At 42.8% G+C, this 288358-nt stretch overlaps 2 protein-coding genes and 1 long non-coding RNA gene across 9 annotated transcripts; all 3 read right to left on the bottom strand.

Annotated features, from left to right (window-relative positions):
* Positions 1-24697: 24697 nt before the first annotated feature.
* On the bottom strand, positions 24698-48577 carry TCAIM (T cell activation inhibitor, mitochondrial). Of its 5 annotated transcripts, none has more exons than XM_084858249.1 (11): positions 48337-48577; positions 43750-43817; positions 38701-38836; positions 36196-36349; positions 33671-33923; positions 32562-32684; positions 31198-31295; positions 30468-30559; positions 28821-29053; positions 26315-26446; positions 24698-25634 (listed from the first exon to the last, which is right to left on the bottom strand). In XM_084858249.1, the coding sequence occupies exons 2-11, from the start codon at positions 43776-43778 to the stop codon at positions 25409-25411; spliced, it is 1476 nt and encodes a 491-aa protein (XP_084714375.1). In that variant the 5' UTR covers positions 43779-43817; positions 48337-48577; the 3' UTR covers positions 24698-25408. The 5 variants fall into 5 exon arrangements, with proteins under 5 accessions (XP_084714375.1, XP_084714374.1, XP_084714373.1 ...); XM_084858248.1 differs by lacking the exon at positions 48337-48577 and adding an exon at positions 48199-48285 and having other exon boundaries at positions 24717-25634; XM_084858247.1 differs by lacking the exon at positions 48337-48577 and adding an exon at positions 48095-48199 and having other exon boundaries at positions 24717-25634.
* Positions 48578-51322: 2745 nt separating this feature from the next.
* Positions 51323-113416, bottom strand: TOPAZ1 (testis and ovary specific TOPAZ 1). The gene is made up of 20 exons (XM_084858245.1): positions 111149-113416; positions 107711-110123; positions 104852-104919; positions 103343-103470; positions 102099-102166; positions 98142-98260; positions 95317-95402; positions 90581-90700; positions 88917-88980; positions 82072-82223; positions 75002-75094; positions 73841-73947; positions 69571-69637; positions 65064-65238; positions 62028-62128; positions 59620-59785; positions 58131-58295; positions 54055-54258; positions 53073-53256; positions 51323-51613 (listed from the first exon to the last, which is right to left on the bottom strand). The coding sequence occupies exons 1-20, from the start codon at positions 112566-112568 to the stop codon at positions 51403-51405; spliced, it is 6111 nt and encodes a 2036-aa protein (XP_084714371.1). The 5' UTR covers positions 112569-113416; the 3' UTR covers positions 51323-51402.
* Positions 113417-140528: 27112 nt separating this feature from the next.
* On the bottom strand, positions 140529-264644 carry LOC146344797 (uncharacterized). 3 transcript variants are annotated; one of them, XR_014792316.1, is made up of 4 exons: positions 264162-264260; positions 231982-232037; positions 195354-195496; positions 140529-142280 (listed from the first exon to the last, which is right to left on the bottom strand). It is a non-coding gene; the product is annotated as an uncharacterized LOC146344797 (long non-coding RNA). The 3 variants fall into 3 exon arrangements; XR_014792318.1 differs by lacking the exons at positions 140529-142280; positions 195354-195496; positions 264162-264260 and adding exons at positions 228116-229287; positions 264523-264644; XR_014792317.1 differs by lacking the exons at positions 140529-142280; positions 195354-195496; positions 264162-264260 and adding an exon at positions 264523-264593 and having other exon boundaries at positions 231955-232037.
* Between the last annotated feature and the right edge of the window lie 23714 nt (positions 264645-288358).

Below are 288358 nucleotides of genomic sequence, written 5' to 3'. Positions count from 1 at the left end.
CATGCCACAGCTCCTCGTGGGTAAATTAACCCATGATGGGGTGTTGTGTTGTGAGAACTGGCCCATTGATGTGGTTCGCACATAATATTAACCCATGGTTTATTTAACCCATGGTTGGTTGCCCTACCCTGGGTTTGTCTGGCAGACAGTCGAACAAAACATGGTTTGTTTTTTCAATCTCTGGGTTGTTCGTTTCCCCCTCCTTTGACCACTCCCTCTCTGTATCCCAAATGCCTTTGCGGGACTGTAGTACTGACATATAGAGTGGCTGGAGTTTTTTTTTTAACACTCTTGCTCACCTCCTCTATTCTATAGCCTGGTGGAACAACCCATTAACAACTAATGGTTCTGGGTTCACACATAACAAACATGGTTTAAACAACCTAGATTTCACAACCCAACAACAAACCAGGCTCTTTCTGGGTTGTTTGTGGTTAACAAACCATGGTTTGTTAGTGTGGTTGGGCTGCACAACGCGACAGTCCAGAATGCAACAACCCATATCCTGGGTTAGTGTTATGTGCAATTCCAGCCATACTTTACATTTCTTTGAAATAAATCCTTTTCAATGGGTTTTGAAGCAGCTCCCCAAGAAAATTATATGCTTAAACAGTTGAAGTATTTTGCACTGTGACCCAAAAGCAGCAGCTCTCAGTCTACTAATTTTATAGATTTGCCAAAAATCAATACCATGACTACAGAAGGAAAAGGTTAGAAGACTGCAGTTGTAATAGTAATTAAGGTACAATGTTTATTGCAGGCAATATTGGTAAGTCACTTCTGAAAATTGGGGAAAAAAATTGCTCCATAAATGTATTTCTCCAAAATCCTTGCTTCGTTTAAAATAAATTGGATTTATTTGAGGTTAAATGGATAACATTCAGGAAAAGGATTTCAAAGGAAAGATTTAATATCTAAACCATGATGTGCTTTAATAACAGCCTACTTTTAAATGTCCCACCCTGCACAATTGTCTCATATAATTTTCTTGCATTGATAAAATGATGGCTAATGTAGGAACTCTCCTTAAAAGATGTTCTGTGCTGCCCATGTGGACTTTTATCATGTGAGAATCAATGACTGAAATTCTCTGAAAGAATTAACCCCTGGTGAGTCAAAGTGGGGGTTTACAGACTCACTCTAGACTACTGTGGGGGAATACAAGGTGATCTATGGAACCGGCACAGAAACAAGTGTGGTCATCAGAGGAAATTAAGCAAGAGATCTGTCATGAGGGAGCTTGTTTTTTTCAAGGCCTTCCATTTCACTCTCGTTTACCCAAAAGGATTGCTGGATTTCTACAAAACCACTACCTACACAGCAAGAGAGATAAATTCTTATTTTATGACCCCAACTATGCAAGCCTATGCATATTTACTCAGAAATAAGCCGGCTGGTTCCCATGACACGACCAGATCATAGTGGGTTATTAAATCCATGATGAGCTGTGCAGCTGCCATTTTTAATATGCAACAATGTCATGCAAACGCAGCCAGTGTGGATTATTCAAGAGTTAACTACTATTAATCGAGGGTTATGCAGGGGTCATTTAACCCTCAACCCATGATGATCAGGTTTACATGACGCAATTGCATGTTCAAATTAGCAGCCACACACACCCAGCACACACCACAACTTATTGTAGGTTATTAACCCATGGTAACTCACCATGTTCTGCAAACTGGTCCCCTGTGTTCCATTGGCCTTACTCCTTGGTATGTGTGAAAGGCTACAGCCCTATACACCCATGTACACTTCCACTGAATTCAATGGTAGTTGCTTCTGTGTAAACATGTATAGGATTGCACTAAAAACAGTACATTTTGCACCAAGAAGGCCCTCATTTTCATGCAACCCTTTTCTGAACTGAGTGTAAAGTGAACATTTCTTCTTTCAGATTATTTATTTATGCATTCTCCTTCCACTCCACCCCCGAAAAGCCTTGTGAGATCTAATTCTTGCATTCTAAAACCCCCATTTTTGCCTGGCTAAGCATCTCCTCCCCCCCCTCTAAAAATAGAACTCAGACTTGCATAATAAAGTTTACTAGATTATTTCACAAGATTACCTATTAACTTTTAAATGGTGTGACTTTGCTACATTTTGTCCCTCCAGGCAACTAGTGATAGCGTAAACCATTATTTTTTCCAATACCCTGGAAAAAAATACACCGCTGCTAGCACAGTCTGTGATTGTTATTTTCTTAATTATATGTTTCCTTAGCAGAATTTGCTTCTAAGTAAGATTTCTTAGCCCCCCTCCCCGACTAAATCAGCTGAAAGGAAGTACTCAGATGGTATTCTGGCTTATCCTATATATCAGTCTTCCCCAAGCTGATGCTTTCCAGATGTTTTGGACTACAGCTTCCAGCATTTCTGACCATTGGATATGTTGACTGGGGATGATGGGATTTGAAGTCCAAACTTTCTGGAGGGCACCAGGTTAGAGAAGATTGCTATATACTAATATAGAGTACATTCTCCTTGTGTGTATCCTTATGTGGCCAAAATGGTACCAACTGAACACAAGAAAGAGGTATCAGTGGGTTTTGGGAACCCCAAGGTTTGCAGATGTACATTAAAAAACTTTAGCAAAAATTAAGGGGGGCACCCAGAAAAAGCCCAATGGGGACTGAGCATGCTGATGGTTAAGAGGGGCAGGGGAAGGAAAGGGAATGAAATGGGTAATGGTGGAAGAGGGCATGGTTGGCTTGAACCCTGAACAGGAGTACTCCACGCTGCAATGTTTTATTTCAAGTCCCACTTGTGGACTGGATTGCTGAGTTTTGGGCAGGGACATCATCAAAGTTAGGCATGGTTGTGCACCTGTTGAGACTACACCCCAGCAGGGGCCCACTGACAAAAGCCCCCTGGAGCCGTGACTCCTCTTCACCACTGCAGCCTGCCTGTTCACTTAAAAAAAAATTATTGTGACATTTCACCCCCCCAAAAAAAAAATTATGAAAAGACAGAAGAGGAAAAAGAGATACACACACATACATAGATTTGTACATATCCATATCAACGAATATATATGAAATGCACACACACACACAACTTCCTAGTAATTATACATCAGCTTCAACAAAAACAGACCAGATATCCAAATAAGTATCCATTTGAAGGTGGCGTCTATATGCCACCCATTCAAATATGGAAAGCGCTGTAAGGTTCTCAGTTTATTGCATTAGAAGAGCTGAGTATTTATCCTTCCAGTGTTGTAATATCAATCTTTCAGCTGTCAAAAGAGTGCAGAAAATCCATTTATACTATTTGTTAATTCCAAGAAGCAGGCAGATAATTTAAAAGAGCACGTACATCAGCGAATATTAAAGACTGTCCCAGTACAAAATTTAATGTATAATAACTTCCTCCCCCAAAGAAGCAACTACTGGAGGCTGCTTGTTCATTTGTCTGTCTCTCTGGCCCAGACAACGGTAGCGGTGAGGAGGAGGCGCAGCAGATGCCACCGTCTACTTGCTCACTGGATCTCTGCTTGTCAAGCAAGAGGAGAGGCAAGAGCAGCGGGTGGCAATAGTGGTGAGAAGGCGGACTCATGGAAGGAGGGGGTCCCATTAAGGGTGTCTTGTTCAAGGGCCCTGTGTGTGTGTGTGTGTGTGTGTCTGTGTGTGTGTGTATGGTAGACATATAAACTGTTCAGCCCAACCATAGGGAATGTTTACTGCGATTACATGGGACTTATCCTCTAGCAGTAAGGAATCCAAAAGCAAAAGTGGCATAAATTATATTGGTCTTATTACTAAGTTGTTTTATATCTCTCTGCTGCTGTTTGCATTTTTTAAATTGTTGTGTTTTAGCGCTTTACTGATTTTTTAAGAAATGGATTGGTTTTATTTGTTTGCCGTTATACATTTTGGCTGGGCACTCCCCGTTGAAAGAAAGGGGGTGTAAAATGTTTGCAATAAACAAAGTCTTACAGATGTTATTAACAGAGTGGTAGTGGACCACATCATAGGGAAGTGGCCCCCGCATGACTCTGTATGAATTGGACTGGAAACATCCATGACCTTGAGCATTCCCTGGGAGCAGCGCTTATTAGGGCTGCATTTGCATGGTCAGAGATAAACGGGGATTGAGCAATTTTAGACCATGATATTTCATGGTCGTATGAGTTTGGCGGTCTTGATTACTGCAAATGGGCCTCATCACCATGGTTTTGCCTGACTAACCTGATGGATGGTTAGGAGCTATACAAAAGGAGCTTGACGATCCTAAATGGCCTGGAATCTCTTCCCAGTCTGTGATGCCCCTCAGAGTTAGAGAGTGGAACAAATAAACGGCTAGAAGTATTTTTGGAATAAGAGAGAGCTACTGCCTACTGTGTATAGTTCTGGTCATCACATCTGAAGAAAGATATTGCACAACTGGAAGAGGTGCGGGAAAGGACAATCAGAATGATCAGGGGGCTGGAGCAACTCTCCTCTGAGGAAAGCTTACAATGTTAGGGTTTTTTTTTTAAGTTTAGAATAAAGGCAACTATGCAGGGGTAGAAGATAAGACATGATAGAGGTGTATCAAATTATTAATGATGTGGAGAAAGTGGATAGACAGAGGTTTTTCTCCCTCTGTCCTACTACTAGAACCCAGGTTCAGCCAATGAAACTGAATGGTGGGAGATTCAGGGAAGATGAAAGGAAGGACTTCTTCACACAGTGCATAGTTGAACTATGGAATTCACTACTACAAGATGTGGTGATGAGCATCAACTTGGATAGCTTTAAAAGCGGATTAGAGAAATTCATGGAGGAGAAGGCTATCAATAGCTACGAGTCATAACAGCTATATGCTACCCACAGGATCAGAGGTGGCATACCTCTGAATAGCAGTTGCTGGGGAACCACAGTGGGAGGGTGCTATGACCCTCATGTCCTGCTTGTGGGCTTCCCAGAGACATCTGGTGGACCACTATGGGAAACAGGATGCTGGACTAGATATAGGCCTTTTGTCTGATCCAGCAGGGCTCGTCTTATGTTCTTTTGAGTTTGAGGCTAAAGCAAGCATCCTTGGGAATCTGTGAAGGAGGGTTATTGGTGGTGCTGCCAGTTTATAAGAATCTGCTGGCTTGCTAGATTCTCAATATATATATTTGTAAATAAACATATGGTGGAGGAACCATAAATCTCTAGCATGCTCTCTCATCACAGGGGCCCTTTAAAAATGGCAACTTCCTAGCAGTCAGGAATTAGAGGTCACCCAACCTTTCTTTTCATAGCAATATTTTAATTGCCGTGTGTGTGTCTCTGTGTGTGTGTGTGTGTGTGTATATATATATATATATAAATAAATATATATATATATATATATATATATATATAATAGCAACACATTGCTCGCCACAAGGGCTATGAATGAGTGGGAGAAACAAAATTCCATGAGTAACCAATCTCAATAGCAGGATAAAAACTCAGTGTGAAGAAGCCCGTCCTCTCAGAGTGGGCTGTTGGGGAAAGAAGAGATTGCTCCTGCCAGAGGTCTGAATGATCACTTGCAGAGGGCTTTTGCAATTAGGCTGAAGGCTACATGAAATTAGTCTGAGGCCTACCTGGGGCCCTTGGACTGCAGGGTGACCACCATTATATTAATAGCTTTCTTTGCCATATTATAGATCTTGGCCCTATCTTGCCTATTATGGAGGGGTGTGTGCACGTATGTGTTTGCTTGCAAGATGCAATTAGTAGAAAGCCAGTGTGGTGTACTGGTTAGGACTGGAGAGACCCAGATTCAGGCCCCCACTCAGCCATGAAGCTCACTGGGTGACTGTGGGCCAGTTACTCTCACCCTAGCCTACACCACAGGGTTGTTGTGGTGATTCAAAGTCTTTATTTTAGGGTAAAAATAAAATGTTTCTATGAACATCCCTGCAACTGATTGATGTTGCCACGTTTTCCACATTTATTTTTAGTTGTCTCAAAACATGTATATGACTTCTTTTTAAAAATGTGGCTACCATCCTATGGTCACAGCTCAGCAACTGTAGCCAGAAGCTGATTCTAAATTTATAACCTGTGAATTAGATGCTGGAATATGGATGCAACATGTGACCTGCCTCGGGAACCATACTATCTGACTTGATGTCATGGCTGAGGAGCCTTTACTGCCTTCTGTCAACACCCTAACAGCGAGCAAGGAAGTAATATTGGCTGCCAGTGATGTGATCTCTTTGCTGACATTTTAAATCAAAGCTCCTGTCGGCAGGGCAGGGAGGAAAGATCCCCTGACACCATTTTGATTTTTTTTTTTTAAAGAATAAAGGCATTCATATCTCTAGCATTGGCTTGACTCCTTCTGCTATCTCAATAAAGCTCCTTCATGTTAAACTAACTACACTCTGGCATGGCACTTAGAATAGCTTATTAGTATTGGCATTATTGTCCAAATTTGCCTGTTGGTTATTCTGACACTAAATTGTGGGAGAACAGACAATTTGGGGTGCCTGCTCTAAAATACTGTCCCCCATCTTATCTCAGTTGTAAGTAATTAAAGATTGTTCATTGCCTATATTTACATTGTGTAATGATCAAAATATGGGTATGGAAAACTGTCAGGTCTTTTGAGTTCCATGCCAGGAGGTCCAATCAGTCAATCCTAAAGGAAATCAACCCTGAGTGCTCATTGGAAGGACAGATACTGAAGCTGAAGCTCAAATATTTTGGCCACCTAATGCGAAGAGAAAACTCTCTGGAAAAGACCCTGATGCTGGGAAAGACTGAAGGCAAAAGGAGAAGGGGACGGCGGAGGATGAGATGGCTAGATAACATCACGGATGCAATGAATATGAACTTGAGCACGCTCCAGGAGAGAGCGCAGGACAGGAAGGCCTGGCGTGCTATGGTCCATGGGGTCACGAAGACTCGGACACGACTGAACGACTGAACAACAACAACAACATAAACTCTTGGCAGCACCTTCTGACAGAGTGATGTAATGCAGGGGTGGAGAACCTCAAGCCTGGGGGTCAAATCCAGCTCTTGGGTCCCAATCCAGTCCCCTGGGGTTCCCCAGATGGCCCCACCCCCTTCTCCTGGCCCCACACCTTCCCCCCAACTATGGATTGTTTGGTGGTTTTCCAACCGTTGTGCAGTCCCCACCCCCCCACCCCAGTCTAAAAGATTGAAATCCCTCTCCTATACTTAGTTGTTGGCAGCAAGACCTTTAGGCTGCAATCCTATGTATGTTTAGACAGACATACTGTTTAGGCAGTATGTTTTCTCAGTCTAAACATGCATAGGACTGTGGCCTTAAGCTGCAATATGCTGGGCTTTTAAAATTTTGCCACTCCCCGTCTGCCTCTGCCCCCATCCATCAACTGGAACATGGCCCCCAAGAGCTTCTCTGAAACTGAAGTCAGCCCTTGGGCTGAAAGAGGTTCCCACTCCTAACAGAGCGGTTAGAGTCATTGTACAACAAAGTCAGCCTCAGTGCTGCTTCCCACTTTGTCCTAAAGACAAGTATATACAAATAAGGACTTGTGCACAACCAACCCATACTGTAGGGGAGACCATGTGTTCATAGGCTTCTGTCCCTTCGACGTTTTTAAGTCTGCCCAGCCAGATGTTGGCTAGCCATAGATCAGTAGTGGACAGACTTCAGGCTTGTGGGATCTAATTTGCTTTTTTTAGTAGAACTCTGACATTCTCCAACCGGAGCCAGGGTAAAAAGATACAGACCTAGAATTAAAGAATTCTGAGTACCAGAACTCCCTCACAAAAAATTAACTCCTAGTTACCCTAGTTTTCTTCCTTTGAGCAGTATAAGTTAGGGTGGGCTCCAGCTATTGGACAGTATGAAAATGCAATCAATCAATCAATCAATCAGTCAATGTTGCAGCTATTGTTAAATTATCGGGAGTCAGAAATCCCTGACGATCTATTGCAGATCACCCAGAGATCTACCAGTAGATCCAGATTGTGTTCCTTTAATGGCAACTTTGCCTGCAGATGTTAGTGGGGAAGATACCTTCTGTTAAATGCACAGGGGCAACCCAGGACATTTTTTTCATATCAGTTAGTAACCCTACGTACTATATGGGTTAAAAAATGTGATTAGGTATCTTAATCAGACTCCACGCCCAGAGAAGTGGGCTTGAAAGAGCAGCAGCAGTCAAGAAAGCCTTCTAGGGCGCATTCCTATTGTGATGATTGTAAGCCTCCGAATTTGGAGGCTTATGGTCATCCTATGCAGCATGGGAGGAGTGGCAGAGGCAACCTTCGCCTCCCCGTCCTCCCACCTGCATTTTCACTAGATGGGCTTTTCTACCTGTCTAGTGAAAGCATCTCAGAGGGGAAGGAGGCTGGGGAGGCTTCAGACAGCTCGTATCCTGGCCTCTCCAGTCTCCTCCCCTTTTTGTCCACTGAAACACCCCCTTTCCTTGTTCTCCAAGGTTGAGTTCCAGCCTTGGAGAACAGCTGGCGTGGTTCTTTCCGCACCGCTGTGAGAGGGAGGGGGGCCTGTCTCTGACCTCGGAGCTGGGAATTGGAGCTATCTTCGGCCTCTCAGACGCTGTCTGGGGGCCATAGGATTGTTCCCCTAGTTGCTCAGACCAAAGGATTGGTCAGGATGTAGACATTTGTCATCCAAAATGGATGGTAGAATCATCCCATATCCCTTCCTTGCCAATCATGTTGTAGCAGTTGTGGGTGCTCTGATATGTTTCTGCTTTTCTGGTAGGGTAATATTTATACCATCTGTAGCTATATATAATCCTTTATGATTACTACCTTTTCTGCTTTCAGTTGAAAACACACACACACACACACATAATAAAGCTAAAATGACATGCCTTCCCTCTGTTAAAATACAAAATCCAGCTTGTGGCAAGCACATCCTGGCAGAGACAAATATAGGAAATTTTACATAAATGCTGCAGCTGTTCAGACCAACTGAGAATTTAACCATCTCCATCTACCCACTCAATGTTATCAGGTATCCCCAGGAAGGAGAGAATTGTTTGGCACTCTTATTCTTGGATTAGGACATTAAGGATAAGACAATGTCTCTATTCCCCTCCCCCAGCCCTATTTTTCACACCACCAACTCAGAGAAAAATAATCAGGGCTGTGTGCTAAGCAAGAATTCTCTGCCAAGGAGGTGCCAAGAAAAGCCAAGTTTTAATTTGCATTGATATATATATATATATATATATTCTCACTGTTCTAAGTAAGTGGAGGACAAAAGACAGAACTGGATCTACTGGTACATCTCTGGGTGATTTTCACAAGGTCAGCAAGGATTCCTGACTCCTAACTTGTATCAACAGCATCAACAAAATGACTCTCCACCTCCACCCCCAAATTATACTGTTGAAATGAAGAAACTTGGGGTAATCAGGAGTGGACTTTTGCGTGGAAGGATCGATCTCCATTCTGTTCTGGTACTCAAAACAAATTCCTGGCCTCGGAATTCTTTAATTCTAAGTGCATCAGACTCCAGTTCATGGATCTCAGGGTTCTAGACAAAAGCAAAGTAGACCCCACAATCCTGAAGTCAGGCCACTCCTGATCCAGAATCCACTGGTCATCCTTCCCAACCCACATCACTCCCTCTCCCAGCTTCAGCTTCTGAGATCTCTGCAGGCATCATCTACAAATATATCTTTAAGAGCTAGAAATGTATTCCAGCAAATTAAAGCTGAGATTCTCTGGATGTTCAGTTATGTGCCTGCTACAAAACACTGCACTTCTGAGGAACAGTTGTGATATTCACAAGTCTGATCATGACAAATTCTCCTACAAACGAGGAAACAGACAAGGGCTGCGTATTGCAGTTTAAACATCTAGAGACTCAGAATATAATTTCAGTTAAGTGTTAATGAGGATTATCCAGCAACATGATCCTGTGAGCAAATTTTCCCTTGTCCCAGTTAAATCAATGGAATATGCGAGTAATTTTTATGAAGTTCACATTACGTTTACATCAGGTTGCTTTCCTGCAAGGTTTCTTAAGGCAGAAATAATTTTCACTGCAATTCTATACATTTTTATTCAGAAGTAAACCACACTGAGTTCAATGGGAACAGAGTATGAAAGTGTGTATAGGACTGCTGCCTGACACTGCAGTCCTATATATGTCTACTCAGAAGTAAGCCCCTTCAAATTCAGTGGGTCTTATTTCTAAGTAAGTGTGTATAGGATTGCAGGCTACCCTCACCCACAGTCCCTGGCTCCTATTTATACTCTGCCAGAGTACAGTGCAGGTAGTACTGTAAGTTTCATGATTTCCTGGCCTTTATTTCTTGAATTTTCATTTCAGAAGACCAGGGCAGGCAATGAGCAAGAATAATTCAATAAAATTCATAAAACACCACCAAAACCAATAAACTGCAATGCTAAAAACAATGCAAATGCCATATACCAAATTACTGGGGCTAATAAAATCATTAACATCTTGTATCTTAATTATTAAAACCTGTAGAATAAATATTTTGCGTGTCAATTTTGCCGGAATTGGAGAATGCAAAACCAAATGCAACCCAAAGAGACCATCTATTTATTTATTTAACTGTATTTCAATATGCATATACTGCCATTCACCAGGTTTAGTTCCAAGGGGCTTTAGAGCATTACAGTATAACTACAATGACAACATATTAAAAACAACCAGTAGGTTAAAGACAGAGCAAATTAAGAAGATTTTAAAATACCAAGAATATTTTAAAAGCCTAGGAGAATAAAAAGGGTTTTACCTGGCACCTAAAAGACAGCAACGTTGGTGCTGGGTGAACTACCTGGGGAGGGTGTTCCATAGACAGGATATTCTGGCCAATAAGGCCTTGCCTTTGATTGTCACCCATTTCATGTCTAACAAAGAGGGGACAGAGAGAAGGGCCTTGACCGATGATCTGAGAGTGCAGGCAGGATGATATAGGAGAAGGAACTCCTTCAGGTATCTGGGTCCCAAGCCAACACTTTGAGCTGGGTTTGGAAGTAGACAGGAAGCTAGCCTGGCTCTTTTAACACCATCACCATCACCATCACCATCACCATCACCATCTCTCTCTCTCTCTCTCATATCTCTGGAGGCTGGTGGCTGTGATATCACCTTGGATAGCTCCTTTAGAGTTCTGACTGGTTCTGACTGAAACCTGGAGCAACCTCCACTGCCATCCATCCTATTTCTAGGCTGCCTTTAAAGGCAAAATCTCTCCCAAGGCAGCTTACCTAATAAAAACCCATACAATAATAAAATTGCAACAATTAATAACAACAATAAACATCAGCAGTAATAACCAACATCCAGACAGTACTAAAAATCTAAGATACAATTGTGGCTAAAACCCAAGAAGCAAGGTGTGATCTGAATAAAAAAATCTGGGCAGCTGTATTTGGCACCAGCTGAAGCTTCTGAACCCTCCTCAAATGGCAGCTCCATGTCTAATGCTTTACACTGTGATCCATTTGGGAGGTTACCAGGGCATGGGTAACTGTGGCCAGGTGTCTAGATGAGGCTGCAGCTGGCAGATCAGCCAGAGTGCCTGCTCAAAGGCACTCTCCATCACCAAGGCTACCTGAGCCTCCAGTGATAAAGCTGGATCCAAGAGAACCCGCAAGCTACAAACTTGCTCCAGGGAGAGTGGTGCTCCACCCGCCCCCCAAGCTCCTTCCATCTCCCTGAACCCAAGAACCTTCTACCTATAGCACTTCCATCTTTTTAGGATTGAGACTAGGTTTATTGGCCTTCAGCCAGCTCATCAATGTTTCTAGGCTTGTGAAGGTGTCCATGTGGTTCAGCACATGGACACCTTCATCTGACTCAGGTGACAAGGAGAAATAGAGCTGAGGTTCAGCAGTGTCCTGATGGCATCTCAGCCCAGATGCCGTTCAGATGCAGGCACGAGTCTCCATGTTCTTTGCAGAGCCCATGCAGCTGATGGGGCGGCTCATGTGGAGGGGTGACAGTCCCTTAGAGCAGGGGAAGGTAACCTGGTGCCCTCCTGATGTTTTGGACGACAACTCCCCCAAACCCTGGCCATTGGACATGTTGGCTGGGGCTTCTGGGAGTTGTAGCCCCAAACATCTGGAGAGCACTTGTGCCTTAGAGTAATGGGGAACAGTGGTGTAGTGTGTCAGGGTGGAAACTGAACCCATGGAGCCCCAGAGCAGTTCTGATTCTGAGGAGGATCAGCAATCCGTGGGAGAGGAGCCAGCTCATCCCTCACAGGCACAGCAGCTGGCAGAGATTCCTCCTGCTGGCATTCCTGAGTTAGATAGTGATCCTAGCAGTGAGAAAGTGCGGGAACGAGGCTTGCTAGATGCTCGACGCAGAGAGCGACGAGTGATGGAGGGTGCAGAAAGGAGGCGTAGCACCTGTTTGGCGCGCAAGCAACGGCCGCCTCCCATGGACCCAAGGGAAAGAGGGAGGATCTCTCCCTAGCCCATAAGTTCTGTATCTTCAAGTGACTCTCTTTCAAACGGGGATCAACTGCCTATTCGAAGCTTAGGCCACTCAGCTGTTCCTTGCTTTAGTCGCTGGTGATTAGCATCTGAAAGAGTCATTAAGTTGTAAAAGGATTAAAGCTTTGAAAAGAATCCTTTTGTCTGTGTCTTGAGTTGGCTATTGGAGTCTACTGAAAGAGGCCGCTGGGGAGCTCCTGACATAGTGGTACATTTTGAAGTGCCTGTGCTATGGGGATGCTCATCATGACCCAAGGAGAGTCCACAGTTGCAGGCAGCAGCCTTGACCCATATCATCAAACCAGTTTTCACCTCCACCAGGAACAGGTCTTGTTCCTTAACTGCCCATTCAAAACCCGGCCACCCAAAAATACTTTGCATTACAACAGGGAGCAATATAGTGTTTCTGGGGGAATCCATTTCACCCTCAGCTATTATGAGAATTGCAGCTAAGCTCAGAAGGAAAAGGAAATTCTGAGGGAGGTGGCAGATGACATCATCTCCTCTGCTAGTAAAAAAGTGCTGGTGCTGCTTCCCTGTGAGCCCCAGCTCCACTACACCACTGGTGGGGCGTGGCAGTGTGTTTGAGGGGTCACTTATCCCCCCTGCTGGGCACCCATAGTAAGTGGTTGTTCCTGGCACACACTAATCTCAACTAAACAACAGCTCCTCTGCCATATTTAACCCACAAGATGCAAACAGCCCTGAAATGCTAGGTTTACAATGGCAGATCTTTTTCAAGTTGCCATAGCAACTTCTGTATCTTTAAACTCAGTTTGTAAATGTGTCATTCTCTCCCCCCCCCTCCTTTCCAGGTTAAATCTCTCCACGCAGTGACACTTGTCAAAGATGGACAGAGAAATAATTTTATGAGAACATGAAATTCTGGCTATGGCTCGGCGCACATTTTGAGACAGGTTTACATTCAAATCCAAATGTATCTACTAGAATCTGAATATGTAATTAAGGCCTTGATGGAAAGAGCCTAATGATATAGGTGAGTATGTGGTTAGAAATACCTAATAATGCCCAGGGAATAGTTTGCTGATAAGCAGTCTGTACTGGAGAAGACTAAAAAAGTGTATTCAACTGTTATGCAGATTTTATAGCCACAAGGACCATTGTCATTCTGCAGGCCTCCTGTAACGCAGAATACAGACATCTTCTTTTCACACAGCAATTCATGCATGAAATCTTGTGAATTAATTTAATGGTGTTCAAAAAAGACATCTGATATTTTACCATTTTCTTCTATAACAATCTATCAGTTCCCTTCTGCTTAACAGGTCTCATCCTAATGGACATTAAACGTAAGTAGGCTTTGGTTTCAATCCTATACCCATTTAGCTGGGAATATGCCCCCCTGAATGCAATGCAACTTACTTCTGAGTAGGCACGTATAGGATTATGTTGTCAATTGTGATCCTTGTTCAGTGGAGGCTGGTGACTCTGATGTCAGCAGGGCTATGCATCTGCTCCGGCTTTCCATCAGAACTAGTTAGAACTCTTCGCATCTTGGATAGCTCCTTTAGAGTTCTGACTTGTTCTGACTGAAACCTGGGGCAGATGTACCACTCCACTGACATTGGAGCCACTAGCCTCCACTGACCTGGTCTCTCCTTCCCCTTGTCTTCCATTTTGTTTTCATCTGCTGTCGGAACTCAGGTTGTAAGCTCCTGGGGGCAGGGATCTGTCATGCTTGCTTACAGTGCAAACCTCTTTCAGACCAAGGGCTGGATTCAGTTTCAGAGAAGCTCTTGGGGTGGGCATGGGGGAGTGTTTCATCCTAGTGGATGCCAAAAGGGACAGGGCCAAAAACTACCTATTGTAGTTTGAAGTTCTCCTTAGCCTTAGGAGAGGCATTTCAACCTTTTAGAATGGGGGAGAAATTGTGCAAAAGCTGGGAAAACGCCAATAGAGGCGGCGGGGGAGTGGGAAGCACCTGGTCACCTGAGGAAGGTGGTGTGGCTATTTGGGGAATCCCAGACAGCTGGATTGGGAGGCCAGATTTGGCCCCCAAATCTGATGATCAGCACCCCTGCTTTAAAAAGTCTTGCTGCACCATTCAGAGACCAATTCCTGCTTTTACCTATCTTCCACGTCCCCCTCCACTTCATGGTGCCATCTGAAGCAGATTGCTTCACCCTCCCGCATGGCAGAGCTGGCCTAGACACTGAAACTGCTGAAAAAACAACCCACAGCTCTCTCCATGCACCAAATCTACAGTGCATTTTAGTGTTTATTTTTCATTTTTTAATTATTATATTTTAATTTTGTATTTTACTTCTTGTTTTTTAAGCTGCCCATGGAACATGTGTTGAGGGGTGGCCATTAAGAAATTTAGATTTATATGGCCTTGAGGATATTTATATGCTTGAGGATCTTTAGAGAAACTTATTTACCTGTATCTACATACCTGTTGTCCAGTAAACTATAAGTTTTTGTTACAAGTCCTACTTGACCTCACTATATTGGTGAGAAATGGTATGAATTTCAATATCCAAGAGACTTCAATTTTTCCAAAAAGTGTTCTAGCCAGTTTGGCTAAATTGTGGTTGTCCAACATGAAGCTGGTAAAGACATTTTAATAATTATTAGCTTTATTTTATTTAAATGGCATAAACACCTCCCCTCCATATTGTTACACGTGGATTATCATCACCTTTTGAGATGGATTGGGTTTCAAATCTCACCTTTTGACAGCATCCAACGACCGAAAGAAAGTCACAAGATTTGCCCATTCTGAGACACTCTGCGGACAGAGCTAGATATTTCCTGCATGCCCCTCCTGGGAACGTTTGACTCTCTTGAACAGAGCAAATAGGTGAGTTATCTGGGAAATTTATTATTTTGTTTCCTCATAGTCACTCACAATTACTGCTTGCCATCATTTTGTTTTATTTGCTTGTACAAGGGTAGGTTGGGGGATACAAATCTATAGACAAACCGTATTACAGTCAGGGGACAGGTCTTGTAAGGGAGGGTGTTACCTTTGACCTATACAATATCTGATGGCCCTTTGTTACTGAGAAAGGAATGTAACCCTATAACCCTGCAACATTCAAGAGTGACAAAGGAGGGTTACGCAGGGAACCAGCGAAGTGGTGCAGGCATCTAGTTTACTGTTGCCTAGCAATGGCCAAAAAAATAAAACAAACAAAAATGCACGGTTTACTCCACATCAAGTGGAGATGATATTGATAGGCTCTTCCTTCTGGGATAGCGTCTTTACGAAGATATCACAGACGAGCATATTTTAATCCTAGTAACAGGCTTCCTCCATATGTTTTAAATAACACTGGTGATATGCTTCTGTCCAACCACCAATGAGGGCAAAGGTAATATAATAGGGCCTTCTCTCCTCACACAGAAGGGGGGGGGAGGGGGGCAGCATTTCTTCCAGCAGAGGTAGAGTTCCAGTTGAGTTGCATTTTTCTTGGGATGCAGGCAGGCCCCGACCTGCTGGAAGCATTCGGACTTGCAGCACACCAACCCTTTATGCTGGGATACTCTTGGCAGCCCCATAAAGATCTTAGAGACAACATGCCAAACGGTATGCATGAAACTGGTCACGCTGCTCAGAGCTGTTGTTTCAGGCCATCTAAAAAAACTCAAGCAACTACGCTTGCTTTAGTTACAGTCAATACACTTCTTCAAGTTTTTCTTCCATTCCAGAAGCATTCAACAGTTTTGTTTGGGAAGTGAAAGGGGCATTTCTCCTACAAATCACACAATGCCTTGATGTGTCTCTTGCTTGAAAGTAGGTCCCATTGATCCAGGCCGGCCCAAGACCTTTTGCTGCTTGGCAAAGGACAAGATGGTGCCCTCGATGCAATTCCAGGTACAGAAGCCAGCCAGACTGGGAATGGATTCTTACTTCGGTGCTGGTGACAGGACAGCATGCTCCACCACATCTGAGGGAAGTAGGCTAGCTTTGGAGGTGCAGGGCAGGCTGAACATGACACTCAGCTCCATCCTCCAACACCTCAGCACCACTCCTGAGCCTCCTGAATCTGCTGCCTGAGGTGGAAGCCTCACTCTGCCGAATGGTGCAGCCGGCTCTTCGATGGATTTCTGTGAAATTTAAAACGGACTAATGTGGTTCAGAGTGTCAGTGGGATGAAAAGGTGAGGGGGGTAACAATGAGAAGTCAAGAAGAGAATATAGATGGCAGAGAACAGTGGTAAAAGGGAAAATATGAAATTAGACTGTAACATTCATGCTACTCCATGGACTTTTGGAAACTTTGTTATTCTATCGTTTGGGAGTTATCTTGGTTCTTGATCTCTGCTTATCTGCATGGCTTTTTAAAAGTGTTAGCTTGGCTCTCTGTATTTTAGATTCTTTCCTGCTCTTAATTCTGTTGTGGTTGATGTTTTTAAATTGTTTTAAGTTTTAATTGCAGGTCGCCTTCATGGCCCTATTTGGGCTGAAAGGCAACTCATACGTTTATAAATAAAGAAAATAAATGTCATTCAATTCACCATACATAGGGCTTTCATTTACCTTATAGGGCTTTCTAGGTAAGAACCAGCACTTTGAATTTAATGTATAAAGAAGTAAGTCAAGGAAGCAACAGCAGCCACCTATTCTGCTGATGGCTCAAGGTAGAATTTTATCTAATTGATCCCCTTCCCTTCTAACTACTTATGTATGAAAATTGTGATCTTGAAGGATTTAAAGTGAAACCTGTAAGGTCCGTTTCAGGCTTACAATAGCAGGCCTTTCACAACAACGGTGTTCCACATCCTGCTGCAAGGGCTTGGGCAGAAGCAACATCAATTATGACTTTGTTGTTTGATGCAGCAGCCTAATAAAAGACACTTTATAATTGGGAGTATTTTTGTTTATTATCATTATCATCATGTTTGCTTGTTTTTGTTTTGGGTTTTTTTAAAGGAGCCAAGACCAGGAGGCAGGAAGTAAAGAGGGGGTGGGGAGGGGGAGAGTGAAAGAGTCAAAGACAATCAATGATAATGATTAGCTTCAAGAGGAGGCTGAGGAGATGGATTCACTCCTTTAAGAAGGGTGGCTGCTGCTAGAGAGGCCCAGCTAAGGAAAACAAGGTTGGAGAGAAAAACAATGTTGGAATATCGCTGAGGTCATGACACTTGACCTTTCCATTCCTTTTTCCTCTTTGAAACCTGATTATCTCTATTTTTAGGCACATGGATGGAGCAGGAGCAAGGAAGCAAGGACAGCTGACCCTGGCCCACTAGGGCTCTCTCAAGTTTTCTAACCCTATTGTTAAGGAGGGATGATAGGGAGCATTCCTGGAAACCAGCTCCAGCTGCATCAGAAATTATAGACTGGATTCAGTGGCCCAGGTTAGCTCCTTGGAGTTTCTTTCTGGCCTTCACATAATATCTTGATTAAACAAAACACACAGGGATTCTCCACGCAGAGGCTTTTTATCCCGCGATTTTACCGCGGTTCTGCTTCTGGTTTCTTTGCAGGATTATGCTGGCCCTTTGCATGCACTCCCCCCCCCTTTTTTTCTTTATCGGCGAGCTCTATATGTTTCATTATACAGCCACTAGATGGTGCTATAGCGCCACTTCCTCTTTACATGGACAAAGTCAAACCGATTCAAAGAGCTTTTTATTAGCTCATTATTTCAGTTTCAGATTAAGCTGCGGAAATGGTTGGAAACAATGGGAGAGGTGCTGGAGGTTGATGACGTCTTGTAAAAGACCAGCAAACTTCCGTGAGTAACTAATCTCAATCGCAGGATAAAAGCCCCATGTGGAGAAGCCCACACAAAAAAGAATTACCATATCTAATAAATACTTTCATCCATAATTTCTATAGCACTTTCAGGCTGCAATCCTATAGTCACTTACCTATATAAAAAAAAAACCACTAACTAGAACTTGCAAGAAGCAAAAGCTTAGTGTTATAGTGAAACTGGGACTCCTGGCTTGTTGTTCCGAAACAAGCCAGGAATCATAAACCAAAAAAAATATCCTGGCTTGTTGAGGAGTGACAAGCCAGGAGTCCCAGTTCAGATGTAGAGCCTTTTTACAGGAGGATTTTATTGTGCGCTCATGATTGCTCACTCACAGTAGTTTGTGAGTCCTTTATGTGACATCGTCATCCTCCAGGGCCTCTCCCATGCTTTGCGACCATTATCGCTTTTTTTCCTTAACGAAAGTGTGGTATTATTTTCTCAATGGCCTTTATAATGGCCATAGGAATCTCAATTTCACTATACCACAGGGCTACCTAGCCGTTGTATAATGGAACATATAGAACAGCAGTGAAAGAATAACCCTGGGACCCCCCCCCCCTCCAAGAATCTGGAAGTAGAAGCCTTGGTAAAGTGGCAGGTTAAAACCTTCATGTAGAAAAGCCTGTAATGCTAGGCTTTGTTTCTGGTTACTTTAGCAGCTCCCTCTGGTGGCAGGAGCCAAGTGGGAGCAATGGGGAAGCATGCATGCTAATAGTGGACAATAACCACAATTCTCTGCAATGTTGGCTTATTGTTACATGTGGACATGGCCAAAACTGTCAAGATACAGAGAGTGCAAGTTGGGTTACATATACACTCTCAATAGCAGTGTGGCCCACTGGATAGAATGGCGAATGTGGATCTGGGTGATGAAAACTCAATATCCAACTCCACCTTGGACTTGGTTTTGTATCCAGAGAAATGTCTTCTGGAAGAAGAAGCTTCTTGGGATCCAACCCACTGGGTTCACTGTGCAATTCTGGCTCACCATTATGTGCGAATGCAGCATGACTGAAAGGCCCAATTGACACTAAAAACATACAATTCCCAAGCAACTCTGGGAATTATAGTTTGATGAGGCACTGTGAGTTCTCTATAAAAGATCCCTAATATGTTTCCTGCTCCCCATACCCCCAAATAGATGATGAATTGTGTGCGTAACAGTTGCTGTGTGTGTAGTTCCCCCCTTCACTTCAACAGCTGAGGCTCCATGGGTAGACCCCTTTCCAAAAGATTTAACTTCTCGTACTCCACTTCCCACTGATAAGTAGAATTTTAAAAGGACTCTGTATGTACACACTCTTTTCAGGTGTAGGGTGTGTGTGTGAGTGAGTGAGAGAGAGAGAGAGAGAGAGAGAGAGGCCTGTAGTGTAGATATATTCAAAAGCAGAAAGAAAAAATTATGCCAAGATCAGTCTTCCTCAAGCTGGTGTCCCCCAGATGTGTTGGACTACAAGTCCCAGCTGTCTGGGAGATCCTGGGAATTGTAGTCCAATATATCTGAAGGGCACCAACTTGGGGAAGGCTAGCCAAGATCAACAGGGAGGGGCAGCATTTAGGTAAACCTTCTTCCACTATAAAATGTTAACCAAACACTTAATTTGGCTAAAGCTACCAAGCAAGACTGAAATAGCAAAAAAGGAGCATGCAGAAATTATTCTGAAATAATAGATACTAAAATAAGGGCATTTAACTTGGAAATATGAGGCCAGCTCAATAATCTGGTTCTACATAGGTCTGTTTGGAGTTAAGTCCACTCGATCTTAATGGGACTTGCATCTAAGTTAAGGCGCAATCCTATGCATGTCTAGACAGAAAAAAGTCCTCCAGCTCCCAGCATGCCCCAGCCAGCCATGGTGGGAGCTGTAGGACTTTTTTTTCTAAACATGCATAGGATTGTGCCCTTAGTCTGTTTAGGATTGTAGCCTCAAACCTCTAAACAGCCCTGTGGCTTTTCCTACTGGGAAGGTGATCTATGATTTGTTTTAGGGTCTTTGAAAATAAATGCAGGCTGGTCTGTTTTAACAGGCCAAAGACAATAAATATACCAGTGCAATAGCATGACATGAATACTTGTATATTTTATACTTTGCTTGTATACTTTAGATGGGAAAGTGTGCAAGCTTAATTTTTTTGGAGCTTGTTGATACGCTGCTTCTCCGTACGCCCCAGGTGACTTAAGTGTGCGCAAGATGACTGTGTCTGACAATTTAAAACTGACTCAGAGACCATAAAATGGTTCCCCACCCCTGAATTAGAACACTTTCCTCTTCTGCATACAAAGAGTGAAGAGTGACAGAGCATAAGCTATGCTTGGACATGAACGGACTTTATTTAAAGAAAGCTACAGTCCTGGACAACCAGATTTACTGGCTGCTTAGCAACAAGCTCCTGAGAAGGCCTATCAATTCTCAGTTTATAATAACCTGAGACAGACCTAGTTTTTGTGTTCCCTTGAGAGCGTCTCCTTTCTCGGCTCTTATAATAAATGCTGCTAACTATGCATCCAGCACATGTCAGGAAATATTGCCACGGAACATTTTGCATTCTATTTGCTCAGAATTCTCTAGCCAGCAGGATGTCTGTGAACTGCAGCCTTGCTTTTTTAATTTTTATCCCATCATTAACCTTGTAGTCTAGTCCTGAGGTAATTTTTTAAAAAGACACACACACACAAACCCTTGGACAACTAGAATGGACATATCAACCACCACACTCCTTTAGGGTCGATACAAATAATTCTTCCCTTGAACAATTCCTAGAAGGGGTTATTTATTTAATTTGATTTATTAGCCGCCCATCTGGCCGGCTACCCGGCCACTCTAGGTGGCGTACAATACTAATAATTTACATAATCAACTGAACAACAACAAAACACACTGCTCTAAAAAAACCCTAACCCACCCCAAATGCCCGCCTGAACAGCCAGGTTTTAAAGCCCGGCAGAAGCTCATCGTTATGTGTTAGAAACTGGCTAGCAAAAGAAAGAATGCTATTCATTTTTCCTCTCTGCTACCCTCTAGTGGCCGGAAACAGTAAGGATGTGATAACAATCCCAAGTAGTAAATAGGTCCTAGCACAGCTTTCAGTATACAAAGGTTTTTCCAGAAGATGGCGCTGCTAGAAGAGCTATTTCACTGAGGCAGTTGCGGCACCTGATGTTCTTTGGTATTCAGACAGTGGGACAGAAAGTAGCCTTGTTGTTCTCCTCCTTTTAAGATGAAAGTATAGAACAGAGGCCTGGGTTCCTCTACCGGTAAAATCTCCCCCCAGCTGAGTGCCGCTCCACTGCGTTTTCCCTGGCTCATCTTTTCAGGATGCTTTCAGACAGTCTACCCCCTATTAGCAAGGCAAGGAACAACTTGCTTAAGGATGCTTAAGCTCAACAGTGTAAATATCTTTATTAAAGACAGCTTAAAGAGCACAACAAATGTGCAAGCTTTCAAGATCTCTCGAAAGCGTGCACATTTTTTGGTGATCTTTGAGTTGGCCTAATCAAAGTATTATACTATATTCATTTTGGAATTTTTCTGATCACCAACAAGGCTACCCAGTGCTGCAGCTAGATAACTTTAGACCCTGGAGGTCATGATCTTAAGGGGACCCTTTTAGGCAGCCGTGTGCATTTACTTCAGTTGTGAAGCACACATTTCTCTTCGCCCCATCTCGTGCTTCACAATTGGTTCTACATTCCTGTTATGTTAGAGCAAAAAAGGAAAGAGCTGTTTGCCAGAAAGTATTCTTGAGCATGGGCAATGTTGCATTTTAAACTCACTTAAATCATATTACTGTCGTGACTAGAGGAATAAAATGGAGGTTGCTTCTGCTGCCCTGATTCTAAACACATTTACTTGGGAATGGGCACCATTTCGTTGTAGAAAAGGATAATATATATAAAAAGTAGAGATAATAAAATTAGCATCTGTAACCATGTCAGCTGCCCTCTGACTTTAAAGGCACAATCCTATGCATGTTTAGACAGAGAAAAGGCCTACAGCTCCCAGCATGCCCCAGCCAGCCATGCTGGCTGGGGCATGCTGGAAGCTGTAGGCCTTTTCTGTCTAAACATGCATAGGATTGTGCCCTAAAACGTTTAAAAATAAGGAGAGCAGCATTAGCCTGGGTGGCCCCGGGCAAACCCATGCTGGACCAGCTGTTGATGCAGAGACAGATGGAGTTTGTAAGCATAATAATGTATTCCTGTTATAATTCTATGCAGAATAGGGTGAGAGTGAGATGACTGGCTGAGTGAGGGGGGGCGGTGAAGTGTGTGTGTGCTATAAAAGCTGTGTGCTATGCTGTGAGAGTCAGACAACGATACAATTCAATAGGAATGGGGTAAGGATGAGACAGGGAATAGATGAGCGAGAGATTGGATGAGTTAGCGATAGCTCTAGCTGCACCACTTGGTTTTTTGTCAGCTCAGCAGAGAGAACTAGCTGTGAAATCAGTTGGGGCCCTTAGACTTCCTTCAGCTTGTGAAGTTAATTTACACTATTCACTTTCTGTACTAGGAGAGTTCCTAGGCTCGCATGCAGGAGCCACAATAGCAGCTGAATTATACACGCCCATAGTACACTAAGCCTGTGCAACTTGTGACCTACCAAGCCAAATGTAGACCAACAGCCACGTATTTTGCCAAGTGCTGCTGGGTGAATCCCCCTTTTGGCAGAGTCCCAGGCACACAGCAAATACGGGAGTTTCGTTGAGCCTCAGATAAGGCACCACCCATGGTTGGTGGGCTGCTGTTGGCTTGGTGGGTCACACTGTGCAGGTATTTTATGGACCATCTTGACCAAAACAGTTCATTTATTCTTTATAACATTTCTTTATATAAAGAAGTCAAATAATCTTAAGACTCTGTGTTATTTATAAAAAACCCAACACTGACATTCCATCATGAGTAATTTAAAAATAACCAACAGTTGTTTTTGGACTATCAACATCATGCAGTAACCAAAGATGTACCCTAAAGTTTAGAGAATCTGCCTGCCATCCAACTTCCACTGGGGCCAAAGGTGCTCCACCGTTTGCAGCAAACCAGTCTTAAAAACACATTTTTGTAAAATTTGCAGGGAAGTTTAAAATTTCAAAAGAAGATAGCTACATTTTACTTCAGTGATGTTCAAGCCAATATAGCCTGATCATATTTGTACTGTAAATAGATGTGTTCGAACTGTGGTGCTGGAGAAGACTCTTACGAGTCCCCTGGACTGCAAGGAGGTTAAATCAGTCAATCCTAAAGGAAATCAACCCTGACTGCTCATTGGAAGGACAGATACTGAAGCTGAAGCTCAAATATTTTGGCCACCTAATGCGAAAACTCTCTGGAAAAGACCCTGATGCTGGGAAAGACTGAAGGCAAACGGAGAAGGGGACGGCAGAGGATGAGATGGCTAGATAGCATCACCGATGCAATGAATATGAACTTGAGCACGGGAGAGCGTGGAGGACAGGAAGGCCTGGCGTGCTGTGGCCCATGGGGTCACGAAGAGTCAGACACGACTGAACAACAATGCATCTTCCCTTAAGATGTTTTTGATGGACCATTTAGGGTCTTATGAACTGTGTCCTGAAAAAAAGTTATCTAAGTACAATCAGCACTTGCCATCAGAAGACAAGGTGTAAATGGACAGTTAACCCAAAAGGGGTCATCATTGTCACCAGCTTCAGTGGACAGCAGGAGATGCCCAGAGAGGCAACTGTGCGCAGAGCACAGCCTCCAGTGCCTGCTACTATTCTGAGTGGCCATCAGAATATGTATTCGTAAGTATGCTTGGCTAGGGATTAGAAACTTTGGTATGACATCTGTGAACTTGTATAATAAACTAAACTGAAATGTAATCATTTTGTGTAGTCTCATTCATTCACTCTCTCATAGAGTTCCACAGCCTTATCACCTGGCTAGAGCCCCGGGAAGTAAATTTACCTTAACTTCATTAGCTATCCCTAAGGGAATCCAATAACATCTGGAAGATCACAGGCTGCCCATCCCTAAATCTTCTGTCTGCTGAAGACAAGAGCATATCCTCAAGATGCTTATTTCAGGAATCCAAACCCCATCATAAGCACTGGGGACTTCAGCCCAGCTTGGATCCCCTGAAAGGCAAGTTGGGCTGACAGGAAAAAACTGCAGTCTGCACAAATGACTTCCTGCTGTTGGTACAGGAGTGTCCTGTGGGGGGAAAAGGGGGTCTGTATCTTTCAGGAACATTTTCCACAGCATCCCACCATCTGCACAGTCACAGCTTCTGTGTGGATATGACCACCACTTCAGCTGAAGTTGCAGGTGTCCCTAGGGCCACCTGGAGGAGTTATCAGATCAGAGGCAGATGTAATATTGGAGGTCCTGCATGTGTGTCTGTCTGGTGAACCATATGGAAGGGCTGGGCTTGGGGCCAATGGTATGCACAAAAGCTGAGGCAGCAGGGCCCAGTGTTGCAGGGGCCCAGAGCAAGCTGCCTCACTTGGCCAGCCCCGAGTGCACGTACCAGTGCACCTACAGAGAAGCACACAGCCACTCCTTAGTTAAAAAAGAACAGCTTACAAAGCAAGTACAGAAAGGGAAGCACAACATAGTTGAATATATATATTTTTGGTACATTTATCTGGGAAAAAATACATTAGAAGTGTGAGGTCTAATTGGTAACAGTTTTTAATAGACATTTATAAAATCTTCTCAAACAAGCTATACAGTACTTCTGCAAAATAAATATTCTTTTATGTATGAGTATGTAACTAGAACATTGGCAACACGATGTATGGCCTCAGAAATATTAGTTCTCCAGGTTTTACAGTCTATGTTTCTCTGAGAGGGAGATTTGCACCACAGATTAGCTTCAGTCACCACCCTTCCATTTGGAGAATGCTTCTCTAAACACAATTTCTGAAATATTAAAATCCATACTGTTCATGTATATTATGGGTATATTTATAATTCACAATATTTTATTTCTAAAACCCACACATTCCTTGTGCTCTTTAGATTTCATTCAAGTTTCATGCAGTTCATTCCCCAACAGAGCCTGAAAGTGAATAATCCCCATCTTCAATTCACCCTTTTGCGAAGACTGGGTATGATCCTTTAAAAAATAGTCTCGAAGGGCTGTTTGTCACTTCCTGAACAGCAGTTAAAAACCAAGGAGATGCCTTGGCTTACTTGTAATACTGGCATGAAAATGAACACCTCAGTAAAATTTACTCTGATAGTCTATGCAGCGTTCCATTTTCTTTTACACAAGATATGTGTCAGTTCACTAGGTGCGCCCTCAGCTCTTCCAGTTCCAAGGGATACAGAGATCACCATCTTGCAGCACAGAATAGAAGTGGGAAATGCAGAGATGCATGCCCTGCAGGTACGGCAGTGACTCTTCCAGCAGCCTATTGCACGAATGGATCATCTGCACGCTGGAAACGCTGGGCTCCTTATAGAGCCGCTGGAGACAAAATTTCTCAGCAGCAGCCTTGATCAGTTTCTTTTCTAGCACCATTAACCTGAAATAGTAAACATCCCCACCCCACCCCGAAGTTATAAATACAAAAAAAAAAAAGCACAATTAGTTTGTGGGTTTAAAATTTTTAATGATCCTTTCTTCTGCAAAATCATCTTCCAGCCCCAGCCCCTCACTTCTCCCAAATTGCAAATAATCTGTTCAATGGATGGTGATCCTCAAATTCAGCTGTCCCTATAGGGATGGGGGTAAAGGAATATTAAAAGAAATAGCACAAGTATTTTCCCCTTTCTGACTTGTTTAATCCCCACACCCTCTCTCTTGGCCAACTCAAGTCCAACTTCCTGGCCAAGTCCAACTTGGGAGGGAGGTAACAAATCTGGTTAGTGATGGACTGGCACTGATGTCAAGCGGCGCATTAGCTCTTCAGTTCACTTTCCCCCTCATCCTGTGCGCACACACACACAGGACCTCACAGTTTGCGAACCTAGAGCTAAGAATGTAAGAGTTGGACAAGATGCAAGCACACTGCAAGCTTCCATGTTCCTGAAGCAAAAAACTCAACAGGAAAGTGTGCCAGTAATCACTGAGGTGAAGTTCACTTTGTACACACCCTTCAGAGAGTTGCCTTCTCCACAGCAGTCTCCTTGGAAATATCCTTGGACATCCCAAGATGTCAAGGCCCAAATGGAAAGCAACTAGCGTGTTTTACGTAGTACTTACTCTTCCTTTTTCCCCAGTTTTTCTCTTGCTTGTTGTGCTTTGGTGATGATAAACCACTGGAGGGCTACAGGGTCACAGACCGTTGGGATGATAAAGTGCCCTAGTTCATGCAGACTTGGTGCATACCTGTCGCTGCAATAAAAGAACGTTGAGGACAGTGCAAAGCAATTACCTTACTTCATGTACCAAAGGGCTTTGCTTAATGTCCAAAATGTTGTGTTTAACCTGAAAAGACAATAAGCCTTGGATATTCGAGGAGATGTGTGATCATCTAGTGTTTTGCCAAAGGCCAGCTCTTAGATGAAAAGATGAACACAACATTGAGAATATTGTTTCCATCAGATCAAGACAATTACATTAGTTCTGTCTCAAGTTTATTTCATTTCTATGCCACCCAATAGCCAAAGCTCTTTCACATTTAATATACGTTCACATTTAATATACTTTAAACTTCCTTAATCAACTACTGCATTATTTAGAACAGAGTGTATATAGGTAGAGCAGTGCCGACTCCAGATTGTTGAGGGCCTTTGGGTGTAACACCCTCAATGGGTCCCCACCATTGTCACTAGCTGCAATTGCTCTTCATCCTCTTTCTCGTCATTGCAACCACTTGCTTGCTTGCTTGACAGGTAGGCAGGCAGTAAGCAAGTAGGCAGTGGCATCTATTTCTCTCCTCGTTACCACTGTTGCCTGGGCCGGAGTGACAGTCAAGTGAAGAGGCAGGTTGCAATAATGAAGAAGAGGAGCAAGTCCAGGGGGCTCTTTTCAGTGGGCCCCTGCTAGGGTGTGGGCCCTTGTCAGGTGAGCAACCATGCCTACCCTTGATGCCAGTTAGTGTCTACAAATCTGGGCTTGGTTTAGTTGCCAGCAATTATTTGTGCTGGCGATCAACTCTTCCTCTTCCCCAAGTCTTCAGTGCACGCCACAAGACTCTAACGGGGGTTGGGGTCCTCTCATATCACAGGAACTTTAGAACAGGCATAAATGTGCAAGTCTTTCTGCTTCTGCCTGCTCTAAAAGATCAGCACTTGCATAAAAAATTCTGCCCTACCCTTCCTCTCTGGAAAAAGAGAATGGGAAGTGTTGTGCTGCTGAGCACTGGAGCAGACAGAAGCTTGTGTCTGATCCAAAGCTTAGTGCAACTCAAGAAACCTCCCCGAAGTTCTTTGTAATTCATAGAGCACTTGAGGGAAGGAGCTGGGTGCACCTAGCCCTGGCAAGAGAACTTGTGGAGGCCTGGTTAGAGAGGAAAAGGGATTGCAATGCTACTGAACAATATATATATCAGCATTTTACATGCAGCCTGCACTTCCCTAGTTTTAACTGACTGCATTTTTAAAAATTCTGGCTACTTTTCTATTAAAGTGCTAAACAGGAAACACTCTAAAATGTAATTCAAATGTTCATTAGACATCCAATGTGGAACTAGGTCATAAGTCCAGATTTAATGGGCAGTGACATTGCCTGTACTTACTCACTTGTCTGGTAAACACTGCAGGCAGGAGTGTACAGTAGGGAAGAATTTTAAGCACTGCGGATTGTTTTATTTTGTTTGTTTTTTTAAACCACAAGCTTGTAGCCCTCACGATTGTGGGTATGTGTCATAAAACGTGCAGGGAGTGGCGATAGCTCCATTTTCAGCAAATCTCTGGCTTGCGAAATTTATCTTGGTTAATAACCTAAATCTGTTTGACATAACATACTACCAACTGATAAAAACCGTTTACTTGTCCTCAGTTATTAACATATAGGCAGCATTGTAGATTACTCAGTGGTGCTTTAGGACCTGTATTTCTAAACATAGATCCATTTTAAGTCAATGGGAGTAAAATGCTTGCTTAAATTCAAATTCTTAACTTCTTTGTGGATCACGCTGTAAATATTTTCCTTTCTAGAAATTTGTGTTATCCAACTGTTTCCCCAGTGTATAGCTATCTTTGGTGTATTCAGAAATACTGTTTCTTCTTTCCCAACAATACACTCACTTAATACTGCCACACATGCAGCACAATATTGAGACAGAAGACTGTCTGGGCATTATAATCTTTCAATACAGGCAATCAGATTATTCCAAAACAGGGTAAACAATACAAAATGTGTGAATCAAGAGCTGATTTGAAAGATCAGAAAGGATATATACATTTATAGCAAATGAAACCATGGAAGCAGATGTGGATGACAGCACGAGTTGTGATCCATAAAGGCCCTGGTTAAAATCTTAATCCAGCCCTGAAGTAAAGAGGGAGAGATTAATTTCCTTCTAATTGCAGCCTTTCACATCTCTAGAGTGGTTCTGGCAAGGGACTGCTTTTCAGGGTATGTGTAGAGGGCTACTGCTGGGGGGGTGGGGGATGAAATGGCTCTGAGTGCAAGCTGAAAACACAGGGGCATTTCATATGATTTTAGTCAAAATAAATATTTTAAAAATTCAGCCAACTGTAGCACAAATAATAAGAAAAGAAGACCACTCCAAGAAACAAGATCTATTTTTGTAGAGATGCACCTTTGTAGAATCATTTGCAATCCACGGAGACTGCGAGGGTGAAATGGAAGCCTGCTGTTACGCATTCGGTTATAAAAGCCATCAAGAACAGAGTAATACTCTTCAAGCATCAGCATTGACTGCAGCTCTTCAATGTAAGTTATTTGTATGCCTCCCAAAAGATGGCTTATACGCTCCTCCAACAGCAGCACTTTTCTTTGAAGTGTCGAGTAACTTGGCAACCTTTCAAAAATCTGCACAAAATGAAAGATTTCCTTAAAAGCATATGACATGACCAAACACCTCCCTCCAAATCTCCAAAGGAACCAAAGCTTTAGAAATAGAAGGTTCAATCCAGATTTACACTGGATCAATTGCGCTGGTGGAAGTGAACCTCCTCGCCCCTCCTTCCTATGGCAGCCCCTCCAGTCCCCTGAAAATGCTACAAAGAGAGTCAGGAGACCCTGCTGAATGGCATGAGCTGTGATGTGGGGAGAGATCCCACAAAATCAGCCAGGGGGACCTTCTGTGAGTGGAGCCCTTCCTCCTGCGGAAGGCAGATCCTGGATCCAGCCCTATGGCCTGGTTCACGTGTCACGGCAGCAAATCACAGGTTAATTAACCATCTGCAGGGACCAGGTTTAGACATCATATTTAACAACCTACAAAAGGGCATTTGTAGACTGTTTATTCAGACTGGAAATGGCTCACATGCTCTGCGCATCCCCACAAATCTTGGGTTAATTAACCCATGTTTTGCCACTGTGATGTGTGAACTGGCCTTATATCAGCATTAACTTCTCAGTAGAAAATACAAAGGCCGCAAAGAACTAACAAGAGTTGTATTTAAATATATTTGCCAATTATGCAAATGTTCCTATACCAAATGTTGTTCAATGCTGAAACCTTCAAGATGGATGTAGATAGGCAATGCCATAAAGAGTAATATGCCTCCTATTTTATCTCTAATGCAGTAATAATGCACTGAGCAGTACTAATAACTGGAAAAATGAGAAATCATAATTGCAATTCGCTAAAGGGCTGATGCAGATGTAAATTTCTTCTTAACCATGGAGAAGAAAGTGGGAGCTAGCTGTAGGATAATGTACACTCAACATTTCTCAGGACCATGTTTAAGGGATACATCAGAAACAGCCTTAACCATGGTTCCCATTTAGACAGGGTTTGAAACTCACTAGGAATTTTTACACAACATTAAACTGTAAATGGTTAATAATAACTGTGGTTAAAGTTTCCAGAGGAGTGGCTGTGTTACTCTGTTGCAGCAAAAACAAAGAGTCTTGTAGCACCTTAAAAACTACCAAATATGAATCCAAGTACCATTCATTTCAATAGGTCTACTCTAAGTAGAACTAACATTGATTACAACCCATAGTTTTATGGGTGATGTGCTATATTTTAGGTTTGGAACAAGTAATTTTAGACATTAAGGCAAGGAAAGTCCATTACAGTACACAGAACTGTATTTAAGAAATCATTGACAGGTTTGGCAACAAGTTTACCCTTGTAAGTTAAGTTAATGCAGTAGTCTGTTGGTGCCAATATTTTGAATGCATGTGGTTTCTGGGATTTTTTTGTGTACTCCACAAATATATAAATATTAACTGGGTATTCCAACAAAAATCTAATTTAGTTACCAGTTCTTACTTTGGTCCAGTGGTGGTGAACATCCATAGTTCCTAGCATAACATGGCCTGTTGCACTCATGCCTGAACGGTCTGTAAATATCACTATGCGTCCTATTAGAAAGGGGAGGGGTTTTAGTCACTATTCACAGTTTGGGGTTTTTGTTTTAAGAGGGGGCATTTAACAAAAATGGGAGTAAGCCTAGGGCAGCTTTGCCCGACTGGATGCCCTCCAGATGTTTTCAACTTCAATTCCCAGCATTCTTGATCATCGGCCGTGCTGGCTGGAGCTGATGGGAACTGAAGTCCAAAACATCTGGAAGTCACAAGGTTGGGCAAGGCTGGTCTAGGGATTTCCAAATGTCCATTGTGTTACCACCTGCTGGAGATTTAGACCCTCTCGATGCCCTCCTCCTTTTTGTACCAACAGATATAACTTAACCCAGTTAGTTAATCCCAAAGTAATGTCAAGCGAGTGCTCTCAGTCATCAGTAACAGAGATCAGAAAAGGATGCAGGGGAGCACATTACCTGTAGGCATGTAAGCTCTGTGCTGTTCATGGTTTTACAGTTCAAACTCAGCACCCTGAGCTATGCCCAGAAGGAAAGCAGGAAACAATACCAGAACACCAGGTGTGTGCCAATATTTTGGGGCTAATGTAAAGTTCTGAACTACTGCTCAAAATTTTCTATGCAGAATAGCATAACGGTTCAACCCATTAAATGAACAAAAATAGCAACACGGAAATGTACCTTTTGCATTCCTTGGTGCGTCTGGGTTCTGTTGAGCTAACCGACTTAGACTGTGTAGCTGGCTACACCGATGCGCAATACCCCAGCTCCTCTGCCATCTAAAAATGGTATAGCATCGTTTAATTTGTAAGAGCATCTTAGGCACACAAGATGGACCGAGCTGGTTGAGGAAAGGCACTTTGAAATACCATTAGCAGACAAGCAGTTTGAAATTTTCACATGCATGTCAAACAAGTATTTTACCCAGATCTACATTTGAAATGGAAACTCTTATAGCTGTGCATGAAAGTCAGCTGCTCTATGAGAGCATAGAAAGGTAGGAAAAATAAAACACTGGAAATAAAAGTGTTGTATGTCTGAGAAGTTTCCTTATAAGCAGTAGCATCTGAAATATCAGACTACAGCTGCACTTCTAAAAATGCTTACTTGGAAGTAAGCCCCACAATAAATACAATGGCACTCACTTCTCGAAACAAAAAGGCATTGGATTTGGCTACAAGTGACTTATTATTGAATTATCAGTATGCTTCCTGAATTCATGCTAACTACCTAAACACCCCATTACGACAGACAGAGGACAGAAAAGGGATGAAGAGTTCTAGTCCTTCTTCCAACTTGACCTTCCATCCACACTCCCTGTCCAGCACTGAACTTACTGCTATGAACAGAGCAAGGGTAGGGCTAAACTTGTTTTTCCAAACTAGGTCCTTAGAAAAATTTAAGTGCTTTATAAGTGCACTGACCGTTTAAGCATTTGAACTAGTGTTGTAAATATCATACAACAAGGGTTGTACAACTTTTTCGGCCCCAAGGGTGCTGGATGGGAAGCTGGAGACTGCACACGTGTGTGTGCACAAACAGACACTCTTCCCCCCAAGACGTATACTCTCCCCTTGGAACTCTTCCCTGCCCTCCTCGACACTCTTCCCTGCACTCACTAGTGCTAGTAAGGGAAACCCCAGGGACTGGAGATAAGGAAAGGGTTTCCCTTGCTAGTGCCTCTCTCTGATGTATGGGGTGGGGTCCTCATGGCTCTGTGGGCCACGCTGGGAATGGTCAAGGGCTGCATGTGGATTGTGCACTCATCATACAAAGAGAAAATTGCCACATTGCAGCCACTAAACATACACACGGTGGAAGTGAGCAAGAAGTTCTTTCCAGGAAGGCACTTGAGAGGCTGCCATCAAACAGTGCAATCTTTTTACTAAACAGAAATGAAGTTATCCATCAGTTTTTATGACAGCTTTAATAGAGCACATTTGAAATACATTTGCTAGAGTCCATCTAATCCAAGCAGTATTGCTCCATTCACATTGTGTCTTATTAAAAATGTGCTTTTTCACCCAGTTAAGTTAATTTGTTACCTAATATCAGAGAGCTGTAGCTGATGAGAGAGTTCACCTTTCAAACGTTCTAGTTCTTTCCTGAGCGGTAAGCTATCCTTCAGCTTCTTTACTGCACTCTCCTCATTATTATCTAACCAGGAACTAGAAGAAACAACAATATGGATCACCAAGACATTTTAAAATCAGCAACAAACTAGGGAACTGTTAGGACAACCAGTTGTTAAAACAAAACTATAGGAGATAAACATCTTAAAGGCTATGTTGGACCCGCATAATCTTGCTTCAATCCTTTCTTAAATTTTGTTGTCCCAAAGATGGAAGGAAGGAGAAAATAACGTATGCTGAACTCTCCAACATATTTTTTGGGTTGGACACTAAAGAGTGAATTTGATCCCCAAGTTATCAAATAGGTTTAAGAATCCATAGTTCAAGGCAAAAGCTCTCCTTTTCTTTCCATTCAAATGGTACTGAGCACAGCTATATGCCTGAACGGATTTCAGGTTAAAATACTTTCGTGTTCAAATGATTTCAGAATGAATAATTAAAGTCTAAAAGATAACTTTTAAGGCTGTTTCACTGGCAGTTAGGCTGGTGAGTACAAGGGAGAGGGCCTTCTCAGTGGTGGCCCCACACCTCCGAAATCAGCTTCCAACAGGGATTCATCAGGCCCCTTCTTTGCAGGTCTTCAAGAAAGTACTGAAGACCTACTTGTTTTCACCTTGTGGGCTGCGGCTTTTATTGGAGTTATCCATTTTTATAGTATTTATTGAATAGTTATGTATTGCATTTTTATTATAATTGTTAGCGTAGTTTTTACTTGTTTTTAATGTACATCGCCTTGAGAGCATTCTACCCTTAAAGGCAGCCTAAAATCATTTGTAATAAACAACTACAATAATAAATCAAATGTATGATACATAAAATATTTGTTCTGTGGTAAAGCACATGCTTTGGACGCAGAATGTCCCAACTTCAATCTCTGACATCTTCAGATAAAAAAGGGTTCTTAAGTAACTGGGCTGGGAAGGATCTCTGTCTGGAACTTCACTGCGAGTCAGACAGTAGATATACCAATGGTTTCATAAACCATATATCTGCATATACCTCACATGCAGGTATTTGAATACCTGAGAGTAGTTTCCATTCTCTGGGCCTGCTCCAGTTCTTCCTCAGGATCCTTGAATCCAGTAAAAGAATAATATGTCTTGTCCCATTTGATAGGTCGGCTGAATGTTCTTTGTGCTCTCTGGTTAGACCGAGCATCCACACTGCCATTCAAGCTTTGCACATGCTCAGTAGATAAGCTACAGGAGTTCAGGATGTCTAATACTGTGCTTAATAGGTCCCTGGTGCGCAGAGTGAAACTGACGGCTCGAAATCCTGCAAAATACAACCCAAGATCAAGGTGGTATTTAACAGAAGGCACTTACATTGATTTGTCTTACAAAGATGATGCAAACCGTGGGGGCATTAATTTCATAGCCAGCTTCAGTCACAGTGCGAAGTCTGGTACATTTTATTAGTGATTTGACTTCTGCAGACAGTGCTTCTGGTTTCAGCAGATTAAGTCCCCATCTATCAAGATTGATTAAAAAAAATAGCCTCCACTGTGAAAAGCTTTTCCTAACACTATTTTAGATGAACTGCCCTACAAATCAGGACAAAAAAACACACACACTGCAATGTAAGCCAACATGTATTAAGTGCTGGGTACCAGTATGCAAAATGGATATACAAAGGCAAGGCACAGATGTATCAATGTATTTGCCCATTATCACACTGCACATCCTGCTCTAACAACTGTATATTACTCCTTTGATGGTAGATAAAAGAACATCTTAAAAGTGATTTTTCCGTAAGTCATCTTCAACTACTTATGAAAATATTTTCCCCAATAGTATGTCATTAGACAGAATATAGTAAAGGGAGAAATATTTAATACTTTCAGATCAAAACTCTCAGCTTAGAATCTTCTGATCTTACACCTTTTAGTTTCAAACAAAACTCCTACTGGTGTACATTAAGCAAAACACTAAGCAGCTTTATATACTATAATGTGGCAAAATGAAAAAAAAAGTTAAGGGTATATAAAGAAATCAATCCAATAACTAAATTAAGTTTTAACTATAGCTGCTTAATATAGCTTAATGCCTAGAAACATTTAACATCTCTATAAATGCAGGGAATGGTGCAGGGAATGCTGATCAAATTTGCAGATGACACCAAATTGGGTGGGATAGCTAATACTTTGGAAGACAGAAAGAAAATTCAAAGTGATCTTGATAGACTGGAGCGCTGGGCAGAAAACAACAGAATGACACTTAATAGGGATAAATGCCAAGTTCTGCACCAAGGAAAAAGAAACCAAATGCACAGTTACAAGAGGGGGGATACGTGGCTCAACAACACTACAAGTGAGAAGGATCTTGGAATTGTTGTAGATTCCAAGCTGAATATGAGCCAACAATGTGATGTGAGTGCGAAAGAGGCCAATGCTCTTTTGGGCTGCATTAATAGAAGCATAGCTTCCAAATCGCGGGAAGTACTAGTTCCCCTCTACTCAGCACTGCTTAGGCCTCATCTGGAGTACTGTGTCCAGTTCTGGGCACCACACTTTAAGAAGGATGCAGACAAACTGGAGAGGGTTCAGAGGAGGGCAACAAAGATGATCAGGGGACTGGAAACAAAGCCCTGAGAGGAGAGACTGAAAGAACTGGGCATGTTTAGCCTTGAGAAGAGAAGACTGAGGGGAGATATGATAGCACTCTTCAAATACTTGAAGGTTGTCACAGACAGGAAGGCCAGGATCTCTTCTCAATCATCCCAGAGTGCAGGACATGGAAGAATGGGCTCAAGTTACAGGAAGCCAGATTCCGGCTGAACATCAGGAAAAACTTCCTGACTGTTAGAGCAATACGACAATGGAACCAATTACCTAGGGAGGTAGTGGGCTCTCCCACATTGGTGGCATTCAAGACAAGGCTGGACAGCCATCTGTCAGAGATGCTCTGACTTGGATTCCTGCATTGAGCAGGGGGTTGGACTTGATGGCCTTGTAGGCCCCTTCCAATCCTACTATTCTATGATTCTAGTAAATGAAATAGGAGTTCCAGTGCTCAAAAGTGACTGAAAAGGTCTTTCTGTATTTAATTTAGTAAGGCAGTAAACTTATGGCCCCTGGGAGGGTATTCCAGAGGCAATAGGACTGGTTGGAGCCCCTTCTCCTGGGGCCAGAGAAAGAGAGAGAGGGGTGCCACTGGTTAGGAGATCCAACCTTGGAACCCCCTTCCCAGTCCCTCTGGAAACTTCCACATCACTTACCTCCCTGAAATCAGAGCTCCGACACTGGGAAAGGTAAAGGGGGAGGATCAGGGGAGGCCCTCCTTGTTCCCAAATATGTCTCCAACACAGGGAAATTTATGCCAGCCCTGGAGCTGACATAAATAATTTTCCGTTCATTGCTTGTAATGAGAGGGGAAATAGGTTTTAAGAAGTGGAACAGGAAGGAAGGGAGAACACCACTCTCTTATTCCAGCCCTGATGGCATGAGCCTGGCAGGGCTGTGGATGCTATGGAGGATCTGACGGAGCACTCCACATCAGGCAGTAGGAATGCTCTGTAAGAGGGGAAAAAATAAAAGTGCCAAAAATACCTGAAGCCCCAAATGATTCTTGGACATCAGAAGGGTTTTGTTCTCTCTCCCGTACATAAAAAGTGAATCGAGTTGGTTTAAAAGACCTGAAACCTGGTTTCTGGAGGTTCTCCAAATACCCATTTAATCTCTTCAAAGAGTTTTCATTGATTTCCTGAAAGTAATCACCAACGCAGGAATTACTCAGTTCTGAACACTGTGTACGTTAAAGCATATATACACGGATTAACATTGTTTGGTCAAGACAACAGTGCTTCAGCGTATACTTACATGCAAACATACATTCTTTTAACAGTTTCACTCTCCATTTCACTGAGAGCCAGTGTGGTGTATTGGTCAGAGTGTTGGACTAGGACTGTGGAAACCCAGGTCCCAAAATCCTCTTCAGTCATTAAGCTCATGAAGTGACTATGGTCTGTTGTAGGGTAATTTGATGGTTGTTTTGGGCATGCTGGGAGTTGAAGCCTTTTTTTTTGCCTAGACATGCATAAGATTGCATCCAAATTCTTTCTTCTCTTTCACAAAGGGAATCCCTCTTTTAAGAGAAGGGCTATAGCTCAATAGCAAAGCACATGCTTTGCATGTAGAAAGTTCTGAGGCTCAATCCTTGGCATCTCCAGACAGGGCTGCAAAAACCCCTCTTAAGCCCCGGAGAACCACTGCCCACTAGTGTCAAGTAGATGATACCAAGCGAGATGGCACAGTGGACTGACTCGCAAGATAGTTCCTAAAGGTGGTGCTTGCTATCTACAGTTTTCAATCACATTTAAAATCATTCACATTTAAAACAATTTAACTGATTTTAAATTGCTGATCAGAGCCCCCTGTAGTCAAATAAGGGTGTAATCCCATGCACCTTTGGACAGAAAACGTCCTACAAATCCCAGCATGCCCCAGCCAGCATGGCTGGGTGCCTGAATGCTGGGAGTTGTAGGACTTTCCAGCCTAAACATGCATAGGATTGTGACCTAAATGTTTTAATCTAGGAATTGACCAATCTTTACAAACCTGATTCTAGGGCACATACTCTGTTCACTCAGGGTACTGGCCAGGCCCACTGGACTTCATCATTGCTCTGCGTGATCTGAGAAAGCACCATAGGACACACCAACACATAGGGATGTGCGAATCCACCTCTATCCGGGATTGGTGGGTGCCTGCTGAAGCGTTGCCCTCGCTCAAGGCCTCCCCAACCTGTGCTCGAGCCCCCACAAGCTTGGTGAGCCACCCGCAGTCACCCTGGACCCCATCCAGCGAGTGCCCGCCATTTTGATGACTTGGTTTTTTATGGAAAAACGGGAGTTAAAAAAACCTGTGCGTATTTAAATATGCACACATTTGGGCCTCGAAAACTCAAATCTATGCAATATTAGAGGCATAATGCCTCTAATATTGTGCAGATTAAGCTTTCTTGGCTTAAATATCCGCATATTTAAATATGCAGTTTTTTAGCTCCCTTTTTTCATAAAAAAAACAAGTTGGCAAAATGGCGGGTGCTTGCCAGACAGGGTCCGGGTGAGTGTGGGGAATGTCTGGGAGGGCGCCCGTGACATCCCTAGCACTGGCTGAGGCCCCGTCCTGCCTGATCGGCTGTCAAGAACAGCTGACTGGGCAAGATGAGGAGGAGGAGGCGCGGAATACGCCCCAGCCGCTAGCCATCTCCTGCTTGTGAGCAGGAGATGGCTAGCGGACGGGATGCCATCCAAGGCCCTGTCCTGCCTGTTCAGCTGTCGAGGAGGAGAAGGCGCTGTGCACACCCAAGCCGCTCTTGCCATTGGGGTGCACACGGTCACAAGTCTGAGCTGTTTCTGGCTGCTTGCTGAGCTCTTGGGCATTTGTCGTTGAGTCCGTCAGTGCCCTGGAACTCAGCAAGTGGGGGCTGGGTGTGGGGGATTTCGCCAGCTTCCCAGACTAAGTTGGGTGCTTGCGACATCCCTACCAACACACCCCTGCAGCGGTAGTGGTGGGCAAGCTAACCTTCTAGATTTGACCACCAATACCAATCTTCTCCTTGAGGGGCCATCATAAGCGTCCAAGGGACTGCACAGTTCTCTGGAAGACGGTATGAAAACCACTGTGAGTGTAAAACAGAATGCCAATTTCAGATATAGTGACCCAGCTATCATTTCAGACAGATAATAATAAAGGAGGACATTCCACAGGGTGGCAAGAGAATACCTCAGCACAAAAGGACTCTTATTATTTAGCACTGGATGGAATGATGTAGCTTTTATCATATCTGTATATCTCTCTGTTTATTAGAAAGTTATATCCCATGAATTCCTTATAACAACGTATTTACTGAAAAGTGTAGCCACAAATCTCAGATTCACAGCAAATATTTAAAAATTAAGTGATAAATTAGAGTATGATTATAATACCATGTATCTAACAGTGCAAACGTAGGCACTTAAGTCAGTCTACTCAGAAATCAGTCCCATAGTTCCCAGGTAAGTATATATAGGACTGCATCCCAGACCACTAGAGAGAAAAATGTATTTTTACCCTTTCTTTAGGATGCTGGCCAAAGAAATCTGGATGCACTGCAAAATAAAATGGTCGCAGAGCATTGACAGCATCAGCCCCTGATAAGGCTCTTCCCTGGATAACAAGCTGCAGTGGTAGTTTCCTGTAACACAACCTAAAAAAATGTAAATAAGAGTCTTATTAAGCAACCCAATGGACCAGAAAATGCTGCTTAGATAAATGATATATTACAATAAAGATGGGAAAAATTGTAAGAGCAATGAAGCTGGATTTGGATTGCACACTGACAGATATCAATGAGGGCAATTCACAAGTCTATTTATAACAGTACTATTGTCATTTCATCATCATTTATTTATTAGGCAACCAAGTACAAGTTATAGCCAAATGGACCAACAACAGACACAGGGTATTAACAACAAAAATTCTATCACTGGGTTAAAATTCAATATATACAAATCTTCAGTGCTTTACAAGAATATGTGATTGCAGAGACCACTAAAGAAAAACATTTATCCTCTTGGGCTGTTCTGAGTTGGGCTGCTTTTACTGCAAAATGCCTCCTCTTTAATGAGCTTCTGCCATGCATTAAAAATGTGGTTGTTCAGGCAGGCATTTGGGGTGGGTTAGGGTATTTTAGAAAACGTTTTTATTGTAGAATTTTATTGTTTTAAACTGTTTCATGATACGCTGTACATCGCCCAGAGTGGCTGGGTGACCAGCCAGATGGGTGATTAATAAATTTAATAATAAATAAATAAATAAATAAATAGGCAAACTTGGATGTACTTGACAAATATTTAATTTTATCCATATCATCAAGGTTAGCTACAGGTGCTAAACATCTCATTAAATATTGATCTCTTGGAATTTTATATAACTTGCAATATAGCACATAGTGTATTGTATCCTCAACCGCATGACTGCCACAAATACAGAAGCGTTGTTCCCTGGGGATGTTCGTATATCTTCCTTCCTTAAATTAGTTTTCATTGTCTGGAAGTGCAAGGCTATAAAGCCATTGAGAAGAAAGGGAAACGTGAACTCTGACAGGTATTTCTCCTCTCCATGGTGTGTTTTTAGGGAGGAAAATCTGGATACCCTAATTGCTTAAATGTCCAACCTACCATAATATTCCTGCATCTGTTCTTTAATAGATTTGCAGCTGTTCTGTATATCACTAGATGCTACCATTTTAGGGTCCAGCCCAAATTTCTTCAAAGTTGCTTCACATCTTATTAACCAATTATTTTTAACAGTGGAATTTCTCTGCTCTGCTACACAATGAGTTATTAGTTCATTAGCCGAGCATTTCATTTTGAGGAAGCAGAAGAACACAGTATGCCAAATAAAGTATATTATTGGTATTACTCCGACTTCTGCCCATAAATAACTAGCAGGTGTACCTGGTGGGAGATCCAGTAATGCTCTTAAGAATGTATTCTGTAAGGACTCTAATGAACATTTCTCAGAGAAACTCCATATCTCAGCCCCATATATAATCTGTGGAATGACCTTTGCAACAAAAACTCTAACAGCTGGAACAACTAAATTACCTCACTTGGCTTTAGCAAATTTTAATACTGCCTGCATAGATTGTTGAGCCTTCAGCTTAATAGCTGACAAGTGGCCAGTCCAGGATCCATTCTGAGTGAAACAGAACCCCAAATAATTAAATTGGTAAATCTGTTCCAGCTGATGCTCATTCAGTATCCATTTATGTTTGGGGGAGAGGGTACCAAAACCCATAACTTTAGTCTTTGAGTAATTTACATATAGTTGTTCCTTGTTACAAACATCCCCCCAAACTTTCAGCAGTCTTCCCATGCCTACTACATTCTGAGATAAAAGAACCATGTCATCAGCATATAATAATATATTGAATTTCCGATCCCCACAGACACAGGGAAATTTGAGTCACTGGCTGGCTGTGCAATTATATCATTTACATAACGTTAAACAAAAATGGAGGCAGCAGGCATTCTTGCCTTACGCCTTTTGTTGTTTTAATCTCCTTTGATAGTTGTCCTTCTTTACAAGCTCTTACTTGAATCACTGTATCAGAATATAAGCTCTTGATCAAAATCAATAGATGTCTATTCATCCCAAGCCTCCATAATTTATGCCACAGCCTCCCTCTGTTTATTCTATCGAAGGCTGAGGTCAAATCGACAAAAGCTGAATAAAATGTAAATAAGAGTCTTATTAAGCAACCCAATGGACCACAAAATGCTGCTTAGATTATATATTACAGTAAGGATGGGGAAAAATTGTAACAGCAATGAAGTTGGATTTGGATTGTGCACTGACACATATCAATGAGGGCAATTCACAAGTCTATTTATAACAGTACTAGTAAATATAGAATTACATAAGTATAAATGTGTGGCTACTGCTGGGGATCTTCCATTCTTCCAATCCAAGACTGTTAAGAGAGAGTGTGGTCAGGACAACAACACCATTACATTAAGTCACATATGAGGATTGCCCCAATTATAAATATATTCCTGGTTGCCACCAAGAATTGTTCTCCTTCTATCTGAGGAAGTCTCAAGCGTGTAAAGGAGGAACTCCCAGATGCCTACATTCTATTTGGTATGGTTTAGCTACTCTATTATGATGACGAACATTTTATATCTGTGGTTTTGACCATGAGATCTAAAAATTTTCCATTTTCAAACTTAGGTGGTAATGATCAGGTGGTCTTGGACTACAAGGGTGCTAAACTAGGGCTTTGCTGTAGAACTACTCTGACAAATCTGATGCCCTTGTGAGTAAATAATTAAAGTCAGTGTATATCTTATACAGTGAACACATTCTTCTAGTGTAGATCCTTATCCAGTGAAAATGGCACCATCCACACAGAAGAGGGAGTTATTCACAGGCTTGTGGGGACCACAAGCTTTAGGGGAAAACTTTTAAGGGTGGGGGAGATCTCAAACAGCAGAAATAGGCCAGAGCAGTCTCTCTGACCACAGAATGTCTTGTGGGGTGGGGAGACAAAAGAAAACCAGGGGGAGGTGGAAGTGAATGGAGTAATCTGGAAAAGGATATGGCTGGCTGGAACCCTGAACAGGAGTCCTCCACACTGCAACTCATTGTGGGTGCCATGTGTATATGATAATCCCGCAAAAGTCTTTGGGACCATAAAATACTGTATTTCGGACAGCATAAAAGACTGATAAAAGCAGATGCTTCCAAGAGAGCTTTGTCAGGCCCCCTTCTCTTCCAGTCTTTAGGTGTGGCTCAAAAACCTTTTTAATTCCACAAAGCCTTTGGCAATTGAGTTTAAGCTGCTGCTTAATGTTTTATGTGGTGCATCTGAATATTTTTGTAGTTTATAACCTTATTTTTGTTTTATTATTTTATCTTGTAAATTGCCTCAGGGGGATTTTATTCTGAGAAGTGGGATATAAGTGATGATAAAAATCAGAGAGCTTGTTCCAACGAATAAAGTGAATTGAAATTCTTTCTAATAAGATGATCTGAAACATTATTTCCAGGGAGACCAAGATAAATATAGCATACTTCCGAAGATGTGTGTGCTAAACATTCTTGAGATGATCCACTAGCTGCTTATGGATTCAGTGCATGTGCAAAACTGGCTCATTCACAAGAGTTTCCCATTCATTTCAATAGAGGGGCTCAATTCGTGTACACAGAATTTAGCCACCCCTTTGAAATGGTGGGGAAGAGCACACACACGAGGTTAGCATGCATACCTGATCACATCTGGATCGGAGAGTATTTCTGATATGATTGGCTGCCGTCTCTCCAACTGTGTTTGAAAGCTCCAGTCTAACCTTCAAGTTAAGTAGGGTAACGTGTGTCAAATACACATCTTCTGATTTTTAAAATTCTTTTTAAGGATAAAAGCATGAACTTAGAAGAAGCTCTTGGGTCCATTAAACGTCACAGCTAAATTTCTGAAACTTACAGTGCAATCTTATGGACATTTACTTGGATGTAAGTCCCACTGAGTTCAATAAACCTTACTCCCAAATAAGCGTGAATAGATTATATAGTCTTGGAGGGTGCTAGAATATTCTATAAAATGCAGTAAGTGGCAGAAGGAAAAAATGTTCTTCAACAAGTGAAAGTGCTCCTCAGCTTTTCCCCTACCCCTGCACGCTGAGTACAGCTGAGAACAGGCTCATCGGTGGACAGAAAGATTGCTGCAGGTGAAGTATAGAAGATTTTAAATGACATGTTGAATGGAGAATGAGTAAGGAACAAATTTCTAAAGTTAAGTGGAGGAACCAGTGCTCTAGACCAGGGGTAGGCAGATTTCAGGCTTGCAAGATCTACTTTGTTTTTTTACTAGAACCCCAAGGAACATGAACTGGAGCCAGGTGCTAGATGGTGGCTGAGGAAGGAGGCAACATAGAATTAAGGAACAGATCACAGTTCTCTTACACAAAACTCCACGCCTAGTCGTCGTCCCCCCAGCTTTCTTCTGATCTACCTTCTGCCCACTCCTGCTCTAGAAGTAAGAGACATATGGAAGGTACAGTGGAACGTATCTAGGGAAGAATAAAAGAAGGCAGCTACAAACATTATTGTTGCCCTATGGAACTATTCTGCTAATATAAGATCAGGGATCATATGATACAAAGGTAAGTAGGTAACGCATCATACACATGGTTTAAAAAAATGACAAATTTATCTCAATAACGAGTAGCAGTATACGTCCTATCCTCACCAAAAAACAACAACATAGTTAATGTGAATCCATCTCTTATGAGAAAAGTACTTAGTATACAGTATCATCATTATCTGTTAAGATAATAGTGGAATAAAACAAGACTTTTGTATGCTTTGAAGACTTGTGTAAACATGCCCAGTAGAAAAAGAGAGGAAAACAAATGCTATGTGAAAACATTTGTTTAAGATTCAAAGATTAGAATAATTTACTTTTTTTTTTTTATAAAAGAACAACCACAAGACAAAAACAAACTCAAAATTTAAAATTCCAGGAACTGAAGTCATCTTTACTTAAAAGTAATCTAAGAATTGAAGTACTGCAGGTTTTTGTTTTTTTAAAAAGTAGGAATACAGCCACCTTACCTTCTCACTGTTCCCCAATGGCAAAACATCTCAATGCTTAATCTCGATTCCAAATCGCCTCTAAATTTCTTTAAGCAAAGAAAACGTATTAAACTTCAATAATTAAAGTGCTTCATTTTGTACAGTTTTTCTTTCTAATAATGCTTATACTTTAAGCAACAGAACGTGTGAAATTAACATCTGGTTTTATGTGAAAACGCCTACTATTGAGGCAGCACAGGTGCAGAGCCCATATGTGTGATGCACAGGGACCACGAAGAGGAACTATAATTTCTGAACAGCAGTGGGAACAATCTCCTTAATGTCATTGTGGTGCTAGCAGCTTGATAACTGTACAAACTCATAAAGAGAGTATGTGTGTGTAAAAAAAGTGTAAACGTGATCATTCCTGTCCTAATTTTTAATTGCAGCTGCTTTATCCAAATAAAATGGTAAGATGAAGTTGATCAAGGGTGCAATCCTATGCATATTTAGATAGAAAAACGTCCTACAACTCCCAGCATCCCTCAGCCAGTTGTAGGACATTTTTCTGTCTAAAATGCATAGGATTGTGCCCCAAACCAGATTTCAAGCAGTTTATGGTCTAAGTTAATTTCGCTCTGAAGGAAAACGTTAGGGGGAAAGTAAAATAAAGATGTTCTTGAATGTTAGAGGCAGAAACAGGTAGCCTTGCTATGCTTCCTTTTTTTTTTTTTTTTTAAAGGACTACATATGTAGACATGTGGACAATCATTCATACTTTCATGTACTTAAAAAATCCCTGCTCCAGACAGAGAGCTTCTCCACACCAGGCTTTATATCTTACTGGGGTTTCTGCTTTCGGATTCTTCGTGTGATTAAGAATGGCTCCTTACATGGGTTAACATGGGCTTTTATTCCAGGGACTTCCTTTGTCTGCAAATTCTACATGTTTCATTATATAGCCACTAGATGGCACTGTGGTACAGTGGAACTGTGCAATTACACACGACCATTAAAGTGGATTAATATATTACAGCAGTTTCCTCAATCTTTTAAAAAACGGGGTAAAGGTCAGAAAGCACAGGAGACACCCTGGAGGTTGACATCATGGACCCGCAAACTTCCTTGAGTAATCCATTACGAGCGTGCAATAAAAGCCTTGCATAGAAATGCCCAGAGAGAAAGAGAGAAAAATGTATTGGTAGTAGGAATGACTGCAGGAATCAGAGGGCCTCAAACACAACTGTTCGGCACACAAAGAAGTGAGGGCTCAGAAGAAACTCCACCCACTGTTGCTGCTCCCAATTCTACACGAGCTGCCAAGGTTCAAAAACAATAACTAACCCTCAGCACCCCCTAGAATACATAACATTCCTTCCCCCTTAGTTAACACAGTCTTTTAACCAACAAGGAGGAACCCTTTCACGGCACGGTCTCTGCAGTCAACTAGTAGGTGTAGATTGCTCAGATGACTTCCTTTCAGTAACTGCTGTAGGTAAGGAATATTGCTCCCATTGCTTAGTGGTTCTGGCACTTCAACAGGCGATGAGAGAAATTCAACACTTCCAGACAGATCTTCAGCAGCTACCTCTGCTGATGACAACCCACCCTGGCCAGAATGCCTTCCCAGCTGGTCAACATGGGGATGCCATAGTGGCCCAGCTGCACACTGGAATTTGTATGTCACACTCATGATGGGCGCTGATAGGTGGCTGCAACAGTCATACTAAAATCTACACACATGTATTAATTGGGTTGGGTACTAGACAGTACTAGTAGCAGTACTAGTTGGATTGGCTGCTGTACAATAGCTTAGACTTGTCCAGGATACAGCTTGAATTACTCCAGGAACCTACAAAATCAGTTTGCCCATAGACCATGGAAGGGGCAGAAAAAAGTTGAACATTATGGGCAATGGCAATTTATAATACCACCTCAAACTTTCTGAATAGCAATATTTATACAGGCTCATACACACAAAAGGGAAAAGTCTTTGTACACATATGAAAACCTTTCAGATACTTCAGTAACATGAACTGGAACTCTGTGTTAATCTGGATTTTAAATAGAAAAATATTCTATTATCCAGTGCGAGCTTTCCATTCTTCAAATGGAAATGCTTACTTTCTTTAAACTCCATAATTTAAGAAAGTCTGTTTTAATTTGAACACTGACAATGAACTTTTCTATCATAACATTTTTAAAAATAATGTGAAGCCAATCTAAAAAAGTAAACTGGAAAAAAATCCCATGGATGAACACTCACAGGTCTAGGTAATAAATCCTGGTTTCATATTCTGTTTTAAGGTAGTATTAACCATGCTAATGTTGGCTCTGACGCACCACTTAATCACACTAAGGGGCAGAGGGTGAATTTGTGCTGGAAAGAAGAGATGATAGCAAGAGAAAGCATAATTCTGCAGCCTGCTCCTAACACTTATAATGAAAGCCACTGTATGACCATTTCCTCAGAATTTTTAATGTGCAAGAAAGTTTGTGTTATCCAAACTTGAGAGATCATTTTATCACTGATGAAGAACTGAAAGACTGTCATCTACTCAAAGCCAACTCAATGAGAATCTGGCTGCCCACACTTCTCACGCAAGTCTAACCATTCTGTCTATTACAAGACCACACGAACAATAAATTGACTCTAAATGACTAACGTGGGCTACAAGTCCCTGTCAGTGTTCTGTTTCAAAGTAATTTAGGGTGCAATCTTATGCATGTTTAGGCAGAAAAAAGTCCTACAACTCCCTGTTAACCGTGCTGCCAAGAAGAACGATGAAAGGTTTCACTGCTAATAATCAGTAGGACATTAAAACTATGAAAACGACAGACAGAACATTAGCACATTTTACAGTGTTCTAAAAACAAGATTTAAAAATCTTCAAATGGTGTTTCATAAACTATCCAAATTCTTTTGGCTTGCTCCCATTTCTCAGGAAGTGGCTCCATCTCTCTGGCCAAAATATGGCAAAGGCTACCTCAAATGTTCAGAGAATAGCATTTAAATTTGGCATGTAGAGAAATGAAGATGCTCATGCAAAACTTATGAATAAATAAATATGTTTCTTCTAAATAAGATTTTTAAATCTTTCATTGAGTTTGTGTGGTAGTCAACCTCTCCAAGCTTTTAAGATCCAATTGTAGTTAAAAATAGAAAAGGGTTAGCTGGGGAATCAGACCATGGTTACAAAATGGAAATTTAAAATGCAACCTTTTTGCACTCAACAGATCACACTTCAGACAAATGCCTTTTGGAGGCTGTACTGTGCATGACAGGGCGAGAAGACCAATAAACTATAGACTGAGAACAACACTAGTTAGTGTCTTATGGTAAAAGGGAGAAGTCTTCAGGTAGCCTCTATGAACTGGCAATGTGCCATAAAACACGCTGATTACACACTGATTGGCTGGGCAAAAAGTTACATTTTAATAACACAGCTGCAGCTTACAAAAGCACACAGCACACTGCCAAACACGCTGAATGACCCAGTGCCTCTAAGATTCAGAACTTTGACATGCCAATCATCATTATACAATTATTTTGAAGAGATAAGAGTTATGCTCCCTGGGGCCCCTATCTTTAATTAGACAGTATTTTCACAGTTAGGCATTTGCTTTCTTCCCAAATGCCCGGCTAAGTGTAATATAGAAACTTCATTACGGCTACATCTGTAATCAGCGATCCAGTTAAGAGCTCAATCCTAATCATGTTTATAAGTCCATTTGATTCCAACAGGACTCACTTAAATCTGAAGAGAAACAAGGATTTGTACATCATTGCTTTTAAGGCTGCTGCATCTGCAAAACAACCCAGTTAAGCAGAATGCCACTCAAAGGTACTATTAGGTCTTCTTAGGGTACAACCCTATGCATGTTTAGACAGGAAAAAGTCCTACAACTCCCAACATTCCCCAGCCAGCCATGGTGGGAGTTGTAGGGCTTTTTGTCTGTCTAAACATGCATAGGATGATGGTGAGTGTGTGGTGGGATTTACTAAAGGCACAATCTCATGCATGTCTAGAAAGAACACAGTTCTACAACTCCCAGCATTCCCCAGCCAGCTGTGCTGGCTGGGGAATGCTGGGAGTTGTAGAACTGCGTTCTTTCTAATCTAAACGTGCATTCCTATGCAAACGTGCAATTTGCACCCTACATTACTTTGGAACATAACACTGACAGGGGCTTGTAGCCCACGTCAGTCATTTAATCCGTGTTTCTTTGACAGAGGCCCATGACATAAGACAACTGGTTCCACCGGTGCAACGTTCACAGCAAAAACAGACAGGCCCTTCGCTGGCGAAATCCCTAGTATTTTTCCTAAGGATGAAAGTACAAGTCCACCGAAGCGCCCCAAACGAGACCACGGAACACTTGCCCATCCCTCGCCAGCCACAGCCACCATTCCTGCTTCCGGCTACAAAACCGCCACTCTCCGTCCCTCAAAGCCAGCCCGACAGCGCAAACGCCCTGACGCCCCACCTCCGTTCGCCGCCCCAGGGTGGGCATATCCCGACTCTCCACTCCCTGCAGACGCGCGCCGCCCCAAACCTCGTCCCCGCTCGCCGGCCGGCCAGGCGGCCAACAGGCGCTCTCGCCTCCGCGGCACCGGCGGCTCACCTCCGTCGTCCGGCCGCAGCGCCTGCTCCTCGAGGGGACTCGGCCCCCATCGCCTCGCACGGGAAAGGCGCTGACGGGCGGGCGGGCTCCGTCCGCCGACGGGGGACCTCCCGGCGGGTCCCGGGAGGCACCTGAGAAAGTCCAGTGGGCGGAGTCGACGGCGTCACAGCTCCACCTCCCCTCCAACGTCAACACACAGCCGCCATCCTCCGCCTACAGAGAGAGAGAGAGAGAGAAAGTCGCGCGCGCGCGCCCCCGCCGTCTGCGCATGGGCAGAAAAGGCTGATTTGTCCCTTCCCCGCACCCGTTCGTGTTGAAGCGAAGCAAAGCAGCCCCTCCAGCTCAGTTTAATCAGCGTTTGCGAAACCGGATGGAGGGCGGCGGGGATCTTGCACCTGATCTACCCCGAGGCTTCGACTATGTTGTGCCACTATTTAGCCCCGCATCAAGCTCTTTGTACTGAGCGTAGGGAACCAGTCCCTGGCTGGAGCCTCGGAACCTGCTTTCATTTTCAGGGCTCGTGTGGGGTCAGTTCAGACCCTCTGAGCATGCACAGCGTCTTGCTTTCAGCCGCATGGTACGGAAAGGCATATAGTACGACGTTACGCAAATCAAATCCTTTCAGGTTCTCAAGGAGAGACAGACGCGCGTTCGCAGTTGGGACACTGTAAAACAAATGACGGTACTTGAACACAGGGAAACCTATAGGGAGATCCTGCATGGCCATAGGGAAACCTAGGCTTCCACCTGACCATAGTGAGATCCTGCATGGCCATAGGGAAACATAAGCTTCTGCCTACATTTCCCTATGGGCATTCAAGAGCTTCCTATGAGCAGGTGGAAGCCTAGGTTTCCCTATGGGAATTCAAGATTTTCGGGCATTCAGGATTTCTCTATGGGCAAGTAGAAGCCTATGTTCCCCAATGGGCATTCAAGGTTTTCTTATGGACATTCAGGATTTCTCTATGGGAAGGCAGAAGCCTGTTTCCTTAAGGGCTTTCAGGATCTCCCTATAGGCAAGTACTGTCATTTGTTTTAGTTTGCTCCAGCTCAGCATTTACACATTACTTTACTGAATCTAAAGTAAGTGCAGGGGTTCTGATCCAGATCTGGACCCTAGTGTGGGAGTTTTGTTGTCGCTTCCGACTCTTCATGACTTCACGGACCAGCCCACACCAGAGCTTCTTGCTGGCCGTCGCCACCCCCAGCTCTCCCAAGGTCGAGCCTGTCACCTCCAGAATATCATCCATCCATCTTGTCCTTGGTCGGCCCCTCTTCCAGTGTGGGAGTTAGGAGGGCTTTAAACCTTTACCCTCTGTAGTCCCAATTCGGATGCCCCCCTCCCTGCAATTTACACGGCCCAAGTTATTCTATGACAGATATTAACGTGTAACCCCAATTCAGTTAGCTTAATATCCTACTAGGAATATGTGACCCTCCAGCTGTTGGGCTCCAATTCCACGGTTTGTTACCATGGCCAATGGATGGGGATGATGGAGGTTGTAGTCAAGAGCTGGAGGGCCACAGGTTCACCACTCCTATACTAAAGCTTATCATTGGCTTCCCACATGTAATTGTGACCAAGAGCATGTGAATCCTAGCCTAAGAACAGAATGCAACCTTGGCCTAAAAAAACTAAGCAATATTAATCTTTACCAACTAAAACAAGGAGAGCTAACAGACAAAATTTAACATCACTACTACAGCATCCTGCCTCAGTACAGTTGTTCATATGATACTGCCTTTTGTTGCTTAAATGTATATGCTCACTACTAGTGAAAACGTATTTTACATCTTTTTTTTCCTCCTTTGGCTATTTTGGTGAGAATTTCTGATACTTGAGAAGGCAAGTATTCTTATTTTTAACTGTATTGGCAGTAGTGTCACCTATCAGCAGTGAGATTAAGATAATGCATACATCACACTGCTACTGTGAAAGTTAACTGGCTTGTAAAGATGGTACCTATCTAAAGATGGCACAGAAGCCAGAAGTCATTAAGGGTGCAATCCTATTCAGATAGGCAGCTGCCTCCAAACTCGGAGGCGGCCGCCTATCCAATGCAGGGCAGGAGAAGCACGGACGGGATCGTTCCCCCCACACTCCTCCTGCCCTGCATTTTTGGCTAGACAGCCGATTGCAGCTGTCTAGCAGCGCGAGGGCTGAGCTGGGGAGGAGGCTGCTGTATGACACATTGGATGTGTTGTACAGGCATTTCTGCCCTCCCCACCCCGGAATGCCCCATTCCGTCTGCTCTGCGCTCCTCTTGTGAGCGCAGAGGACGGGGCTGTTCTGCACTGCCTCCGAGGCAGCGCAGAAGTGGGGGGAAGTTGGTTCCTGGAAAACAAGATATCCTATGGCTGTCTAGCTGCTGCCTAGTGGCCACAGGATTGCTCCTTCGGTTAAGAGAATTCAAGAAATCCTTTTTCTGGTATTGGCATTTTTCAAATAGTGTGTGTATTAATCCAAAATAGTATTAAGTATTCAAAGATCTTCAGTTTCTCCCTGTAACCTTTGTAATTTTGCTTTCCCCATTACTTTCTCCTTTTGTGTCATGTCTATTTGATTGCGAGCCTGTGGGTAGGGACTACCTTATCTTTTAAATATCTGTGCAGTGTTTGTTAAATAATAAATCCTTACAAAAGTCCTGCAAGGTAGATTAGTTGTATTATTGCTGTGTTGCAGATAGAACAAACTGAAAGATAATGACTTTCCTAAGGCTACCTAGTGAGTTCACAGTAAATCAGAGATGGCTCAGGCCCAAGCTTGGCTGCTACACCAGCTTCCCTTTTTAAGTGATGAAGGGGATAAGGTTTACGTAACCTCGAACTTTGACTCCCGGAGTTAGCAGACATTAACACAGGAAAAAGGCTGGTTAAGAACCTACTTTTATGTTTCTAAAGATATTAAGTTAGAATGCCATCATCTCTGTAATATTCCATGCATTACAAATTGAAATGCTGAATTATATAAATGAATGCAAAGAGTCTGAACACAACAGAAACTATCTTTATTGATTTATTATTTTGAACAATGATTATTGTAACTGAAGTCTTATCAACAACCGACTAGAAAAGCCAGACTTTTCCTGCCCATTTCATATTCTCTTTCAACCATTTAAGTACACAAGCATATTCCAAACTATATACTTGCTCCATGTTAACATTTACTGTCAAGTGCTTTACGAAAAGCTTTGGACTAGATATACGAGCTGCTTGGATCAGCCTCTCCACTGCACTTTGATAACCATCTTCATTTCGTACACTGTTGTCTTCGCATCTGAAAGAGGTTTCACAATCACACAAAAAATTGACATTCAGCTGTTCTGAAAGATAGCAATGGGGTATGAGCTACCATCTTGCCTTTCTTCCTGAAATGTGTATGTGGAACATGTAGCCCTTCAGATGTTGTTGTACTGCAAATTCCTATCATGCCTCACCATTGGCTATGCTGGCTAGGGGTTGATGGGAGTTGCAGTACAACATCTGGAGGGCCACATGTTCACCACCCATGTTTCAATGAGTAACTAATGTAACAGCAGCAGAGCCTAAACAACAACTTGGAGAAATCAATTCCTCTCATTTACACGTTCTCCTAAATGATACTGTTTTAATATTAACAACTCTGTGGCTGATCATTTATACAGGAATGGGGAAATGGTGCAAGAAAAGCTCAGGATTAAAGAACTGAACACTTATCAAGGGGGCAGCGAAGGCAACACCAAGGGAAGTGGGAAGAGGAAGAAAATTCACTGATAGAAAGACAACCATTGGGTGAAGAACAAGTTTTCATGAAGTATCAGAAACAGAGGAGGTTACAAGAAACATGTCACAACTCTTCCAAGGAACACATAGAATCCTTTTAAAGTATAGAATAGTATGATGTTCTCATGCCAGGTGGTGTGAAAACCATTTGTGGGTGGTGGGAAAACACAAAGCACAACACCATGTACAGGTTGTTATATTACATGTTACTAGAAAGAGGCAGGGGGGAGGAGAAAGACGTATGCAATGGTGGTAGGACTGTGATTCACAATGACCTAGAACACTAAGAAGTAAAGATAAACTAGATCATATGGGAGTATTGCTAGCATGATTTGGACAACTTAGGTTAGTGCAGTTAGAAGATAGATGAGTGTTAATACTAACATTTTACTGTATTTTGACTCTATTTTAACTTGTAAACCACCTTGATAGTAGTATATTGAAAAGTTGTAGAAAAAGCCAATAAATACATACATAATCTAGAAATGGATTGTAAGGTTTCTCTTTCTATAATGTGAAATCTAGGACAGTCACTGATATGGAGGAGAATGCTTCCCACTAAATGGGGATATCTGCATATTTAGTACTGTTGGTTTAAATTAACATAAAATATACTTCACATATGATGGCCAAAGAGAAGACATTTGAGCTTCTTTTCACAGTAACTGCAATGAGGTTTGGCCAATATTATCAAGCTGGCCAATGTACTGGTACCCGTTATGCCTACAGATGTGACTTAGCTTGTACAGTCACTTTGACAACTATCATAATAGGGATCCAGGTTCCTATCTGACTCTTACATGGCAACATTTTATATTATCATCCCATTCAAGTCCTTTATGCATTTATCATACTTAATTTATAAGTTGCTGATATAAATTAATATTACAAGATTATTTTCTACAGGATAAATCAACAGACAAGCAACAAATCTTTGGGGACTACACAATCACACATTTGGAAACCACACTAACCTTTTTAGTACTATCTGAAGTATTTGATGGGACGCACCAGGGCTCTGAACGCTACTAGCATTTGAAACCAAGAAGATTTCAATTGCTAGCAGCATCTCAACCTCACTCATGTAAGATGGAATCAGTAGAAGTTTACGGTAAAGGTTTCCCTCCAGTGGTGGGTAGCAACCCAATGCTAAAGCACCTAAAAATGACAGTTAAAATATGCGTTAAACATGCATCTCAAGGATTGTGTATAGGCAGTTGGCTCATTTGCAATAAATGAGATTGCCTAAGCTGTTTCCATTTTTCCATCCTACTTGAACTGCTGTTTTGGACATTCTCAATAAATGGGAAGGAAGAAAACGGAAGAGATGGCAAACCTCCCATTTGTTTAGAATGCCTTAAATTCTCTGTGTATTCCTATAAAAGTGGGAAACTCTACACTTCATTTTTAAAGTTCTGCCATGGAATTTTGGTATAATCTGGGACTGACCAGGCTTCGTTTCCTGCCTCTCATCTCCAGCCAAGGTCAACTTATAGCTGCTTCTTTAATGCCTTCAAAAAAAGAGAAGTTGTACCACTGCATGTATTCTGAAGATTCTAAAGATTTTGCTAAAGATCTATACTAAAGGGCAAATGTATGAAAGCAAGAAACAGTTTAAGTCTACCTGGAAATGTCTATACATATCAGACAAGTTGTCTGAAAAAAGTTACAGGATCAGACCATATCTTAAAGCAAGCCATAAAAACCCTACCAAAGCAGTAATGGAAGAGCCTCTCTAATGACAGACTGGCTGCCAGTATGACAATAGACATTCTGTGCCATCAATAATTCCATATCTTTTAAATGATATCCAAACAGATCCTTCCCAAAATACTTTAGGGTAGTATTCTTCAGTAGTAAGTTATCTATATATAATTGTGGGCTGGACTGCAGCCTAAATTTTTTAAAGTCAAGTTTTCCAACTATCTTCTGTAGTAGACATTAAAGAGAGCTTACTTTTATAATGTGTCCTGGCTTTAAGCCACAAACAGCTTCTTCCCAGTGCTGTGATTAATGCTCTAAGCGAATTAAATTCAACAGGGATGTTCTTTGCAAACATGAACTCTACTACAGTAGACGATATTCCAAGGTTCTTGCTTTCTAAACAAGCACTCAGTAGTTTATTAAACAAAAGGCTGTACTGGGATACATCCAGAGTATCTGTAAAAGTAAAGTATCACAAATGAGGAATTTTCTTCAATTATGAAGTAGGTCACTGATTTCAGCAATAGGGAAACTACATCAAAATACCATTTTTGTCTGTTTAAAGGTTTCATGAAGATACTAAAGACACATGAGATCTCTCTTATTCATGGACAGACCACAGCTGATCTTAGGTTGCAGTAGGTAAATCTGAGCTATCATTGCTTTCTGAACAGGCATCAGGTGCACTGCAAAATCCTTTTATGTTAAATGAATGACTTCAGGAGCATATACACTTAATAATATATATTATTTTCATATCAAATGTTACATGGAAACATATTTGGATGAGAGGAAAAGAGGTATTATGAAGATGTTACAGTTTGCAAAAACAACAACAACACAGAGCTTTACTCCTCATCCCAAGATATACAGGTGTTTGATTTATCAACTCCTCTAGAGTTCAGGAGTGGGACATCCCATTTTTCCCCTTCACAAGCTTGAGGGATAGGTTGGAGTGGAAAACAGTCCTGCCCAAGACTACTCAGCAAGCTTCATGGCTGATTAAGTGGCTATAGGGGTGAGGGCAATAGTGTAACACAATAGCTGGGCTGAGTGAGACAGCCCTGTGGTGGCCAATTACCATTTTGTCTGAACTGGTTCACATTGAGATGTTGTTGGTGTATGGTTGATTGGTTGTATTTTTGGGTAGGAGGCTTGAAAGCCTTTTACTGTTATAAGGATTCTGCTCTGTAGTGTTCTTTACCCAACTGAGGTTGTTTGAACTGGTCTAATCATGTGTCTAAGGAGGAAGGAGGGAGGGGAGGAAGGAGGAGTGCTGCCACTTTGGTTATGACAGGCAGGGGGAGGTATAGTGGTAGAAGGGGAACAGGCCAATGGAGCAAAAGCAAGAGGAGACATATCTGTTCCTTCTTTCTAGTTTATCATCCAACCACAGATTCCTGAATGCCCAGGGGAAATTACAGCTGGTGCAAAATGATGCTGCCAGATTGCTTTCTGGTATGCAGTTAGTAAACCATATTACACCAGTCCAATGCACTGGCTTCCAGGCTCAATTCAGGGTAAAATCAAAAAGGGTAAAAAGGAGGAACCTGGGAACTACAGACCAGTCACTCTGACATCAATCCCTGGGAAAATTCTGGAGCAGATGATAAAGCAATCCATCTGTAAGCACCTTGAAAACAATGCAGTGATTACTCGAAGCCAACATGGATTTGTCAGGAACAAATCCTGCCAGACGAATCTGATCTCATTTTTTTGATCAAGTAACCTCCCTTGTGGACCGTGGGAATGCTGTGGACATAATATACCTCAACTTCAGCAATTTTTTGACAAAGTGCCCCATGATATCCTGATGAGCAAACTAGCTCAAAGTGGGCTAGATGAAACAATGATCCAGTGGATCCACAGTTGGCTACAGAATCGGACTCAAAGAGTGCTTTTCAATGGGATCTTCTCAAACTGGGGAGAGGTAACGAGTGGGGTACCGCAGAGCTCAGTCCTGGGCCCAGTGCTCTTCAACATTTTTATTAATGACTTGGATGAGGAGGTGCAGGGAATGCTGATCAAATTTGCAGATGACACAAAATTGGGCAGGATAACTAATACTTTGGAAGACAGAAACAAAATTCAAAGTGATCTTGATAGACTGGAGTGCTGGGCAGAAAACAGAATGACATTTAATACGGATAAATGCCAAGTTCTGCACCTAGGAAAAAGAAACCAAATGCACAGTTACAAGAGGGTGGCTCAACAAGATGACAAGCGAGAAGGATCTTGGAATTGTTGTCGATCACAAGCTGAATATGAGCCACCAATGTGATGTGGCTGCAAAAAAGGCAAATGCTCTTTTGGGCTGCATTAATAGAAGCATAGCTCCCAAATCCCGGGAAGTACTAGTTCCCCTCTACTCAGCACTGCTTAGGCCTCATCTGGAGTACTGTGTCCAGTTCTGGGCACCACACTTTAAGAAGGATGCAGACAAACTGGAGAGGGTTCAGAGGAGGGCAACAAAGATGATCAGGGGACTGGAAACAAAGCCCTGAGAGGAGAGACTGAAAGAACTGGGCATGTTTAGCCTTGAGAAGAGAAGACTGAGGGGAGATATGATAGCACTCTTCAAGTACTTGAAAGGTTGTCACAGAGAGGAAGGCCAGGATCTCTTCTCGATCATCCCAGAGTGCAGGACACGGAATAATGGGCTCAAGTTACAGGAAGCCAGATTCCGGCTGAACATCAGGAAAAACGTCCTGACTGTTAGAGCAATACGACAATGGAACCAATTACCTAGGGAGGTGGTGGGCTCTCCCACACTGGAGGCATTCAAGATGAAGCTGGACAGCCATCTGTCAGGGATGCTCTGACTTGGATTCCTGCATTGAGCAGGGGGTTGGACTCGATGGCCTTGTAGGCCCCTTCCAACCCTACTATTCTATGATTCTATCTGAATGACTGTCCACTTCCGTATGAACCTGCCATAATTCACAATGTTTGTCAGAGGCCCTCTTGTATGTCCCACCACCAAGAGGTTAAACTGGTGGGAACATGAGGCAGGGTCTTTCTGTGCAACACCTCAATTCTGGAACTCCCTCTCTAGGGACGTTAGATAAACCCTTCATTGTTTAGTTTTTGGTGGGTGGTAAAGACATTTCTATTCTGCTCAGCATTTCATGGTTTTGAATAAGGCCAGTAGCTGATTTTACTCCTTTGGAAGTTCTATTTCTCTGTTTAAATTGTTTTAATATCTGTTCTGTACACTACCTGATGGCCAAAAGGCGGACTATAAAAATGTTGGTAAATAAATATTTGAACTCTGATCTCCCCACACCATTCTATCCAGTACACCATACTGGCTTCCAACTCTGCTGTATGTCAAAAAATGATCAACTGCAATAATAGTTTGTACCCATCCCAGCAATATCCAAAATTGCCCACTGATGCTTGGAATCATTTTCTCAAGTATGCATTCCTAGCATGCTGCTCTTTTTATCTTCCTTCTCTGCCCACTAGACCTTGATTTTGCTCCCCTCCCTGCCTCCACTTAGTGGGAGTAATGGCCTTACTTTTTTCCATCCCTTTTCTGCCCCTAAACAGGAACACTTACAGCAGCTTTGAAGTTCTATTGGCAGTTTAAAAATATCTTGCAAAGGATGGGTAGCGCAGATCCCAACAGTGATCCCATGTAAAGACTTTCAAGTAACCTCTCAAATGACCTAAAATTAAGATACTTTATCTAGGAAGCAGTTTCTCCCATGACTGCTAACTGATAAGTGTTAGGCCCTGCTTTCTGACTGTAAGGGAAAACCAACCCAATTCAGACTGCCTTCCCTTCTAGTGGTTATGAAAATGGCATTCTAAGAACAAGACATGATCTAAGAAGCAGAGAAAGAACCCTTACAGATGGGTTTCCGTGACAGAGATGCAACAGTTGATAAACATGATATTTACCTAGATCTGCACTGTTGCCAAATGTATTTTGCTTTGTAGATTTCTTAAGGGCCTTAAGAAATAACCACCCATGCATTTCCTAATTCTATAAATCTCAGGATAGTTGTTGTTGTTGTTCAGTCGTGTCCGACTCTTCGTGACCCCATGGACCATAGCACACCAGGCCTTCCTGTCCTGCACTCTCTCCCGGAGCTCAGGATAGTAGACACAGGATAAAACCAAAAAGAAGTGGTTGTTTCAAAGTAAACAGTGGCTTATCAGGGAGAGAAGGAAAATGTTTGCCAAGCTTTATCTAATGAAATGAGCCATCCATATCAAGCTCTTACAGCATGAAGAGAATACCATTTTATTTCAGTATTAGTCAAAATGACATCTAAGCCACATAAACATTAGCTATAGAAGATGGAAATATAAATACTTACCACAAGAATTCTGAAACCCTGGTAGATTTTGCAAGACTTCAAATGCTTCTCCATACCGGCTCTTTGTAATGTAATCAGATGCTATCGTACATAGCAAATTATGTCGTTTGAGGACATCCATTCTATCACAAGGCCATGATAGTGTATTTATTACCCATTCTGACTCTGCAGAGATTAATACAGATGTTTTAAAAGCTGTTAAAATAAGGCCATGAATACCGACAAAAGAAAAGTCTGGGGATTAATCCTCAACAATGCTGTACCATGTACCTTCCCCAACCATCTCACTGTACCTGGGGTTTAGAAGTCACCTAGTTCTGCTACTGTGCTACTTCCAGAAACATCACTGTAGTCAGGAGAAGCAGCCTCCTGCCGGAAGCCGTAAGGAGTACATATGCTCTATTCCCTAGACAGCTGCTACTGAAAAAGTTGTTAAGAAGATCACTGGAAGTAGCACAGGGGCAAGGCAGCAGCAGCTGTGATTCAACAGAACTGAGTGCTGTGGAACATTGTTTGGAGCAGGTCCTTAATCTCAAAGAATGCTGCAGAAATAATTACAAAAAACTGCTGTGTTAAACACTGACACATGGATCTAACATTTCTCCATCTAACAGCACAGGAAATGTGTAAGATACCAAATTTCAGATGACTAAATAGTTGTTCTTCGTTCCTTTCTTTCTACTCTATTAGCTTCAATGTATTTTAATTATGTTTCAAAGCCAGGTCAGCAAATTCTCAAAAAGATAATTATAAAATGTGGGCTTGTGCTACATGTTTTGATTCCCTTCTCCCTATCCCTTTTGTTTCATTTCTTTTAGATTGTAAGCTTGAGGGCAGGGACTGTATTATTTTTATTGATCATATGTAAGCCACTCTAGGAGCCTTTTGGGGTGAATAGTGGGGTAATAATGCGAGGGGGGGAGGGGGCAGCTATGTCAGCATTTGGATCTCTTAGGGTGCAAGCCTACAGCTGCTAGTCAGCAGCTAGATGGCCATAGGATAGGTAGATTTCTGGGACCTGACCTCGGAACCCATGCTCCAAGGTCAGTTCCCAGAGAACTGGCCCCAACCCCCTCCCACGCTGCCTCATATGCAGCACAGACTGGTCCTGCGCTCATAAGAGCAGCGTGGGGCAGTGAAAATGCGGCGTTCCTGGGGGTGGACCGGGGCAGTCGGAAATGCTGGTACAACACATCCTATGTGTCACCCGGCTGCCACTTCCTGTGCTCCAGGTTCCCATGGCTAGATAGCTGAAATCTGCTGTCTAGCTGCGAAAGCCAGGTGAGGGGAGCGAGGAGGAGATCCGCCTCTCACCACTCCTCCTGCCCTGCACTGGATGGGCGGTTGCTCCGGGCTCAAAGGCGACAGTCGATCCAGATAGGATTGCTCCCTCTACGTGTTTTTTGATATATTATTTAACCCCAAGAACTGAACCTAGCCACACTTGTATCATTTCAAGCCTTGTTTGTTTTTGTTAATATACATTTACCTCTCAGTACCCTTATTGCTCCACCTAGGCTCCCACATTTGAGAAAAATTTCCACAGCAACATTAACAACGTGGCATCTTGGTGCCAATCTCTCTTGACCAAGAAGTCCTTTCAAAAATGTGAAATGTATTTTTAAAGCATGAAGCACATCCAGAACCTTCCTGGCCTATGACAGAAAGAGAGAAAAGCAGGATTGAGAATTACTACAGCATCAGTCCCTTGCCTCAGAACACTCATTCACAGGGAGCGCTGTATGTTCCTATGCATAAATGTTTGTCTCAGCAATTGCTTGCTCCCAGAACTAATAATTTTTAAACTTGTTATTCAAATGTATATATCACTTTTCACAAAGGTATCAAAGTGGTGAACATAAAATACAATGGCATAAAAACAATGTAACAATTAAAACAACACAATCCAAATTAATCAGCAATAAAATCACACACTCTACTTTGCTCTACAGACCACAGCTGGCTGGGTCACCCTTCAGGGAAAGCCTGTGTTTTAAGGAAATGTGTGAAGAAATGTGTTTTAAGGAGATGTCTGAATGTCAGAACCATGGGGGCCTGTCTAAAGTCAATTGGTAAAGTGTTCCAGAGGGTGGGTGCTGCAGCACTAAATGCTCTACTGCAAGTGGCACCCCCAGAAGTGCCAAAATTTAAAAAACTACGGTCTTAATGTATCAGTTTATCCAAATTCCAATGCATTCCTTTAACACTGGACATAATTTAATTAAATATTAATTTATGTGCAAATATTGCAACTACATGGTTTGCATTCCTCAGACTAGCTCAAAAGGCAACTGCTATGTCAGTGTGTGTTTTAACAATTGCTGAAACTGACTTGAAATTTTTTAAATGGTTATGTAATTTACCAAACAATACCCTGGCTCCTGAATCTTGACCTGAGCAATTAATTTGGCTGGGAATTTCCAAGTTAGGACAAAGTATACACGCCCCAATGGCAGAGCATTCATCATATCAATATGCCTTAAAAAAAACCAAATTACAACTCCATCTATTAAGGGAAAAAAACCTTGCCTCATAAATGACCAATTTAAAAATCCCAACCAATCAATTTTGAGATTGGCATGCCCTCTTACAACAACCAATCAAGCACATTTTACAGAAGGAAAGAGGGGATTGCATGCTGCCTTCCAGTTTACTCATACTCCAATTTCCAAGAATGTGCACGCATTCTGGAAAGAAATTGCTTATCTGTAATAAAGTCAATTTGGAACTGCTTTTGGAACTGTTCACAGGTGGTGCATATAATTACTGATCCATTTCTGATTAAGCCTAAATGGAGATTGCCCATGTCTACTCAGAAGTGGATGCTTCCAGGTGGAAGGCTCCTTGCGCTGACAATCAAAAGGCACTGTGCTGGCATTCAGTTCTTTCTGCCTTAATTGATTTTTTCTGGTAAGAAAAAAGGCAGAAGCAGCAGTGGGAAAACACAGGAGGGCTACAAATGGAAGATGATGACATCTGGACCCACTGTAAAATTCTGTGAACGAGGCAGTGAGATTGCACAATAAAAGCCTCGTCTGGAAGCATCCTTTTTCCACAAAGGTGCTAAATTATGCTGTCTTCTTTGTGTATCTCCAGCATGACCAGCCAAATTTAGGGACCTTTGAAGTCCCACTGACTAAATTGGTCAAGGTAAGCAATGCTTAGAGTCTTTCCCATTGAATCCAGTGGAACTTAAGAGTGTTTAATTTTGGCTGGGTTGGGCCTTTACATTTTTATCCTGCATCATTCTGAAAGCTTGTGACCTCTGGCATGTGTTACTGTTTCAGTAAATATTAGAATTCAACAAGAGCTTGAAACCTTGTAACTTACATTCTATTATTTTCCTTCCAAAGTTTGAATTTCCAATCAAGGTTGGATGTTGCCATGCTTTTCTATCTTTTAATTGTATATGGGAGATTCAAAGTTGGGCAAAGCCATATTAGGATCATTCTAGGAATATGAGAGTTATTAATGTAATATTTGAGCAAAATGTATATATGACCAGCAGAAGCATGGTACTGTTGGTATCATGCTACCACTTTCAAAATATGCAATATGAAATTACATCAAAAGAATGTTTCCTCACGTCAGCCTGATTTGACAGAAATACAAGTCTCCTCTTAATCTTCTGGAGTTTTAATTTTTCCTACAGAAGAATCTCAAGCTCACCTTCAGAAATGGAATGCTTGTCTACTGACTTCATACTTGAAAGCGCTATGAGAATAGTGGAATTAATCTGAGGCTTGCTCATGTGCACTACTGTGTGTAAAACGTGCACACATTAAAGCCATGTGTGAACTGGGCCTAAGAGCACTAAATATGGCCTATCTACGGTTTTTTTCATTCAAATTTAGCATTTCAGCTAAAGAACTAGTATAACATAACTCAGCAAAATACCTTTGACCACTGCTGTATTTTGTAATACGAAAACATAACATTGATACCAATCCTTCCCAATAAAGTTGTGTCTGCTTCATTGTGATGTGGATCAGCATTAACTAGAAAAGAAAAACTGTATTAGTAATTTTATTTAGATTTCTTTACATTATGTTTTTCAGTGGAGAAAAGCCAGAGTAACAAATTTGTTTAGATCTGGGTGGGCAATGTGTGGCCCTCCAGATGGTTTGGCCTCCACTCTTGTCAACACTAGCCAGCATAGTCAATGTTGAGGGATAGTGGGAGTTACTCCAGATGTTTTGGCCTACAAGTTGCCCACCTCTGGTTTAGATGAAACAGTTACTTGCAATTAAGATGTTGCCTCCATTTAGCTCTCATACCAAAAAATCCCCTATATTGTATGGAATATTCAGAGCAATACCGCGAGGGTAAATTGCACATATGCTGACAATTGCATGTACCACTGCATAAGATTCTTTCCTACATTTTAAGTCCCTAAAGAAACTTTGTCCTCTCTAGAGAAACTTTCAGACTAGAGGTATGGGGAGGGGAAGGGAGTATCTGTTCAGTTTAAGAAACATCCTAAAATCAATTAGCTTCAAGTGTTTTGCTTTACATAATAGACCCTGTTCACATGTTAAATCATGGGTTAATTAACTCAATATTTGCCGGGCACAAGCAGGAGCGAGGAAGCTTCCTCCGGTGCACTCCTCACTTCCGCTTTCTATAAATAAGCTACGATCGGCCCATTTGTATGGTGTGAGCGTGATGTGTGAACCTGGAACGCTGGGTTGTTTAGGGGCTAAACAATCCTGTGGTTAACCCATGGTTTGTTGGTGGGGTTAACCCCTGGGTTTAGCCTCTAAACAACACAGTGCTTCAGGTTTGCACGTCATGCTCACAACCCAAGAATGAGCTTGCTCCTGTGTGAACTGGCCCGTAGTGTGAGGTGATGGCTAAACCTTTTAATTTTAAGGACTCTTAAAGGCACAAAGACAGTGGTTCTTAAGGGTAAGGGCCAACCCCAAAGGCTACTTCCAAGAAGCCAGAAATTTGTAGAGATGGGTTGGGAAACCTGCAGCCCACCAGCCTAATTTCATGTTGGATGGCGTGCATGCGTGCACACACACACACACACACACACACACACAGAAAGAGAGACAGACGGAATGAATGGGGTGGCACACTGAAAGAGAGGGGGTTGCATACAGAAAGAAAAAGAATAGAATAGCGTGGCACAGAGGGGGGGGATGTGGTGGCATGCATACGCACACAGATGGGTAGGCAGCACATAGAGTGAGAGTATGCTCTATGCAATCCTGCAAACTTTGCCAACTTGTGGTCTGGCCACCACCAGTTGCAGCTCCTGACTGACTTTTCCTGTGGGTCAACAGCCCTTCATTGGAAAAAGGTTCCCATCCCAGATATAGAGAGTAGATAAGTATTTGCAAAGGCAGTGAAGCTAAGGTGGTGGTTTGGCTTATTATGGATTGACTCTTGATATGAGGGACACTAGGGCTGGTAACTCGAAAGAGGAGCTGGTAACATGATCACCCGATACCATAGTGTCAATGTGACAGTCATTCTAGACAACAACCCCTGAGCTATTTCCTATGAAAACCGTTTTTTAAACGTTCAACAAATGTAGCTCATTTAGGCTGCAATCCTAAACACACTTATTAGTGGGACTTATTCTGAGTAAACATACATGGAATTGTACTGCAACTCCTATGCAGGGCTGTCACATATACGGCTTGATAAATCAGGCCCTTTAGGATTTCCAAAGGACCCTGTGGTTCCCTTACCACAATCCAACCATTTTAAGGCTGAGAAACCAACACCTTCAATAAGGAGACTGTTTGTATGTAACACTACACCATACAGATGTAAGGCTTCTTCAAACTAACTAGAATTTAAACTAACTAGAGTTTAAACTAACCAGAGGTCCCCAAGTTTGGAAAGATTGGGCTTTTAAAAAAATCAAAAGATCCTGATCTCTTTTCTTATGTGTGAAAGAGTATGTGAGCTTGGGACAATCCCCACATTGCCCATAAACCAATCACGTGGACAACCTGGGTAAAAAAGAATATAAGCCACTTATTCCAGCTACTGACAAAAGACAATGTTTTCAAGCCCTTTGGAGAACTTCCAAGAGGAACATCAATTACCTGCTGGCACTGTATGGCAATACCTACAGCTCAGGCATAGCATAGCATCAAAATTTTGCCCTGACACACTAAGCACAACAGACCATGCCCCTTGCCCCAGATCTCCTTCAGCTAGCACGGCAGTCTCTATATTAAGCACAACCAACAATTTCCTATACAATGCTATCCAAGAATCTTTAGCCCCCAACGCAGACCCCATAAGAGACAAACAGAACACAGGATACAATTAAAACCTTCACAGTGGAGAACCGTTCTTCAAGTACTCAAATGGCCTACTTAGGATATTAGGCTGAGATTTAGTACGACAAAAAAACATGTACACAGTGTACTGATACCAGCTTACTTCCAATGCCTAGACATGGCCCTGTAAGATAGGTGCTGGAGATGTGAGCAAACTGCAAGCTGACCTCAAACATCTTCTATGGAAATATCAAGTAACACCCCCTTCTAGACAGAAGTTAAGATAAGAATCAACATAGTCTCTGATAAATCCCTTATAATAGAAGATGGGCAGATTCCTTCCCACACTATAGCAAATGTTTCCCTCCCCAGGGATAAAGCCCAGGTGGGGTGGGGTTGAGGAAAAAAAGCCAGCTGATACCATTTAAGGGGACTTTCTATGGATCCTCCTTTAACGTTTTCTCCCTGCCTGTGCCCACCTCCAAATCTCACCGCGTAGGTTTGCCTACCTGGGTTGTATTCCAGGCAGTGAAATACTTGCGATGAGATACTTGGGGGAACTAATAGTTGTTGAATTAAAGTGTAATTGACATTTTTGATGAAGCATACCCAATTTTCATTAAAGAGGACACTTGCTTTCTCTTTGTGTGAGACTCCAGAATAATTGGTAATATTCTACAAATTTTACCTGCAGTTGCAAATTCACAAAAAGGAATGCCTGGTCTCTCTGCCTTCACGGAACTGGCTAGGATGTTAGCTACGCACAATGAGTACTTTTCAAGGTCACCAAAGTTTTCACACCCTCTCCTCATGTTAATGTATAAAGTTCCCAATTTAGCCCAGTCACCTTTTTCTTTACAATGCTGTTCAAAAAGTGATAAAAATGTAAATAGAATTAATCACAATTTGTAATGGCTCAAGCACAAATATGATAAACTTCATAAGCAGTTAAGCATACAACTAAATTCAGTAACTTGGATTTTGTTTGTCACTGGGCAGCAAGAAATTTTTAAGAGATCTTTCATATTATTATACAAACCAAGCACCAAAATAATTATTATACTAAGAGTTGAAATAATTGCTTGATAATAAATCAAGTCTTCTAATTATTGTACAAATAATGATTTTTGATCAGATATCATTCAAAGCTGTCTGTGTAAAATGGAATCTGATTTTGAAATGTTGGGAATGTTTAAAAAGTCTGAAATTCATTGCATTAGAATCTATTCAACATCTTAGTCTGGTACTAAGAGAGACTACTATTAAGTATCAGACAAATCAAGCTTAGATAAAATGTATAAAACAGTAGCCACTTTTAGTACCAAACTAAGATGCTGAATACCAGGATTGCATGGTGTGTTTTTTTAGACATCCAAAATGCAGTCATAGAGGCTATAATCTGCCCAAGGAGAAAGTTTTTAATCCATTTTCCTCCAGCAGGTTTTCAGCTGAAAACTGTCTACAAATTATTGAAGGAAATTGTGGGTTCCCATGACCATGTTGCCCCTTCATGGATCACTGCCTTGTTGTGGCAAAGGGGCTTATGTAACTCAGTGAAGCCATAAGCTATGCCATGCAGGGCCACCCAAGATGGACAGATCATGGAGGGGAGTTCTGACAAAATGTGGTCCACTGGAGAAGGAAATGGCAACCCACTCCAGTATTCTTGCCAAGAAAACCCCATGGAACGTATCACAAGGCTAAAAAATACAAGGCCGGAAGATGAGCCCCTCAGGTTGGAAGGTGTCCAATATACTACTGGGGAAGAGCAGAGGGAATTTCCAAGTAGTGCCAGAAAGAGTGAAGCGGCTGGGCCAAAGCCGAAAGGACACTCAGCTGTGGATGTGTCTGGTGGTGAAAAGAAGGTCCGATGCTGTAAAGAATAATATTGTTTAGGAACATGGAATGTCAGATCAATGAATCACGGTAAGCTGGAGGTGGTCACACATGAGATGGCAAGATTGAACATCGACATCTTGGGAATCAGCGAACTAAAATGGACAAGCATGGGCGAATTTAATTCAGGTGACCATCATATCTACTACTGTGGGCAAGAATCCCTTAGAAGAAATGGAGTAGCACTCATAGTCAACAAAAGGGTGGGAAAAGCAGTACTGGGGTACAATCTCAAAAACGATAGAATGATCTCAGTACAAATCCAAGGCAAACCATTCAACATCACAGTAATTCAAGTCTATGCCCCAACCACTGAGGCCAAAGAAGCTGAGGTTGATCGGTTCTATAAAGACTTACAACACCTTCTAGAACTAACACCAAAAAAAGATGTCCTCTTCATCATAGGGGATTGGAATGATAAAGTAGGAAGTCAAGAAATCACCGGGATAACAGGCAAGCATGGCCTCGGTGTACAAAATGAAGCAGGACAAAGGCTAATAGAGTTTTGCCAAGAGAACACACTGATCATAGCAAACACTCTTTTCCAACAGCACAAGAGGCAACTCTACACATGGACATCACCAGATGGTCAATAACGAAATCAGATTGATTATGTACTTTGCAGCCAAAGATGGAGAAGCTCTATACAGTCAGTCAAAACAAGACCTGGAGCTGACTGTGGCTCAGATCATGAGCTTCTTCTTGCAAAATTTCGGCTTCAATTGAAGAACGTAGGGAAAACCACTAAACCATTCAAATATGACCTAAATCATATCCCTTATGAATATACAGTGGAGGTGAGGAATAGATTTCAGGGATTAGACCTGATAGACAGAGTGTCTGAGGAACTATGGATGGAGGTGCGTAACATTGTTCAGGAGGCAGCAACGAAATCCATCCCAAAGAAAAAGAAATGGAAGAAAGCAAAGTGACTGTCTGATGAGGCTTTACAAGTAGCTGAGGAAAGAAGGGAAGTGAAAAGCAAGAGAGAAAGGGGAAGATATATCCAACTGAATGTAGAGTTCCAGAGAATAGCAAGGAGAGACCTTAAGAAGGCCTTCTTAAATGAACAATGCAAAGAAATCGAGGAAAACAATAGAATGGGAAAGACTAGTGATCTTTTCAAGAAAATCAGAGATCTCAAGGGAACGTTTTATGCAAAGACGGGCATGATAAAGGACAAAGGCGGCAGGGACCTAACAGAAGCAGATGAGATTAAGAAGAGGTGGAAAGAATACACAGAAGAACTATACAGGAAAGATCGTAATGTCCCTGATAGCCATGATAGTGCGCTTACTGAACTTGAGCTGGACATCCTAGAGAGTGAATTCAAATGGGCCTTCGGAAGCATATTAACAACAAAGCTAGTGGAGATGACAGTATTCCAGCTGAGCTATTTAAAATCCTAAAAGATGATGCTGTTAAAGTGCTGCATTCAATATGCCAACAAATTTGGAACACTCAACAGTGGCCGCAAGACTGGAAAAGGTCAGTTTACATTCCAATTCCAAAGAAGGGCAATGCCAAAGAGTGTTCGAACTACCGTACAATTGTGCTCATTTCACATGCCAGCAAGGTTATGCTCAAAATCCTACAAGCTAGGCTTCAGCAGTATGTGAACCAAGAACTACCGGAAGTACAAGCTGGGTTTTGAAGAGGCAGAGGAACTAGAGATCAAATCGCCAACATTGGCTGGATTATGGAGAAAGCAAGAGAATTCCAGAAAAACGTCTATTTCTGCTTCATTGACTATGCTAAAGCCTTTGATTGTGTGGATCACAACGAACTGTGGCAAATTCTGAAAGAGGTGGGAGTACCAGACCACCTTACCTGTCTCCTGAGAAACCTGTACAAGGGTCAAGAACCAAGAGTAACAACCGGACATGGAACAACCGATAGGTTCAAAATTGGGAAAGGAGTATGAGAAGGCTGTATATTGTTGCCCTGCTTATTTAACTTATATGCAGAGTACATCATGAGAAACGCCGGGTTGGATGAATCACACGTCGGAATTAAGATTGCTGGGAGAATTATCAATAACCTCAGATACGCAGACGATACCACCCTAATGGCAGAAAGCGAAGAGGATCTAAAGAGCCTCTTGTTGAGGGTGAAAGTGGAGAGTGCAAAAGCTGGTTTGAAACTCAACATTAACAAAACTAAGATCATGGCATCTGGCCTCATCACTTCCTGGCATATAGAAGGGGAAGAAATGGAAGCAGTGACAGATTTTACTTTCTTGGGCTCCAAGTTCACTGCAGACGGTGACTGTAGCCTTGAAATTAAAAGATGCTTGCTCCTTGGGAGGAAAGCTATGGCAAACCTAGACAGCATAGTAAGAAGCAGAGACATCACCTTGCCATATAATCAAAGCTATGGTTTTCCCAGCAGCAACGTATGGCTGTGAAAGCTGGACTATACGGAAGGCTGAGCACCGAAGAATTGATGCTTTCGAACTGTGGTGCTGGAGAAGACACTTATGAGTCCCCTGGACTGCAAGGAGGTTAAATCAGTCAATCCTAAAGGAAATCAACCCTGACTGCTCAGTGGAAGGACAGATACTGAAGCTGAAGCTCCAATATTTTGGCCACCTAATGCGAAGAGAAAACTCCCTGGAAAAGACCCTGATGCTGGGAAAGACTGAAGGCAAAAGGAGAAGAGGACGGCAGAGGATGAGATGGCTAGACAGCATCACCAATGCAATGAATATGAACTTGAGCACACCCCGGGAGAGAGCGGAGGACAGGAAGGCCTGGCGTGCTATGGTCCATGGGGTCACGAATCATAGAATCATAGAATAGTAGGGTTGGAAGGGGCCTACAAGGCCATCGAGTCCAACCCCCTGCTCAATGCACGAAGAGTCGGACACAACTTAACAACTGAACAACAACAAATGACCATGTTGACTTTTTATATACATACTGACCCCAACTCCTATCCTGTCCATGAAACTAAGCCTATTCTGCTCCTTGCTGGTGAATACTGGCAAATGCCCTGAATGCTCTGTAATCTTAACAGCAAAGACTCCAGCATGGCTCATTAGATGATCAAGGGACATTTTTTGGCTTTTCAGGTATTTAAAGTTTAATTTTCACATTTAATATTTTCACATTTCTTTGTGAAGGGAAAATTATTACTTCCCTAATACTGAACAACCAAAAACTAGTATGTCATTCAAGTTTTACACAGAACTAAGGCCTATTCATTTCCGTAGATCTTTCTTCCATATGATTTGGGAAGTATCACAGTGTTATGTATCCTCTCAAAACTGCTTTCATAATGAAGTGTACATACTGTACCTGAAATTCTGCTACTGCTGAATCAAAGTTACAAAGGCTCGTCTTGTGGAAATGTCTTCCCTGAAATCTTAAAGACAAACTTTATATAGTTATCTGTTCTTGAGAAAGTTTAAATTTGGGTTTAACATAAACAGTAACAATTGAAATTCTAAATCATTATCTCTTCATCTCCCTAAACCAAGGATCCATAACATACCCAGGACTGCAGTCAAAATAAGAGCCCACCTTTGTCATTTGCAGCATGTATGAGTACAGGGAGGTCAAGATAAGCAGCTGACGCACACAAGTTTAGATGTGTGCACCTGAATACTATGTAATGTTGCAGAGAATTTGAGGGCACAATGTTCTACTTTCAGAGTACTTTAAAAATTGGCAGATGAAGCTGGTGATAAGGTTGACCATGATGGTGATGTGAGTGTTATTGCTCAAACATTGTGCCTTTCTGTTTCCCCATCCTCCTATTTGTTAGCCGTAGGTGCCTGATATTCTCAGCCAATCTACATTAATGTTTTAGTGTGGAAGGAGAGCAGTTTGAGGTCCTTTGCAACACATGACATTGTCGCCAATCCGTAGCCAACCAGCAGCTTCCTTCTTGAAAAGCCACATTTTTGGAAAGTCCTTTTACTCTGTTGTTTTCTTAAATGAGGCTCTGGAGTGGTTCTGTGACAGTGTGCACCATCCCACCACATTAAATCCTGGGTGTGCCTCTGTGACGTGGCTGTGACCTGCCAGTGATGTGGTCAAGGAGTGGGGCTGCTTCACCCATTCCCTCTTTTCCCCCCATTTGCAGTAGGGCTGCTTTCACAATAAGCAGCCACCTTTTCCCGTTCATACTATCAGTAGTAACCCTGTTTCATTCACAATAGTGGAGTCGCCAGTTTATATGTAGTGCACGATAAAGAATACACAGAGCAGAAGGAGAAAGGGCAGCCAGCCACTATTTTGCAATGGTGATACACCTACAACTAAAGAATACACAGAGGAGAGAGAAGGGCAGCCAGCCTCTATTTCGCAGTGGTGATACACCTGTAGCTTCGCAGTCGTGTGATACACCTACAACTAAAGAATACAGAGCCGCGGGAGGGGAAAGGGTGGCCAGTTCAGAAGGGGAGCATGAACAGGCCTGGGAACAAGCCTCCCCAATCACAGAATCACTCTGGGTCACCCTTTCAGAGTAATGCAGCAGTGTGATTTTTCCATTCACAAATAGCAGCCTCCAATTCATTCATATCTCCCCTTCAGAATAGTCCTGTGTGATTTTCCTGCACGTTTGTGGGGAGGAGGCTTAGTTCTAGTCGGGGAAGTGGAGGCAGCAGCTGCTGCTATTCCAGCCCTTGCCCTTCATGCAGGACTTAGGCGCTTCCTGTCTACCTGCCTGTCAGTCTGTCCCTGGGCTTCAATATTGCTGGTTCACAGTTGGAGGCGAGGGGGAGAGGTGTAGGTGAAACTATCCAACATTACTAATCTCTTCCATTAAACTTCCCTGAGCGGTGGAGCATGGAGAGGGTGGGAGCGAGCCTATATGTCATTGGCTGAGCAGCATCTATGGGGTTGATGACGTTAACTTCTACTAGCAGGACTCCACCCATCCAACCACAGATTAATGTGCAGTTTGACCTGTGAAAAGTGGGTTTTAAGGTTGTGTTTACTCCACATCTTTTGCTTTGTGTGCTCCTGATGGACCAAAGCCAATTTCATGAAAATCCACATTAAACATGAATGCACTTAAATTTTGTTGCCATGTAGATCCAGCCTCTGTCTCTACAGCAGCATCTGTACTCTCAGTGGGGGCTGTAGTAAGCACGATCCAGTGCAAAGAAGCTCAAGGAGGCAGATAAAAGAAATGCTTTGGAAATTAAATTGGCCGAATAAGATAAGCATTTGCAAGGTCCAGAATAAACAAAATCCATTTTTGAAGTGATTCCATTTAAATATGGATTTTCATGAAATTGGGTTAGGTCCTCCTGGGGCAAATGGTAGCCAGTAATGCACTGTATACATTAAAAAACCCTGCCTGCATGGAGCAAACAGCACCTAAAACTGCATTATTTTGTGTTTGGGTAGGCAGAGTCCTGCAAGTAGAGCTGAAAGTCAACTGCGTAGGTGTGGAGCAGCAAATGAGTGGCGGTTCAGTGAGGTGCAATGGAGGACGAGTCACTTCCAAGTAGGCATGTTTAGCAGACAGCTCTCCTCCCTGTCCAGCCCTTCTCTGCAGGATTAGGGGTCATTTGGGGGCCATCAGTTTTTAAGACCAGTAAGGCTCTTAAAGGAGCCTTTGCACCTCCATAAGGGCATACCTTCGCACTTCCATAACAGCATAGTCTTACAATGACAGGCTTGAGGCTTGGTCTCCGCCACTCGCACCCCTCCCCATGGTCAGTGAAGTGCAATAGGAGACAGTTACTTCTGAGTTAGCATGCTTATCCAGTGTACGCAGTTTCAAAGCAACAGGACTGGCTCCCCTCCCCACTCCTATACTCAATTAATATTTAAAACAGGCAGCAACTGAGCGCACTTTCACAACAGAGTTTTTAAGCAGAAGGGCTGGCTCCCCGCCCCCTCCCGTGCTCAAACAACAACCAAAATAATTCTGCTGACCTGTCTACTCTTGTACTTGGCAAAGTGCAATTGAATGCAATGAATTACTTCTGGGTAGACATGTTTAGCTCTCTGCAATCCCCCTGCCCCATGCAACTTTCCCTTCCGCCAATCAGTGCTGCTTCCACCATCCCATGCCAAAGCCATCTGAGGTCACACAGACTCCCAAACTGCACTGAAGCCACTGTGACAGGAAAATATGTCACAAAATGAGAGGGGGGTTGGGGGGGGGAACAGATTTAGAGCAAGAAAACCTGCTCTAGTTACAGAGAGGGGTGTGTGTCATCTGCCATGATCATTTTGGGGGTGCACTAGAGAGGGACTAAAAGCCCTGTGTAGATACCTCCTTCGTGGTAGAGTACTGACTTCTGGTGAGGAGGAAAGTTTTCTGCTTTTTCCAAGCACCTGCTCTGGCTATTTCCTGCACACCCATTTTTCATGAAATACTGTAGATATCTCCCTATAGATTCTAAACAGGAGATGCATCTGTGTAGTTTTTGGGTTGTTTTGTTGGGTTTCCCTCCAATTTCTGCGTTTCCTGCCAATGGCTCCAAAACAGGGGTGAGAAACCTTTTTTTTCTGTAAAGGGCCACATTTCATTGAGGGTAATCTGTCAGAGCTATATGCAAGTGGAGGGTTGGGCCACTCCTTTCACCCTCTTTCTGCCACTCCCCTTTTCCTTCCTGCCCGAGAGACTGCCAGGGGAGGGACAGAGCTCTTGCCAGAGGTCTGAACTGATCATTTGCAGATGGCTCCCCCCTTTCTATTATTCTGACCATTTTGGCTCCCCCCCCCATTCCCCTCTGCCCTCCTTCCGGACTCCCCCATCTGCATGAGGTTAGGTTGAGAACCGCAAGTTATGTGCCCTTGCTCCAAAACAATCAAACTACTCCAAAGAATTTATGACATGATTCAGATGTAACAACCATGGTCTGATGACCATGGTTTATTATACTGATGAAAATTGTGTCTGCAGGCTCGCTCCTCCTCCTCCTTTCGCTCTTGCACCATAATTAAAAACCTCCAAGGTTTGTCAACCCATAGTTTCCCATTACATCTTAAACAGGTACCTATGATTTAACTAGGGTCTAACTCTGATTTCAGGTTTTAGTGTGTAGTCCATGCATGATTAAGCCAGTTTCAGTTTGGAAAACTAACAAACCAGGAAATGATGTTTTAACAAAGCCCAGAAGTCTAACTGTGGAGCACAAGAGAAAGGAAGAGGGAAGGGGAGAAGGGAGCACATGGGCACAATGTTTGTTGTTCGGCTAATAAAAAATGATTTATTAGACCAAGAATGTTATGGCTGAACTGGGCCTAAAAATTCGGTTATCAGAGACCTTTTTTCTGTTCCCCAACATTCATTTTCTTACATTATATGCACTCATTTCAGAGGTTTTATTTTATATATTTTTGAACAGCATACCTACTCAATATAGGGCAGCTTCCAACATACAAAAAGAAATCAATATATTACTATCAATAATACACCATATAATACAAATTACTAACATAATACAAATATAATACCACATTATAGAAACTCAGCTTATTGAGATGAGAAATAGTTTATAACATATATAGATTGACCTTCTCCCAGGTTTCTATGGCACTCATTGTTGGGAAAACATTTATCTATTAGTTGTAATAATAGTTTAAGGAAAGTACATACTTGGACAAAAAGATGCTTATTTCCTGACTGGAAACTTGTAGAAGATTTAGAAGCTTGGTGATATAGCCAACATGCTCATATTCAAGAACCATTCCAGCATCAACAAGCTGTGGTAGGAAAAAACAAACAAAAACCCAACTCCTGAATATGAACTCTCTCAGAGACTTCCTAAATAGAAGCTACAGTGTTCTGTACAAGTGATACAGTAGAAACAGTTAGGTAATACACTTATGTATGCAACCTTTTTGTTTTGGATGAAGGAAATCTGGTGGAAGGATTTCATAGATAAATTTGTTGAGATTTTAGAGGTGGATATCCATGGAATTCCTAACACCCAGCCAGATTCTGCTTAACCCACAGTTGCACTGCCTCGTTATGTAATGTTTATTATACTCTACCTATAGTAAAAGCCAGGTCTAATCTTAACAGAAAGCAGTCACTTCAGCTAACTGATTCTAGATGGGATGCCAATTTCATGGCTTCAACAAGCATACCTCTATGTCATTTAACAAGAGCATTATTTTGATTTTATGTCCCAAGTACAAAAATAGCTAAGGCTACTACTAACTGGATTGAGTTCTCCCAATGCTTTGATGCAACCACAGCCATTGCAGAGGTGTGTAGAAGCTGGTAAGATGGCATCAGCTTATGCAGGGAGACAACTCGGAATCCCATTAAGCCCCACAAATAATTTTGCCTCCAAATCGTCTACAAATTTACAATCCTAGAATTCAGCAGCAACCCTACCTGCTTCCATCATATCTCAGAAAACTTCTTCCTCTTCCATTGTGGTTGTCAAAATCAAGGTATCACCTTTCCAAACATACCAGGTCCATAATATTATAGGAACAGAAAGTGAGTGTTCTATATTCATATAACTATTTTTATCTCTCTATTGAAAATTCTAATGTTCTTATGAGCTGGATTTTGGGTTGGAGTCAGCATTTTTAAAGGGTTTTAGCCTAAAGTAGTACTCTGTCCACAATCATCAATAAGAAATGGTGTAAAAATAAAAATAAAGTAAAATAACAAGCTATCTCTTTGTGAGACTGGTAAGGTAATATGTAGCAGAAGCATAAAAACTAATACAGAAAGCAGAATCACTAGGAACAGAAAACTTTTTTTAACATTTAGGATGGAATCAAACAATCTAAGTCATACCTTACAAGAGATTTCAATTAACTCAGGTACTGCGTCTCTCAATTTCATGGAAGCCATATGTTCATACATTTTGAGAAGAATGTCTACTGTTGGCTAAGCAAAAATAAATGCCTTAAAACTAGAGCTAAATACATTAGGTATAATGAATTCATAAACAAAATTTAAAATACAATTTCAATCTGAGATGAATCACCTGGCTCTCATTTTCAAGGCTTCAAAGGGCTGATACTTACTCCTGAAATGTCGGATGCCTTTACACTATGGAAAAAGCTGCAGTCCTCCCGTTGTGGAGCCTTTCCACGTTTACAGTGGGCTCCCAGAACGACTGCTGAGAGGGGAAGTTTTAAATTTTCAAGGTTCCAGAGAGCTCAATGAAACACTACCATCTACTGGCTGTTTTAATAGTGTAACAACCCGACTTAATTTGATAGTTCATTATTTCCGGAACTTTTTGAGATGGAATAACCAGGAAATACCTCTGGATGTGCCCTGGAGGTTGACGATGTCATGAAAAGGACCTGCAAACTTCCATGAATAGCAGGATAAAAGGTTTGTGTGAAGAAGCCCGTAGTTGCTACTTATGAGAGGCTGGGATTCCATGCCTGTGCAGTATTGTCTGTACTGGGGAACCTCAAGCATCAGACAGACGATAGGATGCTAGTAACCATGTCTACCCAAAATCCTCATGGTTTTCAGATACAGTCAATACAACTCTGACATGGTATCCCAGTCATGAAAACTACCAAGCTGCCAGGGGACTTCTGAACCAGGCCAAAAGTCAAATAGTAAAACATGCTCATCTACTGCTACAAGACAACAGTCACAGTCCAGAGAGATGTCAAGTCAGAGACAGGGGTTCAGAGAGAGTTTTGAAAACATCTGCAATGCAGATGCACCTGTTACCCAACCTGTAACAAAGAAAGGCAGCATGGTGGAATAAGGAAATGGCAATCTTCAGCCTCTCAAAGTGCCCAACTACTAAGGGAACTATTCCACTAGGCTGACTGAGCTGATAGCAGAGCACCTGGATGGCTTACAAGTGCCCATATCAGAGCCTGCAAATCCCACCACTGCCACAATCAGGGCCACTTCCAACAAGATTGCTAGGAAACCTAAATATCTGGCAGAGGAGTCCTTTCCATAATAGAGGCCAGCATCCCATCTCAGGCTGTTTCCAGGGTCTGTCAAAGCACCTCTGCCTCATTTTGGGAAAAAGAAAGCGAGGGGAGCACCTATTTGTGAACATACACTATAGGACTTTTCATCTACAATCTCTTGCAATTTAAAGTCCAATGGCCAAAACTGAAATGGAGCCATTTATGCATGAGAATGAGAACTGGATCCCAGACAGTGGTATTTCTGCAGTTTTCATTGCCTCAAATCCTGCAGAAAATAAGGCAAACCACTTTTAATCTATTTGTCAGGGTCCCACCTGGGGTGCTGGGGGAGCTCAGCTGCGAGGACAGAGTTGGCCTCAGAGCGATCCCTTCCCCTCTCTTCAACACTCAGGCACAATGCTCACCTGTCTTGTGGGAAGTGACAGTACTAAATGGATCAGATATACTGCCTCCCTGTCCCCAGCCAGAGTGCTGACCAGGGATTACTGGATTTGCTTGACAATGGGCCAGCAGCCACCCCCTTCCCAGCTGCCCAAAAATGTGTTAGTGGGGCAGGTCGCTGGGAAGACTTAGTGGACTGACTACCAAATGTATTCTAGTATGAATTTTTGTAGGACTGAGCCCCCTTTCATCAGTTTCATGAAGCTGTCTGGAAATTGGTTGATTGGTTCAGATGAGGAGGCAAAGTTTTGCAGAGAGAAAACCTGAGCAACAATAGAGTAAATGTCCCATTCCTGTTGGGAATGAAGAGATGGATGCAGATGTGAAGCATGATCATGATTCAACAGTGCTTTTCATTAGCTAGTGTATGACCCAACAATGTGAACTGCTTGTGGTGAGCAGGCCACATAATGAGGGGGTTGCTTTGGATGGGTGCTGAATACCCCATGTTTTTTTCATGTAAAACAAAATTACATCTATCGTAAAATAGAGACAGGGGTCTTGATCGTCAAGACATAAGATCCTGGATCCTTAGTTGTGAGAACAGATACCCCTGGAGTGGCCCACCCAAGGTCAATTGGATAGTCAATATTTTTTAGCAAGAGTCAAAACTGGAGATGGCCTACTATGAGTAGTATGAACAGCTGTACTTGGGTAGACTGTCCTTGTACCTTTGGCATTAGTAGCATTCTCTTACTGAGCTTTGAGGAAGGTGTGGAGTTCAGGCACTCCAATTCTAATATGGATACCTCATCACTGAAGGTGTTGCACAAAATGTCCTGGACTGAGGGACCCATTACCTCAACCTGGAGTACAATACAAGATTCCTTAATCCAAAATTATAAGGAGGCAATTTATCTACCTACCTACCTACCTAATCATTTGAAGAACCACACTTTGTTTGAATTGGCTCTACTTACACTGGACCTTTTGAGCAGCAGCCTGTCTTCATGGGTGATTTGCTGCAGATTGGGACCATTTGGAGGTCCTTTGTGGCACATGGCATCATGGCCAGTCTGCAGCCACCCCAGAGTTTACCTGTGGGAAAGCTGCATTTTTGGAGAGTACTTTTACTCTGTTGTTTTTCTTTACTTCAGCTCCCCTGTGGTTCAGCTGCTGTGTGCTCATCCCTCTGCTTTAAATTTGGTATGATCAGGCATTCCTAGGGGTGTGTCTTTCACCTGGCTGTGACCTCAGTAACTAAAGTAACTAGCCTGCCTTTCCAACTCACCAAAGTGCTAGAGCACTCTTCTGTGCCTTCAGAATCGTGCTGTACTTCCTTTTCGCCAGTGGGAGTAACTGACCTCCATTTCCCAGCTCATCCCCCTTCAGAGCTGTGGTTATGCACTTCTCTGATGCTTGTGTTACTTCATTGCTTCTCTGCATGGAGGGAAAGGGCTAGCCAGAGTTGCCTTCATCTGCTAGTGCCAGCGCCGCCTCTGCTGGCAGTTCCTCTCCTCCCTGACCTGCATTCTTCAGTTTTCACTGTATCGCGGTATCAATACAGCGGGGCTACCGGCTCCCATTCCTGACCGCCTCCTCTTGCTAGATAGCTAGTACTTGAAACAATGTGGCTCCAATTTTCTCAATGGGAAAAAGACGCTACAGATTCTCAACGAGGGAAAGCAGGCAACAGAGGCTGCACAATGAGAATGGGTTAAGCACCTAGGTCACTGTATTTACTCCCTGGAAGTGCGCAACTGGGGTTTTAGAACTGGGCAATACAGGCTGCAGACTGTCAATGGTGAAGTGGCTAGATCTCTGTATTTACTCCCTGGAAAAGGAGAAAGCGGGTAGGAGCTCTAACTCCCTATGGGCTGGAATGGGGCAAAACTACGCTGGTGGGGTGCTCTATGGGGAGCCTTCAGATGCTATCGGTGATAACATGGTAGCCAAAGGGTACCTGGACAGGGGTGGGAAATAAGCTTCCTTTCGTTGGTTGAGCAGCACCTGCCAGGTTGATGATGTTCAGTTCTACTCCCCACACCCAACCTGAAGTATGTTGTTTTCAAGTGCTGTGTGACCCATGAAAAGCAGATTTTTAAGGTATGGTACGCTTGGCTTTTCTTGCTGTGTGTGTCCCTGAAGGGCAAAAGCCGATTCCATGAAAATCCAGATAATACTCCAATGCGCTTCTCATTCTGTTTTCATGAAGACCCCCACCAGACTGTCTCTCTCCAAGCAATGTTTGCTGTACACATTAATGGCATCGCTGCATTATTCCCTTACTGCAACCTACAACTGCCTATATGTGGATGACTTTCAAATATGTTTTAATTACCCTAGTAATTAAAAAGCCCTTTATATTAGTACGTAGGCCGCCCTACATGATTTTAAGTTCTCTCAAATGAATACTGTTTATGTGCACTTCTGCTGGAGGTATGCGGCTAGCTTCCTAATCTGAAACTGAAATTGGGCCACATATCCCGATGGTTGCTGAGACTAAGTTCAGGTTGGTATTCGTGCTACAAATGAGCCTGCTAAAGGCAAACTGTACCAAGGCCCTGTCTACAGGGCACCGCTTTCACCCTTCACTCCGTCGCAGCATGTCAGTTTCAGATTAGCTTCTGCTGGGATACACTCGCGATTTACTGTGGGCTTCCATAACAGATTCCACTGTGCCCTTTTTTTGCCATTATATTTTAATGCGCAGCTGTGCAGTCCCGTGAGCATCGGGGTGCGACACTTCAGTGTGTGTTTTGTATTTTAGGGGTTCTGTTGTGTCTGTCTATCCCTCATTAGGTAAAAAGTGGGTGTTCTGTGCTCCTTCATTTTCACGCCATCTGTTTGTCAGTTCCCCAGCCTGAGACTCTCGCGATGGTTTGCACTCAAAGGGCATGAGCAGTACGTGCCTACCCATCGCTCCAAAATGGTGGCTGGAGCAAAGTTGGTCGTCCCCCAAGGCCCCTCTGGCCCTTGGACACGGAGTCCCGGAGCAACCACTGCAAAGATACGAAGTTGCAAAAATGTGCAAAAGTGTGATTAAATAAATGATAACACCTCTCTGTGCCTCTGTAACTGCAGCTGCAAGGGGGCAGGGGGAGTAAAGGGGCATCACACAGTGATGCAAGCACTACGCACGCCTACAACATGCCCACTGCAAAACGCGAAGTCGGTTTGGGGGAGGGACAGATGTCTCGAAACCGCGGGAAACCTGCAGCAAACTAAAAACATTGCAGCAAACTGCCTCATTGGAAATCCACATTTTCTGGGAGAAAACCACAGATGGCTGTGAAATGGCGACTGCGTCATCCGTCCCAAGGGACCTCAACTTGCAGCCGCCCAGGAGTAAAAGGCTTGTGTAGATGGGGCCCAAGGCACTAATATTCTGGAAGTGCTTTCTTCAACCCTATGGAATGCAGACTGAATGTCTATGCTGCAAATCTACAAAACACTGGGCTCCTCTAAAGTGGATTATGGTTGACAGTGTAGAACTCCACAAGGTTTTGAAGAAATTGGAACCTATACATCCCTCAGGGCTACAATTGTGCTTTGGAGCATATTTACACCTCTCCTATATGCAGCCTCTGTGAAGCAGCAGTTGAACCACCACTGAGCCTGCACTGTGCACTACTGTCTCTCTGATATACTACTAAACTGTGTTCCCGAACAGGCCACACCTCTTGCAATATGATCTTCACGTCACAGTGGGAAAACCTCCTTTGTGCTCCAAGTTCTTCGGTTTTTAAACAACTGAAATTGGACTAGGATACCTTTTCAGACTTGCTGTTAACTTGCCCAGCTTTCATAAAATGGGATATAATTAGCAGTATTGTTCAGAAATCACCCCACTACAGTCTGCCATGAAAATGCCAGCGCAAGGGGCATCCCTCTAGGGCTCAGTAATGACCCGGTGCTTGCACAGGAGGAACCTTTCCTTTCCTTCAGGTGGTATCTGGGATATTGTTCTATAGTGATTATGCTGTGATTTTTATAGATAGTTTTAAGTCCCAGGATTGTGTGGGAGCAGCCATCATTCACTAGCACAAGATGATAGCATGAATGATTCCAACAGAAGCACGTCTGTTTACTGTGGAACTCTTTGTGATCTCACTAGCAAATATGAAAATTCCTGGACATGAGCAAATCTCAACTAATTCTGCAGTTTGTTTTGGCTTGAAATTTGTTCAGCTTCATCTCGCACCCATTATTTTCCGTTATTGTCTCTCAACTGGAGGCTATTCATTCCCAGGACTATTGTGTTGGGGGCGGGGGAATTGTTGTTAGATTTCCAGGCATGTTGGAATTAAAGGCAATTAATTTGCTGAATAGGCTGGCAGTCCAACTTGTCATCTGATATGTAAGGGTCCTATTTACTTTGTTTTACTGTGTCTTCAAGTCTAAATTGATGATATACTGGCAAGAGTTGTAGGATGGCCAGAAAAAAAAACAACCTCCTCGAGCTCAAACTAATAATTCATTGATAGTCAAATGGATCCCTTAGGAATCACATACAGGATGTGGCCCTTGCTCAGCTAAGAACTGGACACAGGATCCACACATTAGCACCTGCTGAAGGTGGAGGTACCACCAATGCTCTCCTCATTCTAAGGCATGTTCTGCTTGTGTGACCCACATTTGCTAAAATACTCACCAAACTTTTCTGCAAACCCAGCCATCTGGATAGGCCTAGCTTCCTTTCTGGACAAAGCTAGCATGCTTTCTTCATATTTATAAAGACAAGAGGATAGATGTCCTCTTTTTAAGGGCTTGTTGACAGACAAGCTAACATTTACCACATAACCTGAATGGAAACATAGGGGGAGCTGTATGAAGCATCATCTGGTGCAAAGTGCAATATGGCTTTGATGCTGCTATGCTATATTCTATATACCTACCTATGTTTGACTCATAACTGGATTGGGACATTCCTGGTTCCAATGACATAAGCATGTGATTCTCTCTGCCACATTGTGTAAAACTGTTTTCCTCAACTGTGTCTATTCTCCCACCTGGGCATATACAACTGACCACTTAATACATCTGAAACTGTTTCATCTGCAAACGCTCATGCCAAAATATGTGTCAGTCTTTAAAGTGCCAACAGCTTCTTTTGATAACTCAGATTAATAGTTATCCTTCTGAAATTCAGCTTAAACGTCTTCCAATGAATGGAAGATGGTAACAGAATATTATAAACAAATTAGAGCTAAAAGGAAGACTTAACTGAATAGAAGATGAAGAACACAAGAGCTTTACTTTAATTTTTAAAAGAAAACGGGAATAAACAGGCATATTCTTTGTTTTTTTAAATAAAACTTCTAAAAAATTTTTGCATCTTGTAATTTTTAAAAATGCTCTTATAACTTCCAGATAAACAACTCAGAACCAAAACCTCACAGGTAAACAAAACTGAGAGTTTATTACGATTAACTAACACATGGTAAATCATTACACCATGAGCCAGAAGGCATTTTAGGTTGCAATCCTATATGCATTTACCTGGGAAAAAGCCCACTGAACTCAATTGGACTTACCTTGCATTGTGAAACATGTGAGAAGGTTACTTACCAATATTTTAATCATTATGCTAGTGCGGACTACATGAAATAGTTCTTTCAGTAAACAAGAGTGGAGCAAAGATGTTAGCAGCCTATTTAGCATTTGTGAATCCAAGTGCGCCACAGGAATATCTTCTTTGTAGTAATGTGTAAATATTTGTACTAAAGAAAATGGGAAATGTGAGATTATTAAAATGTCTGAAGTAACATACTACTGAAACATCAGCTAACACAAAGTCATTTTTAAAAGGCAAAAAAGTGTAAAAATGATGCAGTGGAAATTCTTTTACCAGACAAGGGGATTTGGAATAATTAGAGCATGATTTTTCTCCATAAGATATGAAAAGCTGCATAATTTCTTATAAAAGTATTATTTCATGACATATTGGATGAAAACATCAAATTAGTTCCTTTTACTGTACAGCAACTGTTCTAGTAAATTATGGATCTGAAAATACTCACATTCCAAACTGGGCCAGCTAAGAATGAATTAAACACTTCAAATTTGGGGCCACTTTAATATAACTGGTTCAATTCATTACCTAAAATGGAGGAAAGGGGGAGGGAAGCAGCTAATACATCATAAACCTCATCAAGTCTGCCTTTACATAGAAATTCCAAGAAGTCCTTATTGTGGACTGATGCAGTTTCTCTGCCAACATAAATTCTTCCTTGAAGAATAACATCTGGATCCCCTGGAACAACTCAACTGCATATCACTGTGTCAATTCTATCTATCTATCTATCTATCTATCTATCTATCTATCCATCCATCCATCCATCCATCCATCCATCCATCCATGGAAGGCCCTTAGTCACAAAAATATGCTCTAATAAATCTTCCTTTTTCAACATTAAGTATAGCCCATCAACCAAAAGAAATGCAGGTTGCTTATCTGTAACTGTAGTTCTTCAAGTGGTCATCTGTGCATTCTCACATATGCCGGGAACCCTCCCCCACAGTCCACTGCACATATCCCAGTGGGTTCCCGCCCGTTCCTTGAGACCACCTAGTGTGGCCTCAGATCCGAGGCAAAAAACAATCATGCCTCAGTACCAACATTGAATCCAACATTGACACCGAAGCAGGGACGGTGGGTGGGTTGTGTGAATGCACAGATGACCACTCAAAGAACTACAGTTACAGGTAAGCAACCTGCATTTCTTCTTTGTGGTCTCTGTGCATCACACATATGGGCGATTAATAAGCTCACTTACTGGAGGTGGGTAGGTAATCTTAAACCAAGACTGATGACAGCACAGCTTGCCCAAAAGCACAGTCTGCCTGTACTTTGACATTGAGTTTGTAGTGCTTCACAAATGTCAACAGTTTCAACTGCGTCACTGCCCTGCATACGTCCGACAGCAGTAAGCCTTTGGTAGAAGCTGTAGATGTGGCCACTCCTCAAGTGGAATGCGCTCAGATGTGGGAAGGACATTCTAACCCAGACAAATCATAGGCCACACCAATGGTTTGCAGGATCCATGATACCAGTCCCTGGGAGGAGACAGGAGAGCCCTTCTTGGGACCCCCATAGCAAACGAAAAGGCGCTGTGTGGTATGGAACAACGCTGTCCTGGACATGTAAATGGCCAATGCCCTCTTGACATTGAGAGCATGCACTTTCTTTTCAGGTCAGAAGAAGGATTTGGGAAGAAAGTCGGCAATGATATGGTTTGGCTGACATGAAAATCAGAGACCACCTTAGGTAAAAAGTCAATATCCAGCTTCAGGTCAACCATGTCCTTGTGGAAAATTATGAAGGGATGATCCACTCGTAAGGCGGAGATCTCACTAACACGCCTAGAGGATGTGATGGCGACCAAGAAAACCACTTTCCATGGTAGTAAATGAAGGTCCGTCATGGCCAGAGGCTCGAAGAGTTTCAAGAGGAGGGCGTGCAAGGCAACACAGAGACTCCATCAAGGAACCAGAGTTCGCACTGGAGGTGCCAAGTTCTTCAGACCCCTCAGAAACTGGCGAGTAGCAGGGTGAGTAAAGAGGGAAAAACCTTGAACTGATCCTCTGCAACAAGAAAGAGCCACCAAATACACTCTTATGGACGAAAGTTTTAAGCCTTTTTGGAACAAATTATGCAAAAAGAAAAGAACATTTTCCACCGATGCCTGAAGAGGATCGAAAGCATGAAGATGAGCAAACTTCAGAAAAGACAACCACTTTGCAGCATAGGACCAATTTGTAGCCGGCTTTCAAGCCACATCCAGGATTGCCTGAACTCTGGGTGGAACTCAAGGAATGGTATTTATCGTCAAATCCGCCAAGCTGTTAGTTTCGGTGTTCGGAGATCCGGATGTCAAATCCTGCCTTAGTTACGAGAGATCAGGTCTGGAACTTGCGGAAGAACTGCCTCACTGACAGAGTAGGGTTGGGAACCATGGTTGCCTCAGCCACCAAGGAGCAATTAGAATGTAGTCCGTTTTGTTGTGTACTGTCTTCTGCAGCACCTTGGAGAGGAGGGGAAATGGAAGGAACAGATAAATTTTCCCTCACCACTGTATTTGGAATGCATCGCCCACAGACGATCGACCGATCCCTGCTCTCATGCAGAAATGAGTGCAGACTGCATTTGTTGGTGTTGCAAACAGGTCCATTGTGGGACGACACCATTCTAGGAACAGCTGATCCAAGATACAAGCCAACATATCTCACTTGTGAGACAACTGGTACGCCCAACTTGGGGTATCTGCAAGAACACTGTCTTGTCCAGCAATGTGAAGAGCACTCAAGACGATGGCTTGCTGGACTGCCCACTGGAAAATGTCCAGAGTGAGGCTGACAAGCTGGGAAGAATGCATACCGCCTAGCTTCTGGATGTGCCACAAGACTGTCATATTGTTGGTCAGAATTTGCACACGTTGTCCTTGAAGGTAAGGTTCGAAAGCTTGCATTGCCTTCCAAGCCTCAAGAAACTCTAGAAAGTTTATGTGGTACCAGTTTTCTTTTGCAGACCAAATACCCTGAGTTTGCAACGGGCCACAGTGGGCTCCCCATCCCAAGAGAGAGGCGTCTCTCGTCAGGATTTGAGTAGGGGATGGCTGGATGAAGGAAACTCCTCAGTCCAAGCTGCACAGCTGCATCCACCAGACATCAACACTTGGTCCGGAATCGTGAGTCGACAACGCTGAACATCCAAGGTGGAATTGAAATTTCGCAGCAACCAGTTCTGCAGTGGTCACATCCGAAGTCTCGCCCATCAAACAACTGCAACTGTAGCTGCCATGTGTCCCAGCAAAACTTGAATGGTGTGGGCAGTGACCCGTCGATGAAGGAAGACGGTCTCTTAAGAATAAGCAGCTGAACCTGTCAGTTTTGCAGAAGGTAAGCGTGTGCAACTGTCGAATCTAACAGCACTCCTATAAACTGGAGACACTGAGTAAGGTTCAGAGTTGATTTCTCCCTGTTGACATACAGGCCCAATGCGCCCAGAAGGTTCAGAACAATCCCAATGGCAAGGTAAAGATCCTCTTTGGAGTCCGAGACGAGCAGCCAGTCATCCAAATAAGGATAGACCTTGATTCCCTGAAGTATGCGCACACGACCGCCATGCACGTTTTAAAAACCCTTGGGGCAATCACCAGACCAACGGGCAGGACCTGAAACTGGAACATATTGGTACCAATGATGAAGCGTAGCTAACGATGGTGAGCGTCTGCAATCATTATATGAAACTACACATCCTTCAGGTCTGTGGTGGCAAACCAAACATTCCTTCGAAGAAGAGGGAGAATCATAGCCAACGTGATCATTCTGAACCTTCTGGGACTGATAAACTTGTTCAGGTCCCTCAAGTCCAGGATGGGGCATAGGCCTCCATCCTGCTTTGGTATGGTGAAATACCGAGGAAAAAAAGCCATCATCTGGCTGGAAGGACTCTTTGGATAGCTCCTTTTTGAAGCAAGGTGTACGACTCCAGGAGGAGGGCTTGCGAATATGGAGTAGCACGGACAGTCCCTAGTGGGGGAAGGGTGTGAAACTTTCATGTAACCCTGACCGATTATTTCTAACACGCAGGTGTCTGATGTTCTTACGTGCCAGGATGGACTTGAAAACAGGTTGATTGGGAAGTTCGTGGGCAACAAATATCGGGAAGTTGACACTTAGAGGATGGTTCTGGCCTGCCACGACCTTGATGGAACCTTGAAGATGGAGTGGCTTGCTTTTTCTGGTGCTGGGAAGGCTGGTAGAGCTGGTACTGGTCAAATTGTTGTTTGGGTCCATACAGTTGAGGATGAAACCACTTGCCACCCTTGTACTGATGCAAGGGACAGGCCCATCTTATGGGCGTTTGTCTTTGCTTTCGGGACAGAGTCCATTTGCTCGTCCATCTTGGCATTAAAGAGTCCTTTGCCGTCAAAGGGCAGGTCTTCTATTTGGGATCCTTTTGGTCCTATGGGAGATAGGCACAAAGAGAATCCATCTTCTCCCACAGGAATAGCTGATATCTATCTGGCCATCATGTCCTGGTAATTGGCCACATGGAGTCTGAGGGCAGCTGAGGAATACACCCTCCGACCTAAAAGATCCAACCTTCTCTCCTCCTTGTCGACCAGCGACGTGTGAAACTTTTGCAACCTTCCCTGTGCCGGCTCCACGACAATCGAGTTGGGGCGTGTGTGTAAATACAGAAACTCTGCCCCTTTTCCTGTACTCGATAAAGGGACTCAAGGCATTTAGACATTGGGGCCATGGAGGATAGAGCCTTCCAGGACTGCTGAATGGTCTGAAGGAGGGTTGGGAGGAAGTGGACCGACACTGGTTTCAATGACTCAATATGGAAGGCATTGAAGACAGGATCCTGTATATGTTCCTCCAGCTGTTGTACTTCAATGCCCAAAGAATGGGCCATCCTGCTGACTTGCTCAGCAAAGTTGAACATGTCCTCCAAAGGGGACACTCCTTCTTGGGACCCCACCATGTCATCTGGAGATGAGATGGAAGGTGGGACGGATGAGTATGAGGGAGAGTCTGACTGATAATCATCAGCTGAGTCATGGTGCGAGTCTGTTTGTGGGACAGCAGTCGCAGGCGGGATCTGCTGTGACACTGACAACAGAGTCGAGTGAACCTGTTTAGGGGCATCTAACTGGCTCCGCAACAGGGAAGAGGAACGAGGAGGCACAGGTGGAGGCACAAGGAACTCATCTCTTGCAGGAGGATGAGAAACAGTTGCTGGTGCCCATGGTTGAAACCGAGGCGAAGCTGCCCCAGATATCTGGTATGATCAAAGTACTCTCGGTCCCAAAAAGTACACCAGTCCTCAAAATGGTAATGCCTCTGCGGAGGGCAAGACCATTCTGAACTCCTCTCCCAGTTATCATGAGATCTTGACCTCTCCCTATAGTGGGACTCAAAACGGTGATCTCCATAAGGAAATGAAGTAGCCTAGGATGAAACTGCTGCTCTCGGTCCTGAGGAAGAGACGGGAGAAGACATTTGAGGCTTCCTGCCTTATTGGCGATTGACGCTGTCTGGATGGAGAAATCTCTCGATCCTGAGAGACTGGTAGAGGAGGAGAAAAATCCAAGATTTCACCCTCAGACACCGTCTACACCGGCTTGATGACTGGAATGGTTGGTACTGGTGACAACACATGAATTGGTGAATCCAGCAATGGAGGAGGTGCCAGAAACTTTGGTTTGGAAGATTTTTCAGCAGCCTTCTTTCTTGTTTTTTAAGGCCATTCGATCCTGACTTTGGAATCTTTGCCTTTTTAGTGATCTTCCTCTTGACCGAGAGCACTAAGGAGCGCCCCGGAGTTGGAGGATCAGTCCGTTTGATGGAAGTTGTCGGGCGAGGGGACATTGGCTTTGACGAAGACAATAGTTGCCCCTACTTTGTCTTTTGCAGAAGATCGTGTAGCATTGTTTGGATCAGTAGCCAGTAACGCTCTGCCTTGAGCCTGTCCGATCTGTTTTTCCGTGCCTGTTTAGTAAACAATTGGCACAAGGAGCAGGCGTTGGGTAAATGGCCTTCACTCAAACAAAAAAGGCAGAGGGAATGAGGGTCACTGGGGGCAACTTACTCCCACACTTGACATACTTTTGAAAAGGTGCCTTTGCGGCCATAAGTGACACTGCAGCCACGGCAAGCCAACAAAAGACGGACGACAAAGGATTTTTTTTTTTGATGGAAGATGACGAAGACAGGGGAAAAACAAACAAGGATAACAAACAAGTCCTCAGCAGCAGCAAAGAAAATGCTGGTAATTCTCTTTTTAGCACAGAGGAAGCTTCAAACAAGACTATCCACTAGGCGGTCGAAAGAGAACTGAGGGAATGGGTGGGAACCTGCTGGGACATGTGCAGTGGATGGTGGGGGAGAATTGCCACCAAAACATTCCTCAGCTATACAAGCTTCCCGAATGAGGCTCAGCGCAGGTGCAGAACCCATATGTGTGATGCACAGAGACCACGAAGAACTTCAAGAGCTTACACTGCAAGAAAGCCCATTCAAGCTGGAATTCTAGTTCTGATTACAATTTCTTGATGTAGAACAGTCATCCCCAGGTATTTAACTACAGATTTTTGCCTTTGTTTGGAATCTACATATTAGTCTCACTACTGCATCAGCATCAACTGCCAGAAGCCTGACCACTCATTTATCAAATCTCCATCGCCTACTATTTAGGAACTTCTGTGCTGGATACAGACTATGTTAACAGCCAGATTTCTACTGAACGCAGTAAGGCGTTTATATAATTCCACAATAATCCTTGAGCTATTAATGGGGTGTTATATGGGCTTTTACATATAGTCACGTAAAAATTAGCGCATGTCAGTCATCAAGTTCAACATGTTGGTTTATGTTACAATGTTGAATATATTATATCATACCTGCACGCTGCAGCAGAACTACTTCACCAATACTTATATACTTCTTAAGTATTTCACTGCACAGCTAGAAAACCAAACCACAAATCTATTACACATTTCTTAAACATGAGAATCCACAAAATTTTATATTGCAAATAATTTGTTTTTAAATACACACCACACCAATCTACACTTAATATGATAGACAATCAACACATAATGAATTAAACAAAAACCTGATTATTAAAGTTGCCTGGCATATTGCTTTTTGGCCTGAAAGTCCTCCTTTGCTGAAGGAACGGTTGCATTTATTATATAATAAATACCTTTATAGGCTACAATCCAAAGCACACTTAAGTGGAAGTAAGTTCCACTGAAATGAGCAGGACTTTCTCCCAAGTAGATGTATTTAGGATTGTTACGGCAGCAAGCTATGGCAGAATTCCCCAGCAGTCAGAGTAGCCTGAGTAGCAATGCAAAATCAAAATGCTGGGAAACTGACGCTATGCTCCGATTAGGCTACGCCTCCCAACATGCATTGTTAAGTATGTAGAGTTGCTGTACTAGGATTTAAATTTGGGGGACAGAGTATAAAAAATGATTTAACTTCTCTATGGTACAGCATTAAATGTTTTACATTCTTACTACCCCTGTAATTGGGGTTTGCAAATTTTGGCTTGGCTTACTTGCCAAATGCATTATTTGTGGTTGTCACTGGTTCTCCCTTTCTCAGGTCCTGTGGCATATAGAGAGAACTCAGGAAATGGAGGGTATGTGTTTGCCCTTCTGCTGATGCTGTAAAGCCCGTTATAGGCTTTTCTACATGAGGCTTTTAACCTGCACCTTTACCGAAGCTTCTGCTTCCAGATTTTTTGCGGGATTAAAATCAGCTCCTTTACACGTTTTTTCTAGGGGTTTTCTTTCTCTGCCTTTCTATATGTTCCATTATGCAACCACTAGGTGGTGCTGTGGTATAGCGGAATTGTGCAAATACATGAGGATTCTACAACAACTTTCAGAAAAATACCAGACTTTCCTCATTAGGAAAAAAATCCATAACAATAGTTGCAAAGCATGGGAGAGGCTCTGGAGGGTGATGATGTCATGTAAAGGACCCGCAAACTACCGTGAGCAAGGAATCATGAGCGCACAATAAATGTCTCGTGTAGAAAGGCTCTACATCAATGCTCCACATATTCTTATAATGTTCCAGGCATTATTGAAATGCTGAGTTTGACCACTAGATCACACAATAGTTTAATACTGCATGGCCAAGAGAATCACACATAATCGCTAGATGTACACACATATAGTGCACATGATACCATCTTTGAATTAAATCCATACTGTGAGGGTTCACATGGTTGGGTAACACACTTCATTTCTGAACACTTGATTGCTGGTAGATTAGTGTGTGAATTGGCTCCACTTGGAGCACTGTACTTTAGGTGGTAAGTTATCTGTGGTGTTTTATTTGATGGCTGCATTCACTCATGCAAGTCATAACTGGATTCTGCAATCATCATGTAATGGACATGCATGTATGAATCAGGCCATAGAGAGAAATACTCCAAGATCATTTCACAATTAATGAAACTTTTATTCTGATCAAAGCCTTCCATCTTCTGCCTTTTATAGACCAATGTAAGCAAAATATTGTATACGGAGAAGAAACATACTTTTACCTTTTCATGTCCTGATACAGGAAAATGCGAATACCAGCAGTCTGCTCTCTCACAACCATTCAACGTATTGAAATGTGATCTGCAGTATCCACGAGGTAGATAAGTCAATCCTAAATTAGTCTGCAATATAACCCAAGACAGATCAATCATTTTTTCACCTCAGAGTTCTTATTTGAAAACAGTCAGTCTTCACACTACAAATCTCTCTGGTACATATATTTCGGGACTAATGTGCATTAAAGAGATTTTTAAAATGCCGGATTTACTGTGATAAGTTCCTTTTTGACACTGGGTGGAGGAATCGCAACATAATGTAACAAAAAGAACAGCTTTAGAAGAAACCAAATCCAAGAAACCAACTAACTCACTCAGGAATTGCTGATCAATTATGCAACTGACATGCAGCCAGAAACCAAAGAAACAAGAGGACAGAAAGAGATCTCAGGGCTCAACTATTCTAACACAAACCCTAAGAGCCAGAGAGCCTCATCCTGCAGTCCCCAACAGTGAGCATCACCAAACTAGGGTGGGTAGGATACTCTCCATCAATTACAGAAAAGAAACTTATCACAGTAAGTCCAACGTTCTATTTTCCTACAGTGCAAGCGGGTATCCTTGAATGTGAAGTCCAGAAGCAGTACACATCTCAGGGTGGAATCCCTTTGTAAGGCAAAGGGCAAAACTTTTTAGGTTGCCTGGAAGTAGAGATTAGGTTGCCTGAAGTAGATTCCTGCACACTTGGTCACTTTACCCCTGGTTTGGCCTAAATAATATAGGTGAGGTACCTTCAAGGACTTGAGATGGAATGTTTGTATTCACTCACACTCTTAAACATTAAAGAGAATGACAATAAAATCTAAATGCATTTACTTAAAGATTGGGGAAAAGATAGCACCTTGCTGGCTGAAACTAGTCTAACAACCATCAACAGTGGCAAAAGTGATCAGCTTTGTAGTGTTGCACAAAGGATGGATGACACTGAGGGTGTTTCTACATTAAGCAAAAAACCCGCAAAACCCCACATCCTTTCCAGAACTTCCTGTTTTTGGTTTCTTTGTGGGATTAGGAAGGGCTTCTTTATACAGCAGCCACATGGTTTGAACTGAGGGAGTGCCTTCCTCCCTCCCTGGCATGTGTGCAAAGCGGGGTGGGGTGTCTTGTTTTCGTAGCTTAACTTCTGCTGTACTGTTTTCTCACAGCCTGCAGGAAAGCTCTGACTTACTTCCAAGTAGACATAAAATGTAAGATTGTGCTGTAAGTCTGCAACCCTTGGCACACTTATGTGGGAGTAAGACGCATTGTACTCAATGGGACTTACTTCTGAGTAGACATAAGATCACCCTGTAAGTCTGCAACCCTCGCCACACTTACTTGGGAGTAAGCCCCACTGAACTTAATAAGAGTGCTCTGAAACAGAGGATGTTGCTTCTGAGCTTGGTGGGGTGGGGGATCAGATGTGTCTCCCTTTGTTGCAGGGAGGCATTTTACCCTCTTCTCCCTCCAATTGAGAAACGCAGAGGCAGGAGACACAATTGGCAGGTGATTCTTGCCCTCGCGCCTGTCAAATCCCATCCTGACCGCACCCTTAACAACTGAAAACAAACGCCCACAGCAGGCAGACACAGCAGTTTCTTCCACTATTGGAGAATTTCACAGGGAGGTCATGGCGCTCCTGTTCCGTGGGCTGGAAAAAATACCAATTTTTTTGCGTTTGGGGAAAACACAAGATAGGCTGGAGGAAATGGTGAGAGCCACCATGGAGGGTAACAGCGTCATCTAAAGAACCTGCAAACTTCCGAGACAGAGCCATCTCAATAGTAGGATTAAAGCTCCATGTGATGAACCCCTGAGAATGATGTAGTTGTCTTACCAATGTCAACTAGGGAGATATTAGTACTAAAGGCAGATGTGGCATCACTTCTTGGGGAATGGGCTGTAAATACGCATAGGCACAGCAGAAGCAAATGTCTCATCACAATACATAGATCTATATGCTCTTATCCACCTTGATAATGTAGCCTTGGACACTCTCTTTCCTATGGTGGATGGGCCATAGGAGACAAACGAATTTGATGCCCGAAAAGTCCCTGATTTCTGAGGCTTTTCATACATCTCTGCTCTTTGTACATCCTAGCTTATGCTGTTTTCTACTTTGGATGAGTTTGGCATGAGCAAAATGAAATTAGGATCAGCTTTTGTGTTCAATGAAACATGGAGTTCACCTTTGGTATAAAGAAAGGTTCTGTATGTAACACTACTGGATTAGGATGGACCATACAGAGCTTCTTCCTTGACAGACTCTGGGAGTTTGTGGGTTTTATTCAACAACACTGAAAATTCTTGGCTGAAGACAGCCTATAGGATAGGGGTGGGGAACTGTATATGCATCATCTGGTCTCTGACTGAAGCCCCAGCAGGAGCTCCTCCAGCTGGCACCTTGGTAAGGGCAGCTTCATTTGCCCTATACCTCCTCTATTGGGGAGGGTGTGGGGTGGGCAAAGCACTTAGTACACCCTCTCAATTGGGATGGCAAGTGGCACACTAAGGGGAAATCCCGCTGTTATCTATTATTGTTAGTAGTAGTAGTAGTATTTTTCAATTTATGAGTTGCCCTAGAGGTGAAGGTCTCAGGGCGACACACATAATAAAAATGAAAAACAATACAACCAATGATTAAAACACCCAGTAATACAACACATTAAAAAGTATTATTTAAAAGCAGCAATAAAAATTCAGCATATAAAGAGATAAAGCTAAAAACAGATGATTTAAAAATACGGTACACATATTAAAGATCAAGCAAGCAGCAGTTTAAAAGGCCTAGGAGACTAAAAAGGTCTTTGGCCTGGCACTTAAAAGTCAATGAAGCAGGTGCCAGGTAGAGCTCTCAAGGGACAGCATTGCACAATTTGGGGGCCACCAAAGAAAAGGCCCGCTCATGAGTAGCTACTCACGGAATCTCATTGTCTGTGGGAACCCAGACCTCTGATCACAGGTAACAGCAGAGATTTCTTTCCTTGCTAGCCTTTGGGGGGCCACACACTGGATTTTCCCATCCCTGCTATATGTGGAATCTGATACATGACTCTTAGGTGGAAACGGAGCTCCAGCAAGAGGCACTCCTGAAGCTTTAAGCTGGGGGGCAAATTCCATTTCAGAGAAGGTCATCGGGGACGGGGAGACGGGAGGAGAGATGCACATTCCAGGGGCGGATGGGTCCACAGCTGAAGTGGGCTGGAAAAAGTTCAGTGCCCCTTAATTTCATTGTTATCAACTTATAGAACCATATCTACTCAGAGGTAAGCAGGACAAGCCTCTGCATGTCTATTCAAAAGTAAGCGGGACTGAATCACTCAGCAGCACTTTAGACATAACAACTACGAACCTATCTGGACAGAGAAAGCCTAGCTACAGTTATCCATACTCTGCTAACCTTTAATTTGGATTACTGCAATGTGTAATATGTGGGGCTGCCTTTGAAAATGGTCCAGAAACTTCAGCTGGTCTAAAATAGGGCAGCAAGATTGTTAACAGCACTGGCCAATATGATCATATACACCAGTGCTTTATGATGTGCACTGGCTGCCAGGACATTTCTGGGCCAAATTAGAAGTCCTAGTACTAACTTACAAAGCTCCAAATGGCTTGGGATCAGGTTAACTGAAGGATCGTATCCTTCCATATATACTTGCCTGGACCCTAGGTTCACCTTAAAAGCCCATCTCCAGGAGCCCCTACCGAAAGAGGTGAGGCAGGTGGCTACTAAGGAGAGGGCTTTCTCAATGGTAGCACCCCAGATGTGAAATGACCTCCCCAGAGACTTGCCTGTTGCCTAAGTTGTGATCTTTTTGGTGCCTGGTGAAGACCTTTAAATTTTCCCAGGCTTCTTAACCCTTCAGTTTTAAAAATTATGTTAGTGCATTCTTAGATCTTTGCACTGCTGCTGGCTTTTATCTTGGTTATTATTTTGGTTTTATTCTGTTTTAAACTTATGGTTTCATATTACGTTTTACTATGTTATTGTATTTATGGTTTCGAGCTTTGTCTTGTAAACCACCTAGAAAGCTTTGGTTAATGGGTGGTATAGAAATATAATTAAAAAATTAAATTCGTATTTTGATTCTTTTTTTCCTCCTTCTTATTGTTCACTCCTTGGGAATCTTGTTTTATAGAAAGCTGTATATAAATCATGTAAATAAATAAATAGCATCTGAAACACCATGCCTCTGCAGAAGTAAGCATGAGCATCACATCTACGCAGAAGGAAGCAGGACAAGCCTCAGAAGGAAGTATGACTGAATCACTCAGCAGCTTCCTCCCCCAGTCCTGCCCCCTCTGCCCTGAAGGAAAAATCTCTGATCTCCAATCAGCAGTTGACTGCAGAGAAAGCGATTATCTCTGATCAACAGTTGATCTGAGAGGTGCTTTCCCTTGCTAAGCACTGAGAAAGGGAACTTTTTTCAGTGCTAAGGAGGAAAAAGCACTTGTCTCTGATCAGCTGTTGACTGGAGAGAACTTCCTTTCCCTCCATGGCAGAAGGGCTAGGGCCAGCAGATGTAGATGCTGGGCTGGATGGGGGATCCCTATGGGCCTTATCAGGTCTATGGGCCAGAGGTTCCCCTTCCCTGCTTTAAGCCATGTGACCCTCTTCCCAAGTGTCTTGGGTCAAGAAATCCTCTCTCAGGCCACTCAAGAAACCACACCCTCTATGTTAAGCTTATAGTTCAAAGACTTACCACTGCATCTGTGTCTACTTTCCAAGATTCATAACCATTAGAATATGATGAAGGCAAAAGAGGATCTTTCCTGGAGAATCTGAAATCTAATGTGGAAGATAAGAATACTGATATACTGAATGAGATGACCATGTGCTACAATTATAATTAAACCTAAATTCATTACAGTGTTATAAAATTACTTTATTCACCTTCTCTGGTTTTATTCCAGAGATGATTTGACAACTGTAGTTTTCATTTCTTTCATACTAACATTTTAACTCTCTTCAAGTACTGTGAGTGAAAGAAACCATTAAAAATGAAAGCTGAAATTCTCAGGCTAATACCACCCTGGAAAGCAAATTAGCTGTTTTCAAAATGATTGTGACTGTAGAGAATAAGGGACTCTTACAAGGCAATTTCCTTGTAGTTACATCCCGTTTGGATTACTGTAACACGCTCTACGTGGGGCTGCCTCAGAAGAGTGTTCGGAAACTTCAGCTGGTTCAAAGAACTGTGGCCAGACTGCTGACTGGGGCTGGTTAGAGGGAGCGTACAACTCCCCTGTTAAAACAGCTTCACTGGCTCCCAGTCTGTTTCCGGGTACAATTCAAAGTGCTGGTTATGTCCTATAAAGCCCCATACGGCTCGCGTCCAGGTTATCTGAAAGACTGTATTCTCCCTTATGAGCCTACTCGTGCCCTGAGTTCTTCAGGGGAAGCCCTTCTCCCCATCCCGTCATCATCACAGGCATGCCTGGGGAGAGGGCCTTCTCGGTGGCTGCCCCAAGGCTCTGGAACTCCCTTCCCAGGGAAGCAAGAGTAGCGCCCTCCTTGATATGTTTTCGCAGGCACACAAAAAGTTTTTTGTTCCAGCAGGACTTTGGGGATAACTAGTCTGGACCTGGGAAAATGCGACATACGGATACCATTTTTGTTGTTCTTGTTGTCTTTGAATGTTTTAATATCTTTACTATTTTAATATTGATGATTTAATTATATTTTTAACTTTTATACAGTTGTATTTCTACTTCTATTTATAGGTTTTAATTGTAGCAGTTTTAACGTTATAAGACCGCCTTGAGTCCGTGTATTGGGAAAAAGGTGGGATATAAATAAATATAATAATAATAATTTCTTTACAGTGATCTCACATCTATGCAGGACAGTGGAGACACTTTTTCACTCACACACATGACCTCGTATGTATACATTTTGTCAGACATTACAGCATACATGTGGTTTTTGCCCATTTTCCTGGACAAAACTAATATGCGTTTAGAAGGTCTTATATAAACTACTCTTCATTTTTCTGCTAATTAGCTCTACAACAAACTGAGAGGTGTAGAATAGATACAAAAACATGCCCCAAAGAGTTAAAGGACTTTTAACAGTAGTTTCACTTGAATTTGATTTAAGCAATACCTTAACTGCAGCAACAATGCCCCTTATGAACACAGAAGTCTCTAAGTTTGCTGTTCAACAACTACATTCCCAGAGGATGCAATACCTCCATTTTAGTGAGCTGAATGAACACAAGTGACTAGAATGCTTCATTTTTAACTATGAATTTCTGTAACTTCGTAAGTTTTAAAAGGATGACTGGGTATAAGCAACAGTTTTGGTAATGCCATCAATGCTCCAGTCTGACTGAGAGCCTGTGAGGATTTTCAAATTTCATGTAGTGCTGTAACACTGAGGAATCCACATTAGTGTGGTTTGGAACCCAGTACATTTAGGTCTATAGTTAAAGCTCTGGATTCCAAATTACCTAGGGAGCAATCCAGAAACATTAAAATCAATGGAAACTTTATCACTGACTGTAACGTGATCTGGATTACATGGATGAATACATTTCTCAAGATGTCATCTGATCGGGAAATCAGAACTTTCCTAACATTTGTACATGCTCAGTGGGCGGTCCCAAATGCCATATCACACTGTTTCTGAAACTTCCTTCAGTTTCAAAAGCAGCTTCTTGTGTGGTGTGAGGGGAGGGAGACTTCCCTTCAGGAAATGCAACTCCAATTATCCCTTGGGTACAAGGAACTAGTTGTAAGATTCTTTGGGTCTTTGCCTGTGATAATAGCATACCCTTTGACTACCACATCTAATTATACTTAATTATTCATCTGTTCAGTAATTTCGTCCACCATCCTCTCTAGCTTTCATTTAGCTAACCTTCTATAGTATTTTGGTCAGATGGTTACTTCTACTGAACAGGAAGTCATCATTTATTTTAATTCCCAGCTTGTTATTGCGTTGAACTCAGACCAGCAAGGGTAGATTAAGAACATAGGTACAATAACTCTAAGAACCTTCAGGTGAGGATGCAAAATGTAGAACTAAGTGCAAATTTGGAGTTTTCTTTCTGAGTCACCATACTGCTTTTGTTTACAGGCTGCATTTTAACTTTAATACAAATTAACACTCCCTGACACACACACACTTTGGTCAAAACATGGCGGGCTCACATGCTCCTGCCTCTCCCAGTGCATTGTCCATATCCTGGGTTCATGGTGAACAGTTTACTTTTGCATCTGAATAGTGCAATCTATGGTTACTGCTTAGCAGAGAATTAGAGGCCCACTTCAAACTATGGTTTCCAATTGTACGTAAACTATGGTTTGCATTAACCATCACTTGCCAAGTTCAGATGTCATAAAACCATGTTACTATGAACCAGGAAATGGAGAAGGAAATCAGCACGTATGACTGAGCCCACAGCATATTCCTGATGCCCAAACCCTGCCAATGTCTGGCAAACCAGGTCTTTAAAGCAATACAGCAAAGTAGTACTATAGCAAAACAATTAAAATGTTCAGGTATTATGAATGAATAAAATACCATTTATCCATGGTTTCACTGCTATGTCTTGCTGTTGTGGAGCAGTTCCTTTATTAGCAGGAAGCAGCAATTTCAGCTGATGGTCACAGTTCACAGGTTCAATATACTGAGCACTCTCACTAAATTCCAAGTGGGGAAGAAATTCATATGACTAATGATGCAAAAACATTCATATCCATTATTGATAAATTAGTATGAACTACATTATAATTTCTGTAACTAAGAATCCATCCCCCAAAAAGCACAGGGAGCTTCAATAGCTAGATGGCTAAACACTCCTTGTTGATTAGCAAAAGTCACAGGGAACATAATATGTAAGCTGGGAATGAGGCGCTGTTTGAGCAAAGGGGGAAAAAGTAAAGAAAGGGCTCTCTTGTACTGAACATGCCACTTGTCTCTCTTGATCAGTACCATTTACTTTGACTAGCATGCCTAATATTTCAGGTGGGAGTTTCTCCCACTCCTGTCCTTGGGACATCTGGGATGCTGAGCATGCCAAACATGTGCTCTACAACCAAGTTATGGCCACTATTCCAAAAATCTCTTCAATTGGCTCACGGGATGGAGACCATAGAAGGTGGCCTATTGTGAGTCTATTAGAGCAGGGGTAGGGAAACATTTTGGTTCTGGGGATTGGATTGCACCCTGTAGACCAGATGATGTCAGGGGGTGGGGCCTCACCTGAGGCTCCTTGGGCCAGATGGCCTGCTCTGGAAAGCTACTTTGGTACGTGGGCCTTAGGTTTTCCATCCCTGTATTAGAGACTACTATACTTGTCTGCCTGCCTCTTTAGGTGAGCAGCTATAGATTTTCTCTCGAGTCCAGTATCTATTTTAATTGCCTACTAGAATTTTGCAACATAAGTTGATAGTTTGAAGACAGTAGGAACAACCATTCTATTAATTAGTTATTCAAAGCTTGACAACTTTGACAATTCAAAGCATGACAAAGCTCAAGGAGTTATGGCTGTACAACCCGAGTGTTAGTTAGAATGCTGGTCATACCAAATTCTTATGAAACAGTAGGCGGTGATCTAAAATCCAGTGTGAGGGGGATATGAGTGCGCCTTCTCTTACTGAAGTTCTCTCACTCAACCATTTTACTCCCATTGGGGCTGAGAGAAGTAAACTCCTTAGGAAGAAAAACAACTAAGAAAAAGAAGTTCTTGGAAAGAGTGGGCCACTCTCTCATGGACTACTTTAAATTCCAGCTGCTCCCCCTGCCCATTTATGGGTTTTCAGCAGTGACCAGACAAAAATTTGCTGAGATCACATCTTCTCTACAAGCCAAAGTCCCTCCACTGCTTTGGCTTGTAGGGAACATGCTAATTGTAGCCAGGTTTGGAGCTGATCTGAAGAAACTGTGGTGACTACAAGAAGGTGGCTTTGACCGTTTACTTCCTAATGCAGCATTTCTAACCATCAAGTTACTGCATCAATAAGTCATAAGTTGCTTGCTTTGACCTTGCTCTTTTTGCCTCATTTTTGTGTTCCTTGATTTTCCACTGCAAAACGATTATTTCAATACCACGGCTGCTGTACTGAAGAAACTGACTAGAGATTATGGATAAGTGAACATGAAAGTTCATTAAGGTTCTCCAAATTCTTCACTGAAGCTTGTTTTGCCTCATTTGCATTTCTGAACATGAGTGTCGTTTTTTCCTATCAGAAAAAATGAGCATTTTTAAAAGTGCACAATTTTTCCCAATTGAAAAAAAATATATGCATTTTAAAAATATGCACTTTTCCCAACTCAAAATGTGCATTCCACCCCCCACTCCCAGGCTAAAGCGTGAAAATAAGGATGGGGGGGATTTCTGCAAATGCACACCTCCAAAAATGCACATGAGCACATTTTTGGGAGTGTACTTTTTGAACGCAAATGCAAATTTGGGAAATTATTAAAATTTCCCGAGACTTGCGTTTCTGCTCACATTATCATTCAGTGCTGTGACCAGGGCAAATTTGCATGATTTGCAAAAAGGAATGAAATTCTCATACATCCTTACTATAGACAGGCATTACTGCTAGGCATTACATACGAAGATAATTTCCCAGTTTCTCATGCAATATACCCCGTTATTGAGCTATAACAAGAAGTCACAGAGGGTAGTTCCAGGTAGTGGTGATAGGGGACTACTGCTCTGCTCTATGGACCATGTACCATGGAGTTACACAAGGGTCTACATTATTTATATGCGTGTGAAACCTCTGCGTGTGGTCATCTAAGGATTTGGAGTGAGGCATGATGGTGATACTCAGCTCTATTCTTTCCATCAAACTCAGGTGAAGCACTGGACATGCTGAACAGATGTCTCAGATCAGTAAAGGACTGAAAGAGGGCCAATAATCTGAATCACAATCCAGTTAAGACAGAGGCACTGTTGATAGGTGGTTGCCTGAGCTGGGAAGTGGTGTTCAACCTGTTCTGGATGTGGTTAAATCCTCCCTTCCCTTGATGCCTAATTGGCATATGTGGCACACGTGTCTTTCAACAGCAGAGGCTGGTGTAACAGTTGCAATCCCTGCAAAGAATGATGTCCTGCCCAGTTATCCATGCCCTGGTTACAACCAGATTAGATTAGTGCAATGTGTTGCCCATAAAGCTGTCTCTGAACACTATTCAAGCTTCAACTGCTTAGATTACAGATCAGAACTGGACAATTAGAACATCTCACCGGTTTTAACACACCTCCATAGGCTTCTTTCTGAGAACAATTCAAAGTTCTAGTTTTAACCATTAAAGCTATATACAGCTTGAGATCTGGGGGGTGTTTCCATGACAACGGAAGGAGAAGCGAACGGAGGAATACCGTATTTTTAAAAAGGAATCAGCTTTGCTGCGCTTTGGTTCATGCAGAGCTCCATGAGTGAGTGCTCCACACCAGTAAAAATCGCTTCACAGAACATACTTCCTGGTGGGGGTTGGCATGAACATCATCTGACTGGCAGAGGCTGCTCAAACAATATGAGAGGCTCCCCCCGCCCCTGCTCTCCCACCCTTTCTCCTTTGCCCTGAATCTGCAGATGCACCTTTTGCGGGAATTACTTCTGAGTAGACACACATATGCTTGCGCTGGGAAGGGAAACCAGCTCCCTTTCTAACCCAATGCTGTGCAGCATCTCTATAACAAAGGTGTGAAGTAGATACTTCCGAAGGCAATAAACCAAACAAAGAATCCGAGACTCGAGATCGTGCTTTACAGCCTTTAGGGCCTTTGTGCTTTAAACTGCGCCATCTCAGTCGAAGGGGATCTCTGTAAATTCTGATGTGCGCACTCAGGGGACAAGCCTCAGTGAGCACAATGGGAGTTACTTCTGAGTAGACACTAACTGATTTGTGCAGGGACAGGAAACACACAGGAAACACCCCTTGACTGGGGTCAGGGAGAAAGGCATACCCCTGGACAGGCTTAGCATACCAGAGGTAAATGTGGGGGTTGGGGCACAGAGCAACTATACCAGGCAGAACCCGACTTAAGAAAAAGAATTGGATTTTAAGCAGTCTCAGGAAATCCATTTTTTCCCTAATAAGCTCCGAGGTGGCTGCTGGATGGCCACGATGTCATATATCCCCAACGACCTCCAAATGAAGCCAGCTCGGAGTAAATCACTCATGGAGACACCCCCCTGGTTATCTAAAGGATGGCCCGTTCCCGCATGAATCTGCCTGGTTCTTATGGTAGTCTTTCTGAAACCCTTCTCTGGGTGCTCTTCCCACCAGAGGCTAGGTGTGGGACAACTAGGTACAGAGTCTTTTCAGTTGTGATGCCCACCCTGGACACACTCTCTACAGAGGCTGTAGAGCTTCTGGCATGTTATTTTATCTTTGTAACTTCTATCTAATCTTGACCTTAAAAACAAAGAAAAGAAATCTGGAAAAGACAATTAAGAAAAGTTGTCCTTTCACTTTTTACTTACATTAGGTTTACTTTAACATTACTATTTGAATACGTACATTTTTGCAACACCCTGAACATTTGGTTTTTCTTCTTTAACAGCAGGCACTTTCTCTGAAACTTTGTACTGTAAAATGAAGGACGTAACTCAGTTAAAGTAAACTGGAACTCATGTTTCCATTGTATAACATAGCCTTCTTGTTCATAGAATATTCAAGGGGAATAAGAGAGATGGTTGCCTATAGAGCATGCTGAGTAATATCTGGGGGCCTATTCCCCCCACCCAGAACCCACCAGGAGCCATGCCCCTCCCTGCATGGAAGGAGGTCAAATCAGTCCATCCTAAAGGAAATCAACCCTGAGTGCTCATTGGAAGGACAGATACTGAAGCTGAAGCTCAAATATTTTGGCCACCTAATGCGAAGAGAAAACTCTCTGGAAAAGACCCTGATGCTGGGAAAGACTGAAGGCAAAAGGAGAAGGGGACGACAGAGGATGAGATGGCTAGATAGCATCACCGATGCAATGAATATGAACTTGAGCACACTCCAGGAGAGAGCGCAGGACAGGAAGGCCTGGCGTGCTATGGTCCATGGGGTCACGAAGAGTCGGACACGACTGAACGACTGAACAACAACAACAATGTTCCCTACATGCCTTGTCATAAAGAGAAATCGCCGCCTTTTTGCTGCTGGTACCAACAAATTCAGCAGTGGGGGCGGGGGTGTCACAAAAATGCTGGAATGCATGTGGCCCACAGGCGGTGTGTTACCCACCTATTATAAATAATCTACTTCTAATCCAGCTCTAATAGCTTCTAATAGCTTGCTGCATTACTGAATTGCTGTTATAAGTTAGATATATGCATTTATTAACCTTCATTTTCTAATTTGTGCATCCTGCTTAATTTTGATTAACAGGTAAGTTTTTCTGCCAATGTAAATGTTTAAGATCCATAAAGAAAACTCAGGTTTTCTTCTCAAAAGGCTTTACAGCTAGCGACCTAATGAATCTCAGTATTAAAGTAACAGAGGTCTCCAATACTGCAATCTTATATGTCTACTCAGAAGTAAGCCCCACAGAGTTCAATGGGACGTATTCCAAGTAAGCGTTACACTTACTTGGAAGAAGTCAGTGATATCAGTGGGACCTACTTCCAAGTAAACACAGATTGGATTGTGCTGTAAGCAATGTAACATATTACATATAAAGATAGGTTCCCTCAAATAAATTACATATTGTATACTGTTATACATATTGTATAACATTACCTTTTACACAAAAAATCAATTCACTTAAGTACCTTTTTATCTATGTCAAAAATCTTTAGAAGATCATCTGATTCAGCCAGCTGTCCGTCCTCAAGAGATGATTCTGTTACACCTCCTATGGAACTGATTCCACTTAGAGACTCTGATTTAATTTCATCAACTGGGAAAATAATGCAAGATGTATTGTTGTTAAGAATGGAATGCTTAATTCGGAAATGGGTTTATAATTTCACCAGGATTTAGAAAGTGTCAACGCTTTACAAAATAACTCTTGTCCTGAACATGAAATTCCTATTCTGGACTAAGGTGGTAAAAGATAATGCTGCATGATTAAACATATGATCAGTTATAGTAGTTTCATATGTTCCAAGTCATGAATCAACTGCAATTATCACATGAATATGCTAATGCATAACTCATTTTATGATTCAATATAAAAAGTACAAAGAATAACTATTATCTATGAAATATCCCTGTAATCTTCAAAACCACCAACTCAAAAATAAAAAATTAAGGATAGCACTGTGTGGAACTGCTGGCATTTTTGTTTCAAATATCTTTATTTAAAGGAGTGGAGAAATATTTGACTATATTATGAAACCAGCAGATCAGCATGTCTTTAAGGATCCAGTGCTGTTGCAAGTAGCGGCAAAGCCTTGATATTTTAAAAGGATTCAGATAAGTATATTACTAGAAGGATGGAATGTTGAGGCAGGGAGTCAAGGGAGGGAAGGTCTCTGAAAAGAGACTGAAAGGACAGGGTGCAGACTCCTCTCAAAGACCATGACCAGGTTTGCATGTAACAGGGGCAAATCATGGGTTAACCCACAATTTGCCAGAGTTACATGCCACTGCCATTCTGAATATACAACCTGATTGGCCCTATCAGAGGTCGCCCTGTGATATGCAAGCCCAGATACCATGGGTTAATCGTAGGTTGAACAACCCAAAGTTAATCTACAATTAATCGTTAGATGAACTTTGGGTTGTTTAACCCATAGTGTCCAGATTTGCACGTCATGGAGCAACCACTGATCAGGCCGATCGGAGGCTGCATATTCAAGATGGCATCAGCACATACCAAGCATGTACAGTGCAAATCATTGGTTAATTAACCCACAATTTGCTGCTGTAACATGAGACCAGGCCCAGTGCTATGTTGTTACAGAGTGTCCTGTGTACATGTATAGACTTTAACATCAGCTGCTGGACTTTAGATCAAACTTAACCCTTGAATCACTTCAACAACGTTGCTGTTATTTCTTACTCTATTAGAAATTATCAGAGCTTTCTGGGCAAACAAATGTTGCCCAGGACTAGGGATGAAAGGGGCATATTCTGCTGCTACAAAGACAACTGCATTTCACAAATGCCCTTTGCTTTGGGGGCCACTGGCATCACTCAGTGGCTAGAATTTAGAGAAAACCAAGTAAGAGTGCCATTTAAGTGTAAATGCAGTTGGGAAGGATGGTGTGTTAACACCAATTTAGAATACTTCCCCCACAAGCTTCTATTTTCTTTCTATCTGCTCCTATTCTTACCTTCTGTCAATAAAACCTCAGCATCTGTGACAGATTTCAATGTTCCATGATCCTGAATGGGACTCTCTCTGTAAACACATAGATTTTACAACATTTAGGTGAAGAAAATGTTTTCTAAATGAAAAAAACATGCAATTTAGATAAAACATTCAGGAATTAAAAACCTAGCTAAGGGAAGGGATTTCTCAGAATCAGATGCAAATTATGACACTACCCCCATAAATGGGTTGAATCCAACTTTTCAATCAATTTGCACAGAAAGGGTCAATAAGATGAGAAGTGGGCAGCTGGCAGAAAAGGGAACCCTAGCCAACGATAGGGAAGGGTTGGAAACCTCTTAACCTGATCCTGAAAGGGAAGAGATTCAAGATACAGATCCACAGTGATTTTTCCAAGCTGCTACAATTCTGTAAATGGTCTTAAAGATCCTTTAGAACTCCTGAAGCAGGGGCTTTGTCTGGCTAAGGATAGAAGAGGGTTCAGTTCTCCAGGAAAGGGAAAGAATTATTCTACCCCAGTCATAAAGCTTGAGTAATGATATCCTATCCCTTCCCTAAATAAAAATGGTGATGTAATTAATACCGCTGCATTTGTGCTTCTTTTCACATCGCTGATCAATATCTGCAGAGTGAGACTCATCCATTCATAATTTCTGCCAGCATCTGGCCAATTTTCACTAACAATTTGAATATTTCAAGGGAAAATATAAATGTTTTCAAGAATGTATACAAGACAGTCTCTGTTCACATCCTTCTGCTCATTACTTTAACAAGTATTCCCTTCCCACATAAAGTTGTTTTATTAACAAAGTCTAGTTCTTACAAGTTTTATACAATTTAGGTTCTGGAGTCTGGATAAAAGACTTGATCTCAGTTCTGTCTCTCCACCTTACAGCTGTAGCAAGCATGGGATTTTAAAATACTAAAATAAATGTGAGAATTATGTATCAAAAGGATAATGAAATGTGCTTAAAAGTTAGGAGTGGTCACAATTTTGTCATTAAATTGGAAGATGGAGGCCCACATGCAAATTATCACAAAATGTTAACTTGAAACTTAGGTAAGAAGAGGTTATTCCATTTAACTGGATAACATTATCCTAGAACCATTTTTGTTATTTTGTGTTAATATGTTATGTTCATTATCATTCATAGAATATAGCAAAGCAAGAAAAGACAGATACATCATCTTTACTAAGTGAACGGAAAGTTATCTTCTGAAACCTGGACGTAATAAAATGTGTAGCTTTACAGCTGGATAATTTGGCACAACAGTTCCACAATTTAAAAAGGTGCACATAACCTTTGTTTTTAAAGGCACATTTCAGTTTCACCTGTCTGTTATAAGGTGAGTAATTCACTTGTTACGCATTCATCCAAAGGGATTACAACTTCATGAAGAGAATTTACAACACAAGGTAAGCAGATGTGAGAAATGTCAGACTTGGGAGTATTGAAGCTAGGTTGCCCATTCACTATTTCCTAGACAATATAACATGCAACAGTTGGCACTGAGATTATCTGCCTTTCCTGTTTGGTTGTATTCTATTGATCTACACATGCTTAAATGAAAAAGTGATGCAAAATAAATGCAGATACCATAGTGCAACCTTTAACATTACTTATAGTTCCATAAGTATGTCAGGCAAACACATCCATATTCAACTAACCACAAATCTGACTACTGGATAACTAATGAAATAATCTAAATAATCTTTGGAATAAGTCAAGTAGTTAGATGCTTTACTATACCTATATGGAAAAGTATTTCTAAATGCTACATACAGTATTTCTGATAACTATTTTAAAAAGAAAATAAGGGTGCAATCCTATGCATGTTTAGATAGTAAATGTTTGTTTGGTGAATGGTGTCTAGAGAATGCTGGGATTTATTGGATATTTTTTTCTGTCTAAACATGTACAGGATTACACCCTAACGTAATTATTATATGCTATTACTGCCACTCAAAATTCTAAAATACCTTTCTATTCCCTTCTTCCATCTACTCTCAAGTCTGATATGCTTCAAAACTTTTCCTTAAACTGTCCCTTCGATAGACTGGGTTTCTACATATGTTATTGGGTTAATATCTAGTGCTTAAGAGAAATAAAAAGTAGAAAATCTATAATTAGTATTCCCCAACTCCCACTGACCCCACCACCATAAATCCTAATATATCCCTTCACATTCTAAACTGAATATGCTTTAGAGCAGACTTGAGGAACCTCTGGCCTACAGGCTGAATACAGCCCATGGGAGGCTCTCACCTGGCCCACTAGCTTCCCTGCTGCCTTTATCTCTGATCAGTGGTGTAGATAAGAGATTTCCTCTCCTTCCTCCCACATTGTAATGAGGCTTTTTAAAAGCTTCCATTAGTGCCAATGGAGGCTTTTAAAACCTAATTGTAGCAAAAGGAGTATTTTCAGGGGGTGTCACAACTGGGGAGTGAAGGGCTAACAAAACCAATGTTTTGACCATCTCTCAAAAAATCACCCCTTCGCATCCAAAGCCCGCATCCAAAGTTTTTTAAAAGGCTGGAGGAGGGGTGGTGCGTGTGGGTTGGAGAGTATGGGGTCTGGCCAATCATGCTGGTGCTACATGCCAGCAGTGAGTTGGCCCTGACCACTGCTGGCATGTGGCCTCTGGCATGATTGTTCAAAACCAATTTGGTCCCCAGGCCAAAAGAGATCCTCCACCCGTTTTAGAGAAAGGAAATAACGACTCTTAGGGACTATCACCCACTAAGAAATCCCCATATAGAAGTCAACTGGAGTGAACTGTGCTTTAAGACTAACCAGAAGTTAAATGTATAATGACCCAAAACATCCATTATACAAATATTTCAAGAGAACATGCCTACCTAGGACAGCATTTCAAATGCCTGCTCCTTGGAAGCTGAGGGGATTCTGGTTCTACCTCTAATTTTTCTTTTGAGAAAATGCTGGTATTAAAGTTTTCATTACACTGCTCCTTTATGTTAGCAACTTCTTGTTCATCAGTATCTCCAAACAGATCGGGGTCATCCTGAATTACATCAATCACAAGAACATCATCTTCATAAGCCTTAAGAACATCTGAGCGGAAGTTATCTTTGTCCTCTGCACAGTTATTGCTGCAATTACCTTCATCACTAGTTTTTGATGCCAAACTAGAGTCCAGCATCTGCTCCTCTATAAATCCAGTACTCAAAAAGCCAGGACTACCTTTCAAAGTTGACAACTCCAGCTCATTCTCATGGAAAGTTCCCACATCCTTATTATGAGAATTTCTCTCTTTACAAAGTCTGTCAGGAACATCACTGTCAAGTTGGTTTGCATATTCTTCCAATATAGTAATACCATTAATCTGCTTAGACTGGAAGTGATGCTTAGAATTTACATAAGATGAAGTCTCTTTAGCTCTAGCCGTTTTTGCAGAAGCAATAGAATCTTTTAATACGTCCAAAGGATTGCAAGTATTCCTTTCTGATGATTTAGCATATTCTACTTTTCTTGATTCATTTTTATCCTTCAGTAAAGGAATTTTGAAGTTTGATAAGCTCCCTGTGATTAATGTTTTCAATAGTAGTTCCTGTTTGGCTACTGAGGTCTTCTGACAGTTTGTCTTGCTTTTTCTGTTGCCTGCAGATGTACCATTGTGGATATCTATGGAAACGGATCTCTTTGTTGTATTTCCTTTATTTTTAGCATCTTTCAGTAGCGAATTTGAAACCATTTTTGATTTCTTTATGATTTTATTACTAGATGTGCACTGTTTAGGTATTTCCATATCCATAGAGGAAAATTTATTCTCATTACCAATAGCTGAGGGGGCCTTGCATATATGAAATACAGATTCTGAAGTTGGGCTTTCATCAATAAGTTCTGTTGTATGATCCCTTACGTTATTTGCAGAAGCTTTGCTAGTATTTGTCAATGGCTTATGTAGTCCCACTTGCCCAGAGTTAACTACTGAATCAGCACCTCTTAAAAATCCTCTTTCCAAGTCAGATACATGGTTTTTCTGAACCCACAAGGAAGTTCTGGCACATGATTCACGGGGCCAAACATTTTTACCAGAAACTGGGACTGCTCTTTGACAGCTGTACAGCTGCAATTTCCTCCCAACTTTATCCACTGTTTTTTCTTTGTGTGTTCTTTTTCCTCTTTTTATACAGTCAGCAACACTGTTGTTGCAGCTGGCAATTTTTTCACTGACCAGTGTCTCCACTACGGAATTATTACCATGCACTTCATTGCTAAGGTCAATTTGTGGTTCTATGCTCTTTAATTCAAGGACACGTTTTTTGAGAACCTCAGATTTCTCAAAGCCACTGGCATTGTATGTAACCAAGGGTGCTTCACTCACCTTTTCACTGCTAGACAAGTTGGCAAGTTGATATTGCAGTTTTTGAGGAGGCTGCTCCAGAATGAAATCAGGGGTATGATCAAGTAAAGATAAGGAAGTTGTTTCATTACAGGTTAGTTCTTCCAAAATTGTTGAAGAATCTGCTGTGGCAGTACCCTCTATTTGCAGTCCACATTCATTGTTTATATTCAAGTTGGTGAGAACTTTTGGGACTGTTGAATTTTCTAGGTTCCTTGACATTTTTATCCTTTTGCTTGGCTTTTTAAAATCCATGCACCACTTACTTTCCCTGAATTGCTTCCCGTTTTGACGTATCGAGGAGTCCTTACTATTTTGGCACATTACGTTTCCAACCAGTATGCTTTTTTGTGGGAGTGATCTTCCAGCTTGTACTATGTCAGGACTACTCCTCAGATCATTCTGTCCCATACCTGTACTAGAAGACAGAATCTTCCCTTCACCAAGTGCAACATGCAGGGATCCACAATGAACTTTACAGCTTTGCGTGGTCTTGACACTTGTAGATTTTAACAATGCCTTAATGTAGCAGCAGTCAAGCAATCTCACTACTGGAATCCTTTCTATTCTGCAGGGAAAGACTTTACGCATAGCAAGCCATTTAGAATTTTCATTGTGGTGCACTACCAATGTATTATTTTCCACTTTCTTTTCAGCTACTTTTATATCCAAAAGCTGTGGACATTTGATGTTTGTAACAGGAGAAGAGATAGCATCGCAATATAGTTTAGCCTTCCTCTGAAAACAAGGGCTAACAGGATCTTTGTTTTCAGTTTCATCTGATTTAGATATTGGAAGACAGGCAATCTGCTCTAGCAGATTCTGTCTATTGCAATTTTGAGAAGTACTCAGATCAGTCTCTGGCAGCTTTCCATGCTGTACACTTGAAACTTCAGGGGGTTGCTCTCCTGATTTAAAAAAAAAGGAATAATCATTTATCTAATGTTTAATGCATTCTAATAAACAAGGCAGTACTTCACCATAAATAAAATTTACATATATACATATGCATTTTATTAAAATGTTCTTAAAAACTGCAACTCTAATAGTGGCTAGCATATGAAGTGGTTTTATAAATAAAAAACACGAGTTCCAAAAAACACAAGGGTTGGCGTTAATTAGTACAGCAATACACTTGCTATGTATTGTTTTCTAAACAATACTTTTTAGGCTGCTAAAATAATTTGGTCTAACAATTTTGCAAACATGTTAAAAGAGGAATCCAGCTATATAGTATCTTAGCAATGAAATGCCAAAGGAAATTTAGGTAACATTCAATAAAGTAGACTGCATTTTTTTAAAGTTTAGTAAAGGTACCCAAGGCCGTAAGAAAATTTGGCAGTTTTAGTTCTAACTGTGCTACTTTCAATGATTCTCCTTGTTTTAAAAACATTAGCTTTCCTTAATAGAAAGTACTGCATTGGACTTTCTTGAATTGCCCATTACAAATATGTTGTTAAACATCTCAAAATGAAGCATATTAAGCTGTTTCAATAGCTTAATTTTCAGGACATACTAAAATTGTGTTTTGTATTTTTCCTAGTCTTAAATAAATGTAAAGATGAATCTACAGAAACAGTTAATGGTTTCATGCACATTGCAAACACAACAAGCAGTGCTTCCTAGTACTGACTCAAGGTTTTTTATTCTCTGTAAGGGATTACTTTTAAAGTCTGGGCTTTCAGCCTCTATCCCCTACAAAAACTGTGCTTGTTAAATGTTTCAACAAAAATTACAATGCTGTCTAGTTTAACATTTTTCTATTTCCAATTTTCACAATTTAAAAGTAAGGAAATATTTACAGTGTTTATATTAAATCTGAAAAGGCAATAAGGTTTACTGACTCGAGCGATCAAGAAATAAAGAGTGAGAAAAACAGAAGCCCAAGTGTAAGATCATAACAAATACATAAAGAGGGAATAAGCATCCTTACTAGATATTTTGATCTCTTTTTTAAGTTCAGTTGAAGTCAAAATTTCATCCTTTCCACCTGACTGTTTCTTTCTACTACCCCTTACTCTGGTGACTAATAGATCCTCTGTGGGGACACAATCTACCATTTGTTCTGTAGCCATTTCTTTTATGATCCCTCGTCTACACCCAGGAACTTCCCTAACAGCCTTCTCTGGCCTCCAGCTCAGCTTCTCACCATCACTTTTACTTGTCTTTGATTTCAAAAAAGCTCGGGTTACCATCCTACACCTTCCTTCTTCTGCAGTGCTTCTACACTTTTTATACTCTTCAAGATTTGCTACACTCTTCAATAAAGGTTGACTTTTTTGTTTTGAAGCCTCTACACCTTCCTGCAATTTTGTCAGAGTCAGTGCCACAGAAGAGTTGTTCTCTCTTTTTCTCTTTCGCTCCTGAGGCTTTACGAACATCAGCTTGGAGCTCTTCACTAGTCTCTCTATTCCTTCCACAAGATTACCACTTGAAAGGTGTGGTACAGAAGATGACCTCACCTTCACTGGGTTCCTTGCACATTTCTGAGAGCTCTGTAGCTGAGATTTACAGCAATCAATACCCCCTTTCCTTTCTTTACTTTTCGGTATACTAGGCTCTAAGTTAGACGTGCACTTCCTCTTTGTTCTTTGTTTTTTGTCCTGGCTCCTGAATGTCTTTTGTTCTGTCCAAACTGGTTTAATCCTCTCTCTAAAGTTCCATGTTTTCTGCTGAGATCTTCCTTCTGAGGCAGAGCAGCTGTTGCTTTTCTGCAGGCTCTCTGTTACTTCCTGAGATTCTAGCCCTGCTACAGAACTCTCATCCTTTTCAGCTAGATTTTTAACTTCCTTGTGATGCCCTGATTTTACCAAGGTACACCTGTGCTTTTTTCTCAGACTCTTTGCATTCTTCAGGCAGCTTTGGATTTTTTGTTCATATTCTAGCAAGGAACTTGTACAAGTGTTCTCAGTAACCATGTCTTTTTTTTGAGACCCCACTTCCAGGGAGGTACTACTTCTTTCCTGTCTAAACTGCGATACTAATTTATTTTGCAAAGTAAGTTTAGAAGCAGCATCATGTTTCTGTTTCCTCACACTCTGGACAGCCTTCTTTGATTTATTTCCTTCTATCAAAAACTTCTCCTCTTCAAACTGTATGTCTACAATGAAGTTACAGCCCACTGCCATTGTACCCCTTTTCCCACTTCTCCTGCTCTCCCTTCTATTATAGACAAGTCCCTTGCTCCTTTGGTGCTTCTCCTTTAAGAGTACTTCAGAAGTAGGAATAAGTTGCTTACTTAAGTTACCAGGTTTCACCAGAAGTGACAAAGAAAGTGAATGTTCTGTGGCTCTATTCTCATCTTTTTGAGAGCTATCTATAGCAGATGATGGCTGCTCAATTTGGGTTTCCATCCCTATTTCTGGCAACAGGCAAATGACATGTGCTCCTGCTTACTCTTCTAACCTTCCTATGCAATCTTGGGGCAAAAGAACAGACCAAATGTTCATTAGTAAAACCCCCAGAACAAGTCAGTTTTTCCTACAGGTGTGCTTTCATTAGAAGTCATAAAAAAACAAGCAGAACCTTCTCTAGAAAACCAAATTAGCGGAGATATACGCTATCTCTTCCCATCTGAAAATAAAAACAATAAGCTTCCTAGCCTTACTGCGCCTCAAAGAGGCTCAAACCAGAGACGTAAAGACTTAGGGTGAGGACTTGCCACGCCACTCAAGCTACAGTAATTCCTCAAGATTCATCTTCTCCCCGGGCACTGAAACAGAGACATAACCAAAAGAGAGCCAAAAATAGGGTAAGCCTACCCTCGAGTACCAGTGACCTGCCCCTTTTGCCTAAGGTTCGAGATACTGAAGCGCTTTAAGTTTAAGGCACGTGAGGCAGAGCTTGTACTCCTCCTCCGACAGAAAGTGGGAAACGAACCCACCCAGCACCTACATAGGCTTTTCACTTAACATCCGCGCCAAACTATACCCTCGCAAATCTAAAGAACATAACTGAAGTTACGCCTCCAAACAGCCCCGCAAAAAGCCGGGCTCTGAAGAGCCCACCCGCACGCAGCTACTTTCTTTCCTTCCTTCCCTCCCTCCCGGCCGCTCAGTTAGCGCCGAGCGGCCCCCATTATGGCCGCGGGCCCTAACTACGCCCCCACCGGCCGCCCACGCGCGTGCATATTCCTCCCGTTATTCCAGGCCCGGCCGCAGCCGCCACCCTTTCGCCCTCTCGCACTCACGCTCTCAAAGAGGCGGGTCCGGCGAGCCTTGTGGAATAAATAAGCGGCAAGACGCTGCCTGGAGGCGGCGGCGGCGGCGGCTGTTGCACGCAGGCGCCTCGGGAAAGAAGGCATAAAGACGACGCCTCGGCGGCGCGGAAGGGCTTGGTCGGTTTTTCCTCACGCGAGGAGTGCGTGCTCCTGAAGGGAGGGAGAGTTCAGCCGCTTTCCCGCCGCTCAGCCCGCACCCCTCCTTCCTCGGCGGGGCTCTACCGCTGTGTTAGATCGCCACTTTAAACCATTGCTCGGGGCTGAGTTGAATTAGGGGAAGCGTTCCTTCCGCTGTTAATACTACAGTCAAGAGCTCTGTTTAGCACTTGGCAGAGAAAATGTTCGTCCACAGAACTTAGAAGGGGTGTAATTTCGAAGTCGCAAAATGGCGCGTAGGGATTATGCCTGTGGTGCAGGCAGGCAGGCAGGCACACACACTCTTCCTCGTGTCTACCTTATTTGCCCTTAACTTTCTTGCTGGGGCCTGAGAGCTAACCCCGCAGTTCTACTTTACTGTCAATAAAGGCGAGTCATTAGCCAATAAGCCATCTTCCTTGGCTGCCAAGTGTTATATTTTGTAAAATTACTTTTAAAGTGCTAACGTGAGAATTACTTAGGTGTGGGAAGCCCTGCTCCTGCGTGTCAGCGCTGTGCTGATGGTGTTTATTCACTGGGGAGGAAATGGCATGTTTATGCTCTGTACATGCTCGAATGCTGGCTATGACAGATAGTATCATTTCCACACCATAATTATAATGGTATTGGTTGCTCCAGAAAGAACTGTATTTTATTCATTTATTTCATTTGTACCCTGCCTTTTGATCAAAAATGGCACTCAAGGTAGGCTAGCTGTGATTGTTTTTGCTGCAATAGGCTATCAAGAGCCTTACAGCATTGTATTTTTTCTAGAAACTCAAAGCATGGAGGTTGAGTGCTAGCAAAATGCATGGCTCTCAAAAGCATTGGGCATCTCCTTCACCTTGGTGGAAAAGGAACAAATGCCTTGAAAGACCTGAGCTCAGGCTTAGCATTAGTCAAAAATGGTGTAGCGTTAGTAAAGACCCTGATGCTGGGAAAGATTGAAGGCAAAAGGAGAAGGGGACGGCAGAGGATGAGATGGCTAGATAGCATCACCGATGCAATGAATATGGACTTGAGCACGCTCCAGGAGAGAGCGCAGGACAGGAAGGCCTGGCGTGCTATGTGTCAAGGGCTCTTTGGAGGCCTCTCTCAGTCTAATCCAGTAGCCAAGTCCAGACACAGACAAAGGGATTCTTTTCAAAGCTTTATTCCTCTTTTACAACTTAACAACTCTACCGTTAGCAACTAGATATGAGCAGCAGAATACCTATGCCCTAAGTTGGAACAGTTGGTCCCCGTTTGAAAGGGAATTACTGGCAGACCCCTGAACTTAAGGACTAGGGAGAGTCCCTCCCCTTTTCCCTTGGATCCTCTGGGCGCAGCCGCTGTTTGCGTGCCAACCCGGCACTACGCCTCCTTTCTGCGCCCTCCATTTGGCGCCGCTCTCTGCGTCGGCGTCGCGCGTCCATCGAGTCTTGCTTCCCACGCTCTCTCACTCCCAGGACTGCTATCTAAGCTAGGAATGCCGGTGGGAGGAATCTCCATCAGCTGTTGGCCCTGGGAAAAAGGAGCGTGCTCCTCTCCCAGGAGCGACTGCTCTTCCTCAGAATCAGAACTACTCTGGGATTCTATGGGCTCAGTGTCCACCCTGACACTATGGTCCATGGGGTCACGAAGAGTCGGACATGACTTAACAACTGAACAACAAGTGTTAGATGTAATTCTTAGAGACCTGTGTTCAAATCTACTTACTCAGCTATGAAGCTCTCTAGGTGACCACAGGCCCATCACCAACTCTCAGCCTATAAATTAACTGTGCACTGTGTGAAGAAGTACTTCATTTTGTCTCTCCTGAGTCTACTGCCATTCTGTTTCATTGGATGACCCGGAGTTCCACACCAGAGGCCAAATTAACTAGCATTCATATACATCGTGCCTTTCATTTGAGTTGTTAGCCATAGTAACTTCGTTGCTTTGCTCCTGTTGGGTGAGAAGACATGGGATAAGTACAAGGATTTGAAGTGCCTTATGAGCATTAAAATATCTACAGCATAACTACAACCAACACGCTTTAGTGCCAGTATATAAGGCAGATACTTTGCCCATTTCATATTTCTTTTAGAGTCTTTTTCAGTTTTTTCCGTAAGATTGCTATAGTTGGAATGATATGTCTGAATTACTTCAGGCATCGATGAATACAAAGTACTGAATAGCCACATTTCAAACAGCTGTGTCCACATTATTTTTTGTTTAAAGACTTCCTCCAATATTTCTTAGTCCACCACTAGATGGTGTTGCACTGGTATGCCATGTGGAAGTTTAATGAACAATGTAGTAATTATTCAAAATTCTAAGGAAATGACAATGAGCTTTTAAAAATAATGTCCCTTAATAAAATGCAGATGCAGTCAGAAAACTATGTATGCATGTATAGCTTAGCTTTATTAGTATTTTCATGATATTTTGTATTACTAAGGCTATATCTTTGTATCGTATGAGCCTCCTTGATATTAAAGTTGTTAGTTCCTGTGTATTTACTTCATGCTGTCCTAAAAGGCCTGGGAGCATCTTTTGCCTTTTGAACCCCCTGTTCATTCAGGTTGGAGGTAGAGGCCTGCTCTGAATTCCATCAGCCTGGGAAGTTGAATCTTCAGGGGCACAGAGGAAGGATTTCTCAGTAGTGATATCCTAGTTTTGAACTCTTCTGAAAGAAACCTTCTGAGGTCTCACCTTGCAATTTCTTAGGAATGTTACAATATTTTTTATTTGAACAAAGGTTTCATGGAATAATTGCTGGATAATTCTGTACTCACACTGCTGCTTACATCTCTAATTGAGATAATCCTTTAAAAAGTTGCATAATTTGAGATAAATCTTTACCAAAAATATTTTAAAAAATATTTACAACACCCTCCACTCCCCTCAAATATATCATTTATGGACAATTTTTTTCCTAGATATGAAGCTCAGGAAGAACAGAAAAGGGCTCTGTATTATCTGATTCTTATTTCCTTCTACGCCTTAAACTTTAAGGCTTAGGTTGGTCAGTTCTTGTCTTTGCCAGATTTTAGATGTTGCTAATCTAAAATAATAGCACTCAAGAAAAAGCATGAAAGAAATACTAAATATTGAATCGCTTTGTTGACTTTGTTATTTCAATCTTTGCAACATTATGCAAGGTAGGCCAGTATTATCCCCATATTACAGATACAGAGGAAGGATAATGGTTGCCCAAAGGCCATGTTGAGTTCATGACTGAAGTGAAATTTGAATTGGGGGGCTTTGGGGGTTCTAAGCCATGCCCTTAATTGCTGTGGTATAGTAGCTTTTTGAGACCTAGGGAAGAGGAAGCATGCCATGATTCCTCTTATTTAAATAGCCACTAATTTTCATGTAACATATTCCAGATGTTTATTTTATTTCTTTAGTGCCATTTGTGTGCATGGTGCTTTACAATATACAAGAGGGCAGTGGAGGCATGAGGAGCGTACAATCTAAAATTTGATGCTCAAGAAAGAGAGGAGGGCAGTGGAGGCAGGAGTTCACAGGTAAATAATATGTGTTTGTTTCAGTTACAAGTGTTTAGGCTTAGTTTGCAGGCTTAGTTGCAGTTCATTAGATAAATATTCTGAATATCACTTTTAAAGTCCATGTAATTTCTGTTTTAAACTGTTATCGTGATTTGAGTGATGACGTTCTCCACAGAGTATATTTACAATCGTTCAGTTTATTTTCCTCTTTGCCCATCTCTGGCATAGACGATGGACCTATGTAAGGGATGCTCATGTTCAGAGTTGCAGAACATCCCTCCCAGCAGCTCAGCAAGCTACCATTTATTTTTAATTGCTCCCCACAGTGGAGGCCAATTAAGGATGAAGACAGCAGGGTAAGGATCACTCACAAACCCTTTGAAGGGCACAGAATAAGCATTTGCTTTGCCGGAAGGCTGCCATTAACACATTTCATTTGTGCAAGAATGCAAACACTTGGGCACACTCTGTAGGATCAAGTGTAATACAGTTCTACTTCAACTAAGTTTTAGTGCAGATGGCAACAGAAGTGACAGAATATCACCCCTAGGTTATAACTTTGAAAATTAGATTCATCTTCTTTATCCCTCTGTGTTTCAGCGGGAAGCACCTGCTATAGAATCTCTCTTTGTCCATAGTGTAGTAAGATCATGGTTTTCTGATTTTGATGGATTAAAATATAGAAGGGGGATGGCATAAATTCAACATACTGCTTGTGAATTTGTGGTAATGAAAGGAATTCTGTGGCTGTTACATTTTAATAGCTAGTGAATAATAGACTATTTATATACTGCCTTTTATTAACATTCCCAGGGTAGTTTATAATATTCAGTAACCAAATACAATTTAGCGGTTATCAGGCAGGAATCCTGTACCAACTTACCTGGGAGTAAGCCCCATTGAACTCAGTGGGATTTACCTCTGGGTAGGCATGTATAGGACTGCTGTGTAACTACAAAATAGCCACTGTAGGTTTAGATAGAAAAATGTGTGCAATATATGTTGAAATGTAGATTTATTCTGGTTGTGATTAATTTTCCTTTAAAATCCATTTATACACTGAGAGTTTGAATACATTAAACCATTACTGATTACTCAATGAATAGATTAAACCATGAGGAGTTTTAAAGAGCTTGTGACTTTAAAACTTCTTGAGTGCACAGCAGGAATTCTGCAAACTTTTCTTGCAGAAAAGCTAAATTTCAGTCTCGCTTCCTACTAAAACTTCCCATTTTCTGCTTAGCCATTCATGTGAGATTTCATAGAATGATACAAATATAGGATAGGTGAACCTCCTCCTGCATCTTGTTTTCCTCTGAATAGTGTAAGTTGTTCACCATGGTCTTCTTTAAAATAAACTTTTTTTTTCAGTAAATGAATTTTTTTAATTCCCTGGTAATTTTGCTCTTGTTTTAACGTGATACCATAGCTGCATTTTTATGTAATTATTGCTGTAAGGCAAAACTTCCTGAGTATAAGTCAAGTTTATTTGTGTATTATCTCCTTCTTGCCCATATCACATATATTTGAAGACTTGTTGTCTAGTCGCTGCATGAGCACAGACACTCGTAGGATTGACATCAGGGTTCCGCCGTCAGGTGAGATCAGCGGAGATCACATGGAACCTGTGCTCTTTTCCTTCTCTCTCTCTCTCTCCCCCCCCCCCCGATTCCCCCCCCCCCCGATTGTGGTCAGGCATACCTGTTCATTTGATTGGAATTCACTGAGCAGTAGTACTGGCCTACTATCTCTCTTCTCTTGTATTCAGGACAGGTCCATGATTAATGGAGCGTGTTCTTTGTAAGCCTTGAAGAAACAAAAACTCATCCGTAGTTTTTAAAACTAGTATGTTCCTCTGTGGCTGTAAAAAATTTTACTTGATACAATTGTAAGAATTTGATGCTATTGTCATGTAGCGTGTTTCAGTCTTGAAATGCTGGCATTGGATTTAAATGTGTGTCTTTTTTTCTGACAATACAGTCTCTGCTTCTAGAATTACCAAGGTAAATGTAGCCTTCAGTGGAACATGGAATCTTCCTGAAAACATTAGTGTGGTGATTATAAAATGCATTTAGAACTGCCCTGTGACTGGAAAGGCTCCCTGTGGAGTTGCTCAGAACTCTCTGCATATGTAATCCATCTTTCTGTCTCCCACAAGCTTCCTGCATTTGACTGACAATTCACTAACTGGCTGGAGTCCAGTCCATGGGAGAAGATCTTTCTGATGTACATGGCATTGTTTGCACAGCTAAGATAAAACAAAACTCTTTTGAGATAAGAGATACAGTAATTTTGGTCATATTCTTTCCTCTTGTAGACAATGATGTCTGGAATAAACCATATCAGAGTGCTGAGAGGATTTGATAGTTCTGTTTTAAATGGTGTAAGTATCAAACATATACATTATGCCATTTTAAATTTGTAATTGTTAAATATTTAAATTATAAATATATTTAAGCTACCCTTCAGTTTAAGAGCACTCAGGATGGTATAGATAATCATAATACAATTTTGATTTAAACATATTAAATAATAGACAGCCTAGCCACAATCTCAGTCTTCTGGCAAAAAGTGAAAGCATGTCTAAGCCCATACCCTGGATTCAAGATACCTGCCAGTAGTTATGCAGATTATTCGATTCTTTGTAAATCAGACTCACAGTTCAGAGTTTCAAATATGTCGATATTGTGTAAGGCCATAAGACCAAAGGGGTTCGGTAATTCCCCAAAGAAGGAATTGTTAAATATCTACAACATACCAGGAATGGTGCAAACCATTCAAAGTTCTTTGGGCTGTCCAGAAACAATACCAGGACTTTGTCCGTAGGACAGAATGTGCATTCTCATGTTCTAAGCTTCCTGCTTATCCTGGGAATGGTACATGTGGTCATGGGCCCAGCAGTAATAGGTAGGGTAGTGTCTGAATAAACGAAGGGTGTGTGGCAACAATGGAGGTCAGGTGATGCCAACTTCCCCTGCCCCTATGGCCAGCTGCCCAAATAGCAACTCAAAAGGGTCAAAGGCAAAGGTAGCGGAGGCTTGTGTGCCCTCCCAGAAAGCAAACAGGTATTGTCCAGCCATCAGCAAAGTAATGGCTCTGCTTTTAACGAGACGAATGGCAACAGAAAAGATACCAGACAGGAGTTTTATTACTTTGCTTGGTGGGGAATCAAAATCAGGGAGAAGTACAGAATTGATAAGAGAGGGTAGGTAAGTATATTGAAGCTTGTGGCACAATGCAATTAGGCCATATTGCACAACATACTAGTCTTTGTAAACATGGGAGAATTCTTTCATCAGCAACTTGTTCCCAATAATTCAAACCATGTTAAAAGGGGGCAGCCAGCCAATAATGTTCAGAAGTCTGAATAAGCTTATAGAACAATGTTGTCACCCAAAATTGAAGTTATGTTTGGAGCAGAGAACTGGATATGCGGAAACAGGCTGCTGCACACTTAAGAATCATGGACACTCCAGCAACACATGTTTGACAGTGTGGGGAATACCCCATGTGGGTGGGGTTGTCCTCCTCAATAGATACTGGTGGGTAGAGACTCTACCAAATCCTTAACAAAGCCAGGGCGATTTGCTTTCTTTGGTTCTTAAGTGATGCATGTGCCCATAATCAAAGTACTGGTTTGAACTCAAGAAGATTTGTTAGGACTCATCCAACATTCTCTCTGTAATATTTGTGACACATCCTTTTGTTTTGGACAGATTGAAGTCCTTTGAAGAAAGTGGCCATCAAATGTCCTTCATTTATTTATTTATTTATTTATTTATTTAGTGTTTAATTTTCTCCAATTTAAAGGTCTGTTGCCTGCAGGAAGAGGAACCTAATAAAAGTATTTAGTTCCCATGACAACTTTATCATTTGACTATTGACATTTCTTTCTCAAGGGTTGCCTCAGGGCAGGCAGCTGAAATTCACTCAGCCAGTGAGGCAAAATCCTATCTTTTTTTCTCATGGACCAACATGGCTACCTTTGGGGTTGTTTTTTTTTTTATATGATAGAGCAAGTCTTTCCTCCAAGAATAGACTTTGGTTGAGTGCTGATGTAAAATTAAAGTGCTGCTGCTGCCTGAAGGATGCTTGTTTTCTGGAAACGTTTATTAAGGAACAGATATGTCAGATAAGATGGGCTGCCTTGACAGATCACACTTCTGACCCACCTTAATAGGGCTCCTACCTTTGCAAACAACCCCCCAAATAAGGAGACAACACACAAAAGGGTGGATAACTTGGGCCACAATTTTATTACTTAACATTAATGTAATATTATATAAGATGATCAGCAACTGTGAAAACAGTGCAGGATCCTGATCTCTTAAAGGGCGTGCATGTCTGGCCCTAGGGCAGAGGCAGCAGATCCACTGCCCCCCGTCCCCTGGCACACCTTAAGGTGTTGAGGAGTGCCCTCCTGAGTCACCGCCCCCTGAATCCCCAGAATCTAGGTGGGTGACCCACTTGAGCCCTAAAAGGGAGTCCTTCCCCAAGTCCCTAGACTCTAGGTAGCAGGTGCCAGGAGCTCCCTTTTTGTCTTAAAGATGCCTCCCTGTGTTCCCTCAACCTTTCCCTGCCTGCACTGCCTGTCATGAGGTAGGAACAAACTTCTTTAGTCCATTATCCCCACCTCCACTGAAATAATTCTTGCAGACACTGCTGCAAATCACCTGGAAATAAGTCATTGCCCTTGTCCGATAAGTGGACCCTGTCACCTCTCTAGAGATGGGGCAATGAAAACAATCCTGGATGTGGCAAATACACAACCCTCTGGCTAGTGCAATTCTTAGTTCCCTATTAACACTGCACCATGCTCTATCCAAACACGGTGGGTCATTTTTCCCTGGGTAGGAGCTGTGACCGCATGATGTGGATCCCTGGCCAGCTATTTCTCATCTGCCCAAGGTCGGCAATCACCCTCAAAGCTTTACCTTTCATGACGCCAAGGTCGTTCCCACCTAAGTGCACCACCAAAACCTGTGGGGGTGAACCACTCCCAACCTTTTCCTAGAGCATCAGCAGTCTTTCCGACTTCATGCTGCTCTGTCAGAGCCATTCCAGAGCAGCTAATTCACTGAGCCCCGGTTGGGATCCCCAACTAGTCTCAGCCACTCTCTTGCCAGCCCAAAGCACCATGCTGTCTCCATAGATCATGACCTTTACCTGCTGGCATCTTTATCACCTAATGAGAAACAACATGTCAATAATGCAACAAATACTATACATCCTCCCCTCTTTCTGTGGTCTATCAGCACACTTTCCCTCTAACCCCAGCGGCCTCACAAAAGTTTTATAAGCATGTGAACACCACCTCCCCACTGCCTTGACTTCCTGTTCTGGAAGACCCAGGGCAGCCACCATGGAGGTCCCGTCAATCCTGAAGGAGTATGTGCTAAATACTGGCCTTGAACCACTATTCTTCCTTAACGCTCTCTTCTTAACCATCCAAAACAGATGTTTTCTTAGCAGGGGCCCAGTCTTGTGATAGAACAGGTAAGCTGGGGCTCTTCCCTTCCTTGTAACGAACCCTCGTAAGATTTGCACAGGGCACAATGCTGCATCCTGAGTGTCTGCTAAAGGCACTGTGGATCCCTGATGCTTCTGGTCTGTCTTAGACCAGCACAGCTGGATTTGCACGCTGCTTCTCATAAAGCATATGGCCCCAGTGCTTGCCTGGAAGTGTCAGCCTTAGACCACACCACCAGTTCGCCAATCCTGAATGCTCTGAAAAATGCTGTCATTGTCACTGCTTGAAACAAGGCTGCCTCATACCAGGTTGAGCAAAGTCTTGGCCAGTTCTGGGCCAGACACTTCAGCGTGTCTGGTGAGACCTGGGAACTTGTATTGGGTTTGGATACTTTCCCCCTAGACCACCCTGCAGCATGCATTTTATTCTAAAGTCCCCTGTGGTAGATGGCCAGAGCTGCTAGCTTGCTTCTTGTAGACCTGGTTGCCAAACCCCTCTGGTAAAGAGTCACGCAGTACTGTGCTAGATGGTCAACCAGTAGGGGCCATGTCCTGAAGTTCCCCCCAAATCCTGAAGCTATCGAAGTCTGACCTGGCCCTATCATAACTTAACCTGGTGCTAGGCACCAATTATAGCCTTATGGCCCTCTGTGCTTTGGTCCTCCAAGCATCCAGAGTTCATTTGTCATCACCTCCATCTCCCACCCAGTTCATTGCCTCTGATGCCTACATGGCCAGATACCCAACAAAACCCAACCTGATAGATGAGGGGCTGAAAACTCCCAATTGTGAAAGAATACCAGGAAGCAGAAGATATGAGCGCAACATAAATTAATCCAAGGCCATCTACAGGAATTGGTATAGAGCACTGATCTTTTCCAAACACAAGCTCTTTATGTAATTAAACACAAGGAAGGTTGCTAAAAGTTCTGCAGTGGACACAGCTGACTTGGTTCTGAAACTTCGTGCTATAGTCATGCACTTGTGGACAAATGCTGCTCCCATGTGGTCTCAGGAGTTGGAACTATCAGAAACGTGTCTTCCACAGGGATGCAAACACACAATGCCAGGTGGAGCTGGTTCAGCAGGGACAGCTGCTTAGCTGTGTTTCTCAGCAGTTCCAATGCTTCTGTATAGAGGCTATGTTAAGGTGAGGTGTGATATGCTCCAGTGCACAGTCTAAACCTCAGATTGGCTTGCAGAATCATACACTACAGAGCCATAGTCTACTTTGGAGTGAACCAATGCCCTGCAGATTCACAACGTAAATATGTGGTCTGCCCCTTGTGAGGTAGAAGAAAGCACTTTACCCTAAGTTGACTTAGGTGTGTCAGGTAAGTTAGTTTCCTGCTCCAAATCAATTCCCAAAACTTAGTCTCTGTTACCACTGCAATTTCCATCAGGCCCAATTTCAATTTCAGGTTAGGATGTAAACCACACTTTGGGCAAAAAAGTATACAGGCATCTTTTGTCTGGGAGGATCTATAGCCATTCAATAAAGCCAATAAAGCTTGCTGTAGCTGCCTTTTAATAAACTGCACACATGAGGACTTGAAACTTATCTAGAAGTTATGAGCATTTATTTATTTAAAACATTTATATGCCACAACCCATTGTATATTATATACTATAACATACAATTATGAGCTGCTAGTAGGTGGGGTGGCAGTGTAGTAATGCCATTAATATTCACAGAAAAAAAGATTCCAAACATTACTTTTGTCCTGCTCAAAAAGTCTGGAATAGGTAGAGCTAATGAAACTTAAAATGAATGGTTCTCAAAAAAACTTTCAACAAAAGCAGGCAAATTACTTCTTATGCCATAATTATAAAGCCCTCTTAACAATTACATATTTCCAAAAAGTGTCCTAACTCTTCAAATTTGAAAAAGATAGACACTAGAATCTAGTGACTTAGATGATCTTGTCTCAGAAAGGCTTTACAAGTCAGAATTTCTAATTTCGTGCTCATGCCTATGGAAATTATGCTCGGTATTTGTCAGTAAGTTACTATATTCAAGGACCCAGGCCAAGTGAGTATTGACCAGGTATTCCAAAAGCTTACATACACAGTATGTTGGAGCCCCAGTCAGTGGTTTAAATGGGGCATCCATAATGTACGTGGCACTGTTCATTGCCTGAGTTCCCTGCCCACCTCAGAGCTCAGCAAGGGGATGTTACTTTAACACCAAGGATGTAAGGACACAGGCTCAGATTACTCATACTAGACCTCTTACAGTTAACACTTGCCCCCCAAATTGCCTAGATGGTTGCCATCCCAGGGCCTCCCATTTACACGGATAAAAGGGCCAAAGTTCTGTATTGCAACAGTCAGGATTCCTTTCTCCATTTTATGAGTATCCATGATTCCATGTACAGGAAACATGTGGGTGGATGTTAAGGCTAACTACATGAGCAGAACCCTTGCTGGGTGGCTCCCTCACCATGAGCAGGTATCCACCTCAAGGGGAATAAGGTGGAGTGTGGAGCAGAGCCCAGGCAATCTCTCCATACCCCACTCTGGCCTCTGCAGCCTCTCCAAAGCTGCCAAGGCTGTGTTGCTGGTTGAGGCAGGCAGAGGGCAATGACAAAGTGCCTGGCCCTGCTGTCTTCCTTACTGCTGCCACTCATCTTTCTCCATTTCTCTGGGTTCCCCCAGGTCCAGCTTCCTCTTCCCCCTATTGCTGCACCTATTTCTAGCTTGGCTACAACTTACCCGATTCCACAGCACAGGGCCACTCAGCCACTGAGGGACAAGTCTTGTTTGTCTGCTGAGGCAGGGAGGAAGAAGATGCTCATAGTGACCTGATAAGGCAGGGATGTTGAACCTCTTTCAGCCCAAGGGTCGAATTCAATTTCGGAGTGGTTCTTGGGGGCTGTATTCCAGTGGTGGGTGGGACCAAACACAAAGGGAGTGGGGTCAAAAATTCAAAAGTCACCAGTGTACTGTAGCTTAAAGCTCTTACTGCCAGAACTAAGCCTTAAGAGAAGCATTTCAACCTTTTAGAATGGGGAAAAAACTGCACAAAAGCTGGGAAACCACCAAACGATTGGTGGTTGGACAAAAGGGGTTGGGTCCATCTGGACAACCCCAGAAGGCTGGATTAGGATCTTAGGAAGGTCAGATTTGGCCCCTGGGCCTGAGGTTCCCCACCGCTATAGTAAGGGGAAAGATGGGAGATCACATACTCCGGGGCCCGGGGCCTTCTTCTGGCCATCTACAATATGGATTGATCAGTAGGTAAGACTGCTGTAGCCAGGCAGTAACTTTATAGGTCACATGGCTCACAACTCTTATACCAGCCTATCTGTGATATCCAAATAATGTGTGTTGGAATCCAAGTTTGTCAGGATTTGTGATATCATGCTGGTGCAACTGTAGATCTAATTCATCCAATACATTTATCTTCAGTCACAGCAAGTCTTTGGCAGTTATAAGGGAGCTGGGTCTGTGAACAAAAGGCTGCCACTCTCTTGTTTAGCCAGAATAGCTGTACAGTGCTGTGTCTGCATTGCTTAATTATGAACCTGCAAAGCAGACAAAGGCGTGAGTCTCTCTCCCAGGCGTGCACACTAGTCTTTACACTATAACAACCTACAGATTTCCAACAAAGCCTACCCCCACTATTTTAAACAGAGAGCATCTTACTCCAGATGGTGCATTCTAATCTTTTAGGAATTGTTTGCTCTCCGCAAATCATCTTCACATACAACCGACATACATAAGAAGTGTGGTGCCCTGTTAAAGCATTCATAGTTTTCTGCAATATAAAATGAAGACTTTTAAATGCCCCTTTGCCCCTTTCCATAGAATAATATCTGTGTTATGAAAATGCTTCTCATAAAAACTATACAACAGGACCACAAAGTAGTTGGTTAAAACACACACACACTTCTTTACAATTTGGTTTTTATTGCTAATAGATTTAAATGCTGTAAACAGCCTTATATAGTGTGTTGAGAAACTCTTGTCCAGTGTCCTCTTTGAAATTTAGAATGAAAATGCATGGAGCAATACAAAACAATTTTAAACGTAGTAAAATATCTGAGCAATAAAATAGTTAAAGCTATCAGTTTACAGAGCAAGATGTTGAATTGCTTGTTTCTGATTTGACTGCCCTTCTTTAGCTTTTTAGTGCTTTTAACACTTGGTTTGTAAAGCATATTTTCAGGTAATATATGTATGCAATTAATTGTATTAAGCTGAAATTTATGTCACAAGTCACAATCTTGTCACTGAGTAAATATTTTGTTTATCATCCTTTTAGTACTTTTTAGTGTCCAAAGTGGTTCATACTCATTGTTTGACTCTTACCACCTCCTCCAAACAACCTTGTGAGATAGGTTAGGCAAGGACTACCATGTGATTTATGGCTGAGTGAGGATTTGAACATGAACTTTGAATATGCAAGCCCAACACTTCATCCACTGCATTATACTGCTCTTGTAATTAGCATGATTACTTAATCTTGTCTTTGGTGATATTAATCACTTCATGCTATTTGAATACATCAAGAAGGGAAATATGCCCATTAATTAAAGTAGGTACATAATATGGCAAATAATACTCTGCCACCCCCCAAAAAGCTAGTTGTTCATTATATGCATGTCAAATCTATATCGCGTTTGGATCTCTGCTCTTGCAGTGTGCAGATCGTAAGATTCTTCAGGACAATGTAGAGAAGTTATTTTATACAACTTTAGTATCAAACAAGTACTGTTACCTGAGGTTGACCAGAATATTTCATGGCACGTGAGCAGAAATTGGATCCAGATTTAGCCATGCTTAGAGTAGAACCATTGAAATCAATGGGACAAGTAAGTAATGATTTCAATCTTGTTGATTTCAATGGGTCTACTCTAAGCATGGCTAAATTCAACTCCAGGTCTAATTTATTTCAACTCCAGGTCTAATTTATGTGGAGAGATCCCAAGTCCTAAATAAAACCTGGATCAAAACTGCACCAGATTCTGGTATGCTTGAACTGCTAGGAAAACATGGAGTGAATTTCTAAACATTACAGTGTAATGATTATACCGGTAGTAGTATGTGAAGCCTGAATCAGCCTCCTGTCAGTAGCCACGGATGTAGACAAAACACACTTGAGTGGTGGGTTAAGGACAGACTTTCTTGAGATATAACAAGCTTACATCTTGAGGTAAGTTGGCTGGGGTCAGCATCCCTTGCAGGAGGAAGTAGGAAGGAGAATAGAGAGTAGGGGGAGGGGACAAGGAAAAGGCAATATGATCTCCCAGAGATCCCCTCTCACCTGACTCAGGTATATATTAACCCTTCAAGTTCAGATTAAGTGAGTCATGGCCCCAGTCGCTCCAACACTATGTGCTGTTTGAGAAGAGCTTCACCCAAGCAAGATTAAGTACTAGAGGCTGCCTACTCTATCCTTAAACCAGGAGTGTATCAGTCAATCTCTCCCCAGCACACCCAAAGTCCTGTAGCTAATGCATGTGGGTTACCCTCAAGTGTCAAGGCTATCAAACAAGGCTGGCATTAAGGGTTAGCATGGCTGAGCACATGCCAAGGGCCACCTACTAGCAGAGGTCCCACTGACAAGACCCCTCTGGACCTGCTCCTCCTCTTCACCATTGCAACCTGCTTGTTCACTAGCCTCTCACTCTAACCCAGACAAGAGTGGTAGAGTGCAGGAGGAGGAGGTACCACTGCCTGCTTCCTCACTGGTTCTCTGCTTGGTAAGCAGGCAAATGGTAGCAATAAAGAAGACAAGGAGCAATAGCAGTTAGTGACAATGCTGGTGAGAAGGTAGACTCGCTGATGGAGAGAGTCTTATTGGGGGCATCTTGCCCAAGGGCCCTCCAAAACTTGGAGCTGGCACTGCTAACAAACACACACCAAGTTGTTCAGTGCATGCATTGGCCATTTGTAGATCTCAGGCTTTCATAGCTGAACTTGTTTAGTATGTATATATTTTAAAAATAGGCAGACTGAATGCAGTAGCCTCAGCATTTTTAAGGACTGTTTGAAGCTGTTGTGCCCTCTTGTTTCATATACCAATTACTATGGCAAATACCATCTGTCAAGTACTCACATATAAAAATATGCATAGCAGACGATATCTCGAAGGAAAGAAAATGAACTGGGGAATATGCGATATGTGCACAAAAGAAACATCTGTTAATAAAGACTTAAATAATTTCTGGACTGTTTGTTCACATAAAAAAGCCAGGCAGCAAGTCACAGAACTATATAACATTCCACCATCCTCAGATGAATACTTTTCCATTTATTAAAAAATGTACATAAACCAACCACAAGCTGAAAAATGAAAAGTGTTTGTGACTGGTGCTAAAATATTTGGAAATTTCCCTTGAAAATTAATAGCAATACAGTCTAGGGACACTTAATTGTACAAAGTCTGAGGATAATGTGGGCTATTCATTTCCTTTATCCTAAATACCCAGTCACAGTTTTAATTCCTAGATATACTGTGTGCCCTTTCCAATATAATCAGCCTAATTTGTCTTCAGCTGCAGGCAAGTGAACCAAGCTTCATTCAGTTAGGCAACCTAAGCAAAATCATTTTGTGTTTTCCTCACAGATGGGTAAATCAACTAGCATTCTGATTAGATGTGAATGTTTTTAATGCGATTTTGGAATCTTAGTCATAACATTAGACTGGATCTGCCATTGTGTAAGACTTCTTTCAAAAATAGGGGGAACGTTATGAAAAAAAACCTGAATTCCTTAAAATCTAGCAACTCACACAACCCTTTGTAAAGTAACTTATTTCTAGTCTTGCCAAACATCCTCAACCCCCTACTGTAGGGAAATGATCAAAACAATTCATTCTGAAAACAACTATACACATTTCCTGGGATGAGCTCTGCTGCTATTTGTTCTGACTCCCAAGGCTGTGTAGGATTCTATATCTGTAGTGCAATCTCCCCCAACTTGGTGCTTTCAAGATGTGTTGAAGTACAACTCCCATCAGCCCCAGCCAGCAAGGCCACCTATATAAAACTACCTAGCTATATAGAGAAGGGGCTGTAGCTCAACAGAGAGACAAGAAGGCCTTCTTAAATGAACAATGCAAAGAAATCGAGGAAAACAACAGAATGGGAAAGACTAGAGATCTCTTCAAGAAAATTGGAGATCTCAAGGGAACGTTTTGTGCAAAGACGGGCATGATAAAGGACAAAGAAGGCAGGGACCTAACAGAAGCAGATGAGATTAAGAAGAGGTGGAAAGAATACACAGAAGAACTATACAGGAAAGATCGTAATGTCCCTGATAGCCATGATAGTGCGGTCACTGAACTTGAGCCGGACATCCTCGAGAGTGAAGTCAAGTGGGCCTTAGGAAGCATTAGTAACAACAAAGCTAGCGGAGATGACAGTCTTCCAGCTGAGCTATTTAAAATTCTAAAAGATGATGCTGTTAAAGTGCTGCACTCAATATGCCAACAAATTTGGAACACTCAACAGTGGCCGCAAGACTGGAAAAGGTCAGTTTACATTCCAATTCCAAAGAAGGGCAACGCCAAAGAGTGTTCAAACTACTGCACAATTGCTCATTTCACATGCCAGCAAGGTGATGCTCAAAATCCTACAAGCTAGGCTTCAGGAGTATGCGAACCGAGAACTACCGGGAATACAAGCTGGGTTTCGAAGAGGCAGAGGAACTAGAGATCAAATCGCCAACATTCGCTGGATCATGGAGAAAACAAGAGAATTCCAGAAAAACGTCTTATTTCTGCTTCATTGACTACACTACAGCCTTTGATTGTGTGGATCACAACAAACTCTGGCAAATTCTTAAAGTGATGGGAGTACCAGACCACCTTACCTGTCTCCTGAGAAACCTGTACGAGGGTCAAGAAGCAACAGTAAAAACCAGACATGGAACAACCGAATGGTTCAAAATTGGGAAAGGAGTACGACAAGGCTGCATATTGTCACCCTGCTTATTTAACCTATGTGCAGAGTACATCATGAGAAACACCGGGTTAGATGAATCAGAGGTCGGAATTAAGATTGCCGGGAGAAATATCAACAACCTCCGATATGCAGACGATACCACCCTAATGGCAGAAAGCGAAGAGGATCTAAAGAGCCTCTTGTTGAGGGTGAAAGAGGAGAGTGCAAAAGCTGGTTTGAAACTCAACATTAAAAAAACTAAGATCGTGGCATCTGGCCCCATCACTTCCTGGCATATAGAAGGGGAAGAAATGGAAGCTGTGACAGATTTTATTTTCCAAGATCACCGCAGACGGTGACTGTAGCCATGAAATTAAAAGACGCTTGCTCCTTGGGAGGAAAGCTATGGCAAACCTAGGCAGCATACTAAGAAGCAGAGACATCAGCTTGCCGACAAAGGTCCATCTAATCAAAGCTATGGTTTTCCCAGTAGTAATGTATGGCTGTGAGAGCTGGACTATAAGGAAGGCTGAGTGCTGAAGAACGGATGCTTTCGAACTGTGGTGCTGGAGAAGACTCTTACAAGTCCCCTGGACTGCAAGGAGGTCAAATCAGTCCATCCTAAAGGAAATCAACCCTGAGTGCTCATTGGAAGGACAGATACTGAAGCTGAAGCTCAAATATTTTGGCCACCTAATGCAAAGAGAAAACTCTCTGGAAAAGACCCTGATGCTGGGAAAGACTGAAGGCAAAAGGAGAAGAGGACGGCAGAGGATGAGATGGCTAGATAGCATCACCGATGCAATGAATATGAACTTGAGCATGCTCCGGGAGACAGCACAGGACAGGAAGACCTGGCGTGCTATGGTCCATGGGGTCACGAAGAGTCGGACACGACTGAACGACTGAACAACAACAACATACCACCCAACAGCCAAAGCATCTCCAGGTAGGGCTAGGAAAAACCCTCCGAAGAGCCGTTGCTGGTCAGTGTTGACAGTACAGGGCTGGATGGACCAATGGTCCACCTTAAAATCAGGAGTACATTTAATCTCTTTTGCTTACCTTTCAGGGGTTGAATGGAGCCCTGCAAAGAGCCAGGAGTTGATGAGAGCAGCGGTGTTGTTGAATGTATTTCAGCCTGAGGACCAAATTCAATTTTGGGGAAGCTTTCAGGGGTGGGCAGGCCAAAGGCAAAGGGGACAAGGCCAAAACACCCCAAATACCAGCATCTTTTAGCTTAAAGCTAAATCCTGGAAAGTTGGATTGGGACCCCAGGAGGGGACTGATTTGGTTGCGGGGCTTGAGGTTCCCCACCCTTGACGCAAAGTTTGTGGTTGAATTGTGTGTTGGAGGCCCATTCGTTTTCATCCACAGCTGGAAAGCAAAGCAAGAAACAAAACTTACTGGGGGTGGGGGAAGTATAAAAAATGAGAAAGAGAGAGAGAGAGAGAGGGAGATGCCAGTAAGGTGGTGGGGTGAGTGTTAAAGCTGCCTTAAGAACAGCACAAGAAAAAAGAGGCAGGGAAAGGAGAGAAATGTTGGTTTCTTACATTGCTACAAGTTATATATTTTCATTTCACAATGGAAGGGAGCAGTACTGACAAAAGTTAGGGGTAAGCCTGTGTCCATCCTGGAAAAGTGGTGGGTATGTTTGGCCTACACTGAATTTAACACCTATAAACTATTGGCTGGGGAATGCTGTGAGTTGTAGAGCTTTTTTCTGTCTAAGCATGCATAGGATTGAGCCCTGAATCTGTTAGTCTTAATGGTGCTGCAAGACTCTTTGTTGTTTTTATTTATAAAAATGTGTATGTGAATAGTATTTGGACATGCCTTTTAAATATTTTTCACCTTCTGACACTAGCTCTTCATACTGTAGTTTTCTTCCCCTAGGGGTTTTTTGTTTTTGTTTTTGGCATGGGTGGTCTTGCACTACTGATTCTGAAGAGCCTGTTCTGTTGGCTATGATTTTGCTAGATACTGGGATCGCACAATGAGAATTGGATTCATCCATTTGTGCACATCACAAATTAGATAATGAGGTATTTGACAATTTTGACAGACTCATGGAGACTCCCCCCCCCTCTTTCTTTTTTTTAGTTATTCAGAGCCTAGGGGCTGATCCCAGGTAGCCATCCAGATGAGTTTAACAGCCTTGTCTCATCTATGACAACTGTCATGCTGAGTGTCAGGCGTATGTGACAAAGCAGGGTTTGTAATAATTACTAAATTCAAGAAAGGAAAATAAGGGATAGATAGAGAATATGAGAACAGTAGGGAAGCCTAGCCTCAGAAAGGGGGCAGGGAAAGTACTTATGAAAACATAGATTAAAACAGTATTGTGCAATACTGTTTGATGCATGTACTTGATTTTTAATGGGTCTTCATCCAGCAGTTCTTCCCAGTTAGCAATGCCACATCTCATGTGCGTAGGGTACAGCAGAGCTCCTTGGCTCGGCTGACAAGTCTTTCTGTCCCACTTTGGGTGCCATGTTCCATGGGACAGGCATGTGTCTATTTGAGGGGTGCAGCCTGGGAGAAAGGGTAGGCACAGAGACTGAGCCAGTTTGCATGATCTCCAAGCAGTTAAACCATGGTGGCTTGTTATGCTGCGCATGCCGGTTGTGGCCCGATTTGCTAAATTACCCTCGCTGGTGCAGCTTACCATGTGTCTGAACCTGGTGAGGGTGGGTTGTTGCCATGGTTAACAAGTCACCCCAGAACCCTAAAAGATCCCATGGGTTCTGGGTGGTTTGTTAGCCACAGCAGCAACACACCCCTGCTGGATTTAGATAACATGGTAAGCCATCCTGGTGAGGATAATTCAGCAAATTGGGCCGGCATGTGACCAGCACATGCAGCATGCTTAACAAGCCACTGTGGCTTATTAATGGCACCAGTTACCATGCAAACCTGGTCATTGTATGGCAAGGGCTTCTTTCTCAATGGTAGGGTACAGTGATGTTTGGCGGGTTGAATTTTTCCTCCTAAGGAATGCCAGAAGACATTCCTTTTTACCTATTCTTTGTGCTAGAGCTGCCCTGAGATCACAGTTAAAGGCATTCATGTTCAACAAGGTCTTCTCATGGAGTATAAAGTTTTGGAAGCCTAATGAGACTGGTCCATAGGTCTTGATAGACAGCTGCTCCCTAACCCTACCTGGAGATGCTAGGGATTGAACCAGGGACCTTCTGCATACAAAGTTGGGGCTCTTCCCACTGAACTATGAGCCCCTCCCTATCGCTGTGATTCTCCACCCTCCTTCACAGGAGCCAATCCAGCAAGCTCTCGGTAAGGATGGGTTCCCAGCAGAGCAGGGATGGATGATCATTGCTGGGGAGATTGGAGGGGGAAGACTGTGTGTGTGCTGAATGTGTGGGGTGGTTGCTGGAAGTTGCCAGGAATTGGTGCCATATTGTTATGTGACTGGAACCAGTGGAGGCTGGTGGCTCTGATTTCGGTGAGGCTGTTCTGGGTTTCAGTCAGAACCAGCCAGAATGCTAAGGGAGCTATCTAAGGTGCTGAACCTATTTTAGGGGTAGGGTTCAGCACCTTGGATAGCTCCTTGATCATTCTGACTGGTTCTGACTGAAACCCAGAATGGATTCACATTCCCACTGCAATTGGGGCCACCAGCTTTCAGTGACTGGAACGATAGCCCCATCCCCCAAGGGCGGTTTGCCTGGTGTTTCCTCTTTTAGGTAGCAAAAGCTGTCTGAATGATCAGTTACTTTGCAGAATTGTCAATCTTCCCTTTTAACTTCTTTTGGAAGGACACTGAAAGAATGTTGTGTCAGGGCTGTATGCCCCGGCCGAATATGTGTTGGCCCCCACCACACACTTGGACGTGCTTGACTGTAGGGGGCTGAAGATGGGGAACTGAATGCTCATCAGCAATGTCACTGGTTGTCTCTGAGCCTCGGGGTGTCTAACTGTGCATAGCTTTGAGTGCACGCATATACACACAGCCACTTTTGGGGGCATGCTTCTTGGGTTGTTTATGGCAAGGAGCAAAAATGAAAGGAGGTGTACTGTGTTATATATTTTGTGATTTAAGGCTGCAATCCTAAACAAACTTACTAGGGAGTGAGCACCATTGATCAAAGTGGGATTTACTTCTGAGTAAACATGCAGAGGATTGCCCTGCATGTGATTCTTTTCCCTTTCTTCAGTAGCCAGGAGAGGTAGGGCCAGTTCCCTGCAGCAAGCTCAAGCCCAGAAATAATGTGAGCGTCTTAAAAACATAAGGAGAATCATGCTGGATCAGACCGAGGGTCCATTGAGTCCATCATTCTGTTCACATGGCGGCCAATCAGCTGCCCACAGGAAACCCAAAAGCAGGACATGAGTGTAACAGCACCATCCCACTCGTGTTCCCTGGCAACTGGTATGCTGATGCTGGAGGTAGTATATAGCATCATGACTAGTAGCCATTCATAGTTTTATCCTCCATGAATTTGGCTAATCCACTTTTGAAGCTGTCCATCACTACATCCTGTGGTAGCGAATGCCATAGTTTAACTATGCGCTGTGTGAAGAAGTACTTTTTATCTGTCCTGAATCTCTCACCATTCAGCTTCATGGGATGGCCCTGAGTTCTACTATTATGAGAAAGGCTGAGTGGTCTGTCTATAATATCAGACATCTCTTGATTTCTCACATGACTCTTGGATTATAGCACAAAAGTTTATAGTTTACAAAATGTCCACCATCCTTTTTCCCAGCAGAGGGGCTTTTGCCAAGGCTGCAAAGGGATGACCCTGAAAATGAGGACCTGTGATGTTCTTCTTAAAAATAGACCCCCCCTTTTTCCTGTGTACATAATTCAATTGTGTATAATAAGGTTTTTTTTTAAAGCCACATAACGCCTTGCATGGCTGCGCAGAGGGCTGATTAGCTAGCCCTTGTGACAGCCATGAAGCTACTCCCTTTCCACTGCCTAGAACAGGGATGAGGAACCTCTAAGGACTGTAGAGGCCTTGCCCCTTCTGCCATGCTTACTTCTGAGTAGACATGTGGAGGCTTAGTGCTTGGGATGCTGTTTGAAAGTGCTGTGGAGTGATTCTTTCCTGCTTACATGTGAGTAGATATGTAAAGGCTTGTCCTGCTTACTTGTGGGTAGACATGCTGCTCATGCTTATTTTTGAGTAGACATGCTTTTTGCTATAAATTGGTAAAAATGGAATTTGGACATGGAGCGGGTTTTCAGTTTTGCCCATGGCCCCATCAACTTTTGCCTGTGTCCTTCTCGCTACTGAAATGTGGCCTCTGAGAGCTTCTCCAAAATAGAATTTGGGCCTCATGCCAAAAAAAAAAAAGCTTCACCAACATATGTGTTTTAAGAAATTGGAGGGAGGATATACTGGTCTGATGCTTGAAAATTCACTTCATACCAGAATAAGTCACTTTGGCTCCTGTGCTATGTGTGTATACACATAATCACGTTTGGGTAGAAGCGGGGCTAGTAAAAAAAATTATAGCTTGGTAATTTATGGTCTTATTTGCACTACTGGCTCAAGATTGGACAGAAATAGCTATTGTTGATTTCTCAAATAATGTTGGCTCCCATAATGCGTGTCGAGTGATTATAGTTCTTCGCACTTCACATTGGTTACAATTCGTCAAAGTTTCCTCCTGGTGTGTAACCCTTTGTAGAATGTCATCCTGTTACTCTGACCATATTTCAAGGTTTGGAAGTGGGCTGGCAAGGCAAAGGAAAAAGTGAATAGGAGAACACGATGAATATTGAGTTTCACTCTTTCATCAGATCACCATGTTGGATATTCTCAATATAAGTGACTCTGTCTTCTTACTTCCTTGAAGAGACTGTATTAAATTAGACCTGGTTGTGAAAGTAATTTGCATATAAAAGACAAGAACACTAGCCTTAGCATTAGTCTGCTATGAACCTTCCCTGGTGGGTCTTTCAGATATTATACCAGTGCAAACCTGGGTTTGCCTCAGAGTGAATACTTGACAGGGGGTTCTAACTAATTGTGCTTCCTGAAAAGCATACCTGTTTATACCTGTTTATCATATTCACATTGTACATTTTTAAGGGGCATACTTTAAAATGTAATGTATGAAATTGCTCTAAGACTAGTTCATTAATTGGAGAAACAAGGCAACCTGCCCTTAGCAGGACATCAGCATTGCTAGCACATTCAGTTCCCAGGAGTTCCATAGGGCCTGCTCCTCTTGGATGCCTTGCCCTTCTTGTTCAATCTTTTATGAATATGTTCTAGATATGGGGCGGTATATAAATATTGTAAATAAATAAGTATGAATTAGCATGTAAATATAGGAGTTTGCCAAAGACTGCTGATTACTCTTAAGTAAGTATGCACAGAATTGCATCCTTAAAGTACAAACTTTATTTTTCTTCCTCTAAAATCATCTCTGCTGCTCTTCTGCTAGACCAAATAAAAAGCCTGGGTGTCGCGGCTGTAAACGAAGACTTTTGTGTCGAACAGGCAAAAGCTGAGAACAACTCCTTCAGAAAAGAAAAATGCCTACATTTTTATTGTTAAAGCGGAAGGCAGACACCTTAATCACATTCCTTCTCTGGGGAAATAAACAGTCTGCCCCATTTATTTATTATATTTTCAATTGTGTCTCCTGGTTTTTATCACTGCTGTGCTGTTGAAAGCGCCATTGTGCATTTGGATGACATTATCTCTGCCATTTGAAGGCCTGTATAGAGAAGCGGCAATAATGGGCTGCCTCTGTCTTGTGGTGACCTCAATTACACATTCTTTCCTGTTCTTTGCCTGTCAGATACAGCGCATTTGCTATCATATAACACACCTGCCTTCTGATATCAGAGAAGAGGAAGGGGGTGGGTGATGGGGAATTCAGGTTTTTATTTTGTTTGTTTATGTTTTGCTTCCTTTGTTTTCGGCTATTGAGCCAGCTAACGACTCTGCAGCTATTAAAATCATTGTTCGTTTGTGTGGGTATGTGTATATATACACACACACACACACAATCATTTTAACCTTTATATACCATTAGGCTTTCTCCCAACACAGAGGAATACAAAGAAGAGAGTTTTAAGCAAAGAAGGCCAAGGCCTGCTTAGGTTAAAATATGAGACTACCTAAGATACCTTCAGACCAGGACCAATTTCAATGTAACCTTGTGCTTTTGCATCCAAGGATTCCAAGGTTTCCAACACATGAAGCTGTCACTCACTAAACCAGAGCATCAGTCTACAATCTAGCCTGCTGTCATCTTATCAGCTGGTGCCTCTCTATAGAGATTGGGCAGATTTTTTCTCAGCTGTTGTACCTTGCACTTTTTAACTGGGCATGTCATGGACTAAACCTGGGACTTTGCATACGTAAAGTGTGTGCTCTGAGGGCCAAACTAGGTGTGATGTAGGAGTTCCACGGTCTGAAAGTACACGAAGCAGCCACCTTGTGGAAGCAAAATAGGTTTAGGTCAGGTCAGTGTTTGGATGGGAACCCCCATGGATGTCTCCTTACGTTTTATGATGGAAGGCAGGATAGATACATGTACTAAAATAAAGTAAGGCCCTCTGTGATCAGAACTCCTTTTCAAAAAGAAACTGAACTGGGACTGCAGCATGGGGGAGAGGAGTTTAACACTTCTCCCACCACCCCACCTTCTGCTGATTTCCTGATGCAAATTGCACCCAAAGGTTCCTATTAGCTGTGTAGGAGGAAGTATATATGCGGAATACAATAAACACTGAACAGTGTTCCCTACCCCCAATGGACCGCAAGAGACCTGTCATGTGTGGCTGAGATTGTGCTTTTATTGCAGGTGGTGTTCTTTCTAAACTGAGGTCACCCGGAATTCCTTTGGATATTTGCAGCAGCATTAAATTATGTTTATATTCCATAATGCTCTGCTGAGGAAAATCTGCCCCTGGGCTCTAGATGAGCAGGAGCAGATGCAATAATACATTTGTTGTTACTATATTGATTTGGCATTTCTGATGCGCAGATAACAAGAATATATGTAGAGATATGTCCAGTGGAAGGGAAACCAGCTGTCCAGTGGAAACCATTGGCAATACTGAGTATATCTGCTGTTTTTTATTTTATATACAACGTTTCTATACCAACCAATATCCAAAGCTCTCTTGGCGGTTCACAATGATTTGCAAGATGTTATAATGGAAACCATCCATTCAATTTTATTTTAGACCCTATCAAAGCAAAAGCTTTTTCAGTTTGGAACACAACATGACCCCCTTTTCCTGTTACTTCCTAGCTTATTTAAAAGTTTTGTATCTTCTCAATACACAAATATTCCTCATTACAAACCGTTTAAAACAGGAACTTTCCTGTTTATGCAACACTTGTATTTTCTTCCTCTGATGACCACCTATGGCTCAAAACATATTGGGTTTTTTTTAGTTGATTTATCTGCTTTGAAAAAAAATGTTTCTGAACCTACTTATAGATTGTTCTTGTGCTAAGATGCTCTGCAGCACAATCCTATAAATCAGGGGTGTACAACCTCAGGCCCAGGGGCCAAATCCACCACTTCAGGATTTTCCAGCTTTTGTGCAGTTTTCCCCATTCTAAAAGGTTAAAATACCTCTTGTAAGGCTTAGTTACTGGTAGTAAGACCTTTAAGACCAAATATGCTATTTTTTGCCCTACCCATTTTGCCCTGCCCTGCCCGCCACTGAAATGTGGCCCCCAAGAGTTTCTCCAAAATGGAGTTCAGCTCTTTGGCTCAGTCTCAAAGAGGTTCTAAACCCCTGCTATACATGCTTACCTGTAAGTTGGAAGTAAGTCCAACTGCATTCAGCGAGACATACTCCTTGGTAACTGTGCATAGGATTGAGAAGTTTGGGGCAAATGTCATGGAAAAATTAAGTATAATAGGGTGCTGGTGAAGTGCTTTGAAGATGCTTTTAGATGAGCAGCTCAGGGTGTACATGGCTTGGGGGTTTCAATTGTACTGAACAAGGTATGATCTCCCACCCACTCCTCAAATCTCCAGTAAAGATGTATTCAAAGGTCAAAGAAACTGACCAGGCCAACCATTAGTAACAATTAGATATAGCATACTGTGGAGCCTGAGGGAATAGTCTTTCTTATTTTTTTTTGGCTTTCTACTTATTCTAATACTCAGTGTTACTCCTATCAAATTCACTTTTCATAGGTTACTAGAACATGTCTAAGAAGACCTGCTCAAGTCTCATCATTATCTCAAATGGTTTGCCATGGAGTTTGTTATTTTCTCCATGCCATTACAAATGTAAAAAAGAAAAAGAAAGAATGCTAATAGCGAAAGCCATCAGTGGCTACTAGTCATGATGGCTATATATTACCTCCAGTATCAAAGGCTGTATGCCTATGTATACCAGCTACTGGGGAACATGAGCGGGATGGTGCAATTACATTCGTGTCCTACTTGAGGGGTTCCCGTTAAATAACTCATTTGAAACCACAGTTTTCAGCATGAACAGAAATCTATTTCACAGCAATCCAAGCTGGCAGTAAGTGTGTGTGTGTTTAAGTAGGAGGGATTGGGCACCTTGGCGGGCATCAAGAAAGGTGTCCAGGGGTGTAGTCATCATGTTGCTTACCCGTGGTGTAGAGTATCTCTCATAGACTGACTGTTCTATGACGGTTCCCCTCATTTACTATCCATGCACCAAGTTCTGAGATCAGAGCAAGTATTTGAGGGCCCTGGCAACAGACATGTAATTGTATGTTTTGTGGTGGTGAGTCTTTTTGCCAAAGCTCAAGTCTAGACACCTTGAGTTGAACAAACATGTTAAATCTATTTTATTTGAGATAGGTCTTTATAGTAAAGGGTAGATGGGGTTGTTGACGTGTAAGATTGTTCTGCTTCATTGGTGGTACTAAATACTTTATCAATTGGATCCAGTTAGTCATACTTAGAACAGACCCACTGAAATCAATGGGACTCATAGCTAACTTGAGTCCCATTGATTTACATGGGTCTAATCAAAGTGTGACTAACTCTGGATTCAAACCCATACTAGTTTGTGCATCGTCTGGCCCAGCAGGTTGGGACTCTGTATGGGTTTGAGTGATATAGGCTGACTAAGACCAGGCACTAAATTCAGAATAATGTGTGGTGGAATTAGCCAAGCCAATACCCCATACTACTGACCGATAATCAGTTTATTTCCTCGTTTTTTCCAAATGTCACAACAAAATCTATAAAAATATAAACACAAAAATATGCTAACTAGGGAATATTCAAGCAAACATAGCCTATAACAAGACACAAATGTGAAACATTAAACATACAAATACAGAGCAATAAAATAGGAATGTTTCTAAACAGCATCACAATTGGATCTAAACTTAGTGGTGAAAGGCACGCATTAGAAGTGAATATTAGCTTTTAGCAAAAAGTTAAGTTTGCCCATAACAAACAAGTAAAATTATGTGTGGAGCAAGTTGGCAAAATCCATTTCAACTTTTTGCCAGGCTAGTTATGACAGAGGCAGCCATGTTAGTTTGTTCATGTATCTGGTCCATTCACAGAGGATCAATGACTGCAGGCACCAGGTTGCACATGTAGTCTCCGCTTGGGGACTGTCATATTGTGCAAACCCAGCAAGTGTGGGTTATGTGAGGGTTAAATAAAACAGACCATGGGTTATGTGAGGGTTAACTCTTGCATAACTCATGGTCGCTGGGTTTGCACAACACGACAACCCCCACGAATGGGGGTTGTATATTCAATATGCTGGCCGCATGTGCCCAGTTCACACCACAGCCTCACCATGGGTTAAATAACCCACGGTGGGCTGTCATGTTGTGCAAACACCACCAAGGGTGAGTGGGTTCTAACAAAAGGTGTGTATGGGTGAGAAGAACTGAACCCTCCCTTTCCCTCATATTACCTCTGCCATTTCAGGCACTTTCCTCCCTGTTCAGCTCCAATACCAGATGTGAGCCAGGCAGGGAAGAAAAATGGCTGCAGCAATGGAGTGCAGGTAGGTAAGTGGGGAGAGTTCAGCTCCCCTCACCTATATGTAGTGATTTCACTTGAATGCTGCCACTTTCAACTAGTGTGCTCTGCTCTCGTGTGTGTGTGTATGTGTTGCGGGGAGCGGGGGCAGAACAAGCCGCTATTACCAGAGGATGTTGGAAAGTGGTGGCAGAGGCATGGGAATTGTTATCTCAGAAGTGTGCAGGCACACAGCTGATGAATGCCTCCATCATCATACTGCAATGCTCTCTAGTATGGGTGTCAAGTCCCTACCACACAATGGTGGAAGCCGTCCAGTAAACTGGCACATGAGTCACTGGAACAGTGGCAAGCAATATGTTAACTGGTCTACTTGAAGAGGCACTGCTAAAGTCCAATTAACACTCAAATTCAAAATACTGATATAGATATTTTTAGTTACGAAGGGATTGAAAACTGATGCCCATGGCCAATGGAGCAACTATGATGCTTCAGTCTCAATCCATGATTAAGACTAAGAGCATTATGTCTTTCTGGACCTGTACAGACCTACAGAGCAAGTCAAAATTATTCCTTTTTCAGTAACTAACTTCCTTTCTATCTTTTTTTTTAAACATAGAGATTAACAGTAACCAGCTAGATTTCTCTGTCCAAAACCACTCAATTTTTAAACAGTAGATTATAAAGGCTACACAATTAAAATGGGTCCATCCAGATTTCCTGTCCCGATGTATGTTTGGAGTTCTCTTTTTTTAGAAATTCCTTAGGCAGTTGACTGTGGCAAGGGGCAACCCTGGTGTTGTGAAGTAGCCGTTCTCTGTTTGGTGACGGCCTGATTCACAACACCAGCTGCTACACCCAGCCATACATTTTGGATCTCCATGCTTTCTGCTCTTGGATTTATGACTCACTGGTTATCCTTCTTTGTGCCCACACCTACAAAGTAGAAAACAAAGAAATGTTGTTAGATTTAAACACTAAGAGCCTGGTGAACTTTTTCTCTCTCTCCTAAGCGTGATAAAATATAGAAGAACATTTCCCCAAATAAAATCACTCAGAATGTAGTGTTAACAATCTGTCCCTAAAACATAAATCAAATTTAGTGAAGCCAAACTTAATCATATGAGGCTGACTTCACATTGTTTATTTTGTCTGAGTTACCAGCATCCTGGATACAATTTCTGGGAGAAGATATAGAGTGGGAAAACTGGGAATAACACCCCTTGCTTTTCAGAGGAGTATGTGTGTCAAGCAATATATTAACTGGTCTACTTGAAGGAGCACTGCTAAAGTCCAAATAACACTCAAATTCAAAATACCTATACAAATAGGTATTTTGGTAGCAAAAATGAGTCTGGTGGTACTTTACAAGAACATTTTTTGTTTTTGTTTTTTAAATGTAGGATACATTTTAGGGAATAGAGCCCATCATCAGATTCATGAAATGTAATACTCAGTTGGCAAAGTTGCACACATAGGTACAGGGTTGGAGGGCGAGTGAGGTAAAAGGACTATTAAATAGAAGAGGTAGCAGTAAGTCTGTAACATTTTTATGCAGAACTCAAACGTATCCATCAGGCTCCCAACCTGGTGCCCTCCAGATATTTTGGACTTTAATTTCCATCAGTCCCAGCCAGCATGGCCAATGGTTAGGAAAGCTGAGAATCATAGACCAAAACATACGGAGCGCAGCAGATTGGGGAAGGCATGATAAGAACAGAGTTGACACATTCACAACAGCAATCACTGGTGATAATACACCTAAAGCGAGAAACCCATTTTCTGAAGTAGGAAAGATAACCCCAATCTCAATTAAGTCCCAGCTCAAATAAAATTTTCTGATATTCTCAATGCTGGATGGCGACTTTTAGAATCAGTGGGACTTAAATGTCTAATGCTTGCACCTCAGCCTCCCTGTATGTGCTTTGAGTCAACCTTGCATGTTGCTGCAGATCTCCATTCTCCAAAAATGAATTGTCTCCCATAAACTCAGTTTGTGGGAGTAAGACGTGCCCCAAGAAGACATGGGAACTGATTCTGAGTCAGAAGGGGAGAGGGAGGTGGAAAGAGTTGCTGAGGCATCAGTCTCAAATTTGTGCTGTTAGATGTTCATTGTATTTGATCCTGCAGGTCTATTGTTTGATTGCATCATGCGTATGAAGATACTGGCCTACTTTAATGGGTAGTCTGAAGGACTACTAAGATCAACTATGTGAAATTCTCAAATGCATATGAAGAACAATAAGGTCTGGATCAAATGTAACACTAAAACAGCGGTGTACGGTCTGCGGCCTGCAGGCTGCATTTAGCTCCCAGTACCCTTTATAATCTGGAAAAGACCCTGATGCTGGGAAAGACTGAAGGCAAAAGGAGAAGGGGACGGCAGAGGATGAGATGGCTAGATAGCATCACGGATGCAATGAATATGAACTTGAGCACGCTCTGGGAGAGAGCGCAGGACAGGAAGGCCTGGCGTGCTATGGTCCATGGGGTCACGAAGAGTCGGACACGACTGAACGACTGAACAACAACAACAACCCTTTATAATGAACCCCGTGGCCCTGAAACAATGATTTCAGTGGAGATCACTGGGAAATCACCTCCACACTCGCCTTCACCTGCAGCAAACCCCGATCGCACAGAGTTCCAAATTGCATGGAAGCCTACATGTGTACAGCTGTACATACAAAGGCCTCCTCGCTGCAGGAGTTTGTGCTTTATGCATGGACATCTTTGGGGGGGTTATGATGTGATGTAAGGTCAGGGGCAGGGCTACTTGACACGGCCCCATTCCTGCTCATGTGGTGAGTTTCACCATTTTTTATAATGCATGAATAGGGTTTAGATGACAACTGGAAGTAGGAAATAACTGTTGCATATAGTCTATAAGTCAAAATCAGCCAAACTGTAGATTACAGGACCAGTCACTTGCATATATTATATTTGGACATTTCTGTTCTTCCCCCATCCCTTATTTTTTCTGCCACCTAGCCTGATGCTGGGCCCAGCACCTCTGCAGACATGCCCCAAGAAGACATGGGAACTGAGTCAGAAGGGGAGAGGGAGGTGGAAAGAGTTGCCGAGGCATCAACTTTGCAGGAGAAGAGGTCAAGGTAAGAGGAACAGTGACAGAGAGGCTGAAGCCCAGCTGCAGTTTAATCAGTTGGATGACAACCAGGCCAGGTCCTCCCCTAATCCATGAGAACACAGACTCCTAACGAAGAGGAGGAGGGGGTGAGAATAAGAGACCCGAGAGTTAGACGTCAGATGAAAAGGGAGGCGCAACACAGAGTCATGAGGTGCTCCAAGAGACTTGCAGGAAGGGAGGCAGCCCTCTAGAAAGACTCACCTTGAGGGCAGGACTTGGTAGGCCATTCAGTCTGAGAGGTGGGGTCCATAGTAGCCAGCGGCAGTTTAGTAGCAACTCTCATTCATGGTGCTTTAACCCAGCTAGTTACCTGAAGCCTACTATATTATGTAAAGCCTGCTAAGAAAGTTTGTTGCCAATTGCTGCTGCATAAGGATACTGTCTGTAACGTAAAGCAAAGCCTGTTTGTAGTTTGCATAATAAAAGTAATTGACTGAAGTACTTGACAGCTTTGTAGACAGCTTGACTAGAAAAGAAGTCAGGGGCCACCTGACACCTGATGAAAAGTTCTAGAAAGCTTGTGTGATCTTTTGTGGCATTTTGGTTAGTCCTAATAAAGGTAATGCATAATTGTAGATTATGTATTATATGGTCAAGGAATTACACATGTAAGAAACAAACACACAAATGTTTTACTGTCACTTGATTCATGTATGTTGGGAGAGGAAGAGCGTTTATGTGAGTGAGGGTGCTTTTTCAGGCATGAATATTTTTGCTTCCCCACAATCCTACTTCACCCTTAACAACCTACAGGAATTAGAAGGGCATCGTAATATTTTACATCATGAGTTTACATTATATATCTAAGACTTTGTCATGCTAAATCATGTAGTGTATGATACATCATCACGCATGTTATGAACTCTAGATTTTAAATCATGCTGGTTTCTGCATATTAAGTTTCTGCATAATGATAACACATAATTTTGTGCAAAGAAACCCTTTGAAGATAAGTTCTGAATAATAAAAGCAATGGGGTACAGGAAGCTGCCCCATTGGTAAATTGCCTTCCACTGGGTCAAGCCACTGGTCTATGATGCTCAGTATTGTCTGCACTGGCTGAACAGTGGCTTTCCAGGGTTTCTGACAGGGATCTTTCCTAGTCCTACCTGGAGATGCCAGTGACTGAACCTGGGACCTTTTGCATACAGAGCGTATATACTCTACAACTGAATGATGACCCTCTTACCAGGTCAGAATGCCTTTCTGTGCTGTGAAGGTTTGTAGCTGCAGGACCTACCTTAACACTGAAAAATGGTTTTCTAGAAAGACTATTCACTGCCTTTGGTACTGGCTGGTAGAAGATAAAGCACCTGTTGGAAACTGCAGAAATGATGTATGCTAATTGAGCATACCAAATTTGCACATTTGTAATTTAAGACTTGAAAAATTTGTGGGGCTGAGATATGGCAGACATCGGGTCCGTCTATATTGCCTAGATGCTGCTGAATAAGAAAATCTGACTCTACTTATGCATTAAGGAATGACCAGAAAAGACCCCCTTTGAAGCACATGTTATACAGAAAAGTAATCAGACAAAATTCAGGTGTTGCATCCAGTGGTGGTCATTCTGCTAACAGAAGCCATCTGCCAGCAGAATGGAGAGGGGGATTTCCAGCTATTCCCCTTCCTCCCGAAGCCCACCATGCACCCTAAAATCTCTGTGGAGGGTCTCCCAACCAATCAAGTTTAGGGGAGGGGGGCTACAGGGGAAGGGGGAATCATAAAAAAATCTCCCCTTATTCTGCTGGTAGAGGTCTTCTGTCAGCGGATTGACTACCAGTGGATACCAATCTTATGTATCGAAATCCTCCTTCACACTTGTATCCAATATACCATCATTCTTTTATTTGAAGTATGTTTATCTTGCTGTTAGGTTTCTCAAGGCAGTTTACCAAATAAATAAATAAATAAAAATAAAAAACCAAACAATTCCATCTCTCTCTCTCTCTCTCTCTCTCTCTCTCTCTCTCTCTCTCTCTCCATATACACAACTAAAGCAGCAGCATTAAAATACTATTTCAACACAAAGCAAAAGTAAAATATTGGTGACAGTTAAAACCATATGGTCAAATATACAGAATACAGACCAGTATCAAATAGAAGCAGACTGAAACATCCAGGTGTTTAATAAGGCCCATGGATAAATTAGGCTGCAATGAATTAATTAAAAAATGTAGTGAGCTTTTAGCTTATTTTTACTCATGCGCAAGGCAAAATTTCCAGAGCTCTAGAGTATTTATGCCTTAGTAGAAAACAATTTCCACTTCTTTTCTGCTCCCCCCCCCCCATTCCTGTCAGGTTATATAAGCACTTAAACAAATAAAACTGCAGTATATGGATTAGTTTGTGAGAAGGCAAATATATATTCTTATATGTATTCTGATGACTTATGCAATTCTAAATCACTGTACCTGTGGGAAAAAAGAAGCTGAATTTATTATTTATGGTAGTATTTTTCTATCTATTTAGTATTTTATTTTTATTATATTATTTAGTTTTATTCATTGTGCCTCATTCTTAAGAAGAAACACATTTGAATAAATGTTTCTGGGAAATCAAAACACACTGGAAAAAATAGGGCATGAATTTTAGAGTATCAGTATTTAGTCTTTACACCACCACCACTACCACCACCACCACCATCCCCAGATAAAGAAATGAATTGTAAAATGAATTCATATATGCATGTTATTGGTTGGCTAATGAAATGACAATCCTTGGTTGAAGGCAAATGGATGCAACTGAGTTGATTGCATTATTGGCCATTTTATACTGCATAACATCTACTGCACCAAAGGAGTTTGGCAGGATTAATCTGCAGAGGATAGAAAAAGGACTGAATTAATAGGCTATTGCCAAAGAAGGAAAATCTATTTGCATGAAATATTAATAGCACTAATAAACGTCTGGCAGATGAATTCCACAACATATGGATGGTGTTTGAAGCCATGTTTGTCCCAGAACAAAATCACAGGATAGGTGACAGGGTATCTTTTACCAAGACAAATTACAATGAAATTGTTTGATGGCTTGCAATAAAATTGTTTGATGGCTTGAAGTATATGAATTGTTTGGGCCTGTTTGGATATTCTGCTCTCCCAAAGGGATTTTGCTTAGAAAGAGAGCTGGCACGGATCTCAGGTTTGTGCAGTTCTTGCCCTTTAAACCAGGAGATCCCATGGTTATTTGAATTTAGGATCACTTCTAAACCTTTAAAAATATCACTCAAATAACTGCAGGCTATCCTGATTTTTAGGTGTTCATCTCTCCACGTAAAGTGTGAATGCAACAGTCCTGAGTTTATAAACATCTGAACTGTACACATCCATTTTTCAGAAAGCTGGTATTGGCTTCAATCATCTGCCCATTGTCCACTCAGTGACAAACCTAGCTTTGCTACTGTGTATGAAATGTCCCTAAGATCAAAAGAAAAGTGAGATGGATATTAAAACATGTATGAATTTGGCTACTAGTTTCCTGCAATGGTCTGAGAACGGGTCCTGGTTTTGTCATACTTAGTGCAAACTAATTGAAATCAATGACTTGTGAGAAATGACTGAGACTTAAGTTAGCCATAACTAACCACGTCGCCAGTCTTTGGAATAGACAAAGCCTTTCACCGGAAATCCATCATGACATTCCCACTCCCAACACCGAATTGAGCGTGGTTTGCATTGGTCCCTGTTTGGCTTTAAAAAACAACCTCCCTGTCAACAGTTTCAGCCTAAGTAAACAAGTCTTCCATCCTTCAGCCAAATGTCCCAATAAACCTACATTTCTCTTCCCCAATCCCTTGTTGAAAGTTAGTGCTTCATGAAATATGTATTAACCTTTGAGCAATGTCTGTCACATTGGTTTGGTCAACTCTATCTCTTACCGTGGCCATTTTTGCGGCAGCTCCTTCTCCCCATTTTAATTTTTCTGTCTAACTGCTGCAGAGAGAGATTTACAGACAGTCTCATCCAACCTTAGGGGTGGGGGTGAGTTAGGATTTCTGATGTTTAATAAACCAGATGCTTCGCTATCGCAATTTTTTTGCATACACCTGCATAGCTGCCTGTTTGCATCATCCTTTTGTTTTTTAATTAACACTGATCCCAAGAACACCTTACCATCTGGATGAGTAAGAGTTTATATATGGAAAATATTAGGCTAGAACATCAGGAATAAAGGAAGGTGCCTGATACCAAGCTTTGATCCATCTAGTATTGTCTAATGGCAGGGGCAGGGAACCTTTTTTCTGTCAAGGGCCACACTGCCTTGGGGTAATTGGTGGGGCGGGGCACATGCAGGAAGCAAGCGGGGCTGCAGCCAAATGTGAACAGGGCCACCTGTTTTCTCTCCCTTTCTCCCAAACCCTTCTCTCTCCTACCTTCCTTCCTGCCCAGCAGGCTGCCAGGGGCAGGACAGGTTGCTCTTGCAAGAGGTCTAAGCTGACTGCCTACAGAGGGCTTCCCCCATTCTTCCATTGCTCCATCCATTTCGCCCCCCCCACACACACACATACATACTTTCCCCTCTCTGTGTCAAAGTAAGAAGTAAGCCCCTTCAAGCTCAGTGGCACCTATTTATTTACATCATTTCCATCTTGTACCTTGGACAGCCATTTTATGTTAAAAGGGTGGCTAACAAATTTAGATTAAAAAAGACAAGGTTCAAAACTGTTTGGTAAGGAAACAAGTTTAGTTCTACAAGTATTTTCCAAACTAGAGCAAACATTGTCCAGAAATGTGTTAGTGCTATTAATATGCATGAAAACAGACTTCCTTTCGTAACAGCAGCCTAATAATTCGGCCCCTCTTGTCTGTGATATCTTTATCCCCTACAGGTTAATCCTGCCAAATTTCTTTGCTACAGTACATGTCACACAGCGTATAATATCCAACAATACGATTTTGCTAATCCCATTTTATGAGCTTTGTTGCCCTGTCTGGTCAATCCAAGTCGTTAAAAACCTCATAGAAGGTTTTTGCCAAGATCTCTTTTTTTCCTATATAGTTTCAATTAAATGCTTTAAGAGCCAAACATTGTATTTGGACATCTGCCAATGTCCTTTAGACACAGAATGTCAAGATACTTAATTAAATAGGCCTCCAAACTCTTTCAGACACCTCACCTTATCCAGTCAGCTTGAACATACTAAGTGTAAAAAATCAGTTCAAATCTCTTTTAGTGCATTTTCTACTCAATAAGGCCTTGAGGTTGGTCAAGTCAGGGCACATTCATTGCTCATTCTCTTAGAAACAGATTAAACAAACATGTAAAGATGGGTCTCATTAACAGTTCTTTTGTTGTCTTGTTTACCATTTAGTGGACTCATTAACATTAATTATTAGCCAAGTAACACATCAATGCTTTGTCAAGCCTGATAAAGCCAAGCAAGATAGGAATGTTACTTTTCCAGGAAAGACTGACATGTTTAAAAAAGGAAACAAAGATCCAAATATCCCACTTTTGTGCCATATCTACATTTAGTTCCCTGAACAAACAAAATCACATTGCACAAATCTTTTTAAAAAAGACATTGAGTGAATAGCAACATTCTGATATGGGATTGTATCCAATGTTAGTCTAACTTAAGTCCCACTCATTTCAATGGGACTACTTTATGTAGGACAAACATTGGCTACAACACATGAATTGCAAAACGATCTGTTTCTGAATATGAGTTGAACAAAGGATGTGTCCCAATGTAGTTTACTAACGAATTGTTTTATTTTTAAAAAGTAATTGTCAGCTCTTTCAGGCACAGTATGTGTATGGTAATTAGATCTGTGTGTGTGTGTACACACACACACACACACACACACAAATGTACAAGCTACTTTTTAATAATGTTACCTGTCCCTGGGTATAAACTAGTGCAGACTACTACAGAAAGCCTTAACTAGTGTGATTATTTTTTATTTATTCTATTTAGAATATTTATATACCGTTCCACATCTAAGCAGATTCCAAAGCAGTGAACAATAAAAGATAAAAAGAATAAAACACCATATTTTAAAAACAGAATACCAATAAAATTCATGGCTGGTCAATCGAGGAAGGATTCTTGAAATAAAGATGTCTTTAGCAGGTGCTGAAAACAACACAATGTTGGTGCCTGCCTGACTTCCAGAGGCAGGGAGTTCCACAGAAAGGGAGCCACCATGCTGAAGCCCCTACTCCAGGTGGATTCCAATTGGGCCATAGGTCCATGCCGAACCACCAGAAGCACTTCATCTGCTAAAGTAGAAGGCTCTCTCTGAGGTATCCTGGGCTGAATCTACATGGAAATGGAATGAGAAGCGCTTGTTTTCTGGTTATATCTGGATTTTTATGAAATCACTTTGGTCCATCAGGGGCATACAAAGCAAGCAAAGCATACCCATCAGGGGCATACCTAAAAACTCACTTTCATGAGTCACACCGCACTTGAAACCTCCATACTTTGCGGTTGGGTGGGTGGAGTAGAACTGAATGTCATCAACCCTGTAGGTGCTGCTCAGTAAATGAGACAGGCTTGTTCCCCGCCCCTGTCCATACTCCCCTACTCAGGGAAGTTTACTGGAAGCAAACTGAATTAAGCCCCTGTAGTCTACTCCATACCTCTCCCCTCTCATCCACCATTGCAATATTGTGAAAGATTAAAAGATACTGAGCTACTTTGAATGGGAAAAACAGGCTACATAACCTGAATGGGTAAAACAGCTACTGAGCTATTGTGAATACTTGAAACAGCACTATTGTGAATGGAAAAAATAGGCTTCATAATCTGAATGGGTGAAGCAGCTACTGTGCTATTGTGAATACTTGAAACAGCGCTATTGTGAATGGGGAAAACAGGCTACATAATCTGAATGGGTAAAGCAGCTACTGCACTATTGTGAATGCTTGAAACACTGCTACTACACTATTGTCAATGGGGAAAACAGGCTGCATACTGTGAATGGATAAAGCAGCTACTGCGCTAGGCTACATATTGTGAATGGGAAAACAGCTCTACTGTGATATAGTGAAAGGATGAAACAGTGCAAAGTAGTGCTAAATGGGAAAGAAAGCCTGTGTCCAAAAGTGCCCTACTGCAAATGTGGAAAAAGAGGGAATACTGGGGCGGAGGTTCACCCCTTGGCCACATCATGGCCATGTCACAGAGGCACACCCAGGATTTGATGCGGGGGATGAGGCACACTACAGCAGAACTGCACAGGAGCCGTGTTTAAGGAAAAAAGATACACTAAAAGGACTTTCCGAAAATGCGCCTTTTCCAGATGGAAGCTGTGGGCTTGCTGCAGATAGGTGACAGCGTCATCTGTTGCAAACAGCCCTGATGTGCTCTCACTCCGCACTAAATCAGCCATGTAGATTGGTCCCTGGTCCCAAGTTGTTTAGGGCCTTTATGCACTAGTAGCAAAACCTTAAACCTGGCCTGCTAGTAAATAGGCAGCCAGTGCAGTTCCCTTTCAGAGTTGCATGCTGAAAAGGGGCAGCTCCCGACAACAGCCAAGCTGCTGCATTCTGCACTAGCTTCAGCTTCTGGACCAGCCTTAAGAGCAGCCCCACACAGAGCATGTTGCAGTAATCCAGTCTTGAGGTTACTAATGCCTGTACCATTGTGGCCAAGCTATCCCTGATTAACTTTAGGTTCATAAATTGCAGTTAAATTGTGAATTGTAAGCATAACATCGGCTGCCACGTGTGAGGCAATGTTAGCGCAGGATAGCAGAGCTGTTGATAGCATTGTCTTTCAGTTCAGGTAATGAATGTAATAGATATTCCAAGCAATAAATGATTTCACTTTTGTTTAGCTGAAATTTGTTTTTTCATCAAATATCCTCAACATTGATTTTTGTTTCATTTTGTTTGTTTGTTTGTTTCAGTCAGTATTTGAAACTGGCAGAACCAAGGCAGTTAAAGATTCCAGTTTGAGTAACAGAGGAAGGATTATGTTTTCCCCAAATTTATATTGTTAGACTGGGTGTAGTGCTTTGATACTGTCAGAATAAGGGATACCTATCTATTTTAAGCCTTCATGATATCCATTTGCTCCCCTGCCTGCTATTAAACATATATAATTTGAAGAATGCTAGTTCTGAGGGAAAATGGCAGACCTTTATTCAGTAAAGTTTCTGCTGTTGTCTGTATTGATTATTACATTGCTCTGTTCCTAAGGCTCAGGATGGATAATCATATTCCCTCATCTCATCCATCTTCACAATATCTCTGTGAGGAAATGTCAATTTCTGAGCCACCCTTGCTTTGTCTGCTCAGTGCTTCCCAACAGCCCATTGAGGACTGAGCATGCTCAGTAGCCAAGGAGCATGGAATGTTGGCAAATAAAACAGAATTGGGGGTGGGTGCGGGGGCAGAATGCCCTGCTTGGTGGGAATAGTTGGCTGAAATCTTTATTAATGTATTTATTACATTTATATCCCACCTTTGTTCCATCATGGGATTCCAGGTAGCTACATGGGATTCCCAGGTGGTCTCCCTGCCAAGCACTGACCAGATCCAGATCTACCTAGCTTCAGCAAAGTGGTCGCCCCCTGGCCATACACTAGGTCCTTGAACAGAAGTAGTCCGTTTAGGAGGGAGAACAGACTGCAACATTGTCTTGCAGGTCCCACTTGTCATTTCCATACCTTAAAATACCAGCTTTAAAATGTCCTTTGGCACTCTTTCACTGTCTGAAGAGTGCTGACGTGAGCTGACCGCACCCAACCACATGTCCATTTAATAAGTGGTATCCCTGACTGGTATAAAAAGAGGAAAGTAGGCATGGACTTCCATCTGCTTCTTCTCAGCTGCATACTGCTAGTTTTAGACAGCTGATCAATGCATTATTCTGTGAGTGCCAGGGGAGTCTGATACAAGGAAATTATATAGTGGCACTGCAAAATGAGGACCACCACAAACTGTCAGATCAAATCCTCCTCTCCTCCACATGGGCTGAAATTGTCATAATAAAAGAAAACCCGGTACATTTTGCCAGCCATCCTGTATCGGCTTTGCATGCATTCTATGCTAATTATAATGTGGGACAATTAAACTCTTTGCTAAATTAGCAATTCTTGCCCTATAGCCTTGTGGCTGGGCAGAAGTCCACAGAGAGGGCTTGCCATGCTACCTTGGTGTGAATTTGTGCTGACAGAACAGTCCATTCGTCTTCACGTCTTTCGACAGCTGTGCTTACCTAGCAGAATGTAAACATCTTTGAACTTTGCTTACTGGATAAAATGAAGCATTAGTTTCTTACTGCATTTCCTCCTACAAGATCAATCATACATGTGGGCTAGACACAGCATCCCTGTGTTTGTAATTAATCTCATAAAGGCAGAACATCTCTCAATCGATTGCTTGCTATAGTTGTCTGCAGTCTTTGAGAGGAAAATGGGGAGTCAAGAAGGAAAAAAATATGTAGCAAAGTCAGAATAATAATCAGACAATCATTTCTAAGTTGTACATGCAAGACACATGTAGAAAATCTATATTTTATACATACAGAATAGGCTGATGTTTTTGTCAGCTTGATTCATTGCTAGAATTGCCATTATTTAAAAAAATGGACGCTTACAGTGAGCAGCTGGGATTGTTGCTAGTTATATCAACGGAGATAAGCTCTTCAGTTTATTACAAAAAGGTTAAGGGTTTCATCTTGATTTACTCTACAAAATCACATGCAATCCAAATTTTAGCTGGTAAGATCTTGATTTGTTCTTGGCATGTGTTACTAAGTTTCCCACCAAATAATCTGAATGGTTGTAAAACATCCAATAGAAGAGCCTATTGATAAACATTTGCTTTTCAAATACATAAGGAGAAACAAAACCCACCGTTTGATTCAAGGACTATTGCACTGTACAAATATTTAAAATTTGTCATTTGGGGAAAGAAATGCATTAAAGTAAGAGGAAGAAAAAGCCAAAGCACAAATGAACCTTGTAGATAATGCCTCATTATATTTGGTGATGGTAGAGAATTTAAACCGTGGGCAAAATGTTCATCATTAGGCTAAAAATGGGGAAATTGAACAGTTTTACCAAACATGAAGGGACTGCTTGGGAACTTGTATTAAGGAATTACATCACATTAACTTGTGCTTATGAGGAGGATCAGTCCCTGTGTGAATATACACAACTCTGCTCTTGAAATGGTGCTGTTTGATTCTCAAGAGCATTACAAAAAACTCTTAATGCTAAAATAGAGTCCTTCTTTCCTGTGGAAGCAGCAGCAGGAAGACACAAAACGACTGAAATACATCATAATATATCGAGATCAGTATCTCCCAGTGTAATCCTATACACGTCTATTCAGAAGTAAATCCCACTGAGTTCAGTGGAGCAGCTTACACCCAGGAAATTGGTACAGGATTGCAGTCTCAGTCTCTCTCCCACATTTTCACTTTACAAGCAAAATGCTTGGCGCTTACGGGGTCATTCTCACAAGCATTTCACTTTCTCCCATGCTGTCAAGGGGATGAGATGTTCACAAGTAAACCAACTGTGTTGAGCCCGGGCTAGATTTTTGGATGTTATTGCAACCAGTAGTGATGTGTTGGGTTCTGAAAAGCCCATCTGGCCACATTATCTGACAGACAGCAATTGGTGGCTTTCACACAACCAGCTTAATAAGTCTGACTGAAAATCATCAGTGCTCCAGCTCGAAACATCATAATAGTGAGCTCTAGGTGGTGAGTTCCATCATATATTCTAACACAAATTAATTTTCCTTTGGTTACAATTTCCTCTTGGGAGACTGGGATGTGCTATTTTGAGAGTAGCAATATTCAAACAGCTTTAAAATGTTAATATATAGTTTATAGTTCTTTGTTTTTTACACATGCTTATATTCAAACTACTATAGCATATAATATGCTTAGCATTTTTATAAAAATTGATTTTTAGTTCAATAATGCTAGCCAATCACACAACTGTATGAAACCATTATATGCTTGCAAAAGGCCATAAAATACAAATCTTCAGAACATTAATTTACCCTTCGACCTATTTTTTACTGTTCCATTTTTAGTGTGTGTGTTTTTTAACTTGGAAGGGTGGAAGACTTTAAAGAGAAAAACATATACCAGTTTTATCAGTTTATTTTTGCAGTGGTGTATGGATGTACATGAAAATGAAAAATGCAGTAGCGGGTTGTTTTTTCCCTTTAAGCGGTGATACTTGCCTTCCCAAAAATGAAATGGAATTAATAAAATGCTGTTGTTCCTAAAACCATATATTTAAGATAACCAATTTCTTGACATCTGTGTTGGAGAAAATACATGCACATACCCAATGATGAGTTGGCTGGTGTCTTTACAAATCTATGGCCATTTACAAGATTTGCCTGTTCATTGTTTAGAGAAATTACTAACTAAATCAAGTGACAAATCACTGGTCTGAATCCTTCTGCATCTATTAATCAGTTCGCTGTGCAGCAGGCTCCTCGTGGCTGCGTACAATCACATGACTGCGGTGCTGTCCCTGGACTGTGGATGTAGGCACATAAACTGAAATGACAGACTGTTCTAGAATATCATTAAGAAGCCTGGTTTAGGGCTTTATTCCCCCTGTCCTCTGTGGCTCAGAGAGATGGGTCACTTTTGAGCTAATAAATACCACTAAATCTAGCCCTTAAATCATTGAGAGGATCTTTGAACATCTTTGTCTGGGTTTTGTGAAGTTTGGTCTCTGCATTCCTACAGAAGTCTACCTGCTGTTTGCCATGCGTTGCTATCTGTTTGTATGAAGAGAAAGGAGAGAATGGTCCCCCCCTCAACACCTCCATTTATAGACTGATTAATGCTGGGGGTGTGCAATAAACAGGAAACAGCTTGAACATACCAGGAAATTGGAACGAGCCATGAACAACAGCCACCTATCCACAGGCAGACAAATGAGGAAAAATGTGCAGAATATTTTTTCCCCCTTCATGATTACAAGGGAGACATACTTCAAGAAAACTGTTGGGGGGTTTTCCCTCTTCAAATTATTCATCCAGCTTAATTTTGGAGAAACACTTGTTTTTGCTTAAAAGCTTTAAGTTGTGATCATGAAATACAACATTTAATAAAGCAATGTTTCTACAAAGTTATTTAACTCTGATGTTAAAACAGATTACGTTATCTTACCTATATACTAAGCAGCAAAATCCTAAGGCTAAAATCGTATACTCATTTACTTGGCGGTAAGACCCACTATACTCATTTACTTGGGAGTAAGACCCACTGGATAGTGTTGATTTATAATTTTCATGTTTGCACCAGATAAGTAAAGGAGCCCAAATATTATTAGATATGTATAAATGTGATGAACATTAAAAATATCATAGAAATAGTAACATGAAATACAAGTGTATCTATAAAAGAGATAAAATCTTAAATTCATGACCTAAATATACACTGTGCATACAGCCATCGTGTGTAATAATCGAGACTCAACAGAACATGGATCAACTCGCTCACTGCTCACAAAGATTATTCATGAGAGTATCAATACCAGTGAGAATCATGTAACAATCAGTGTCTCTGAGCAATCTGTAAATGAGGACAGCAGTGACTTATTTTTAGAGCTGTGTATTGTGCATAATATTGCACACAGGTGTCCTTGCCCCCATGTCCCAATTCTACACCAAGGTAATTCAAATTCTGTGCCACAAAAAACTGGATCCTGTGAATAGTATAACATTATGGTAATTTGTGTATATTTACCTGTTTCCCACAATTTAAATGAATATCAGAAAGATGGCATGGTCCGGTCTGATACAATTTCTCTATGAATGCTTATTTATTATTATTATTTATTTATTAAATGTATTAATCGCCCATCTGGCTGGTCACCCAGCCACTCTGGGCGATGTACAGCATATAATAAAACAGTTTAAAACAATAATATTCTACAATAAAAACGTTTTCTAAAATACCCTAACCCACCCCAAATGCCTGCCTGAACAACCACGTTTTTAATGCATGGCGGAAGCTCATTAAAGAGGGGGCATGGCGGAGTTCCCTAGGGAGGGAGTTCCACAGAGTGAGGGCCACCACAGAAAAGGCCCTCTCCCTCGTCCCCGCCAGTCTAGCTGTCCTGGCTGATGGGACAGAGAGAAGGCCATCTGAGGCTGAACTTGTTAAGCAGCCTGTCTGGTGTTGCTGGAGGTGCTCTTTAAGATAGGCTGGGCCGGAACCATATAGGGTTTTAAAGGTCAAAACTAACACCTTGAATTTGGCCCGGAAAACAATTGGTAACCAGTGCAACTCCTTCAGCACTGGAGTGATGTGATCTCGCTGGCGGCTGCCTTTAATCAGGCGAGCCGCCGCGTTCTGTACCAGCTGCAGCTTCCGAACCGTCTTCAGGGGTAACCCCATGTAGAGCGCATTGTTGTTGTTGTTCAGTTGTTCAGTCGTGTCCGACTCTTTGTGACCCCATGGACCATAGCACGCCAGGCCTTCCTGTCCTGCGCTCTCTCCCGGAGCGTGCTCAAGTTCATATTCATTGCATCGGTGATGCTATCTAGCCATCTCATCCTCTGCCGTCCCCTTCTCCTTTTGCCTTCAGTCTTTCCCAGCATCAGGGTCTTTTCCAGAGAGTTTTCTCTTCGCATTAGGTGGCCAAAATATTTGAGCTTCAGCTTCAGTATCTGTCCTTCCAATGAGCACTCAGGGTTGATTTCCTTTAGGATTGACTGATTTGACCTCCTTGCAGTCCTGGGGACTCGTAAGAGTCTTCTCCAGCACCACAGTTCAAAAGCATCAATTCTTCGGCGCTCAGCCTTCCTTATAGTCCAGCTCTCACAGCCATACATTACTACTGGGAAAACCATAGTTTTGATTAGACGGACCTTTGTCGGCAAGGTAATGTCTCTGCTTCTTACTATGCTGTCTAGGTTTGCCACAGCTTTCCTCCCAAGCAGCAAGCGTCTTTTAATTTCATGGCTACAGTCACCGTCTGCGGTGATCTTGGAGCCCAAGAAAGTAAAATCTGTCACTGCTTCCATTTCTTCCCCTTCTATATGCCCGGAAGTGATAGGGCCAGATGCCATGATCTTAGTTTTCTTAATGTTGAGTTTCAAACCAGCTTTTGCACTCTCCTCTTTCACCCTCAACAAGAGGCTCTTTAGATCCTCTTCGCTTTCTGCCATTAGGGTGGTATCGTCTGCATATCGGAGGTTGTTGATAATTCTCCCAGCAATCTTAATTCCGACCTCTGATTCATCCAATCCGGCATTTCTCATGATGTACTCTGCATATAAGTTAAATAAGCAGGGTGACAATATGCAGCCTTGTCGTACTCCTTTCCCAATTTTGAACCACTCGGTTGTTCCATGTCTGGTTCTTACTGTTGCTTCTTGACCCTCGTACAGGTTTCTCAGGAGACAGGTAAGGTGGTCTGGTACTCCCATCACTTTAAGAATTTGCCAGAGTTTGTTGTGATCCACACAATCAAAGGCCTTAGCGTAGTCAATGAAGCAGAAATAGACATTTTTCTGGAATTCTCTTGCTTTCTCCATGATGCAGTGAATGTTGGCGATTTGATCTCTAGTTCCTCTGCCTCTTCGAAACCCAGCTTGTACTTCCGGTAGTTCTCGGTTCACATACTCCTGAAGCCTAGCTTGTAGGATTTTGAGCATCACCTTGCTGGCATGTGAAATGAACGCAATTGTGCGGTAATTTGAACACTCTTTGACGTTGCCCTTCTTTGGAATTGGAATGTAAACTGACCTTTTCCAGTCTTGCGGCCATTGTTGAGTGTTCCAAATTTGTTGGCATATTGAATGCAGCACTTTAACAGCATCATGTTTTAGGTTTTAGGATTTTAAATAGCTCGGCTGGAATACTGTCATCTCCGCTAGCTTTGTTGTTACTAATGCTTCCTAAGGCCCACTTGACTTCACTCTCAAGTTCAGTGAGCGCACTATCATGGCTATCGGGGACATTACGATCTTTCCTGTATAGTTCTTCTGTGTATTCTTGCCACCTCTTCTTAATCTCATCTGCTTCTGTTAGGTCCCTGCCTTCTTTGTCCTTTATCATGCCCGTCTTTGCACAAAACGTTCCCTTGAGATCTCCGATTTTCTTGAAGAGATCTCTAGTCTTTCCCATTCTGTTGTTTTCCTCGATTTCTTTGCATTGTTCATTTAAGAAGGCCTTCTTGTCTCTCCTTGCTATTCTCTGGAACTCTGCATTCAGTTGGATATATCTTCCCCTTTCTCCCTTGCTTTTTGCTTCCCTTCTTTCCTCAGCTACTTGTAAAGCCTCATCAGACAGCCACTTGGCTTTCTTGCATTTCTTTTTCTTTGGGATGGATTGAGTTGCTGCCTCCTGAACAATGTTACGCACCTCCGTCCATAGTTCCACAGGCACGCTGTCTATCAGGTCTAATCCCTGAAATCTATTCCTCACCTCCACTGTATATTCATAAGGGATATGATTTAGGTCATACTTGAATGGTTTAGTGGTTTTCCCTACGTTCTTCAATTTAAGCCGAAATTTTGCAAGAAGCTCATGATCTGAGCCACAGTCAGCTCCAGGTCTTGTTTTGACTGACTGTATAGAGCTTCTCCATCTTTGGCTGCAAAGTACATAATCAATCTGATTTCGATATTGACCACCTGGTGATGTCCATGTGTAGAGTCGCCTCTTGTGCTGCTGGAAAAGAGTGTTTGCTATGATCAGCGTGTTCTCTTGGCAAAACTCTATTAGCTTTTGTCCTGCTTCATTTTGTACACCAAGGCCATGCCTGTCTGTTATCCCGGTGATTTCTTGACTTCCTACTAGGGTTGGCGGAGAATTTCTCCCCGAAACTTCGGGGGGCCAAGCGCCAACGTGTTCGGCCCCCCGAACAAGTTTTGGGGAGAAATTCTCCACCCCCCCGCCCCCCGCAGCCCCCCCGGGACGGGACTTACCTTTCCCGAATGTCCCTCCCAGCGGCGGGTCCCGGCGGCAGTTCGTCGGGTCTTCGTCAGGGGCGGGGGCGGCAGCCGATCTTTCGACCGGCTGCCGCCGCCGCCATTCCAATAAAAGTAAATAAAAAAAAACACACCCCCGTGATAGGCTACATGACGATTACCGTAGCCTATCACGGCTAGATTTGCAAAGTCAGCCGTGATAGGCTACGTAAATCGTCACGTAGCCTATCACGGGTGACTTAAAAAAAAAAAAAAAAAGCGCGTATGGATAATGGCGGCCCCCATAGGGAGCCGCCATTTACGTTCCTTATTTGGTCGCTGTAGTCTACGTAAAGATTATGTAGACTACGGCGAAAATAAGGGCAACGATATTTCGCCGTAGTCTACGTAAAGATTTACGTAGACTACAGCGACCAAATAAGCAACGCGAATGGCGGCTCCCTATGGGGGCCGCCATTTGCGTACGCGCTTTTTTTTTTTTTTTAAAGTCACCCGTGATAGGCTACGTGACAATTTACGTAGCCTATCACGGCTGACTTTGCAGATCTAGCCGTGATAGGCTACGTTAATCGTCACGTAGCCTATCACGGGGTCGTTTTTTTTTTTTTAAACTTTTAATTTTGCGGCCAGGCGAGGCGAGGCGCTCCTCCCCGGCCTGAATTTCGGCCGGGCGAGGTGGGAAGCCTCCCCCCCGGCCTGAATTTCAGCCGGGTGAGGCGGGAAGCCTCCCCCCCCGGCCTGAACTTCGGGGGGAGAGCAGCGAAGCGCCTCCCCCCCACCACGAAAAGCTGCGAGACCAGGTAAGTGACTTTCGTGCACCCCTACTTCCTACTTTAGCATTCCAATCCCCTATGATGAAGAGGACATCTTTTTTTGGTGTTAGTTCTAGAAGGTGTTGTAGGTCTTCATAGAACCGATCAACCTCAGCTTCTTCGGCCTCAGTGGTTGGGGCATAGACTTGAATTACTGTGATGTTGAATGGTTTGCCTTGGATTCGTACTGAGATCATTCTATCGTTTTTAAGATTTTACCCCAGTACTGCTTTTCCCACCCTTTTGTTGACTATGAGTGCTACTCCATTTCTTCTAAGGGATTCTTGCCCATAATAGTAGATATGATGGTCACCTGAATTAAATTCACCCATGCCTGTCCATTTTAGTTCGCTGATTCCCAAGATGTCGATGTTCAGTCTTGCCATCTCATGTTTTACCACCTCCAACTTACCTTGATTCATTGATCTGACATTCCAGGTTCCTAAATGATATTGTTCTTTACAGCATCGGATTTTCTTTTCACCACCAGACACATCCACAGCTGAGTGTCCTTTCGGCTTTGGCCCAGCCGCTTCACTCTTTCTGGCGCTACTTGGAGATACCCTCTGCTCTTCCCCAGTATTATATTGGACACCTTCCGACCTGAGGAGCTCATCTTCCGGCGTCATCTCTTTTAGCCTTGTGATACGTTCCATGGGGTTTTCTTGGCAAGAATACTGGAGTGGGTTGCCATTTCCTTCTCCAGTGGACCGCATTTTGTCAGAACTCTCTGCCATGACCTGTCCGTCTTGGGTGGCCCTGCACGGCATAGCTTATGGCTTCACTGAGTTACTCAAGCCCCTTCGCCACAACAAGGCAGTGATCCATGAAGGGGTAGAGCGCATTACAGTAGTCTAAACGAGAGGAGACCAGGGCATGTACTACCGATGGGAGCAGATGGTCGGGAAGGAAGGGGAGCAGCCGCCATATCAGATGGAGTTGATACAGCGCTGTCCAGCTCACAGCTGACATCTGAGCCTCCATGGACAGCTGGGAGTCCAAAATGACCCCCAGGCTGCGGACCTAGTCTTTCAAGGGTAGCTGTACCCCATTCAACACCAGGTCAACATCCCCCAGCCTCCTCTTGTCTCCCACCAAAACTACCTCGGTCTTGTCAGGGTTGAGCTTCAGCTTATTCCTCCCCATCCAGCCACTCACTGTCTCCAGACATTTGGACAGGAATTCTACGGCCAACCTTGGTGAAGATTTGAACAAGAGGTAGAGCTGCGTGTCATCCGCATATTGATGACACCGCACCCCAAACCTCCTGATGATAGCCCCCAGCTGCTTTACATAGATGTTAAATAGCATCGGGGAGAGGATGGAACCCTGTGGCACCCCACAAGTGAGTGGCCATGGGTCTGAAACCTCCTCTCCCAGTGCTACCCTCTGGTACCTGCTGGAAAGGAAGGACCGGAACCACCGCAATAGTCTCCAATGCCCAACCCCTCCAGGCGGTCCAGGAGGATACCGTGGTCAAGATCCTGTTCCAAGATCCTGTGAACTGCTTTAGCTAATTTTTAATTTAGGGGTACAGGTCCCTGCTCTTCTCCCCACTTCTCCACAAAACATGTTCAGGTTTTAGAGACTGATCAATGGAAGGTGGAAAAGATTCTCCTTAAAACCGAAACACTAAAAAAAAAAAAAAAATCTAGCGGTGAATAGTTGTTAAGAAGCAGATTTTTAAAAAGTAGCTTGAGGTTGATGATTGGAGCTTTTATACAGACAGAACTGTTTCCTGGTAGCCCATGACCGCAAAATGAATACAGTCTCTCTCTCTCTGTAAATAAAACTAGAGGGGGAAAGAGATTGGAAGCACATTCAGCCTCCCTCCTGCTACATATTTTGCACCCACTGGAGGTGGAACACAGCTTCCCTGCAACTGGTCACTGACACTAGTAAATGATATTCATAGCAGGAATCGCCAGTGTTTTTCAGCTACTCTGTGAAGTGTTTGTCCTACTTTAGATAACTTCTTCCTACTTCTGTCCTATTTCTGGCCAGGGTGGATTGTGTGGTTGTGCATCACAGTTGGTAATACCCAACCCAGAGGACAGAGCATATGCGTGCTAGGTAACCAGGCAATCTGTCTTAACCACATGGGTGGCAGGATATACATGTTACCAGAAAGTAACTGTGGGAGCAGCTATAGAGGTAGTGGGTGGCATGGTAAAGGTCACATGTAAATTAGGCCTATGTAACAAGCACTGGGCAATATCCAATGCAATACTACTGCTAGTGTAAATTTAGTTGCACTATAACAGACGACCCCTAGAGCAATGCCAACAGCACTTTCTGGCACAACAAGTTATGTTAGCGGTAGTGTCGCATTGGATACTGCCCACTGTGTTCACATAGTGAGGCTCTTTCAATCACTCCTCCATTCCCCATATCATTTTAATGTTCATCTTTATGCACTACTTTTGAGTTCCTAGAGGTATCAGTCTGGCTGTTGGAAAAAGGATGCTGAGCATGATATGGACCTTTGGTCTGATCCAACAACAAAAAATCTTATGTTCTTTAACGGTCTGAGCAATTTGGGCTATCACAAATGCAAACTTCACTTTGTGCTATGGACGGCTGGTGAATTATATATATCAGGGAAAAACATTCCCAGCTGGGAATCTTGAAATTGTGTCCCCACCCTATCAGAGATATGCACACCTTTGCTCTGTTGCAAAATACTGGGTTTAGGAGTAAACCAGTTTTAAAACAGTGACGTGCTGTTCAGTTAATGAATGAACTGACAATGCAACTCCTCCTGAGAAATTATCAGAGAAAAATGTGCAGATGCTGAGAAAGGCATCATTAAAAGAGAAGACAATAGAGGACACATTTGCATACAGTGTGCATATGTAAATACAAATAGATGGAAATTTGAAAAGACTTACTATAATTTAAATATAACTAGAGTACATCTCACCATAGTGGGCAAGACTGTGTCCAGGTGATGCCTTGCTCAGTCTGCTGCCCTGGTGCTAACTGCTGATGGGCAACTTATCTTTAAACTGGACTTGGACTGGACAGCCCTTCAAAAGAGGAGCTTTCCCCAACCTGGAGCCCCCTAGATGTTTTGGACTACATCTCCCAGCATTCCTGACCATTGGCCATACTGGCTGGGGCTGAAGTCCAAAACATCTGGAGAACACCAGGTTGGGGAAGGCTGAAATAGAAAGTACCTTCAGACTGAGGATTGACCTCTGTAAAGTAGGATACATGGTCACTCTAGTTTGTCACAACTATGTCCCATTGATTTCAGTGGGTCTATGCTCAGTATGACTAAGCCTGGATCCAACTCATTAAGAACATGCCTTCAAATTCCAAGCAATCAAGCATCTGGAAGGTGAAGGTTGTAATGAGCCTGGTTTTATACTTTCAGGATAATTAATAATAAAGTGTTATTTTATCCTCTGTCTCTAGATTTAGGTTTTGGTTCATTTTCCGTCCTGTTTACCATTCATGGTGAGCTGAGCAATCTAAGGACAATAAGCATTATATGAGATATCGCGAACAACTAAGCATTTGTAGTAGCCTTTGGTCTTAACTGTATTGTGTGCTTTCCTTGCTCACTCTCCAGCAGAACAGTAGGATTTGTAAGCATGGATACATTAGAATCCATAAAAGCAAAAATAATGTGATTTTTCCTGTTCAAAAAAGGTTTAATGACTCTGCTCCCCTGTGATATAATATACTAATTTAAATTTACAGGACTGAAACTGATATGCAAATAGCTATTTTTTAAAGCAGAAATGACAGTAATTTCCCAATCAAAACGACTCTACAATATAATGATGAGGGAGGCCTTCAAGGGTGTATTGCAATTTTATCCTCAAAACAGCCCTGTAAGGTAGGCTAGCCTGAGGAGATAGTCACTGGTGCAAGGTCATCCATGGTTGGAACTCCCTGCTCCAAGTCCAGAATTCTACCCACTACACCACATGAGGTTTTATAACACTTCAGTCATGTGAGCAGCTTTTCTTAACAGTCTTGCTCTGTGCCTGTGCAGAGGAGAACCATATATGCAGATGGAAGCTTTCTTAAAGTTCTACTAGATCTACATATGCTGGTGAAGAAGCAAGCCACATTTTAAACTGAAAAGCACCTTGCCTCTTCAGCCATGTAAATGGCTTTGGTGGAGATTTGTTTAAAAACTCCGAGTACATGGTTTTTGTTTCTCACATATACAGCGTTGGTGGATTCCAGCCATTTTCTATCCAAATGAAAAATGACATTTCTGGCTCTTGATGATAGTCGCTTTAAAGCACCTACCACAACGTCCCTGCCTTAATCTCTCTCTCTCTCTCTCTCTCTCTCTCTCAGAGAGGATCTGCCGTGGGGAGGTGTGTTTGCAGCCCTCCAGCAGTCGCACAGATAAGATATGTGCTTCCTTTGAAGTGATCCAGTCACAAAGCATTCTGGAGAGAGAATGGGTGCTTAGCTAATAGATGCGCATAATTGCTAGGTTACTATATTCCTTGATGGGGAATTTTGACAGCTGATTTTGAGTGGCATGACAAAGACGGGCAATGTGTTCAGTGCCCGTATTCATTTCCTTGGAATCCTCCACAGTATCAGCTGTAATTAAACAACAACAAAAGTTCCCAAATATTTCAGGATTTCAAGAGGGCACATTTGTTTAATTGTGCCAGAGAAGTGTATAGGCGTAAGAGCACATGCTGACATTTCCCCTTTGTTCTAGCTATGTGCGGTAAGAAACTGAGAATGAATTGCATAGGAGCTAAAGAGAATGGGGGAAAGAAACATGTTATGGTGAGCAGGGAGGGGGGGACTGGGGGGAAAGCTATAATTACCTTCATGTGTACAGGAAGGTATTAGAGAAAAGAAAGGGAGATTGGCGTGCTAAAAGCCAATTTACACTCCTCCCAATGAGGCAAAGAGAACCAAAGATGCTGTAAGAAACCAGCTGGCACGGGCAGCATTCTGAAGCGTCTGGAACCGATTTCAAAGGCCACATAGTGTTCTATAGCTGAATGGTTGATTTTCTTCTTGCTATTTTATATCAGAAACAATTGTCGCCCCTTCCCCTTTGTATTAGGCTACCCTGCGTCCATCCGCCTTTCATTCACTTGTTGTGTGACTTCTTGGAGAATACCGACCTTAGCTGTTCAACAGCAGGATCCTAAACCAGAGAAAGAGGCTTTTATATACCACCTTTAGATGGGACTTTATTCTCTGAGGGTACATCCCCTCCAGCCACTAGGAAAAGCTACCAAATTTGGCTTCTGCTGACTTTTATTTGTATACCACCTAAAATTAATTTCCAACTTTGTTTAATACAAAAACAGTCAAGTTTCTCTCAACTGCTTTTCTACCTACAAAAAACCCCTTGTATTTTGCCTATGGATGGAGATTGTTCCATGTAACAGCTGGATTTTATATTTTAAAAAATGGGGGATCAACCATTATATGTTTCTTAATCCCAGTAGCTGTTCTTGCAAGAGGAAAAATGGCAGGATATAAATGAAATAAATAAATAACCTGAAACCTGCATAACACCTTCTAGTAGCATTTGAATGTCTGCTACTCTTCCCACATTCCATCTGTTGTGACCCTGACCAGGGTTTGTATGTATTTAACAGTTGAGTGACAATCAGAAATTGACAGATGAAGCTTTTTCCTGCATGCAGATGCAATAGGAAAACCTTCGCATACTGAATTTCATCTCATCCCGTAGCTGTTCTAAGGCAAAGGAACCCTGCCAGAAGAAAAATTGGCAACCCCAATATCAGGATGTTGATTCCGCACGCTTGACATCTACTTAGTCAGACAGGGACTGTGACCATCTTTGTGCTGATTCCTACTAGTCCAATCAGAAAATCTGAGACTAGCAGGGTCAGGGTGAGTGGTACAGTGCAAAACAGCGAGTACTGGGCAAAATCCCTACTGTGGTTTGTACTTCTCTCTTGTGGCATCTTTCCCTGCACCTTCCAGTTTAGAGCTACATTGCTAAACCTATCTGGAAGAAGGTCCTGTCTAAATAAATAAATAAAAGTATGCATTATCTTCTTAAGACCATCCCAGCCTATTTTGGTTAACTACAGCTTCTGTAATGAATGAAACCCTCAACTAATTATGTGAAAGAATAATTACTTATCACATGGAGTTCCATACATAGGTTTATCCCATTTTATCTTCACAAGCGATGTAAGTTAGGTTCTGAGAGAATGATTTTGCTCATGGCTGTGAAGTGGCCAAGGGTGATTTGAACTCAAGTTTCCCCAAACCAAATTCAATGTTATCTGCATTACAGAACACCAGCACTTAATCAAAAAGGCAGTGTAACTCTCTGCTCAGACTGTTTTACAGCATTAAAAAAATACTAGTTTAGCAAATCCAAATTTCCTAATCACCCCCCCCCCCCGAATAGCCAACAGCATGTTCAGTACATTATTAACCTGGATTCTTGAAGCTTTCCTGTTCATTACAAAAAGAAGTGATGTGTTTATAACATAGACACATACGTTCTGCAATGCTGCAATATTTTGATGCGTTTAATAAACGAAACTCACTAAGGGTGTATATTCAGTACAAATGTCAGGTTAAGTTTAAATCAGACCGCCAAGCAAAGTTTTGGATGAAAATAATGGCTGGCAGGGATAATAAAAGATGATGACTTAATTTCTGTATTTGGGGTGGTTTGAAGTGAAAACATGCAAAAGGTGGTAATTATTTGCTATGCAATTAATTTGCTTAAATTAGCTGTGGGGTGCATTTTGGTCAACTGCCTCAACTTGGTCGCAGACACAATATTCTCAGCTGATTTGACTAGGGAATGTTTGGGTGGATTTCTTTTTAACCTCAAGAACTCAGTTCAGTTTATTTCCAGTCATACCTTACTAGAGAAATATCATACAAATATTAAAAGAAAATCCAAGCATATTCAGGCAGACCCTTAAACTAACTGTCAGACTTGTTGAATCTCAGGCAGCTCACACATAGTGGGAGTTTTGGTTCCAGGCAAAATTATGACAACTCATCAAATTGGGTGTGTGACAACCCAGGCATCCTGAATAAACAGAACTTAGGATTTATCTTCACTAAGTATCTCCCTGCCTAGCTCAAAGAAACAAAGCAAAACAGAGCACACCAATCAACATACCCACAATAGGGCTACAAATGATTATAATAATGCTTATAACTCACATTATAATGCTCCCAATAACATTCAGAGAATCTCAAAAAAAGAAAAGAAAGGTAATTTGTCTCCACAGCTTCAAAGTAAAAAAAAGAAAATTATGCAGCTTATCCTCTGGAGGGAGCAATCCCATGTCCCATAGACGGCATCTTGGGGGGGACATAGGATTGTTCACTTCCTGGACACCAACCTCGGAGCCCAGAACTGTACTCACCTCCCCCTTCACCTCATGGCCAGCTCAGTTCTGGCTACATCTCCCTGCTCAGAAACAGAGTGCAGAGATGGGAAACGGGGGCGTTCCTGGGGGCGGGGAGGAGACTGGGGCATAGGCCATACGACGTTTCCTATGGCCGCCCCAGCTTCCTTCCCTCTGCTGCTAGATGGGTGAAATTGCCCCTCTAGCAGAAATACAGGGGGGATGAAGAACAGAGGAGAAGATTGCCTCTGCTCCAGCCATCCTGCACTGGATACTTGGCAGCTTCCAAGTTTGGAGGCTACTGACTATCTTCATAGGATTGCCCCTTTATTTAATTATATTTATGAATCATTTGCATTAATAGATTTCTAAGCAATGTACAAAACAATACAGTAAAAAATAATAATCAAATACTGTGTAACATTACTGGATACAGAAGGCAAGATTTCTTCCTGGGAATGCTTGTTGGAAAAAGTATGTATTCAGTTGGTGCTGAAAACTCAGGAGAGTTGGCACATGTTTAATTTGTAGCAGTATGGAGTTCCAGAGAGTGTCCACTACAAGTCTAAAGGCTGTATTCCAGGCTGTCATGAACTGGACCTCTGAAATCTTGGGTACCACTAGGAGGGTAACTCTTGATGAGCGCAGCAACCAAACAGGTGGGGGGGCAACCTCTTAAATGGCCTGTTCCTGAGTTGTTTATGGCTTTATAAACAAGTAACAAAACCTTAAACCCGGCTTGGTAGTATATAGGCAGCATGTTTATGTTTACATTTATATCGCACCTTTGTTCCATGGAACTCAAGGTGGAAGATGTGTAAGTTGCCACCATATACATCACCAAAAAAGAGGCAATACATCACGAGAAAATAGGACACCAATGTGCATAAAACTTGCATAGGCTAATTTATATGTATCGATGCAAATTTGGAAAGAATTACTATAATTTAAATAGAAATGGAATACATCTCAACATAGCAGGGAATACTGTAACCAGGTGACCTGTGTACCTGCTCAATCTGCTGCCCACTGTGCTAACTGTTGATGGGCATCTTCAAGGCCCCTGCTCTCCCTGCTTATGGTTCTTTATCTTTAAACCAGACTTGGCCTGGACAGCCCTTCAAATAGAGAGAGCGTTCAAATAGAGGGCTGCCCTTTGTAAAGTAGGACACATGGCTGGATTCCCAGATGGTCTCCTATCTGGTACCGACCAGACCCACACCTGCTTAGATCCAACAACTAACTTGCAGAACCTAACTTCAGACCATGTCCTGGGATCTTAGATCATGGATATACAATTTATATGCCATGTGAGATGCAGCCTGTTTATTACTGTTTCAGGATATGGAACTTGATATGGCATATGAACCAGTGTGGTACAGTGGTTAGACTGTTGGATTAGGGAGACCCAACTTTAAATCTCCATTCAGCCATAAAGCTCACTTGGGGACCTTGGCCCAGTCACTATCTCTCTGCCTAGCCTACCTCTCAGGCTTCTGAGGATTAAAAAAATGGGGATGGGTAGGTGGAAGAACCATGTAAACTACCATGAGCTCCTTGGATGAATGGTGGGATAAAAATGTACTAAATGCATAAATAAATAAACCATCTCAGAACTAATGTTGTGTATTTGCCTGTTTTTTTCCCCTTTAAGTCCACACACTTTTCCCATCAATCCCTTCCTGCTTGCTGTGTAAAGTCACATTAAAGTTGCTTGCCTCTCACCTAGGAGAATATGACGAATTCCTGTGTATTTTCAAAAAACCATTATATGAATACTATTTCAGGAAACTTCATTTAAATACACACACACAAGTGGCAGCTTGGAACAGGCGTAGCACCATGACATCTGTTGTTCGATAATTCGAGATATACTGGCATTGTGTGTACCTTCTCACATAGGTTTGAATATGCCTACCTCAGAAGTCTGTGAAGAAATAAAATCTAAGCAAGTTGGTGAATTTCAGTCTGTCTATATCTGTTCCACCTCCTTCCCTACCCACCCTATTAATGCCTGTTTCCTGTTCATTTAAATAGAGCAGCAGATCTTCATATACACAGATTTACAAATTTCACAGGAATGTATAGAACAGGATTCATAGGTAGAGTTGTGTATGAATGCATTAGAACAAGGATGTGCACACCACGTTTGTGGGATCTACTTAGTTTTTTAACCTAGAATCCTGAGATTTACCAACTGGAGTTTGGTGCAAAAGACTGACCAGGGCATGCTGGGAGCATGCTGGCTGGGGCATACTAGGAGGTGTAGGACCTTTTTCTGTTTAAACATGCATAGGATTGCACCCTTGGAATTAAAAAATTCCAAGGCCAGATATTTGTTTTGAGCACTGGAACAGAAGGGGGCTAAAAGTCCTTCCACACAAAAAGCCAATCTTGGTTACCCCAAGCTTTCTTCATTTCAGCAATATAATTTAGGGCATGTGGGGGAATCATTTTGTTGTTATTATTAAGCAACTGGGAGTTGGAAATCCTTGGTGATCCAGCGCAAATCTCCCAGAGATTCACCAATAGATCAAGATCTACCTTCTGCCCAATCCTACATTAGAGTGCCTGCATTGATAAGAAATCACTGCGAAGTGTGCGTGTTGCATGCAATCGGCTTTGGAACAGGAGACTATGCTTAGAAGTCTTTTGTGTAGGCTAATTGCAGCAACATCTTCATTTCCCTGCCACTTCTACTTCATGCTGATATTGTCATCTGTGGCTATGTCAGCAGATTTTTGTGCGCTGACATTTCCTTTCCAGTTGAAGAACAGATGCATGATCAGATGGCATTGAGTGGTGCTTTACCTCTTCATGGCACTATTGACTCATCACATAGAACAGGGCTCATTAAAAGCTATTGTTTTACGCCTTCCTCTAACCACAGGGAGACAATTGGGCTGTATCTGTTGCTTAAAATGTAAGGACCCCAAGCAACGTGCTAGTTCATGCACACACAACTGTGCTTTTAGTTTCCTTCCCCAGATGTGGAGACGCGGGGATGGGGGAAACTGTGTCACGTAGATTTGCACAGATCAAATTTATCCACTTTAGAATCATGCCAGTCATCCTATTAGTAGGTCTAAGCTACTGCACTGGAACAGGGGAGCCTTACAGCACAATCCTATGCATGTTTACTTGTCAGTAAATCCCACTGATTTCAATGGGGCTTACTCCCTAAAAAGACTATATAGATTTGCAGCCTTGGTACTACATCAGTCAGCCTCCTTAAATCAGGTCCCACCATCTGTGCCAACAGTTTTCAAAAGATTGGCACACGACTTTCAGAGAATAGAGAAGGAGATCAGCAGGAGATGGGCAATAGGAGGTTTATGTCAGAGCCCCTGCTGAATATTGGCGCACCAATATGTAAATAGGATATTGGTGACAAGGGCTGCTCAAATTACTGTGAACCAACGCAGAAATCTGTAAAGGAATTTTGTGCTGCCACCAAACTGATACTGACAATGGCACGGCACACTTGGCCACAGTATGAATTAGTTTGCAAAAACAAATGCTAAAATGATGCAGGTATAGAAAGCTGGAATACAAAGCATGGCACGCAAAGCAGATCTCAATGGCAAGCACACTCGCAGCATTAGACAGACAGAAAATACAAAGCCCAAATTGTACAGTATGAATTCATTTAACCCAATTACATACAAACACAAACTACTGGGGTGAATTCACTTGTCATCTAGGCACATTTGCTCTATCGACAGCTAGACTGTACCACATGGCCTCAAAATAGCTTCTGCTGACTGTATCTTTGTTGTAGTTGCACAAGCCCAATTAAAACCGCATCACCCCCAGGGTTTGGCACAGTTTTTTCAGCATTAGATGCTATCTTCCGCCTGCTTCCCCACCCACAACATCACACGCAATCATACACTTCATCAGACAACAGCAGTAGCTTGTTTTATAACTGGAGAGCTGAAAACAGACAAACAAAATAATTGATGCAACAGTTCTTAGTGGCAGGTGTATCATTCAAATGGACCAAAACATTGTCCTATGGGGTGCATTTTGGGTTTTGGACCGCAGTTTAAGAATCTGAAAGGAGCATTAAAAACTGGTAAATGTTGTGGTGGAGGGGGAGTGGGCGGTGCGGAGTCCATTATGCTGTAGCTCTGACCTGCCTGCTGTGCATAGTGGAATACACCATTGCACATGAGTGCAAGAGAAGCCAGTGATGGCCCATGCCTGTTCTGCTTTCAGCACTTTCTTCAGCAGTGAAACAAGTGGGCCACTTTGAGGCTTCAACTATACCTCTCCTACAATATGCTTTTTCTCCAAACTGCCTGAGGAAAGGGTCTGAAAACTAGCTGCCTTTAAAAAGCACACAACAACCCAGAATTCCCCACAAGCAGTGAAAATCAATTCTAACTGTATAGCTTCAAACGATAATCTAACTGTATAGCTTCGAACAATTAGCTGCACCTTTTGCAGAATCCAACAGATGCTTGAAGTCATTTCCTGAGTGCACTTTCTCTGTGCACTTGCTTATCTTAAACTCAAGCATGGAGTTCTTCCTAAAATCCATTATTCAGCCTGAGATGAGTGGGATAAGAATGCCAACGTAAGTGGCTTATGGATCACAGCCACAATCTTATCAGCCGTGTGTTTGGCTATACTGTTGAAGGCCCAGGAAACTTGAACATCATTATATTGTAAGAGGAGAACAATTTTGATATAGTCTTATCTCTTACTTATATTTTTCCCTTAGCCACACTAGCAAACAGACCAAGCTTTGCATGGGTTGGAATAGCCCTTAGCTTGATACAGCAAAGCCTTCAAGCAAACTCACACTGCTGTCAGAACTGGATACATTGTGCCCGCACCCCATCTGAGTGAAGTCTTTCTCACTGGCACCCCTAGGCACAGCTTGGTACACTCCCTGAGGGAGGGGGTCTGTCCACTCCATTTTCCTGAGGGGGGGCTGCCCCACAGTAGGAGGGCAAGAGTAGCCATATAATCCAATCTCTTGGCCAACTGTTTTCCCCTAGCTTCAAACTGGATTAGCTGCAAAGCTATGTACCGGTTAGGGGAGTCTGCTCCTAGTGACTGAAGATGTTACTGCAGACTTCAACCACATAGACACAGTAAAATTAAAATTAATGAATGTGTTTCAAAACAAAACAAGAGATGCACACCCCTAGGGTCACCTTACAATGCATGCCAAGTTTCAGGTGTCTAGGTTTCACAGTCTTGGTACTACGGCGCTGATGTACAGACAGACTGACCTTTTTATTCTCAAAGAGAACACCAAAACAATTTCACCCCATTTTCGAGTAATGGGGTGGATCTTCAGGCTGCCTGAGCCATTGGCTGGATTTAGATCTTTTAAATCGCTGAATTTTGGATGTTCTGTCATTGTTTAGTGATCGTTCATATCATTTAGCTTCTTACAGTCTTAGTCCATTTGAACTACTGTTGTTTCCCAGAACACCTGATATATCATTTGCGCAATGGCAGACATGCTCAGTGTTGAGGATTACACAGACATTAGTTGCCAAGCTGAATGCCTGAATGGATACCATGTGTACAGTGTCTAGTTATGCCAACCTTCTCCAACCTGGTGCCCTCCAGATGTTTTGGACATCAACTCCCATCAGCCCCAGCCAGCATGGCCAATGGCCAGGAATGCAGGGAGTTGTAGTCCAAAGCATCAGGATGGGATGAGTGACTTAGGCTAACTCTTCTCATAACCAGAAAGAATCAATAGAACTGGAGAAGACAAATAACATTAACAATAACGAAATAAAAGGGTATCGGATCAAATTCCCTACCATGAGGGAATCTGCTTGCACACCAGCCTCCTTCCCCAGTAGCCACAGGGCCAGCTCATTCAGTATACACCCCAGTGTGCCACAATCAGGAAGTGGGTGCATCACCAATTTATCCATGAAAACAAATAGGAGCCAGCCAAGTCATGCACTTGACCTGGGAGTCCTTCCCAGCTCAAATATCAGTGATCAGCCGGGCTTTACACATGAGCAAAAAACACCCACAGTTTGATCCAAAGGAAGACTTGATAAGAGCAGCCTGGTTCTGTAGGAGTCCATAGAGGGATGGGGTGCAAAGGAGGAAAAGAGCCCTTCCTCATCCCAGGTACGAAGATTTCTGTTTCAGGGGAAAGATGTATAAAGCAGCGGAAGGGAACCTGTGGCCGTCTGGAAGTTGTTGGACTTCAGCTCACGTCAGCACTAGTCAGCAGAGTCAATGGCATAAAGAGGGATCTACATACAGTCGAGGCTGGAGGCTACGATGTCAGTGGGGCTCTGCATCTGCTCTGGATTTCTGTCAGAACCAGTCAGAACTCTAAAAGTTCTGATCCGATTTGGGGGATAGTGTTCAGCACCTTGGATAGCTCCTTTAGAGTTTTCACTGGTTCTGACAGAAGCCCAGAGAGGATTCATAGCCCCACTGACATCAGAGCCATCAGCCTCCAGTTTGTACATCTGAAGTTGTCTTCCCCATTCAAGATAATGAAGGACCCTAATCATCATGAATGAGCTCCACTACACTCAGGACCACACACAGAGTTTTAGATGGGAGGAGGGCAATGTTAGCGGACAACAGGGTACTAAGTAAATGGGTCCATAGTGCAGCCATATCCTTAAAAAGCAGCTCAAAACCTATCCCTTTGCCTATAGGGAAGAGATGGTTGCATAACCTTTATGTATAATTTGTGTAAGGAAAAAAAAATCCCCTCAAGAAAATTTGTTTACAAAAACAATACACTTGAGCTAAACAGCTGCTTAACTTATTCCCATTGACAGTAACGTGGTTAAAGTTATACAGGACCCTCTGGCACTTCAACCAAATTCATTCCGAAAACAATTTGTTCTCTGCTAAGCCATTTATTTCCTCACTAGTTTAATACACACTTCACACACACACACACTTTGTGGTGGTATGAATATCCTTGTGCCCACAGGACGGAATCAAAACTACATGCCCTGAATATATATTTAGCCAGATAAGGGAAGCAAGCTGTGCCATTTGCCTGCTTGATACATTTTGCAAGCAATATTATTAAAAATAACTTTCAAATCCCAGCTTCAAACTGCTGCAAGTTAGAATATTTTTACTTGGCACTGAGCAGGTCTGTTTTTCTATTTTTATTTCCTTTTTTTCAATTGAGTTAGGTTCCTAGGCAACGGAAGCATTCTCTTCCATTGGTTAATAGCTATACTGTATTTCACATAATCAGTTAGTATATTTGGGCAAATTGTCCACAGAGAAAAAGAAGACAGCGCAAATGGCTGCCTTTTGGACACCAATTGCTTATAAACTGTTTTACCAGCTGTCCCTACTTAGGCACAGAAAGCACTCGGGCGCCATTCAGTTTGCAATTTATAGAGGTTGTCTCCGCTATGAAAAGGGGGGGTGACAATTTTCCAAAACAGTACCCTCAATAAAAGGCAATTTGAGCAGTTTAATTTCCTAATGATACCATCCAGAAAGCACACAGCCGCATCATGCATTTATGGTGGGCAGGATCTTTCTTTTCTTTTTTTTAACAGAGAGAAGTCAGTATGAAAACTGAGCCACCTTGAACTTATGGCAAAAGTGGTGTAGAATGATTGTAGATGCAACGTATTTGTTTGCTACATTCATACTCTACCTTTTCATTTAAAAATATTGCCCAAAGGCAGCTAACAACAATAAAATGTGCAACAGAAAATAACGATCCCGTCACATAACATGACAAGCAAAAACACAATACATGTATGAAAGTCACATAGGAGCAGATAAAAAGTAAAAACAGCAACAAAGCAGCTTGTTAAAAACATAATTAAATAAAAATACAGATTAACACACAGAGCAGCAAAGAAGAACAAATCAACTCAGGAGGCCAAACACCTGTTTAAATAAGAAAGTAATTTTGCCTACTGGAAGAAGTAGCAAAAGAGTTAAATGAGCCTTAATCGGTAGGGTGTTCCAAACCCTGGGAGCTGAGAAGGCCCCAAATGGACTTCAGATGTTGGTAGGAAAGAGAGGGGGGCCTCTCTGGAATATCTCAACACCCAGGCAAGCTCGTATGGAAAAAGGTGGTCCTTCAGGTATCCTGTTCTCAACTCCCAAGCTGTTTAGCCTCCATGCCCTCCAACAGCTCAGAGATGAAAAATAGGAACACAATTCCAACACCCCCATTCTCGTCACCAGCCAACACTTTGCAAGCTCACTCCATTATTCTGCATTATTGTAGGCTCTTCTCTGCTTGCTGTATGCTGTTGCTGTATTTATTTACTCTGCAATGGCTTGTCCTCTACTGATTTGAAAACCAAAAGAGTATTTGTTCCTTTGGTTAAAGGAACATGCAAGGGGAGGGGGGGAGGGAGAGAGAGAGAGAGAAAGAACTGTAGCACTGAGAAGAACAATCCAGTGTTTGATTAACACTGTTCAAGGTCATGCCTAAAAAAAGAGCGTTCTGTTGTTTAATTGAACTGCAAGCTTGTTGATTTATATTGTGCTTCCACACTGGCAGTTTTAATGCAGGATTTGGCCCTGACAGTTTGGCTCAGGGCTGAAGATCCAGCAGTAATTTACTTATGTTTCCTTTGGAATGTTTGAGAAACAATTTGCAGATGCTTCTAGTGAACTGCTTAACTGCTTCTGCACCGGAAAGGCCCAGAGCTATCACAGGCAGTATCTTTCATGCTTCATTACCTGTTGTAAAGGAATCTGGCATTGCTGTTTGAAAAGGCAGGCGTGAACACCCCAACAGGAACACGACACCTTATTTGCCATGTCAAGGGTACAGAACATAAGGCCCAGTGACCAAATCTGGCACACCTGGGGTCCCAATGCCCCCTTTCCTCAGCCCTGTCTTCTTTCCCCTGACCACCAATCATTTGGTGGTTTCCTGGCTTTTGCATCATTCCGCTGCCTGCCCCCACCCACTCCAGGTTGAAATGCCTCTCCTAAAGCTTAGTTCCTGGAAGTAAGGGCTTCAAGCTAAAATGTGGTGGTATTTTTGGTCCCGCTCCTTTTGCCTTTGGCCCAGCCCCTGTTTGACTTCGGCTCCACCCACCACTGGAATGTGGCTCCCGAGAGATTCTCCAAAATGTAATTTGGCCCTTGGGTTGAAAGAGGTACAAGACCCATGTCCTAAATGCTAGCGTTTGCATTGAAGGTCCTCTTAATGGCAGCATAACATCTTTTCAAACTAACAGAAGCAGCAAAAAATGTCAACAAGCAAACTTTTCCGACTGGTGGAATATATACTGGAAAGACTCAAGGCAATCATTTATTGGCTGTTTGGATGTTCCAGTAAGCCTCAGTAAGCTAAGGTTAGTGGGCACAACAAACTGGGAGAGCCACAGAGCATCTGAATGCACCAGGCACCACTGGATTGAGCTCACATGCAGCAAACAGCAGGAGAGAGACTTCAAGAAAAACGAACATGTGTGCCTGTCTTTTGCTAATGTTTACACCTTTTTGGAAGCATGCTCTGGTGGCAGGTAAAATAGCCAACTTTACGATGGCTGCCCAATTAGAGGTGCCAGTGAACACATACTTATGGAGAGGGGTCAGGCTGGATGGACCTGCTGCCATCTCTTATGCAGTGGGGAGTCAGGCGGATGACACAGAGAATCTCCTGTGATAGTGGATGATTTACCACTACCTCCGATGTGGACGGATAACAGCACATCTCACCCACTGGCTGCCCTTCTATAAAAACCACTTTAAGGACCATTGTTGTAAGATGGAGTCTTGCATCTGAGCAGTGGTGCATTTAGGTAATTTTAGGCTCTGGACTGAATGGTCTTACTAGCACCCCAGCGCTGCTGTGTTTGGGGGTCCTCCTGCACCTTCTGCTGAGTGGGGCCCTGGACTTCTCCCCCAAAGTCCTACCCGGACAGCACCACTGCATCAGAACGATTGCTTTGCCCAGCTCAAGTCAATTCGGGCGCAATCCTATGCATGTTTAGACAGAAGAAAGTCCTACAACTCCCAGCATTCCCTAGCCAGTCATGCTGGCTGGGGAATGCTGGGAGTTGTAGGACTTCTTTTCAATCTAAACATGCATAGGATTGCACCCTTAATTACAAAGGGTCACTGCAGGACCTTAGCCTGAAAGCAAAGGTGAAACAGGGAGAGCAGAACAGTTATACAGATGTCCCAGTCCATTTGAATAGTGATAGGCAACACTGCTAGTGCATTGGAGATAAACAATATGCAATCATTGCATGATTTAATTATGCCCATTAATTATGGAAAAATGAACTCTTTTTTTTCATTTGACCATAAACAGAACATATAATCCTCTTGGGGAGCAATCCTATGGCTGCTAGACAGTGGCTAGACAGCCATAGGATATGCCGTTTTCCGGGAATCGACCTCAGTTTTCCCAGAAAACTGACCTCCCCCCACTTCCCTACTGCCTCTGAGGCAGTGCGGAACAGCCCCGTTCTCCACGCTCGCAAGAGGAGCATGGAGGGGCCGAAGAGGGGCATGGCTGGGGGCGTTCCAGGGCGGGGATTGCAGAACTGTTTGTACGACACATCCAATGTGTCATACAGCAGCTTCCTTCCCCACTTTGTGCTCCTGCGGCTACACAGCCACAGTCGGCTGTCTAGCCAAGAAAGCAGGGCAGGGCACGATCCCCTCCGTGCTTCTCCTGCCCTGCTTAGGATAGGCGGTCACTTCCGAATTTGGAGACAGCTGCCTATCTCGATAGGATTGTGCCCTTGGTTAACTTTTCTCTCCTTCTTTACCAAACACCTTTCTCCCCCGGTTCCCTCTCCTTACTCACACACTCTTCTCCATAGTTACCTTAACGCGCTCCTACAAAAAAAAGAAGACAGGATCACATCCTATTGTTTCAGGCTCTAGTCTGTTTGTGTTAAACTTGGAAATTAAAATTAGCAGAAATATTTTCACTTAAAGGAACTAAAGTAATGTTAAAAGCATATTTGCAATTAGAGTTTCTAGAATTTCCCCCAAGGTGCTCCAACACTAAGTGCCATACAAAAGGGGAAGCTCCTGTTCTAACCTGCGGATCCACCCAACCCTCCATGGACCATGACTGTGGTCCTTCGGCTCATGTTTAGCAGGAAGGCGGTGGGGAATAGCAGTATGACTGGGGTGGTGCAGAGAGTAGATCAGAAGGAGGGGCCGCAGCTCAGTGAAAAAGCATCTGCTTTGCATGCAGAAGTTCCCAGGTTCGATCCCCGGCATCTCCAGTAGGTTTAGGAAACCCTGGAGAGCCACTGCCAGTCAGTGTTGACAATACTGGGCTAGATGGACCCATGGTCTGACCCAGGGCTGGCCCTACCATTAGGCGGGGTGAGGCAGTTGTCTCAGGTGGCAGATGCTGGGAGGCAGCAGCAAGGTGTTCAAGGAGAGAGCTGTGTGCCCTGCAGCCTACTCTGCACCCCTTACGTTATCCTGCTTCCTTCAGGTTCAGTGGAGGATGTTGCTTCATCATTAGTGTTGAAGACAGATTCATCTGCCTATCCAGACAGATTTTGTACATGGAATGGGAGGGGAAGCCATCTTGTCCTTCGCCTCAGGAAGCAGAATGTCTTGGGCCGGCCATGGTCTGAATTTAGCATAAGGACACTTCCTATGTTCCTAGAACACACTGATAGCATATACATACACAGCCGGTGGGGGAAATAATTGGGTACGCTTTTATGAAAGGGACATAATCTACATATAGTGGTCTAACACTGCAGCTGCTTCAAGGCAGCATAGTTTAATATGAAGTCAACAGAGCAAGTGTGAGTCCATTGGTCTTTTTCAATAAACTGCCCAATGTGATAAAACATTAAGTGTGTGAGTTACCTTAGAGTCTCTGGTGAACTTAAATCTTTTGCTGGACAGGGTAAGGGCTAATTTATTATTCTCTATGGATGTGATATTTATACTCACCCTGTAGGACTATTTATCTGGGTTTATTGCAATATTTCAAAATGCATGTTACTTCTGTAGGTCTTAAATGAATAATTCATGGGCAATTAATCCTCTGAATATTGGTCTGTGTCATTAATAATTTTTCAGAACTACCTCCACGATTATAGGGGCATTCGTAGTCTGCAAACATTATTTTCTTCTAATTACGTTTATGTAAGAAGCTAACCTTTTACATTAAACACTTCCAGCTTCTGTCTTTTGAAAATATCTGAGCCACAAAAGCACACATTAGTTGGAAGATCAAATTTTGCTGACTTTTCTGGAGGCTGTAGCTTGGGATAATTTAGGGAAGTTTAAATGTTAAACCATTAAAATCAAAACATTATGGCTTAACATAACATTCTCACTGTGAATCAGTGCAGTTTCATTGATTTAACTGGAAATGAAGATAGAATATGATTTTTCCCCCAAGTCCATAATAATGAGACCTAGTGTGGTGTAGTGGTTAGGGTATTGGACTGGGACTCAGGAGATCTGGCTTCTAGTCCCCACTTGACCATGAAGCTCACTGGGCAAATTTGGGCCAGTCACCAACTCACAGCCTAACCTATCTCACAGAGTTATTGTGAGGATAAAACGGAGAGCAGGATATCAATATAACAAACAAACAATGATATCGTTAAAGTGGGAGTGGGCAAATGAAGAGGTCATCAGGAATTCGTGTAATTGTGTTAGCTCTTGTTTGAGGATTGTTTCACACATGGGGCAGAGTCCAACATAAGTCCTACTTAGAGCAGACCCACCGAAGGAACAAGTTGGTTATGTTAGATACTAAGTAGGATTTATGTTAGATTCTACCCCATGGTGTTTCTTCTGCACTGAGATCATCTCCATGTGGGGAAAACCATGTACATCATCGTCGCTGAGGGTTGATGTACAGGTTATGGTGTCAGACTAGAACTAGAAAGAACCACGTTCAAATCCCTGGTCAGCCATGAAGCTTACTGGGTGACCTTGGGCCAGTCATCATCTTTCAGTCTAACCTACCATACAGGGTTATTGTGAGGATACAACTGAGGCGGGGGCTGGGGGGTGGGGAGAGAACCACTGGAGGCTGGTGGCTCCAGTGTCAGTGGGGTGGTGAATCCATGCTGGGTTTCAGTCAGAACTCTAAAGGAGCTATCCAACCCAGAGCAGATTCACTGCCCCACTGTCATCAGAGCTACCAGCCTCAACTGGAAAGTACTATATATAGGGCTTTTTCACACGGAGCTTTTATCCTGCTATTGAGATTGGTTACTCACAGAATTTGTGGGTCCTTTAGATGACATCATCAACCTCCAGGGCATCTCCCGCATTAAATGGCCTTTATTCCATTTTTTAAAAGATTGGAGATAATGAGCTATCAGATTACTGTACTTGAGTTCTACTTGAGTTCCCTTGTGAAAAAGGAAAAGCTGCAATAAGAGGAGCTAAACCACAGTGCTATCTAGCGGCTGTAGAATGAAATATATGGAAGACTCAGATAAGGGGGAAAAGCGGAGGGGAGGAAGCACGTGTAAAGGGAGTCCATCGTGATCCTGTATTTAAAAAGTAAGCAGAAAGCCCTGTTTTAAATGTGGGATTTTAGGCTGATGTAGAGATGCTCATAGTGTCCTGAGCTCCATTGTGGAAGGGTGAGATTAAGATGCAGTAATAAATAATAATAATGACATAATAATAACATAGTAACTTGAATAAAGTCAGTGTGACAGTTTATTTTGCCATGAATACATAGCTTGGGATTTCTCTAAAATTCAGATTATTCAATATAACATATCTAATCATTCAGAAATATACATTTTTCCAATCACAGAAAGAAAATTCAGACCATGAAATGGAAGGGATTATTTCTATCTACAGCTGGGGTGGAGGAATTAAAAATTCATGTGGAAAATCTCCGTCCACAGATTTCACTCCATCCACGTACTTAGCTCTGACTTGGACATCCAATCCTAATTAATGGCGCCATCAAATTCTCGTGCAACACCAGGGTATCATTTCATGTGTGTGACAGCGATTGGTGTGCCACATCTTTAAAAATGTGTTCGTGTGTACCTCCTAGAAATGTAATGCTACAAAGTTTAATAATAAAACCAGTACATTTTAATTACACTGACTTTTTTTTCTCCCCCCACCTGCTTTTGGCCAATGTAGAGGTTGTCTGTATTAAGTAGGTTTACACATTCATGCTGTAATTTACTTAAAATGACTACCCTGTATCACCACTATCTTCTAATAAGACACAAACTGCCTATATGCATGGTAGTGTAATCTTGTCCTAACATGTCAGTCAATGGCTAGGATCCAAAGCGAGCCTCAAGTGCAGGCAGAAGTGCCTCCTACTCACAAGGGGTATGTGTATGTGTATGTGTGTCACTGATTTCCACCAATTCCTTCCCCCAAGGGTCCTTCCCCTTGGCCTGGGGCCAAGGCAATCAAGACACCTAGTTGTGGAGATTGGCTCTTGGCTTATGGTTAGAAGTAGCTGGTTTTTAGGTTCAAGGAAGCTGTTCTGCATGAACTTCTGGGTGGTTTTTTTTTTTTTTTAAACCTTGTTTATTGAACCCTCAGCTAAATTAATTTTGACCCAGCAGTGAAGATCCCAGACATGTGGAGAGTGATTGATGGTTTTGTTTACACTTGGCCATTAATGATGCTCCCAATGAAAAAGTCACAGTTTTGCAGAGGATGAATTTCAGGTGGTTTCTTTCACAACCAGTAATCAGTGACAAATGCCCTGAGAAAAGACTGGTCAATGTATCCAGCTTAGGGCACAATCCTATGCATATTTAGACAGAAAAAAAGTTCTACAATTCCCAGCATGGGAGGCTGGGAATTCCAATAGGAATTTCCCTCCTAATGTTAATTGTTGTCCGGGGTGGGGGGGTAGGCAGAGGTTTACTGAGATCACTGCTAAGGAGGGAAAACTTAAACCTCCCCTCTCTGCTGATGGGTATCTATATCCCCCACTCACACACCTGGTATTTAATTTAAAATTAAAAAAAAAAAAAACCAATAGGGTAGCTCAAGTCATTAGCATCATGTGTCACTAGGCCCAAGTGAGTTTAGAACTGACACTGCCATTCAGGGGAGAGCCACTACATTTGACAGTAAAAGAGCATGAACAAACTGCAAAGCCTGCCTCTTTATACAGTTTCTTGGGCTTCTGATTATTTTCTCCCTTCAGTATTGTCATTTGAGATGGGGGGAGTTAAATTATTCAGTTCACACTCGGGGATGTGTATGGGCATATTTGTTTATGGATATTTATATGGTTCCAGGAGGGGAGACTCCAGCCTTCAGGGCATTATTATGAGTGCAAGTCCAAGTGTTCATACATGCATGAGATAATAAATTCTCCCCTCTAGAAAGTACTAAGAGAAATATGATAGGAGGTCAGCTTTAGAATGGTGCCAGTTCAAGATGCAGTATTATAAAGAAAGCCATGAAGTAAAGGGACGGCATAGATCATATAGTAGAACTGGTCTTTCAGAAAAATCAATTTTTGAATAACCTTTATGGGGCTATGTTGTAAATATAGTTCTGAATAGGTGAATTCAGGGAACGGAGTGGAGGATTGCCAAAGGAACATCTGGGGACATATTGCACGAAGTTCATGTCCTGTTAAAAAGAATTAGGGCAAAAGGTATCAAGAAGAAATGCTTAAAACAAGGATGCACCCCCAGCCAGCAGGGCCATTGGTGCTGAGGTTGATGCAAAATGTAGTCCAGCATATCTGGAGGGCACCAGGTTGGGGAAGGCTGAATTAGAGTATCTGAAGACAGTTTTATCAATGGCCATCTGCTTAATATGCCAGGATATTAATTTCCTAGCGTATCAGTTGAATACTACCAAGACAGACACAACCATCCTGGTAATTGGGGACAGAAAATGGAGAATGAGGCGGCATTGTGCTTCATACACATGAATGGGTTGTAATCTGTGGTGTTTCACCTTCCAGGGATGGGCTATGTGAAAACAGTAACAGTTCATTCCAAAAACTGAGGCCTAGCCAGTGGGCTTCTGTTGAATTTATATTTTACAAAGCAAACATTGGCCTAGAACAGAGGTGCACAACTCAAATCACACCGAGGGCCACTTTTATAGCTTTACTAGGCCAGAAGAGCTGCACTGAAAGTGTAAACCATAGAAAAGCATTTCATTATTATTAACTCCAGGGTTTAATGCAGCTTTCCACAAGCTGGTGCCCTCCAGCTGTGTTGGACTGCAACTTCCATCATTCCAGCCAATGATTGGAGTTGTAATCCAACACATCTGGAGGATACCAGCTTGGGAAAAGCTGGTCTAATATATTCTTTGTTTACTTCCTACTTCTCTCTGAGCTCCATAGAGCACACACACACACTTGTCTCTCTAAACCCCACTCCCATTGTTAACCCTACCCTTCTTTTTCTCTCTCAGCACCCCATGGCCTGTGCCCCCCCCCACGTAAGCTCTCAGGCCTAGAACTCCAACTTCTTTTCTATTCCCCTTCCTTCAGATAGTGCGGTGAGGACTAAGAATGAACAAATTAGTTTATTTCCAGTCTATGCCACTTTTGTATGTGCTCACCCATACATTCATCCCATCCTGTTCCCGCATTAATCTACAAATTAACAAATGAATGCATGAAAAACTTTTATATTTTATATTTTTAAGCTTTCATATTTTATATTGTTTTATGCTGCATTCTGTGGTTTATTTTTTGTGTACCGCCCAGAGAGCTTCGGCTATTGGGCGATATATAAATTAAAATAAAGAAATAAGTGAAAATGCACATTTAAATATGCATTTTTGAATGTATTTTCTCTCATATTTTTTAGCCAAGAACTGCCTTGAAACCTTCAGAGAAGGGTGAAATCTGATGGATAGCCAAGTTCTGATCCATGTTAATCCAGGAGGTAAAGATCAGAGGTTGGTTCATATCGGAATGTGCAAATATCACATTCCTCAAGTAACGTTCCTCATGTGGAACAAGGCTAATATCATGTTGTCATATTTCTTAAATACCACAGATGGCATAACTTGAAAAGGCTGAACCAGCAAACTGGTTCCCAATAATTTAGCAAAATTGGCTTTATAGAAAAACCACTATTTTCATAAGAAATTATGGCACTCTGGTGATGCTGTATCATGAAGAAAGTGCAAAAACCCAGTTAAAACATGAGCGGCACACACAGCTCTCCGTGACAAGGATGGGTGGTTTCCTGAAACAAAGGTGTTCTCCCAAGGAAGAGATTTGTTTGTTTCCCTAAGCAGCAAGAGACACCCAAGAAGCCATATCTCTTGCTGACATCTGCTGCATAGAAGGTTCATGATGTCAATCAAAGAAAAGCTCTCTGCCAGGGTTTTCATTCCACAGTTCTTCCTTAGAATATTAACTCTCTTAATAAATCCTCTGATCCTTCTGGACCAGACACATTTGCAGGCTCCTTGTTTCTATATTTCTCTTCATCAGAAGGTGGGGCCTTATGAGAATTGTCAAAAGCTGCTACCCATAAGGAAGGGCATCCACCAATCCACATACCCCTCTACATTGTTTCTGCAGCCTTATTTCTTGTTCATCCCTTCTTTTCTATATGCACCTTGGCCCACTCTCTCTGCAAAATTGTTTGACATCATTGTCTCAAAAGCCCTTAGAGTGTTCCTGTAAGGGAAGTGCCCATGACGATCTCCTTATTTGTGCGGGAGAAAGAGACTGGGAAAAGGAGGCTGGCCTAAGGCTACCTATTAAGTTCATGACAGAGGAAAGCTCTGAACTGGCTGTTTCCTGGTTCACAGCTCCACCTCTTAGCTGCTGTGTTGCTATCGTTGGTGCTGGGCTTAAAGAAGCGTTGTGTGGTGCAAAAAGAAGAGAAAAGAGAACCAACTAATTATGCTAATATAAAAGCTGCAGATGGCAACCATTAAACAATTCTCCTCAAAGGCAATTCTTGCATTATTCTCTTAAGATACAGGTGCTGGAAGGCACACAGCTGCACCTGAAGATGGATAACAGCATGCAATGCCACTGCAGTCATACATCTGAGTGTCTCAGAAAGAGAAAATGTACATAGTGCAACAAGTTGGCTTTCTCTGAGGGAGACACCTTATTATCATTCTTATCTTAAGCATCTTCAGGGTGTGCCTAGACAACACGCCTGAGATAGGAACACAGTGAATACTAGTTGTGTTTGTCAGTAGACCTGTCTGTATTTTGTTATTGTATTATATTCTTAAACCTTGATCCTAAACAAATCTCTCAAGGAGAGTGAGATTGGAAAGAAAAAGATCTCTCCAGATACTCCTGCTATGAAACAATTGTGTACTTGAGGAGCAGACAACTGTCAGAGGTCTCTTGTGTCCCCTGAGAAACCAATTCTACTGGTCAGCAGTGGAAATGTACTTTATAAAAGGCTAGAGTTGAAAGGGACCAAGAGGTGACAGCTCATTGTTACGTCTATGATTTTAAGGTCTGGAACGTGGCAAATCGGTGTCCCCTTTGTGCATTAAAGAGAACATTATAGACCCGTTTGTGCAGCCAGAGAGTTAACTGAATGGTGCCTGGTTGAACCGCAGCCATTTATCTTGCTAAAATGACACAAACTTCATTAGGCCGAGCTGTCACACCGCTTTCCTCCTGATTAGTGATATGGCTCCACCAAATAGATGGAATTTAGTCAGACTGCAATGGCTCTGTAGTGTGCAGAGCAGACAGTTATACTTCATCTTGTATGAAACCAGAATAATTGCTTCCTGGCTTTCTTTTTCAGTCGCTTCCTCTAATGCCAATGGATTTTTGTGTTCTCTTTTTGCTGGCATTTAGAATGTCTTTTGTCTGCTTTGTGGAAATTGAATTTCTTTGGCTTTCATACAACTATCCTTTTGCCAACTCTGGCCCCGTTTTAGCATTTGGTTTTCTTATTCCCTTGACCCTTCTTAGTACTGATGTTTGGAATAAGTATGTCTGTATGTTTGGAATAACATGGGATGGACTCCTACTGAGCCATATCCATCCTGTATTTTTGTCCTACTTAAACGGCGGCCTTAGGGCACACCGTGACTTCTCAGCTTCCCCATCTGCAATAGGGATGTCGGAGAATTCCGCCATGGGGAATCCGGCCCCCCGGAATCCGTGGCGGAACGGCTCCCCTCCCCCGCCACCCCGCGGAATTCCCCCAGGATGGAGCGCACCTGGCAGTGGATGTGGCGGCAGATGTGGTGGCGGCTCTGGCTGGTCTCCTGGCCACTGCCGGGCTGCTGCGGCTGCAAATGGCGGCTGTTGTAGTGGCTGCCATTTGCGTGGCTGCCTTTCTTCGTGATAGGCTATGTAAATACTTATGTAGCCTATCACGGCAAAGAGCAGGGGTGCAAATGGCAGCTGCTATGCCATTTGCACCCCTGCTCTTTGCTGTAATAGGCTACGTAAGTATTTACATAGCCTATCACGGCTTGGCAACCACGCAAATGGTGGCCGGTGTAGTGGCCGCAGCAGCCTGGCAGCGGCCAGAATTCCGGCTGCAGCCAGCAGCTCCACAGAGTTGCCACGGAGTGGAGCCAGCTGGGGAGGATTCCGGGGGGAGGGACAGAGCGCCTCCCCGCACCGCGGATGCCCTGGAACGGAGCCAAGTAAGTGTTTCGTACATCCCTAATCTGCAATACAGGTTTCGGAATAATAGTCTATTTTACTAGGCACTTGCTGTTGAGATTATTATATGAGGTAAAGAACTTGAACACTTAGGGAAACACTCTATAGGGGTTGGATGTTTAGTTCCCATGAGTGGAACTGTGCTAATGGGATGCTCCTGCTGGTGGAAATGGAGGGGGGGAACCCTCCTGAATAGGAGGAAGTGGTGCTGCTGGGGGCTAACGGGGGAAGCAAAAAAAAAAAATCACCCCTTTTCCACCAGCAGTAGCTTCTGTAGTCCCTTTCATGAACGGAAGGGCAACTCAGGATCCAAGCCTATAGCAATACAAAGAGCCCTGAGCATGCCTAGATAAGATTCTTCTTCTTCTTCTTGACAGATTTCCATGCTCTATCACAAACTGATTTGGAAACTCCCATCAATTTAAAAAGTGGTTTGCCCCATGACATGGGTGGGGGCGGGAGGGGGCTGCTGGTCAGAGAACACAAGCCCGCTGCCCTCTTGGAGACAAGAGGATTAGGGTTGCCTCCAGGTTTTGGGAGCTCAAGCAAGAGACATCTTCCTTATGGGCCCCCCACTCCCAGCAAGCCTGCATCCTCCTTATAGCCATTGCTGCTGGCCGCTTGCTTGCCAGGGAGAGAGTTGATGAGGAAGCAGCCAACTGTCAGGTTTGATTCTGATCGCAGGGAGATAGTTAGCAGCTCAGATTCAGAAAAGGAACAGCTAGAACTGGGGGAGGCATTTTCACAAGCCAGTTCAGATATGGGTTAGCCTAGCCAGATAGCCTCCTTTTCAAACTGCAGGCAAGTTTCGGTGATCCCATTTGAATCCCCTGGAGGTATTCCTTTGTAGCCAGAGAATCTTCAAAGATTTGCATCTGTAATGAACCTGTTGATAATGAATTAAAGGTGTGAGACTGAAGCCTCTCTATTTGTGTGTGTGAGTGCATAAGGAACGAGGGGGCCCAAGGGAAACATGGCACCAATGGCCAACGGTACCATGGCTGCTCTCCTGCTCATCCTTTCTTGGCTAGAGGGTGAGCAAGCAAACAGGGTGAGGGAGGGCAAGTGGACTTTTAGCAGTGGGCTCTCAGCCACCGCATGGGCCTTGGCAGACCGGATGGCACAGGGTGGAATGGATGCTGGATAATGTGCATCAACCTTCCCCAACATAGTGCCCTCCAGATGTTTTGGACTTCAGCTCCCATCAGCTCCAGCCAGCAAGACCAATGGTCAGGAATGCTGGGATTTGCAGTCTAAAACACCCGGAGGGCACCAAGTTGGGGGAGGCTGATGTATATTATTAGTGGTCTGTAGTGGTCCTTTGAATTCATCGCATGTAATTCAATTTTCTTTTTTCCCAGACAGCTGCGAGGGTGGAGGGGTCAGGGGGAGAGAAGGAGAGCAGTATTGAAAAATGCAAGTGTTGAGTATACAGAAATTGAAAGTATTTTTAATACCAAGCCTCAGTTATCATTTCATGTTGATCCCATACAGATAATAAAGTTATTTATCATTCCAGTACCTGAACTGATTCAATATCAGATGGAAAGCTGATGATTAATTCCATTGATTCCACTGAAACACTGGAGTACAGCCATGACTTCTTGTGGCTATGGTGCTGGTACAGTTTTCGAAGACTAGGGTGGGGTGGAGGGAAGAGTGGTCATAAATAAACCATTGATTACAAAATGGGCCCAGACAATGCTTGACAGGGCTGATTTACACCTGTAGCTCTCCTAATGTGTTACAAAAACCAGGGATGACTGAAGAGTCTATCTTCAGGGAAAAAAATGGTGAGGAAAAAGATAATTTACATCTGATATGGGAGCACACTGAATATGAATAATGGGCTGCACGGTGTCACTGAATCCTGAATAAATCAATATTATGCTGCATTTTTTTTTATTTTGAGAACTTGCTAGCCCTTTTCAGTATCCTGCTATCCAGGATTGTGGTCTATTGAGTTAGGGAGGAGAAACATCAGAGTGTCTACACTAGAGATGGTGCTCCCTCCATCCCCCCTCTCTCCCTCAGTAAATAATTTAAAAATAAAATAAAAGCTCCAAGAGCAAATTTACTCATTGCTTGGACTTATTTTTATTTTATTTATGAATTTCATTTTTTAAATGTATATCCTGTCCTTTATTATGAAATGGTCCCAATACACAATTATTATAAAACCAATAGAAATGCAGAAAAAACAACCAGTATAAAAATTTCCATATATATATATATATACACACCCTGTCAATCACCTTGCCACAATTATTTATTTTATTTTCATTTATTACTAATATTCATATACTACCTTATTTGCTAAACACACACACACCATTAATATTAAAAGTCCAAAAGTGCATAGGCCCACCCATCTAATCAAAAGGCCTGTTTGCTTTTTTGTTTGTCTGTTACACTTCTACACTGCCCAATAGCCAAAGGTCTCTGGGCAGGGCAGGTGAAAACAATCTCTTGAAAATATTGTTTTCACCTGGCTCGAGAGCTGGTCAATGCTGGGGCCAGTCTATCCTCTGGGGAAGAGCATTCCACAGTGGGACTCTCACCACTAGGTCTTGTAGGTTATATACATACAGTGGAGTATGGACGCAAACCTTGGGTTCCTACCCTCCCACACAACAAACAGAAATACTAATGTGAATCACCTTCTACCAAGGATAACTGCCTGTGTTTGTAGGGCCCACTGATATGAGCCACGTCTGTGAAAAAATGATGGCTGGATCCCATCAGAGGAGGTCTACTTGTCTAGGCTCAGGTTCACATTAAAGGTTCCACATGTTAGGGGAAATCATGCCAACAGCTTGCTGCTACACCCCACTGCACAACTAAGTCACGTGGGAACATCTCTAAGTCAGAACTGGACAGGCTGGCTGGAGTCTAGATCTGGACCTTGAGCTCATATATCAAGGACACATCTCACGTACATTTGAAGACAAGCAGCATGCAGATACCACCACTGCTGTTCCCATGGTTCTTCTGACTTTAAGGAAATGAAATCGCTTGCCTATGATCCAGGGTGTGGGTTAAAAAAAAAGTCATCATGGAAATATCAAAGGCACTTCCAACATTATTTCAGAAGGACAAAAAATGTATACCCCTCGGTTTCAGAACGCATTTCCTAGGAAAGGCATATCTGGATCCTGGAAACTAGTCTAGAAGACATGCGTTTTCCCTATGAAAAGGAAACCGCATCCTTTCACATCTGTACACATCTTAATATGGTTATTTGTATGGATATCATGCTTGAATGGTAGCAGCTTTAAGAATACTGTTAGGAAAGGATGACTTGATATAATGACTCAAACTCACCTGAGTAATATCACTAAAATGCAGGTGAGATTACAAAGTAATATTGTCATTATGAATATGAATTCTGTTGCCACTTTATTTGGAATTTCATACCCAGAAGATAGACTTGGTGGAAAAAATGTAAACAAGCTGTAATGCTGAGAAAAACCTCCTTCCTATGCCTGGAAACAGCTCTTTACTAATCTGGCATTGGGATCAAATAGCTTAATTCACAGTTGAGAAAAACATAACAAATATGGTTTTAAATGACTTTGATTAAATGTAAAAAAAATATAAAATTGGGTTATAAGAACACAGGAAACTACCTTATACCAAGTCAGACTCATCTAGTTCAGTATTGTCTACACCAGCCTTCCTCAATCTGGTGCCCTGCAGATGTTTTGGATGACAACTAGGGTTGGCGGAGAATTTCTCCCCGAAACTTCGGGGGGCCGAGCGCCAACGTGTTCGGCCCCCCGAACAAGTTTCGGGGAGAAATCCTCCGAACCCCCCCGCCCCCCGCACCCCGCCCCGGGACAGGACTTACCTTCGCCGAATGTCCCTCCCGGCGGCGGGTCCGGCCGGCGGTTCGGCGGGTGTTCGAGCGGGGCGGGAGCGGCAGCTGGTCTTTCGACTGGCTGCCGCCGCCGCCATTGCAATGAAAGAAAAAAAAAAAACAACGCCCCCTGATAGGCTACGTGACGATTCACATAGCCTATCACAGCTAGATTTGCAAAGTCAGCCGTGATAGGCTACGTCAATCGTCACGTAGCCTATCACGGGTGACTTTAAAAAAAAAAAAAGTGTGTATGGATAATGGCGGCCCCCATAGGGAGCTGCCATTCCCATTCCTTATTTGGTCGCTGTAGTCTACGTAAAGATTTACGTAGACTACAGCGACCAAATAAGGAACGGGAATGGCGGCTCCCTATGGGGGCCGCCATTAGCGTACGTGCTTTTTTTTTTTTTAAGTCACCCGTGATAGGCTACGTGACGATTCACGTAGCCTATCACGGCTGACTTTGCAGATCTAGCCGTGATAGGCTACGTGAATCGTCACGTAGCCTATCAGGGGGCGTTGTTTTTTTTTTTTTTTTAACTTTCGCGTTCGTGGCCGGGCGAGGCGGGAAGCCTCCTCCCCGGGCTGAATTTCGGCCGGGGCGAGGCGGGAAGCCTCCCCCCCGGCCTGAACTTCGCGGGGGGACCAGCGAAGCGCCTCCCCCCCACCGCGAACGTCCTTCGAGGACAGGTAAGTGACTTTCATCCACCCCTAATGACAACTCCTAGCATTCCTGAGTATTGGCCATGCTGACTGCGGCTGATGGGAGCTGAAGTCTAAAACTTCTGGAGGGCGCCAGGTTTGGGGAAGGCTGGTCTGCACTGACTGGCAGTGGTTCTCCAGGGCCTTTCCTATTCCTTGTTCTCCCTGGTGATGCCAGGGATTGAACTTGGGACCTGTTGCATGCAAAGCATGTGCTCTTCCCACTAATTTGTTTATATTTATGTATTGGTTACATTTATATCTGGCCTTTCCTCCAAAGAGCCCAAAGCTGTGTACTTCATCTTCTCCATTTTTAGCCTCACAATAACCCTGTGAGGTAGGTTAGGCTGAAAGTCAGTGACTGGCCCAAAGTTACCCAGTGAGCTTCATGGCTAAATGAGGACTAGAACCTGGGTCTCCAACACTATAGCCACTTCAACACGCTGTCTCTAAGCACACTCCACAGCCCAGAACAAATGGCTAACGACAGTTTGTGTTGGATGTGTGCACGTCTTAGTAGAAATATTTGTAGACAAGGTAGTTGTGCAGACTTATTTCTTGCAATCCCCCCTTAAAAAAAAGGAATATACAACATTCAGCAACATTCATAATTTCTACTGCTATTATTATTATTGATGTACCACAGCTGTCTTTTTGGACAGCTCCTGCAATAGTACTACCATAGTTAAATCTAGTGATGCTCTACTAAATTTTACTAGTTATTATAAGCATGGCTTTTTAGTGATGTAGCTATGTGCATATCATGCCTGAATTCTTTATGTTCTGAGCTGGAATAAACACGACAATAAGTAATGTTCAAATGCACATCACCATGATTTCAGCATTATGCCTGATCTCGTCTGATCTCGGAAGCTCAGCAGGGTCAGCCCTGGTTAGTATTTGGATGGGAGACTGCTGGTATTAAGCAGGGGGTTGGACTGGATGGTCTTGTAGGCCCCTTCCAACCCTATGATTCTATGTAAATCAGGCAAAAATCAGACTGTAGAGCAGGGAAACTAAAGAGAAGGCCAGCCTTCCATTAAAGCTGGCGCCGTCTATCTACTATGCATTTTTCATCTCTTTAAATGATGCAGGCTTTTCCCAACAGGAAATAGTTTCTAAAAGCAAATAACAGCAACACCTAATTTAAGGAGGAAAGCATCCAAATGCGTACACACTTGGTTAAAAAATAAAAATTATACATCTGCTAATTCATACGAATGTTAACCTTATCAATGCAGGTTTCTCATCTAAAATAGTGATGCTGAATTGCACAGAAGTATTGGTATAATGGAGCCCTTGTTGTTTGGAGAAGCAATAGCAGAAAATGGTTTGTCTGAATGTTTCCATTTTCCTGTAGAGTGATCCTTGCTTGACTCTCCCACCCATGACTCTTTTTGCCAGTCTGGCTTGAAAAATGGCAAAAACATGCTTTATCCTGGTAAGAACTATAAGTGCGTCTTTCCTGATCAAGTTTCATTTCTCTCCACTATGTCTGAGTGCACCCCATTTCTTCACATTCCTTGCTATCTTGTAATCATATTAGATTACAAAATCAGATTACCTAATGAAGATTAGGTAATCTTATTAGAATGCCCAAACACCTTGACAGCACTCCTGTAGCAGTGCCAGCTTCAGGTTTTGGAGGGCTCTTGGGCAAGACATCCTCAATGGGCCCCCTCCCTCCATGAGTCTACCTTCTCACCACCATTGTCACCAACTGCAATTGCTCCTCATCCTCTTTCTCGTCATGGCTATCACTTGCTGGCTTGACACGCAGAGAGCTAGTGAGCCAGTAAGCATTTCTGTATTTCTCCCTTTCTCACCACCACTATTTCATGGGCCACAGTGAGAAGCAGGTAAAGAAGTAGGTTGCAAAATGGAAGGGGAGGACCAAGTCCTTGGGGGCTCTTGTCAATGGGCCCCTGCTGGGGTGTGGGCCCTTGGCAGGTGCACAACCATGCCTACCCTTGATGCCAGCCCTGCCTGTAGCATTTGATTAAATATGATTTCCAGCAACAGTTGCAATCATCACAAAATATTATACTACCATGAGCACTAAATATTTGTGTTTCATCCACTGCATTCTGGCCAAACTACCACTTCCATTTACACAGGGAATTCCCATTACCACTCTGTCTTAAGACATGTCCAGATTTCACGGGTGTGGGGTGGGGGGGTGCATTTGTGAAACACACTTTGAACGTGGACCTGAATCTCACAATAGCCCATATGAAGAAATCTCAAGGTGCCTGCAAGAATCCACTACATCAGGGGTGCAGAACCTCAGGCCTGGGCACCAATCCCAGCCCTCTGGGGGTCCCAGTCCAGCTCTTCAGGGTCTCCAAGATGGCCATGGCCCCTTCCTCTGGCCCTACCCTTTCCCTAACCACCAGTCATTTGGTGGTGTCCTGGCTTTTGTGCAGTTTTCCCCCATTCTGAAAGGTTGAACTGCCTCTCCTAAGGCTGAGTAATGGCAGCAAGAGCTTTAAGCTACATATGCTGGGGTTCTTTGGTATTTTGGTCCTGCTCCTTTTGCATTCGGCTCCACCCACTACTGAAATGCAGCCTCCAGAGCTTCTCTGCTATTGAATTTGGCCCTCGGTGTGAATGAGGTTTTGCATCCCTGTGCTACTGCTAACATTCTAATTTCATCTGTGAGGATACAACATTTATAGGAAGTTTTCAAATCAACAACAAAGAAAACATACTGATACTGGAGATGATGGATGACATGGAGCCCAGTGAGTGAAGAAAGGAGGAGTTCCAGCCTTCTGCTTCAGAGAAATGAGATCTCCATTTGTTGGAACACCACTGTGAACCACTGGTTGAAGTGGAAATCCTGATGGAGAACCTGAGTAAATAAAGCATAACAACTTTAGAGCTGTGCAGAGACGTTATGCAGGGGTCCTTTTGCCTCTCTCTTGGCAGTTTTGTTGGAATGAAACATGATTACGTGGTACTTCCACTTTGGGGCTCCTACCAACAGGAAGGAGGACACTTCATGCAGAGATGTGCAAGCGTTTACTGTTGGGGCAACTATGTGTCTCTTTCCACGGGTTGGGGAGGAAAAAAAGAGCTCAAGGGAGCTGGAAGTAATTCAATTGTGCTTCTTGTTGTTCCTGTTTATTGCCACATCCAAAATGGCTGTCAGATAAGCTGTAGATGTGCAAAACCAGGATTTTGGAAAATCAGCCTATCTGCTTTGCTTCTGTTCAGTTGTGTGTGTGTGTGTGCGCGCATGTGTGCATGCGCCTGCCTGCCTGTCTCAGTGGTGGCTGCATGTGTATGTAGCTGCTCTTCCTCCTCTTAAATGAGATTTCCTGCTCTAAGAATATTCCATAATCTCCTGAACAATAAAATAGTGCCATCTGAAAAGGGGAGGAAATAGGAACTCCTGCCTCTCCTGACACCCTGTCGCAGCAGAGCCTGGAAGATAGGAAGAAAGCAAGTGAATACAGGGGAAACGATCAAACAGTAATTTACAAGTCTTTAAAAGAAATAGCATCACGTACTTTGTTGCAGTGCTGTGAAATCCTTAATATGAAAATAAATAAAGTATATATGTGAGGTAACCCAAATGATATTCCTGTTGCCCCATTAATCATATTTAATGCTGAAGTCCAATAATGTTATCTTTGGTTCCAGCTTCAGCAGCCCATAATTTAACATGAGTGGCTCTTTTCACAGACTGAATCAGGTACCAGTCCTGTCTCTTTCAACCTCCTTTGTGCTTCTAAATTAGAAAAACCCAAATGCCATTTCCTTCTGATATGAAATACAGTCAAGGTCACTGTAAAAGAATAGAGTAATTAACTTTCCAAGCAACTGCCTGTGGAGAAATGGAGCCCTTGGAAAAGTGGGTGAGAGAACCGAAAACTGTTCTTTCAAGAGGCTTTACAAAAATTACAACCCAGGAGTGATAAAAGATAAAAGCAGGTCTGAAAGCTCCTGTCAAATGAACATGGAAACATTATTCCAGCCCCCCACAACAAACACATTCTATTTTACTAACCAGATTTAACAAGTTTCTCTTCATAGCATCTGCGTAAAGAGATTTTCACTCTGGTGCTTATGGCTTCTGAAGAGAGGGAGATGACCGGCTGGAATTTCCTGGTGGCATTTCCAGTGCAGATGTCCCTGCATGATGGGAGTGTGTGCAGGTTCTTGGACAAAATTAGGGTACACTTGCTGGAGGAATGTGGTTGTAAATGATTCCTATATTTCCCCAATTCTTCCCTAAATTGTACCTACCTAACACATGTGCAGTAGTTCCATTCACACAATGGAACTCTCCTGGCAGCCCACACTAGCCATTCATTCATTCATTCATTCATTCATTCATTCATTCAGTGTTACATTTATTAAATGCTTCATAAAATAAATTTCTTTAGGCATTTTACAAACAACATGCATGATATGAATAATATTGCAGTAAAATCAACAATATAAAACTAAGAAATATGTCAACGCAGCATAGAATACAGTATCAGGCAAAACCAGATGCAGGAACTTCAATAATTAAGCACACACACGCACAAATAAGACAAAAAAAATACTAAATTGTTTAAAAATCCTTTCAGAACTTTAAGGGTGCAATTCTACGCATGTTTAAACAAAAATAAATCCTACAACTCCCAGCTTCCCCCAGACACCATGGCTGGATGGGGGTTGCTGGGAGTTGTAGGACTTATATCTGTCTAAACATGCATAGGATTGCACCTTAAAATACCTTTAAAAAACTTTAAAAGCCTAGAAGAACAGGAAAGTCTTAGCCTGGTGCTGAAAAGATAGCAGCATGGCTGCCGGGTGAACTTCCCTTGGGAGAGCATTCCAGAGCTGGGGGGCTACCACCAAAACCCTCTCCCTCGTTGCCACCTTCTGAGCTTTAGAATGAGGGGGTACTTGAAGATCAAGAGGGAACATTTTATCATTTATGGTGGACTTGTAAAAAAGCTAAAACATTTTGGAAACGAGTACAGTCTTTAGCGCAAAGAATATTAAAGACTACTATAGCATTAAAGCCAGAAACTTTTTTATTGGGACTAATAAACAAACACATAAAAGAGAAGGGGGGAACCCTCTTTCTCTACATGACAACGTCTGTAAGGTTATTGTATGCACAAAAGTGGAAGAATGAAATAATACCAACTGCGAATGAGTGGATTATGAAAATGATGGAGCTGGCAGAGATGGCAAAACTGACTACTATAATTAAAGAAGGATCAACAACTAAATTTAGGTTAGACTGGAAACCTTTTACAGAATTTGTACAAGAAATAGAGAAAAATTATATCTCTGTATCTGGATTTTGAGCTTTGAGATGGTTATCTCTCTTTTGTTGTTGTTGTTGTTAAAATTAGGAGAGAAATAATATAATGTTTGTGAACTCAATGTATGATATACAGTCAAGATAAGAATTAGAGAATAATAATGAGCATTTGTTGTGTAGGTGGAGCCAAAGGTAGATACCTTATAATCGTAAGAGATATTTTACTGTATGTATGTCTATTGTGTGTTTATGTTGTTGTTTTGTTTTTTAAAAATAAAAAAATTATTATAAAAAAAAGAATGAGGGGATACTTAAAGAAGGGCTTCTGTGGATGAAGTTATGGGTAGTTACATATAGGGGGAGGTGTTCCATCAGGTCCCAAGGTCCCAAGCTGTATAGATTCTGTATACTGTGGAGCTTTAGGAGAGAAGAAGGGTCAGGTGAAGCAATTTTAAATGAAGAGAATGGAAAAACAGTTCATTTCTCCCTTCATCCTAACTTATACCCCTCAATCCCCATGTCTACTTGTTCCACAGAGAAGGCACGCACAGGGAGCTGTGTTGCCACCATGACTACTGCCTCAAGGCTGCTCCACCCCAAGAATCGATGCCAAGTGGCCTCAGAGCAACAGTGGTGGTGACTACTGGACAGTCATCACCCATATTTCCTTACACTTAGATTAATGTCAGAAGCCCTTCTCCACAGTCCTGTGTTATCGAAGGTACAAAGGGAGGGGGTCCTGCAGGATACAGCTTTCTCAACTGTTGCACTGGAGTTCTGGAATACCCTCTCAAGGTAGGCCTGCCTGGCCCTGTCTTGGTTGGCATTTCACCGATCAGTAAAAGTTAGCTCTTTTGTAGAGTATTTGAAGATCTTGTACTGTGATTTTGAACCTGCTGATATGGTGATGGCTTCTCCACAGTGTTGATTCTTCTGTTTTTTGCCTCATGTGAGTTCTTGTTTTAGAGTGTGTGTGTCTGTTTTAAAGTTGTTTGTTAGTTGCCTTGTGACTCTTTTTCCAAGATGGCATATGAGGATTTTAATTAATAAAGAGAGTATGATTCTTGCAACCTGACTTTGATGGAACCCTGCACTCACCCCAGCGGCCTTGTCGAGCTTTGCGGTTGCCATTTTTTGAGAAATAAAATGGCGACTGCAAAAATGTGCATATTTGTGCACACACAAAAATACACATTTTTGCGAATGTGCATATTCGTGTATGCGCGAAATGCTCGTTTTTTAAATGCGCATTTTTGCACGCACACACAAATGTGAGCCTTCACAAAATGCGCATTTTGCACATGGAAACATGTGCATTTGCAGAAATGCACATTTCTGCACATACAAAAACATGCGCATTTTTGCGATTGCCATTTTATTTTTCAAAAAATGGTGACCACAGAGTTCAATGAGGCCGCTGGGGTGAGTGCAGCTGCTCACCGAGCATGGGAGGGGCTCAAGCGCAGTCCAAGGATCAGCAAGCAGGGGTAGGGGCTGGGTGGGCGTCCGGAGAATCTGGATGGGGGCGAGTTTGCACATCCGTACTTCTTATGTTATGTCTAAAGCAGCTAATGACCTCTAGTCCATATTGCTCATTTGCCATATAGGATGCATGGGCAATAAAAGAACATATGCCTCTGTGTACCAGTTGCTGGGGCACATGAGCAGGAGGGTGCTATTGTGTTCATGTCCTGTTTCTGGGCCTCCCATGGGCATGTGGATGGCCACTCTGTGAACCAAATGCTGCACTGGGTATGTCTTTGGTCAGATCCAGCATGGCTCTTCTTATGTTCTTATAGTGAAAAGATGCTGCAGTTCACTTCTGGCTGAAATCATCTATGGATCCAGGGTCTGCCTTCCATGAGAGGAAGGGCTCCATTTGTGGATGACCCCTCCACTGAATCTGTGGAGATCCCCATCCACCACAAATCACCCCATTCAGCAGGCAATCCTGACCCTCTGTGTAGCATTTTTAGGGCACTGGTGGGGCAGCCGTGAGAAAGAGGGGGCAGATAAGCCCACTTCTGCCAGTGCAGTTGATTCAGCATAAATCTAGATCCAACCCTATGTCTGCATAGGAGTTTTGTATTCTAGGGTTAGAGGCATTCATTCAGCCAGCCACAAGCCTCACAGTCAATTCCCATGAATAGCTAGCATGGCTTTCCCACTCCCATTGGTGGCACTCAGAATAGGGAACAGTTGTCCCAGAATGAGAAATCCCCATCCTGTGGCAGGCAGGGTTTTGTTTTTGTTTTAAAGTGATGGTATTACTTTCTGTGCTTAGTGCTAAAGCACCAAACCAGAAAAGCAAGGAGGTCACTCAGAGACATGCCCCCATTCTGTGTGATCTACACAAAATGACTGTATGTGTCTACTTTCTTTTAACCATTTTGACTCCTAAGGATGTCCTTGCAATTGCCAATCTCCACTACCTGTCTTTACCCTTGAGAAAAATTATGCCAACATTGTCAGTATACATGACAGGAGAACCACATCAAACCCTGTGCTCCACAGCACATTTCCCATCCCACTAAGCCCTTTCAGTCCCTTTGCTTGTTCCGTATTGTATTGTATGACAAAGAGAGGGCTGCATGGCCAAGAGAGGGTTATGAAAACCATTTCCCAGAAATATATCTGATTCTGTTTTAACTATGCCCAATTTATATGGTTTTGTATGGCCAACAATAAAAAGTGCTCTTATATGAGCAAGCATAAGGCAAAGGTCCATTAAAAATGGGCACACAGCCCAGATATTTCAGTGCCCTGGGTTCATTCTGTTTAGAATATGGGCACATTTTAAACCGCTAGCATATTACTTTCCTTTAGCAGGAGAGAAGTTGAATCTTTTACTCTTGGGCTCATTTTTCATTGATTGTGCTTTTTGTTTCAGGCTACCAATTCCAATTCCCATCTCCCCCTCATGGGACTCCACAGTGCTCCTGAACTGATTAAATCTCACCTGATTTCTCATATAATGCTTCTGCTAAGCTCCTTCATTCCCAGCAGTCTGTCCATAGAACTATTATCAGCTGTTATCTGGGAAGTAGCTCATGAATGTCATTCTTGTTCCTTCTCCTAACTTTCTCCTAATGCACAGGAGGCTTTTTTTAAAGAAGGAGGAGGAGGAGGAGGAGGAGGGAGGGAGGGAGTTTTGTCTTACATTTTTATTGTTCAACAGCAGAAGTATGAGCCATCATCTATTTAGTGCAAATCCCCAGCAAAATGGGCAATTCTGAAGCACAACTAAAGCTTAAAGGCTGAATCCTTAGCACGATAAAAGCACAAGAGTACGGAAAGCAAAACCAGGTCCAGGACTGGCTTGTACACTGGGTGTTATTGGACACATGCCTAGGGCAGCAGGATAGCAGGACACACTCAACATCCCACTGCTGGGGGCAATGGTAGCTCCCCTCCCAACACTCTACTGCCATTGGCTTGGAGGAGAGGCTGTTACTCAGGCCAACCCAAGATGTTTTGCAGCCTGAGGCAAAGAACAAGATGGTGCCCACTCCCATTCCATGTACAAAAAATGGCTGGAGAGGTAGATGAATCTGTTTTCTACACTGATGACGCAACAGCATCCTCCACTGCACCTGAAGGTGGTAGGCTCAGGGGGCATGCAGCAGGACTCATGGCACACAGGTCTAGTGGTGGCTGTTGGGCACTGTGTCTGGTAGGGCAGACCAGGGCACCAGAGGTGGAGCCAAAGGATCATACAAACTGATATCCTACGTCTTGTAATGAAGTGGAACTTACTTCCAAGTGAAATGCATAGGATTGCAAGACATCCTAGTAGGATAACCATATAACAGGCCAGTGAGGAACGAAGATGGTTATTATGGCCAGGGAATGTTACGATGGCTGACTTGTTAGAGGGGGGAAATGATGGAAAACTGGGTTTGGGGGAGAGTGGATGGAATGTGTTAACCTGGAGAAAAAAATGGGTATGCTTGGCTTGCAGAAACACTTAACTGAAGCATTGCACATTGCGGCAATTTTTAACTAATTTGCTCAGTCATAAATTGCTGCAATACAGGTGACCCATACAAATCACACGAAACCAGCTATCCCCCCAAAATAATTCAGGCTATCCAGACTCCAGAAAGCCAGCACCCCATTAGTTCATATGTGCATGAACAGCATGTTAAGCTATGCACTTCTTTAAGCAAGAGGAACATGAATAGGTGCAAGTACATATATGGATTGCACCCTAGGTTACATAGAGAATCCAGAAATCTCAGTATGCAGTTAATTAATAATTAATCAAAAATATAATTCCCTCTATTTCTGATGTTTAGGCTGTGAGTGCCATTATGTAGCCCGAACAGCACCATACACACACACAAGAGGGAGGTACCACCAGGCTCTGGGAAACACCAAGGATTGCTGAAGTTCAAATAATATTTAAGGGGAGACCTAAAGGGGAAGACCCTCCCCTGCAACAAGTTAATGAACACAAAGTCCACTCAGTGGCAACCACAGAATTCTGACTGGCTTGGGGGGGAGTGGGGGAGAAAACCAGGGTAGGAAAGGAATTAAATGAGACAGAATTAAATGAGAATTAAATTAAGAGAGAGAGGCACAGGTTGGGTTTGCATAAGCATGGAGGGAAAATAAGCTACAGTGTCTTATTTTCCCATCCCACATGTGCCGGTTGCGAGCTGCCTAATTAACCCAATTACCCTTATGGGTCACAGGTTGTCATGATGTCCAAACCCGGTGAGGGTGGGTGGCTGGGGTGGTTTACAAGCCTCCCTGGAACTCTAGAAAAAGCCATGGGTTTCTGGGTGGTTTGTAAACCACTCCAGCAACCCACTCTCACTGGGTTCGGACGTCATGACAATCCATGCCTGGCAAAGGTAATTATGCTAATTAGGCAGCCTGTGAACAGCATCGGTGATGAGGAAAAATAAGCCACGGTGGCTTATTTTCTTTCCATGACGCAAACCTAGTCACAGAGTGCAATTACCACAACTGCCATGAAGTCAGTAAATCCTAGTATCTTCAGAGCAAAGCAGCAGCAACTATTAAGTCTTTCTTCACCAGAACCATATACTAGTGAGACTTACTGCTACCTCTGTCATGAGGATGCTACACTCTTATACTGTCCCAAGACAAGATGATCCATATATAATCAACTTGCACCACAATCATAGGCATGTCTGCTCAGAAGTGCCATTGGGTTCAATGGGGCTTAATCCCAGGTAAGCGTGTATAGGCTTGCAGCTTTAGCGTTTAACCATAATAATCAAGGCCACAGCACGCTACAGTTGAAAAAACAAACAAAACAAGATGCACCATGCCAAAGCTGCTGGTATAACAAATATCTGCCGCTGAGTGCAGGAAGTGAGCCCAGCCATGTTCTGAAGGAGAAGGAAAACCCTTCACTCACCCACCTAACCCAGGATATTAGTTAATCTGGTTTTGAGAGAAAATAGTTCCCAAGTTTAAATACGGGCACAACCCACCTGGAAATAACATAAAGTAGATCCCACAAGCCTGAAGGCTGCCCACCCCTGGTGTAGACAATACTGCATAAGGTGGACCAACGGTCTGACCTTATACAAAGCTTCGTGTGTTCTTACTCCCATCTTGACTTCAGCAAAGGATCGTTACATGGCTGTACTGTTCACATTCCCACTTCAGAGGGGATTAAACCCTGCTGATCCTCTACTTTGTCCCTATTCTAAGAGAGGGGAAAGAGGAGCTCTCCTGCATGCCCTTGCATTTTACATACCACTTCACAAGCCACCCAGCAAAAACAATAAATACGACTTGAATCGTACCCAACTCTGGCACATCCATGCAGTCATGGAAAAATAAAAGTCTTCTGAGACACTGACTCTCATGGATACTGATGCTGATTTTGAAGCCATCGGTAATATGTATTGCCTCTATAGAGATTATATATCTGTTCTAGTTGCAGTGGGATGTAACTTGTGTGCTATCCCCTTCTCTTGTGACATTCATAGATGAATATTGAGCTGGTACTTCTAGAGGCTTGATTTTTATTGTTTTTAAATCCACACCCCCTTACATGTTTTAGTCAATGCAAGAAATTTAAGCGCATGCTTAATTATTACTTTGAGACCTAGGAAACTAAAGGTGCGTCACTTTTATTATCCCCCCCCCCACTTTTTAAAGGACGAATCTCACTTGGTCATAGTAGCCTTTGTGGTTTAAGGCACCTGTGGCAAACTGGGCAATTGCTCACAATTAGTGCAAGCCTATACATGTCTACTCAAAATTAAGTCCCATTGAGTTCTACTCCCAAGGAAGTGAGCATATGACCCAGCCTATCACATCAAGACAACCAGCTGCCTCTCGCCTTTATTTATTAGGCTATCCTAAGTGTACAAAACCAGCAGGAAAAAAATAATAATGCAGTTTACCCAAACCACAGAATACAGTTCATCCAATTACATACCACATCAAAAAAGTAAATTTTATTAATTATTAATACAAGTTGCCCAGGTTTTTAAATGCAGAAAAATGTACAAGAACTGCAAGCCCAAAACAACTACTGCTTTTAAATTCCAATGACCAAAACAGATTCTAAAAATAGCAGAAGCAGGAAAACAATGAAAGAAAACGAATACCCCTTTTTTAGAGATCTGGAATTTGATCTTGATGAGCTGAGCTGTGGCAGTGTCTGTAGCAGGCCATGCTCAGACACAGACTTTAGTTTACCTCAGCCAACCTAATACTACTACTACTACTGCTACTACTAATAGTAATAATCATTACCCCATACAACCAGCATCAAAAATCATGTAGCTTAACCACACCACAGGTCACCCATACAAGAGGACATAATAAATAAATAAATAAACCCTAGCACTTAGCACATTTCAAAGTGTGCAGGCCCTGCACACACACTATTAAGTCATCAATCCTTACATCAGTCTCCCTCCGCCACCCCAAGTAAGGTAGCTTAGCAGTGGTATCTCCACCAGAATGAAATAAATACAGCAAAGTTAATTAAAATAAGTTGCCCAATTTTTTTTAAAGCAGAGGAAAAAGTAGCTGCAACAAGAACAAATCTTTAACCTAGCAAAAAAGAAGAAAAGAAATGGAGGATAAAACAGAGAAATAGGTACATTTTTAAGCGTCTGCAAACAGATCAACTGTTGAGATGAGGCTGTAGTGCAAAACACACAGGCTTTTATTTAAATTCAGTTGACATGAGTGCTGTTGCTCAACGATGATCCTGCAACACTGGCTTCATGAGGAAAAAAGACAGAAAACGGCCAGCAGCAGTAATCCTCCCCTTACTGTTTCCCCCTTGCATGCCCAGCCACAAAGGTTTGAATATCTATCTATCTATCTATCTATCTATCTATCTATCTATCTATCTATCATCTATCTATCTATCTATCATCTATCTATCTATCTATCATCTATCTATCTATCTATCTATCTGACTGGATCCAGAGCATCTGTTCAAGCAGCCCTGGCTCCTCCTCTCCGCAGCGCTCTGGAAGGCTGGTGATGGTGGGGGGAATAGGCTGTAAAGAGCACATATGGCATCCACTGAGCTCGACAAGCCCTAGCACCCTGCTGGATGCCACGTGCTGTGAGTGCAAGTGTCTAGCCTTGTCTCAGCAAAAGAGGAGATTGGGGCATGCCCAGAAGAAGCTCCTCTCCTTCTCTGCACATGCATGATTCAGCCATCTGATTGCAGATAACAGCCAAGACCAGCAGAGGACAGCAGCAGCTTTAGCCATGCTGTGCTTCATTTGGAGGTAAATAAAATTAATCTTAAAGCCCAGGGCAGTGGAATGGGGGCAAGCGAGCGGACAGGCAACCAGGGCTTAGCCTTAGCACGCTGGCCATGCCTGCAAAATCTCTCCAGCACCTTGCTGCCACCTCCCAGTGTCTGCCGCCTGAGGTGACTGCTTCACTGTGCCTAATGATAGGGCCAGCCTTGCTATTCTCTTGCCTCTATAATTCGCTGACCATTTGACTATGGTCAGTCATCTTCACTCTGCCTGGAATGTTACAAGCCTGCAAAGAAAAGAAAAAATGCCAGCCAGGAATGGGTGTAGAATGATGCTGCCACCTCATTCTTTGAAGGAAGCTTCCCCTCTGACCCTTTGTTATTGTGTAGCATTTTATTTTCATAGCCACTTTGGATATGGTGCATCATGGCCCGGACTACTCTCAGACTGGACACTTTGCAATCCAAGGTTACTCATGAGTAAGTCCAAGGGCAATGTCAGCACCTAGGACACAAGCACTTTTGTGGGGTCCACCAATACCTGCTTGGGCCTTCCAACTCTCCTGGCTGCAAGACTTAACTGTTGGCAGTGGCTGGGTCTAAGAAGCTGCCAGCCATTTTAAATTTCCACAGTGCTCTGGAACAACCCTATGCCAGGTGCTCTGGGGCACTGTGGAAAATTTAAAATGGTGAGCAGCTGCTCAAACCCTGCAGTTGCCACCAGGTAAGGTATACTGTGCCAGAAAAAGTGAGCTTCTGCAGTGTTAGCCATGAGAGGAGAGGGAAGAGAAATAATGTTTCCTTCCATATGTACCTACCTGGACCCTTAGGTCATCTTCAGAGGCTCTCCTCTGGGTGCCCTGCTGAATGAAGTTGGGTGGCTACAACAGAGAAGTCCTTATAGAATGCTCTGTCCAAGGTGCTCACCTAGAGCCCACACTGCACCAGGAAGACACCTTTTCTCCAAGGCATTTTAGATTTTGGACTTGAGATCTTATTGTTCAGATCCACCCATAAAAGTGCTGAAATTGCTGCTTCTATGTATGTTATTTTATATTTCCTATGCTGATTAGCGTTGTTTTTATTATGTACTGGTTTTATTCTTCTATGATGGAATCTGCCCAGACAACTTCTTGTTATTGGGTGGACAAAAAAATATAATAAATGAATTAGGTGTCTGGAAGTCTTGCTTGTCCCCAGCTTGATTTCCAAGATGTCAACAGCGACCATGTACATGTTTTCAGAGTTGTTGTTTTTTAAATGGAAGTCAAGGTTGGCAGGTGGTTGAATTGATCTTTGGATACCAAATTCTCTGCTTGTGTGACTGCAGGATCCTCAGAGCCACACTGATGGCTTCACTGCCTTTTGAAGTCATAAAACCCACTTCTAAAGGCTTCTTACAGCAAATTTGGTACTAAACAGCATAGCTGCCTGTGTGGATTCTCACGCAGAGTCTCATGTTCAGTCATGGTAAAGGGAAGGAGTTACCAATCTTTCAAGGGAGGTAGACCTAAGCAACAAAGCTGCATAGGAGCCAAGGATACAAGCCATATCCAGCATGTGGAAGAATCCAGTTGACAGAAGGATCCAGAAAGTGAGACCCATATGTTGAATTCTAGACAGCTGTACAGAAGCAATTTGGTACAACTCAGTGGTAGAGCAGACACTGCAAGAATGAGGCCCCAGACTTAACTGCTGGCATCTCCTGTTAAGGACCTCAGATACAGTTGCTGCCAAATTATTTATTTAATCAGTTTAGATGCCACTTACCATATCTACAAAATATCTCTAAGTGGTTTTAAAAAGCAAAAATTAAAATACATAATAAGAAATACAAAAGCTCATCAATTAAATTCCACATAAAATACAATAAAGGACCAGGTTTGGGGGTTTGCTTAAACAGCTTACCAGGGGCAGAATACTGATACTGAATAACCTCCCCCACCCCCCGAAAACAAGAACAACATTCTTGTTAAAAATAGCCACATTGTGAATTGTGCTATCTTGGGGCCATCTCCAATATGGTGCCGCCCACTGAAAGAACTTTCTACAGAACAATTTCAATACTTCCCTACATTCCACCCTCGAAATTAAGCTTTCCCCCTCAAAATTAAGCTTTGATAGACATTTACTTCTGCTAGAAAAATGCTGCCTGCAGTGGTATCAGAAGCAGCATTGGCAAGGACAGAGTTGAAGAACAAGAGTTATTCCCTAGAGAGCCCTTTCCGTCGGTGGCACCAGCTTTTAAGTCCTCCAGTTTTGCTTTGAGTTTTGATTCTTTCCCTTTGCTCTCATTTAAAAGAGTTGTGCACTAGCACATCAACTGCTACATACCCACACTAGCATAGTCCCAAATGCTCCATTGCCCTGATGGATAAACATTCCATTGGTTATCAAAGTTCTTCCCCACACCCCAGTAGTACTGTTGGTTTTAAATGGTGCCATTTAATTATGGAGGGAGGGAGAAGGGGCTGCAGAAGAGAAGTTGGGACCAATAACAGATAACTATGGCTTTCTTCACATGGAGCTTTTATCCTGCGATTGAGCTTGCTCCTTCACAGAAGTTTGAGGGCTCTTTACATGACGCCGTGACCCTCCAGGGTGTCTGCTGCACTAAATGCCCTTTGTTCTGTTTTTAAATAGATCGCAGATAATGAGCTATCAAATTACCCTGTTGTGTTCCGCTTGAGTTCCCTCCGTGAAAAGAGGAAAAGCGGCAAGAAGAGGAGCGAGATCAATGAAAGATAATGGAAGACTCAGATATGGGCAGAAGGAGGGGGGAAAGGAAGTGGGTGAAAAAGGGAGTCGTGATCCCACATTTAAAATGGAAGCAAAAATCCCCATTTTAAATACAGGATTTTAGGTTGATGTAGAGATGCCCTATATCTGCAACACGTGGTGCTCATAGCACGATATCCAGAGCACCACAAAGAGAGCTTATTCACGGTTGTAATGGCGTTTCACAGATATGTGTTCTAGCACTATGAGACACTATGCTGATTTTTTTTTCAAGGCTGACAGAAATGACTGGAACTATCACCCAAGTTAAAAAAAAACACAAAACTTCGATGATTGTGTATGTTTTAATTGTTCATATCTGCACAGTTGCACATGAAGAAAACTACCATTCTGAAGGAGGAAAAATGCTTTGTGTTAAATGATGGTTGCATGTTGTGTCAAACCAGTATGAGGGTAGTGTGGGGTTGGGGGAGAGAGATGGGGCTCCAAAGCATGGCTCAGTCTGGTCTTGCCTCTTTGCCAGCCACTCAGAGACAAAGGAGTTTCAGACAAAGGCATTCCTATAAGGGCTGGGCAGCTGTGAAGCTGCCAGAGAGGGAAATTCAAACTGACCAGTCAATAGCCTGGAAGGATCTGATCATGTGTCCTACAGGTGATTCCTGCAGGTACCTAGTCAACGTAAGGCTGAGTCATGGGGGGAAGTGAAGAGTCAAGAGTCAGCCTGGAATGTGTTGAAATGCAGATTGTGGTGTCTATAGCTACCTGCCCATGTTCTTTGCTCAGAGACATCTCACAGGAGGGAATGGCGGATTCCTCACACATGTATTGCTGTAAGTACAATCTTAGAGAACTCAGGGGAGGGGGAATTCGTTGTACCTTGCAGCAGATGCTGAGAAAATTCAGAAGCAGCAAGAAAAGATTCTTGCTGCTTCTCAGTGTTTCCAAAGCCCAGTGCAAAGTGAGAGATGCTGGCCCCTTTCCCCCAGCCCCTCCCCAAGTTGCATTCCATGCATCCTCCCCAAACCTGGTGTGTTCCCCGATATGGTGGGCTATAACTCCCATGTTGGCTGGAGATGAGAGGAGTTGCAGTCCAAGCCATCTGGAGGGCACTGGGTTGGGGGAGGCTGTTTGCATGTGTCAGAGTAGTTGGGGGTGGGAGGGGAGGAGTTGGTGCCAGCCACAAATTAAAGGCTGGCTACCATGGCCAGTCAAAATGTGCAAGCTTCTTACAAAATCAATGCAAATTGCTTTTTAGATCCAAAGAATCCTAAATATTCCAAGACTGGATGTGCCCTTTCTTGCAATTGGGGCATCTGCTTGTAATCAAGCAATGTTGTCCTGCTCCCCTTGGCAACAACACACTCTTCAACTAAAAACAATAACAACAACATGCTGTCAAAGACAGAAAGGGATGGGGATGATTGGTACTCTCCTGTTCAGTATGCAAATAGTGACCATGGTTCAGGAAAGCACTTAAAATACATGCATTTTCCACGCCAGGGGCAAGATGGAATAGTTCTTCAAGAAGCATACCAGTGAACTCTGAACAGACCGAAAAGCAATGGGAAGCAATTATTTCAAAATATGTAACATAGGCTTGCTCCTGTCATACCTTTAAATATATGTTTATTTCCTGTCAGAGAAGCCAAAACAGATAATACTGCCTCTTTGTAAGAACTCAGCTTCACCAGTTTCTCTCTCTCTCTCTCTCTCTCTCTCTCTCTCTCTCTCTCATATGTTCACTGCTCTCTGGATTTCTCTGCACTTGTTAGCAATGGTCACTCACTCGCAGGTGGGTGGAAAAATCCTCTTTTCTTAATCACTTCAAAAGTTGTTGGTATGGTGCCATTTTCCCTTCCCCCAAGTACATACTTAATGCTCACGGACAGAATGTAGTATGGCAGGAATAGGTGTCTGTCGTTAAGGGTGAAGGGATGATATCCCAAGGGTTATAATTAGAAGGGATGATAAGCCATTTCAAAGAGTGATTTATTTTTTAAAATGGAGTCTAGAATTCCATGACCAACACACACACACGTACACGTACCACACTGCACCACACACCAGGGCTAAGTAACCTTTTTGGGCTGCAGGCACATTTGGCAATTTGAGAAATGGTCCTGGGCACCACCACAAAATGGCTGCCATGGGAAATGTAACAAAGGAGAAGTAACCTGCCCAAAAGACTGACTACAAGGCAGAGGTAGGGCCTAAGCCCCCAACACACTAAACAACTTCTTTGAAACCACAGTTTTCAGCACTAACAGCAACCTATTTCACAGTGGTCCCAGTGGCTGGTAGGAAAATGTGTGGTGGTGTTTTTTTTTGAAGTGGAAGGGGCAGGGCACCTTGGCGGGCACCAAGAAAGGTGTCTAGGGATGCCTTGGTGCCTGTGGTCACCACACTGCTTATCTCTGCCACATTCCATAGTCCTAGTCTGATCCTTTGGCCTAACTATACTGGGTCTTCCTGCCCTTGCATTAGGCAGAGAGTTGGGGAGAGTGCACCAGGACATTTAGCTTCAAAGAGCTGTATGAAAGGGCTTGTGGAATGAAAAGATGGACTGACATAGCAAATCTCTGCTTCTCTTGCATCCTCACAAGGCAATCTATCATTTCCCAAAGGGAAGAGCACACAGCAGCAGCAGCAAGGGAACAGAGTGTGCTATACTTTACTCCAGGGATGGTCGGGGTGATGGGTGTTAGGCTACAACACCCATCACCACTGACCATTAGCCATGCTGGTTGGGGTTGATGGAAGTTGTAGTCCAAAAATCTGGAGGGCACCAGGTTGCCTGCCCCTGCTTTACTGCCATGCGATCACTCCAGCAGCGCTTGTGCCACTGCGGGGGCTTCTGGGGTGATCTACCATTGCTGAATAGGAGGAATGCCTAGTTCTCCATGGCCTCTCCAGTCAGCCCATGGGCCTCAGTGGGTGCCTGACCATGCTGACTGATCCAAATAGTTTAATACCCAAGTAACACCTTTATGCACCACCAGCACAAGCCCTTAATGGAACAGCGTTACCAGTACTTAGGGGGCTGGGAATGCAGAACATTTTAATGGATGCAGAATGGTGTTTCCTGAGAATCTCAGATTTAGGTAGTTTCTAAAGAGCAACTTTCTAGAGCTCATGATTGAGAAAAACACCTTGAAAGTACGTGGGGAATGCCTGCTGAAAATGCAGACACCAGAGGTATTGCTGAATAAGATTTCCAGTTGGTAGGATTATTTTTTTTTTCCTACTTGTATGGAGGGGCAGACTAAATTATGCAAAATAAGAGATCATAGAATCATAGAATAGTAGGGTTGGAAGGGGCCTACAAGGCCATCGAGTCCAACCCCCTGCTCAATGCAGGAATCCAAGTCAGAGCATCCCCGACAAATGGCTGTCCAGCCTCGTCTTAAAGGCCTCCAGTGTGGGAGAGCCCACCACCTCCCCAGGTAATTGGTTCCATTGCCGTATTGCTCTGACACTCAGGAAGTTTTTCCTGATGTTCAGCCGGAATCTGGCTTCCTGTAACTTGAGCCCATTATTCCGTGTCCTGCACTCTGGGATGATCAAGAAGAGATCCTGGCCTTCTTCTCTGTGACAACCTTTCAAGTACTTGAAGAGTGTTATCATATCTCCCCTCAGTCTTCTCTTCTCAAGGCTAAACATGCCCAGTTCTTTCAGTCTCTCTTCATAGGGCTTTGTTTCCAGTCCCCTGATCATCTTTGTTGCCCTCCTTTGAACCCTCTCCAGCTTGTCTGCATCCTTCTTAAAGTGTGGTGCCCAGAACTGGACACAGTACTCCAGATGAGGCCTAACCAGTGCTGAGTAGAGGGGAACTAGTACTTCCCGGGATTTGGAAGCGATGCTTCTATGAATGCAGCCCAAAATAGCATTTGCCTTTTTTGCAGCCACATCACATTGTTGGCTCATATTCAGCTTGTGATCGACGACAATTCCAAGATCCTTCTCGCTCGTAGTGTGGATGAGCCACGTATCCCCCATCTTGTAACTGTGCATTTGGTTTCTTTTTCCTAGGTGCAGAACTTGGCATTTGTCCCTATTAAATGCCATTCTGTTGTTTTCTGCCCAGCACTCCAGTCTATCCAGATCACTTTGAATTTTGTTTCTGTCTTCCAAAGTATTAGCTATCCCTCCCAATTTTGTGTCATCTGCAAATTTGATCAGCATTCCCTGCACCTCCTCCTCCAAGTCATTAATAAAAATGTTGAAGAGCACTGGGCCCAGGACTGAGCCCTGCGGTACCCCACTCGTTACCTCTCCCCAGCTTGAGAAGGTCCCATTGATAAGCACTCTTTGAGTCCGATTCTGTAGCCAACTGTGGATCCACATGATCGTTGTTTCATCTAGCCCACTTCGAGCAAGTTTGCTCATCAGGATATCATGGGGCACTTTGTCGAAAGCTTTGCTGAAGTCGAGGTATATGATGTCTACAGCATTCCCACGGTCTACAAGGGAGGTGACTTGATCAAAAAATGAGATCAGATTTGTCTGGCAGGACTTGTTTTTGACAAATCCATGTTGGCTTCGAGTAATCACGGCATTGTTGTCAAGGTGCTTCCAGATGGATTGCTTTATGATCTGCTCCAGAATTTTCCCAGGGATTGATGTCAGACTGACTGGTCTGTAGTTCCCAGGTTCCTCCTTTTTACCCTTTTTGAAGATAGGGACAACGTTAGCCCTCCTCCAGTCATCTGGCACTTCCCCGGTCCTCCATGATTTCTCAAAGAGAATAGACAGCGGTTCTGAGAGTTCTTCTGCCAGTTCCTTTATTACTCTAGGATGCAGTTCATCTGGCCCTGGAGATTTGAACTCATTCAAAGTAATGAGGTGTTCCTTGACCATATGCCTGTCGATCTCAAGCTGCAATCCTGCCCCTTCAGCCTGTACTTCGCCTTTGCCAGGGGGGTCATAGACCCTCTTTTGGGAGAAGACTGAGCCAAAGTAGGAATTGAGCACCTCTGCCTTTTCTTTGTCATCTGTTATCATTTTGCCATCCTTATTTAATAGCTGAACAACCATTTCTTTCCTCTGCCTTTTACTATGCACGTAGCTGAAGAAAGCCTTTTTGTTGTTTTTAGCATCCCTCGCTAACCTCACCTCGTTCTCCGCTTTAGCCTTCCTGACGCCATCCCTGCAATTCTGTGCTACCTGCCTGTACTCTTCCTTTGTTACTTGGCCTTCTTTCCACTTCCTATATGTGTCCTTTTTTGTTTTCAGGTCATCCCTAAGCTTTTTGTGAAGCCACATTGGCTTCTTCTGTTGTCTTCCACCTTTTCTTCTTGTTGGAATTGTTTGTGATTGTGCCTTGAGAATTTCCTTTTTTAAAAGTTCCTTTTTTAAAAGTTTTAAAAGTTTTAAAAAGTTTTTAAAAGATATTGTGCAAGACTGTATAATTCATACAAGTTGCAGAATTCAGATTTTCTCGGGGCAGAAAATGAATTTTCTCTGAACTGAATGTCAGTTTTTGGCACATAGCCCTGCTTATAAGTAGACAGGAGTGAGGAAAAGGTTGTGCTAGCACCTATTCAACTTTCCCTTCTTTGTTCTTCCCACGCAGATTCAACAACCAGGCATTCCGACCTCAAATGGATAGCACTGTGAGTATTTTTCAAAAGACATGTTATTTTCTTTGTGTTCAAAATGCTGAAGGATTTTTGGTACACGATAACCTAACTGTGCTGTAATAGAAGCATAATTAATATCTTCAATAGAACGAACAAAAGAAAAGAACCATTTTAAACACAATTTCTAAAAGCAAAAAGGAAGGATTGAACTGAACAGGGCTACAAACAGAATGAATGGCCAATGTAACACAACCTACATATGCACACACCGTCTAGCATTAGCCATGCCTGTAAGGACTGGGTTCCTATGGACAATTATCTGTGCATTTTAGAATCATTCATTGACCCTATTGGCTGCAGCTGAGAAAATCATTTGTGGTTGTGTATGTGGGTAGCCATAAATGTTCATCTGATTTGAACAAGAATGGGAAGTCAAGTATCACTTGTTCAACAATGGCTTCCACAAGGAGAATGCTTAATGAAACGGAGAGTCATGGCTAATTTGCATGTAATTAATAAGATCTGTGTAGAATTTTCATGAAAGTGGCAGAAGCTACACCTGGTGGCTATGTAGCAGGAATCCCTCTAGATAAATAAGGGCCAACCCCCAACATCATGTCACATTCTGGCATGACCAAGAGAGATCACCTACAGCAAGGTGGTTTCAGGAGATTATTGATCTGCCCCACGGCCCTTGTGTTACTGTCAGCCTCCTACCGTCCGTATGTCTCTCTTCCATGTTTCATGCTGTTCAACATCTCCATGAACTGCTAATGACACCCAGTGCTTCTTTTCCTTTTCAAGTAATCCAGGTGAGGCCGTGAATGTGTGCTAATTAGACGTCTGGAATTTGTAACACTGGATGAGGACCAATAAATTAAAGCTTAATCCAGACAAGACAGAGGTACTGCTGGTGGATGCTTCATTTGTCCTAAAAGATGGCATTCAACCTTGTTCTAGCTATAGCTGCATCCTCCTAATGGATCATGTTCTCAGTTTGGGGGTGCTCTTAGATCTGGCATTTGCATGCCCATGTGACAACTATAGCATGAAGTGACTTTAACTAGCTTCGGCTAGTGCACTAACTACAAGCCCTCCTGGACAAAGACAGTCTGGAAATGCTGATCTATGTTACCGGTAAGATGTTGCCCTACTGGTAACATCCCAGTTAGACTTCTGGGACAATTTATTCCTGAGACTGCCTTTGAGGATTTCCCAGAAACAGCATTGGCTCAAAATACAGCTGCTGTCTTGCTGATCTAGCCATCTCATCCTCTGCTGTCCCCTTCTCCTTTTGCCTTCAGTCTTTCCCAGCATCAGGGTCTTTTCCAGAGAGTTTTCTCTTTGCATTAGGTGGCCAAAATATTTGAGCTTCAGCTTCAGTATCTGTCCTTCCAATGAGCACTCAGGGCTGATTTCCTTTAGGATGGACTGATTTGACCTCCTTGCAGTCCAGGGGACTTGTAAGAGTCTTCTCCAGCACCACAGTTCGAAAGCATCCGTTCTTCAGCACTCAGCCTTCCTTATAGTCCAGCTCTCACAGCGATACATTACTACTGGGAAAACCATAGCTTTGATTAGATGGACCTTTGTCGGCAAGGTGATGTCTCTGCTTCTTACTATGCTGTCTAGGTTTGCCATAGCTTTCCTCCCAAGGAGCAAGCGTCTTTTAATTTCATGGCTACAGTCACCGTCTGCGGTGATCTTGGAGCCCAAGAAAGTAAAATCTGTCACTGCTTCCATTTCTTCCCCTTCTGTATGCCAGGAAGTGATAGGGCCAGATGCCATGATCTTAGTTTTCTTAATGTTGAGTTTCAAACCAGCTTTTGCACTCTCCTCTTTCACCCTCAGCAAGAGGCTCTTTAGATCCTCTTCGCTTTCTGCCATTAGGGTGGTATCGTCTGCATATCGGAGGTTGTTGATAATTCTCCCAGCAATCTTAATTCCGACCTCTGATTCATCCAATCCGGCATTTCCCATGATGTACTCTGCATATAAGTTAAATAAGCAGGGTGACAATATGCAGCCTTGTCGTACTCCTTTCCCAATTTTGAACCACTCAGTTGTTCCATGTCTGGTTCTTACTGTTGCTTCTTGACCCTCGTACAGGTTTCTCAGGAGACAGGTAAGGTGGTCTGGTACTCCCATCTCTTTAAGAATTTGCCACAGTTTGTTGTGATCCACACAATCAAAGGCTTTAGCGTAGTCAATGAAGCAGAAATAGACATTTTTCTGGAATTCTCTTGCTTTCTCCATGATGCAGCGAATGTTGGCGATTTGATCTCTAGTTCCTCTGCCTCTTCGAAACCCAGCTTGTACTTCCGGTAGTTCTCGGATCGCATACTGCTGAAGCCTAGCTTGTAGGATTTTGAGCATCACCTTGCTGGCATGTGAAATGAGCGCAATTGTGTGGTAATTTGAACACTCTTTGGCGTTGCCCTTCTTTGGAATTGGAATGTAAACTGACCTTTTCCAGTCTTGCGGCCATTGTTGAGTGTTCCAAATTTGTTGGCATATTGAATGCAGCACTTTAACAGCATCATCTTTGAGGATTTTAAATAGCTCGGCTGGAATACTGTCATCTCCGCTAGCTTTATTGTTACTAATGCTTCCTAAGGCCCACTTGACTTCACTCTCGAGGGTGTCCGGCTCAAGTTCAGTAAGCGCACTATCATGGCTATCAGGGACATTAAGATCTTTCCTGTATAGTTCTTCTGTGTATTCTTTCCACCTCTTCTTAATCTCATCTGCTTCTGTTAGGTCCCTGCCTTCTTTGTCCTTTATCATGCCCGTCTTTGCACAAAACGTTCCCTTGAGATCTCCGATTTTCTTGAAGAGATCTCTAGTCTTTCCCATTCTGTTGTTTTCCTCGATTTCTTTGCATTGTTCATTTAAGAAGGCCTTCTTGTCTCTCCTTGCTATTCTCTGGAACTCTGCATTCAGTTGGATATATCTTCCCCTTTCTCCCTTGCTTTTCGCTTCCCTTCTTTCCTCAGCTACTTGTAAAGCCTCATCAGACATCCACTTGGCTTTCTTGCATTTCTTTTTCTTTGGGATGGATTGAGTTGCTGCCCCCTGAACAATGTTACGGACCTCCATCCATAGTTCCTCAGGCACTCTATTAGCTTTTGTCCTGCTTCATTTTGTACACCAAGGCCATGCCTGTCTGTTATCCTGGTGATTTCTTGACTTCCTACTTTAGCATTCCAATCCCCTATGATGAAGAGGATATCTTTTTTTGGTGTTAGTTCTAGAAGGTGTTGTAGGTCTTCATAGAATCGATCAACCTCAGCTTCTTCGGCATCAGTGGTTGGGGCATAGACTTGAATTACTGTGATGTTGAATGGTTTGCCTTGGATTCGTACTGAGATCATTCTATCGTTTTTGAGATTGTACCCCAGTACTGCTTTTCCCACCCTTTTGTTGACTATGAGTGCTACTCCATTTCTTTTAAGGGATTCTTGCCCACAATAGTAGATATGATGGTCACCTGAATTAAATTCGCCCATGTCTGTGGAACATAGCTTACCAGTTGTTAAACAACAGCATTGGCTCCTGATCCATTTCTGAGCACCATTAAAAGGGCTGGTACATACCTTTGAAGCCCTATGTGCAGGGGTGGGCAACTTGTAGCCCTCCTGATGCTTTGGCCTACAACTCCAATCAGCCCTAGCCAGCATAGCCAATAGTAAGGGATGATGGGAGTTGCAGGCCAAAACATTGGGAGGGCCACAAGTTACCCACCCCTGCCCTATGTGACTTGGGACCCAGGTACTTCAAATATGGTCTTCTCCTACTTGAACCTGCCTGAACATTAAGATAATCTACTATAGCTTTTCACTAAGTGGTCCTACTTTTGGAGGCAAAGAGAGGGCTGCCCAGGGAAAGCACCTTTTCACTGGTGTGCCCCGTCCACAGACAGCTCTCTCCAGGAATGTTTTTCTGGAACCGTCTTATATCTTTTCTATGCCAGGTTAAGTCTTTTTTTAAAAAAAAATTACCCAGGGATTTGTAACTTCTTGTGCCATGGTGTTTGTGTTCTGCTGTTTTTACTGCATTTATATTTTTATGCTTTTTTGTATATATTTAATTACTTTCAAACATCGTTGTAAGCTACCCTACAGGTATTTACTCAAACATGGGGTATTAATTTTTATATATATATAAATTCATTCCTATAAGAATTAAATGAAATTAAAGAGGTGGACATGGGACAAGAAGTACTTGCCACACTCAATTCTAGCTGGTCACCACCTTCTTGTGGGGCTGCTGGAATACCTCTTCTGCGCCAGGTGGGAGGAAATAATTTGTTACCACCTCCAGGGGAGGTAGGGCTGTAGAACAGGGCTGTAGCAGCGGTCCAGAACTTCAGGCCTGGGGTCCCAATCTGGCCCTTGAGTGGTTCCCCAGAAGGCCCCACTCCTTTCTCCCAACCACCAATCGTCTGGTAGGTTCCAGGCTTTTGTGCAGTTCCCCCTGCCCCCATTCTAAAAGGTTAAAATGCCTCTCCTAAGTGTTAGTTACTGACAGTAAGAGCTTCAGGCAAAAATATCCTCATCGATTTGGGTCTTGGCCCCGCCCCCTTTGCCTTCAGAATGCAGCCCTCAAGAGCTTCTTTGAAATGGAACGTGGCCTTCGGGCTGAAAGAGGTTCTCCACTCCTGGCCTGGAGGCTCTCTTTGCGCAAATAAGAGAGTGGGTTTGGGAAAAGATTTGAACTCTCCCGCTCTCCTCGTCTTGTCCAGCTTGATGAGCATCTTGCTAGGGGGAAGTCAGTTCTCAAGATTTCTGTGACACTTTAGCAATGCATGCCAGCATCGCAAACCAACTTGAGGAAAAATGGAAGAGAGGCTAAATCTGCCCTTCAACCCACCCGACTGTGGGATCACCCAGGGCAGGGAGTCTGTTCTGCATGAACCTCACTGGTGATCTAGTTTTGTCATTTCATACCATCCTGTAGTCTGGTTTGGAGGCACCACCTTTTAAAGGTAAGAACAGATATCCCTGGAATGCCATGACAACAGATATATACATCTGTGTGTGCGCGTGGGTGTACGCTTGTGTATGCCTTTGCCTAAAGTGATGGATTTAAATGTTCTGTGGTAACTTCTCTGCATATTCATCACAGTTATTTTTCTCTCACACAGAAAGAACTGTTTGTGCAAGGTTTCATTTCACCCACTGCCATTAATATGGCCTGAGCAGTGTAGGCTAACATTTAGCACAGAGCTTTCCAAACTTTTCATGTTGGTGACACACCTTTTAGACATGCATCATTTCGCGACACAGTAATTCACTTTTACCAGCAAACTGGTAATAAACTAATTAAACTAACCCATTATAAGAGATACAGACACATACAGAAATTGTAATAATGAAATGTATGGGGACACAACATATCTAATGAAAACCTTTCATTTATATTTTTAAAAATATATGATTTGTAAGATAATAACATACATTGTTGTCATTTATAAGTAACAGTAAGTAAATTTGTGCAAGAATTAAAAAAAAGTTGAATAACACCAATAAGTACTTACCATTTTAATGGGATGTATGAGGTTGATGGGATGAACACAGCTTTTCAATATTTGGTGGAATATTAGACGCATTTCGTCATCAAGCATTTTTAAGCTTCCACGTTTCAGTGCCTTTAAGTTTGCCATCATTGAAAAGGATACTTCACAAATGTATGTAGTAGAAAACTGCAGAAGAATTTTTAAAGCTTTTTTAACTATGTTTGGATGCATTTTTGAAATGCAAATCCAAAAGCTGTCTAAGTCACTAGGTTTTAGCATTAACTAAATATGAAAATAACAGGACTGTTTTTAGCGCTTATCTTTTTCTGTTTTTTCTTATGAAAATAACAGCACCTGCGCTCCACTCCCAAAGTGATAAAGTGAGATAAAGATAGGAATCAGGACCAGGAGAAAATGTGAAAAATAATCAAAATTAACTAAAGTATTTACAATACATATTAGGACACATAGGTCCAGGTAGGAGCTCAGCGGCAAAAACACATGAAGATAGAGAAGCAAAAGTCCAACAAAAATGGTGTAAATATATATGTCTCAGTACAAGGCTATATTGCTGCAAATATTTGCAATGCCTATGTCCAGACTCCAGTTCCAGCACTCTCTGGTGGTACACTGCTGGTCGGTGCTCAATCCACGATTACAGCAGAGTAAAAAATAAAAATAAATGGCAGAAATCAAATTATAAGTGCCACATGGTGGGTGGCTTGCTGTTTGCCACATTGGGTTTGGGAGGGTGGTCTCCCTTCAGCCAGCAGCAGGTGGGTTGACTGGGTGACAGCCTGCAGCTGTGCTCGCCCGGGTGATTGGGAGCACGCTAATTCCGAGGCTTCTGACCTCCACTGAGCTCTGTTCTGATTGGCCAAGATGGCGGACGGCCCACTCGGTGCTGTCCCAGTCCAGAACCTCCAAGGGACTCCTCCAGTCAGCACAGCCGAGAGTTGGGGGTGGTGTAACTCACAACTAATTGCTCCGTTAAAGGAGTCTCCAATGAGAATTCTGAATTCTCCACACTCCTCGTGCAGCCAGCGTTACCACAGTCCTCGCCATCCCACTCCAGCACCGCCAATCACGTGTGTCCTACGTCAAGATGCCACATGATCCTAAAGCAGCTAATGTTAAAGCAGATAAGCCTTAGCTGCTAAGGCTAAGCTGCTTTAACATTAGCTGCTTTAGGAAGTTCTGGGGCAGGGGCCAAGGGAAGCAAATGCGAGTAAGGGTGCGGTGCCCTTCCGCACAATTTTCTGCATTTTGCGCAACACACCTACACACTGCTGCTGACACACTAATGTGTCGCAGCACATATTTTGGAAAACTCTGATTTAGCACGTGTTCAACAAAACAATTAAACAAAAGTGCTTCACGAACATTAACCACTGCTTTCACATGTTTCCTTTGATCTTTCTATCCATGGTGGAGACATTTCTCTTGAATTGCAGAACTATAACCCTGAAGCAGGACTGAAATTATCTATGTTTATCCTATTGTTACAGCCATACTATTATGTTACACACACAAAAAATCTCTATCTTTATTTTAGTAAAGCCTGGCACCTGATGGTGAATAATAGGGCCCCAATTAATAGAACAGAATAATAGAATAAGCTCCTGGAATGTGTCTCATCCCCCGCTCCTGCACCTAGGCAGGTGATTGCAATGAACTATTTGTGAAGTTTCCATTTTAGTCCGTATAGTCCGGAAACGGAGTACTTGATGGGCTCCTTGCTCCCATACAAACCTGTCGGACTATTAAGCAGTTCAAGTGAGGCCCTGATGTTTCAGAGGTCAGGTGGGTAGCTATCAGGGACAAGACAATTTCTCTGGTGGCACCCCAGTTATGCAGCCACCACACTGGAGTTACTATTTGCCCTGTGGAGCCAAGCATACAGGTGGTGCTGCATTTGTCATTTTTAAAAAGAAACTGTGGAAAATCTGATCACAGATATCCCACCGCCTTGTGTAGTCATGCCCTAAGACCCAGAATAGGTCTTGTAGCTATTTTGCGAAGTCAGCATTCTATAGCTTCTGCACAAAAATGGCTGTTTTTCAGTAGTAACTAGAAACAGAACTTTGGCCCAGAAATTGGTGAAGAGACAGGCAGGATTTCTAAGACGAGATATGATTCCTCCATTGAGCATCGTTTCTCAGATGTGGCCCCCAGAGATGTTGGATGCATGCAGCATCTAAGGCATGGATGCAAAAGTGAAACCAGACAGGAAGAAAAAGACGTGAGAAGCAGTAGAAGTGAAGGAAGGCAGCCACTGCGGGAATAACACGATGGGGAAAACTTTGATGGTGGGGCCCACACTTGACTTTCACTCTGGCTCTTGTTTTCTGCCAAGTTTGGGGCAGGAAGTAAGCATGCCCCTCTATAGATTTCCATGATTGGAGGCCCTTCCCCTTTGTCCCATCTTCAGTCTGGAGAACCTACAATATTTGCAGCCATCATACATGTTCTACAGCCACGCAAGCAGCTACAACTAAGGCTAGTCTGGAAACCAGTGGCAGAGACCCCTTAACCGTTGGGCCAGTGTTAGTTCATTGGGCTTGGTTTCTTTGCCTTGCCTTGCCATCTGCAGGTACTGCAGATCAGATAGTGTATGAGCCAAACAGATGCAACATGGGAGATCTTACAGAAACACATTTGCTCAGTGGATTGATTTAAATCAAGGTGGTTTTAAATAATGCCTTGATTTAAAATCAGCAAGAAAAAAGGCTAAGTTAAATCATTGATTTAAAATCTAGTTTCCTACGGATAATACTTCAGATATTTCCTAAACGATGGCACAAATTTGACCACTTGGGCTGAAATCCTATAACGTTTTACCTGGAAGTAAGCATCACTGAGCTCCATGGGGTAGACTTGTTTCTGAGTAGACATGCACAGGATTGTGCTGTAAAACATGTTAATTTACTGCTACATGTTAAGCCCTGTCCTCCGCACTTGGAAGAGGAGCACGGAGCAGCTGAAAAGGGGCGGGGCTGGGGGCGTTCCGGGGCAGGGAGAGAGGATCTGCCTGTATGACACATCCTATGTGTTGTACAGCAGCTTCCTCTCCTGCTTGCCCCCTCTTCCCCCGCGGCTAGACAGCCGAAAATGGCTGTCTAGCAGAAAAGGCTGGGCAGGAGAGGTGTGGAGGGAACGATCCCCCCCATGCTTCTCCTCTGCCTTGCTTTGGATAGGCGGTCGCCTCCGAGTCTGGAGGTGGCCGCCTATCTAGATAGGATTGCACCCTTAATTATTCTTTAAGAGAAACTTCGTATTTACATTTCTCTTTTTAAAAATTAAAGTCTGATTTACTTTTTAAGAAATCTGATTGTCTAATTTTGCTTTGTAAAAAAAAAAACAAATCATTCTTTTTATTCACGCTAGATACTTGTTCTCCCTTGTACCAGATCTGGTGCCATCTATGCCTAGTGTATACTTACAGTACCATACTTTCCCCCTTTTTCTTTTAGTAGAACCATTGTTTGGTAGGTGAATATTCTTATACATTAGACAGCCTTACCTTGAATGTACACATATGCCTACCAGAGCTGTGGCAAACTTATCTTCATGGCATACAGGATAAGCAAATAAAGTGTCTGAAAATAGAGGCAATTCAGCATAACCCGACTTACGTTGACATAGCTGATGTCACCTGTGCTAATTTTAATCAAATCAGTCTAATTACAGAGCTCCTATGATACTTGATAGGCCCCGCAGTCCAGCTCCACTTTTGATATGAAAATCTCTGCACTCCAGTTATTTCACCATGAATTCAGAATGGTGTCACGTTGAGTTCCAATGCTACAAGCAACCTTCAAAACACTGTGTGGGTTCTAAAAACGTTGCGGGTGCAGTTTAGAAATGTTAATCTGAATAGTCTTTCATTTATTTGGTGGGAGATTCGGGAGAGACAAAAGGAAGCACTTCTTTACACACACACACACACACACACACACAGCACATAATTAAGCTGTGGAACTTGCTACCACAAGATGCAGCAATGGCCACCAACTTAGATGGCTTTCAAAGGGGATTAGACAAATTCATGGAGGATAAAGCTAGCAATGGGAGTGTGTCATGATGGCTATGTATTCATAGGCATACTGAAGGTAATACCAGTTGCTGTGGAACACTAGGAGAAAGATGCTATTGTGCTCATGTCCTGCTTGTGGGCTTCCCATAGGCATCTGGTTCGCCACTGTGTGAACAGAAAACTGGACCAGATAGATCTTTGATTTGATCCAGCAAGGTGCTTATGTTAACTGCATGCAAATGTACATTTTATGTTATGTTCTTAAAATATATGTATGACATCCATGCATCTAGGAAGCTGCACAGTCTTATTATCCAAGGATTCTTTGGCAAGAGCAGAAGAGATCTGAATGTTTTCACCATATTACAGATCTGTTTGATTAGTACAATCATCCTCAGAGGCCCTACTCAGAGCTCCCCCACCCTGCTCACTGCCTTTGGTTAGAAGGCAGGTGATGACCCAAAATACAACCTTATTGGTGGTGGCACCTCAATTGTGAATGCTCTCCCCAGAGAGGCTTGCTAGGTGCAGAGTTTGATGCCTTTTCACCACTATGCAAATATGCTTATATTTGCCCAAGCCTTTTACATCTTTGGATATTTTTTAAAAAACCAATATTTATTTGTTCTATGCCAGGGATAGGGCATGTGGCCTTCCAGATGTTTGGGACAACAATTCCCATCATCCCTCACCATTGGCTATGCTGGCCAGGGATAATGGGAGGGCCACATGTTCCCCACCCCTGGTCAATGCCAAGGTCCTACTACTAGCTTCAGAGCCTGATGATGTCAGACAACCCAATATGGTTCCGGCCCAGCCTATCTCAAGGAGCACCTCTAGCAACACCAGACAGGCCGCTCAACAAGATCAGCCTTGGATGGCCTTCTCTCTGTCCCATCAGCCGGGACAGCTAGGCTGGTGAGGATGAGGGAGAGGGTTTTCTCTGTGGTTGCCCCTACTCTGTGGAACTCCCTCCCTAAGGAACTCCGCCATGCCCCCTCTTTAATGAGCTTCCGCCATGTGTTGAAAACTTGGTTGTTCAGGCAGGCATTTGGGGTGGGCTAGGGAAATTTTAGAAAATGATGTTTTAATGTGTAATTTTATTGTTTTTAAACTGTTTGTATTATTGTACATCGCCCAGAGTGGCCGGGTGACTGGCCAGATGGGCGAGGAAGTAAGTAAATAAGTAAGTAAGTAAATGGTTTCTTTTATTGCCTTTTTAAAAGGTTACAGCTGTTTATATTTGAGCCTCTGCGCAGGGCGAAACTGGTGGTTTTAGTACAAAAGTGCTCAAGAATGTAATGATAGAAGGTATCCATATTCATGTAGTTCATATTTGTCCATTCAGTTTCCTTTGTGTTACTGATTGTGCATTATGCCTAGCCAGACTAGATGCATGTCTCTTCACATCCAGAACCCTGCAGCTTTGGAAAACGATCTGGTAATAGGCTGGATTTATGTACCCCTTTAGCTTTCCAGGTCATGTCTTCACAGGGCTATTTTTGGGTCTCGTGTATACTCATTTTCTGTGCACCTGATCCCTAAAAGCCCAGGTATCAGCAATGCCACTCACTTGCTCAACAGGGGCTCAACTCGCCATGTCCCCTGGTGAGAGACCAGCAGCAGCCTATGGCAAGATCTAGTGCAGCCATTCAAATGAGAACAGAAACAGCAGGCATTTCTTCAACTACTACAGTCCTTCTCTAGGCCTCTAGAGAAATGAGGCATGACCCTGCCTCTCCCTCCAGACCTCTGAACTTAGCAGAGGGCTTGAGGGAGAGAGAGAGTCTTCTTTCACTTGCAGGAAGCTTTGTTTGGTGACAGACAGAAACACTGGGAGAAATAGCTGGGCCATTCCACCCCCATTAAGGCTACTCCGTCAGCTATTCCAAAGGGCTGTACTGAGGGAGATGAGCAGGGGAAATGGGGCCATTCCACTAGCCCTGCTGAAAGAGTTGTTTTCCTCTTCCCTCCCCATTCCCTTTTCCTTGTGTATCATGTCTTTTTAGATTGTAAGCCTGTGGGCAGGGACTGTCTTGTTTTACTAATTATATGTAAGCCGCTCTAGGTGCCTTTTTGGAAGGAGCAGGATAAAAATACTTTAAATAAATAAATAAATAAATAAAGCAAGCTTTGTGCAAGACCCTGTCTCTCCCCCCAGCCCTCTGCACTTGCTAAAAGGAAAGGCAGAAGTGTTTTTGGCCTTGCCGAAATGTTTGTCATTGCAGAAACGCTTGGCAAAGGACAGAAAGATCAGGCATTTCTCGTCCTCCCTACCCTTCTCTGCAAGTCTGAAAAGTCTTCGCCTCTCTGCCAGCCCTTTAGCAAGCCACAGAAAGCTTGGGAGAGGGGTGGGGATTTTTCTTGCACTGAAATTTGTTTGCACAAGAAAAGGTACAGGAGTCATTTCTCCCACTATTTCCTATCTCATCCACCCTCCATCCATGTAGACAAGACTCCACCAGCACTTCCAAACTTGGGTGAGTGTGCCTGCCAGAGGGCTTGGAAAAAGAGGTCTTTCTGTTCCTGCGGTAGTTTGGGGAAGGTAAAAAACAACGACAGGGAGACTCCTGCTTGTTCTTATCTTCTCCATATTGCAGCATAAAAGAAGGAAACCCTGGCTTCTTCTAAAAGCTAGAGTGTTGGACTGGGAGCCGGGAGATACGGGTTCTAGTCCCCACTCAGCCATGGAAGCTCACTGGGTGACTTTGGGCCAGTCACAGACTCTCAGCCCAACCTACCTCACAGGGCTGTTGTTGTGAGCATAAAATGGAGAGGAGGAGGATTATGTATGCCCCCTTGGGTTTCTTAAAGAGGAAAAATGGTGGGATATAAATGTAACGTAATAAATGTAATAATAAATAAATAAACAAGGTGGGGGTGGGGTAGATACAGCAAGGATCGCAGTCTGGCTGATAGTTATAGACCTCTGCATAAGACATCCATTTTCAACTGCCTGAGGATGCAGGGAATTACAGGTTACCTCCAGGAAGCATTTCACATGTGGCAGATGTCATGGCCCCCAAACCTAGGGTCCTACAGTGCTCCGAGGAAGACTTGCATGACAACAAGGTTCAGGCTACTTTCCCCAGGGAAGAACCTTTGTGATCTTCTCCTGTGCCCCCCCCCCACATCATGCTTGGATTCAGAGGATGAATCTCCAGCAGTCCCCCCACCCCATCTCTCCATCCTCACAGAAGCCAAAGGATACAAAACCAGGCCAGTCTTCTATAAAGAACATAGAGGCTGGATGCAAAAACAGGGTTGCTTTGATAAGGCTTCAAATGGATTCAACTCTCTGCTGAGGTAATATCTCCCTATTATGTGGAATGAGGGTAAAGCTGCAGAAGGTCCAAGCTCAGGGTTGCTATTCAGGTTCTGATCCAGTTTGCCTGAACTGGAGCAGTCTGTGATACAGTTCCCTGAACGTGGCCATTACTTGACATGACTCTACTTACCGTGACATTACCATTCTCACCAAGACTGTAATGAGCTTCCCCCCAAAAAAAGTCTGGCCCTGCTCCCTGTGAATCCGAGGCCTTTGCAAAACAGGAGAACAGAAGAGGCTGCTATTGGTACAGGATGATACCCTGTGCCACACAGTACCTTCTGTTCTTAAGATTCTTACATAAAAGAAGAGTATGGGAAGAATGCCTGTGGGTAGTGAGATACATTTTAATCCTGTGTAAGCACCACCGAAATTAGTACATGTTATATACATAGGCAGCTGCCTTATACCAGGCTGGATCTAGCCCAGTATTGTCTGTGCTGACCATTAGCGGCCCTTCTGGGTCTTGGTAGAACAAGAACAGTAGAGTATCCCATACATTCGGTGTAATCTAGACCAGACAATAGAGTCCGATACATTTCTAGTCTCATCTAAACATCTCTAAGCTTGATGCAACTTTCCTTCTCATTCTTCACTTCTCTCCTCAAACATCACACTCTCAATAATCCTTTGGTTAAATGCCATTGTCCTTGACTTATCCCAACTAAAACGAACCCTAGTTTCATGTAACAGCAATTGCTCCCATTCCCTCCCTTGTTGCTTCCGTCCCTTCCTTTGTTATCTCTTATGCTGTAAAAATTTAGATTTGGAAGCTTATCGGGCTTGTCTTTCTGCTTGTGTTACTTTGTGAAGCACCAAATATACTGATGGTGCTTCATAAATGGGGGCTGAATTCACATATGCCTCTATATCACTTGACATCTCATGACTTGACTTGTCACAGGATGATGAGAAGTAAAATTAAAGTTCTGCCTGTGGCATTTGATTTGTGAATGGCTGTTTAACACAATGAGGAATAGGCATGTGTAGAATCATGCTAAGGACCAATTTGCACATGCATGTATACATCGCTAAACGTCTTATCACTCCATGACTTATCAGCAGATAGACTTTCAGTTGATCATGTGAATTACCTCCACTGAAAAGCATCATTTGAAGCAACGTAAAAGCTCTGCATACAATGGACATTTCCTATATATAGGTTATTACTTTATGTTGCTGTCACCGAGTGATGAACATGACTGTGTGAATTCTCCCTAAATCACTGCATTGCCTGGAAAGAAAAATGCTACCGATAGAAGAGAGTCTGACCTGTAAAGTGGGTGCACAGTCTTTATTGGATCCCTTGTTATCATCATCCATTATAAATACTTAAAGTGCAATGTGCATAAAGAGACAAAGCAAAATAGACATTTGGAGTAATGTTCTCATTAGAATTAACCAAATTAATATTATCTCTCAAAATATCAGTTTCTTACTTCCAGGTACAATAAAAGCCAAGACAGGACTCCACCACTAAAGAATTCTGATAAGTTAGCTACTTTTGAGTGTTCAGTAAGAAAGATGAACTACTGCAGTTTAACCAAATACAGGATATTACAATTGTTACAATTATGAGGTGCCTGCAGTTTAGCAGCGATAGGACAATGCTGACAATTTGCTATTGTTCTAGGTTAAAGATAATTGACCTTTTTGTGTACTTAGGTTTTAGACTGTGGGTTATAATTGAAAAAACTTTTTGATTTTGACCTCAAATAATGAAGAATATAACTAGTGACCATGTATCAAAATTTTGTCCTAGAGCATTCATTTATTCAAAAGGTGCTTAAAAGCAAAAGTGGTTTTGCGCATCTTAAGTACTTCTTACCTTTTGAGACAATACCCATAGCATACCCATATGCACATTTTGTGATATATTTTCAGTATGCCAGTTAAACAGAATACTGTATTGAAACATTCAGTTTGTGTGTGTGTGTGTGTGTGTGTGTGTGTTTTAAAAGACAATGTTTTGCTTGTTCAAGTCACAGAAGGTGCAAGGGGACTAAACACAACAGAATGCTCTATCTATCTATCTATCTATCTCCTATAAAGAAATTTTCCAAGAGGCTTAATACACTATATTTTACAATTAATAGATGTGAAGAAGCAGTGAATTGCTCTATTTTAAAATCAGCCTGTGGCACTATATCAGAAAAATAACTGTTTGCATGGTATACAAAGATGGAGTTTCTTCTAATGTTACAATCATTTGTTACTTCTTAAAAACAGTTTCCCTCCTCTCAAGAGCTGCTAATCTAAATTTTACAGTATCAGTCTTGTACAGATACTTGTCTTAGTGACACCACAATCCGTCCCATTCCACTCTTCTTTCTCCTAGCATTTTAAAATATTTTTACAGAGAAAACACCAAAACACAACAACCCATACGTATCTCTGTAATAGATATCTGGTGGCATAGGGTGTGTTAAGATGCACGTATCTCCAATTTCACCCTGAAAAAAAAGCATTTAATATTATTGGGCTAGTAATACTTACTAATGTATATGGTCACGTACACACTACAATTTTATGTATACTTCATCTACACATGTTACAAATAATAAAAATGTTCACTGTATTAAGGAATATCTTCAGCAGCTAATGAGTTAAAGATGATAAACGATATTAACAAAGGAAAGAGGATCTTTCCTTTGTTTCCTATAGAACATAGATTTCCAGCAATAGCTGTGTCATACAGGCATAACATAAAATTCCCATATTTAGCTATTCTTCTGCTCTGTAAAAAAAATCTACACACTTGGGGAGAATACCGAGAAGTGGTAGCATCACTACTTACAGAATTTTAGCACTCTCATCTTTTATACATTTCTCCTTAAATCTTAGGCTTTATGATATATATCACTCTGTACTCTGTTCTGCTGATGCTTAAAACATAAATATCCCCATATCACAAAGGCACATGAAATTGTATCCAAACTGTCTATAAAGCAGATGTTGCTATAAAATACAACCATAATAAAAAAGGCATTTAAAAAGTTTTAAGTTCTGACATTGGGTCAAGGCTTCAGCAGTCTTGGAGCATTCTTTTCCTAACCTGGTCTATACATTCAGAGTAAGACAAAATACTATTTTATTTTTTGTATCAAATAAGACTATGATTGTGAAATAATAATCATTAGTTATTTGAGGCCCAGTTCTTCCCTATCCTAAAGGGCATTAAGTTGGACTTTTGTAAATGTTATCATTCCATCAGAAACAATAGAATAATTCTAGGGGTAAAGTATTAGTCATGGCAAATGAAGAGCTAACTTCAGCATTCCTATTTTAAAAAATAATCTACCGACCTGAATAAGACTGTTTTATAAAACTCTTTTCAATACCTGATCATCAGTATAAATTACACATTCGTCATCTCCCAAAATGCCACAGCATTTAAATCCTGCTTTGGAACTTATCAATGAACTGTAGCACTGACTTCACCCACTGTGGTAAAGGCAAATCATTTACATTATTGTACTCTCTGTAGTTTTGTTACCCCAACAGACAAACCTAATTTTTAAACCTTCGGTATTCTCGCAAGTCCTGCCCAGTACAGCAAAGGTTCCCAACAAAAATGATGCTTGATCATTATGAATTGGCTTAATTTAGCTGTCAATGAAATTTATAATGATATGGAGTCTCTCAACCATTTTTAAAACATGTGGTTATTTTATTGGTGAATTTATATATCTGTCAATTGTTCATCTTCGTGACAGTCCTGCCTATGCACTTTTTAGAAGTCTGAACTGTGTTTTGTGCATCGTGCTCAGATTTTTCTTCAGAAACATCACTGTATTTCCATCTCTCTGTTACACCCCTTGACTTAAACTATTGGCACATTATGGATATGAATGGCAAATCTAGCAAATGTGTACTATCAGACAAATCAGATACAGGTTGAAGAGGTCGGAACTCTCCCATGCATAACAAAAATGTAGAAGCCTGTAAATTAAACATGTAAAACAATTTCAAAAATAAAGGAAATTTCGAGTTCATAGAGAAATAGAATACATTTATTGCTGATGACACAAGATCATTTTTACCAGGACACTTATTACATGGGGAGAGTTTATACCTACAGATACTTAAGGGGAAAGGAGGTATATGGATAAAATGAATGAAGAGCTGCAGCAGTTCCTTACTGAACAGCATGCTTATGGTTCCAATTAGCCATATTTTGTAGACAAGATAATGCAAATATATTTATATATGGTTAATTCCTGGATCACCTTAGAAAGAAAGGAAACCAGGCTATGCCCTATTATTCTCACTACCCGATAGCCAACATACATCCCAGAATGAAATGTAAGCATAGTTTGCTTTAAGACAAAAGGAATAAATGAAATGCCTCTCAGTATAAACCTCTCTTTATACTGTGGTATTCTTTGCAACAAAAAGAGTAACGTTTTGTAGCCTGTATAGTAATGAAAAATTGCTCTGCTCCTTAGAAAGAAGTTATGCTATTGCCCTGCACAGCCTTGAACTTCCAGTTACTACTATTTTGTTGCTGCAGGGGAATGAATGAGTCATGGAGACAGTAACCGTGTTTTAAAACATGTCTCTTGACAATCTATCCGGAAATGCATTCCACTGCATTATACTGCGAGCACATAAAACAATGCTGCAACCCAGCTGTGTCCAAGTATAGACATTTACATCTGCCGTTTGCCTTGCATTAAGTCTAACCTCCCCCCTCCATCATGCAAATAACACTGCCATTGTCTATTAGAAATTAGTGCTCAGCACAAAAGCTTTTGTTTAGCTCTGCTAATGATGTGAAATCCCAGGAAGTGCAAATTGGACTTTGAAGAAGGCACAAGGAAACATGTTTGGGGAACTTTTTTTAAAAAGCAACCTTCCACCATTCCCTACCTTAAGCAGTTAAAAGAAAATCATATCTTGCCATGTCTCCCTGTCTGTTGAGAACAGCTGCCATGAAAAGAGAGAGTTGATTCAAACTGAAATGAAGGATCATATTTTTTTAAAAAAAGGAAGACAAGGCAATTTCCATTTTCAGGCGGCGTGGGTCCACCGATGTAGTGCAATACAGGCTCCTTCACAAGGGGCATTATCTCCCATCCCCGGCAAAAATGCGTGCACCGCATGACAGTATTCCAAGTCAGGAGGAGGAGGAGGAAGGCACTTACCTTTCTGCGATGGTAACAAAAGAGGAGCCGCTCTGTCGCTTCCCTGGCAAGTGCCTCTGCGAAGAAAATGCAAAGAGTAGAGTCAGCTTGGGAGCTGCACACAGAGGCACTAGTAGCTATGCCCATGCCCCTTTTCCAGGCACCAGGCTCAGTGCCTGCACACCACCATCACGCCTTCTCTCTCTCCACCCCCCCACCTCTGCATCACAGCAGGCTACTGTAGCCAGGAGACAGAGGTGCTTAAATTAGAAAACCACTGCCAGAGGAAATAAACAGGAACCACAGCGACCCCCACGACCCGAGCAGCCATCAAATCCGGGAAGAGACAGTGCACATCTGTTTCACGAGGCCCCCTCGGGAGCTCCGACTCCAGCTACTTACCCTGTCTGCATTATTAATAGATGTTAATGGCTCCATTATATTGAAAAGAAGCCTTTCCCTTTCCTATAATATGGAAATTCAGAGGGGAGGGGGTTATAATAAAAAAGCCAGAGATAGCAACCACCTCCGTGGTCCTTCTACTGGCAGAAAAGTCACATTCCACCACCACCACCCAATCTGCATACCCCATTGCTGGTACCGCTCCCTTCAATATACCAACTTGAAAGTCAGAAATTGATTTCAAGGCAACAAACAATCACAATAAAGGAAACAAGTGGGCAGAGACTTCGTCCCATAGGGCTATTTTCAAATTATATTTTTATATCGTCTGCAACATTCATTTAGAGCATTATTCCCCCCTCTATATAAAACGATGTAGAGAATCAAGAATGAACATAACCCTTGGTGCACACGATGTTTAAGTGAGAAAATCAGAGGCAGAGACAAAGAGTATATTTTGATCCTCTCAGTAACAAAAGCCTCTGACCCTTAGATTTTGTAGATGTGTAAGAGAAGGAAACCTTGAAGTATCCCTAGATGCTGGTTTTGTTAATGTCTGGTTTTCCAAAGAAGGGGCATTCCCCCTTAAGGTAAGTGTAGGCAAGAACACTTTAAAGTGCACAAGACACACTCACATGCAAAAAGATATTGACCTATTTTAAATCAGATCTTCCTAAGAATGTTGTGAAGTGAACCCCTGGGGAATAAAGTGAACTAAAGGGTTTCCAAACACCCTTTTGATAGCAGAACATAGAAGGGCCCCCACATGTCAATATACTACTACATATTCCTCAGGGATTTCCATCAGTACTACAGCTCAATTGCTTTGGGATCTACAAAAGAGGGGCAGCTACAGCGGAAGACATTTCACAATACTGTCTACTCATTAAATTGCTGCACATGTGTGTTTCTCTCGAGTGTCATATTAAATGTTTCCTAGCTAAATTTAGCTTTCCAGTACATGGATTGGCAGCAAAAAAAACCTTTTTTTATCCAATGCAGGAAAGGCAAGTGTTTTAACTTTTTTTTTAAATGCTTCATGTTCTTATGGAGTCAGACAATGCATCTTCCACATATTTACACTGTAGCTTTTTGCGACTGAGTAGGAGGCCCTGGCATCAGCCAGAAAGCCAGAATTCCTCTGCTGCAGATGCAAGATGCAGCTGTTTGCTTGCTTCTGATGAATACGGGAGAAGTGTCATTAATTCTTCCAACCAAAATGCAAAGTGATTGGCTTTGTTGCCCATGGCCTCTACAGATTTTAAGAGAACGCCGCTGCAAGTATTCTGCAGGAATGAAAAAAAATCACAGGGATCGACTGTATTAAGTGCGTTGCAGACAGACAGCCCCAGCACGACAGTCTTCATCTCGCTCTCTAATTATTTATCCAGATAAAGCCTGACTGCTGGAAAATTAGCTCTCGACAGGAGGTAACCGATCTGAAAGGTTCTTTTTGACTAAGAAATTATGAACTGCTGGTAGTACAGAGGCCAGAGAGTCAATGTGTATGGACCAGTCTAAAATTAAATTGGAGATGTGTTTGTCTCCATTCACCCCCAGAAAAGGAACTTGGCATCTTAGACAAATTGGGAAAGGACCTGTACTCAAGGATTTTAAAAGCATGGAGGATAGCTATTTGAAGAAGATTTAGCAAAACAGAGAATGGGAGAAACATTCTGCTCATTTCTCATTGTAATTGTACATGCATTTCAATTTGCTTTACGCAGACAAAGAGAATTTGTAACCCCGATTTACACAGGGACTTTTTTCTCTTCTTTTTTACAGCATTTAATTCCACTGTGAATATTTACCCTCTTCTCTTCCTTAGATTTTCTTCACCTGATAGGGATTTAACCCATTTTTAAAGACCAAACACAGACTGATAAAGGGTATGCTGTTTTTCACTGCAGAGAAATGACAAAGCATGAACTAGATGCACACATACATGCAGGTTTTAGGCCAAATCGTTTTAAATTTTGGCAACTGGAAAACACACACAATTTAATAGGTGTTTAAAAACTGCAATAATACAGCAGCATATCAAAGTAGCCAATTATAAAGAAAATAGTAATTTTTAAAAAATAGGTTTTTAAAAACCTGTAGCTTGAACATTAGCATGTTAAAGCAATGGTGGTAGTAACTACTGGCAATTACTACATTTTCCAGGGCAACATGTACCTCATTGTCTTTGAAGGCATTTTTACCGTAGTCTTTGGGGTAAACTGCATTTATATTTTGCATGCCAGACAAGGCTAGTTAGCAAAACCACCTGCATCACCTGACTGCAGAACAAAGAGCATTTTCTTCTCCCATGCCTTGGTTCCAAAACCACACCCTTTTGTCCATACAAAGAACAGACTCCTTTCAGTGCTGCCTTTCCCCACCCCCATCAATAGCAATGAGTATTTTCACAGCAATTTTGTAATATTAACAGCACATGTTTCCAGGAAAGACAGAAGACTACATTAAAACTGTATGCATGGGCATAATGTGACCATGTGGCATGGAAATGTGACCAAGCGTGCAGTATCGTCTTTTATAGGTGTCACTAATAACCCACATTTAGGGTAGCTTCTGTTGTTGTTCAGTCGTTACGTCGTGTCCGATTCTTCGTGACCCCATGGACCGCAGCACACCAGGTCTTCCTGTCCTCCACTCTCTCCCGGAGTGTGCTCAAGTCCATATTCATTGCATCGGTGATGCTCTCTAGCCATCTCATCCTCTGCCATCCCCTTCTCCTTTTGCCTTCAGTCTTTCCCAGCATCAGGGTCTTTTCCAGGGAGTTTTCTCTTCGCATAAGGTGGCCAAAATATTTGAGCTTCAGCTTCAGTATCTGTCCTTCCAATGAGCACTCAGGGTTGATTTCCTTTAGGATGGACTGATTTGACCTCCTTGCAGTCCAGGAGACTCGTAAGAGTCTTCTCCAGCACCACAGTTCGAAAGCATCAGTTATTCGGCGCTCAGCCTTCCTTATAGCCCTCACAGCCATACATTACTACTGGGAAAACCATAGCTTTGATTATACGAACCTTTGTCAGCAAGGTGATGTCTCTGCTTCTTACTATGCTGTCTAGGTGTGCCATAGCTTTCTTCCCAAGGAGCAAGCGTCTTGTAATTGCAAGGAGGTCAAATCAGTCAATCCTAAAGGAAATCAACCCTGAGTGCTCATTGGAAGGACAGATACTGAAGCTGAAGCTCAAATATTTTGGCCACCTTATGCGAAGAGAAAACTCTCTGGAAAAGACCCTGATGCTGGGAAAGACTGAAGACAAAAGGAGAAGGGGACGGCAGAGGATGAGATGGCTAGATAGCATCACTGATGCAATGAATATGGACTTGAGCATGATCCGAGAGAGAACGCAGGACAGGAAGGCCTGGCATGCTATGGTCCATGGGGTCACGAAGAGTCGGACACGACTGAACGACTGAACAACAACAACAACAGTCACCGTCTGCAGTGATCTTGGAGCCCAAGAAAGTAAAATCTGTCACTGCTTCCATTTCTTCCCCTTCTATATGCCAGGAAGTGATGGGGCCAGATGCCATGATCTTTGTTTTTTTAATGTTGAGTTTCAAACCAGCTTTTGCACTCTCCACCTTCACCCTCAACAAGAGGCTCTTGAGATCCTCTTCGCTTTCTGCCATTAGGGTGGTATTATCTGTGTATCTGAGGTTGTTGATAATTCTCCCAGCAATCTTAATTCTGACCTGTCATTCATCGAACCCGGCATTTCTCATGATGTACTCTGCATATAAATTAAATAAGCAGGGCGACAATATACAGCCTTGTCGTACTCCTTTCCCAATTTTGAACCAATCGGTTGTTCCATGTCCGGTTCTTACTGTTGCTTCTTGACCCTCATACAGGTTTCTCAGAGGACAGGTAAGGTGGTCTGGTACTCCCATCTCTTTAAGAATTTGCCACAGTTTGTTGTGACCCACACAATCAAAGGCTTTAGCATAGTCAATGAAGCAGAAATAAGACTTTTTTCTGGAATTCTCTTGCTTTCTCCATGATGCAGCGAATGTTGGCGATTTGATCTCTAGTTCCTCTGCCTCTTCGAAACCCAGCTTGTACTTCCGGTAGTTCTCGGTTCACATGCTGCTGAAGCCTAGCTTGTAGGATTTTGAGTATCACCTTGCTGGCATGTGAAATGAGCGCAATTGTGCGGTAGTTTGAACACTCTTTGGCGTTGCCCTTCTTTGGAATTGGAATGTAAACTGACCTTTTCCAGTCTTGCGGCCATTGTTGAGTGTTCCAAATTTGTTGGCATATTGACTGCAGCACTTTAACAGCATCATCTTTTAGGATTTTAAATAGCTCAGCTGGAATACTGTCATCTCCGCTAGTTTTGTTGTTACTAATGCTTCCTAAGGCCCACTTGACTTCACTCTCTAAGATGTCCGGCTCAAGTTCAGTGAGCGCACTATCATGGCTATCAGGGACATTAAGATCTTTCCTGTGTAGTTCTTCTGTGTATTCTTTCCACCTCTTCTTAATCTCATCTGCTTCTGTTAGGTCCCTGCCTTCTTTGTCCTTTACCATGCCCGTCTTTGCACAAAACGTTTCCTTGAGATCTCCGATTTTCTTGAAAAGATCTCTAGTCTTTCCCATTCTATTGTTTTCCTTGATTTCTTTGCATTGTTCATTTAAGAAGGCCTTCTTGTCTCTCCTTGCTATTCTCTGGAACCCTGCATTCAGTTGGATATATCTTCCCCTTTCTCCTTTGCTTTTCGCTTCCCTTCTTTCCTCAGCTACTTGTAAAGCCTCATCAGACATCCACTTGGCTTTCTTGCATTTCTTTTTCTTTGGGATGGATTGAGTTGCTGCCTCCTGAACAATGTTACGCACCTCCGTCCATAGTTCCTCAGGCGCTCTGTCTATCAGGTCTAATCTCTTAAATCTATTCCTCACCTCCACTGTATATTCATAAGGGATATGATTTAGGTCATACCTGAATGGTTTAGTGGTTTTCCCTACGATCTTCAATTGAAGCCGAAATTTTGCAAGAAGAAGCTCATGATCTGAGCCACAGTCAGCTCCAGGTCTTGTTTTTACTGACTATATAGAGCTTCTCCATCTTTGGCTGCAAAGGACATAATCAATCTGATTTCGATATTGACCATCTGGTGATGTCCATGTGTAGAGTCGCCTCTTGTGCTGTTGGAAAAGAGTGTTTGCTATGATCAGCGTGTTCTCTTGGCAAAACTCTATTAGCCTTTGTCCTGCTTCATTTTGTACACCAAGGCCATGCTTGCCTGTTATCCAGGTTATTTCTTGCCTTCCTACTTTAGCATTCCAATCCCCTATGATGAAGAGGACATCTTTTTTTGGTGTTTGTTCTAGAAGGCGTTGTAGGTCTTCATAGAACCGATCAACCTCAGCTTCTTCGGCATCAGTGGTTGGGGCATAGACTTGAATTACTGTGATGTTGAATGGTTTGCCTTGGATTCGTACTGAGATCATTCTATCGTTTTTGAGATTGTACCCCAGTACTGCTTTTCCCACCCTTTTGTTGACTATGAGTGCTACTCCATTTCTTCTAAGGGATTCTTGCCCACAATAGTAGATATGATGGTCACCTGAATTAAATTCGCCCATGCCTGTCCATTTTAGTTCGCTGATTCCCAAGATGTCGATGTTCAATCTTGCCATCTCATGTTTGACCACCTCCAGCTTACCTTGATTCATTGATCTGACATTCCAGGTTCCTAAACAATATTGTTCTTTACAGCATCGGATTTTCTTTTCACCACCAGACACATCCACAGCTGAGTGTCCTTTCGGCTTTGGCCCAGCCGCTTCACTCTTTCTGGCGCTACTTGGAAATACCCTCTGCTCTTCCCCAGTAGTATATTGGACACCTTCCGACCTGAGGGGCTCATCTCCTGGCGTCATATCTTGTAGCCTTGTGATACGTTCCATGGGGTTTTCTTGGCAAGAATACTGGAGTGGGTTGCCATTTCCTTCTCCAGTGGACCACATTTTGTCAGAACTCTCCACCATGACCTGTCCGTCTTGGGTGGCCCTGCATGGCATAGCTTATGGCTTCACTGAGTTACACAAGCCCCTTCGCCACAACAAGGCAGTGATCCATGAAGGGGAGGATAGCTTCTAGTTGTATGCAAAAAGCCTAACCTGATGTATTCCTTCCCCAACCTGGTGCCCTCCAGTTGTGTTGGACTGAGAATGCTGGCAAGGAATGCTGGGAGTTGCAGTCCACATCTAGAGGGCAACAGGTTGGGGAAGGCTGCCATAAACCTTCCCAAGGAGGAAAAACACTACATGAGGCTTAAGGCCTGGAGGGGTAACATCAATGGGCTGGAACTAGCAGGTCTGGTTGGACCTATGTCCAAGATAGAGCTGTGGCCAAGCCCCACCCACCCTCTGTATGCCCAAGATCCAAGCCATAAGGCCAGTGAGAGCCAATGTGATGTAGTGGTTGGAGTGTTGGACTGGGACTCAGGAGATACAGCCCCACTTGGCCATGAAACTCACTGAGTGACTTTGGGCCAGACACTGACTCTCAGCCTAAGCTACCTCACAGGGTTCTTGTGAGGATAAAACAGAGAGGAGGAGGATCATGTAAGCCGCCTTGGGTTCCTTGCAAGAGGGAAAAAAAGGTGGAATATAAATGTAATAATAAATGAATAAATAAAAACATATACCTCTAACTCCATAGGCTTCAAAAGTTTATCACAATTGTCCATAGCCCTAGTTGCAGGACCAGCCCTACCATTAGGCAAAGTGAGGCAGCTGCAGATGCCAGGGGGTTAGGGAGAAACAGTGAGTTGCTGGTGGACGGTTGGGTGTGCTAGATGTGTGCCCAATGGCTCTGGACCCCTAAGCCAGCTTGCTGCTCACAGGTGCAGTGGAGGAGGATGTCCTGTCACCAGTGTTGACATAAGGTTCAATTGCTAGTCTGGTCAGCTTCTGAAATGGGTTTTGGTGGTGCCATCGTGTCCTTTACCTCAGGCAGCTAAAAGTCTTGGGCCAGCCCTGCCTAGCAGGAACCAAGACATCATCTTCAGCAAGATCCAACTCTCCCAGAAATGAGGCACAGTGGTTTCTGATGAGACTTACTTGAGCCTGCTCCTAAAGAAGTTTGGAAATTTGGATTTCTTCAGCTTCTGGGACTACTGCCACACCAATGTCCCCAGTGCCATTTTAATCATGTGTGTATATATTGCAGAATATAGGATGCAGAACCAATACATATTTTGTTGAGCAAAGGAGAGAAGATTTCTACATCGAGCCCTCATGGTTATGGAGATACTTTTGACAAATATGAGAATTTCTGCAAAATGAGGGAAAGTTTTAGCAATGAGTTTCAGTGGGTTAGTTTCATGGGTTGGCTGTCCTACAATTAGAATGTAGAGTTCTCATATTCCTGTATCTCCCCTTCTGTTTCCACACCCTTGTTGAAAGAAAATAAAATCCATTTTTTCTGTAGTTTGACAACAGCCTCCAGACAGTCTTGGATACAACAGGATTCACTGACAACATGCTCCCACCCCCACCCCCCACTTTGCTAGTTGTCTGAAACATCCCAGACCCTGTTCACTTGGTTTTCTTCCCACATGATTTTAACCATCACCTCATGCGCAGATCCACCTGAAGTGGGGTCATGTGAAGAGGCCCATGTGATTTAAGACTCAGATACCATGTACACAGAAAATTCAGTTATTGAGGCTTGCCAGTACCATGGTGGTGAAGCAGCTCAACACAGGTTCAGCCAGTTAACACATATGTATTGCATGTGGCTCTTGGCATGCCACAGAGGGATTGCAAAAGACACACACATACACAAAACCTTCCTAGCAAGGAGTAAATGATTACACGACTCCATCTTCAAATAAAGGTGGCACATAGCGGCTCTTAAAAATGGACAAAAGCCTTAAGGTTGCCAGACTGTACTTTTACTGCTGAGTTGGAGGATGAGGCAACCTGGTCATTTTAGCTATTACAGCAGGAAACAAAGGGAGTGGACAATAAGGGAGTGGTTGGGTTCAATAAAAATGTCACTAGGTAATCACAAATCTTTCTGGAAGATGCTGTTCCAGGTTGCCTAGCACCATGAGACCCTCCTCCCTTCCCCAAGTGGACAGTGCATGTCACACGACTCAGGAGCAGGAGGGGCCTTTCACTTCATGCTAGGCAGGGATGGTGCCAGCTCCAGGTTTTTGAGGGCCCTTGGGCAAGACATCCTCAGTGGGCCCCCTCCCTCCCTCCCTCATAGCTTCATTGTAACTAGGTGCTATCCCTCTTCATCCTCTTTCTTGTCATAGCTATCACATGCTGGGTGGACAGGCAGAGATTGAGTGAGCCAGTAGGCAGTGGCATCTACTGCTTCTCCACCTCACCACCACCACTTTCTGGGCCAGAGAGACAGACAGGTGAACATGCAAATTGCAGTGGCGAAAAGGAGGAGCAACTCCACAGGGTGCTTGTTTGTGGGCCCCTGCTGGGGAATGGGCCCTTGGCAGGTGCCCAACTATGCCTACCTTTTATGCCGACCCTGGGCAGGGAGAACCGACCCTGGGCAGGGAGAACAGACCCTGCCCTTCTCCCAGGTTCTTGGACACACACAGAAAACTTTCTCTGGATAACCCCAAATCTTTTTTTTAATTAGATTTTACCCTGATTTATTGGAAAATGTCAATTTTAGTGTCTCTTTATAAACAATCTGGGTTAAAATGAAATGAGTTTAATGCAAACAAACACATTAATCTACACTTATAATACCTTGTTACAATCATGACCAGTTATCAAGCATTTATTTTGCTTTTAGTCTGCTTTTCTATATTACAAAACACCGTGGGAGATGGTAATCTTCAGAGATTAGGATAAGAAAGTCATGTATTGTATTTATGCATTGTGGTCTTCCTTCTGGCATGCAGGACTAGCACAGGGATGCAGAACCTCTGGCCCGGGATCCCAATCCAGCCCTCTGACATTTTCTTTCTGCTCACTGAGATGTATTGTTTTGACCAGTTAACGACAAGCATTTGCTTATGGAAGGTTCTGGACACTTGCAGCCCCGTCCTACTTATGTCTGCCTGAAAGCATGCCCCACTCTGGGAACTGCCAAATAAGTATGCGTAGAATTGCAGCCTTCAGCAAGAATATGAACGAGGTCACTCGCATGTGTATTTTTGCATTTGAGCTGATGTAGCACAGTGGCTAAGAGCCTAAGCTATGAATCAGGAAGACCTTGGTTTGAATTTTGCCTCTGCCATAAACGCACTGGGTAGTCTTAGCAAGAGAGGCTGTTCGCACATAATGGTGGCATTCAGCAGCAAATCATGGGTTAAACAACCTAAGTTAACCAAAGAACAAGTTCCGTTAACCTAAGAACAAATCATGGGTTAACTTTGGGTTGTTTAACCCACACATAACCCAAAGTGCCATAACCCAGGTTCAGACATCATGCTAATAACCTACAAATGAGGCATTTGTAGGTTGTTGCTGCAAACCAAAAATGGTTCACATGCAGCATGTATCCCTGCAAATAGTGGATTCAGAAAGACTGAGACACTCTGAGGCTGAAACAGAAATGTGGTTCATATCTAATGGCAGTTAATTAACCCACGATTTGTCACCAAATGCTGCCATTATGAACAAACCACGTTTCTGTTTCAACATCAGACATCCTCCCCCCATCCACAATCTAGGGAAGAATAATACCAAACTACCTTACAGGGTTGTTGTAATATTTAGGTTTAATCCTTACATGTGAAATGCTTTAAACACTTCAAAGCACTATACTAATGTTAGGCATTATTTAATAGTATGTGTACAGACAGAGTCAAACAGAAATCTGCCTCTTGATCTAGTTGTAATCCTTAGACAATTCTGTAGTGCAAAAGGCAAGTGGGCTGCATGGCCAAATGTCTTGTATTAATGTTCCTAAGGAGTATAAAGGCTCTATTTAGTTGTGAACCAATATGTTTTATTACAACAACCAGGTAGTATGCATGCTTGTTCAAGAACTGCATGAATTTACAAATGGGAAACTTGATTTAAATCAATCCACTCTGATGTCCCCTTGTTATAGTAAGGTTCCCTTTACCCCCCCCCCCCATGCGCACACGCGCACACACACACGCACATGCACACATACCAATTTGGATAATTTCTGATGTCATGTATTTCACTAATATCTCTCCTAGGCCATATCTTCAATGCAGGGAAATAGTATTTCTATTTTGTGCTTTAACCACATAGCCTGACCCTCAGTCTTTCTAGTATTATTAGTATATGTCCTCACATAGGATTTGTAGGGCCAGTGATCTGTCCCTACAATATGTATGTGTACATTGGTGATTCTTGTCCTTCTAGTTCCTTCCCCCTTTTTCTTTTAAGATCTCCATTGTAAGTGATGTCACAAGGTGAACCAGAAGAGCAGCCATCAAGATACCTGCAGGTCAGCTCCTGGGTTTGCTAGGAGGCATGTGATCTATCTATCCACCTACTCCAGTTCTCATCTGGGAGAACTCCCTTAAACTTCATGTCTTCTGAAATTAGCTCAAAGTCACGTGATTTGCAAATTTACTTATGGCAACCTGCAGACTCTTCATGAAAATAGTGGCTGTGTTCTCCTGTGGCTGGTCAACCACTTATGTTTGCAACTAACTTCCACTGAAAGTGGTTCCGCTATCCACTACTGTGATGACACTTGGCAACAGTACAGCTCTGATCCGAAAGTACAAGCAAAACAAAACAAACCCAATCTCACCTTTAAAACCAGAGAATGCAGGAGAAAGTGAAATAACAAGGACAAGGCAGCTACATGTAATAGTTGCAAGGGCAGAGTTACAGGATTTTCATCTAATTTGTGGTTTGCAGTACTGTAAATTGAAGCTGGAGAACGTACCTCCTTTTAAAAATTAATACAGTTTTCAGCAAAATAACATTGTGCCTTCAACCATTTCCAAGTGTTGTGACTACAGGTGCGTATGGGCCACTGGAATTAGTTCCACAAACTGACACGTATGCTAAACTACTGTATGCAGACAGCTGACCATTCGTAATTCCTCTCTGTAGTCATCCTCCGAGTGTACAATTTTGATGTTTCTCCCTTGTTTTTCTGATTCTACCAACCTTCTTCTACACCATCTCCTTTCTTCTTTTTTAACAGTCATTACAATTGTATAAAATGCTCAAGATGTGACAGTATCATTGCTATTTTCTATATTGTTATCACATTTTCAATAGTACTTAATGTTGTTTACCTTTTAGTGCCATAGCAAGTTGACCCCTGCCCCCAGCTGCCTGCTCCCTCTCCTTTTCCAGAGAGTTGTCTGCTTTTAGCACTTCAAGATTTTAGAGTTATCAGCCATTTAATTCAGCCCCCGATATTGTGGAATGTGCATCCCTTGGTACTTAGCAAAGAATGTACACAGTCCTGCTGCCTTCAAATAAATAAAATATTCTTGGCCTGGTATAAATGATGCACATTAAGCAAATCTTCTGTATAATCTGCATTTGTTAGACAGAAGTGAAAAGAGCTATGTAAGGACTTCAAACTGCCTCACGCTGAAATGGTCATGATAACTAAGAACTAAGGTGGCTAGGTGTCCTCTTTTATAGAGGACAGCCTTCTATTTGAAGGGCTGCCAGAGGACCATCCTCTATTTGAAGGGCTGTCCAGTCCAAGTCCAGTTTAAAGATAAAGAACCATAAGAACTGTTGCCCATTATCAGTTAGCCCTGCACAGCAGCCTGAACAAGAAGGCACAAGGGTCAGCTGGGGGGTGTCTCCATGAGTAATTTACTCTGAGGAGGCTGCATTTGGGGGTCATTAGGGATCTATGATGTCATGGCCATCCAGCAGCTACCCTGGAGCTTATCACGGCAACACTGGATTTCCTGAGATTGCTTAAAGTCTGATTCTTTCCCTTAAGTTAGGTTCTCCATGATACAGTTGTTATATGCTCCAACCCCCGCATTTAGCTCAGGTGCGCTAGCCCTGCCCGGGGGTGTGCCTTTCACCATGACCCCAGTCAAGCAGTGTTGCCTCTGTGTTTCCCGTCCCTGCACAAACCAATGATTGTCTCCTGAGAAGTAGTTCCCATTGTGCTCAATGAGGCTTGTCCCCTGAACATGCACACCAGCATTTACAGAGATCCCCCTCAATTGAAATAGCAGATTTTAAAGCACAAATCCCCTAAAGGCTGTAACGTGCTTTCCCAAAGCTGTGATTCTCTGTTGTATGGTTCACTGCTATTCGAAAGTCACTACTTCCACCTTCAATCACTAGATCCTGTGCAGCATCGGGTTAGAAAGGGGGATGGTTTCCCATCCCTTCATTTTTTCTCTCTCTTTTCCAGCACAAACATATGTGTGTCTACTCAGAAGTAACTTCCATTCTGGTCAATGAGTCTTCCACTGAAATGTGCACTCCCAGAGTTAATAGATTCTCATGAATCGAAAGAACACATTTAGAAGCCTTAATGTCAAAGCTTTGATGCATCAACTGATTGTATCATCGGCTGACCAGGGCAGAAGGAACATGGTGTTCCTTTAGTGATTGTTCTTTAAGGGAGTAAATAATGCTGGGAGGCGGGGGGGGGAGGGGAGAAGGGGACTATTCCCAGCATGGTCAGTTTCAGGAGAAGGACCACACTGTGTTCCTTTAGTGAATGTTCTTTAATGGAGTAAATAATGCTGGGGTTGGGGCGGGGGGAGACAGAGAGAGAGAGAGAAGGAGAGTGATTTATGAAGTGACACAGAGGAAACCTCCTGGGATTTTATCAAAGGTGAAAGGGGAGGGGGAGATCCTGGAGGAGGGAAGCCTCTGTTATTGGTTCAGCAACCCCTGCCCATCAGATGATGTTCACTCCAACACCCCCCCCCCACCGGGAGTATGTTCTGTGAAGTGACTTTTACTGGTGCAATACACTTGCTGTGGAGCCTTGCCCAGAACAAAGCCAGCTCCTTGAAAAATTTTGAATAAGCCACACCTGGCTTCTCCTTCTGTTTCCTCCCATTGTCATGGGGAAACTGCCCTGGTCAAAGCCTTCTGCACTATAGTGAGAATTGCTGTATTTCTATTGAAATAATAATAATTCTAAATTTGCACCTATACATCTAAATGATCATATACCAATTACATGGAAATTTGTATATCATCTTTTCTCCACTTTTTTTGGTGGTTTGCAAGTGAGCACCCTGCAAGAACTCTGAGTGTCATTTCTCTACGTTATCGATCTCAACCAGACTCGGATTGATACTGAAGGCACTGAGAGGCTTCTTTTGTTTATAATAGAGTTTATAGTTTACTAGTTTTATTGTGACCTTGGTAACTTTTGAATTTTAGTGTTAATTGGGGTGGGGCTTGTGAAATGTGTATTTGAAAATGAAGCAGTGATTTCATTTGGTGATTTCTGTAGGGAAGTGAAAGTTCAGTTGAGCTGGAGGAAACTTGATGCCAGTCTCAAAGATAGGAGAGCCTGTACACTGGAAGTGTGGGGCAGGCCTGACATTAGAACCCAGCATCCCTGGACCCAGCAGGGGGTGATCGTGCCTGCCCTGTCTCCAAGGCCTGGACTTACTGAGTAGTAATACTGGGCCGCTGAGAAGCCACCATTAATAGTCTAGAATGCTCCACAGTGACTTTGCATTAGGACACTGTGAGGCTCCGTCTACATGGCACTGCTTATACCCTTCACCTCGTCGCAACTACGGAGCATTTCAGCTTTGAATTAGCTTCTACTGGGATACACTGGCAATTTACTGCAGGCTTCCGTAACAGACTCTGACATGCGCCTTTTCTTTTTTGCCATTATACTTTAATATACAGCTTTGCAGTCCAGTGAGCATGAGGGTGCAACACTTCAGTGGCTGTTTTGTATTTTAGGGGTTCTGTTGTGTCTTTCTGTCCCAAATTAGGTAAAAAGTGGGTGTTCTGTGCTCCTTCATTTCCACATCATCTGTTTGTCAGTTCCCCAGCCTGAGACTTTTGCGATGGTTCGTACTCACAGGTGTGAGTGGTACATGCCTACCAATCGCTCCAAAATGGTGGCCGGAACAAAGTTGGTCCTCCCCCAAGACCCTCCTAGCCTTTGGGCACCGAGTCCCAAAGCAACCATTGTGAAGATATGAAGCTGCAGAAATGTGATTAAATAAATGAAAACGCCTCTCTGTGCCTCTGTAACTGCACAGCTGCAAAGGGATGAGGGGAGTAAAGCAGTGTCACAGAGTGATGCAAGCACTACGCACGCCTACAACACATCCACTGCAAAATGCGAAGTCAGTCTGGGGAAGGGACAGAAGGCTCGCAACCACGGGGAAACCTTCAGCAAATGAAAAACATCACAGCAAAACACCTCCTTGGAAATCCGCATTTTCTGGGAGAAAGCAACGGATGGCTGCGAAGAGGCAACTGCGTCGTCTGTCCTGAGGGACCTTGACTCGCAGCTGCCCTGGAGTAAAAGGCTTGTGTAGATGGGGGCTGAGTAGTTACAGTGGTGAGTGTCTTGTAGCTAGGGATGTGTGAATCAGCGAAACCCAAGCTCACCAAAGTTCTCCAAATTCCATCTCAAAGTTTGTTCTAACTTGAGTCCATATCAGATTGCGGGCTTGGTTTTTTTCTTTTTGCATGAAAATCTGTGTGCATTTTTGTGCGTATTTTTCCAAATAGGCACATCAGTTGTGCGTATCTTTGCAATGTATGCATTGCTCTCCCACTGATAAAAGTGTATGCGTGCGCATTTTTCATTTTTGTGTATTTGCACAGCAAATAGGCTGTACATTTTTGGCCTGAGAATCACATTGCACATTTGGAAATGCACAAAGTTCGACTGCAGATTGTGTCCGAGTCCCTGTTCTGTCCAGAAGGTGAGAACTAGGTAAAAACGAACTGAAACAAATTTCTCATACATCCCTACTTGTGGCTGCGCATCACAGACAGCCATCACCAATGATAAGCCAGTTAGGGGAGATAACGATACCAGAAGGAGCCCACCCAGGAACCATTGCTGCCATCCCCTAATATCTGGAGCCAGCCCTAGTCTGAGGCCAAGAAAGCTGAATGGCAAGAAGACTCAGGAGCCAGGATGGCTGAACGAAAAAGGACAGAGTAGGGAGTGCGCTAAGAAGGAGGAATGTAAGATACAGATGGATGGAAGAGGCAAATGCCTGTGGTGAAAGAGAAGACGGGAAAAGGGGAAAAGTACAGCCTATTTGCTGTGTGCTATAGTTCGGAGGGGAGGAATGGAGGAATGGGAAGTGGAGACTAGAAAGGTGCCAAATTTCACTTATTGATTTGAAATAATTAGGCAGATTTCTAGTCACTAATGAATATAGATAAATGCACAGATATCCATGTCTGTCTCTGGAACATCTCATGGTTCACTTCTCTCCATTATGTTCCACCTGTCTGAAAGCTGAAGGCGGGATTGGCCTACTTTCCCTATTAGGTGTAGAGTGATAGGATCTCTGCAACATTTAGGGGTCAGCCTATAATTTACAGTATTTTTCTACTTGCAGTATTTATAATTTGCTCCATCTGCAGGCACTTGAATAATCTGAGTCACCAGACCAAGGTACATACTGAGCCACCACTCTATTACTTCACATTGGAGATAGGATAGCGCTCTTCAAGTACTTGAAAGTAGGGATGTCAGACAATTCCGCCATGGATCTCGGTAAGGCCAAATGCCAGTACATTTGGCCCCCTGAAATCTGTGGCGGAACGAAGCCCCCGCCCGCCCCCAACCCACGAAAGGCGTGCAAAACGGAGCACTTACCTGCTGCCGTCCACGCTGACATGCAAATGGCAGCCGCCCTGCAGCCGCCATTCGCTTCTTCATCATAGCCGTGATAGGCTACGTAAATACTTACGTAGCCTATCACGGCTAATGCAGGGACGCCTTTTGCGTGGCCAAAGGCAAGCCCCCCCCCCAAAGAAACAGTGTACGCAAATGGCGGCAGCTATGGCAGCCGCCATTTGTGTTCCCTATTTTTAGCCGTTTTAGCCTACGGAAATATTTACGTAGGCTATTAAGGTGAAAAACAAGGGGAACGCAAATAGCGTAGTGGGCTCCATTTGCATTCCTCCCCCCCCCCCGTTTTAGCCTATGTAAATATTTACGTAGGCTATTACGGCGAAAACAAGGGGAACGCAAATAGCGTAGTGGGCGCTATTTGCGTTCAGTTTTTTTCGCCGTAATAGAAACTAAAACGGGGGGGGGGGGAGGAATGCAAATGGTGCCCACTATGCTATTTGCGTTCCCCTTGTTTTTCGCTGTAATAGCCTATGTAAATATTTACGTAGGCTAAAACGGCTAAAAATAGGGAACGCAAATGGTGGCCGCCTTAGCCGCCGCCATTTGCGTATGCTGGTTTTTGTGGTTTTTTTGGCTTGCCGTGATAGGCTACATAAATACTTACATAGCCTATCACGGCAGCTTCGCAGGATGCAAATGGAGGCCATTACGGCGTCCGCCATTTGCGTCCGCAGCAGCCTGTCTGCGGCCAGAACTCCGGCTGCGGACGGCCCTGGCCAGCGGCTCCACGGAGCCATTGCAGAGCCGGCCCAGGGAGGATTCCGGGGGGAGGGACGGAGCGCCTCCCCCCCACTGTAAATCCAAGCTCCGCAAAGGTAAGTGACTTTCGTACATCCCTACTTGAAAGGTTGTCACAGAGAGGAAGGCCAGGAACTCTTCTTGATCATCCCAGAATGCAGGACACGGAATAATGGGCTCAAGTTACAGGAAACCAGATTCCGGCTGAACATTAGGAAAAACTTCCTGGCTGTTAGAGCAATACGACAATGGAACCAATTACCTAGGGAGGTATTGGGCTCTCCCACGCTGGAGGCATTCAAGATGAGGCTGGACAGCCATCTGTCAGGGATGCTCTGACTTGGATTCCTGCATTGAGCAGGGGGTTGGACTCGATGGCCTTGTAGGCCCCTTCCAACCCTACTATTCTATGATTCTATGATCTTCCAGGGCTGAACACTGATGACTTCTGGCTTGGGTTAAGCGCTGCCTAAAGGCAGATTCACACATTCATGTTCACCATTTGACCAGTATGAGAAGAAGGGGATTCCTAACTCTGCCTTCTCCCAAAGGTCCCAGAAGCCTTCAAGCTAGGGAGCAGGGTTTAGGGAGGGCAGTAGGCAGGGCTCACAGAAGGAGCCCAAGCTTCTATGATCCAGATGGGCAACCTCTGCAGGCCAGAGGTTGTCCACCCATGGCATCTGTGAATGGGCCACCCTGGATATTGAAGTCATATCTCATGCCTTCCAACACAAGACTTTTCAGTAGAATCATTCAGCAGATTCAGCTTCCTGTAATCAAGTACAGATTGTATACACATTTTGGCAGCCTTCCTCAACCTGGTAGTCTGTCATCCTACCACTCTTATTATCCCCTGCCAGCATGGGAACATGTGTAGTCCTAGTCATCTGGAGGACACCAGGTTGGGGAAGGCTGCACTGTGGTAAGTTACCACTTGGTAAATCTGTCTGTATTCCCTCAGTCTGCATCAGTGCTGGCTCCAGGTTTTTGTGGGCCCTTGAGCAAGACACCCTCAATGGGTCCCCTCCCTCAATGAGTCTACCTTCTCACCACCTTTGTCACTAGCTGCTCTTGCTCTTCATCCTCTTTCTCATCACTGCTAGCACTTGCTTGCTTGCCAGCCAGCAAGCCAGTCATCACTCCCTGTTGCTACTGTGCTACTTTTTTTCTTTTGACCACAGGATGCGAGGTCACTTGGCTCTTGTGCTGGGCTTGGCTTGGCTCCCCTCCCTTGGCTGGCAAAGAAGATAAGGCTGTCGCTGGTGGGCACACGATAGAAAACAAAGCACTCTGCTGTCTGACTCCAAGCTTGCAATTGAGTGCCATTTTAATTTAAATCATCTCCCTAGAGCTAGAGTGGCAGCTAGCTCAGCCAATCAGATGCCGTTTGGGGGGCATGCAGCCAATGAGAGAGCACTGGAGCGGCCTGAGGGTGAGTGAAAGGCCTGATTGGCAGCTACTTCAGCCATTCTCACTTTGTGGAGAAATTATTTAAAGTAAAATGAAGCACAGCTGCAGTCCTACTGTAGCACTTTGCTTACACACTGCCCAAGTGCCACCACCTCTTTGGGGGTCTTCTGGGTTGCCACCAGGATGTGGAGGCTGTGCTCAATAGTCCATGTCTAGTAATGTCACTGAATGATAGGTGGACTGCTGCCACTACCCCAGCTCCGCTATCTGCTGCCTGAGGTGGCCACCTCTCTCTCCCTAAGGTAGGGCGGGCCGGGATAAAATACCACATAGGGCTGTTTGCACATAACGGTCGCAAATAATGGGGGTAGTGGTTAGAGTGATGGACTGAGACTCAGGAGACCTGGGTTCTAGTTCCCACTCAGCCATGAAGCTCACTGGGTGACTTTGGGCCAGTCGCTCATGCTCAGCCTCACCTACCTCACATGGTTGTTGTCAGCATAAAATGGAGAGGAGGAGGACCACATAAGCCGTCTCAGGTTCCTTGCAAGAGGAAAAAAGGTGGTATATAAATGTAATAAAATAAAAATGGTTTAACTGTGGGTTGTTTAACCCATGGTTAACCCATAGTGTCTGGGTTTGCACATCACAAAATAACTACGATCAGGTGTATTAAGAGGTTGCGTATTCAAAATGGTGGGGAATGCACTGAGCATGCAACCCAGCAAATCATGGGTTAAGCCACAATTTGGCGGGTCACATGCCTGGCACATGCCACCATCGTTTTGATTATACAGTGTCCAATCAGCCCAATCGGAGGTTATTTTGTGACGTGCGAACCCAGAAACTATGGATTAATTGTGGGTTAAACAACCCACAGTTAACCTACAATTAGTTCTTAGGGTAACTGTGGGTTGTTTATCCTATGATTAACCCATAGGGTCCGGGTTCGCATGTCATGAAATAAACTCCAATCAGAGGTTGCATATTCAAAATGGTGGCAACACATAACCGTGGCAAAAGTTGGGTTAATTAACCCAAGATTTGCAGCTGTTACGTGCGAACTGGGTCATTCTCTTTTGAGTTTGATTCTATGTCAGAATCCCATTTCTTTTCATTCCATTGTACTTCCATTCCTGATGAAGAATGTTGATAATGCCCAGTGTGCAATGCTGCATTTTTTTTTCATCTGGCATCCCATCACTGTAGGACTAACAGCTGCCAAAAGAGATTTGCTTGTTCCAAATCTCTGAGAAAACACTCTGAATATTGAATACTTGGGCAAAAATGTTCCGGAAATTTAGAAAATGGTCTTCCATGACTTCCTAATCAGGTCTCCTCTCTTGATTCAGTACAACTCATAAACAGAGTAACTAAAGACCAGGGGTAATAGCTTTACATAAACTACTGCATGATGCTCAAAAGAATAACAATGGAGCAATCCTATGGTGATGCCTGTAAGCCTCCAAATTTGGGAGCTTATGGCAATCCTATGCAGAGCAGGAGGAGCAGCGGAGGCGATCTTTGGCTCTGTGCTCCTCCCACTCTGCATTTTGGCTGGATGGGCTTTTTCACCCATCTAGTTGGGGTGTGTCGGAATGGGAGAAAAGGAGACCTCAGGGTACATCATATCCCTGCTTCCCCAGTCTCCTCCCCTCCCTGTCCACTGGCACACCCCCTTTACACCCTCTCTGAGGTCGGCCTAATCCCAAGAACAAAACAACTCTGTCTGAGAACATAGTGATGAGAAGTATAGGGAAGGGAGTGGGATAGATAGCCTCCCTCTCTGCATGACTTGACGTTTGTCACCCTAATTTCAGAAGATTACCATCTCCCATGGTATTTTTTTTAATATAGAAGACAAATTCAATAAAATAAATGTTTGGTAATTGATTATGATTGTAACAAGGGATTATAAGTGTAGATCAGTGCTTTTTTTGGTGGAACTCACTGGAGATAGATAGATAAATAGAGTTTGTCCACTATTTTAATGCTCTTCATTACAATTTAATTGCCATCTACTCCCTAGGAAGCATAATCCAAGATGTGCAGTACCTTTTTCTCCAGAAAAATATCACTGGTGTAGATTCACAAGTTTGCTTGCATTAAACTAATTTCATTTAACCCAGGTTATTTATAACGGGACACTAAAACTGACATTTTCCAATAAATCAGAATAACATCTAAATTAAAATTTAATTGAATTTAAATTTAATTGGGGGCATCCAGAGTTATTTTAAATGGGGGTAAGCGTATGTTTTCATATAATGTAACATGGGCTTTGATCATATGAAACTGCTTTATACAGAGACAGACCATTAATTGGTCTATTTAGGTGCCGTCTGCTCTGGCTGGTAGCAGCACTCCAAGGTCCCCTTGCTGGAAATTGAACCTGGGACATTATGTGGCAAGCCGCTGTGAGAGACACGTGCATCACCACCAAATTATGCCCCTAAATTAAGTTATGGAACTCTGCCATAATTGATAGCTTTAGCTACGAGGAGGAGTTCTTAAGATTAAGGCTATCATCCACAAAAGTTTATGTCAGAATAAATTTGTTAGAATTTAAGGTGCCACAAGACTCTTTGTTGTAATGATTCATGAGTTTATGTAGTTTAGAATATAACTAACTCCTTTGTTGGCCCAAGGCAGGGATAGGCAAGCTTTTCAGGTCTGTGAGTGCATTTGTAATTTTTTAGGCCCTAAAGTGGCCAGAATATAAAATGTAAGTGGCTCAGGATGGTACCTGACCCAGTACCCGTGCGTGCACATAAAATGTCCTGAAGCCTCTAATCTCACCACTGTCAACACTAGATGGATCATCCGCCTGAATGCTTTTGTCTGGATCAAGACTGCTGGAGATCTTGCTTTTGACACAGCTCATATCAGCACTAAACCACTAGCATATTGAAGTAAAGGCTTTTTCATGGATAGCCAACTTAGCATATATTTAAGTGGATCTAATTTAAAGCTAAGAAAAAAATGAAGTTAGCTCTTAGTTTACAAGTTATTTCCTGATTCAAAATGAGTGACTTTTTCAAAACCACCTAAGCCATTGTCTGATAACTTCTTACACTCCCCGGCCCCATTTGATCTATAAGACCAGAGTAAATTTCAGAGATAGATGCCCTGGAGAACTCTTAACTTCTTCTCCAATTGAAGTCCCTTTCTTTTTAGCAGAATAGTCTAAGAACATTTGCACACTAGAATGAATGTGTTCTTGTGCAGAACCAACCATTCCAAGGAAGTGTACACAATGGGATTGTACATTGGTTATGTGTACTGCAGCTCCTACTGGGGAGGGAATTTATCCCCAGGCCTTAGAACTGCTGGAAGCAGAAGAAGAACAAGGAAAGGAATACACTATTAGTATCCAGGGCTGCCATATCCTTCAAGTATCCTACACTAGTCAATGCCACAGATGAGCTACTAGAATAGACAGACCACTGAATTGACCCATTGATGCTGTTCCTTATGAAGAATAATATCTATTGTACAAGAGTTACATTTGTAAGAATAAAACCACACATTTGCAAAATCTTGACCCTTTCTTCCAATGAATACCCTTACCTGCATTATCTGCCACGTGTTACATAATGTAGCAATCTGTCTTTTCATTAAAGGAATTGTTGAAAAGTTTTTAAAAAATAAAATCTATTTTAAACTAAATGACAAACAAACAGCCTCTGCAAATAAGATTTGCAAGTCAGACATAGCTGCAATTCATGATCAAAAAAAGGTATGCAAGTCACTGAGCAATTATTTCAATTTACAGATTTGGATGCTTGTTTTGTCACAACTATAGGCCTATGGGTTGCATCCCGTCCCCCCATGGCAAAAACGTGGCAATTTTGCAAGGAAACAAGGTGTGTGGGGACAGACAGCATGCCTTGTCTGCAAGCGGAATCATGCTCCCGGAAGCACCGTCCCTGCGATCTTTCTTTCCTTCCAAAATCAGTGTTTTTTGCCAATGCAACAAATTCAGCGGCAATTTCAGTGGGGGGTGGGTGCTGCTGGTCCCAGGGGGACAATGCAGCTCCTGACTGCCAGAGACCACCCACCCCTGATGTAAAGACTGTGGAGAACTCCTATTCAGGGCTGTTTTCTTCAATTCAACAGCAAAGGCATAACTTTGTGCATTGGGGTGCAGCACAGGCATCCTGAAAAACTCAGCATGTATGTATTTTTTAAAATGCAAGCCTCTAATCCAGGGGTGTAGAACTCCTGCCCTGTGGGCATAACCTAAATCTGCCCTAAAACACCTCTTGGGGTTCCTCCAGGGGGCAGGGCTTAGGCCAGCAGTCCCCAATCTTTTTGGGCCTGTGGGTGCAGTTGAGAATTTTGTGGCTGTGGGCACCGCAACAAAATGCCTAATCAGTGGATCACTGCTTTGGTGTCTACCTTTCATGCCTATGCATCATAAACTGTGTCTTATTCAGCAAAAACTTTTGCTTTGTGTCTATGGGACACCGCAACATCTGTTTAATAAGGGATTGTCTAATTCAGCTAATTGCTAGCAGTGCAATACAGCTAATGCTTCTTTTAAACATGTATTTTGGCAATGTCCAGTAGCTGCTTCTTTTTGCAGGGAGCTTATTACAAATATAAATGTTTTACTGGAACAATCTTTAATATTCACTGATGTACATGCTCTTTTAAATTATTTACCTGCTTCATGGAAATTAACAAATGGTTAGCATAAATGGATTCTCAGCACCCTTTTGACAGCTAAAATACTAATATTATAACATTGGAAGGATAAATGCTCACCTCCTATAATGCAATGGATTGAGGACCTTATAATGCTTTCAATATTTAAAAGGGTGGCATATAGACATCACCTTCAAATGGATACTTATTTGGATATTTGGTCCACTTTTGTTGCAGCCCATGTATAATTGCAGGAAAGTTGTATAAATTTCATACAAATTCATATATGTATATTAAAAATTGGAAATAACATCATTTTATATTATATATAATGTATATTGTATAATATTATAATTATATAATATTATATATATTATATAATATTATATATTATATATTTTATTCTGGTTGTATTGTTATATTGTGGTTTTAACGCTTTTATAGTTTATATTGTTTTACTGTGTGCTTTTTGGTTATAATTTTGTGAACTGCCCAGAGAGCTTCAGTGGAAATGAAATCAATCAATAAGTAAGTAAGTAAGTAAATAAATAAATAAAATTTTCAGGAACTTCTGATGCCTGTGGGATGCAGAAAAGTGCCTCCTGCGATCACCTGAGTCAGTGTGACAGCTCAAGTGGTAGGAGGCTGTCCTTCAGACACCCTAGTCCTAAAACATCCATGGCTTTTAAAGGTGATGATCAGGAATTAGAAATGGACTTGGAAACAGACCAGAAGCCAGTGTACAGAGCTATATCAACCTCCTTACAACTTATCACAGATCTCTCTAAGCCAAGAAGAAAGGGCCTTTGGGGCGGTGTCTTTATTTATTCATTTCATTTCTGTACCGCCCAATAGCAGAAGCTCTCTGGGTGGTTCACAAAAATTAAAACCAGAAAGTGCAAGATAAAACAACATAAAATATAAAAGCATTAAAACCACAATATAACGATACAGCCAGTATCTTCCCTTCTGCCAAGTATGGACTACAAAGACACACTGACAGTGCAATCCTATGCAGGTCTACTCAAAAGCAAGCCCCATTAGTTTCAATGAGACTTGCTGCCAGGCACATAGGCATGGGATTGCAGCCTCTGAAGTATTCCCAATGGTTTCTCCCAGCGTTGGAATGTCTATCCTCCAGCGATCTGAAAGCATAAGCCCCAGAAGTGATACAAGATTTAATATCTTGAGCAAGATTTTTGTGGGCCACAGCTGACAAGTGGGGTCATTTAGTAAGTGATCTAATTGGCTAAAGCTGCAATTCTATACACACTCACCTGGAAGCAAGTACCACTGAAATCAAGAGAGCTTAGTTCTGAATAAGTATGCATAGGATTGCACTGTAGTGACATGTTATGTGCACATTAGGAATCGTAATATTGTTTTTTATTTGTAAAGGAATTCCACTTTAGTAGGGATTGACTTAGAGCACAGAAACAGGGTGTGTGTGTTTGTGTGTGCGTGCCCACTCCCCCAACCCTTTCCCTTCTACATCTCTACTCCAGATTAATCCTTTCCAAAGTGCCTTATATTTCTTCTGGATATCCTTCTGGATAGACTATCTGCACTGTAGTGATTCTGCTCCTATTTGGATGGCCAGTTTCAGAAGGTGGTGCTGAGGGATTATTGCTTTTTTCCTTGGAAGTTGTGTTACGGTGTGCCACAGGACTCTACTTTATCCCCCATACTGTTCATCATCTACATGAAACCACTGTGGAGGTCATCTGGAGATATGGACTAAGATGTACCAATATGCAGATGACACTGATCTCTCCCTCCCTGTCATCAAATCCAGGTGAGGCAGTGGGTGTTCTGAATCAGTTGCTAACAGCTGGTTGGTCACAGTGTGAACAGAATGCTGGATTAGATGGGCCCTTGGTCTGATCCAGCATGACTCTTATGTTCTTCTTAGTGCCTGGGGGTGGTAACAGATTGGATATGGGCCAGTATACTAAGACCCAACCCCAGAAAAGGTAGTGGTACTGTTAGTGGGTGGTTCTTCTGCCTGGATGAAGGACATTCAACTTGTTCTGGAGGGGGTTGCATTCCCTCCAAAGAATCAGGTTTGCAGTTTGGGGTGCACTTCGATCCAGCACAGTCACTGGAAGCACAGGTAGCCTTGGTGACACAGAGCACCTTTCATCAGCTTAGGGTGATATACCAACTGTGACCCTATCTGGAAAAACCTACAGTTATTCACACTCTGCTAACCTCTCATTTGGATTACTGCAATGCATTATATGTGAGGCTGCCTTTAGAAATGGTCAGGAAACATTAGCTCCTAGTACAAAAGAGGGCAGCAAGATTGTTAACAGGGACTGGCCAATTTGATCATATTAGGCCAGGTCTTTATGATCTGCACTGGCTGCCAGTCTGTTTCCAGGACCAATTCAAAGTGCTGGTATTATCCTAAATGTGCTGGTATTAACCTAAAGCCCTAAATGGCTGGGGGCTAGGTTAGCTGAAGGATCATCTCCTTCTCTATATACCTCTCCGGTCCCTAAGATCATCTACAGAGGCCCTCTCCAGGTGCCCCTGCCAAATGAGGTGAGGCTAACTAAAGAAGGTGGGTAGCTATTCAGTGGTGGCACCCTGGTTGTAGAATGATCTCCCCAGAGAGGCTTCCCTGGAAGTGACGTTGTGGATGTTTTGGTGCCAGGTGAAGATCTTTTTCCCTTTAGATTTCAAAATTGCATTAGTGTGTTTTTCAAATTTTGCAATGCTGCTGGCTTTTACCCTGGTTTTTACTTTGGTTTTGTTCTGCTTTAAATGCAAGGATTTTATATCATGCTTTACCATGTTATTGTATTTTAATGGTTTAAGTTTTGTCTTGTGAATTACCCAGACAGCTTTGGTTTGGGGGTGATTCCTGGCTTCCTCATATCACCTAGCTACAATCCCCAAGGATCCTGGACAAGAGGAAATAGTAGTTGAACCATTCTAAATCTCTTGTGTGAATAAGACCCTCTGCTCCTCTTGTACCATTAACTGTTCACATGATTACTCTGGTGGTGTGAGTTTACTCTTGGGATTACAAGATCAAAACAGTAAATAAATAAGAAATTAAGTGGTCTCTCCTTTAAAGTGCTGTTGAGCCAGTTGTACTGTTCTGAAATGAGGAACATTCATTATGTTCTATAGAACTGTGAATATTCAGTTTTAAGGGACATATGGCAACCCACAAAGAATCTAGTAGAAACTAGTATGTGCCATGTACTGAAGTATTGCAATATTTTTCTAGTTATTTAACTACTGTTACTTTGCCAGAACCAATCAAGTCCTTTAAAGAAAAAGAATAACTAAAATTACTAGAGCAATATCCTAAATGTTAAACCTGTGAGAATATTTTAATGTTTTTTGTCCAACAAGTGAATTAAGAAGACTTTTTTTTTTTTTTTAGAAAAATGCATTTGATTCTAAAAATATTACCAAGTAACAGTTAAAATGTCTACTTTTTTAAAAAAAATGGACAGAACTGTACAGATTTCCTGTAACTTTCCAGTAATAATAGAGCTTCTCAAAGCTATATGTCCAAGCATGAATATTTGTATATTCTCCCAGGTTTCCATTTGAAGTTGTTGGTTAGCTAGTTGCCTCATTCATGACATCATACAAAAAATAATATCTTGGCAAACAAACCATTTACAAATGAAATTACTCTCACCCCAACACTGAAGTAATGGGATTAACATGCACAGAATCAAATTTCAATGTTTAACCTCAACAAGTCATGCTGAGAGAGGAACCCAAGCAGCAAAAGTCAAGGCAATGCATTAATATTGTCGCATATTGCATGGCAACAAAAAGGAACATGAACTTGTTTCTGTGTCTTTTAAAGGTCATGCAAAATTATGACTGATAGACAAGAACTTCATCTCAAGCCATTTTACCAGACAAAAGGCAGAGAGTTGATTACTGCATTGTGCCCCACCCAGTTCAGTTTAAGACGGTCTAATGTTTTCTGTTTTGTAAGATTATTGTATTTACAGCAGCTTTCAACGAATTCTCCATTTGTGTGCAGCCTTTTAGCATATATACACACATAAGTCACTTGTAACCCAATTGTGCATAAAAAAAGAGTAAAAATGGCTAAGGAAAAGAATATTACTTCTTTTTCATAACTGTGAGGAAAAAGTGTCAACTTTGGCAACTAAAACATTCTTGAGCAATTATCTTCAAATAATTTCACACTTTTTTAAAAAAGGAACTAACAAGTGTCACCTAGACATAGTGAATGTGTATCAGTGCAAACAGTACTGCCACATAATATTCCATAGTTAACAATGATAGGATCGATATATTGGCACTGAGTATTTCTATTACTGCACATAGCTTTCTAAACTCTATATTTAAATAATATAAAAATGTGAACATGAACAATTTGAAAGACAAATACATATGTGCAGAAACAAAATAAATTCAGCACCATTACATAAAAAAAATGTACATGCTGGCAAGTGCTGAAAAATTGCCATCCTCAAAGAAAAAATAACTTAAAAGAAATTTTAGGTTGTTTTATCACAGTTAATTAAGAGAAGATCCATTGATATGCAAATCCTGAAAACTGAAAAACCTATAACAGCCAACAACCACAGATAACAGCAAAAAAAAAAAATCAAAATATAAAAGTTAATAAAATAAAATGGAACACTCAAACGGCTAAAGATGGAACACTCCATCTTGGAACACTCAAAAGGATAAAAGCTTGTCTAGAGATGTTCTAATTTTCCTGGGCTGGTTTTTTTTCCAGCTGTAGATCCAAATTTGACATTTCAATAACTGTCTGGTTTTTAGAGAGTAAAGCAATGTGTACATATGTTAACAATAATTATGACTAACATTCAGAATACAAGCATGATTCAGTTCCTCAAAACAGTCAGAATACAAGTATTGTTCAGTTTCTTCATCAGCCAAGCAAAAGACACTTAGGGCTACCTCTTATATTACAGTTTTAGACTTCTATATGAAAATATGAATATTTCTCAGTGCAAGAATGATCATGCAACATTCTTTTTCAGTCTTGATTCCAGCTTCTACTTCTATCATGGGCTAAAGTGTTCAACTACATGCATTGTGGCTCTGCACATTATAAACACACACACATGGCTCTCCAGATTGAAATGAGCATGATAGAATGAGCAGGTTCAGATAACCCTGGGAATTTTAGTTCTGTAATGGCACTCAAAATAGTCATCAGAAAATACTCAACCACTCACAAGAATACAATTTCCAGGCTTCTTTGGGGAAAGTCATGATAGTTAAAGCTGGTATAAAGCCAGTTGGAAGTTGTAGCATAGATCTGATCATTCTTGCTCCCAGTTACAGAAGCCCAAGACTTTTGACTTAAATAAAACTAAGCATACATAAATTCATATAAAATGGGCACTAGAATATTGAACACAGACACAGTTGAACTCTGTTTGCTCACCTTAATTAATCTGCAACAGAATACAGCAGCTTCTTTGTAGATTTTTGTTAAGACACCTATTACCTGACTATATTTTGAGAATGAGAAATGGCTGACAGGGAGCCAAGAGAACAGTGCAGTTTGCTTAATGCACCCGGGGGCTTCTCTTTCACAAACAGCAGCACCCACCCACTCTGCTGCCCATCCCACATACTGCTTTTTAAACTAAGGGGACTTTCAAAAGCAACATTTAAAACAATGAGTCTTTTGTTCAAAGTAATAAAAAAATCCCCATAGGGATTGGTGTGCCAAAAGTAGCAATTCAGAGGCCGGTCGTAATCCATAATAACAAAAATAGTTTAAGACAGTGTTGTGAATAAATCCCCAGAAGTTACTAGCACACCTAAAAGAGTGAGCATCCCCACTCGCACATACTTGTTGTGTGCAGAGAAGTCCTGCGTGTATCAATTTAAGAGGTTGGTCCCACTCTGTTCAACAGGGTTTATTTGCGAGTGAGTATACACAGAACAACAGAGAAGGCCCCCAAAGGGTGCCCCCTCTTCCTAGTTACCTGGAGGCAATTTTTGCTAATTACAGCAGTCATACAACTTATCTAGAGCAGCCTTCCTCATGTTGGCTGAGGATTATGGGTGTTGTAGTTCAACACATCTGGAGGGTGGCAGTTGGGAAAGACAGATCTATAGCCAGATTTGAACAACTGTTGCTATTATATTTTCAAGAGGAGGAATAGCCATAGCTTCTTTCTCCCAGCATGCCTTCCTGCAAGCAGCGATCTTTTGCACCAGGTACAATCGAACCTAATTAAGTCTGAAAAACAACTCCTCCATTTCATCTCAAGACTGATACACTGCAAGACTGCAGATTGGGGCTTCTGAAATGCCAAGCAACATCTTTCTCTGCACCACCACGCCTTTTATTTTTTCTTAGCATCCAACCTGAAGAGTTCTGGTAATCTCTAAAGCTTGAAAACCATCTTATGATTTTTGGTTGGCCCTAATAAAGGTATTATTCTTTTGCTATCCCATATGGAATTTCATGTATCTAGATGTTCAGTGTGTTTCTTTATTTCCTCAATGTTAAAGAGGGGAGCTAAAGACAAGAAGCTGGTTTGTTCGAAACCTATCAACATATTAACTACAGTTCTTCTATGTGTCTAGAAAACCTACCGAGCACAATTTCACATTGCTTTACACTCTACCCAATGCTCATGTTGCCAAAGCTATATACCGAAAGCTTAGCTAATGTAACCTTATAAGAGCTCCATTTCTGTACTGCCACAATTCTGGCCCTGGACTTGCTGTGTCAGTTTGAAAAGTTAATTGTTTGTTCAGCTTGAATGGCCATTTAGCAATAAGTGGGTGTTCTGGAATGCTCCAATCCATAACTCTATGCACGTATTCACTGAGACAACTTGAAGAGCTGTTTTGTTCCAGAACATTCTAATGCAGCACTTACAGGGCAAACAGAACCATAGTTCCGGAATGGCCCCCATAGCTATAAATCACACAGCATAGGTTTTTATAAAGGCATTAATCATTTTGATGCTAGTATTCTTAAGGCACTTTCATGCACATGTTCATAAACATCTTGTATCCATCACACTTCTAATTATCCTTGCGGTGGCGACTGACCCCCCACCTCACCCGGTAACCAAATGTGTTCTCTTTTTTTTATATCAGTGCTAACATCTATATTCACAACATAAATTTTCATACCTGTCAATGCAGACTCTACAAGCAATTACATCCAAAATTATATGTTTTATCAGAGAACGTTGTTGTAAAGAGAGCCTTTAGTAAATTAAATTAAGGAAGCTTGGCTTTCTTAAAATATATCCAAGTGAATTCTGAGAACCTTTCCTCTTAAGGGGAAAAAAGACATAAGAATCCTAGCTAAAGCAAACCAGGATGCAAGCTATAGCAGACTGACACCTACCTTGCCACATGGATTCCAACCCTTTCAGTGCATTCAAGTCCTGTACACACCCCATGTTCTAGAATGGGGCTTCTGAGTCAACCAGTCATGATGGTTTTACAGATTGATCCAATGCATGTTTACACAGAAGTAAATCCCACTGTGTTCAGTGAGGCTTCCTCTGAAGGGCCAGTTACAAGGCCACTACATATTCAGTTTAGAATCTAATGCAGAATTGGATTGGGATGTACATGAGATAGTATTTCATCAGCAGCATCATGGAAGTAGATGCTCATTAAAATGAAGTTCATTAAACAGACCTTAAATATTCAATACTAATACCAACCCACACTGATGATCTGACCCTATATCTCAAACAAGGTTCTTCGTCAGTGCATAGATCTTGAAAATATTATGGAAGGAAACAACTGTAGTCCCACTGAAATCAACGAAACTGGCCCAATTTAGCTTGCCTCTGAATCTACACCCCCCCACACACACACTGCATACTTCTTTCAAAACAGCTTGACAGCAACTAATCCTACAACTGAGAACCCAATTGCTGAATGTCTCTCTGCTAGACATTAGCCTTTCTTGAAACAAACCCAAATCTTAAGCTTCTTCACTGTATTGTCATTTTGCATCATGAAGGCTGTGTTACAAAGATGTAACCATTTTGTAGCTTTAATGAATTTCTCTTCATACCTAAACAAAATATAGGGTTCATATGTCTTCTGCACTGCTCCTTTTTCCAGTTCTGCTAAGCTTTAATTGGGTTCTTCTCCCCCCCCTTTTTTTTTTTTTAAGGCAACCTTTTCTTTATGACTTTTGCTTGGCCAAGGACAAACATGGGTCTCTGAGAAGAACACACCCACTGGGTGTTATCTCATCCTACTCATTTGTTCTATGTCTATCAATGTTTGCTGGCAAAAGTCAAGCCCTTGCACTCTCTCTGGCTTCATTCTGGAGTCAGCCAATGTGCAGCCCAGACAGGGGAATCATGAGATACAACACTGGCAAAAAAAAATGTCTCACTGACTGGCACACCCATGCTTGCACATCCCTGGATTTTTATCTGTCCATTTCCCCTGCAAATATAGCATCCCAAAGAAATAACCAAGCTGTCAATTCTTAATAATTTACACACAATTTCTGATGTGACTTGATCTTATATGCCTCTTGCAGTGCAATCCTATACATGTCTACAAATGCAAGTCCCACTGCATTCAATGGGGCTTGCCACCAGGAAAGTGTGTGTAGGACTGCAGCCCTCCAATATACACTTTCTTGGGAGTAAGCCTCGTTGGGTGCGGCAGGACTCACATTTGAGTAGACATGTGGAAAATTGCAGTGTTAGTTGCCCCTAATGCCTCTTCGCTCACAATTCTCCCCTATTTGAAACCACTGCTTCTTTTTCTTTCCCATCTGCATTTTCATGACTTGACATACACTTCTGTGGCTCATAGAAAGGGGATTGCTTCCTAGTCATTCCCCCCATTTCCCCAACATTTATATTTTTCACAGATATACACATATCTTTGTTCCTAATAGAGAGTAAGAAGGGAAAGCTCAAAATCAAGTAACCATAAAATGCACATATTCAGAGAATAGGCAAGATCTTTCCATTCTTTTCCACATTAGTTTAAATGTTTTTTTCCCCCCCGTGGGGTTATAGAACAGCCCCATCCGTGTTTTGTTTTGTTTTTTTATTAGTCAATTTTCTTACATTTTGTAAAACTTGTAGGTTGTTGTTGCTTTTAGCCATACAACAAACCCACCTCTATCGGGCCACCTCTATCGGCTTTCCTGTCCTTAACCTCTACAATACTCTACAAGCAAAAGGTATCGATAGGGAAACCTCCCATTACCTTAAAAAAGAGAGATTCCATATTTTAGTTAAAGATTCTAGGCATATGCCAGCGGTCGGTTCTGTAGGCTGATCTCCGGTATAATGGTGTCTTCTCTCATACACTTTTACCTGCGGCTCCCTGGATGTCCAACACCCACTTCCCAAATCCATGCCTGTTTCAAAAGCCCTCTCCTCCCCCGCCCCCCCCCCAACTCCGGAGCATCGAAACCAATGAGAGCCCCGCAGAAACGGGCAAACGCGACTCAAGACTCGCAGTGGCAGCCTTTGCGCCCACCGCGGAGGAGGCAGAGGGTCTTCCCCTCTTCCTTCCTCCCTCCCTCCCCTTGCCGCACAGGGAAAGCGACGGTGGACTGACTCACCTGTTTAGGGCAGCGCAGCACTGGGCGGTGGCGGTGGCGGTGGCTGCCGCGACCGACCGGGAGTCCTCTCTGGCGGCGGCAGCAGAAGCTCCCGGAGCTTGGGAGGCTGGCCGGTCGAGATCGCGCAGGGGAGGGGCGGCGGTGTCATAGACCAGGCGCGACCATTCCCTCCTCCTTTACTTATGGGGGAAGGGAGGGGCGGCGCGCCCGGCGGTCAGGTGACAGCACTGCGCCCTACACTGCGGAGCCGGGTGGTTCCCGGCGGGGGGGGCGGCGGCGGCGGCGGGGGAAGAACCCTCAGCCCCGCCGCATTCGGGTCTGGAACTCCCCAGCTTATTAGCATTCTAGAACTGGGTGGGCGATGGCGGCGGCGGCGGCTACACGTGACTGAGCGGCTGCCCGCTTGGCTGGCTCGCAAGCCGCGTTGTGCGAATTCAGGGTCCTTCCCTTGATTCGCCGCCTCTCGGCCAGCGGGAGGAAGCCTGGGCTGCGGACGCCGTTCGAAGGGGCGGAGATCTTCGGCGCCTCCGGCTGCGTTAGCGTCGCGGTCCTTCGGAGGGCGAGGGCGAGGGCCAGACTGCCCGGGGGAGGGGCGCGTCATGCGCGCGTGCCGGCTGGGGGACGATCCCACGCTCATCCTGCCAGATCCCTCCCCGCCCCCCTCTCAGTTCAACGCCTTTCAAGACGTTACAGCTCTCGGCCGCCCGCCCAGCCTCTGCCGCGGTTTTTAAATTCGCGGATCCGTGAGCTGTGTAGACCGTGCCCGCACAGATGCGCCCCAGCGGTGGGGCTTGAAAGCCAAATCGCAACAGGGGAGTGGGACGGGAAGCGATTTAGAAGCAAGCTGGCGTTCTGTTCTATAAGGTGTAAGGAAGTAGCCGTGGTCGCAGCGCTTTAAATCGACCCCCAAAAATATTTTAATTTGTTTATCGCCTTTATAATCGGGAGATTACAACGGTTCCTACGCGCACGCTTACTTTAGGCGTAAACCTAATTGAAATCAGTAGGGCTTACTTCAGAGTAGACGCGCGTAGGTTGCGGCTGAAATAATGTCTTCCTGATGGGCAAATACTCCGCAGCAACACTTCCAACGCGTGCTGTGCTGCCCTCCGTGGCCACAGCGAAGACGAACCACAGAAGAGTGTTTTGTATTACCGACTGATATATCCATTTGTCTGCATTGTGCATTAGATTAGTTTCGCTACAGCAGTCTGTCAGAAACAAAGCGATCTATGTACCCATCAAACCACTGACAGTGACTCGAGTTTAAACTTACGTTTAAAAATCGTTCATATTTACCCTTTTGTGATACTACAGCAAGTTTTCCTGAGGAGTAGAAAGGTGATAAAGAACTGTTTCTCCAAATCCATACGCCGCTGCCTTGGATCGTCTAGTACTTCAGAGTCGTTATAAAGGGTTATCCCCCGGCCCCCGGTTCTTTCTTGGTGGGGATGCATTTCCTATCCCCCACTCAAGTGCTGAGTTCAGTTGAGAGACTGTAAGTCCCAAAGTCAAATAACTGTATATCCAAAGAAGTGCCGGTGGACTTACGTCCAAATAGGTTTAGAATGGGGGGGGGGGGGTTATCGGGGGTCACAGCTTTCCTCTGGCTATCGTTATACTTAACAGTGCAATTCTAGCAAGTACAGTTAACTGGATTCTAAGTAGGTGGTTGGCATTTCTGGGATTTCTGATCACTTAACACACTAAATTTGATCGTGTGTGTGTGTGTGTGTGTGTGTGCGCGCACGCACGCGCGCTATTCCCGTTTAAGACTAAGAGATTTGAGTGGCCCTACTAGGGTCCCACCAGAATAGGGATCGATTGCTGCTTTGGGGATTCAGTGTTTACTTTGTAAAGAGAGAGAGAGAGAGAGAGAGAGAGAGAGAGAGAGGAAAAAAGGGGGCTTATACCTGACTATACAGTCTCCTTCCCTATTTCTGGATGTGTAGGGTAAACTATGGCTACAAGACTCCGTGATGATGGGAATGAACTCTGCATATGTTCATCTGCTCTTCATTCTTACATTACTTACTCTAGAGCCGAAGCCAAGCCTTGTAAATGGGTTCTTGGGCTCAGATCCAGCTCAAAATTTGGCCTGTGGAAATGAGGCTGAAGATACAATATTTATTCTAAACCACCTCAAACGAACAAACCTCGCCTTCAGCGTTACAATCTAGAATTTCCCCATCCAGTTTAACAAAATCTGGACGCCCGATCCTATGCATGGGTACAATGTTCAATGGGATTTACTCCCAAGTGTGCACAGGATTACAGCGAGAGAGAGAAAGAGAGAATTACGTCCTATCGACTTCGCTGGGGAAAGTGCGCCTGGGATTGCCGACGTGGGGCGCAATCCTGTGTATGTTCAGACTGAAAAAAAATCCCACAACTCAGCATATTGGAGATGTAGGACTTCCCCCGCCCCCGTCTAAACATGCACAGGATCGCGCACTTAGGTAGTTATTCTGAAAGGGGTGGTGTTGAAATGCCACGTGGCCGCCTTATCTGCATCACGCGGCTCCTTAGCAGAGGCCTTGGCTAGCAACGATGCCGCTGCAGCATCAGACACATCCAGCGTCAAGAGCCGGCGGGCTGACGAGTCGGTGGGCCTTAGGAGCGGGCCTTTCCCACCCGAGACACGCCGATCCGCTGCTAGGAGAGGTCGGGAACCGCCCACGCGGCGGTAGCGCCGGCCCAGCGACGAGTTATCCGCCGAGCGCTGCCGCCTGCGTCCGCTTGTCTCGTTGTCACACTGCCCGCCTAGGATGGTCAGTCGAGCGGCGGAGTGTGAACAAATGGCAAGGATTTGTCATTGCGCAACATGAGACAGTCCTGAGCCCTGCAGCTTTGTGTTTATTGGATTAACCCTCCCTGCGCTGCCGCCCTCGTTCGCCGGAGGGAGGTTTCAAATACATGATCCGATGATCGCCCGAGTAGCTTTTCCACTGGGTTTGCCGCTGAGCTGGCCTGCATAGGGGGCCTTCCAATAGATGTCCAAGAGCAGCGCAGTTAAAAACGCCAGGCGCGGGGCGGGCAGGCAGGCAGGCAGGCAGGCATGTGTATACATGCGGACCTAATAGAAGACGGGTTGTTCCTCTTAAGCTTGGCAAGTTGAAATGCGCGCACGCCGCTGCCCGGATCTGACTTGGCTCCGCCGTGCGACGGTGGCGTTCAGTTAGTTATAAAGGTCAGATTAAAACAATTCCAGCTAGTGGTGCGAGAAGGGACACGTTGAACGCCTGAACTGGACCGTACCGGGATGGGGGAAGGACTTGACTATTAATCATCCGTAAAGATAATTGCTTTCCCTATCCGAAGAAAATGCAGCCTCTGAGTTATATGTACTAAACCTGTTTTTTCTTTGGTTTTTTCCTTTTTGTTTCAATCGCGGAAAAGGAATTAAGACGCAGCAGAAATATGTCTCCCACCCACCGCCCCACCAGGAATGGAGTAATACACATTGTACATTATTCACATCCTCCATTGACGCCAATACATAAATGCCATTACAGCTCTATTAAAATATGTTTATCAATATTTTCTTGATGCTGTTGTGCGGCTTTAATGGAACTGGAACGCCAGAGCTCAGTTAAGTTCTTTTTCAGACCAATTAAAAGCATCCTGGATTAGACGATTAGTACCTGGTGCTGAAGGATCAATATTTAATTGCTTAAGGAAATAACAGAGGCTTTAAACGTATAGGAAGGGATATAATGACTTTTTCCTGTTGCCTAGGTATTTATGGACAGCCCCTTCCTGTTTTACAAAATGGGGCTGCCATCAAAGCATTGTAATAATTATTTATTTTTTTAAAAGCTCAAACAGGAATATGTTGTGGAAGGAGGCCTCCCATGGAACTTTTTTTTTTTGGACTAGGAAAAGGCCAAACAAGAAAGCTATTAACAATAGCATTCTACTCTACAGGCTGTATGGGAGTGGGCAAAGTGTGAATATTAGGGCACAATCCTGAATACACTTCTTCACCATACCTTACTTGAAATCAAAGGAACTGCAAAGGAAGAGCAGCAGATTTTATTTCAATGGGGCTTATGCAGGAGAACTCCCCACTGCATTTATCCAGCTGGTCTGTTTACACATACATCCCTGCAAACAAAACTTGGAAAGGCTGTTATAATTCTATTGTATAAAACTATCATTATTCATAATAATCACTGTGGACCTAGTTAAAAACAAAAGGGACAGGTTGGTTTTCTCAACATTCTGTTAAAATTTACTTAAAGATCGAATAGAAAATATAAGGCTTTTAAAAAAAAAGAAAACTAATTGGTAAACAGTAAGGCTGGACGTCCTTCCGTTTTAAATGAAATCGATACCTGATGACAAGTCAACATTCGTGATTGAGGCCAACTCCTACTCAGAAATAAACACTGCCTGACGAATCCATTGGGGGTAGGTGACTTCGGCAGAATTCCAAAAACTCAGCACCTTAGCAGAGATTTTAGAAAACTGTGGCTTTTGTCCTATAGTATATACTTTAATATACTTTGGAACAACCATTTTAATAATGACATCTTGACTTCCATGCTGTATATAACATTTAGGATAGGTTTCTCTAAATGAATAAAAATGGAAACAGAATTATACAAACTCCTAAAATATGAGAAGTCTTCTGTCTGGGTGGTTGATAAGAGGTGTTTGTTTGTTTGTTTGTTTTAATGGTAAGACTTATGAATCAGCCAACATTACAGCAACTGAAATGAAAGACAGCTGGAAACTGTGGTTCGTTTTGCATTGGGCTGAAAATAAAAACCCAGAACTAAGCGAATCTTCCAAGAGCGTTTTGCTCAATGAAACCACATCCAGTTCTGGGTTCACCCGATCTCTGTGAATGACAGCAGAAACTGGATTTGACCATAATACTGGAATAAAGCGGGGCTGCGAATTTCCTATTGCCCTGAGAGTTTTTCCTCCTCCCTCGCAAAGTGCCGAAAGTTTGATAACAGACAGCTGCTCAGAGTCATTTTTAGATCTAAAGAAGACCCACAAAATGCTGAGTCAGGCTTATCCTGACATACTCTGATTGGATAGGATCCTGGTTCCACTCTCTTTTGTTTTGCTACCACCCCTGCTATTCACATCCAGGATCCTGGGCCAACTTGTGAGAAAGGAACACGCGGGTGTGTTGAAATATTTACTGGCTTTGCGGAGGAAAGTGTTAAATAGCATAAAGGATAATCCTGTCAAATCAATCAATCGATAATCAATCCAGTGCAGAGAGGGGTATAAGTGTATAATACTTTTACTATCGTTTTAAAAGAGAGAATTCACAGTTTAATAATAACATGCTCAAATGATTTTTTCAGGAAATGCTCATATTGAAACTTTGAGACGCAGTTTCATCTCACACGGAGTTTATTCAGATCAGATAAGTTGTGAAACAATTCAGTTCACAGCTATGGAGAAGCGCTGCGTAGTTTAAATGGTGATGGTGATAAGGGCTGATGCTAACAGAACTTAAATAAAACACCCATCCACAGTCTCAGTATGTCAATCCTTTAAAAAAAAGAAAGAAAAAAGAGAGGGTTGAGTAGGCAATCTTAGATGCGATAAGAGTTATTCGAACGGATGGGAATCTCAAACACAAGAAACGTCTTTCTTGGTTTTTGTTTTATTTTATAACAACTTTGACCCCTTTACTAGACAATATGTTCTATTGATTAAACTAGTGGGAAAACACTAAAAGGTTTCCCAGTGTATCCATATCCCGCATCACATCTGTGCCTTTTGATGTACATACCCGGCCATTGCTAAATGCCCTTTCCGTATGGTTAACTTTGCAGCCGCAACGCGTTCACGCCCTTTCATCTCTTCGTGGAAACCCTTTACGCGAGTGACTACTGTTTTCTTTTTGGACCCTTCGTCGAACCCCGCGGCTTTCCGGGGTGCCTTAACGAGCCCGGACTGGAATGTGTTCGAACCACGCTCAGGGGGTCCTCGAGAGGCGCCCGGAGAGGCGTCGCGGGAACTCCTCCGCCCCCCTCCTTGACGCCTGGCAGGGTCAAAGCTTCTCAGTGCTGCCCGGTGGCGGGCGGCGTCGGTCCTGTAACCCAAAGGGAGCTTAGGCGAAACAGGCCTCCGCTCTCTGCCGTCTGGCTCCAGTGGCGAAGGTGAAGGAAGCAGCAGGCCTCCCGCCTTGCGTCCCTTTATTACAAACGGCCGCCTTCTTGCCAAGCAGTTTTTCTCTTACACGCCCCATTTGCACCTCCGCGGCTTAGGAGGAAACGGAGAGTGGCGGTTTCCCTTCGCTGCCAGCCAGCATCACACACACACACACACACACACGGAGGGGGTGGGGGAGAGAGGCTAGAGAGAGACATGCTTTTTTCCTTTTAGAAATGCCGTCAGATCGTGGCGGAGTTTGAGCTGTATTTGCAGGCAGCGACTATACCTCTGATGAAGTGGTCTATAGCGCACAAAAGCCTATGTCAGAATAAATGGGTTAGTTTTTAAGGTGCCACAAGACTCTTGTTTATACACAGGAGAAGAGCAGTAAAGTCATTTGTGAAAAGAAATCTCTCTCTCTGTGTGTGTGTGTGTACACACACACACACACACACACAGACATATATAAAACACAGAGCCAGGCGAAAACATTTTTCCGTCTGAGGCAAAGGACAAGATGGTGACCCCATCCCCACCCATTCCACATATAGAAGCTGACCAGTGTAGCAGTTGAATGTTACTTTAACACTGACAATGAGACATCCTCCATCGCACCTGAGGGCAGCTGTTTATCTGGAGATAGGGGCAGGGAAGCCCCTTTGGCACACACAGCCATCCCTCCAACACCTGGCTGTGCTCCCTGTCCCTCAGCATCTGTCAAATGAGGTATCTACCTCATTCTGCCTGGTGGCAGGGTTGCCCCTCCTCTCTGTGAGTGAGTGAGAGAGAGAGAGAGAGAGAGAGAGAGAGATTTACCTCCCACAGAAGAAGGACCACCAAAACATCTTATGTTTTGATACAGCTAACAGGCATGGCTTTGAATGCTGCTTTTCTTGTGGTCACTAGTCTATTTCAACCCCCCCCCCAAGTGTTAAATAAGATTCCAGTCTAGTCTAGTGGCAAAGGTTGCAATCTAATGAGAGTAAATCTCATTTAATTCAGTGAACAGTATACACGACAGCCAGTGCGGTATAGGGGCTATAGAGTGTTGGTCTGGGAGTCAGGAGATCTAGTCCCCACTTGGCCATGAAGATCACTGGGTCACAGACTCTCAGCCCAACCTACCTGACAGGGTTGTTGTGAGGATAAAATGGAGTGGAGGAGGATTATGTATGTGGCCTTGGGTTCCTTAAGGAGGAAAAAAGTTGGGAAATACATGGAATAAATAAATAAATGGAGCAGGCTGCATGAGAAGTCTCTAATTCAAATCCTACTTGCAGTGCTATCCTATGCATGTCTACTCAGAAGCAGGTGTTTCAGCCTTAGGCAAAGCCTCAGTCCCCGAGAGAAGGACTATAAGGATGTCAATACGTACCTTACAGGATCGCTGGGATGAATATGAAGTGGGAGGGTGCTGTTACTCTCATGTCTGGCTTGTGGATTTCCCATGGGCATCTGGTTGGCCACTGTGTGAACAGAATGCTGGACTAGACAGGCCTTTGGTCTGATCAAATATGGCTCTTCTTATGTTCTCAAGTGCTGTGAACTCTCCAAAAAGAACTGTATAAATTCTAAAACTACAGACAGTAGGTTCACACATGTATGTCCATCACTTGCTAAAATGCAGCACCAAATACTGTATTGTATTTATTACATTTACGTATATCCCACCTTTCTTCCATTGTGGAACTCAAAGTGGCTGCATGTGGTTCCCAGGTAGTCTCCCCTCCAAGCACTGACCAGACCCAGACCTGCTTAGCTTCAGCAAGGTGGCTGCCTCATGTGCCTTCAGGCTATGCCCTGGGACCGATATGTAAATGAGCTATCACCGATCAAATTCCATAGAAACAGGGGGAGCTCTCCTATCACCCAGTGTCAAGGGCGACACTTTGCAATACATTTTATTCACACATTCAGCTGTGTGCTACCACTCAAGTGATGTACACAGGCCTTGTAAAAAAAAAAAATGAAAGGAATGCCTTCAATAAAAATCTGTATAATGTAAAATCAATGCAGGATTCCTTGCAGCTCCTGAACAGCCACCCTAGAGCATCAATGTATGTTGTATATGTCATCCTGTGCATATGCTGCCATGTATTTGGGGGCCCCATAGCAGTCTGAGGCCAGTGGCTTTCTCCAACTTCTCTGTTTACAGTCACAGACACACAAAGCCAGGCATACCAAAGCACCCTTCTGCTCTCTTGCGCTCTTTAATATAACACTGTCGAGTCAGCTCCTTTGCAGATTTTAAACCTCTGCAACAATGTGGTGTCTGGTCCCCAGGTATATGACGTGGAAAGACCCTCTAGTTTCTGAGTACTAGAGAACTTCAACACAGACCCAGAGATACACTTTCAAATAATTACACTATAGCAGACAGCCTATTTTTGGCTGAACCTGTACTTATGGCATCCTGTATACTAGCGGTGGACAACCTCCAGCCCATGGACTAAATGTGGACCTCCAGGCCTCTCAGCCCAGACCTCCAGATTATCCCCAGATCACGTCCCATTTTCCCAGGCCACACCCTGTCACTAGCCTCACTCCAGGTCATTGGTATTAAGCCTGGAAGCAGATATCTTTTTTCTGGTTGCATAGTGAACAAAGGTAACATCTGTACCTACACCTACTTTTACCACGCGCTGCTGGAATGCAGATGCCGACAGGCTTCAATCAAGGTAATGCAGACTTCAACAGGAAAAGGTTGAAGTCTGAATAAAAGCTACAGTGATGCAGCTGCAGCAGTAAGAAACTTACCGCAAACATAACTGCATGGATAGATCGCACATAGAGACCAACACATGATCAAAACACAACTTTCTTCAGGGAGCAGCTATAAGTGGTAATTCTAACATTCAACACATTGGACACTTTTTCTTATGAGCAGTTTGACACATATACAGACAACTTGTACACATGCTCAGTATAACACGTGAACAACTGTACTGTTTCCACTGTAGTTGTTAATGCAGGATTCACAAACACAATGCCATCCACAGTGCAATTACCTTTGGTGTATCATCAATGTGACGCAATCTCGGGGAAAGATTAATGTTATTTATTTATTGTATATTTATATGCCACTTTTCTACAGTAAACTGTATGATTTCTGCATTATGGTACATTAGACACCATACATCCCTGACTCACCAAGGGATCAACAATCAGCAATGAGGGTTGAGAAAGCACCAAGAGAGAGATGCTCACTTCCACTTCCCCCTTCCCCACTGCCCCCATGCTGCTAGCCATATGCTCAATAAACCATGTGATGGTGCTGCATACTCGGCAGCCAGGGATCCATGTCAAGGAGTGAGTAAGTGAGTAAGGCCCGAAAGGTCCTTCTCCCGAGACAATTGCAGCCATAAGCTGTCAATTAACCCAGATGCCATGAAGAAGGGTGGGGACAAGCTAGGAAGTGGGGAGCCTCAGGAATGCTGGCCAACACAGATAGGTGTTGAAATGAGCAGTGCAAGTGGGAGGGTACCAAGGAGGAGCTGCCTTTCTAGGGATGGGCAAATCCGCAAAACTCGAGCTCACCAAAGTTCTCCGAATTCCATTGCAAAGCTTGTTCTGACTTGAGTCTGTATCAGATTGCGAGCTGTGTTTTTTTCTTTTTGCATGAAAATCCATGCATATTTTCATGCAGATTTTTTCCAATGTATGCATCAATCGTGTGCATCTTTGAAACGTGCACTGTTCTTCTCCCATGGATCCATCTTTGAAATGTGCATAATGTTCTTCTCCCATGGATTTAGGCATATTTGTGTACATTTTCCAGGAGCACACATGCTGTTGAATGCAGTTTTGTGGGGAGGCAAATCACACTGCATGCCTGGAAATCTATTGCATCTGAGTCTGTGTTCAGCCCCAAAAATCTGAACTGGGTAAAGAGATTTTTTAAAAATGAACTGAAATGAATTTCTCATACATCTCTATGTTCTTCACTCATTTTTAGCCCATTGTTGACCACTCCTTAATACAGCTTGGAGCCAGGTTACCTGGGGGATTGTCTCCTTCTGTGGATGGATGAGAAATAAATTTCAGTTCATTTTTCATTTTCAGTGAATTTACCCAGTTTGCACCTTCTGGAACTGAATGTGGTCCCAAACGCAATCTGCAGGCAAAGTCCACACATTTACAAACTTGTGCTATGTGGAAAAATGCATTAAAAATTAAAAAATGATACCACCCTAATGGCAGAAAGTGAAGAGGATCTAAAGAGCCTCTTGCTGAGGGTGAAAGAGGAGAGTGCAAAAGCTGGTTTGAAACTCAACATTAAAAAAACTAAGATCATGGCATCTGGCCCCATCACTTCCTGGCATATAGAAGGGGAAGAAATGGAAGCAGTGACAGATTTTACTTTCTTGGGACTGTAGCCATGAAATTAAAAGATGCTTGCTCCTTGGGAAGAAAGCTATGGCACACCTAGACAGCACAGTAAGAAGCATCACCTTGCCGACAAAGGTCCGTATAATCAAAGCTATGGTTTTCCCAGTAGCAATGTATGGCTGTGAGAGCTGTACTATAAGGAAGGCTGAGTGCTGAAGAATTGATGCTTTCGAACTGTGGTGCTGGAGAAGACTCTTACGAGTCCTCTGGACTGCAAGGAGGTCAAATCAGTCAATCCTAAAAGAAATCAACCCTGACTGCTCATTGGAAGGACAGATACTGAAGCTGAAGCTCAAATATTTTGGCCACCTAATGCGAAGAAAAAAGTCACTGGAAAAGACCCTGATGCTGGGAAAGATTGAAGGCAAAAGGAGAAGGGGACGGCAGAGGATGAGATGGCTAGATAGCATCACCGATGCAATGAATATGAACTTGAGCACACTCTGGGAGAGAGCGGAGGACAGGAACACCTGGCGTGCTATGGTCCATGGGGTCACGAAGAGTTGGACACAACTTAACGACTGAACAACAAATATCTGAAACAGCTCTAGTTTTCTCAGATGTGAAGTAGTGATTAAAGTGTTGGACCAGGAGTGGAGAGATCTGGGTTCAAATCCCTCCCTGCTCAGCCTTGAAGCTTACTAGGTAATTCTGGGCCAGTCACACACACTGGGTCTAACCTACCTTAAAGCCTTGTTGCAGTGATAAAATGGGAATGGGGGGAACCAGATATGCCATTTTGAACTTCTTGGAAGAAAGGTAGGATATAAATATAAATATAAATATAACTAACAAATAAAAAAATAGTGCTGCTAGAGCAGAGGATCTGTAATAGTACAATTTTGTCACCTACACTTTATTTCCGCAGTGAAAGAAGGACCATAGTTCAGGGCCAACATCAAAAGCAGGTGTGCTCAGGCCCCTGCCAAGGGGCCATGCTCCAGCAGGAGCTCACTGACAAGATCCCCTTGGGCTTCCTCCTCCTCTTCACCACTGCAACTGTTTGTTCACCTGCCTCTCACTCTGGCCCAGATAACAGTGGTGGTGGTGAGGAGATGCCACTGCCTACTAGCTCACTGGCTCTTTGCCCGACAAGCAACCAAGTGCTAGGAATGATGACTAAGAGGATGAGGAGCAATAGCAGCTGGGGACAATGGCGGTGAGAGGGTGGACTCACTGAGGGAGGGGGCCATTGACAGTGTCTTGCCCAAGGGCCCTCAAAACCCTGGAGCCAGCATGTATTTTGCATCTAAAAGGTCCCAGGTTCAGTTCCTGGCACCTTCAGGTAAAAGGATATGGTAGCAAGTACCAGGAAAGACCTCTGTCCGAGACCCCTGGGCAGGCCCAAGACATTTTGCTACCTGAGGCAGGGCAGCAAGTGGTACCCCACCCTCTCACCCCATGTCAAGGTGCATAGCCAGCCAAGTTTTTTTGGAACCTGAGGGAGAAAACCTCACAACTGCTTCTCCCCTTCCCTGGCAGTAAAACTACAACAACAATAAATGAAATAACTAACAGTCTGCTGTCCTTTCGTGACAGTCCAAATCAGATGCCTGAGGCAGCTGCCTCATCCTGCCTAATGGCGGGCTGGGCCCTGTAAGCCACTACCAGAATAGACAATATAGGCCTAGTTGGACAAATAGTCGGACCTGGTATAAGGCTACTCCGTATATTCTGATGGCTACTCCACTCATGGGCAAACATATATAGGTGTGGCTTTTACTCTGAAGGTTCACACTGCAGCATATTTTAAACAACATTGCAGGAGTACTCATCCATGCTGTTCTGGATGGTGTGTGGAAATGTTCATGCAGCAGCTGCTGTTCTTTCAAGGTTATAAAACATTTTTCAACACATTATCAAACACTGCTTACTTACCCTTTAAGCGTCTGCAATCATATCTTCCTAAGCATTCGTATTGCTGGCAGTTTGGAAAATGCCAAGGTATTTAAGGGTCAATTGAATCTGAAAAGCACACATCCAACCACGCCCCGTCAGGGCACTCCGAATTGTCCATTAATTTTCACTGTATCCTGCACTTGAGAACGAACCAATCCTCAAATGCAATGCTACACACTTGTGTTTGGATCTTCCTTTCTTAGGAGCTACTTGCCTGTCAGCTGGAAGGCTGTGTTTAGATTTATTTCCTCTGGGTTCTACCGGTGGATATGCAGCTCATTCACAGAGTGCAGCTATAAAAAACATTGGGAGAATTGCGTTTACCCAGCACATTTTTTCTGCTGCTTAAAGTCAGCTTATTTAATCTCTTCAGGCTCAGACCTGACTCTGTCATCATCAAGGGGGGTGGGCAAATTTGCCCTCAAAGGGGACTGACTATATGCTTACAAGCAGATCTTTTTATTTTTATGTTTTTCATACAGATGCAAAGAGATAGCACCAACAATTAAAATACAGCTGGCATTCTGCAAGCATAGTCACATACTGGCTGCCACTGGAAATATGTGCTCCCCAAATCTAAGGATTGTTAAGAGAAATTTCCACATGCTTTGTCATGTTTTCAGACTTCTGTTTTTGGCTGCCAATGCAACTATATCCACTATATAATATATATAACTATATATTAGCAATCATATATACTAATCGTGATCTCAGTTCTCAGACTGATGGTCCTTATACACTCAACATGCACAAGAGGAAGGCATCAGCAGACTTGAGGGAACCCTGAGGTTTGCAGAAATGCAACAAAACCAATACTTAGAAAACAAAGAAAACAAAGAGGGCAACAACAAAACAAATGCCCAAACAGCCCAATGAGAACTGAGCATGTTCAGTGGGCATGGAATGCTGGCTAATTCCGGGAGAGATGAATGGAATGGAATGGAGTGGCTGGAATGTTGAGTGGGAACTTTCTGCGCTACAACATTTTGTTGCAGGTCTGACTTTTCCTTCTCATTGGACAACGATCTTTGCTCAGGAGTACATGATGGCTGGGGTCCCAGCTGGTATTGCTCCCCATCCCCAGTTAGTCCTGTTCAGGCACTCTAACCAAGAGTCTCCTCTAGACAGAGAATTTAGACTGCTCACTAGTACTATTTTGAAGAGCCTCATCTAGGACCTCCTCTAGGCACATTTCTCCCCCTTCCAGCTAGTGCATCCATTGTGAATATGAGTGCAATGTTAAATGTGGATGCTTGTGACATAACTAGTGGCAAGCAGTCCACTTTCCCCTCGTGCCCTTACTGTCATGTGAATTCTTATTTCTGAGGCAAAGCATCTCCTTCCTAGATCACTCAATATGGGGCCATTCATGCAGGCATTTAAACAAGCTGGTGTCGTGTGGTGATTAAGAGTGTGGGCTATGAGCCAAGAAATCCCCAGTTAGAATCTCACCTCAGCCCTGAACTTAATTAGCTGGCCTCTGGGGCTACCCACTATTTTTCAGCCTAAGGCCTACCATGTGCAACCTGGGGATCATACAAGTCTACCCTACAGGGTTGTTGTAAGGATTATAGAGATAATGTATGTGAAGCGCTTTGAATGCCGAAAAGCATCTTATAATGATAATTATATTATTTTTAAAATGCAGCAAACACCAGCCAGTACAACACCCATTTAATTTGCAGATTTTTTCCATAAAAAATACTTAGTTCCTTACAGTCTGTCTGTTCCTTTCCATTATGTACAACAGCATACATTTCCCCAATTTATTTTAAAGCAGCTATGCCCTTTTAGCAAGGGGATAACCTTTCTGTTATGTTATCGTGTTACTTTGCTGCTAGCCCAAGTACAGTACTAAGAGAAAAGTGTGCTGATATTTTATGGCCTGTTGTGGCGTAGATTCCATATTAGACCACTTTCATCTGTACTGCACTGTCAGCCTCTCTGCTACATATTTGTTTAAAAAAAAACCCCAAAAACAACCTATGACACTGCTTTGGAAACTGCTAGTTCTGCAGGCAGAGAAAACTATGTGGTTATCCTTTCTTCTGCGTAACTTAGGGCATGATCCTATGGCCTCTAGACAGCGTCTAGACAGCCATAGAATTGTTCGGTTCCCAGAAAAACATCTCCTCGCCCCTGCCCGCACTGCCTCATAGGTGGTGCGGATTGTCCCCGGGGCTCCCCGCTCAAAAGAGCAATGTAGAATGGGGCAAAAGGGGCCATTCCCAGGGTGGGGAGCACAGAAGTGCTAGTACAATGCTTCCTATGTGTCATCCAGCCTCCCCACCCCAGCTCAGAAGTCCTATGGCTAGACAGCCGAAACTGGTTGTCTAGCTGCGAATGCAGGGTGGCCAGAGCACAGAGAAGAAGATCCCCTCTACGCTCTGCCCACCCCCATAGGATTGCTCCCTTAATATAGTCTGACCACCATATCCAAGTACCTTCAATCCTTACATCTCTCCCTATACCTTTTTCAATATCTTCCATCTTTCCCATTTTATAAATTATGCAGTTTAATTGTAAATTATTTCTAAACTTTGGGAGGAGGTGTGTTTTGCCAGTTGTTTTGTCAACAGGCAATGGTTCTTTGTGGATATTCAGAGGCAATGGACACACCAGTGGGTAAAGGAAAGAAGTTTATTTAGCTAAAACAGGCTAATACAGCAAGAGAAAGCAAGACAATACATTCAAAGCATGAAGCATACATTCCTTCAGTCACTGGGAACCCTGTACTCTTATTTTAAGACCAGCCAATCAGATAAAAGCAGTGACAAATGGCTCCAGTGGCTTGGCCTACAGTGAGGTTCTGCCTTGGGAGGGTCCCAGGGAATCCTATACTATCCCATTGATCTCTCCCATTCTGGATATGGTTCCATGACTTACTTCATCCATCCTGGAGGGGAAAAGCAGTGGACCTAATAATGGGGAGGTGTCAGCTTATAATTCTCAGCCACTCTCACCAACAAGTACCTTAGCCTTGAGGTCCTGCCAGAAGTCTGTCTACATTCTGTTGAATACAGCATGAACAGTTAGTTCTCTGGGAACTAATGAAAGGGCATCCAACTCCATAAATAGGCCCAAAGGGCACACATGGGCAAGGGAACTGGTATACCACTAACTCCTCAAAATATAGTGGTCTTTCACATTTCCACTACAGGATGTTTCAGGGGCTTTTAGGAACTTTGAGAGATTTGCATGACTAGCATCCATAATCATGTATAAAAAACTCCTGTGTCAATGGAAATAGATTATAAGGTGAAAAATCCTGTTGTGGAGTTTATTCTTTCAAAATGAACTGGTTCATTTAGGGGCATGCTTCTGTGATATATGTATATGACTCTAAGGGCGCAATCCTATCCAGATAGGTGGCCGCCTCCGAACTCGGAGGCAACCGCCTATCCAATGCACGGCAAAAAAAAGCACGGAGGTGATTGTTCCCTCCGTGCTTCTCCTGCCTTGCATTTTTGGCTAAATAGCTGTCTAGCTGTGGGAGGCCTGAGCGGGGGGAAGAAGCTGCTGTACGACATTGGATGTGTCGTACAGGCGTTTCTGCCCTCCTCACCCTGGAATGCCCCCAGGCACGCCCCTTTTCGGCCGCTCTGCACTCCTCTTGTAAGTGCAGTGGGGCTGTTCTGCCCTGCCTCCAAGGCAGTGCGGAAGTGGGGGGAGTTTGGTTCTCCGGGAACTGACCTCAGAGCACGGGCTCCAAGGTCGGTTCCCGGAAAACAAGATATCCTATGGCCATCTAGCCGCTGTCTAGCAGCCATAGGATTGCACCCTAAATTGCTTTAAGAGCACCTGCAAGCTTTAGTTTCCCTTTCCTCCAGGAAGCTTGTGTGGGGTTTCTCCCTCTCCCTCTTGGTGCAGTCCTCTGAACTGAGGCGGTGTGCCGTATGGCTTATCAGAGGTTAGTATTTTCTCAGGTATGATCATAATAAAGAACCCTGTTGTGAAGGTACCTGTCTCTCTTTTGGGTTGTCTGGAGAGCAATGCTGAGCAGGTAAGCTTACTCCCACCCCATACCAACCATGCCCAAGGGTCATTATAGATCCATGGAGAGAAATCATTTTTATGCCCTTAAACCATTACAAGAATGTTATAAATATATACATTAAAATGAAACACCCAGTGCATGCTACTAAATGAATCTCTGGCCTGATCTGGCAAGGCCATGCTTACACTGCAAAGGGAACCTGCAACAAAATGTTGCAGTGTGGAGTGCTCCTGCTCAGGATTCCAACCAATTCATTCCATACTGCCCTTCACCCCGCATGATCAATCCACATTCAGTGGCTACTGAGCATGTGCAGTCCTCAATGGGCTGTTTCGGGGGTTCTTCGCCTTGGAGGTTTTTTTCTGGAGGGTTTTGTTTTTGTAGTTTTGCAAATATAGGGTTTCCCCCAAGCTTGCTGATACCTCCTTCTTCTGGATGCATGGTGTCATTTTGTCTGTATAAGCAATGGCACGCACAGCCTGATAATCAGAAATAGGAATGATGTTCTTAAACTGAGACATGCAACAGCAATGGAGATACAAGGAGTTTTACTCCATTCTTGTACCTGCTTCTGATTATTCACACAGTACATTTTTGGACTGCTTCTTTACATGCTTTTTCAGAAAGCAAGCAGGGAAACGTTATGTTGTCTTGTCCTATCTTATTCAATGGCACTGTAAAAAATATAAAATACCCAAAAGGAAGCAGTTCTGAAACTGAGTGATATGATGCCCCTGCAGCACAAAGAGATACCAAGATATCTACAATATCATACTATAAAAATCACAATGAATGCAAAAAAGTAATATTTAGAAGATGTAGAATGTCATTTAAATGAAATGGTGCTTTAGAGGAAGATATATTTTTCTGATACTTCCCCCCTAATCAATAGTTTCTATACAAATTAATGAAATTTATATAACTGCATTATCTGGGTAGCAATTGTAAATTGTAATGAAAGCCATAAATGCAGTCTGATGGTAAATAAAATGGAAGTTTTTAATCAAGAGGATGAATCTAGGACAATAACATTCTTATATAGCTATTAACAAAATTTAACAAAAGGGCTACTATAATACAACTTGATACACACACACTGAAATGTGGTACAAAATATGCACTTTAAATATTTAATGAAACAATTAGGTTTTATTTTTCAGATTAAAAAGATTCATTTTTGTCCCTTTCATATCTCACCACCTTCATTGTAATTATTTGCTATACAATTTAGAAGCAGCTGCTGAATATTAACTGTGTAATTTATATCTTGTCCTTAATATTAATGACCCAAATAGTCAATCCTTGCTTCTATGGAACAGGGCCTGGGAGTCTTAATCACCATATAAACATGTCCCATATTGGCATGACTGAGCCTTCAAAAAGGCATCCTTGACGTGCTTGGAAGTTTTAAGAGAAACTGCAGAAATATTTTAAGCTGTTTCTGTGGCTTGGTTCTAGCAGTGTCACATTGCAGTATGCCTGATAACAATCTACCCAGCTCAGTATTGTACTTTTAGGGGATTGTTTCTCTCCATTATATGTTGAGGACATATGGATGGTTTTTTCTCCTCCCTGTGTTACATAGAATCATAGGGTTGGAAGGGGCCCACGAGGCCATCAAGTCCAACCACCTGCTCAGTGCAGGAAGCCTGATTCCTAGGCAGTCTCTCATCCAAGTACTAACCAGGGCTGACCCTGCTTAGCTTCCGAGATCAGACAAGATTGGGCTCATCTATCTCAGGACTGTTTCAAATCAGCAAACACTGTCATGGTACAGTTTTAACCTGAGACCCAAACTATACATTACTTTTCCTTCTACTTTACTCTAAGGTAAGCGCAGGGGCAACAATTCAGACTGGGAACACTAGCATCCAGGGTAGGGGGGTTGAACCCTTTGCCCTCCAATGTGCTTCCAATCTGGATGGGGGGCTCCGTACCTGTAATTTTCATTACCAAAAAGTGATCCATTAAAATGATCACAGATAGGGATGTACAAGAATTTAGTTCATGTTCACAAATCAAGTGAACATGTCCCATTCGCGACCCTGAATGCAAACATGACCAGTAACGCGATTCTTGGGAATTTTTGCAATTCCCTGAACTTGCATTCATGTTCAAAAATGCACACTTGCCCTCTCCTCCTTTTCCCACCTATTCTAATGGACAGGACACCAAGAGTGCGACCTGTTAACTCCATGACCTGCTTCACGCATAATGCTAACCTATGGTTTATTTAACCCATGGTTAGCCCATGGTTTGTTGCCATACCCAGGGTTTGTTTGGCAGATGATCAAACAAACAGCAGTTTGTTTTCTCAATTCATGGGTTGTTTGTTTCCATCCTCCTTCACCCACTCCCTCCCTGTATCCCAAATGCCTTTGCGGCATGTAAAGTGGCTGTTGTTGTTTTTTAACCACTCTTTCCCGCTGTTTCTGAAGCATGGCAAAATAACCCATGGTTCTAGATTCTCACATAATGACAGCCTACTCAGAGTGCACAACCCAGCAACAAACTATGGGTTCTCTTTGGGGGTTATTGGTGTTTAACAAACCATGGTTTGTTAGCACAGCTGTGTTTTCACAACACGATAATCCAGAATTCAACAACCAATACCATGGGTTGGTAATACCTCCAGCCTATATCACTTCAGTCAGAATTCATGGGGGAGGTCAATCAGTAGCTGGCTTTGGAGATGTTTGTACATGAAGCCAAAACCCATTTCCATTTCTGATGCCTCCCATTCTGAACTGGAGCTCTTTTTTGTGTGTGTGACAGAAACAGAGTTTGAAGTTATGAAAAAACTCCCCCCTGCCACCATATTGCTGTCTCAAGTGACAGTTTCACATTGCATCATGGTAAAGAGCAGAGATGGCCCTCTAGAATATAGAAAGGGATGTACATGGTGACTGAGCCATATATTAGTACCACATTTCTGTCTCAAATCCAAAAGTCAATGATGAAAACAATAACAACAACAACATGCATTTTTGAAATGTGTGCAAAGGGCTTTATTATCCCTATCTTAGCAAACTTCAGTAGCCCATGAAGCAGATTGTACAAACTTTGTATATGACCCTATCTGAACAGAGATAGCCTAGCTACAGTTATCCATACTCTAATAACCTCTGACTGCAATGTGAGATTGCCTTTGAAAATGGTCCAAAAACATCAGCTAGTCCAAAATAGAGCAGTGAGATTGTTAACAGAGACTGGACGATGTGATCATATTGTCTCTTCCCATATATACTTGCCTGGATCTTAAGACCATCCCCAGAGGCCCCTCTCTGGGTATCCCCACCAAATGAGGTGAGGTGGGTAGCTACCAAGGAGAGGGCCTTTTTAGTCGTGGCACCCCAGTTCTGGAATGTCATCGCCAAAGAAGCTGGCCAGATGAAGACCCATTGTTTTCCTCCAGGCCTTTTAGTCCTGCAGTGTTAACAATGGTGTTAATGTGTTTTTAGATCTTTGCATGGCTTCTGGCTTTTACTTTGGTGTTTACTTTTGCTGCATTCTGTTGTTTTAAACTTTTTGGGTTTATATATTACATTTTGTTATATTTTTGGATTTTATGGTTTTATGCTCTGTTTTGCGAACTGCCCTGACAGGGGCAATCTCTCTCTCTCTCTCTCTCTCTCTCTCATCTATCTATCTATCTATCTATCTATCTATCAATCATCTATCATCTATCTATCTTTCGGCATTCTGGTGAGTCCATAGCTGGAATTTGTACTGTAATTTTGGGCATCATTATTTTAATGAAATAGCCATAAAGTATCTCCTGCATTCAGATGTCACAATTATTTTTAATTGGTTAACTGATGGATCAATTAATTATAAGCATGCATAATTTGCTCAACATTTTAATCAGTTGACAGCCCTAATAACGTGTATGGATCCCAAGCAAGCCCAGATATGGGGTGAATGTCCAAGGTTTTTGCAACTGAGGAGGGGGTTTATATTTTTGCTATCTGGGGTGGAATTTCTGGATTAAGAGAGGAACCAAGCCCACAGGCAAACCTAGGATATGATGCATATGATTCTGCTGTTCTTCAGCAGCCAGCATAATGTAGTATAACAGCCAATCATTATTTTGCAGCTATAGGAAATTTTCTCTTGCTTAAAGAATAGAAATCTATTTTTAGTACAGCTTTTAGTATAAAAAGTTACAAATTTCACACACACCCTCCCCCAATGATGTTAATCCCATTTTATGCACGGGACATATTTCTTGTACATAAGGTACAGTATGAATATATACCTATTTATCTTTGTCACCCACCATAGAAATACCTCAATGTGAGCTTGGTGAACTAACCAATCGCCTTTCGATACGCACAAACACACACACCCTCCCACCTCCATAGCAACACCACTGACAGCATGGCAACGGCAACTACCACACAGTAGGTGGGGGGGAATGGAGAAATTCTTGTATAATATAATAATAATACTGCTCGGTATGGTTGTAAAATGTGGCATAAATAATATTTTAATATAACCATTGGTAACATACAATATGTATTTTGCAATGGCTTTGGGTATTAAAAAGAATGACCTTCTCTTGTAAGTACATAAGAGAGTAATGACATAAAAGACTCAATTCATCACAGGGAGTATCAGTTCAGCACTAGTGCTAACGTAAATTACATTGCGCTAGTGTAAGCAAGCTCTAGTGCAATGCCAACAGCATTTGCTGGTGCAAGGGGTTTTCTGGAGAAACCCATCATGCCAGCACATGCTATTGGCATTGCACTAGAGGTCGCTTATGCCAGCACACCATAATTTACATTAATGCTAGTGCTGAACTGGATCCTGTCACATCAATTTTCCATCCCTAGTCATCCTCCCCATGTCTTTTTCTTGGAGGGGTGGGGGGTGGTTATCTCTAAAATCAAAGGGTCAGGGTATAATTTCAAGTTTTAAATTCAGATCAAAGCTACAGGCCTTTTGAAAAACACCACTTGTAATATTAAGAATTCCCACGCAAAGTTACAACTATCTCCGAGGTCACAATCCTGAGTAAACATGCATAGGATCACACCACTGGAGGCTGGTGTCAGTGGAGCAGTGAAACTATTCTGGGTTTCAGTCAGAACCAGTCTGAACTCTAAAGGAGCTGAACCCTATCCCCAAAATGGGTTCAAGCACCTTGGACAGATCTTTTAGCATTCTGACTGGAACCTCAGAATGGATTCACCGTCCCACTGACAAAGAGCTACCAGCCTCCACTGGATCACACTTTAAATCCACATTTGACTGTGTGAGAAACATACTAAACCTCTTCGTGGTTTTTTAGTTAGCACATCAGGCTCCCAGATAGGAATAACAGAGCCCAAAGAGGTTAGCAGGGTTGCACCATTTTAAATAGCAAAGCCTTTTGATTATTTATTGATGATACCTTGTTTCAAGAGCTTGAGCCATAAGGAGAGAGATTCTCTTCAATGCACTGAGTATTTAAAAAAAACAAAAGCTAATCCCTGGCATTGCCTCAGGCTCATTAGTCAGCTGATACAATCTCTGAAAAAACACACAATCAGAATTGCCAGGGCCAGCAATCCGGGATTAGTATTTCTGGACACTTGCCAAGGTTTACACCCCAGCTGCTGGCCCATTTACAACTCCGGGAGCCCCCTAGGCCTGCTTTTCCTCCTGTTTACTGTCACTGCCTGTTCTCTCACCACACAAGTAATGACAGCAGCAAGGAGCAGCCACTTGCCCCCTCTCTGGCATCTGCTTAGACTGAGCCCAAAGGGAGAGGCCAAGTGAATGGGAATTGTAACAACAGTGAGGCGGAGGTGTGGCTGCTCAGGGAGGTGCCCCACTGAGGGCTTCTCACCAAAGGCCCCCAAAACCTGTAACCAACATTAGTGACTGTAAAGCAGGGCTGGGGAACCTCAGGCCAGGGGCCAAGTCCAGCCCTCCATCCTGGGTGCCAAATTTGTCCCTCCAGGCCTCCTCAGACGGCCCTGTCCTTTTCCCTTGCTCTGTCCCCTTTCCCCCAACCTCCAATCGCTTGGTTGTTTCCTGGCTTTTGTGCAGTTTTTCCCTGTTCTAAAAGGTCGAAATGCCTCTCCTAAGGCTTATTTACTGGCAGAAAGAGTTTTAAGCTACAAATATGCTGGGTTTTTTGTTTGCATTTTCTGTATTTTGGTCTCCACCTCTTTTCTCTTTTGCCCTGTCCCCTCTGCCTTCACAGTCTCTCACACCACTGGAATGTGGCCGCTAACAGCTTCTCCAAAATTGAATCCTCGGACTGAAAGAGTTTCCCCACCCCTGTTGTAAGAGTTCTGTGACTGGAAAGGGACTAAAAAGTAAAATGCTGCGTCTCTTCTTTTTCTACAACACTTTTTCAACAGTGTCAGGTTTACTCTGGGAAAAAGAATGGCTGTATATTGTTTGCTACCAGTGGGTCTATTGTCCGCATTGTACGTTCACAGATCATTTGTGTTTCGAGGGATTTCTAGTCTGCTAAATATGCAGCCCTGTCTTTAAAAATTATTTTAAAATGTTCTGAATGTTATTGACCCAGTAGGTGGCCTGCACTGATTACAACAGAAGTGCTGCTGTTTCTTTGCGTAACAAAGTGTAATGGCTTCTTCTTTCCCTCACCCCTGTTATTCGGTTATGGCAGAAATATGGAATAGTTATAACAAGTGTAGAATTACCAGTTGTGTGCAGTGCGTTAAGTGTGTTCTTCACAGGAGGTGCCATTTTGTGATTACTTTGTTGCAGTTTTTATTTTCAGACTTGGTTTTTCATTTTATTTTCAGATTCCAAGATACGAGTGACAGAGGAGATGTGGAAAAGGGCACAATCGTGTTTCTTCCTTTTTGTTCTGCTCTTACCATGAGAGTTGCGTGACAAGCATCAAAGTAGGGTGGCCATGTTTTTCCCGACTTTACAGAGGTCAGCCCTCTTTGGAAGGGCTGTCAGAGGACAGTAGCTCTCTGTCTGAAGGTGCCCTCTAGTTGAAGGACTATCTCATCCAAGTCCAGTTTAAAAATAACGAGCCCCAGAAAGGAGAAGCAGGGAGAGGCCTTGGAATTGCCCATCAACAGTTCACTTCTGGACAGCAACCCGAGCCAGGCACATAGCTCACCTGGTCATAGACTTCCCCACTATGGTGAGATGTATTGTATTTCTATTTAAATTATAGTTATTCTTTCTAAATTTTCATTTGTATATACAAGCACATACTTATATTAGCACACTCAAGTTTATACAAATTGCTGTCCGTCTTTGGTGATGTATTTCCTCTTTTTTGGTGATACATAACTGTCCACCTATGTATCAGAGATGCCTTGCCTCCCCCCTGACTCAGACATTGTCTGGAGGAGAGAAGAAGCAAAACCAGAGGCAACTGGCACAGTTAAGGAAGGAATGGTTCTCTCCGCGCAGCTATGCAGCAAACCTAACCAGGTGCAT

Source organism: Heloderma suspectum, chromosome 5 (genome assembly GCF_057233095.1).
Source record: "Heloderma suspectum isolate Gila_16-S chromosome 5, 16-S_ref, whole genome shotgun sequence".
NCBI classification, from domain to species: Eukaryota; Metazoa; Chordata; class Lepidosauria; order Squamata; family Helodermatidae; genus Heloderma; species Heloderma suspectum.
Note: the sequence above shows the minus strand (reverse complement) of the source record. Positions and strands in the feature narration are given on the sequence as shown.

Excerpts from the sequence above, each read along its gene's own strand:
- TCAIM (XM_084858248.1), bottom strand. The coding sequence starts at position 48,225 with ATGCCCACCCTGGGGCGGCGAACGGAG. Across the intron at positions 30,560-31,197 it reads CGCACCAAGGAATGCAAAAG|GACGCATAGTGATATTTACA; the intron begins GTACATTTCCGT and ends CCTTTCTAATAG. Across the intron at positions 25,635-26,314 it reads AAACTGGGGAAAAAGGAAGA|GTTAATGGTGCTAGAAAAGA; the intron begins GTAAGTACTACG and ends TTACTATTTCAG.
- TOPAZ1 (XM_084858245.1), bottom strand. The coding sequence starts at position 112,568 with ATGGAAACCCAAATTGAGCAGCCATCATCTGCTATAGATAGCTCTCAA. Across the intron at positions 103,471-104,851 it reads TGAGGTTTTATTGACAGAAG|TTGATGAAATTAAATCAGAG; the intron begins GTAAGAATAGGA and ends TTATTTTCCCAG. Across the intron at positions 58,296-59,619 it reads AGCAATAAGGGTACTGAGAG|AGTCAGAATGGGTAATAAAT; the intron begins GTAAATGTATAT and ends TAATCTCTGCAG.